Source organism: Sminthopsis crassicaudata, chromosome 3, assembly GCF_048593235.1.
Source record: "Sminthopsis crassicaudata isolate SCR6 chromosome 3, ASM4859323v1, whole genome shotgun sequence".
In the NCBI taxonomy this organism is placed as follows: domain Eukaryota; kingdom Metazoa; phylum Chordata; class Mammalia; order Dasyuromorphia; family Dasyuridae; genus Sminthopsis; species Sminthopsis crassicaudata.
In genome coordinates this window covers 630,032,941-630,275,168 of record NC_133619.1, presented here as the reverse complement: position 1 = coordinate 630,275,168, position 242,228 = coordinate 630,032,941, and the positions used below count along the sequence as shown (strand labels likewise).

General features: G+C 39.9%; 1 protein-coding gene across 6 annotated transcripts; it reads left to right on the top strand.

The window, feature by feature from the left end:
* The first annotated feature begins 15,244 nt into the window (after window positions 1–15,244).
* TP73 (tumor protein p73) lies at window positions 15,245–228,089 on the top strand. Of its 6 annotated transcripts, none has more exons than XM_074306470.1 (14): window positions 15,245–15,549; window positions 77,217–77,312; window positions 79,218–79,341; window positions 142,357–142,602; window positions 206,649–206,835; window positions 208,467–208,582; window positions 211,699–211,808; window positions 213,799–213,941; window positions 217,929–218,017; window positions 218,773–218,897; window positions 219,796–219,944; window positions 221,123–221,261; window positions 222,716–222,809; window positions 225,464–228,089. In XM_074306470.1, exons 2-14 carry the CDS (start codon window positions 77,248–77,250, stop codon window positions 225,782–225,784), a joined length of 1,908 nt encoding a protein of 635 aa, XP_074162571.1. In that variant the 5' UTR covers window positions 15,245–15,549; window positions 77,217–77,247; the 3' UTR covers window positions 225,785–228,089. The 6 variants fall into 6 exon arrangements, with proteins under 6 accessions (XP_074162571.1, XP_074162570.1, XP_074162569.1 ...); XM_074306469.1 differs by lacking the exon at window positions 15,245–15,549 and adding an exon at window positions 48,906–49,028 and having other exon boundaries at window positions 213,799–213,923; XM_074306468.1 differs by lacking the exon at window positions 15,245–15,549 and adding an exon at window positions 48,906–49,028.
* The last annotated feature ends 14,139 nt before the right edge of the window (window positions 228,090–242,228 follow it).

Below are 242,228 nucleotides of genomic sequence, written 5' to 3'. Positions count from 1 at the left end.
TAAATATGTTATAGTATATCCTAGATACAATATATGTGTGCAGAACCGTAGAACAGAATTTATTATGCTTCAGCTGAAGTAAAAAAAAAAAAAAAAAAAAAAAAAAAAGCAGCGGTAGTAATTCTGGTCTCAGATAAAGTAAAAGTAAAAATATTTCTAATTAAAAGATATAAGGAAGAAAAGTAGATCTTGATAATGGTATGGATACTGTAAACAATGAAGTAGTAATGATACTAAATTTATATGTATCAAGTGGTAAAGCATCCAAATTCCTAGAGAAGATAGTAAGCCAGTTACAGAAAGAAATAGAAAGCAAAACTATTTAAGTGGGGGACCTCAACCTTTCTCTCTCAGAATAAGACAACTCTAACAACAAAATAGACAAAGAAACTAGAGAGATTAATAAGATCATAGAAAACTGGAGAAAATTGAATAGAGACAAAGGAATATATCTTTTTTTTTTTTTTTAGCAGTATATGGCAGTCACACAAAAACTGATCCTGTATTAGAGCATAAAACCTCACGATCAAATGCAGAAAGGCAGAAATAGCAAATGTTTCCTTTTCAGACTTTGATGAAATAAAAATAATATAATAATAAAATAAAATTAATAATAAAATAAATATAATAATATAAATATAATGTAAATATAATAATAATAATAATAATAAATAAAATAATAAAATAAAAGGCCAGGGAAAGATAAATGAAAAATCAGTTAGAAATATTCCAATTGATCCTCCAAAGCTCAATTCAAGTGAAGCCTTTCCTAGTTTTCCAATGCTGTTGGTGCCCTCTCTGAGACTGCTTCCTATATATTTTTTAAATACTTGTGTGTATTGAAACTTACGTGCCCTTATTTGTACACACATCCAAATGTACAAATATTGTTTCCCCAACAGAATTTAAATTTCTGGAGGGCAGGAACTGTTTATTTTGAGGTTTGCTAGCCTGAGACCCATCCTATGGGACAAGGGAATAGTCCCAGATGCGACTTGTATTAGTGAATTATCTCAATTATTGAGATTAAGTGACTTATTCAGAGCAGCACAGACTGTATGCATCAGAAACAAGATTTTACCAGTCTTCTTGTCTTCTAGAGCAGGGCTTCTTAAACTTTTTTCACTCTTAATCCCTTTTTGTCCAAGAAATTTTTATGTGACCCCAGGTGTATAGGTATATAAAATAGGAATACAAATCAAACATTTGCTGATAACAAATCATTATTTGGTGACCCACATTCAGCTACACAATTCTAAATGGGGTTTTGACCTATAATTTAAGAAGCTTTGTCCTAGACCAGCTTTCTAGTCCCTATACCAAGATGCATTTTATTCTTAGCAGTTAGTAAAGGATCTGGCATATAACAAGTCTATAATAAAAGTCTATTAGTTGATTGCCAAGCATATGGACCCGAAATCAGAAAGAAGAGTTTATATCTAGCTTCAGATACTAGCTGTATGATTTTGAACTATTCACCTAAATTCGATCTCAGTTTCAGTTTCCTCAAATGAAACATGGGAACAGTAATAGCACTAAATAAATGCTTATTCCCTTTTCTTTAAAATGTTAATTTAATAGACAAACTAATTTATTATGTGTGCTTTTAAAAATAATCCATTCTTGATCTGACCTTAGGAAGTCAATCAACAAGCATTTTTTCTAAAGCCTTTTATTTGTACTAAGCAGTAGAGATGTAAAGGGGAAAAACAAAAATAAAATGGGAGGGAAGGAATATGAATTTTAGGAAGATGGGAATCTTTGCTTATGGTCTAGTGTAGAGATAAAACACAAAGCTTTCTTCAAGATTTCAGTGTGTTTCTCATAGAATTCATCAATATATCCATCTATTCAAACAACCCATATTAAGTGACTTCTCTATACAAGGCCCTGTAATAGCAATCTAGAATAGAAAAACCCAAGAAAAAGCAGCCTTTATCCTGAAAGAACTTACATTATATTAAACTGGTATCAGGAACCTCTTCAAGGAAAGAATCACAACTCATCCTAGCCTTCTGATCTTGGGGGAAAGGGAGGGTCTTGTCTCTATCCTCCCCAAAACTCTCCACTTGTGGGCTCCTCTGATGTTTGGGCATTCTTTCAGAGATCTTGACATTTTTTTAATTCAATGGTATTTTATTTTTCCAATTACATCTATACTTTTCAACATTGATTTTTGTAAGATTTTGAGCTCTTAATTTTTTCCTTGCTTCCCCACTCCCCAACATAGCAAGCAAGCTGATCCGAGGTTATATACAATCATTTCAAACATTTCCATATTAGTCATGTGAAAATAAATTTGCATCAGAAGGTTAAAAAAAAAACATAAGAAAGAAACAACAAATAAGAAAGATGAAAACAGTATGCTTTAGAGGATCAGAAATTTCCATCTGGCAGAGATCTTACATGTCACTTAATTCAGTCATTTCTTTTTATAATGGATAAAACCGAGGGTTTTAAATTGACTTGAGCACACTGGGATTTGAATTCCAGTCTCTCAGTTTGTTGTACCATGAGGCTATCTCTCCAAAGTGGAATAACTGGGAGACAAGGTTTTCATGAATTATTTCAGATCTACAGAGCAGTGATGTCATGACTCAAATAGAAGTGATGGCTAATAATCTATACATAAGGTATCCTGAGGCCACATATTGACTTAGTTTTAAAATGCAATGTTATCTATGTTTTTTGTATTTGAATTTAATTATAAATATAATTTATAATTCTTTATAAATATATAATTTATTATATATTATATTTAATATTATATAAATTGTATAACCTATAAATTTAATTATAAATTATAAAAATTTACATATTTCCTAATTACATTTTTAAATACATTCTGTGGGTGCCAAGGGAGCATCCTGGCCATTGCTACATGTACAATCTGCTATTTTTCTGGAATACATTTCCCCAAAACCTTTTTTCTATCCTGTCCTGGGAGAAAATCATTAATTGGAATTTATTGAAGTTTATTCAAAAGCCTTCATGCATCCCTCCTGAAAAGATAGTAACAGATACCTGTAATATTTCATGAATAAGTAATATTGTATAATGGATACAGAGTCCCACCCCAGTTTTTTCCATTTTTACTACTTCTGGACCTGGAAGAAGGCAGACCTGAGTTAAAATCTGACCTGAGATACATCCTAGCTATATAACCTTGAGCAAATCATTTCATCTCTGCCTGCCTCAGTTTTCTCTCTCTTAAAATGGGGATGGTATGTCTTTCCTAAGTTCAATGCAATCTAACATGCATATTTATTAAGTATCTACTATGTGCTTAGTTTCCTCATATGTAAAATAAGATGGTTCAATTTGATGGGCCTCTGAGTTTGCTTTTAAATTCTGTGATTTATAACTCATTGGAGGCCCGGGATGCAGAACAGAAGATATCCTTTATCATAGGCAATACCTCTTCTTAGGTGGTGAATTCTTCCCCCTCTCCAATTTTATTTGCTTAAAGTGAAATCATTTCTTGGATCCTCATTGACATGTGGAAAATGTGGATAGGAGAGCATTCTGAATGTAGATTTCAGTACTCTTATTTTTTAATACTTGCTTTATAAGGAAGGAAGCTCACTTTCCAAGGGATGGGGAAGGGGAAATAATAGAGTTGAGTCCTTTAAAGCCTCCATTCTAAGTTGGACATTATTGGATTTAGACTCTAAATGGTTTTTTTTTCTGTTTTTTTTTTTCACAAGTCCTGAGGGCCAAATCCAAGGGGCATAGTTAAACCAGAGTATTGTAGACAAAATTTAGAAATCTTAACAGACCATGTCTTCCCTTCTCCCCTCCCAGGCAGATCAAAGTTACTGTATCCTTCTAAATGGACAAATCAAAACAACAAACACTTGTTAAGTTCTTGTACCAGGAACTGTGTTTAAAAACTAGGGACATAAAAAAATGGTAAAAACTAGTCCCGTTATTTTCAAGGACTTCTCAATGAAAAAGAAGGCGATGTTGCTTAGAAATGTTTAGAATGACACGCCAGGACTAGAGGGTCAGACTTTTGACTAGGAAGCCATTTTGGGAATTAGCACCTTAAGTATTCAGATGGTCTCTAACTTGAGGGAGGGAGGTGCTCCACAAAGGAAACTTTTTAACTAGAATTTTTACAAATTCATGCACAATCTCACAAAAATCTTTTTGGGAGGGGGTGAAGTATTTCATTTTGGGCTCCTCAGTCTACAACTCAAAAATCTAAAAGCAAATGTAAAAAAAAAAAAAAAAGTTTTACATGTAACTGGGAAAAAATTTATGTTCACAAATTGTGTGTGTGTGTGTGTGTGTGTGTGTGTAGGTTTACTTTGCTGAAATCCTTGAATGTCTTTCTTAAGTGTAAAGTTAACCCTGGTTTCTAGGAAAGTATACAAAACTTAGTAAGCTGGAAAGCATAAACCTGTGAATTTATGATCTCAGAAGTCAGTCAAAAACGAAAAGCTTATATCAAATGTGGTCATACGATTTTAGATTTTTCAGCCACAGCAATTTTATTTTAGAAAAACTTTTTAATTACAAAACATATGCAAGCGTAATTTTTCAACATTGATCCTTGCAAAACTTTTTGTTCCAAAAATCCCCTTCCTTTTCCCCATCCCCTCCCCTAAATCAGCCACCACAATTTTCACAAAACATCTACTAAAACATGGATAAGTTTCAATCTTCACTGGGGGAGGGCTGACTTTCTCACCTGTAAAATATAGCTGGATGGGTGGTGCTAAATACTTTCTGAAAAATCCCTTTAGCTCTAGAACTATGATCTTGGATAATATCATAGATTTAGAACTGGACCATCTTTGTCCAAGGTTTCTTAACTTTTTATTTTGTATGCTGTATCCCTTTAACCTTCTGGCAAAGCCCCTGGATTCTTGTCTCATAATGTTTTTAAATGTGTGAACCAAATTCATAGGGAAGCAATTATATTGAAATAACAGTTTACAAAATATTTTTGAAAGTACAAGAGTGCATGGACTCTACCTTAAGAAACAGTCCAACCCTATCACTTAAAAAATGGGAAAAGTGAGACTTAAAAAAGAGAAAGAATTTAGGGTTAGGGTTACATAGTTTGGATTGGCACTTCTGACCCCAAAGCTATTGCTCTTTAGATTGCAGTGTGTAGATAATATCCAGAGGACTGTACCCATTACAAGGATTAGATTTTTTAAAATTAATTTATTTTTTATAAAGCTTTTTATTTTCAAAACATATGCACAGATAATTTGACAATATTGACCCTCTCATAGCCTTGTGTTTCAGATTTTCTCCTCCTTCCTCCCCTCCCCTAGATGGCAAGCAATTCAATATAACTTAAAATATGTTAAATAAATATGTTCATACATATTTATACAATACTCTTGCTGCACAAAAGAAATCAGATTTAAAAAAATAAATAAATAAATGAGTAGTAAAACAAAATGCAATTGAACAACTAAAAGTGAGAATGCCGTTGTGATCCACCCTCAGTTCCTAGAGTCCTCTCTCTGGGTGTAGATCACAAGATCATTGGAACTGGCTTGAATCATCTCATTGTTAGAGTCACGTTTAACAGAATTGATCTTATAATATTGATGCTGTATGTACAATGATCTCCTGGTTCTGCTCATTTCACTTAGCATCAGTTCATGTAAATTTCTCCAGGCCTTTCTAAAAATCAAAGGATTAGATTTCTAACAGTACGAGCACTTGTCGATTTCCAAATCTGGGAGCCATCCTAGGTACCCACTTAAAAGAGTCTGTCTTACTAGGCAAAGAAGACCTGAGCAAAGTGGAAAGGCTGCTTGCTTTAGGGCGGGAGCTTAAACCCAGTCAAGTGCTATTTAGTTGTAGGTTTTAGAATTCTATGAAACCCTCAGAATAAACTATTTTCCTCTAAAGAGACGGTGAAGGTGGTTCCAAGCCCTCCTCCTTGCTGAGGCTGGGGGTTGGATTGCAGGCAAGAGCCGGGGCCCAGTGGCCCACAGATGCTTTTCTGAGAAATGTAGAAAGCTCTGGGTTCGCGGAAAGCTCCGGGCCGGGGAATTCCTTTCCCCGATCGTTTCTCTGAAGCGAGAGGGAACCCCGCTTGCTTTCTCCAGCCGGGCTAGGTATCTAAAGCAGGTCTGAAGCGCACCTGCGAGGGCGCTGGGCAGTCCCGGTGCTCTGAGGTACTATCCCTGGCCCCAAGAACTCGGGACAGAGAGAAATAGGAAACGTCCCTCCTCCAAGACAGACGAGTAGCCCAGGGCAGCGTCAGTCAGTTCGTTCCATTCGGGATCCCGGAAGTCTCTATTTCACTTTTTTTTTTTTTTTTGGTTTTTGGAAACCCCAGTGCAGTAGGCACTATTCAAAAAGGTGCTTAATAAGTGCATATCTTCTACTTAATAGGTGCTTTATAAATGCTTGCTGATTGGTCAATTGACAGTGTATTATAGTTGTAATGGACTGGATTTGGAGAAGATCTCGGTTCAAATGAGCGATGACTACTCTTGAAGGACTTATGACGAAAAATGCAAACTTACTTAGAGAGAGAACTGATTGTGTCTGAATACACATCGAAACGTACTTTTAAAAAAATTATTTTGGGGGGGAGAATCTATAAGTTTCTTTTTCCAGCAACATACTTTAATACAAATTTTTGCATAACTTCACACGTGCCTTCTCATGGAGAGGGGAGGAAGGGAGGAAATGGCTGAATACAGATTGAAATATACTTTGTTTATATAGCTTTTTATTTAGAAGATATATGCATGGGTAATTTTTCAGCATTGACAAATGCAAAACCTTTGTTCCAATTTTTCCCCTCCTTCCCCCCACCCCCCTCCCCCAGATGGCAGGTTGACCAATGCATGAAACATACATTTAAAAAATGTATTTTTGGGGGGGAGAATTTATATTTTTCTTTTTCCAACAATATACTTTTATACAAATTTTGCATAACTTCACAAGTGCCTACTCATGGAGAGGGCAGGAAAGGAGGGAGTGAGTGACTACAGATTGTAACATACTTTTTAAAATTTTATTTTTGGGGGAGAGAATCTATATTTTTTCTTTTTCCAGCAACATACTTTAATACAACATACTTAAATACAAATTTTTGCATAACTTCACACGTGCCTTCTCAAGGAAGGGGCAGGAAGGGAGGAAATGTCTGAATACAGAGTGAAACATACTTTTTTTTATAGCTTTTTATTTACAAGTTATATGCATGGATAATTTTTCAGTATTGACAAATACAAAACCTTTGTTCCAATTTTTTCCCTCTTTTCCTCCACTCCCTTCCCCAGATGGCAGGTTGACCAATACATGAAACATACTTTTTAAAAATGTATTTTTTGGGGGGAGAATTTATATTTTTCTTTTTCCAACAATATACTTTTATACAAATTTTGCATAACTTCACAAGTGCCTACTCATGGAGAGGGCAGGAAAGGAGGGAGTGGGTGACTACAGATTGAAACATATTTTTTTTAATTTATTTTTTTTGGGGGAGAATCTATATTTTTCTTTTTCCAGCAGCATACTTTAATACAAATTTTTGCATAATTTCACAAGTATCTACTCATGGAGAGAGGAGGAAGGGAGGGAGTGGGTGACTACAGATTGTAACATACTTTTTAAAATTTTATTTTTTGGGGAGAGAATCTATATTTTTCTTTTTCCAGCAACACACTTTAATACAAATTTTTGATAACTTCACAAGTGCCTTCTCATGGAGGGGGCAGGAAGGGAAGGACTGAGTGACTACGGATTGAAACATACTTTTTAAAAATGTATTTTTTGGGGGGAGAATCTATATTTTTCTTTTCCCAGCAATATACTTTTATAAACATTTTTTTTATAACTTCACATGTGCCTTCTCATGGAGGGGGGAGGAAGGGAGGGAATGGGAGACTACAGATTGAAACATACTTTTTAAAAATTTATTTTTTGGGGGAGAATCTATAAGTTTCTTTTTCCAGCAACATACTTAAATACAAATTTTTGCATAACTTCACACGTGCCTTCTCAAGGAAGGAAATGTCTGAATACAGAGTGAAACATACTTTTTTTTATAGCTTTTTATTTACAAGATATATGCATGGATAATTTTTCAGTATTGACAAATGCAAAACCTTTGTTCCAATTTTTTCCCTCTTTTCCTCCACTCCCTTCCCCAGATGGCAGGTTGACCAATACATGAAACATAATTTTTAAAAATGCATTTTTTGGGGGGAGAATCTATATTTTTCTTTTTCCAGCAATATACTTTTATACAAATTTTTGCATGATTTCACACGTACCTTCTCATGGAGAAAGGAGGAAGGGAAGGATTGGGAGACTACAGATTGAAACATACTTTTTAAAATTTTATTTTTTTTAGGGGAAAGAATCTATATTTTTCTTTTTCCAGCAATATGCTTTTATAAACATTTTTGAATAACTTCACATGTGCCTTCTCATGGAGGGAGCAAGAAGGGAGGAAATGGCTGAATACAGATTGAAACATACTTTTTAAAAATTTATTTTTTGAGGGGAGAAAATCTTTATTTTTCTTTTTCCTCCGCAACATACTTTTATACAAATTTTTGCATAACCTCATTTCCTTCTCATTTCCAGGAAGGGAGAAAATGTCTGAATACAGATTGATGTAAATAGCTTTTTTTTTTTAAATAGCTTTTTATTAACACGATATATGCATGAGTAATTTTTCAGCATTGACAAATGCAAAACCTTTGTTCCAATTTTTCCCCCTTTCCCCCCACTCTCTGCCCCAGATGGCAGGTTGACCAATACATGAAACATATTTTTTTTAATTTATTTTTTGGGCGGAGAATCTATATTTTTCTTTTTCCAGCAACATACTTTAATACAAATTTTTGCACAACTTCAGGTGTGCCTTCTTATGGAGGGGGAGGAAGGAAGGGAGTGGATGACTACAAATTGAAAGGTACTTTGTAAAAAAAATTATTTTGGGGGGGTTCTGTATTTTTCTTTTCCCAGGAAAAGTTATAAAAATGTTTGCATAACTTCACATGTATCTTCACATTGGGTGAAGGGGAGAGGAAGGGAAGAAATGTTTGAATACAAATTGAAACATACTTTAAAGCATTTTTATTTGGGGGGGGGAAATCTATAATTTTCCTTTCTCAGTAACACACTTTTATAAAAAAAATTTTGTGTAACTTCGAATGAGCCTTCTCATGGAGGGGGGAGGGAGAGAATCTAGAACTCAAAATTTTAAAAACAAATGTAAAATGTAAATGTAAAAAATGTAAAAAAAATTTATATAACAGGAAAATATTATATATAGATATATATGTATGTATGTTTGTATTTTAGTTCTTTTTCTGAATCTATACCACATTATGACCCTCAACCTATAATCTTTTACATGTATGAGAGATTGAAAGAGAAAGATTGGGGAGGATCAGGGGGTCAGAGAAGAGGGTCTGCATGTAAAGTCTTTTACAACCTGACTCCAATGTATATTAAGAAGCTTATTGTACATTATATGACTTCATGCACTCCTGGGATCTACTAAACTAGACTTTTGCTGATTTTTATACTTGATGTCTGTCTCCTCCCTGCTTCTACATAGGTCCCTTTGGAATGTGCACCCCACCCTATTTCTGGCTTTGACAATCTTTAGTTTCTTTCAAGTCTCATTTAAAGTACTACCTTCCACATAAGGCATATCCTAATCTGTGCAGTTCCTCCTGCTCCATGCCCTTATAGCCAATCTATCAAAAATCACCTTTTTTAGCTTATATTTTTTATATACTTATAGTTGTACACAGTATCTTCCCATATGGAATGGATTGAAATGTCTTTGAAGACATATTTGTTCAGCATATACTAGTACTGAATCAAATACTTGTTGATTAAGTACTCCCTCCCTTTCTCTACTTCTCTTCCTCCTTTTTGTCCTTTTTCACTCTTTCCTTTCCTTCTTTTTTTATCTTCTTCCTCCCTCTCTTCTTCTCTCCTTTCTCTTTCCCTCTTTATTCCTTCTCTTCTTGTCTTTTTCAGTCTCACACACCTGAGTATGTGTATGCATATGTGTGTCACCTGTCTGAACTGTCAAAGGGTAGAGTATGAAGTAGTAAGGAAGAATTTTCAGTGAGAAAAAAGAGGAAAATCAGAGAACATGGACTCTAATCACAACTTTGCTATTTGCCATTGTGCAACCATTAGAAAGAATTAGTTTTCATCTTTGGGCCTCAGTTTCTTGTTATAAAATGAAGGTTGGACTATGTCATCCAAAATGCTTCCAGCCCCAAACCTAATACAACCTGACAATTATATAGGGTTTTATTGTTTGCAGATCAATTCACGTACATGATAGATTTCATGTGAGCCTCATAACCAATGGGAGGGGGGAAGCTTACAAGTTATTTTTATTCTATTTTGCAGATGAAGAAATTGAGAATCACCAAGATTAGGTGACTTACCCAGGGTAGAACAGCTAATAAATAATGGAGCAAAGATTTTAAATCAGTTCTTCCTGGCTCTAGGTCCAGCAGTGGAGACTGGCTAGCCAGTTGAGGGCCTAGAGCAGATATGGACTAATTCTGCATTTTGAATATCAATTTGTAGAACCCTAAGAAATGGACAGGAGTGGAGTGGGGAGAGGGAAGGAAGACAAAAATCACTTTAGATAGTTGGGAAAGGTTTCAAATCTAAGCCCCTCAGGAAAATTTGAGATCTGTATTCCTATATCCCCTCACCTGACTCCCACCTCCTTCCCAGGAAACTGAAATAATAACTCAATTTTACAGTGCTTTGTTCACAATCTAGTTAGAAAATAGTGCAAAAAATAGTTAACTACACAAATGAGAATTTGGGGGGAAATATATATATATATATATATATATATATATATATATATATATATATATATATATATATATACATATATATATACACATATATATATAAAATCAACAACTTCTGCTATTTAGTTGGCTTTGTGTACAAAGTATTCATAACAGGACAGCTGTGTGACCCTGGACAAATCAACTTCACCATTTGCCTCAGGTTTCCTCATTTGTAAAATGTTCTGAAGAAGGAAATGGCACCTTTTCAGTATCTTTGGGGGAAAAAAAAGGCAAAAAAGCTCAATAAAGGGTTCAAAAGTCAGATACAATATAAAAACGGGACTAGACAACTTTCCCTTTAGCTCCACTTCAGCACTCCAAACCCAACCCAGTTTTCCAAAGTAATATATTTTTTACCCCAGACGTCACTCCCCTAAATATGTGGTCTTTCCCAATTAGACTGTAAACTGAGGGCAGGGATGCTTTTAGGTTTGGATCTCCAGCACTTAGTTTAGTGCTTGGTACACAGCAAGCGCTTAATAAATACTTTTCCCATTCACTTATTCTTTCTCCCCTCCGTCGTCTTCAGTGTAATATCACAGTCCTTCGGAAATTGTTTTATTTCATAGCTGAGAAGGTTGGTATTTTTCATGTTACTGAACTCAGCCGGTTGTTTTTCCCGAGAACATTCAGGCTCAGAGAATTTAAGCAAGATATCCCAAGATTCGAATCCCGTCTACGAACCAAAGTAGTGGTGATCATGAAGTCACCTAACATGTCTTAATTTACTATTAGAGGCTCAATCTCCTTCCCTCTAAAATAAGGAAAATAACAAAACCTCTCCTATGATTTCACCAGACTAAAACGAGATAATGATAAATACAAAACAATACCTAACAATGTCAAACAATTATTTGCCTTAAAAAAAAAAAGAAAAAAAGAAAGAAAGAAAGAAAGGAAGGAAGGAAGAAAGAAAGAAAGAAAGAAAGAAAGAAAGAAAGAAAGAAAGAAAGAAAGAAAGAAAGAAAGAAAGAAAGAAAGAAAGAAAGAAAGAAAGAAAGAAAGAAAGAAAGAAAGAAAGAAAGAAAGAAAGAAAGAAGAGAAAAGAAAAGGAAAAAAAAAAAAAAACATTTATTTCATTGCTTTGGGGAAATCTTCCCTCAAAGATGCAGTCAGGCGCCTTTTTCACAACTTGTGTAGACTGTAAGGGGCATGAGGGTACATTTGTCCGGGGCATGAGGGTACATTTGTCCAGGGCCTGTACCGGTCGGTGTGAGACAGAACTCGAATCCTGCTCTTCCTTACTCGTTCATCGATTCTATTCACGTTTGGTCTCGGTTTTGCCATATCGACCGCTGACTTAGCAACCAGAACCGAAACTAGAGGTCCGGGCTCTAGACCGAGGTACGGCGAACTATTTCGAGGTACGCACTACTTTAATGACAGCCTGTGTTCCTCCGCTCACCCACGTAGCCCGGGGCTGTAAGCTCAGGAACTCTTTTAAGGGCCAATTCGCCGCAGCTTGGAGACGACTTGCGGCCGGAAGGCGCCTCAAATTTGTAGCTAAAAAGTAGCTAGGGGATCCTTTACTCTTTCTTACAGAAGTGGAAACAGACTTTTCCCAAAGCGGAATACTTTCTCAAGGACACACACCAAGCTGCCGGTCTCGTGGGTCTCTTCTTTAGTTCATTCATTCAATCCTTTACCCTCCTCCACCCATACTTCCCCATCACTGGGACTATTAGAAGTGGGAAGGTGCACCAATCACCCCAAGAAAGTAGACTCTGGGGAGGGGTGCGCTCTTCTAGTCAAAACGGAGCCATTTCCAGACACCGGTAGCCGGTAGCCGCAGATCGGGGCAACGCTGGGTGCGGCAGCCGACAAGTCCTAGATCCTTAGTCTCCTCCCAGACACAGAAGAAAGCCCACAGAGCTAAACTAATCTCTTTCCCCCCAGGCTCTCGCCCCTATAAAAAATAATGCTAATAACCAAAGGCAGTGTGGTACAATGTCTAGGGAGACTTCAGGAAAACCAGTATTCAAGTCCCATCCCTGATATCTACTGGTTGCATCAATGTGATCCAGGGCCAGTGACTTCTTCCGGTTCTAGTTTGCTCTAGTAAATGCCCATCTCCTGAGGTCAGTAAGTCAACTATCACTTATTAAATATTCACGTTACCAGGAACTGAGCTAAGCCCTAAGGACACAAAGAAAGGCCTTTAGATATAGACCTGTGTAACATTCACATATGATAGAAATAACAATACTTATATAAAAAGTAGTCCCTGTCCTTAAGAAGTTTACACTCGTCGTTACAATCGTCTCCAAGCAGCGTCGAATTGACCCTTAAAAGAGTTCCTGAGCTTACAGCCCCGGGCTACGTGGGTGAGCGGAGGAACTTGGGGCGTACCTCGCAAAAGTTCGCTGTACCTTGGCCAGAGATATGTCATATAGATGACAAAATAATTTTATTATTTAATATAATAATATTATATTATATAATATTATAAATTATATATTATAATATATAATATATGTAATATATAATATAATATTATATATTATAATATATGATATATATGTAATATATTATATATAATATATATACGATATATATAATATATATTACAAATTAAGAATTTCATATAATGACAAAACAATTACTTAAATTTAATTTTAAAAACAACGCATACACTTAAGAGGCATCAGGCTGTGCTTTTAGCCCTCACCTCAGACAAGTTACTTAGCTGTGTAACCTTAGCCACTGAGTTGATTTTTCTGTGCCTTAATTTCCCCGTTTGAACAAGACAGGTTTTTAGTACGATGACCTCTTAAGATAGATCCCTTCCGGCTCTAAATCTATATATAGTCTTTAAAAAACAAAAATCAACCGCAATCGGGAGTCCCCAACGGTCTACACCGAAGAAGGGACTCCAGGATCCTAGTTAACATAAGTGTAGAAGTCCCTTAAAGCCGAATTGCTGTGGTTTCGCTTTAGAAAGCGCTTTACTGTAGTTCCGCACCTGTTCCCGCACCAAGGAAACCCTCCCCCAGGGGCATTACTTCGTTTATATAATATTCCCACGTCGTTTCTCCGCGTGTCACACAAAGGGAAACTAACCATCTAGACACTCAACCTTTACACCAAACGTACAAAATAAGCCACAATCTAAAATTTGAAACTACACTATCACTCGGCCCCAAGACGCGCGGCCCCGGAAGCGTTCTCCAAAGTTGAAGTGATGACTAGATGCGAACGCGAAAGAACAAAATGAGACTCAAAGAAATTTGGAACTCTCGACCTCCGTAAGAGGGACTCCCATTCGAGCGAGGCGCGGAGCGAGCTTCACGCCCAGCCAACCCCTTCCCCCCCCTCCCCCTCCCGTGGGACGTCTGGCCCACTTGGCCACAAATGCCAATTGGCAATTGATTTCAGTTCTTTTGTAAGTCGTTCTCTCACCCATATAGGTACATTTACATGCAAAAAGACCCCTCGGGTTAAGAGGCTTACTTTGTCCTTCTCCGGAGCTCCAGCGGAGCGGGAATTCCCCCCAATCATAACTATTTGTTGTGCTGAATGAAACCCTTATTTTCCGAGGATCTGTTCCGGGTTCACCTCCTCCTCCCCGAGGGTCTGATATTGTTAATGTTGGGTAGAGCCTCAATTTACCTCAAAGCTCCTTCCCCACTTTAGAATGCCAGCTGCGGGAGGACCGACACTTTCTGGGTTTTTTTTTTTTTTTTTTTCTTTGCATCCCCGGAACGTCGCTAAGCGTCCGGCCTCCGCAGGCCTTCAATCAGTGTTTGCTGACTGAAATATCCCAAAGTACAATGGGCTGCCGCGTTGGGTAGCGAGCTCCTTGTCAGTAGGTATCCACCAGGAAAGGCTGGCCTGCTATTCTATCCGGGCTGTTTTCCAGGGGACGCTTGCCCACCCGTTTTCCTCGTGAGCTGCTCGGGGGTAGGAATCGTTTCGCTTTTGTCTCCGTCTCTAAGGGCCTAGTCCAGAGCTTGGCATCCAGTAGGAACAAAATAATTGCCGGTCGAGTTAAGATCGAACTGAATGAACTGCACTGCCGTGCCAGGCACTGGCATCGCCGCCTGTTCCCAGGGGCGAGCTCCTCGGGGACTGGGAGGGAACTCACCGGAGCCTGAGTTGGGCTGGGTAAGGTGAGGTCAGGGGAAAAGCGGCAGCTCCCGAGCTCCCCGAGGGGACTGGTGGGGGTTTGGGACCGAGCGCTGGCAACTTGTGGCCACCCTCTAGAGTCCCGCGCCGCCGCCGCCGCTGCCGCCTCCTCGGGCCGCCCGGGGCGCGCAAAGCGGTCCCGCGCTAGCAGCCCGCCAGGCTAGAAAAGGCGGCTAATGCCTGCTGCGGCGGTAGCGGACGCTTCCCTCCCCCTCCCTCCTCCCTTTCCTTCCTCCTCCTTCCCCCTCCTCTTCCCTCTCCAGTCCCCCACGCCGGCAGCCCCTTATAACCAGCCTCGTCGCTCCGACCCTCCTGACTGCCCTTCGGCCACTGCCCCCCAGCCCTACCCGGGTCTCCCCAACCCCATTGCCTAACTAGGGCTCTTCCCCCTCTGCCGCACCGGCAGCCAAAGGGTTAACCTCCGGCAAATCCCCGGGTCCTCTTGGGGTAAGGGAGGGCACGAGTGGGGTGGGGTCCCGCCAGTGCAGCCAGTCCCGGGGGCGAGGTGCGCGCGTCCTGCTCGGGTCATCTATGCCAGACAGGCAACTAGGCACCTAGCGGCAGCCTGTTCCGCCAGCACCAGGTAGGGCCGAGGCCGGGAAGGGAGGGAGGGAAGGGATGGGAAACCCGTGCCGGATCAGGGTTCGGACTCCGGGTCCGTCCGGGTCGCCGGTGGACTTAGAAATCTGGGGACGCTGCATTTGGTACCCGGGTTCCGGCGCTCTGCCACTCACTGTGACCTTGAGCTCTCAATAGCTCAACGCACTTTTAACTGTCCAAAACGTGCTTCGAGCTGGGGATCCGAATACAAAAGTGAAACACTTCCTGGCCGCAAATTAACCTACATGAGCCTCAGTTTCCTTTTCTGGAAAATGAAGGGATTGGGCCGTTGGAAGAGACTAAAAGGCCTTTTCCAGCTCGAAATCTAGACTCCTATGAGTGTAGCTACTTCCAAAGCTCAGTTCACGGTTGGACCGTGGGGAGCAAAGATGCCACGAGGTAACCCACTGCTCTGTCTCCTCCTGCGGGTCGCGAGGGGGAGGGGGAGGAGGAAATCTGGGTAGCGCTGCTTTTCTACGTTGGAAAAGGGCATTTTTGGGTGTTCGTGAGGCCTTTGCACTGGAGGATCAGAGTTTGTCCAAGGATGGGGGACTTCAGTTCAAAAGGGGGGGGTCACGAGCCCCAAGGGTCCTTCTTGCGGTGGGACGGAAGAGAAAGGATGAAGGTATTTGAGTGTGAATGGGGAACTACTTTTGTCGGACCTTTGGAGCTGAGGAGGGCGGCTGAATCCGTCCAGGTGGGGGATGGGGGGGTGGGGATGGAGATGGAGATGGAGATGGAGTAAAGCCTGCGTCAGAAAAAAAAAAAAAAAAAAAAAGACAACTTTCCTGCTCTCTGTGAGATTACATTCTGCAGGGCCAGCACAAAATGTAGACCTAGAACAAAGAAAACTGGACTCCGAAGGTTCGGGGACAGCTCTGGGGAAGAGAATCAGAGAAGGATTTGTGTAGGAGTGGAATTTAACCTTAAAGAAAAAAAAAAAAGAAAAAAAGAATTCTGGGAGTGCATTCTAGGGATTATTCTGATGGCTATGATCATAATATTAATATTTATATTGTCCTTACCCTGACCCTTTAAAGAAGGTATTTCTGTTCTTATTTTACAGATTGAGAAACAGATCTAAGGAAATTAGGCCTCAGTTTCCCAACCTGTAAAATTAGAATAACAGAAGGAAAGGGAAGTTCAGTGACTTGCCCTGGTGACCAAATCCAGGTTGGCAATCACAATCCCAGGTTGAGTTGGCCTCAGTTTCTCCCTTCTGTTTAGTACAAAGCCCAGGAAGAAAGAAAAACAGGAGCTGCATGTGGTAATGATATTTATATAAGAAAAACACAGGAGCTACATGTGGAGCTGATAGTTTTATATATACGTATATATATTCATTTTGGAATGCTTTAACATATTAGATTGAGTGTTAGAATGTATTAAGAAGATCTGGATTCAAATTCTCATACACTATATATGTGTGACCATAGGGCAAGTCACTTCCTTAACACTTGTGAGCCTCAGTTTCCTCATCTATGAAATGAAAATAATACACTCTCCTTATAATGCTGATGTGAGACTCCAGCAAAATAATATATGCAGCTCTTTATATATATATATGTTATTATTATTAATTCTCTTTTACCTCAAGTCTGTGAGATAGGTAGTTGTTCAGTCTTGTCTAACTTTTTGTGACTCCATTTAGGGTTTTCTTGGCAGAGATACTGGTATGGTTTGCCATTCCTTTCTCCAGCTCATTTGTACAGGTGAGGAAACTGAGGCAAATAGGTTGAAATGACTTGCTCAGAGTCACACAGCTAATAAGTGCCCGAGTCAGTTAGGCCAGGCATGCTGTCTATTATACTAATCACTTAGCTATCTCAGAGATAGGTCTTAGATACTACAAGTAGAATTATTACCCTTTTACAAGTGAAGAAACTGAGTCTGTTAAAAGAGTTGAAATGATTAAGTACTAAGTCTGAAATCTCAAAAGCAGGGCTTCTTGGTCCACATATCTCTTTCCCCTCTATAATAAAACTTGCAGTGTCTAACAGACCTAAAGAGGGGAGATCCTTTGGGCAAACTTTCAAGTGGAGGGATCCTTGTCTTGAGGAATAAGAATGGCTTTGCAACTGGGACTAGTGGAGATGGTTGCTATGGTAGCAGAGGATACTGTCCAGTATCCTCCAGGTGAGAGGTTAGGGCTTGTCTGAGGCTGGATTTGAATCTGGTTTCCCAGACTAGAGCTCTTGCCACTAAATCATGACTAAATAAAGCTCTTTTTCTGATTGAAAGAAACTCATCAGGTCATTAGGGATTCTTATAAAGAAGGAAACTTTCAGATGATCCACAGATGTTCTGGAAATGTCATTTTAAGCTATTATCCTCTGCCACGGGAGGCAGCATAGAAAAGGGGATAAAGGGGCAAAGTGGAATCAGCTTTAGAATTAAATGCTTAAGCTGCACTTCTGTCTCTGATATCTCCTGGTTGTGTGATATCACCTCTGATGCTGCCCTTGGCAGCTCTCTTGGAGATTATATGGGTTGCCGAAAAGTTGATGCTCTACATCAGTGGATTTAATGGGAGTCGTCCTGCCACTGGCTTCAAAGATCTACAGAAGAGAAGAAAGAAAGAAAAAAAAAAAAAAAAAAAAAAGCATTGTCTTTCTACCTCCTCCTGCCCCACCATTTCCTATTCAGTAGCTACACTTAACTGGAGAGGTTGTTGCTTTCCTGCTTAATTTAAATTTCTTATCTCTCTCTATATATAATAAATTAAAAATGGACAAAGCACATTTCCTCCCAACAATGAAGTGAGATACATAGGAAGATTATTGTTCCCTCTCCATCCCCAATTGCTTTTTCTTCATTTTCTTAAACCCAATGAGAATAACAACTCACATGACAGGTCCTCCTTGGACATATAGCTACATTATAGTAGTTAAGTGCCTGTCTCTGATTCTAATCTATTTCCCACTTGTCTCCAAGCTCAGTCTTTTTTCCACTGTTTAAACCTCTGAATATATGCTTAGGATCTGGGATTTCATCCGAAGAGTTTTATTGGGGGGGGGATGCTCCCACCAACCTTCTAGGACTTAATAAGATTGATGGTTAAATTATTTATTTGAGGCACATAAGTCATTGATTCATTGTTGTTAACAGAGTTCTGTTTATGCCTCCAAAGGTTGCCTTAACACTTGGCACTGAGCCATGTTATTCCCTTTTTTTTTTTGAGGGGAATGCTCTTTTGCTATTCTGCCCTAGTCTTAAATCTCAGAAGGTAAGCTAAAATGACCAAACAAGAAATATATAAGTATATTATACGTAATTATATAATTGTTCTTTATATCCCTGGCACTTAGCACATAATTGGTGCCTAATAAAGGTCAGAAGGGAAAGATATATAAAATGAGTACCAATGCATACACACACATGCACATATATACATATATGTGCCTGTATATACAGATTTTGAGACATATATAAGTGTGTTTCATAGAAATGTATACTATACATTGATATTTCTGTCTCTCCCTAACAGAGACTTAAATGAAATCATTCCTGCCCTCTGTAAGCTTACATACTACTGGGTAGTCACAAGATAAAAGAAAAACAAGATACTAAGTAACCACATGTATTTATGTTCATATATACACATATAATTGTATATCTTAAGGAATAAGCATTTATTAAGCATCTACTGTGGGCCAGACACTGTGCTAAGTAAGGACTTCACACAAATTTGATCTAGGGTGGAAGTGACTCAGAGGAAGTCAACTAGTCCAATTCCTTTTCGAAAAAAAAAAAGTTAAATAAGGATTTTTGTTTTGTTTTGTTTTGTTTTGTTTTACCGAACAGGTATTTATTTTTTTTCTCCATCACTAATAAAAAATTAAAATAAAAAAAGCTTTGTAATATGCATGTTCAAGTAAAACATTTTACAGATAGCACAGTTAGGTCATACAAGTTATGCAAATTCACAGATATAGATTTGTATACATATGTAAATAAGTATGTGTTTATGGATTTGTGCATGTCTGTATACGTACACATATACAATTCAGGGATTGATTATAAGTTCCTTATGGACAGGGACTTTTTCCTTTCTATTCTCAGTGCTAAGCACAGTACATAGCATACAGTAATTATTTAATAAACGTTACCTTTTAACTGTGTGTGTGGCTATGTTCCTTACACAGAAATTCATCAAATGAAATACACAAAGAAGAATAGGACATTCCTAGCTTTGGACTGTGTGGGTACAATTTATTTCAAATATATTATCAGGGAAAGAAATAAACATTTAAATAGCACCCATAATGTGTCAGACAATTGAGTTAAAGGCTTTGCAGTTATTATCTCATTTGATTCTCACAACTACTATGCTGTTATTATCCATTTTTTAAAATTGGGGAAACTGAGGAAAACAGAAACAAAGTGATTGTAAGTATCTGAGATCCAAATTTGAATTCAGGACTTCCTAGCTCCAGATCCAGAGCTCTATGCACTGTGCTACCTAGGTGTCTAACCAATAAATTCTATGGAACTATTAACTCCCATTAGAAGTTATTAAAATATTTTTAAAAAATCAAACAACTTTAATGGTAAACCTTGGGGTGGGGAAAGTATAAGCAGGATTTGTTACTATTTTTTTATTGCTAAGGGCACCTATTATTCAATTATTGCCATCTTGGATATTTTCTCCTATTGGTGCAACCCTTCTGAACTTTAGTAAAAGCCTTCTGAATGTGCCTAATGGCTAATCTGGGGAGGCAGCTTTCTTTTAAAACTAATAACTCCCATTCACCAGGTAAACAGGGCAAGTGACTTTTCCAGGATCATACAGCTAGTGTCTGAGACCAGATTTGTACTCTGGAAGATTAAATCTTCCTGATTCCATGATCAGTGCTCTACATACTATGACACCCACCTATCATCCTGTTTAGAAGAGAATTGTGTAAGATAATTATGTTAATGTTTTTAGGTTAAAAGCTATAATTAATCCACCATATATTGAGGATCATATTAATTGTATTTCATTAACCAAAACAGGTTACTACTGTTAGATCTCTTGTAATCTGTACACAAGAACATAGTTGTTCTACTACTCTCCCTTCCCCCAGCCTGCCATTCCTAGTATTTCAAATAAGCATCTCTTGTCTCTGCATCCTTATGAATCATTACCACCCACTTTCTAGGGACTTTTGCTTCAAAACCACAATTTCCGCACTCCCAAACAAACAGCTGGCCAAATACTTTTAGAAAGAGCATGGGTTCTTTAGCCAGAAGACCTGGATTCAATTTTATTTGTTCAAGCAAGGCATTCAGCCTCCCTAGTGCTCAGTTTACTCTTCTGTAAAATCAGCAGGATGGACAAGATGAGGTCTTTTCTAGCTCTAGGGCTGTGAACCTACTCAAAGTACTTGGCATATAGTAGGCACTTAATACTTGTTTGTTAACTATGAACTATGCAGCCTCAAAGTTGGATATGTAATTTTTAAATTTCAATAATTAATTTTTCCAATTACATGTAAAGATACTTTTACATATTCATGTTTTTCTCCCTGCCTCTTTTACCTCTCCCCTTCCCAAGAAAGCAAGCAATCTGAAATAGGTTATACAATTATAATCATTTAAAATATATTTTCATGTAAGTCAGAGTACATACAGTTGAAAGGTTATTAGATCCTATTGAGTCATTCCACTTGAGGAAACTATGCCCCAGAAAAGGGAAGTGACTTGCTTCAATTCCCAAGGGTCATTTTTATCATAATTAAAATTGCAATCCAAGTCCCCATAATTTTAATTCAATTTTCTTTCTGCAATACCACAGTGGAAAAAAACTTATTTTCAATAGTCTAGAATCAATAAACATTTATTAAATACCTACTGTGTACTAGGCATTGTGCTAAGCTCTGGGGATTAAAAAAAAAAAAAAAAGGAAAGACAAGTTCCCTGTCCTCAGGAGGCTTACAGTCTAATGGGAAATAAGCAAACAAATATGTACAGAGAAACTATATATTTGATGAATAGGAAATACTCGACTGAGGGAAGAATGAAGAGGGCTGGACAAGATGAGTTTTCAGGTGGGATTTAAAGGAAGCCAGGGATGTCAGTAGGCAGAGTTGAGCAGAGAAAATGAGAGCATTCTGGGAATAAGGACAGCCAGAGCCAAAAGATGGACTGTCCTATTCTTGGAATAGCCAGGAAGCCAGGGACACTGGAAAGAGAGTAATGTAGAAAAATATTGAAAAGGGGATAAGACTAGGTCATGAAAGTTTTGCTCCTGGAGGCAATAGGGAGCCCCTAGAATATATTAAATAGGGAAGTGCCATGGTGGGACTTAACATTTTAGGAAAAACATTTCTTTGGTGGTTAAGTGGAATAGGAAAAGACTTGAGGCAAGCAGACACCCCCCGCCCCCCGGCAGCCATTGCTAAGATCCAATTGGGAGGCAAGAAGAGTCTGTTTTGTGTAACATCATAGATCATAGATGTGTAAGTCAGAGCATAGCAGATTTTGTATTTTATTTTATTTTTGTGAAGTAATTAGGGTTAAATGACTTGCCCAGGGTCATTCAGCTAGGAAGTGTTAAGTGTCTGAGGGTAGATTTGAACTCAGGTCATCATACTCTGCGGATTTATTTTTTTTTTATAGATTTTTTTGACAGTATATATGCATGAGTAATTTTTTTTATAACATTATCCCTTGTATTCATTTTTCCAAATTATCCCCTCCCTCCCTCTACTCCCTCCCCTTGATGACAGGCAATCCCATACATTTTGCATGTGTTATAATATAACCCAGATACAATATATGTGTGTAAATACCATTTTCTTGTTGCACATTAAGTATTAGATTCCGAAGGTATAAGTAACCTGGGTAGATAGACAGTAGTGCTAACAATTTGCATTCACTTCCCAGTGTTCCTTCTCTGGGTGTAGTTATTTCTGTCCATCATTGATCAACTGGAAGTGAGTTGGATCTTCTTTATGTTGAAGATATCCACTTCCATCAGAATACATCTTTATACAGCATTGAGGTGTACAGTGATCTTCTGGTTCTATTCATTTCACTCAGCATCAGTTGATGATCTCTCCAAGCCTCTCTGTATTCTTCCTGCTGGTCATTTCTTACAGAGCAATAATATTCCATAACCTTCATATACCACAATTTACCCAACCATTCTCCAATTGATGGACATCCATTCATCTTCCCGTTTCTAGCCACTACGAAAAGAGCTGCCACAAACATTTTGGGACATACAGGTCCCTTTCCCCTCCTCAGTATTTCTTTGGGATATAATCTGCAGATTTTTTAAAAGAAGGAATTTTCTGATAATGATAACCATTGAGCAGTGTGATTGTAGTTTCATGAGGGAACAAGTTCTGTATCACTAAAGATTTTAGATAGTCTTTTTAAAATATTTCATTTTTCAAAAACATACAAAAATAGTTTTCAACATTCACCTTTGCAAAACTTTGTGTTCCATATTTTTCTCCCTCTCTTCCCCTAAACAGCAAGCAATCTGATAGAGGTTAAACATATGCAATTTTTCTAAACATTTCCATTCCATAATGCTGTGCAAGAAAAATCAGATCAAAGGAGAGAAAATGAAAAAAAAACAAAAACAAAAAAAACAAGCAAACAACAAAAGATGAAAATACTATGCTTTGATCCACATTCAGTCTCCATGGTTTTCTCTCCGGATATGATTGGCTTTTCCCATCACAAATCTATTGGAACTGCTAGGCAGTCTTGATAGGGCTCTCTGGTAGGGTTGTTGAATTGTTGTTTGAGGTTAAACTATATATTTGGGTCCTGATTGATTCAGATTGAATGTAAATAGCAACCATTTATGCTAGAAAATCTGAAAGTCTTCTCCCAGATTTATTTATTTAGATTTTTTTTGAATAAGTAAAAGAGGAGATTCTTTGCCTCAGTCATTACCTAACCTTATTTTCTGAATAGACACAGCATCAATCAAACTGAGATCTGTTGAAGATCTTAGCTTAAAAAGGTCCAGGTCTCCCATTGCATCCAGGGCTATCTCCAATCAATTTTTTCTATATCTTGTCTCTTGCCCCAGATGGCTCTGGAGGGGAAAGTGAGGCAGGTCATCCTTGCATAGCCCTCCCTCACTTAAATCCAACTCACTTGCATATTATGGCATCACCTCCTTGATGTCATGATCCTCTTGGAGAACAAAGGACAAAAAACAAGATGTGAAATGAAAATCTCTTCCGTCTTTGAGATCATGTGAGTTCTCTGTGGCAAAACTTCACTTATTTGGGTCAGCTGTAAGAAGCTGTTTAGCCATTTTCAGTCATGTCAGGCTTTTGGGGGATGCGTTTTGGGATTTTCTTAACAAAGATACTAGAGAGGTTTATTTTCTTCTCCAGTTAATAAGAGTCAAGTGACTTGCCTTGAGTCACACAATCTGTAAGTTCCTGACACAAGATTGAAACTCAAGATGAATTTTCCTAAGTCCAGGTCTGATGCTTTACCCACTGCACTATGCAGTTGGCCATCTGGTCCATAGTAGGTGCTTAATAAATGCTTCTTCTTATTTTTTAAGATGTTTAACTAGTGCAGAGGGCTTCAGGGCTCTTATTGATAGAATAATAGTGTAGATAGTTTCTTAGGCAAGAGTTCTCTACTTATCAGGAGCAAGTAAAATGTTATTAGTTATTCAATCAACAAACATTTAGTGCCCATTTACCATTTGCCAAGGCAATGTGCTAAGTACTGGGGTCACAAAGAAAGACAAAAGTAGACTCTCCTTTCAAAGAGCTTACATTTTATGGGATAGATGATATATAAATAGGTAGGAGCACACAAGATATCTACATCTATCCCTATCTTTTTTCTCTTCCTTCCTTCCCTTTTTTCTTCCTTCCCTTCCTTCCTTCCTTCCTTCCTTCCTTCCTTCCTTCCTTCCTTCCTTCCTTCCTTCCTTCCTTCCTTCCTTCCTTCCTTCTTTCCTTCCTTCCTTCCTTCTTTCCTTCCTTCCTTTCTTCCTTTTCTTTCTATCTATCCATCTACTCATCTGGGAATCGGTGTATTTATCCATCCATTCATTTATAGCTATCTCGTTGGTGAAAGATAACATAAGAAGAGGAATCAGAAGCTGGAGAAACCAGGGAGTTGAGATTTGGGTTGAATTCTTGAAGGATCTAGAATGTAGAATAGAGGCAGAACATCTTCTAGATATGGAGGCAGGGCAAAGACAAGGGATTAGAGATGGAGTTTAATGTTGAGGGGGATCAAATGAGAAGACCTAGAAGGTTTGAAGGAGGCTAGATTATGAAGAGATTTACATTTCAGTTTGGGGAAGGGGTGGATAATAGTCATAGATTTCACAGAGAGGCAGGGTGGTATAGTAGATAGAGAGGGAATCCTAGGTTCCAAATAGTGTATCTTAGAACAGTCTATCTGATGCTGGACAAACCACCTATGAGCTTTTCAGGCAGCTTCCTCATGTGATAAATTTCAGAAAGCGTACAGAACTCTGCCAATAGAGGAAGTCCCTCTTTGGGAGCTCCTTATGTTCATGAAATCAAGAGTGTGTTTGTTTAAAAAATTTTTTTCTTTAGGATTTTAAAATTTTACAAAGTACTTTATTAACAACTCTGTTGAATTAAAGAACAGCAAGTATTCTCCCTTTTATGAATCCTGTAGTTGGGATGAAGAGAGGTCATAGAATTTAGATCTGGAAAGAATTGTAGAGGTCATTGGATCCAACTTCCTTGAATTACAGATGAGGAAACTGACTCATAAAGAGAAAATGACTTGCCAGGATAAAATAGCTAATGCCTGAGGCAGACTTTGAATTCAGCTTTGTTTGTTTTTTACTCCCAAGACCAATGTTCTTTCTAGAGCAACATATAGACATTTTTGCTTCTACTGAATGTGTAAGGATTTAGAGATAACAAGATATCTCTAGCAGCTGATTTTAGATTGAACATCATAAGAAATCTTTGAGGTCAGCTTGTCTTACCCACCTTAATCAGCAGATGAGGAAACTGAGTCAGAGGGGCAATATGTCTGCCTCTTTTGCGTCTCTTTAGAGATGAAAGAAAACAGTGATCATTGAGTCCAATTCTACTTATTTTTACAAATGTGAAAACTGAGGCATGGAGGCAAGGTGATTTAGAATTTTTGATTTAGAGGTGGAAGGAAACAGTGATCCTTGACAACAGTCTCACTTATTTTACAGATGAAGAAACTGAAGTACAGAGAAACAGTGTGACTTACAGTTCTAGAATTAGAGGTAGAAGAAAATTTAGTGACCATTGAGTTCAGCTTCCCACTTACTTTAGGGATGAAGAAACTGAGGCACAGAGAGATGATGTGACTTAAAATTCTCGATTTAGAGATGGAAAAACTTAATGATCATTAAGTCCAGCCCCACTTATTTTACAGACGAAGAAACTGGTAAAAATGATTTAGTTAGAAAGAGCCCTAGAAGCCATCAATCAAGTTAGCAAGTATTTATTATTCATCAGACACTGTATCAAATGTTGAGAGCAGAAATACAAGCAGAAGGGTAAATGATTCCTGCCCTCAAGAAGCTTACATTTTAATGGAAGAAGATAATACATAAAATGGAGCTGAAAATCAGTAGAGGTTGGGGGGAAAGTTGTTAAACTTTGAGAAAATCTGGAGAGTCTTAAAGGGAAATAAAAACATGGCTGGCCTGGATACTTTGCTTAAAATGGAGGTTCCAGGGAACCATCCAATCAGAGAAAGGGATTTTGGGGAGGAGTGTTAAGAAGTCCAGGAATGGACTCCCAGGCTTCGGTGACTTGATAAGGAAAGTCAGTTGAATCCGCAAGGAGGCTGAGAATTGTATTGTGGTGGCTGTTATCTCCTTAGAGTTCTCTGATTACACTTGGCTTAGAACTTCTGCTGGAGCCTAGTTAAAAATGAGGAAACTGAGGCACAAAGGAAATCTAAGCAACTTGTCCAGTTTTACAAAGCTAGCTGGTAAGGCTGAGAGACAGGATTGGAACTTGGGCTCTCTGTACCCAAATCCAACACACTTCCTACATCAAGATGTCAGTGCTTTAAAGTAGACAGGTATTTTAGGGTGAGCTGGTCACCTATACAGCATCTGGAAACAACAGGTCTGCGGCTCTGTACCAGCTGGAGAATCAATTCATTTTCTTGACTCTGAGGGGTGGAGTTGAGACTTTAATTGCTCAAAGACTACTTTTCCCTGGTAGGTGCCTTCTCTGGGGATCCCTAACTTGGGAAACTCCTAGTTTAATTGGGCACATGTGTTCCTTCATGGAGCATTTCTGCCTGTATGGGGATGGAGAGTGGGGGCAGGGTGGAGAGAACAGTTAGATCTCAAAGGGGATAACAACTGACATTTACACATCAAAGTCACAAAAGCCTTGCCTCACAACAACCCAGGGAGACTCCCAAAGAGAATATATTTATGCCCATTTCAGAGATGAGAAAACCAAGACTAAATAACTTTTAGTGAAAATATCTAGGGAATTGAAATGAAGATAAAAGAAGTGATTCTGGCTGTGAGAAACCATTTGTCAAATTTTCCTATCCATGGTACCCTAGAAATTGACATTATCTTCTACACTGGCATCATTCTCATTAACCACCACTCAATTCAACTTTCTTTCTCTTTTCCTCTCCTTTCTTTCTCCCTCCCTGTCTCTCTGCCTCAGTTTCTCTCTTAGACACACACACACACACACACACACACACAGAGTTTTCATTTGTCAGTAAAAGTGTAAATTCTTGGTTGTAGCATTTGTAAAGTTGTAAGATTCTGATGATCCTTCCTGTCCAAGCCTATAACCTCTGTACCTTATTTTTTTTTTGGACCAAATTTCCTTCCTTGATTCATAAGTGGCCAGATCTTCCCCTCTTGAGCCCTTTACCTCACTCTGAACCCTAAAACTATAAGCCTGCCTATGGCTTTCTTCCCTCCTTGAACAACTCACAGAATTTCACCTCAGAAATGGATTTTGGGATGAAAAGTTGGACCTGAGCTTAAAATCCTAATTTTGACCTCTGTTGCCTTGTGATGGCAGCCAAGTCACTTCACAGTTCCAGACCTGTTTCCTAGTGGACTGGATGGCCCTTCTAGACATTTATATATGATCCCTCCAGCCCAACCTATGCCAGAACACAAGCAGGATTGAGTGGCTTGGAGTACATTCTCTCTGTGTGGCCATGTTGAGACTTCTGTGGGGAGAGATGATATCATAAATTGGTTCAAGTGAAAAGAAGAAAATTATCCTAGGTAAAATTGTTCATGATGACCTTGAATTGGAAGAATGTTCTGAAAAGTTTGGAAAAGTTTGGAAGAATGGTCACAATAGGTAAATAGAGGACAGCATGGTATAAAGGAAAGAGCTTTGCCTCCCAATCCAGAGGATTGGACTCAAATCCTAGCTCTGCCATTTACCATTTATGTGATCATTTTATGTCTCCAGCCTCAGTTTTCTCATCTGTAAAATGAAAGAGTAGGATAGAACCCTTCTAAATTACCTTCTTGAATCCTTTGTTATCACTTTAGAATATTGCTGCAAAGTAGAGCCTTCCAAACCTTCAAGAATTGATTAAGCATCTACTTAATATCAAAAGCCAACTGATGAATGAAATGGATAGAATACTTGCTTACTCTTTGGCTCAGTTTCCTCTACTGTAAAATGAGGATAACAGCATTTACCTCCTAGGGTTGTTTTGAGGATCAAATGAGATCAAGCTCTTAGCACAGTGGCTGGCACACAGTGGACCCTCTGTAAATACTCATTGTCCCTTCCCATGTTTCTTTTGAAAAAGATGGAGAGAAGGGGACTAGATAACATTACCATTAGTAGTCCTTAATATTTGTATGTTGACTTGGGAGGAAGTCTCTGGTGGAGTGCTCCAGGGATCTATAGTTTCTGTGCTATATTGTCAGTGGCTTAGATAAAGCTCATTCAATTTGAAAATGACAGAGTTGGTGGTTAGATTCTTTTATAGAAAATACATAATTTGGCAGAAATAAGCCTCAAAAATATCTTGACAAGAATTCATCTCTTGTCTAAAGTTCTGAGAAGGTAGATAATCTGATTCTCTGATCAATTTTTTTCTTTTGTTATAGTTTGATCTTTAATCTTAAGGCCTTAGAACCATTTTGAATTTATTGAGGAATATGGTATAAAATATTCATCTATGCTGAACTTTTGCCATATGCTTTCCGGATTTCTCAGCAGTTCTTATAAAATAGGGAGTTCTTTCCTAATAATTTTGTTTTCATATTTATTGAGTCCTGGGTTATTAAATTCCATTATTTCCAATTCTCTCACATCTATTCCATTCTATTGATCTACTTTTTTTTTTAACCAGGGCCAAATGCTGCTCTATACTATAATTTGTAGTCTGGGAGTATTATTCTCCCTTTATTCCTACCTTTTTTATCTCAATGTAGCTTCTGCTCTTCCAAAAGAATTTTGTCATATTTTATCTAACTGTAAAGTATCTCTTTGATAGATTGTTCTGACATTAAATCTGAAAATTGACTCTAATAACATTGTCATGACCCAGCCAGAAGTACTGAACATTCTGCCAGCTTTTTAGAGGTGCTTTATTTTTGTTAGGAAAATTTTGTATTTGAATCTATTCAAGGGTTTAATATGTTTTGGTAGGTTAATTCCCACATAGTTTGTGCATTTTATGATTATTTTCAAATTTCCCTTTCTAATGTTGCCTCTTAAATTTTGTTGTCATAAAGAAATTTCATTTATTTTTGTGGGTTTATATGGTAACTTGTAGCTTTGTTATTTGTATTTTCTCAGTTTGTTTCATTGCTTTTCCAAGCAAATCATCATGTCATCAACAAATACTTATATTTCCTCTTTGTCTGACTTTGTGCCTTTAATTTCTTTCTCTTCTGTTATTGTTATTCCTAGCATTGCTAGAACTATCTAAAATAATAGTGGAAGAAGAGACATCCTTGCTGTACTGCTGGTTATTGAGAAGTTTCTAGTATATCTTCACTGATTGTGATACTTGATCTTGACTTTGATAGATACTTAAAATATTATTGAAATATTAAAATATTAATTAATAGCATATTAAAATGTGCTTTATCCTTTCTGATTTTAAATATCAGAAATGTATTTTTGTCATAAAGGTTTGATAGAATGCTTTCTTTTTCAATGTTTTAAAGAATAATTTGTGTAATGTTAATAAAATTTTCCCATAAATCTTTTAGAACCAGAGTTTTTTCTTTGATAATTTTTGTTTTGATAATGTTTATAACTGTGTAAATGAAAAGAATAATCACAAAACAGTGGAAAATGAATGTTTTGACATTGTAAAGAAACAATCTTGACCCTAAGAAGAGTCAAGAGAACATTATTCTCTTTGTTAGAGAACTTTTGCTTCTTTGCAGAATTGTAGGGTTCATAGACATGAAACATCACAGACACACAGACACACAGACACACACACACACACACACACTCAGGCTTTTTCTATGTAATAATCAGGTTTTTGAGTTTTTCTTCTCTTCTTTCGCTTTCCTTTTTCAAAAAACTGTTATAAACAATGACTCTTACTTTAACATAGTTAACATGTATGAGACTACCTGTCATCTAGGGGGAGGTCGGTGGAGGGAAGGAGGGGAAAAGTTGAAACAAGTTTTTGCAAGGGTCAATGTTGGGAAATTGCATATGTTTTGTATATAAAAAGCTATAATAAAAATGTAATACAAAAATAAAGGATGATAAATAAAAACTATTTTAAAAAATTTTTAAAAATAAAGGATGACTCTTTGGGAGAAGTGGAAAATGGATAGAAGGGGATATAAAGGCAATACAAAGAGATAACAGCAAAAAAAGGGCTATTTAAAAATATATCTTGAAAGATGAATATTGGACTAAAACTAATAAGATAAAGTGTAAAGGGTAAGTGTAAACTTTTAAATATAGGATAAAAAAAATTCAGCTTTGTAAAGGTAAAGTAGGAAATTTATGGTTAGACATCAGTTTGTTTCTGGGGGGGATTAAGAGCTTCAGATTTTTCTAAATGAATCAACCCAATGATATGGGGGTCAAGAAAACAAATGGCATCATGTTCTACATTAAGAGAAGAGGTGGCTTTCAGTGCCATGTAAGTGATACAGCTCTATCTCCTTCTGCCCTGGTCTGGTCATATGGAATATTTAGGTTTAATTTTGAGAAGCTGGTGACAATCTGGAGGGTAATAGAAGAAGATGGTTGGGATGAAGGGAATGGTTGGCTTGAATTCATGAGGCAGGAGAACCAATTGAAGGAACTGAAGATTCTTTGCATGGAGAAGGAAAAAAACTCAGGGAGAACATGGGAGAAATCTGTAAGTATTTGAAAGCTTTATGTGTGGAAGAATTAGCTGTTTTGGTTGGCTCTTAGAAGACATAAGCAGGTATATTGGATGGAAGTTTCAAAACTATGAATTCAGGCTGGAGAAAACTTAATTACAATAAGAATTTTCCAAAAGTGGAAATGAATGCATTGGGAGATAATGGGTTTCACTCATTGGAGGACTTTGGGAGAGGGGATCCCTTTTGGGGGATTTATTGACCACTGAGGTCTCTTCCATCACTGGGATCTTGAAAAATCAGAGAGAAAAGTTCTCATTTTCATCCCCAAACTCATTTGAGGTTCATCACCATCAATCTGGGCTCCATTAGCCAAATTGTTCATAATTTACACTCCACAAAATGTTTTCTCTGAAAGCTACCCATTATTAAGGTTGGCTGGAGGAATTCTGCTCTTCCCCAAGCCCCCAATTATAAAAGAAAATCCAATCCATCTAATCATTATTATGTAAATGAGAGACGCCAACACCTTGGCATTTAATAATAAAATGTGATAAGCCACACAACTGTAGTGTGTGTCTCTGTCTTTTCTTACTTTCTTTTTCTTTGCTTCCTCTGGTCCCAGGAGTCCTCTGGGCTGTCAACAAAGCTCCCTCATAATTAGAAGAGTCTCCTGTCACTTCTTTTTGGAGAAGAGAGAGCAAGCTCCAACTTGCTCCTGGCTTCTTAATTCCCCATCATGGGCAGCTTCTCCACTAATTATTTGGTAGTAATGAGGGAGGAGAAAATCAACTCGTGAAAGTTTCCCTGAGATTTTAGAACAAGGCTGCAAATTAAATGTGAGATATTGGTAAACAAGGAGCTAATTGGATTGATAGGGAAATAATGAATTTGGATCAAAACGCACGAATGGGCCATGGAAGTTCATAGCTCTGCTAGCTAGATTGCCTAACCATTAATGTATTAAAAAATCAAAATGATGGAGTCTAATCTCACCCTTCTGGGTCAGGAAGTAGCTAGAATGATTTGTGTGTGTCATAGTTTCTGAAAATGCAAAGTCACTGAAGTGATATTTTGTATGATATCGGTCCTCCTTCGTGGTAAACGGCCTTTTTATATCACTCAAAGCAGCTTTCATCAGCAGAGAGAACGCCATTTGGAAGTCAGGAAGACCTGCATTCAAATAACATTGACGCTAACTGGACAAATCTTTTTCCCTCTTTATGCCTCGGTGTCCCCATCTGGCAAATGGGCATGATAATGCTCTAAAGTACAGAGAGAACAGGTTCTAGTGTTATGCTTAGAATTAGGAAGACCCAATTTTCGATGCTTCCCTTGAAACTTAAGCAGTAATCTATAGGAAAAGCTATTCCCTGGGAATCATGTTCTGTCATCCATGTATTGGGATCTGTGTTCTACTCCTCCTCCACTGTGTCCCTTAGAATCCTTAGCTTTCTTCAAGGCTCCATTCGGGTGCCATCTTGTCTATGACAACTTTATTCTAACCTTCATCCATCCCCATAGCATGGACTCATTTGTGTGTGACTTAACTCCCCTATGGATATAGAATATAAATTCCCTGAGGAATAATTCCCTTTTTTTGTGCTTATGTTCCCAGGACCAGCACTGTGGCTGGAACTTGAAAGTGTTTATTTTAATGCTTATTGGTAGAGGAAAGTATCACTCCAGAGATATAGAGAGAAGGTTGGAGAGACATGGTAAGGGGAAGAGATAGAAAGTAAGAAAGAGATAGATGAGATTCTGAGATAACAAAGAGAAGTGAAACACACAGAAAGAAACAGAGAGATGTTCACTGGGTAATATTTTAATACTCCAGTGCTAACTACACATGTATGTTGTGAGCATAAAGGGAGATAATGGACTAGAAGTGCTCTCTAAATAGAAAAGTAAGATGTCATTATTGGAGGCAGGGGAGAGTTGAGCTTCAAATGGAGTCCCAATGGCACCTTGTTTTTCAAAGCCTGTATTGAAACCATTTGTGGGACATTGACTTGCATATCTTTTTGAAACCTTTGGTGAAAAAAATTTCCTGACCTCACTGGGAACTGGTGTTATTATTTACCTAACTGCTACTGTAAAGGGGCTTGGAAACTTGACAAGTTATTGGAAAAGGAAGGGAGGGAGGAAGGGAAAAAGGGAGGGAGGAAGGGAGGGAGAGAGAGAGAGAGAGAGAGAGAGAGAGAGAGAGAGAGAGAGAGCGAGAGAGAGCGAGAGAGAGAGAGCGAGAGAGAGCGAGAGAGAGAGAGAGAGAGGAGAAAGAAGGCAGAGAGAGAGGAGAAGGGAGAAGCTGAGAGAAAGAGAGAGAGACAGGAGAAGAGATAGAAAGTGAAAAAGAGAAACAAGGGGAGGGAGGGAGGAAAAGGAAAGGAGAGAAAGAAACAAAGACAGGGAGAGAAACAGAGAGGAGGGAGAAACTGAAAGAAAGAGTGATAGACTGAAGCAGAGAGGGAAGGATGGAAGAAAGAGGGAGGAGGGGGAGGGGAGATCAGACTGAGGCAGATAAGGAGAGAGACAGAGACAGTGAGAGATAAAGACAGTGAGTGAGAGGAGGGATAGAGACAAAGAGACAGACGAGGGTGAGAGATAGAGCTGAGGGAGAAACCAAGAATGAGAGACTTGAGACAGATATATAGAGAGAGGATGTGAGAGACACAGCGAGGGGAAGAGATAGAAAGTGAGAGACAGATGGCATTCAGAGATACGGCAAAAGGAAGTGAGAGAAACAGAGAGGGAGGGAGAAGAGAATAAAAAAAGAAGAGGGAAGGAGGAAGAGGAAAAGATTAAAAAGGAACAGGAAGTTGGAGAAAGAAAGGGAGGAGGAGAGGAGAGAATGGGAGGGGGGAAGAGGGAGGGAAAGAGACAAGAGGCTGGAGGAAAGGAAGGGAGGGGGAGAGAAAAAAGAGGGAGAAGTAGAAGGCTAACTCTGCTTTAATTCTGCTCCTAACTTGCCTTGTTATTACTTAACCTTCCCCTCCCTTGTCTTCTTCCCTCCCATCCATCCTTCCCCAATTATTTCATTATAGATTTTGGAGGGTGTTATACCCTTCACGGTTTATATGTAGTATTGCCTATTGAACCCATTTCCAATTTGAGTAAGTTTTTGCAACCACAGGCCTTCCTTCCCCTTCCCCATGCCTGTATGTCTATTCTTCTGCACTGCATTTGTATAACATAATTATTTTTACCTTAACTCTGTTCCAGTCTTTCTTTTGAGCTATCCTGTTGCCAATGTCAGTCTTAAACATATGTATACATTTCCATGTTAAAAAATAACATAAACACTTTGTCCATGTTAAGTTCCTTGAAGTTGATCTTTGATATTGGCTCTTATATGTTAAATTTTCTATTAATTTCGAGTTTGATAAAAAGCCCTGAAAATCTGCAAGTTCATTGAGTGACCATTTTTTTTTTCCTATTCAATATCATGGATGATTTTGTTGGATACGATATTTTTGGCCACAGGCCTAGCTCTTTTGATTGTCCGTAGATATTCCAGGACCTGCCCTCTTTTATTGTGGCTGCTAAGTCCTGTACAATTCCAATTCTAACTAACTCCGGTATATTTGGCTTGTTTTTTTCTTGTTTCCTGCAAAATTTTCTCTTTGATCTGGGAGTTTCAAAATTTGGCAATAACATTCCTATATGTTTTTCACAAAGGATGTATTTGAGGTGGTGATCAGTGGATTTTTCTATTTCTGGTTTCCAATCAGGTTTTTTTTTTTTTTTTACTTCAGGACAATTTTCCTGAATTATTTCTTGCATTATTGTGTCAAGGTTCTTTTTTAGTCATAGTTTTAGCTAGTCCAATCATTGTTTTTTTTTCTCCTCTTGATCTATTCTTTAGCTCTGTTGTTTTTCTTATTAGATGTTTCACATTCTGTTCTAGTTTTCATTCTTTATATTCTGTTTTGTAATCTCTTGGTCTCTTACAGCATCACTGGCTTCCCCTTTCCTAATTCTAATTTTCAGAGTTATTTTCATTTTTGAGATTTCAGATCCTTTTTTTAGTTGTTTTTTTTTTCATAATCTTTTTCTTGGATTTTTAAAATTCATTCATTTATTTATTTTAGTTTTTAATCATTGTCTCTCATTTGATTTTTAAATTCTTTTTTGAGTTCTATAAATTCTATGTGGGCAGGGAATCATTTCACATTACTCTTTGGAGGAGAAGTTTGCTTTTTTTTTTTTTTTTGCTAAAGTGTCCTCCTCTGAAAATGAATCCTGGTCTTCCCTGTTCCCATAGTAAGTTTCTAGGAGTGGATTCTTTCTTCTTTATTGTTCTTTATTCATTTTTTTAAAATGAGAAGTGTTAGTGTAAGCTCTTCTAATTGTGGGGTGGAGAGGATGATACCTCTAAATTCACTTTAGCTCTCCCCTCTGACCCCAAACCAAGAGCTTCCTTCCTTCTGTAAGTGCCCACAGCCAGCAACATCCTTGCTCAGCTGCTTCTGCATTCCCAGTGTGCCGGTTCCTTCTCTCCTAGGATCAGTAGCAAGCTGGACCTGTCTTTCTTGATCAACCAATGTTCCCTCAGTCTTTTGGGATTCAGGCCCCCTTGCTGTCCAGGAGATGAAAGTTCCTGTACTTTCTGCTGAGGCTCCAGCCTAACAAGCTAACCTGCCAACCTGAGGGGTCCCCACTTTCTACAGTTTCTACAGAGCTAGGCCAGAGGTGCTTGTACTTCATACAGATCAATCCCCTTCCCTGCATCTTGCCTCAGATCTTGGGGTTGTAACTGGAGGACCTCTGTCCTGCCCCAAGTCTTCTGGATTTTTCACCAGTCTATGTGTGCCCTCAGATGCAAATTTATTCTATTTGTGGGGAAAACCTGGAGAGCTTGAAATGTACCAACTTTCTCTGCCATCTTCCCAGCATCCTGCCCAGGATAATGTTTTTTAAAGACATACAATAAAAAACATAGAAGTACCCAGGGGAAACAAATATATTGAAATGAGGATTTAGTTTTTTTCCCCTGTTAAAGTTCATAGATTCCCTTCAAATTTATGTTCCTGGACATCTTGGACTAGATGGCTTGTGAAATTTCTTCCAGCATAAATCACAAGCTTTAAATTATTGTGATATGATGCAAAGACCTCATGATTTGAAATAAATGATCTGAATCACAAGCTGGAAGGGATCTTATTGGCCACCTTGTCCAACTCATTTCTGAATAAGCATCCCTACTATAACACATTTGGCAAAGGGTCATTAAGCTTTTCAGCTTGAATACCTGAGGGAATGGGAAGTTCACTACCCCACAAAATTCCCCGGGGTTCTATTTTGGGCAGCTTTCCCCTTACAGTTAGATAAGCTGTTACATAAGAACAAAACTTCTTCCTTTGTTCTTAGTACTGCCTTCTGGGGCCAGGCAGAGAAAACATTAACACCCTATAGGAAGAAGTTAGATTAAATGACCCTTGACATTTTTTCCAACTTCCCAGAATTCCCTGGGTTTACATTCCAGCTGGGCAATAGGTAGTCATCCGGAGCCATAACAAGTCTCTTGACTCCTCTGGGCCTCAGTTTCCTCATTTGTCAAATGCAAGGGATTGAATTAGATGATCTGTGATGTCCCTTGCAGCTTCATTTCAGTGACTTTATTTACATTTTTGAAGGTATATATTTGGAGGTATATATTAACAAGATAATAGTAAAAACATCTGCTTATGTGTCTATGTCATTCTGTTCTCTCTTTATTTTTTGAGTATTTAAGAAAAAAATTATGTTAATCAGATGGCTCAGTGCATAGGGCACCTCCCTCTTTCCCAAGTCAGGAAGATTTGAATTCTAAACTCACCTTAGCACTTACTAGCTGTGTGACCCTGGGCAAGTCACTTGATTTCTTCTTTTGGGGGAGGAGGGATAGGTACAGTTGGAGTTAAGTAGCTTGCCCAGGGTCACACAATTAGTGTTAGCTGTCTGAGGAAAAATTTAAACTCGGTCATCCTGACTATAGAGCTGATGCTCTAACCATTATACCATCTAGCTGCCCCTACTTCATCTGTTTTGACTGTGTTTCCTGAGCTATCAAGTGGAAATAATAATAGCACCTCTTCCCCAGGGATTGTGAGGATCAAGTGAGATTATTTGTTAAATGTTTGGCACAGTGCTTGACATATGGTAAACTATATAAATGCTAGTTATTATAATTGTTCACGTTGAACAGGTCACCAAAGTCTCTCAGCACCCCACACAATTCCCAGAAAATTGTTCAGAGATTGCAGAGCAGTTACAATCTGATTTTAGTGGAGGAGATTTCCCAATCAATTACCTCATTTCAAATGTTTCTCCTCACTCCCCAAATTATAATAACTTGTATATCTAGTTCTAATCCTGCTTTCTTTACCTTCCCCTCCAAGATGATACTACTTCATTTGTATATATTTTAATCTATTATCTGTCTTTCTGTCTGTATATCTAACTTGTATCTATCTTTCTATCTGTATCTGTGTCTGTCTGATCTATGTCTATATTTGTTTATCATCTCTCTCCTGTCTTTCTGGATCTACCTATCATCTTTTTCTCCTTCTATTATCTCTTTCTCCTGTCTATCTTCCCATTGTCTCTATCTATCCTATTTCTATCTTGTCTGTATCTGTCATCTGTCTTTTCTATATTTCTATCATCAATCTCTTTCTGTCATCTATCTCTATCCTGTTTGTCTCTCTTGTATACCTGTCTATATTTATCTGCTTATCATCTTTCTTTGTATGTCCATACATATTTATCTAAATTGTTCTAAAAGTCCTAGTGCAGCGTAAAAATTTTGCATTAAGACTTTTGAGATTTAAAAAAAAGACTTTTGAGATTTCCCCCCTCCCCATAAATACATGTCTTTTCCCTTTACTATGTAAGCTCTTTGTGGACAGGGACTATTTCAATTCTGTCCTTGTACCCTGGAAGGGAGTATAGTGCATGGTACTATCTATATCTATCTATCATCTATCTATCCATCTATCATTTATAGCTGTCCATTTATATCATCTGTTTATCATATATGTATTTAATAAATGCATGATGATTAAGAGGGCAATAAAGGGCAAACTCTTATCTCATTAGCATCAATTTTTTGTATTTCTTTAACAGCAAATACAACAGAAAAAAAAAAATCTTATAAAAAAGATCCAGGAACTCATCCTTTTTGGCAGGTAATCTTGGCAAAAATTCCCCAGTTCTCCCTCTGCCATCTGGGGGAGAGCCCTCTCTGTTAGCTCATCGCTGGGGATTGGGTCTCTCCTCCCACCTCCCCTTCCCAGGTGGTCATTTTTGCCATTGTTTTCCCACTGCTGGAGAAGCTTCTATGAAGTAAGGAAGTTAATTATCAGAAACTCCTATCTCTCACCCCATGGGGAGCCCCAGAAAAAAATGAAAGCTGTCCTGGGATTGGGCAGCTGGTTTCTCCAGGAAAGCAGCCTCTCTCAGGAGCCCCCAGGGATAGGGGGTGACATTAAGCCCTATCTTAGCAGGAAGGTGGATTTATCAGAGGTCACTTACCAGATGGAGCTGGGAGGAAGCAGCTTGAGACCCCAGGGTTTTGAGGTTTGGGTGTTTCATTTCCTGGGCCCATTCAATGAGAGGTAGAAGAGAAGCCTTGAGCTCTTGTCAGAAATAGACTGGAGGTCCCCACGTGCCCTGCCCTCCTCCCCTTAGAACCTCTCTTGTCCAGCAGCTTCTGTCTGTCAAATGATCTGGCTGCCTTGGGGATGAGCCCAGGCATCTGAACTAGTCAGAGCCTCTCTTTTCAGAGCTCTAGTGATATTTGGTTCAAATCAATTTAACAAGTGATTATTTGTTAATATCTTTGGCTTCTACATCATAAACATTTCTTACTTCTTCCCCTTTCCTAGGAGACTTCCCTTATGATAGTAATAAAAAACAATAGAAAGGAGAAAATTTTAAAAGTCAAACAAAACTAAGGGACATACCTGAAGAGTCTGACAATCTATATGATATTCTATACCTGTGGTCTCACCTCTGCAATCTTCTTATATCTCATCAGGTCATGAACAAGAACTTATCAAGTACCTACTGTGTGTCATATGCTTTATAAGATACTGGATACAAAAGGAGAAGGGGAGGAATACAGGGGCTTCATTATCCTCTCAGAAATAACATGTTATTTTAGGTATATTTGTTATCTATTTCTACATGTAAATACATTATTTTTCTCCTTTAGATAGAATGTAAATGTCTTGAGGGTAAGGACTGTTCATTTGTGTCTTTGTTATCTCCAAAGCTTTTAACAGTGCTTGGCACATAGTAGGTACTTAAAAATTTTCATATATATTATATAATAGTATATATAAAATAATATATGATATAATATATACTATATAAATTATATAAGTACTATATAAAATAATTCAATGTACAATACAACATATACTATATAAATGATATATTATACAATATACCATGTACTATGTAAAATAATACATTGTACAATTAATATGTAATATACAAAATGATACCTTATAAAATATATACTGTATAAAATGATACATAGTACAATACAATATGTACTATATAAAATAATAAATTGTACAATGTAATATATTATATAGAATAATACATTGTACAAAGTAATAGATAAAGGATACATTGTATAACATGTAGCATAAAATGATACATTGTATAATATATACTGTATAAAATGATACATAATACAATATAATATGTACTATATAAAATAATACATTGTACAATTAATATGTAATATATAAAATGATACATTATATAACATATACTGTATAAAATGATACATAGTACTATATAATATGTACTATATAAAATAATAAATTGTACAATATAATATATTATATAGAATAATGCATTGTACAAAGTAATAGATAAAGGATACATTGTATAATTAATATGTAACATAAAATGATACATTGTATAATATATACTGTATAAAATGATACATAGTACAATATAATATATAAAAAATAATACATTGTACAATTAATATGTAATATATAAAAATGATACATTATAAAAAATATATACTTATAAAAATGATACATAGTACAATATAAATATGTACTATATAAAAATAATAAATTGTACAATGTAATATATTATATAGAAATAATACATTGTACAATATGATATATACTATATAAAGTAATATATTATGCCATATAACATAAAGTAATACATTATACAATATAATATATGTTTAAAACAAATGCAAAATAATAAAAAAATAGAAGAAAAAGTAATATTATTGTGTGCCCAACAGAACATCAGGTAGGATTTGAAATATGTAACAATAAATTTCCATTTCAAAAAAGCATATATAACAACAGAGGACATTGTATTCTTGACTATAGTAGGTGCTTTATAAATGTTTGTGGAGTGATTGGTTGATTTCATTGCCACCAATAAGAACACTGCTTACTGTTTTCAAATCCCAGCTATGATCACATCTTCAAGAAGTCTTTACCTATCCCTCTTAATCCTTCCATATGTGATTGTTTTTCTAATTCATCCCATAGAAAACTTGCTAGTATAGAACCATGCTGTCTCTCCCATTGGACTGTGGGCACTTTGAGAGCAGGAATCAGCCTTTATCTTTTGGTAGCCAAAGCTTAGTATGGTGATCGGCACATAGTAGATGTTTAATAAATGTTCATCATTGACTGACTGGCTGACTGATTTTAGTCCAGGTATGTGGTAGAAAATAGCATTCGTGGGGGCTTGGAGTAGGATAGTGCCAAGGGTGGGGTCAGTGGGATGCGCTAAAGAGAGAATATGGCTCAGCCTGGGCTTAGAAGCTTTTAAAACATGGCACTTAGTTCTCCTAAGCCCCCAGCTGCTCAATCAGAAGTATTTTAAGATGTCCTCAGCTCCTGGAATGGGATGGGGCTAATTCATAGAATCTTGGAGCTGTTAGGGACCATCCTGTCCAACGCCCTCTTTTGACAGATGAGGAAGCAATCGGCCTCATGCCTACATTGCTGGATTCTAAATTTGAACCAGACATTCTTAGCTAAAAGTAACATTGCCTAGCGTGCTGGATGGAGCTCAGGAATCTCTACTCAGGGTGCTGACCCAGGAATTCCTCCTGGAAAATGGTGTCGGAACCCGTGGAAAAGACCTGCTTTACTTCAGTTTTTATCCTGGGTTCTCTTGGCTGCTCCAAGGATCTGGTGGACGAGATGCCAATTCAGTTCAATCCAAAGAGTATTGATTAAGTGACTCCAAGGCACACAAGAAATTGATGGCACAGTGTCAAGTTCTGGGATGACAAAGACAAAAAGTGAACATTCTCTGACTTGGAGGAGTTTATAAGAGAATCTAGGTATGTATACAGAGGGGCGAAATCTGAATTTGAGGAGGAAGGGATTAGTATCCCCTGAGGGAATCAGAGAAAGAAACTTCACTGAGTTGAATTAAGTTATAAAAGAAGCTACAAAATAAGCTATAAAAGATTCTAAGAATCTGTGGTAAGGAGGAGGGACATGCTAGACCTGAGGACAGTCATGTAAATGAATGGAGAAGGGAAATGGAATGTGGAATTCTGGGAAGAGGAACGGAACACTGTGGAATCTATGCTCAATTTGGAATCTGAGGACAAGGAAATAAATCCTAGCTCTTCCACTTAGTCCTGGTGTGACTTTGGGTAAAACATTTGACCCCTCTTTTACCTCCAGTTCTTTCCCTCTGAGATTATCTCCAGATGACTCAGAATATATCTAGTATGTTCATTGTTGTTTACATATTGAATCTTTTATTAGGAGGTGAACTCCTTGAAGGAAGGAATTGTTTATTCCCCACTTCATGGCATGTGGTAAGCACTTGATAAAGCTATGTTGACTAATTGAGTAAGTGACCTTAGTTTGTTTCTTTGCAAAAAGAGAGGTTTGTAGTAATGATCTCTTTGGTCACTTCTAGCTTTATTTTTTTGTTTGTTTCTTTTTGGAGGTAATTGGAATTAAGTGATTTGCCAGGGGTCACACAGCTAGGAAGTGTTAAATATCAGACTGTACTTGAATTCCTGTTTTCCTGACTCAAGGACCTGAACTCTATCCTCCACTTCTAGCTTTAAATCTCGATTTGAGCATTTATGAAAAACCCTGATCTCCTTCCCAGCCTGGCACACCAATACTGGGTATGGTGCTATCCCTCTCTCCCTTAGATATTATTTATCTTTTAGCCTTAGGTATAACCACCAGCAAAAAATAACCCTCCTTCAAAGCAGGGGAAGATGGGAAAAGACTTCCTTACTCAGAAATTTTTGTGGAAGCAAGTCTGCTGCCCATACTCCCTCCTCATTCCTATATTTCCTCCCCTCCAGGGTAGTACCTAGGTGTCTGTCCAGCCCATCCCTTCGTAAGTCCAGTGCTGGCTTCTGGCTTTGAGGTCATGTGTTCTTGGGCTTAACCTAGGTATCTGCCCACCCCATCTCTTCCTAGGCCCAGGCCTGGCTTCTGGGCTTTGAGATCATGTGTTCTTGGCTGTACCTAGGTGTCTACCCACCCCATCCTTTCCTAGGTCCAGTCCTGACTTCTAGTTTCTGGCTTTGATATCATACATTCTTGAGCATGCTGTAAAAGAAAACTTTACAGATTTAGAGTCAGGGCTGGGTCCCAGAAGTTAGCTTTGCTGTTTCTGACTTTGTGTAAAAGTCAAATACTGAATATTTTGGCCACATAATGGGAAGATGGGATTCACTGGGAAAGACCCTGATGTTGAAAAAAGACTGAAGGTGAAAGGAGAAGGAGACAGCAGAAGATGAGATAGTGTTGTGGAAGCAATGAATGTGAGCCTGAAAGAAAACAGCCTTTAAGTATAAGGACCTAGGTATAAATCCTGCCTTTGCCATTCATTTTCTGTGTACCAAGTTATTAATCCTAAACCTCTCTAGGTCATGGTTTTTCCATCCACAAGTGATAATTAAAGTGTAGATGATCTTCTAAGGCCACCCTCAGCTCTAAAACTATGATACTTCCTTTTATTCCAATGCTAAGTGTTATAGTTTGTAGAGTGCTAGAACTGGTCTCAGGAAGACCTAGGTTCAAATCTAAGTTTACTAGCTGTGTGACTTTGTGGAAATCACTTTCCCTCTGTCTACCTCAGTTTCCTCTTCTCTAAAATAAATATGATAGTAACACTTGCCTTCCAGCATTGTTACGTTAATAAAATGAGATGTTTGCAAATTTTAAAGATAAATAAATATATATATATGTGTGTGTATATATGTCTATGGATATATATATATATATATATATATATATATATATATATATATATATATATATATATATATATATATATAGTTGTTATTCAGCTTCAGTCATGTCTGACTCTTCATGATCTCTTTGGTTATTTTGTTGGCAAACATCCTGGATTACTATGGTCTTAGAATGTTGCATATCTTATCAAATATGGTGACTGAACTGGTTATTTTTTACTTAACTGCTTTTCTTTGAACAATTCCAGGAGGTAATATTTATGAATAATAGTAATTAAAACACAGAAGGCTGTTGGGAACACAATATGTAACTTTGCTTTACCTCTGGTAGACCTTTTCTTCTCTTCTTGTGAGAGGACGCTGTGATTCAAGGAGACTGAGAGAACAGTTACTGTTCTCTGACCTCTCCACTGAGAGACGATTGCGTTGTCTGACCTCTCTCCCCTTCCCTCTGCCTCCAATTTATTTCATTCCCAGTCCACAAGCAACACCTGTGTAAAGGCTGCTTTGCAATCCCTTCAGCTGTTCACAGCTGTGGAGGCTCTCGGAGAATTGACCTGCCCCTTACAGTGCACTTAGGCATAGTCCTTAACAGAAAGCATAGATAAAACTCTTCAAAAATTATCAGGTCGTACTAGAATCTAGTTATTATGGGATTTCTTAAGGTCTCACCCAGTTCTAGCTCTCTTGATCTTTACCCCCTTTTAAAGTTCTTATTGATAACTCTTGTTTTTTATATCATTATTTTGTCCAGTATTCCACCCTTGCTTCTTAGAGAACCACCTTATAGGGCAAATAGTATTTTTTAGAGACAAAAAAGGAGGGGGAAATATTAGCACTGTCAATCAATCAGTACATTAAAAAAGTCTGAAAACATGTTCAGTGTACTACAACTGTGGAGGCCCTTGGGGATCTGGATGGGAATGTCTTCTCATCTTTTAATTTGTATTCTACTTAATCTTTACACTTTTAAATTCCCTTTTGATATTGTGTATGAATAGTTTTTTTCTACTTACACTATTGTCGTCATTTATATATTGTTTTCTTAGCTTTGCTTAGTCCACTTGCATCTTCAGGAAAGTCCTTTTATATTTCTTTGAATTTGCTATTTCTTATAGCAGAATAATATCCTTTCTATTCATGTATCACACTTTGCTTAGTCATTCCCTTAGTCATTGGGCATCTACTTTGTTTTTCAATTCTTTGCTTTGCTCAAAAAGTCTTTGATGTATTTGAAGGCTTTTTATTAATAGCTTCCTTGGATGTATAAGGCTAGTAAGGGAGTTGCTGGGTAGTCCCATAATGGATAGGATGCACAGCCTGGAGTCAGAAAGGCTCAGCTTCTCTAGTTCAAATCTGGATTCAGAGTCTTACTAGCAGTGTGATCTTAGCAACATCAACAAAGTGAGGACTTTTAAGCCACTTTATTTGCATGATTCTTTCATGTGTTTGTGAATACTCTGCAGATCTTCCAAAGGACTGTTTGTTCATATGGTCAAGTGTTTGACCACTTACTGCTTAATTAAAGGCTTAATTTGTAAGTAAGATTTGTGAGTTAAGTCTGATATTATGCTATGTGGAGTTGGAACTGGGCAGCTTCTGGTAGCCACTTTTATCTCAGACTATGCAGAGGGAAGCAATAAAGGTAAATATTGGATGTCAATTGAGAATTATAGTGCAGTTTCTAGCTGTATGGCTTCCTCTTTTTTTCCTGCTGAAATTGGGGTTAAGTGATTTGCCTAGGGTCACACAACCAGGAAGTGTTAAGTGTCTGAGGTCAAATTTGAACTTAAGACTTCCTGACTTCAGGGCTCGTTCGTGCTCTATCCACTACACCAATTAGCTGCCCCTCCTATGGCATTTTAAAAATAATAGCTCTGCTGTTCTTTTGGCAGATGTAGTTTTGAGTCAACTGATTCCAGAGTTTTCTCCCTCCCTCCTTTTTCTCCTTCCCAAGACAGAAAGCAATCCAATATAAATTATACATGTGCAATCATGTTAATCATACTTCCATACTAATTCAAGTACTTTTAAATTATTTTTGTATATTTAATATATTTATATATTAAATATAAATATAATAATAATATAATATTAATATATTTAAATAATAAATTTTAATTTTATTTTTTGTTTTTACTTTTATTTTTTTAATGATCATACATTTATTTTTTCTTTCTCCCAAGTCCCTTCCTTCTCCCTTTAAAGAAAAATATCCTTGTAACAAGTAAGCATAAGTAATAGCTGTATGGTATGATGGATGAAGCCTGAGTTCAAATCTGGTCTATGATATTTACTTTCTGTGTGACACTGAGTAAGTCTCTTTACCTCAATTTTCTCATCTATAAAATGGAGTATAAATAATACCTCCCAGGATCAAGTGAAATAATATCTGCAAAGCATCTGACATATAGCAGGCACTTCAAAAATGCCCCCCCCAAAAAACCCAATGTTTTTAAAGTGTTTTCCATTTGTTATTAAACATATGTATATATGCACAACCTATCTTACAGTCATTCCTCTGTCCTTGGAGATGTAGGTGGATTGTCTTTTTAATAAGAGGGAGAGAGAGAAGGACAAGGGGGAGGGAAGGAGAAAGGGAAAAGAGGAGAAGAAAAGAAGAGGAAGGGAGAGGAAGAAAGATAGAAGGAAAAGGGGAAAGAAAAGAGAAATGGGGGAAGAGAGAGAGAGAAGGGCAAGGACAAGGGGAGGGAAGGAGGGAGGAAGAAGAAAAGAAGAAGGGAGAGGAAGAGATATGGAAGAAGGGGAAAAGGAAAGAAAAGAGAACAGGGAAATGGAATAGAGAGACAGCATAGGGGAAAGAAAGGGAGGAGAAGAGAGAAAAGGAAGGAAGAGATAACAGGAGGAAGGGAGGTGAAAGCAATAGGTGCAGGGAAGAAGGGAGAAATAAGAGGAGGGAAAAGAGGATGAAGAGAGGACAGGGAATGGGAGAGGGAGGAAAAGAGAAGAGAAAGGAATAAAAAAGTAGAGGAAGAGAAGTAGAGGAGCAGTGAGGAAGAGAGAGACAGAAAAGGAAGGAAGAAGGGGAGGAAGAGAGGATGAGGAATGGGAGAGGGAGGGAGAGAGAGACAGAAGGTAGGAGAAAGGACGGGAGGGGAGAAAGAAAAGAGGGAGAAGGAGAGAATAAAGAAAGAGGAGGAAAGAGAAGCATAAAGGAAGGAAGAGATAGGAGAAGGAGAAAGAAGAAGAATGGGGAAAGAGGGAGAAGGAGAGAGAGGAAGGGAGAATAGAGGGAGAGGAAGGGGGATAGAAGAGCAGGGAGGAAAGAGGAAGGAGAAGAATTTAATACTCAACTATAAACAGAAACAGTTCAGTACACGAAGAACAAGAAAAAGAATTGTACATGAAACTAGTAATGCTTTTAAAAAAACCGTTATGCATATTTAAATAAACCAACAGGGAAAAAGTTACACATAAAATTTAACAAGATACTAGGAGAATTGCTCGTGTCCACTTTAATATTTTTTTTTGTTTTAGTCAATGTAATTTTTAAAGTATTTCATAAAAGGACCCGTGTAAGTGATTTTAGCTTGCATTTTATTCAGGTAAAATTAAAAATGGATTATAAACTTTATAACCGCAGAAACTCATTTAAAACTTTTAAAGTAGTGTAGAGAATATTTCAAAATCTCTGTACCACCTTTACCACCCTAGAATTCTGGATTTCAGACTGGAAGCAATTTTCTAGATCATCTAGTCCTCTCCTCTCGTTTTTTTTTTTTTTTTTTTTTTTAAATTTTTTTATTGTCAGGGAAATGAGTCTGGAGGTAGGTGACAGTGGGGGATTGTGGGCATGGGTCAGAAAGGGACCTTCCTCAAGGTAAAGTAACGCTGGACTTTCCCTTGGATTTTCCATCTAGGATTTATTTATCCTCAGAAACATACGAGGTAAAGAGATAACAATGGTGGTGGATGTCTTGCTTACCCTCCACTTTTTTTTTTAAAGTTTAATCTGCATTATTGAAATTTTTCTTTTTTTCTTTTTTTAAATTAATTTTATAATTATACATTTTTGACAGTATATATGCATGAGTAATTTTTTTATAATATTATCCCTTGTATTCATTTTTCCAGATTTTCCTCTCCCTCCCTCTACTCCCTCCCCTAGATGACAGGCAATCTCATACATTTTACATGCGTTACAGTATAACCTAGATATAGTATATGTGTGTAAATACCATTTTCTTGTTGCACGTTAAGTATTGGATTCCGAAGGTATAAGTAACCTGGGTAGATAGACAGTAATGCTAACAATTTACATTCAATTCCCAGTGTTCCTTCTCTGGGTATAGCTGTTTCTGTCCATCATTGATCAGCTGGAAGTGAGTTGGATCTTCTTTATGTTGAAGATTTCCACTTCCATCAGAATACATCCTCATACAGTATTGTTGTTGAAGTGTACAGCGATCTTCTGGTTCTGCTCTTTTCATTCAGCATCAGTTGATGTAAGTCTCTCCAGGCCTTTCTGTATTCATCCTGCTGGTCACTTACAGAGCAATAATATTCCATAGTCTTCATATACCATAATTTACTCAACCATTCTCCAATTGATGGACATCCATTCATCTTCCAGTTTCTAGCCACAACAAAAAGAGCTGCTACAAACATTTTTTGCCCTCCACTTTTAAAGCTCTTTGGAGCATTAGGTATCTGGGACTAGGGGTCAACCGGGTGGCTTATGGGAAATCTGACTCCACACCTTTAGGATCTTCCGCTCCTTAAGGGGTGGGCAGGTTGATGGAGGGGCAAATGGGAGGGATAGAAAAGCTAGATTAGGGGCCTCCCAGATGTGGCAATTTTACCTGCATCCTCAGGGGACCACATGGACCTCTGGCTCCACCCAGGACAGGGCAAACAGGTTTTGGGCCCCAGCTCTGTATCAGAGTGGAGCATCTTATGAGTGCATGGCCCTTCTCTTTATGACCATTACCCAATTCCGTGAAATGGGTACCCAAGTGATAAAGCCGCCTCCGGACCAGTCGCCTCTATTAGAAGGTCTGCCTATTTTTTGACTTTGTATCCTCGTGCATAGTAGGCACTTAATACATTATTTATTTGTAGCATCCCCAGCGGATCAAATAGTTCCTGACAGTTCCTGGGAACACGCATGTATGTATTAAGCGCCTACTGGGTGCCTCTATTCTTTGGCTAGAAGTAGTCCCTTCACATTTGGATCGAGGAAGGATCAGCACCCCGCTGGTTACCTAGAACAGCATTCTCTGCCCCCCTCCTTCTGTCCTATCCTCGCACCCTACCCCAGTTGGAGTTAATTTCCCCGTCAGTTTCGTTTTCATTGATTGATTCAAATTTCTTTCTTGGAAAACAAAAAACAAAAAATACAAAAACGGCCGCACTCCACGCTAGAATAGCTGCCTAAAATGCAAAATAATCGCCGGGCTTCTCTGTCTCCCCTCCCCCACCTCCCTCCGCGCGTTGGAAAAGTAATACCGCACTTTGGTTGGTTTTAATTCCGCATGCTTCGGCTCTAAGTGGCCGTTTATTGGGTACATTTAGGGTCACGAAGTAGGGACCTCGGGGACCGCTATTCCCCTGTGGGTGGTTGAGCGATGCTAGTAAGCCCCGGGGGCAGGATTTGAACTCTGCTTCTCCCACACGTTTTCCTTCTAGGCTGAGTGGGTGGCCGGAGAGCGAGCCTCTGGTTTTTAGACCGGAGCCCGAGACTCTCCCCTTCCCCACCTCCCCCAGCCCCCCGAGGCCCAGCCTGGGGCTTCCCCGGGGCTAGCGGCCCCTCCCTGCCTGCGGGCCCGGGCTGTTCCGGGAAACGGGGCAGTTACAGTTGCCAGTCATTCACATATCTTTGAGCGGCTACAATGTCATCTCCTAGGCAACACGGACGCTGCCCGCTGGGGGAGCAGTAAATGTCTCTCCTTCTCGGGCCTCCGGTTTCTGCCAGCGGGCCTCCGGGGACTCCGCTCGCCACTGAGGCACACCGAAGGTAGGAAAGGCTCATGGGGATTCTGTTCTTGGCCTTCCTCTCCCACCCTTAACCCAAAGAAACGGGCAAAACTCTGGGCACTTTTTTTCCGGCCCCGTGGGAGGATGCCTTTAGAGTTGGGCTGTCCCACTTCCAGAAGGGGGGCACAGCTACCTGCCCCTCTCTGCTCTGGACTGTTGGGGCACAGAGTGGGCACAGAATCTGCCACAGCCGTGGATGGGACTGGTGCCTGGTGCTTGGTGCCCGGCAGAGATTGGCAGAGCACACTAGGACTGGCTGGGGGCTTTCCCCCCAGAGGATACAGCCCGCTTCGATGGATTCAATACAGTGCACATTTATTAAGTGCTCACTGCATGCTGCTGTCAGCCACTTCAACACAGTGCACATTTATTAAGTGCTCACTGCATGCTGCTGTCAGCCACTTCAACACAGTGCACATTTATTAAGTGCTCACTGCATGCTGCTGTCAGCCACTTCAACACAGGCACATTTATTAAGTGCTCACTGCATACTGCTGTCAGGCACTTCAGCACAGGCACATTTATTAAGTGCTTACTGCATACTGCTGTCAGGCACTTCAGCACAGGCACATTTATTAAGTGCTTACTGCATACTGCTGTCAGGCACTTCAACACAGTGCACATTTATTAAGTGCTCACTGCATGCTGCTGTCAGCCACTTCAACACAGGCACATTTATTAAGTGCTTACTGCATACTGCTGTCAGCCACTTCAACACAGGCACATTTATTAAGTGCTTACTGCATACTGCTGTCAGGCACTTCAACACAGTGCACATTTATTAAGTGCTCACTGCATGCTGCTGTCAGGCACTTCAAATACAAACAGGGAAATAGTTCCAGCCCTCAAAGGGCTTGGATTCCAATGAGAGAAGCAAAATTCACTGTTCCACGGAATGATAGAATTTTGGCTTTATTGAGCAGCAAGTCAATTTGATTGATATCTCCTCTCCTCCCTAGAATTTCTAGCGACAGGGCACTCACTACCTTTCAGGGTTGTCCATTTCACTTTTGGATCCATCAGTCAAGCAAAGCATCTTCTATAGACTAGACACTGTGTTGAGTTGCTAGTTGATATAAAACTAGAAATATAAATCTGTGCCCTTAAGGAGATTATAATAAATTGAGGAATGAGAAGGAAACAATTTAAATCCAGATGGGTAAATGCAACATATCATCAAAATAATTGGGGGCAGGGGCAGCTAGATGGCACAATGAATAGAGCACCAGCCCTGGAATCAGGAGGACCTGAGTTCAAATCCAGCCCCAGAGACTTAATACTCCTAGCTGTGTGACCCTGGGCAAGTCACTTAACCCCAATTGCCTCACCAAAAATTAAAAAAAAAATGATAATGGGGGGAGGATCACTAGCAAGAGGGCATCAAGAAAGCTTTCCATTTTTATGTGTTCCTTTATCTCTAATCACATCCCACCTTTTAGGACTTTTTTTTTTTGGAAGGGTTTTCTTGGCAAATATATTGGAAGGTTTGCCATTTCTTTTATCAGCTTATTTTACAGAAGGGGAAACTGAAGCAAACAGAGTGAAGTGACTTGCTTAGGATCACACAGCAAGTAATGCCTGAGACCAGATTTGAATTTTTCAGTAAGCTGAACCTTCCTCATTCCAGTACTGGCATTTTATCCCACACCACCTAGCTGATCTATCAAGTAAAGAATGGCATTTATATAATACTTTTAACATTGAAAGGACTTCATGCTATCAAATTTGATCCTTAGGATAGTCCTTGAGATAAACATTATTATTATTCCCATTTTACAATTAAGGAAAGTGAAGGGAAGTGACTTGCCCATAGTCACAGCACTGATAATGTAGGATTAGAATTTAGGTGTTCTTGAGTTCTGCCCCAATATTCTATTTACTTTATCAGCTCAATAGAATTGTGGGAAATCAAAGAGCATTAATAAGAAGTATTCCAAACCATAGAAGGCAGACAGCTTGTACAAAGAGTTGAATGTTGTATAAGCAGAACTGGAATATAGATTGCAAGAGAGGATAGTGATATGAAACTGAGCTGGAAGCAGATTGTGAATGATTTTTAATTAGCCGATAAAAGGTTTTTTTTTTTTTTTATTTTATCCTGAAAGCAAGGGGAGCTACTGAATCTTCTTGAGGAGAGTGAGAAGGTCAGAATTTTGCCTTAGGATTGTTCTTTTGGTCCCTATGGAAGGGATGGTTTAGGGAATCAGAAATAGACATTCTTTCATCCTACCCATGATATGAGCCTCTTTGGGCCTGGGCTAAAATCCTGTTCTTTCCTCCCTTCCATCTGTTCAGAAGTTGCCAGTTTGGATAGCCTACCTGTTTTCAGACTATTTGGTTTTTAGACTTTTTTATACTCTTAAAATAAAGAATTTGTCTACCAATATTCACTATATTTAAAATGTAAGAAGGCATAGTGTTATCATGACAATTCTTTTGGCCTTTAAAAGAGAGCATAACAAAAGCTGATTATTACATAGCTATGTAAGGTTTACAGGACTTTATCAACAGGATAAAATCCTTGGATTTTCTCAAGAACCACCACTACCTGATGAAGTCAGAAATTGAGGAAACTGAGCTTCATCTAGGTTAAATAATATGTCCATATTTGGTTCTAAAATCAGGATGTGACAGGGGCAATATTCAAAGTCAGATCCTCTTTTCCTATGCAATGGCTAGCCTCTTTCTTTAAAAAAAATCAAATTTTATTGATTTTTCAATTCATATCTTTTATACCTTATTTTTATTGATCTAGTTTGTTGTTCTCTTTATGAATAAATGCTTTGCATGTGCTTAAGTGCTTATAAAATTGTATTCATTCACTAGTTTCTCTCTCATCTTATTAACATCTTGTTTTTACATATGCTTTGCCTATAAGATTTTACTGTTTTTAGTTATTTATTCATGTCTTTTATATCTTGTTTTCATTGATAGCATTTTTATTTTTCATTTCAGAATCTATTTTGTATAGTAGTGCTCGATAATTTCATTCATGTCAGTTGTATCTTATTTTTATTAATATCTCAGGTTTTTAACCTTTGTTTCTGAATCTCTCTCACTTTTTCCTCTGGCCAGTATGTTTTCCCTTATTAAAGAGAAAAAGAAATCAAGTATATCTGTCTGAGCAAAACCAAATAAGGGAGTATCCACTTCTGACAGTTTTTGCAATATTCTGTGTGCCCGTGATCTCTACCTCTGCATAGTTAGGGAGAAAGATGTATTTTCTCAACTCTTTTCTGGGGTTGAACTGAACAATACTTTTATATCTATCTATCTATCTATCTATCTATCTATCGATCGATCGATAGATATAGATATAGATATATTATAGTTTTTATTTACCAGATATATGCATGGGTAAACATTGACATTTGCCAAACCTTTTGTTCTAATTTTTCCCCTCTCCCCCCCCCCAGATGGCAGGTTGACCAATACATGTTCAATATGTTAAAGTATAAATTAAATACAATATATGTATACATGTCCAAACAGTTGTTTTGCTGAACAAAAAGAATCGGACTTTGAGATAGTGTACAATTAGGCTGTGAAGGAAATCCAAAATGCAAGTGGACAAAAATAGAGGGATTGGGAATTCTATGTAGTGGTTCATAGTCATCTCCCAGAGTTCTTTCGCTGGGTGTAGCTGGTTCAGTTCATTACTGCTCTATTGGAACTGATTTGGTTCATCTCATTGCTGAAAATGGCCACATCCATCAGAATTGATCATCATACAGTATTGTTGTTGAAGTATTCAAGGATTTCCTGCTGACCAATACTTTTTAATAACATCAATGAATCAATTAAGATATATTAAGCAGCTATTTTGTTTTGAGATATACTGCTATGTACTGTACTAAGCCCTGGGGATAGAAAAGGAAGCAAAAGTCCTCAGGGAGTTCACTGTCTAATGGAGAGAGTATGTGCAAACAGATGTGTTACAAACAAGCTGTATACCCCATAAATAGGAAGGAATTGAGGGAAGGAAGATCCTGGAATAAAGAGGTAGTAGGAATGACTGCCTATAGTAGATGGGATTTTACTTGAAGCTTAAAGGAAGCCAGGGAAAGCAGTGGGCAGAATTGAGGGCAGTGAGCCTTCTAGCCAGAGAAAATACTTGGAGCTAAGAAACACTAAACTGCTCCTTGGGTTTTTTTTGTTTGTTTATTTGTTTGTTTTTTGCTTTGTTTTGTTTTGTTTTTGTTGTTGTTTGTTTGTTTGTTTTTAAGATTTTTCTCAGATTTTCTTGGGGGTCATTTAAGGTCTCCTCTTGATTTTTCAATTCCCCAGCTCCAACCTAGCTTCAGAAACTAGAATCTCAGGAAAATCAACCTAGCTTTTGAAATTTGTGGATTTTGTTTGGGCTTCAGAGAATGATCTGATTTAAGGGTTGGACCAAAAGCAAGCCTGCCCATACCTTACTGGATCACCATTTTGGCTTTCTTGGGTCATCTGAGCAGGAGCTTTTCTAAGCCGCCGTGGGTAATAGATTAATCAGTACAGAGTACATGAGGGAGATTTATTCTCTCTCTGGGTGATGTATCCAGGGTGGGGCTAACAGGGTGAGATATGATCCAAGGTTTGGAGTTGGATCGTGGCCAAAGGTACAGAGAGCATCTGCTTTGGACACAGTCATGGTTGGAGAAGCAAGGTTCTGAGGAGGGCACGGGTTATGATTAGACATCAAATAAGGAGACTTGGGGTGAGGAGAAAAGGGGGGATAATGACTTGTAGTCTGAACATGCCTTTTTTGGTAGGCAGCATACAGGAAGTTGCACTTTGTTCCTTTGCACTAACAGCCTTGAAACAAAAACTAGATGCCCACTTTCCAAGACTACTGAAGAGGATACTTAACGGTTAACTTGGACTCAGTGGTCCTTGACGAACTTCCCCTGTTCTGTAACCACTCTTAGGCAACTCTGATATGACCTAGGAGCAGGGCAAAGACTAGACATGGAGTTCACCGGTCTGTGATTTCCTTGATGGGAAAATCCCTCCCTACCAGTGCAGGTGTGCCCCTTCTCTACCACTTAGAATCTTAGACTTGCCCAGGATCACCCAGCAATTATGAGTGAGAGGCAGTACTTACACCCAGGTTTTATCAGAGACATATTGGCTGGGTTATTCATGTTAGTGTCCTGTCATAAAGGATGAGCTCAACTTATCCCCAGGAAAAGAGACAGAAACAAACACAGAGAGAGAGAAAGAAAAAGAGAGAGAGAGAGAGAGAGAGAGAGAGAGAGAGAGAGAGAGAGAGAGAGAGAGAGAGAGGTACCCCCTTTCAAAAAGCTTGTTTTTGTGAGTTGCAACTATTGTTAGTTACTATATTAGAAACTTGTGTTTTATATACATCCTTCTTAGACTCACCGAGCAAACTAATTAATGGAGGTGTTGGGGGCAGGGATGGGCAGGGAGGAAGGAGAAATTAAGCAATCATGTATCTACGAAGGAAGACACTATCTGTATCCGGAGGAGGAACTGAAAAATATAGAAATATATAGAGTTTGATTTTAAATCCATCCATACATATATGTACAAAATATTTATGTCTAATTGTAGACATCTTTATGGTGGGTAAGGAAGGGAAAAAGTTACATGCTAATTTTATTATGTATTTAAAAGGAAAAGCAAGTTGCATATAATAGAGCTGGTTTTCTATACCCTGGATTGACCAGCTCTCCTGTCACCAAAAAGTAAATATAAAATATATGTGAAATTGATGTACATTACCTTACTGTGTCCAGTTCTGGGTGCCCCATTGGGTATTCCCCAAGAAGAGAACAATCAGGAAGGTCAAGGGTTTGAGAATTTATATTGTATGAAGATTAGTTGAAGGAATGAGGGATGGCTAACCATCAGAAGAAAAGAGTCAGGGGGACAAGCAGCTTGTCTTTTAAGCATTTAAAGGGAAGTTAATTTGAAGAAATATTAGCCTTGTTGTGTTTGGTCTTGGGAACAGGACCAGGAGCAGGGAGAATAAGTTTCAGACAGATGAATTCAGTGTAGCTATCAGGAAAAGCCTCTTAACGATTTGAGCTACTGAAAAGTGCTCTTGCTGGAGATCATTAAGAAGAGATGGAAGCATTGGGTGTTGAATGTCTTCAGGTATCTGGCCCACATGGTTTCCCAAGACTCTTCTGATATTGAGATTCTGCAATTTTTATCTTGATCTTTTATATACCAAAGTATTCCAGACAAAGAAGACACGAAGAAAGGAAAAAGACAGAGAGGACAGTTAGAAAAGTGACTGGGAACAGAGAGAAAAGCTTGAAATAGGAAAGAGAGAGGAAAGAAACAGCAAAAGAAGAAAGACAGAAAGAATTAGAGAGAGAGAAAGAGAGAAAACCCTGACAAATAATGTATTTGATGCCCTAGTATCCCTTCTTCTAAGGGCCAGTCAAGTCTCTTGACTTCAACCTACTTTATTTGTAAAGTAGCTAGTTAGATGGATGGATTCTTCTCTGGACAGAAAAATTGGAGAAAGTGGATAGATAGATTTGATAAATTGGATGAATAGATAAAAATAGATGGATGGATATGCAATCCTAGCGAAACTGAGGGAAGACAGAAATTGGTTTTTAATCTTTAATGTGGAGAGTTTTAGGCTAATTCACAGGCAAAGTGAAATATCCTACATACAAAGTAACAGCAATATTCTGTGATGACCAGCTGTAAATGAATTTGCTATTCTTAGTAGTTTAATCATCCACAACCACTCTGAAGGATTTATAATGAAAAGATGGATGTATGGATGGATAAGGTAGAATGATTAAATAGATAGATGAATAAATTAGATCAATTGGATAGCTAGGTAGCATAGATCGATGGATTGACACAATCCAATAACAGGTAGGATATGTAGATAGATAGATGAATAGATAGATTAGACTGTTTAATAATTAGATGGATAGATGAACAGCAGATGGATAGAATAAATAGATGAGGTAGAACAGACACGTGAAAAGTACAGATACATAGATGTACACTTATGAAATCCTTACTTTATACCAAATAAGCGCTGGAGATTTAAACAGAAGAAAGAAGGACAGTGAAAGGGAAATGGAGGGTTAAGGTTCACATGGCATTATACCTCCAAGTGGAGGTAGCTGGGAAATGGTGCAGTGTCTCAGTTCTAGGAAATAAGGCAAAATTTCATCTGTCGGAGTCTGGAGATCTTGTGGAAAATCTGGTCAGCTTGGTCCCAGCAGTCAGAATGATAGTAAGAGCACTGGATGGAAATTGAAAATAGGCAGGTTTTACATGTAAAATGTATGGTATTGCCTGTCGTCGGGGGGAGGGAATAGAGGGAGGGGGGGTAATTTGGAAAAATGAATACAAGGGATAATATTATAAAATATATATATATATATATTAAAAAAAAAAAAAGAAAATAGGCAGGTTTTGACTTGCTGTGAAGAAACATTTCCTAACAATTACTGCTGCCCGAGATGGAATGGGTTTCCCTCAAGAGGATGTCTATCCCCTTACTAGATTGTAAAGGCTTGACATTCCATCATCAGGGACATTGTGGACAAGATGTCATATATAAGACTAGAGAGTCTCTAGACTTCCGTGACATGGATTTCTGGGACATTTTCCCTCATGCAGCGATAGCTTTAAAAATCAAGTCATGTATGGCCTTTGTAGGTCACTGGCTGGCATGGTAGAAAGAATCCTTCACGTGGACTCAGAATAATCTAAATTCAAGCACTTTTTTAGCAGTGTGATCCTGGACAGCTATCTCATTCTGAACCCAGGCTTATTGAGAACAACAAAAAAAGTACTTATAAATTGCTTTACCAGTCTTCAAGAACTCTATAAATGCTGGCTATATTGTAGGGTTTTTTTTTATTGTTGGTGGTGGTGTAGAAGAATAGTGTCCATGTAGATGGGTGGACAGTTGCATCTTTCCTTTGTTTGCTTTCACTGAATCATATGGTATTAGAATCACTCTAAAATATCTTCTTAGGTTGCACTCTGGGAGGCTTGTGCTTAAAATTCAGAGTACAGAATTGTTTTTTGGTGTCTACTTTTTTGTATGTCTGGTTAGATGGATTTATGGATTATATTTAAGGCAACAAACACTTATAAAGTACCTAAGCTCAGGGGGTTATAATAAAAGAAAAAACCAGTTCCTACCCTCAAGGAGCTTACTGTCTAGTAGGGAGAATCCATCCCAATGGCTATACACATACAAGAGCATAGAAAGGATAAAGTGGAGAGTTGATCGAAGGATTAAGGGCCAAGAAGAGGGATTGGGACAGGCTTCTTGTAGAAGGTAGAATTTTAGCTGAGATTTGAATGAAGCTAGAGAAGGAGGAAGATATAGAGGGAAGGGAACTGGGTATGGGTAACAGGCAAAGGAACTACAGAGTTGGGAACTCTGTATTTTGTTTTAAGGAATAATAAGGATAAGGAATAATAATAATAAGGATAAGAAGAAATAATAAGTATTTTGTTTAAGGAATAATATATATTGTATAATCTAGTTTTAAACAAACCCTTAAAAGGGGGCAAAATGCTTTGAAAAGATTCTGGTAAGGAAACAATGAAATGAAAATAATTCTAATAATAAGTACCAGCAAGCAATAGAGATAATGGAAGAATTGATGCTCGAGACCTTTCTCAGCCATCTTCCAGATAAACAACAGAATTAGAGAATCATGGAAGCCAAATTTTGGAGGTTAATATACTCCAAAACATAATTTAAGGAATCCCACTATGTTTTAACTAAGAAGCAGGGAGACCGATCATGAAGCCAGAATTCTGGAGGAAAGAATTAGAAAATGAGGAGAAGCAGAGAAGATGAGAGAATGATAGACTAATGACTCTGCCATAGGAATAAAGATGAGAACAAAACTCCTAATATTGAAAAAGATATCTGTGTAACCCTTGACTTTAATTGTATGAAAATCTTATATCTGACAGCAAAACCATCTGACTAATCAGGAAACAGGTCACGCAGAGAGAATTTAACAGTCATTACACTCCCTCTCTGAAAACCATAATTCAAAACAAAACAAACAAACAAAAGCAGAGTTGCTGTATTTCAAAGCATCATAAATGAAGAATTTCTCATTTATTAGTACTAAATATAGAGAAAGTAGTCTCTAATCACCTACTGAAATGAGTAAGCTTCAAAGGAAAAACCCCAGGCTTTTAAAAATTATTATTATTATTTCTTTTTGGTTTTTAGGAGCTTTTTAGGGGGAGAGGAAAGGGGGAAAGCTGGCAAGAGAAATACAAAATAGGGTGGGGAAAGGGTAGTTTGCACAGAAAAAACTAGAAGAAAATTCAGAAGGAAGCACAAACTACCAGGATCATTTAGAAACTAATGTGTAATTTTCATAATGTACTTTTTTAAAAAAAGCAAACAGATGTGTGGTTTCATATAGAATCTGTGTTTTATGTTCTGGTGTGTATGTAAAAATGCTTTTTATGTTTAAGTTCAGATTTATAAAAGTTCTCCCTCCAAAAAAAAAAAAAAGAAAATAGGGTTTTTGTTGACAAAAAATTATTTAAATGTCACAAGTAAAAATGTTCCTATCTTCTTATTTAAAATGTAGACTGAAAGTTTTTTCATCTGTTAAAAAAATCTCCCAAATTAAGAGTTTGGGTGAGTATTGAACCCATTAAAATATCAAAAATGTGACATTATTGGATTGCAGCTCTGCATTGGTATTCTTAGGAGCCTGTGAACTTAGGTGGTATCTGGGGTCCCTTCTGGCTCAGGGGTCTGAGCCTTTGACTTTTGTTGGACATCAAACTCCAGCCCTGACATTTGTAGCAAAAAAGGTCCTGCCCAGGAAAGGGTGCTACCAGCAGGAGCTGGGTCACGTTTCATAGCTCATCTTCCTTCTGAAAACGGAGAAGAGGGGCACTACTGGGAGCTGGGGGTTTCCTACCTGCCCACTAGAGTGGATACTCTGTCCGCTGGTGATGACCTGGGCCGCTCGAACATCCAGCCTGGGGACCAGGGAGATGAGGTGACCCACTTCCTATCGGGGGATTTCTCTCTGTGCCCTTGCCCTGGACGGGGTCGAAGGCCTTTTAAGGATGGGGCTGGGCTGGGCTGGGCTCTGGGGAATTCCACAGAGACTCTCTCGAAATTCTGACAGCATTCCTTCTCTTCTCTGACCCCCGATCCCTCCCTACCTCCTCTATGAGTTGAGATTTTGTTCAAGAAGAACCAGAGAACCGTTCACATGGGCAGCCTCAGCTAGTTTTAGTTTTCCTATCGTTTTCAATGTGGAGGCGGGAGGAAGAGAGGCTGGCTAATTTTACTTTTTACTTCTCTGCCTTCTGCTTTCCTCAGTAGAGTCCAGGGGACAGTTGGGGAGGGCAATTTGAATAATATCCTATCTGGTGGTTTGGTTCTGGTACATATGAATTCTTGCTCTTTGCCTATCGGCTTCGGTGGTGATTTTCCAAAGGAAGTCTGTAGTTATCGTGGCCTTTTCATCCTAAAGCATGTGAAAATTATATGGGAAAGTCAAGGGGTAGGGAGGAAATAAATCCCCCCACCCCACCCCACACCGTCTTCATCCCTGGACCCCATCGAGCCTCAGGAGGCCGCAAAATCTCCCAAATTTTCCCCCATATCCACAAAATACAAGTAGCAGCAGAAGTGAAGATGGCTGCTTCCTGAAGCTTTGGAAGTGAGTCCACTCATCACCGGCCTGCTCACTCTCCCCACAGGAAGCTGAATCTCTTTTATTTTCAACAGGAGGCAGAGTCTGAGAAATGTTTTTGGGGCAGATTTAAGGGCAGTTTGTGGGGATGTGAGTGGAGGGCTCCTGTTTCCTTAAAGGGAGGGCTGTGACTGGAACATAGCCAAGACCCACCAAATTAGGGAGGGGCCCGCCATTTTAAGGAGTGGCTCTGATCTCTCAGCTGGCCTAAGTTTGCTGTCCTTCTGACATCATGAACTCAGGGACGGAGGTCTTCAGGGCATCCCACAGGTAGGAATTTAAGTTTTAAAGGGTTAAATTTATCATTGTCCATTACCTTTGACCCCAAAGCCAAGAGGTAGGGAGATTTCATATATTCTAAGGGGATACTCCGGGTCTGGCCCATGGGCTGTTTCTATGTTCTCATCACACACAAAAAGGTTTAATTTTACCAGTTTCTTTGTCATGCAGGGTTTGGTATTAAACTTTAAAAAAATTATAGTTATAATAATTATTTAGCTAGGAAAAAAGCATTGTAAGATTTGTGAATTTGTAAGGGAGGAATGAAACAGTTGGGCATAGGAGAGGTGCTAGGGTTTTTATCGCCCCTACCCCCCCCCCCCCAAAAAAGGGCCTCTGAAAAAGTTAAAACTGCTTTGGTTAAAAGTGGAGGAAGAGGCTTGAAGAGTAAGGGGTGAGAAAGGGGTTTCAGAGATTGATGAATCTTCTGTATCTGGGCCCATTCATACTTAAAAGCTCAGGCTTAACAGCCTTTGGTTTCCTAGATTTTAAAACTCAAAAAAGACCTCAGGAGTCATATCTCTTTATTTTATTATTACACAATAGTTCAACGGTTCCCAAGCTACTTTTTTCATACCATGAGCTAGAAACAAGTCTCTGACGGGCCTCCTGGTGGATGATGTGTATAAGTCATACAATAATAGCATTGAGAGCCAGAAAAAATCTTCAGGATTTAGTCCAATGAGACAACTGAGAGCTAGGTTTGTTCAGGGTCACCTAAGTAGATTCAGTCCTCTGTCTTTATGATTAATCCATCCAGTGAAAAACTCATTTTCCCCTAATCTTCCCATATTATACAAATCTGGTTAAAATTTCTAGTCATGATGAGGTCCTGAGTAATTGGGTTTTTTAATTACCTTTTTTTTTCTGAGGCAATTGGGGTTTAGTGACTTGCCCATGGAAACTAGTTAGGAAGTGTTAAGTATCTGAGGCCACATTTGAACTCGGGTCCTCCTGAGTTCAGGGCTGGTGCTCTATCCACTGCCTAGCTTCCCCCAAGTAACTAGGTAAGGTTGGCAGAGAAAGACTAAAAAGCACTAAGGCAAGCAGGTCCGGTCAATTTTGCTGTTTCCATTCAAAAATCCAAATCATGTCAAATCCCTGATGTTCAATTTCCCCTATAAATCTGTTAGAACCTACGCCATCTTTGCTGAATTCCTTTTAGGTTACTCTGCCATGGCAGAGTTCTGCCTCATGGTGTCTCCTCACCCTCCATCCCCCCCTTTCCTTATGGTATATACTATATGCTCTCCCCAATTCTATTTTATATTTACCATTTCTAGTGCCTATTTTTCCTCTTCGTTTTGTCTGTAACCTCGTCCCTTAAATACATTTAACCATTTTGCCAAAGACAGTGGCCATTGTAAATTCTTCACATGACAAAATGCCAACATGATTTCACACAGTAGTTCACTGGTTCCCAAGCCCACTTTTCATACCATTTTGGTACTGAACTCCAAACACATCAGTAAGTAATAAATCCTTTAAAAAGTCTGCTTTAGGAGGAGTGGGATGAGAGTGGGGATTAACATCATTTAATTTCTACAAGTAGGAGATGAAATAAGATTTAGGAGCTCAGAGATCTCTTTTTTATTATAGCTTTTTATTTACAACATATATATATGGGTAATTTTACAACATTGACAATTGCAAAACTTTTTGTTCCAACTTTTCCCCTCCTTCCCCTCACCCTCTCCCCCAGATGGCAGGTGGACCAATACATGTTAAATATGTTTAAATAAAATATATGTATACATGTCCAAACAGTTGTTTTGCTGTACAAAAAGAATTGGACTTTGTAAGAGTGTACAGTTAACCTGTGGAAATCAAAAATGCAGGCAGACAAAAACAGAGGGAGTGGAAATTCTATGTAGTGGTTCATAGTCATCTCCCAGAGTTCTTTCCCTGGGTGTATGTAGCTGGTTCAGTTCATTACTGCTCTATTGGAACTGATTTGGTTCAGGAGATCTTCTCATTTAACTGGATTATTTTATCTCCAAAATTTTATTGGTTTTTATACCATAATTATTTTCAGATATGGTGCTCCTACTCTCAGATACAAACAAACAAACAAACAAAAAAAAAAACAACAAACCCAGTTCACCAAAACCAACCAAGTCAGTTTTTTCAACATCCTCTATCCTTATCCTTATCAAGAAGAAACAAGCTTCTTGAAGTTCTATTCTCTGGGGCTAAGATTCATCATGATACTTAAATGGGGATAAGCTACCTTCTACCTTTGCTAATTCACTTAATTCTAATGTCTTCCCTCCATTGTTTTATCTTTAATTTATCCTGTATATATGTTGTTTATACAGGATAATAGGTATTAAACTTTAAAAATTATAGTTTTAATAATTATTTTGAAATTATATACCATAAAAGTAATTTTATTATTATAACTATATAATGAGTTTTATTATAGTTTTTTTTCATGTTATCTCTTTATTCAGTGAGCTCCTTGGGAGCAGGGATTGATTTTACCCTTCTTTGCATTTCCACTTAGGATAATACCAGTAGTATAGAGATATTTGATAAATGCATATTTCTTGTCATCCCATGCAAACCTGAGTTAATCATAAATGAAAAAAAGATGAACAATCAAAAAAAAAGATTAGCTGCCATCTAATAATTTTTTTTCTTCCCATTTACATAATTGTAATTTTCATGTTGAGCATTCTCCTGATCCTGCTTCCTTCTTCATTAATTCACACATCTGTTTTCTATTTTTCTCTGAATTCCTCCTATGTGTTGATCCTTTCTGTGTAATAAATACATCCAGTTCATGAATGTAACAAAATGCACTATGTCCTATAGATATTATCATCAACCCCATTTCACAAATGAATAATCTGAGTCCTAGCAAGGCTCCAATTTCCTACAGTTTCTTTGTGAACTGTACCAAAATTCTGGGAGTTTTTTGTGGTTTTCCTTCTCCCCATTTAAACACTGCCATGCAGCAAGTTCTGAATGATAGTCTTTCTTTACATTAGGAATAAGACCTGGGTGTGTGATTTTACTAGTTTAAAGACCCAGCAGATGAGCAGGCTCCCTCTACCAAACAAACACAGATTGGTGGTGTTTTTGGTTCCATAGATGGATAGTTACCTAGAACATCAAGAGCTTAAGGAACATGTACAAATATGGTCACACAGCCAGCTTCCTTCAGAAACAGGATCTCGAACTCAGATCTTCCTGGCTCAGAAAACAACTCACTTGCCTCTGCCAAGAGCCATTTGGATATTGATAATATCATTCATAGGCCATAGAAAATGAGCAACTTCTAGAACTCAGTGGGAAGTGGTTGTGCTTAACTTTCAGTTCATCATTGCTTGTGGTCACCTTAGCAGATGATTTTGCGCCCATGTTGGACATTCCCCACCTCTGTTACTACCCAGAATCGCAATCTCATTTAGAATGGTACGACTATATCTATATTTCTATGTGTATCTCTCTATGTCATCTAGAGCTGGCTCCAGATCTAATTATATATAAGCACAGAAGTAATGTATATAATCATATATGTAAAATTATATATATATACTACTGTAATTTTGTAAATAATTTATATGTAATTGTGTGTACATAATTATATATGTAAAATTACATAAATAGTCTGTGATTATGCATATAATTTCTATATAATACATCTACATGCAATTTTATATCTAAGTAGGTATATATGTAATTACATATAAATATATACACATATATGTAATTATGCATAAATGTTTAAAGTTGTAAATATATATCTTTACTTAAAAAAGAGCAGATATGGAAAATGACTTTCCTTCCATAATTTTCCAGAGATGTCATTTTCTTTTTAAAAGGGAGTTTATTGGAAAATAATTTCTAATTATATGAGAAAGGCAATGAAACTGTCCTTATCCTTTGACACAGCAATCTTACATCTTGGCATATACACCCTAAAGAGGGAAAAGTCAGATTAAACGCTTACTACGTGCCAGACCTGGGACTAAAGGCTGAGTAGACAAAGGGAAAGCAGAAGTAGTCTATGCCTTTAAGGAGCCTGTGTTCTCACCGGAAGCAAAATGGATCCCCGTTCATTGGGAAATGGCTGAACTTATTATGATATATATGTATATAAATGTATGTATGCATATAAATATGCATTATTATGGCTGGATGTAAGGAATTTAAAGAAAACTGGAAAGATTTGTAAGAGCTCATGCTGGTTAAGTAGGAAGGCTAAGGAGAAAAATAAATACGATCGGGTTTATATGAATGGAAATGACACCAGAAAGAATGGGAACTCTGAGTAATTGTAAAAACCACTCTTGATTTTCGAGAAGAGGAAATGACAGAGTTCTCTCTCTTCTCTTGGAGGAGCAGTTGTGATCTGTTGCTCTGAGGCACAGTCACTAACTTAGTTGATTTTTCTTAATTAACTATTACTCTCCCTTACAAAGAAGGGTTCAGGAGAAGGGGTGGGGTGACCAATTTCTGTTTCCTGTTTTTTTTTTGAGGCAATTGGGCTTAAGTGACTTTTCCAGAGTCACACAACAATAACTATTAGGTGTCTGAAGGCAGATTTGAACTCAGGGCTGGTGCTCTCTTTATTATATTATTTAACTGCCCCCAGGATAACTTATTTCTAGAAAAGACTGGGATGTTAAAATTGAAAAGTATCAACAAAATGTAAGAAAACATTAAAAATGATAGAAAATAAAACTGAAAAAGGGAATGAGGTAAAAGGAACTTATATATTTGAAATACCTTTATTGAAGGGTGGGGAGGTATTAATTATTTTTATTGAACTTAAAATAGATTTTCTTTTTTAAAAAATTTTATTATATATATATATATTTTAATAATATTATCCCTTGTATTCATTTTTCCAAATTACCCCCCCTCCCTCTATTCCCTCCCCCCGATGACAGGCAATCCCATACATTTTACATGTGTTACAATATAGTCTAGGTACAATACATGTGTGTAAATACCATTTTCTTGTTGCAGAATAAACATTAGAATCCGAAGGTACATGCAACCTGGGCAGACAGATATTAGTGCTAACAATTTACATTCACTTCCCAGTGTTTCTTCTCTGGGTGTAGCTACCTCTGTCCATCATTGATCAACTGGAAGTGAGTTGGATCTTCTTTATGTTGAAGATTTCCACTTCCATCAGAATACATCCTCATACAGTATTGTTGTTGAAGTGTACAGTGATCTTCTGGTTCTGCTCATTTCACTCAGCATCAGTTGATTTAAGTCTCTCCAAGCTTCTCTGTATTCCTCCTGCTGGTCATTTCTTACAGAACAGTAATATTCCATAACCTTCATATACCACAATTTACCCAACCATTCTCCAACTGATGGACATCCATTCATCTTCCAGTTTCTAGCTACAACAAAAAGAGCTGCCACAAACATTTTGGCACATATATGTCTCTTTCCGCTCTTTAGTATTTCTTTGGGATATAATCCCAGTAGTAGCGCTGCTGGGTCAAAGGGTATGCACAGTTTGATAACTTTTTGGGCATAATTCCAGATTGCTCTCCAGAATGGCTGGATTCTTTCACAACTCCACCAACAATGTATCAGTGTCCCAATTTCCCCACATCCCCTCCAACATTTATCATTATTTATTCCTGTCATCTTAGCCAATCTGACAGGTGTGTAGTGGTATCTCAGAGTGGTCTTAATTTGCATTTCTCTGATCAGTAGTGATTTGGAACACTCTTTCATGTGAGTGGATATAGTTTCAATTTCTTCCTCTGAGAATTGTCTGTTCATATCCTTTGACCATTTATCAATTGGAGAATGGTTCGGTTTCTTATAAATTAGGGTCAGTTCTCTATATATTTTGGAAATGAGACCTTTGTCAGAACCTTTGTTTTTAAAAATATTTTCCCAATTTGTTACTTCCCTTCTAATCTTGTTTGCATTAGTATTATTTGTACAGAAACTTTTTAGTTTGATGTAATCAAAATCTTCTATTTTGTGATCAATAATGATCTCTAGTTCTCCTCTGGTCATAAATTCCTTCCTCCTCCACAAGTCTGAGAGGTAGATTATCCTCTGTTCCTCTAATCTATTTATTATCTCCCTCTTTATGCCTAAATCATGGATCCATTTTGATCTTATCTTGGTATATGGTGTTAAGTGTGGATCCATATCTAATTTCTGCCATACTAATTTCCAGTTTTCCCAACAGTTTTTTCCGAATAATGAATTTTTATCCCTAATGTTGGAATCTTTGGGTTTGTCAAAGATTAGATTGCTATAGATGTATCCTTTTTTGTCCTTTGTATCTAATCTGTTCCACTGATCTACCGGTCTATTTCTTAGCCAATACCAAATGGTTTTGGTGACTGCTGCTATATAATATAGCTTTAGATCAGGTACACTTAGACCACCTTCCTCTGAGTTTTTTTTCATTAGTTCCCTTGCAATTCTCGACCTTTTATTCTTCCATATGAATTTTGTTGTTATTTTTTCTAGGTCATTGAAATAGTTTCTTGGGAGTCTGATTGGTATAGCACTAAATAAATAGATTAGTTTGGGGACTATTGTCATCTTTATTATATTCGCTCGGCCTATCCAAGAGCATTGAATGTCTTTCCAATTATTTAAATTTGATTTTATTTTTGTGGCAAGTGTTTTATAATTTTTCTCATATAATTCCTGACTTTTCTTTGGTAGATGGATTCCCAAATATTTTATACTCTCAACATTTGTTTGGAATGGAATTTCTCTTTGTATCTCTTGCTGTTGCATTTTGTTAGTGATATATAAAAATGCCGAGGATTTATGTGGATTTATTTTGTATCCTGCCACTTTGCTGAAATTTTGAATTATTTCTAGTAGCTTTTTAGCAGAGTCTTTGGGGTTCTCTAAGTATACCATCATGTCATTTGCAAAAAGTGATAGTTTAATTTCCTCATTTCCTACTCTAATTCCTTGAATCTCTTTCTGGGCTCTTATTGCCGAGGCTAGCGTTTCTAGTACTATATTGAATAGTAATGGTGATAGTGGGCAACCTTGTTTCACTCCTGATCTTACTGGGAAAGGTTGCAGTTTATTTCTATTGCATATTATGCTTACTGAAGGTCTTAAATATATGCTCCTGATTATTCTAAGGAATAGTCCATTTATTCCTATACTCTCAAGAGTTTTTAGTAGGAATGGATGTTGGATTTTGTCAAATGCTTTTTCTGCATCTATTGAGATGATCATATGGTTCTTATTAATTTGATTATTAATATGGTCAATTATATTAATAGTTTTCCTAATATTAAACCAGCCCTGCATTCCTGGAATAAATCCTACTTGATCATAGTGTATTATCTTGGAGATGATTTTCTGAAGTCTTTTTGCTAATATCTTATTTAAGATTTTAGCATCAATATTCATTAAGGAGATTGGTCTATAATTTTCTTTCTCAGTTTTCGATCTACCTGGTTTAGGTATCAGTACCATGTCTGTGTCATAAAAGGAGTTTGGTAGGACTCCTTCATCCTCTATTTTTTCAAATAATTTATATAACATTGGGGCTAATTGTTCTTTAAATGTTTGGTAGAATTCACATGTGAATCCATCTGGCCCTGGGGATTTTTTCCTGGGGAGTTGATTAATAGCTTGTTCTATTTCTTTTTCTGAAATGGGACTATTTAAGCAATTTATCTCCTCCTCTGTTAATCTAGGGAGCCTATATTTTTGGAGGAAGTCATCCATTTCACTTAAGTTATGAAATTTATTGGCATAAAGTTGGGCAAAGTAACTCCTTATTATTTCTCTAATTTCCTCTTCATTGGTGGAAAGATCCCCCTTTTCATTTGTAAGACTATCAATTTGATTTTCCTCTTTCTTTTTTTTGATCAAATTTACCAAAGGTTTATCTATTTTATTGGCTTTTTCATAAAACCAACTCTTGGTTTTATTTATTAATTCAATAGTTTTTTTACTTTCAATTTTATTGATTTCTCCTTTTAATTTTTGTATTTCAAGTTTAATTTTTGGTTGGGGGTTTATAATTTGGTCTTTTTCTAGCCTTTTAAGTTGTAAGCCCAATTCGTTAATCTTCTCTTTCTCAATTTTCTTCAAATAAGCCTCTAAAGATATAAAATTTCCCCTTATTTACTGCTTTAGCTGCATCCCAAAGATTTTGATATGATGTCTCATCATTGTCATTATCTTGGGTGAAATTGTTAATTGTTTCTATAATTTGCTCTTTCACCCAGTCATTCTTTAAGATGAGATTATTCAGTTTCCAATTACTTTTTGGTCTATTTACCCCTAACTTTTTACTGACTTAAAATAGATTTTCATTGATTTATTTTATATCACCTTATTTTTCTCCTGTTTTTTTCTCATTCCCCTTCCCAGAATCCCTTGTAACAAAAAAGTTTTTAAAATCCCAAAACGTGATCCACACATCCAAAAACTTTGTTATATTAGATGATCTTTATATAGGGGATAACTGTTATTATTATTATCATTATTAATGATTATTATTGTTCTAAAGATGGAAAGATTTTTGGAGCCATTGAGTCCCCAGTCCTGTCATTTTACAGAAAAGAAGGGAACAAGGTCACACATATTGAGACCCTGCTGGTCCCATTGGAGAGGGTTTGAAGGTTGCACAAGCTGTCTGCTGAAATCCATCTCTTCCAGAATTAAGGATTCGGTGCTTTGCCCTGGATTTCTCAGGGAATCAGGATGAGAGTTTGGATCTGCAGTGCTAGGATCACAGGCAAAGGAACCTACCAACTCAGAATTGGGCTCCTCAGGTGCGAGGGAGAAGCTCCTGCTGGTGGCAGCAAAGGATTGCAGATGTTATGTTCGGGATCATGTAGGAGTGTGGACTCAGTTCGGATTCCCTCTGCCTCTCTCCCAGCCTCCAGCAGGAGTCTGCTGGAGAGTTGCTCTTGGGAGCCAAAGATAGGGAAAGCTACTCATTGGTTCCCCCCGCCAAGTTCTGTGATCTTCCTAACCCTCCTCCTGGGCCTTCGGGAGAAATGTATGTTTGAGTGCTCTTGCAGGAAAAGGAGAGATTTGAAAAGTTCAATGGGAAAGGGTTTTCTTTTATAGCAACTGAGAATTATAGGATCCTCGAGATGGAGCTGGAAAAATAGAGGGCAGAATGATGATGAACAGAGACTGTCAGAGCTGGGAGAGATTTAGAACAGAGAATAACAGTCAGAAGAGCCTTAGAAAATGGACTTTTATACCCAGGACAGAACTTTGAACAGAGATGTTAGATTACAGAGTACAGAATGCTAGGTCTTGGGTCTTTAGGGTCACTTGGTCCAGCCTTTGCCATTTTGATGATGTGTAAAGTTAGGCACAGGGAAGAGGAATGGTTTATTCAGTCACTGAGCCAATTATTATTGGCAGAGTGAAGAATTCTCTCTGTGTCTATCTCCTTTTCCTTTTTCTTTCTTTATTCTCTCTCCACCTCTTTCCTTTTCTTTTTCTGTCTCTTTCTTCTCTCTCCCTTCTTTCTCCCCTTCTCTCCTTATCCATTCATATTGCTTTCTATGCTTATCCCTGTATTTCTATCCCTATCTCTCTCTGACTTGCTCCTCTTTCCCTCCCTCTATTTCTTCTCCTTCTCCATCCATCTATCCTCTGTCTCTCTCAATTTGTCTTTGTCTCTCCATTCCACTTTGTTTCCCTCTTTTTCTACTTCCCTTTCTCTACTTCCATCCCTTCCCATCTATCTCTCTGCCTTTGTGCCTCCATTCCTACTTTTCTATGTCTCTCTTTCTCTCTTCTACTTCCATTCCTTCCCATCTATCTCTGTTTTTGTCTCTCCATTCTTATCTTTGTCTCCCTTTTCCTCTCTTCTCCATCTCCCATCCCTCTGCCCATCTATTCATCTATCTCAATCTTTTTTCTTTCTCTGTTTCTCTCCCAGCCCATCTTCACCCTCATCACCACGCCATCATCTCTTTTTGTCACGTATTTTCTTGATGACATCTTTTACCTGTCTGCTTCTCCACATTCCTAGTTGGTTATATATTGCCACCTACAAGCAAAGATGCACTTGGAGCTGACTTGTTAAATTTTTAATTAGATCATTTATACCTTGGAAATCAGAACATGCTAGAGATCAGGGCTCGATTTAGAGTTCTATTGATTGTCCAGACTTAAGAAGGTGATGGAGAAAATCTTTAGTCAACCTTAAGTGTGTCACACATGGCAATCCCAGAACTGACTGTTAACCATTCCCCAGCATGCTCCTTCCTGTGGCATCCTTTGATTGTATAGCAGTCGGCCTTTGCAGCCGATATGGGGGTTTCTGCACCGGTCTGCCCCGCCACCTGCTTCCTAGAACTTGGCAGGCTGCCCCGGGATCTGGAAGCTGAGAAGCGGGTGTGTGTGGGGACGTTGCCTTGCTGAGGGGGCCGTCTGAAGCTTTGGCATGTACGCATGCTGAGACAGTTAAGTCTTGTATTGTGCAAACACTACCGGCAGCTAGAAGTCCTCTAATTAATTGTTCACCATTAAAAAAAAAAAAGAAAGAAAGAGAGAAAGAAAGGAAGGAAGGAAGGAAGAAAGAAGGGATGAATGTGCAATTGTGTGAAGTCAGCTATCAGAAGTATTCAGCCCCAGTACCCCAGAGTACCCACCCGAGATGCTCTTGCCCAATTCTACTCTCTCCAGTTCATTCATGTCTCCTTTACTTGGAGGCCTTCCAGGGGAGGCTGCTGGATGGCCAAATGGTGGGGACGCTGGCGAGGGGCATTTTCACCGGTTTGGGTTGTCCTGCCTCTGATGTCCTGCCAGCTCGGGGATTCTGAAAGCTGGCCTGCATTGGAGTTCCTTCTGGACTTCACATTCCCTGTTGGTGACATTTGTTTTCCTGAGTCCCCAAACCTGGGATGCTCTACCTCATTCCCTCAGCCGTTTGGACCCTTCGGTCCCTTTCCTCTGAGATAATTTCCAATTTATCCTTTGTAAAGCTTTTTTTTTTTTTTGGTAGTTGTTTCTATGGGGTCTCCCCTCCCCATTCGTATTAGAATATAAACTTCTCCAGGCACTGGATAGAGCACTAGTCCTGAAGTCAGGAGGACTCGAGTTCAAATCTGGCCTCAGACACTTAACATTTCCTAGCTGTATGACCCTGGGCAAGTCACTTAGGCCCGATTGCCTCAAGGGGAAAAAAGAATATAAACTTCTCAAAGACAGTGGCTGATTTTGTCTTTTCTTTAAAAAAATGTAAATAATAATTTATTCTTCTAATTATATGTATAGACAAATTTCTTTTTTCTTTTTCTTTTTTTGTATTTTCATTATAGGGCCTGGCATACAGTAGGCATTTAATAAATTCTTGTTGACTTCAAGACTTTGCACAAATGCAACCCATTATAACCAGTCTTGCCCAATTTTCCCAGTTATTAAAATGCACACCCTTATTTTGTATTTATCTGTAGACATATTATTTCCCCGTTTAGAACTTAAGCTTCTTGAGGGCAGGAACTTTCATTTCTATCTTTGTAGTCCCCTGCCCAACATGCTGCTTGAATGAGCATTCTCAGACACTTAACACTTCCTAGCTGTGTGACCCTGGGCAAGTCACTTAACCCCAGCCTCAGAGATAGAAAAAAAAAAAAAAAAAACTATGAATGTAGATTATTATTGAACAGTAAGTGCTATAGATAGAACTAGAGTTCTCTTCCTCCCTCCCTCTTTCCTTTCTTCCTTTCTCCCTCCCTCCCTCCTTTTGTTCCTCCCTCCTTCTCCCCTTCCTCCCTCCTTCCTTCCTTCCTTTCTTCCTCCCTTTCTCCCTCCTTCCTTTCCCCCTCTCACTTTTTCTTCCTCTTTTCCTCCTTTTCTCCCTCCTTCCTTCTCTATCTGTCTCTCTTTCTTTTGTATATGGAACTCCCAGGTAGAAAAAGTTTCCTTTTCTATCAATCCATCAATAAACATTTATTAATCATGATTCATGTGTTAGGGACCATGCAAAGCTCTGCAAATACAAAAAAGAGACAACAGATTGTCCCTGCCCTCAAGAAGCTTACCATCTTAGATGCCTGTCAGCACCCTCTGTCACTTATAGCCTTAGAGGTTGGCTTAGATCATTGAGAGGTTAAGTTTAGCCAAAGGTCACACAATATAAGTCAGAGGAAGGACTGGAACTCAGGTTGGCTGTGAGGCCATAGTATCTCTTGTGCTATTTGTTGTTAAGTCATTTTTTCAATTGGTTTGATTCTCTGCCCCCATTTGGGATTTTCTTGGCAAAGATACTGCAGTGGTTTTGCCATTTCCTTCTCCAGCTCATTTTACAAATAAGGAAACTGAGGCAAAGAGAGTAAAGTAACTTGTTCAGGGTCACCGATGACAAAAAATGACAACAGCAAAAAAAGATTTATGAACTGATGCAGAATGGAGCAAACCGGGCTAGAAGAACAGATATCCCCACCGCCTTCAATTATACAGATGATTGGACACTAAGAGGGGGCCACCACTAACTAGTTCTTTCCCTCTGAGACTCAGTTCTCCTATCTGTAAAATGGGAGTTTGGCCCCAGACAGTAGAGTTGAAAGTAATAGCTAAAGATTGCTGAGAGGCAGGTTTAGACTTGAGGTAATGAAAAACTTCCTAACAATTAGAACTATCTTCTAGTGGAATGTGATGTCTGGGGAGGCAGTGACTGGAATCCCCCTCAACGGATTTCTTCAAGTAAAGGCTGGATGTCTCAGAGGTTAGGTGGAGATCTGACTCAAGTTCGACTTAGATCAGGTGACCTTGGAGGTCTCTCCCAATTCCAAGGGGCTGTGAAATCATATTCAGAGTAATGGTAATAACCTATCTTATCCTGGAGGCAAATAGTGAAAAAACATCTTCCTTCTGGCCTTTGAACCCAAGGGCTTGAGTTCTGTACTTGGGTGACTATTGGGCGAAGTAGTTAACCCTTCTGGGGTGCAGCAGAGTTACCTGAAAAATGAGCAGTTTAGATCATTTATATGGCCCCAGCCCTCCCAGCTCTGACATCCTTTGTTCTAAGTTCTCTCCCCACTTCTGACATCCTGGGTTCTAAGGGCCCTCCCAGCTCTGACATTCTGTGTTCTAAGGGCCCTCCCAGTTCTGACATCCCGAGTTCTAAGGGCCCTCCCAGCTCTGACATTCTGTGTTCTAAGGGCCCTCCCAGTTCTGACATCCTGGGTTCTAAGGGTCCTCCCAGCTCTGACCTCCTGGGTTCTAAGGGCCCTCCCAGCTCTGACATTTTGTGTTCTAAGGGCCCTCCCAGTTCTGACATCCCGGGTTCTAAGGGCCCTCCCAGCTCTGACATTCTGTGTTCTAAGGGCCCTCCCAGTTCTGACATCCTAGGTTCTAAGGGTCCTCCCAAGCTCTGACCTCCTGGGTTCTAAGGGCCCTCCCAGCTCTGACCTCCTGGGTTCTAAGGGCCCTCCCAGCTCTGACATTTTGTGTTCTAAGGGCCCTCCCAGTTCTGACATCCCGGGTTCTAAGGGCCCTCCCAGTTCTGACATCCTGGGTTCTAAGGGTCCTCCCAAGCTCTGACATCCCATATTCATTAGGTCCCTCCCAACTCTGACATCCTGGGTTCTAAGGGCCCTCCCAGCTCTGATATTCTGTGTTCTAAGGGCCCTCCCAGCTCTGGCATCCTGGGTTCTAAGGGCCCTCCCAGGTCTGACATTCTGTGTTCTAAGGGCCCTCCCAGTTCTGACATTCTGTGTTCTAAGGGCCCTTCCAGTTCTGACATCCTGGGTTCTAAGAGAATTCCCAGCTTTGTTAGTCCATATTCTAAGCATTCTTCTGGATAAGTCTTTACTATCACTTTGTTGGAAGGTCTGTCTCAAGTCTTAAATCCTATGAACCCTCCTGGAGAGGCTCCTCCTCACCCCCCCTTTTTTTTTTAACCAAAATTCTACCCATCCTTTGCAATATTACTGTATTAGTAGAAAAGAAACTAGACGGCTGTGGTGGATCCATCCTGGAGTCAGGAAGACCCCTCTTTGGGAATTCAAACCCAACCTCAGACATTTCCTAGCTATGTAATCCTGTGCAGGTCCCTTGTCCCTGCCTGCCTCAGTTTCCTTATCAGTAAAATGAGGTGGAGAAGGAAATGGCCAACCACTCTAGTATTTCTGCCAAGAAAACCCCAAATGGGGCCAGAAAGTCAGAAACGACTAAGGCACGATGAAGAACCAGAACATCTCAGGAAAACTTATTCTAAATTCTCCACTCTTCTCTGAACTCCCATCAAATGCATTTGGTGCTGTAAAATTCAATCCACAATTACCCCAGAGAAACAGGATGGAAGAAAGAGTGGGTAGGGCAGTGGGCTCTTAAAGTCCAAGAGTGGAATTCAAATTCTGCCTTGAATACTTAGTAATTTCACTTGAAATACTTTGAGGAACAATGAGATGATAATGACTCTTATGTCTGACTCTGTGACCTCATTTGGTGTTTTCTTGGCAAGGATACTGGAGCGGTTTGCCATTTTCTTCTCTGTTCATTTTACCGATGGGGAAACTGAGGCAGAAAGGGTCAAGTAGCTTGCCCAGGATTACCAGATAGAGGAAAGTATTTTAAATAACAAAGGTTTAGGACCCCTGACCTTAATGCAGCCTCATTTTACAGAGAAGTATCAGAGAAGTTCAGCGGTTTACCCATCCTGCCACAGTATCAGAGCCAGAATTTGATTCCAGGAACTAATGTTCTTTGCACTCTACTACCTTGCCTGTCTTATCTCAGTCCAACTATATTCTAATGTCTTGGAAAGCAGGGACTATAACGAGTACTGTTCTATACTATATTTTCATCAGTACCTAGAATCCTGTGGATAGTTATAGCAATTAGACCACTGATTTTACTGGTGTGGAGAATTCTCAGATGGGAAAATTCTCTCCATCAGTACTGGTTAGCACGTGCTGGAGAGCTGCATAAGATACTAAAAAGCGACCTGCCGAGGGCCACACAACCAGTGTATGTCAGGAGCAACCTAGGATCCAAATTGTCATTCAGACTTCAAGGTTTCCTTTGTAAATAATTGCTGAACGCATGAGTGAATACATGAAGAAAGAAATACATGCTTCCAGAAGGGTTTCTGAACGCCAAGTATTGTCTTCCTGCCCTGTTGCCCAGTCCCGGGTCTCTTTCTGTTTAAACCTAGCTCTTGCTCGTGTGCCATGTCCACTAGCCAGGGTTCTCCAGGGTGAGCCTGGTCCACAGGAGAGTGCAGCCCTTCAGTGCTCCATTCTCACAGAAAGTCAGAGCGGGGCAGATTGTATGTTCCTGCTGTGACCCACACTGGGCAGGTTTGGGCTTGCCCGGCTTGGCAGGGCCATGTGGCGTGGTGGGTGGGGCAGGGCCTGGGCGCAGCGCCTTCTGACTTGCACACACTGAGGTCCTCTAGGGGCTCTGGTGGCCAGATCCGTTTGTGATTTCATTACAGTCTTGCTAAGCACAGGAAGTGGCCCTCGATCAGCCCGTGAGTAAGCTCCGGAAGAAGCGGGGTGGGCCTTTGGGCAGTCTCAGCTTGACCTCCACACTCACCACCCTGTATGTCACTTTGCCTCCCTCCGCCTCAGTTTCCTCATCTGTGAAATGACAAGATTGCGTGTTTTCTCCGGAGGGAAGAGTTCCTTCAAATTCAAGTTCTAGACCTTTGAGCTTATTCTAGGTATAGACTGGTTAAGAATGATGAGAAAACTGTAACGTTGAGTTGGGATGATACAAAAAGGAGAGCTTTGCGCCAGTAATGGAAGATTCCTTGCCCCTTTCTGTGCCCACATTTCACAATCTGACTCTAACTTAACTGCCCCTCCCCATCATGTACCCTACATCCTAGCCAAACAAACCTTATTGTTATTTCTGGGACAAGATTTTTCCTGCCTTTGTTCAGACTGTCCCCCATGCTTGGAATGTGCTCTCTCCTTCACCTCTGCCTTTTGGAATAGCTAATTTATTTCAAAGTTTCGCTCAAACACCGGCTCCTTGGGGACGATCCTCCTTAATGTCCCCGGTGGTTTTTCTCTTTAGGCTTCTCTCCTCATTAATGCACATATAATATCTATTTGTTTCTGGCCCACTCTCTAGAGTTACTCTCTCAACTCACCCTTGAATTGATTTCCAGGGTTCCAAGGGCTGAGTTTCTGGTACTCTTACTCACAAGCAATCACTAGTGGGCGTCTGTCTATTCATTCCACTCAGCTAGACTTCAGTTAACTTTTTTATGGGGGGAAGAATTCAAGAGACATCATTTCTAGGCAAGGTCCTCATTTATATTAATGATGTCAGCATGTTTACTACTTGAAAAGATGGTCATTTTAACCGTCCCTCTCTTAGACCAAAGACATTCATAGGGGCTGACTCATGGCTTATGTGTCCTTGGAAGAGAGGCCATCCTGAAGGTAGCAATCGACTCTGGCTGACAGTTAACGAGAGATGGACTTTATAAAGAAAAGTGTGTTTGCCATAAGGAGGAGCTGAGAATTACATCATGTTACTTTTGTCCGAGAGATTATCTCTATTCGCAGACCACCCCAACTTTGGGCACTTTAGACAAAGACCCTACTTCTTCCACCGAAGCCTGAACTAGTTGGATAATAATGGCAATCCTATTTTCCATCAGCCATATCCTAGAGAGATTAGATAAGGAAACAGGAAGTGGGGGGGGGGAGAAAGCTAAAGGTTCCACAATTAGAATCATTAATATGAGAGAGAAATAATAATAAGCATAGCAAGAATAATTAGTATCAGGGCCGCTAGGTGGTGCGGTGGATAGAGCATCGGCCCTGAAGTCAGGAGGACTTGAGGTCAAATTTGATCCCAGACACTTCCTGGCTGTGTGATCCTGGGCAAGTCACTAAACCCCAATTGCCTCAGCAGAAGTAATAATAATTATTACTATAATAAAGAATAATTAGTATCGCGGTCAGCACTGGGGTCAGGGGGAAGCACATGTTTTATTTGCACATAAAGTGTCCTGGGCAGAGTGATGTTGAGGTAAAATGGTGTGGTGGAAGAGAAAATAAGGCTTCGGAATTGAGACAATCTCAGTTTTCTCATCTTAATATGAGGAGGTGGCACTCCATTGTCCCTACATTTCTTTCTTGTCCCAAATCTGCTATCCTCTGAAAAGTGAAGTTGTTCTAGCCTTGTTAGTCTTGGAGGGTGGTATCTAGAAGCAGATGCAAGAATGATTTTGAAATTGACATTGAACAGATAATTCTTGTTTACACGAATATGTTCTGTCTTCCCAGAGTGCTTTACCCTTGGCTCGATTCTTCCTCCATGAAGATGTCCCAGTCTTCCTCTACAGATGAAGGAACCACGTTTGAACACCTCTGGAGTACTCTGTGAGTTTCCTTCAGAGTCTGTCTCCTGGGGAGATAAAGTAGAAGTCTAGGGACGTGTTTCCTCAGCCCAGATTAGACTCAGCATCTCATGAGGCCTGGTGTCCAGTTCTAGGAGATAGGTATACGTGGGCAGGAACTGCAGCCCAATGAGGCTTTCCTTAGAATGCATTGTATAAAATGAGGTACTTCCTAGTAATCTGCAGAGCAGATTGATTCCTTTCCTGAGGGTCTTTGGTGTCATAGGAAAGAACCTGATGACCAGGGAACAGGTGAGGTGGAAAGGTGGGGTTCCACGAGGTCATTTGGAACATTGTTAGGAGGGGTGACGTGGGGTAGAGGGCAAGGGCCATCTTCCGTCCTTGGAAGAGCTGTCACGTGGAAGAAAGATGAACCTTGTTCTGCTTGACTCTAGAGGGAAGGACTGGGAATAATGGGGGAAATTACAAAGGGACAAAATTTGGCTTCAGACAAGGAAAAACTTACCAATGAGAACTGCCCCCAAAGAGAATGCCTTTGAGAGGTAGTGAACTGCCCATCCTTAGAGGTTTTCCAGTGCAAGAGCGATGCTCACTTATTTGGGGAGGGATTCCTGTTCAGGTAAGGGTTGGACCAGATGATCTGTCACTAACTTAGATTCTTCAGAAGAAGTCATGCTAAGAGAAGAGGGGAGAGAGAGGAAAAAAGAGAGGAGAAGGAATGTAGAGGGCTAGAGAAAGGAAGAGAGAAGAGGAGAGGGGAGAAAGGAGATTCGAGGAGATGACCAGAAAGGATGGAGAAAAAAAAGAGGAGAGGAGATGATAGAAGAGAAAAGGAAAGAGGAGAGAGAAGGAAAGAAAAGAAAAGAAAGGAAAGGAAAGAGAGCAGAGAGGAAAGGAGAGGAAGGGATAGGACTGCAAAGAGGAAGACTGAAGAGGAGAAGGGAGAAAGGAGACTTGAGGAGAGGACCAGAAGGGATGGAGAAAAAAAAGAGAAGACAGGAGATGGTAGGACCGAAAAGGAGAGTTAGAAAGAGAAAGGATTAAAAAAAAGAGAAGATGGAGAAGGAAAGAAAGAAAAGGAAAGATACAAGAATAGAAAGAAGGAAAAAGGATAGGAAAGAAGAGAGGAGAGGAAAGTAAAGAAAGGGAAGAAAGGAGAGGAAAGGAAAGAGACAAGAGAGGGAAGGAAAGAAAGGAGAGGAGAGAGCAAAGGAAAGAAGAAAGGGAATAAAGGAGAGGAAAGGAAAGAGACAAGAGAGGGAAGGAAAGAGGAGAGTAAAGAAGAACAGAGGAAAGGAAAGAAAAGGGGGAAAAGAGATGGAAGAAAGGAAAGAGAAGAGAAGAAAGGAAAAAAAGAGGGGAAAAGGAAAGGAAAGGGAAAAAAGAGGAGAGATATGTAAAGATAGGGAAGGAAAGGAGAGAATAAAGGGAATTAAAGGAAGAGGAAGGAAAAAAGAGAAGAAAAGAAAGAATAGGAAAGAGAAGAAAGGAAAGGAAAGAAAGGAGAGAAGAAAAGAAGGAAGAAAAGAAAGAGGAAATGAAAGAGAAGAAAAGAGGCAAGGAAAGAAAGAACAAGGAAAGAGGAGAGAGAGTGAAGAACAGAAGGGAAAGGAAAAATAAGAAAAAAGAGGGAAGGAAAGAAAGAGGAAAGAAGAAAGAAAAGAGAGGAAGGAGAGAAACTGAGAAGAGGATCAGAAGGAGAGGAGATGAAAAGTTGGTAGGGGTAGTGTAGAAGTACATAGGAGGAAAAGTAAATGGATAAAAGTATAAAGCCAGGATTCTCTCAAGTCCTTCTTAGTGATGAGGAAGATTTCTTTTCCCCTGCCCCCCTCCACCCCACCTCCTTTCCTCTCCAAATTAACACTATCCTTTGGCAGATAGGTGAGGGTGTTCAAGTAGGGCTAAAAACTTTCTCATCTTTTCTCAGGGAGCCAGACAGCACGTATTTTGATCTCCCCCAGTCCAGTCAAGGGGGCAGTGAAGTAGTGGCTGGTGGGACTGTGGTCAGCATGGACGACTTCCATATGCAGAGCATGAATGAGTCTGTCATGGTAAGTGAGGTCTCTTGACTCCTGAAGGGGAAAAACAATACTGATAACAGGGTTGATTTTCCCTTGGAAGGATGACACAACTGAGCTAATGAAAGGAGATAATGGGGGTCCCCTTTGCCTCTACTTCCCTACTCTAAAAAACAGTGTCAAGATGTGGGATGATGTCTCATCTCACACTCCCATTATCCCCTTTCTTCCTGACCACTCTTGTGTCTGGGCCATAAATTGGTTGGTTTTCTATTGGCAAACAAGTGTTGTGATTCTAGGTTTGGGCTTGTAGGACAAATACTGGACTGAGGGTTGCGTTAGGATCACAACATGATCAACGTCAGGAAAACGGGTATCTTTCTTCCTTCCCTGGAGTCACCCTTTCCCGCTTCTGCCTCTTGTTCCTCCCATCCAAAACACTAGTTTCCTTCTGCGCTCCTAGATAGTGTTAAATTATGGTTAATAATGTTATCCCTCCCCTGGGATATTTGCATTTCAATGGAGCCATGGAAAAGTTTTCCAAATGGAAAAAGCTTCTTAATGGCGGACTATCTGCCACCATCTAAACCATTCCAATAAACACTTATTAAGTTTTTATGATTTATAACACAAAGCCCCAGGGCTACAAAAACAAAACCAAATAAACCATTCCTGCCCTTAAAGGATCTTATTTTTTACTGATTGGCAGGTTAGTATACGCTATGGATAGAGTTAAGTAAATCTGAGATAATTGGGGAAGAGAAAGTGGGAATATTTAGCGGGAATTAGACACATCTTCCCATGGGAGATGATACCTTAGCTGAACCTTGAAAGGAGCTAGGAGGCAGATGAGGTGGCTTGTACGTCTCATCCCTGGGACCAGGAAGACTGAGGTTGTTGGCTCTGTTGAGCCTAGAAATTCTGTGCTTCGGGGGGCAGCTAGGTGGTGCAGTGGATAGAGCACCAGCCCTGAAATCAGGAGGACCACAGTTCAAATCTGGTCTCAGACACTTAACACTTCCTAGCTGTGTGACCCTGGGCAAGTCACTTAACCCCAGCCTCAGAAAAAGAAAAGAAAAGAAAAGAAAAGAAAAGAAAAGAAAAGAAAAGAAAAGAAAAGAAAGAAAGAAATTCTGTGCTTCGGTGGGCTAAGATAATAAGGTATCCATTCTAAGATCAGAATCAATATGGTGACGGGTGGAGGGATGAACAGGTTGCCTAAGGAAGGGCAAACTGTCCCAGGCTGGAAATGCATCAGGTTCAGGTTCTCATGCTGATCAGTAAGTGAGATCCTGACCGTGAGTGCTCACTGTACTTTCAGCCTGGATAGGATAGGGCGACCTGGCTTTTGAAAGGAAGAGGAAGAAGATAGACGCTAGAGATTCTCAGAAGTATATGAGACGTGCTGGTGGCAGCCTGTGCATCCATGGAGACTTGAGATGGCATTGTGACCGTGATAGGATTTTATTAAAAATATGTCTGGAAAGGTAGGATGCATTTAAAGGTTGTATTTTATGCTAGAGAAAATAGGGAGTCTTTGAAGATTTTTGAATAAGGAAATGGCACGGTCTTAGGTGTGTTGTAAGAACATAAGTTTGATATCCATATGAAGGATGTTCTAGAGAGAACAGAACATAGAAGGAAGACACCCAATTAGGAGACTAATAAAATAGACTAGGTGAGAGGAGAGGTGCTGAAATTGTGAAGGAGGGTCCCAAGAGGTCTTAAGAAGCTGTAATTGAAAAAGCTCAACACCCAATAGGCAATGGGGCGGGGTAGAAGGGCAGGGAAGTGTCAAAGAAGGTTGTGAGCCATTGGGCAAATGGAAATAGGGAAATTTGGAGAAGAGATATATTTAGGGAGGAAGATGGTGACTCTTATTTTGAACACGTTGAATCCAAATTATACCAAGTGGTAATTTTATTTTATTTTCAGTTCTGTTTTATTTTCCAAATACATGTAAAAATAGTTTTCAATATTCATTTTTGTAAGATTTTGTGTTTCAGATTTTTCTCCCTTTTTCTTTTACCTCCTCCAAGACAGCAAGTGATCTGATATAGGTTAAATCTGGGCAGACTTTTAAAACATATTTTCATATTTGTCATATTATGCAAGAAAAATCAGACAAAAAGGGGGAAAAACACAAGAAAGAAAGAAAGAAAGAAAGAAAGAAAGAAAGAAAGAAAGAAAGAAAGAAAGAAAGAAAGAAAGAAAGAAAGAAAGAAAGAAAGAAAGAAAGAAAGAAAGAAAGAAAGAAAGAAAGAAAGAAAGAAAGAAAGAAAGAAAGAAAGAAAGAAAGAAAGAAAGAAAGAAAGAAAGAAAGAAAGAAAGAAAGAAAGAAAGAAAGAAAGAAAGAAAGAAAGAAAGAAAGAAAGAGAAAGAAAGAAACCAAAAATGGTGAAAATATTAGGCTTTGATCTCCATTCAGTCTCCATAGTTCTCTCTGGATGTGAATGGCATTTTCTATCCTGAGATTATTGGAATTGCCCAAGAAATAATTGTAGAAAAGGAGGGCTTGCCATATGACCTTAGTTTCTTTCTCTGTAAAATAAGGCTATATTGGATTAGATGGCTTTTAGGGTTTCTTTCAGCTCTCTATCTGTGGTCCATACTCTTGTCTACTTTAAAGGATCCCTATAGGAAGACCTTACATTAGCACAACTCATCATAGAATCTTGGGGTTGGAGCAACCCTAGAGTTTCTGTAACATTTCCTCTCCAGATAACAAAATGATATTTATTCCCATTTATGCACTATAAAAATCTGTTCTGTAGAACCTCTGGACAAATGATCAAATGATTCTGTGTTTGGATACTCAGTGGTTGGAATCAGTATCTGTGCCATTGCTAGACAGTTCAGATTTGTTAGTAAGTTTTTTGCTACCCTGAGCTGAAATCTGACTCCTTGTAAGTCATGAGGAGTCTTAGGAGGAAAAAGTAGAAAGGGCATGGAACCATGGAAACACCGTTTCTGGTTCTATCACAGAACCATAGAACACCATCTCTGTGTCTCTCACAGAACCATAGAACACCATCTCTGTGTCTATCACAGAACCATAGAACACCATCTCTGGATCTATCACAGAACCATAGAACACCTTTCTCTGGGTCTATCACAGAACTATGGAACACCATCTCTGGATCTATCACAGAACCATAGAACACCATCTCTGAATCTATCACAGAACCATAGAACACCATCTCTGGATCTATCACAGAACCATAGAACACCATCTCTGGATCTATCACAGAACCATAGAACACCTTTCTCTGGGTCTATCACAGAACTATGGAACACCATCTCTGGATCTATCACAGAACCATAGAACACCATCTCTGGTTCTATCACAGAACTATGGAACACCATCTCTGGATCTATCACAGAACCATAGAACACCATCTCTGTGTCTATCACAGAACCATAGAATACTATCTCTGGGTCTATCATAGAACTATGGAACACAGAACTATGGAACACCATCTCTGGTTCTATCACAGAACCATAGAATACTATCTCTGGGTCTATCATAGAACTATGGAACACCATCTCTGGTTCTATCACAGAACACAGAACTCTCACAGAACCATAGAACACCATCTCTGTGTCTATCACAGAACCATAGAATACTATCTCTGGGTCTATCATAGAACTATGGAACACCATCTCTGGTTCTATCACAGAACATAGAACACCATCTCTGGTTCTATCACAGAACTATAGAACACCATCTCTGGGTCTATCACAGAACCATAGAATACCATCTCTGGGTCTATCACAGAACTATAGAACACCATTTCTGAATCTATCATAGAACCATAGAACACCATCTCTGAATCTATCACAGAACTATAGAACACCATCTCTGAATCCATCACAGAACCATAGAACACTATCTGGTTCTATCACGGAACCATAAAACACCATCTCTGAACCTAAAATGGAACCATAAAATACCGTCTCTGGACCTAAAATGGAACCATGGAATACCATCTCTGGGTCTATCACAGAATTATAGAATACCATCTCTGGGTCTATCACAGAACCATAGAACACCTATCAGGGGTGTCACTGGGGGAACAGTTGCTGTTCAGCTGCTCAATTAATGCCTTGGAAGAAATGAAGGTCTCATTGGGTGCCAGGAGAATTCAAACCTTGCCGTGGGGATGGGGGGGAGTGAAGACTCTTATTTCCATCCGGGGCGGTGTGTGCTCTCTCCCCCCACCCCATCCCGACCCCAGCTGGAGTGGAAGGAATCCGAAAGCCACATCTCTGTTCTTAGCCCGGTGAGTCAGGTTCAGGCCAGGATACGAAGAGCACTCTCTTGCCTGCTCGGGCATGTAGCTTGCTGGGCCCCACGCTGTAATGAAGGTGGAGCCCTACACCTTTCCAAACAAAAATAGAGTATAATTTGTTCAGGTATAAACATGCCTCATAGTAAAAAGCCATTTATGAGATATTTACATGCATAGCACACTTAATGGCAGTGGGAATTCCCGGCATAAATTGCTGGCTCAAACTTGGGGTTTTGGGAGGGGGTGAGGGGAGGAAGGCCGAGCCAAGCTGGGCCTGGGGAACATCCTGATCCCGGGCTTGGGGAAAGGGTTAGCTTGGGGATAACGGGCCAGAGCAAAGGGCAAACTCAAGGGAAGACGGCAGAAAGGGAGGTGAGAAGGAGGGAATGGTCGTGAGATCCCACAAGGGGTTCCCCACTGGAAACTTCCATAAGGAAGCAGAAAGAAAGAGAAAGGAGCTTGGGATGTGGAGATGAGGGAAGGGGAGGGGATGGCTGAATGCTAAATGGCGGACCCTTAGAAAGTGTGGCTGGTCTATTATAGTCATGGCAAGGAATAATACACACCGAGACTGTGATTCTAAGTCACTCAGCCTTCTCTGAGTCTCAGTTGTTCATCTGTGAAATGAGAGGGTTGGGTCTGTGCTATTCTCGAGCTAAGCTCTTGTGATAATCCCTCGCACGCTTTGATTATACTGTGAAGAAGGACTTCCATTAGTTACATGTCCATAGAATCATTCCCTAAGCTAGGGGGACCTCCTCCATTCTCATTTTACAGACACTGAAATCCAGAGGGGCTAAATAATGTCACACAGACAGTAGATGGTAGAGCTGGGGTCTGAATCCAGGCTACCGCACGACACAGACAATGCTGGCTGACTTGAGGCTCTCAAGAACTAGGCCATATTTGGGGAGGGCCTCCTCAGTTGGAAAGGATTTGACTTAGGGGTACCGAAGTAGATCGTGTCCCTTGCAAGGGTATGTTGGACACTCCTGAAACCTGACTGATTGTCAGATTTTTGATGTGGACAGTTACTCAGAAATCATCAAACAGTCTGATTTGTTGTTTTGTGATTGTCTAGATAAGAATATGACGGAGACAATAATACAGAATAAATTTTAAAGTGTGGACCTTTTCAGAGAGTTGATTGTTAAACATCTGCCAGCACATCCCTGACTCTGGTGAAGAGTAAAATATCTTTACCCAAAATGATGTACGTGGAAGCCACCAGTGATCAAAAGCCTGGCGTTCCAACCATATGAGGATCAGGTGAAGAAAAGGGGGTTAATATTTAGCCACTAAGAGAAGTCTCAGCTAGGTCGCTGCCTCTAAATAGTGGAAAGAGAGGGACCCTTGAGGTAAAGGCTCCAATCTCCTTCTGACACTCCCCAGCCTGGGTGGTCCTGAGCAAGTCTTCAACACACATCTCAGGGAAGTATTGTGAACTTAAAAAACATCCAAGAAAATGAACATTTCCATATATGTTTGTAGAATAGAAAGACAAGATTGTAATTAAAACTGTAGATCTCTATTAGGGACAGCTGGCTTTTCTTTTAAAAATATAACATTGTGCCCAGGATTTTCAAAACTCTCCTAATTGTCTACAATTCTTTCTGGTCTTCCTTCTGTTTTCTTCTGTTCACTTAAAAATATTTCCTTCCTCTCTCCTTTCCTCCCTCCTTCCTTCTCTCTCCCCCTTTCTTCCTTCTTTCCTTCCCTCCCTCTCTTCCTTCCTTCTTCCCTCCCTCTCTTCCTTCCTTCTTCCCTCCCTCTCTTCCTTCCTTCTTCCCTCCCTCTCTTCTTCTTTCTCTTCCTCCCTTCCTCTCTCCTTCCCTCATTTCCTCTCTTCCTCCCTTTTCCCTTCTTTCCTTCCTCCTTCCCTGTATACTTTCATTTCTTCCTTCTTTCCATCCTTTTTTCATTTCTTCCTTCTTCTCTCCCATATTTTATTTCTTTTCTCCTTTAACTTAACCTGACCATACTCACATGCGTGTGTATATGTCTTTTTCTCTGTCTCTGTCTGTCTCTCTCTCTTCTCTACCCCACCTCTTTCTCCGCTTTGCTGCCCCATGGCCTTCTGGTAGGGAACTCATCATTAGGTCTCCAGTGATCTCTCCTTGTCTCAATTAGGCTCTTCATGATGGTAACTTTGGATATATTTGTTGTCACTGGATTTGGTGGGAAGTGGCTTTGAAGGGAGTTAAATCTGTATATTTAAGATTGATTAGAAAGCACTTCATTTTCCAAAAGGTCCCCTCCCCAGCAAGACTTGTTGAAAATCTTGGGAACTAGAGATTAAAAAATATTATGGAAGGAGAATGATCTTAGGGATTGTTATTAATCTATATTGATAATATAAAATCTTTATTTGAAATGAGATTCTCTATATTCTGATTGAAATGGATATCTTCAACATAAAGAAGATCTAATTCATTTCCAGTTGATCAATGATCGGACAGAAATAACTACACCCAGAGACAGGAACACTGGGAAATGAATGTAAACCTGTTTGCACTACTGTCTATCTACCCAGTGTTACTTATACCTTCGGAATCCAATTCTTACCGTGCAACAAGAAAACTGGATTTACACACATATATTGTATCTAGGTTATACTGTAACACATATAAAATGTATGGGATTGCCTGTCATCTAGGGGAGGGAGTAGAGGGAGGGAGGGGAAAATTTGGAAAAATGAATACAAGGGATAATGTTGTAAAAAAAAATTACCCATGCATATGTACTGTTAAAAAATTATAATTATAAAATTTATAAAAAAACATTTTCCAATGGAAAAAAAAAATGAGATCCTCTATTCATAGAGCTAGTACTCTAAGCTGTATGAACTCTCTCTGAAACAGAATTAGTCTCCTCTTTTGGGAGGAATACTTTTTGGAAGCTTGAAAGGTAAGGAAGGGAATAAGCATTTTTAAGCATCTACTATGTGCTGGACACTGTATTGAGATCATCTCATTCACTTCTCTCAACACCCATGTGCCGTAGATGCTCTTATTATCTCCAATTTACAGATGAGGAAACTGAGGCAGACAGAAGTGAAGTGAGTGTCTGAGACCAGATTGGAGCTTCCTGCCTCAAGGTCCAGCACTCTGCTCACTGCACTGCCTAACCTCATCTTCTGAGCTAACAATCTAGCACTATGTGCGGACATTTCAGATGAGGCTTTGGGAGTTCAGATAACTCGCCCTTAGTTACAGCTCTCAAAACTGCTACAGCCCCAGCTTGAATGGTGCTCATCGAACCCAAAGGCCCAACCTTTGGCCATCAGGCCTGGTTTTTCTTCAGAAAGCCTTGCTGTCGACTTTGGCTGTAACACTCATGCCCTTGGCCTGCCAGCATAGTAACACATGTCCTATAACCAAATGGGGCGTGTGGGATTGATCATTTAGCTTTGTCCAGGGAGCACACTTTGGAGTAACTCTCACCGCTCCTCAGGCTGGAGGACTCCCAACTGATCTCCAGCAAAGAGGGAAGAATTCTGCTGGCTTCCTTCATTTTACTCTGAATGGACAATCATAATGTTCACTATTGACTTTTAGGTAGCACTTGAGAATTTGTAAAGTACTTTTCACATATTGTTTCATTAGTTTGTCAGCTCCTTGAGGAGACAGACTGTCTTTTGCTTCTTTTTGTATCCCTTAACAGTATTTAGAACCATGTTTAATATTAGTAATGCTTAATAAATATCGGTTGATTTCAAACTCATAAGGCCTGGTGAGACACACATTAGAAGTATCATTATCTCCATTTTGCAGTATGATTGAATGATCTTTCTGGGATCACACAGCTAGTTAGTATCTGGTGGAGGATTTGAACTGATGACTTGCCCAACTTATCTCAGCATTATGCTGGATTTATTCATTTTCCTCTCGATAGACAATCATAATGTTCACTACTGACTTTTAGGTGGCACTTGAGAACTTGTAAAATACTTTTCACATATTGTTTCATTATGAGAATAGGGACTGTCTTTTACTTCCTTTTGTTATCACTCACCAGTATTTAGAAGCATTTTTAATAGTAGTAGTGCTTAATAAATATTGGTTGATTTCAAAGTCCTAAGGCCTGGTGAGACTCACATTAGAAGTATTATCACCTCCATTTTTCAGTGTGATTGAGTGATCTGTCTGTGATCACACAGCTAGTTTGTATCTGGTAGAAGATTTGAACTGATGACTTTCCCACCTCACCTCCATTTCCTGTTTTAAAAGCCCTGGGATCCAAGTCTTTTGCAGATAAGGGCACTGAAGCAGCTACCCAAGGGCTAGAGAGGATTTGAACCTGATCTGTCTCAGTCTCTCACCACTGCTCTTTCTTCCATACTCCCTCTATTGTTTTCAGGCTAAGAACTATAAATTCTTAAAGTCTCAATTCAAGTGTCTTTTGCAACAAGCATTTCCCAGACTTCCTTAGTCTTAGTGTCTTCCCTCCAGTGATTTTTCCAATTTATCTTAGCTGTGTTTTATTTATTCATAGATATTTCACAGGCTTCCCTATTGGACTTTAAGCTTCCCTCGATTTTTGCCTTTGTTTGTATCCTCAGTGCTTTGCACACTGCCTGACATGGAGGAGATGCTTAATAAATGCTTGTTGACTGACTGCTCTTGAGGAGCTTCCAATCTCCGGGGTAGGGAAAGTGGCTACAACATATGCATATATATTTGCAAATACAACTATAATAAAACTGAATACAAAATATATACACAGTAGGGTTTTTTTTTGGTTTTTTTAGGTTTTTTTGGTTTTTTTTTTTGGTCTGCACCTATGATTTGAGTTGGCGTAGGGTACTTCCTGGTTAGGAGCTTGCCCTTACTGAATCTGAGTACATTTTCTGTGTAACCCCATTTTTTGGCAAAGATATTGGAATGGTTTGCCACTTCCTTCTTCAACTCATTTTACATTGGAGAAGGAAGCGTCAGTCTGGTCTCAGGAAACAGACCAGCAAGGTAAAGTAATGTGCCTAGGATCACATAGCTAGTGAGTGTTTGAGGGCAGATTTGAACTCAGGAAGGATGGATCTTCCTGACTGCAGGTCGGGTATTCTGGGTACTACCTTATCTTTTAGTTCACTACCTAGAACTTAGAGACCTGGCTGCATGTGCCACTGAGCGTTAAGTTACTGGGTGAGCATTTCATAGCCTGATTGTATGCAGCCATCTCAGCTTGAAGAGCAACTCTACCCACTAGCCTCTTGAACAAATCAGAGCTGAGTAAATGTTGAATGAACAAATGAAAGAACTTTTGCAGTTCTTAGACTGTAGACAATAGAGGGAGTATGGTAGAAAAAGCTGTGGTGGTAGAAGACTGAGACAGACCAGGTTCAAACCCTTTCTGGCACTTGCTGCTTGGATGTCCTTGGGTAGCTGCTTCAGTGTCCTTATCTGCAAAGAATTTGGATTCCAGGGCCTCTAAAATCCCCTCCAGGTCTCTATTTGTATTGTGACTACAGGTTGAAGAAAAGGTGCTGATCTGTATAGGTTTCTTCTAGGAGTCCCTTACCTACTGGTACAGTCCTTTCCCTTGTAATGGTTGTAAAGTCCGGGCTAGCTCCCTGAAGGGCTCAGAATTAGCCATAATCAGGATAAGCAAAAGTCCTTGCCCCACATTAGGCACCAAAATGTGATGTTCTGTTTCTCTAAAATATGAGTGTTTTCTTGGAGAGCAGGTCTCTTGGGGCCAGATTCCGTTTAGTTCAAATACCCCAAAATGCAGCCAGGAGTTAAAATTTAGATCCTTTATTGTGTCCTTCAAAGTCTTGAATCTTTTCCTGGGCTCTGTCTACCTTTAATAGAGGCCTATCTCTTTCCTTGGTTCCCCAATGAGCTCTTGTCAGAATGTCTCCAGGCAGCTTCAGTCTCTAGCTCTCTCTGAATCCAAAGCCTCCAGCCAGCATGAAGGGAGACGTGGGAATGAATCAGACTCTGCCTCCAAGAGTGTGGGATTGTGGGTTTCCCAGAATTCAATCCTAGTTGTGAATCTCCCAGGAGTCCATGAGCAGGCTTTTCCTTTAGACTTGTGAATCTGCTGGACTTGCAAATCTACTGAATCCTGGCTCTGAATCTCCTCGAGTTTCCTTGAAGTTTTCCCCTTGACTCACTTCAGATTGACTGTCCCCACTGAATCTTGGCTTCTTATATTCTCCCAGAGAATGGGCTTGTGGGTACTCCCTGGGCTTGTGGGAGCTCCTTAAAGGACCAATGAGCGAGCTCCTTTAAAGGTGTGAACTCTGGGGGGGGGGGCAGCTAGATGGTGCAGTGGATAGAGCACCAGCTCTGAATTCAAATCTGGTCTCAGACACTTAACACTTCCTGGCTGTGTGACCCTGGGCAAGTCACTTAACCCCAGCCCCTCCCTCCCTCCCTCCATATCTCTCTCTCTCTCTCTCTCTCTCTCTCTCTCTCTCTCTCTCTCTCTCTCTCTCTCTCTCTCTCTCTCTCTCTCTCACACACACACACACACACACACACACACACACAGAAAAGGTGTGAACTCTGAACTAGAGTTAAGTACTATGCTAAATTAGATAATTATATCCATTCTAGTGACTTAGCACTTTGTAAGAATCCTTACAATGGTTATAGTGATAGTGCAGTGAGGGATGATGGAGAGAGCCCTCAGTTGGAATCCAAAGCCTTGGGGTCCATGCCTGACCTCCTCCACTAACTCTCTAAGTGATTGATAAAATCCTTCTTTCTCTCAACCTTGGTTCTCCTGACAGCTTTAGGTTTAGCTCTAAGATTGTGAAAGATGGAAGAAAAGGCCATGGGGAGAGAGGGATAAAGGAATTGGGGTCACAGTGAAGTCAATTAGAAAGATGTTATGGGAAAGGAGTGGGGTGAGAGAGGAGAGAAAGAGAGACAGAGACAGACAGGAGGAGAAAGAAGGGAAGGGAGGGAGGGAGAGATAGAGAGGGCGAGAAAGAGAGAGAAGGAGAGACAGAGGGGGAGAAAAAGAGGGAGAGGAAGGGAGGGATAGGAGGGACAGAGAGAAAGGAGAAAGAAAGAAAAACAAAGACAAAAAATAGAGTTAGAGACAGAGAGAAGGATGGGGGGAGGGACACAGGGAGAAGTAGGAAAGAGGAGGGAGAAAGACAGATTCAAGAGAGACAAATGAGAGATTAGAGAAAGACAGAAAGATAAAGAATGACAAGACTTGGAGACAGAGAAGGATGGATGGATGGAGACAAGGAGAGAGAGAGGAGAAACAGTCATCTGCCCACAGTGGTTCCCTTGCTGTTCCTTTTTTTTCCTTTCCTTGACCTCCCCTTCCTCTGCTTTCCTTCCCTTCCCTTCCTCTTCCTTGTCTTCTTTTGCTTTCCCATCCTTCCTCTTCCTTTCCTATCCCTTCTTTTCTCTCTCCTTCACTCCCCTTGTCTCCCCTCTGTAATTCCCTCCCCTCGCTCTTTCTTCCCTCCTCCCTAGTCTCCCTTTCCCGCCTCTCCTCCCGCTTTGTCTGATAAACAGCTGTGGCTGAAAACCAGCAGAAGGCCCAGGGTCAGGGCTCCCCCTCACCAAGCCAGCCCCTGACGGCAGCTGCCGCTCCAGAGCACATTGTCTCTGCTGAAACAGAAGCCCCTGCCAGCTGGGCATCCCGGAGCTTCCAGGGCCTTCTGGTCTCTGGTCTCTTCAGCAAGATTAGCTGGTGGCTAGGAGCAGGAAGATGGAGACTGTGCACCGAGCTGGCAGCCTCTCTTGTCAGGGCCTAGCAAGGGTGGGAGAATCCCAGCCAAAGATCCCCTTTCAGATGGTTAGTCATACAGATCAGCCTTGCCTCTCGTCAGTGGTCACACACAGCGGGTTATCTCAGCTAGAGGAAGCACTGCTTTTAGGGTGTGGGGTTCTAACCATGATGTTTTCCAGTTACACATATCCGCATCCACAGTGTCCACACACACACACACACACACACACACATTATATAGATTTCCACCCTCAAATTAAGGCCATATGTAGGCTTGCTTATAAAGGAACAAATTCACTACCAGGAAGGGAAGGCTTTTCTTCAATTCAGGACTGAGGGCCAAGCAGGAAATAAATTGGTTCATAGGATTATGGATCCAGCGATACCTCAGAGATCATCAAGTTCAGGCCTCTCCTTTCAAAATTGAGACTGAAGTCTGATGTGGGGAAAGGGGTATGGGGGCAGCAGGAAGGGTTGGGCCGGAAGCACTTTGTCCAAGATCACCCCAGTAGGAAAGAGGCAGATTAAAACTAGGTCTTAGGACTCCGTACTTGCTCTGACATACATTAGCCGGGTAGCTCTGGATGGTATTTTCTGGAAATTTTTTTACAATTCCAAATTTCAGGGAAGGAAGGAGTTCCACAGACTAATGAAATCCCAGACCCAGGCCCTAACACTATTTCTTCTAACTCCAAACCCAGGACTTTCTCCAGAGTTGCATGGTGGGTAGAATTACAGCTTGTGATTCTTGAGGTCTTTCTTTGATCCTGTCCTGAGTAGTCCTATGTCCTCTTCCCTCAGCCTTTCCACAGGTTCTTACCTCTTCTTTGCTTTTAGCCTTTCTGCATTATGTCCTTTCCAAACATAAGGTCTCTTTTGTTTATGTCTAATTCTTCCTGGACTTTTCTCTGTTTCTTATGCTCCCCCTTTTTCCTCTTCCCATTTTTTCCTGTATCTTTGTTGATTTGAAGGTCATCATCACACATATACACCCTTTTCCACAAGCACCTATGTACACAAGGAACTGGAAACAATTATTCCTTCATCATCCAGCCAGCCATCCATCCATTCATTTACCCAATAAGCATTTATCAAAAGTGTATTAATGTGTGGACAGCACATGTTGGACATTACAGGGCATAGCTTTTACCTCAAGAAATTTACATAAAACTAAGTAAAACATTTATATTTCATTCCACAGTTGTGTTCCATGTCTTCTCTAAAAAGAGCCAGGAGGCTTCTTTCACCATTATTTGTCTAAAGCACCAACTGGTCATAGCATCAATCATAATTTCAAAGTCTTTTAAATAATTATTTTTCAATTCCATGTGTATTTTATATTCAGATCCACATTTTCTCCCTTCTACATGCCCCTATCCCCTCTGAGAAAGCAAGAAGAATAAAGTTGGTTATGGATATATTTATTCAAGCAAACAAATTTCTGAATTGGCCAAATCCAAAGAGAGACAAAGACAGACAGACAAACACAGATGGAGAGAGACAAATAGACAGACAGACAGATGGAGAGACAGACAGATAGAGACAGAGACATGGAGAGGAAGAAAGAGAGAGAACAATATTTTATCATGAGTCTTCTACAATTGTGATGGGTCATTGGTTTGATCAGAATACTCAAATCTCCCTGAATTTTTTTTACAGCATTGTTATATTGTATAAATTACTTCTTAATTTTGTTCATTTAACTCTGTATCAGTCCAAATAAATATTCCTAGATTTCTATGAAACTATCTCTTTTAATTATTTCTTATAGCACAATACGATCTCATCGTCCTATACCATAATTTATTCAACAGTTGCCTATTTGAGGGATATCCCCTTGCTTTCCTATTCTGTTTTCATCATAAAAACGAGTTATAAAATTTTTTGTATAAGGGATTTCCCTTCTTATTCTTTGGTCTTTTTTTGACTAAGAATCTGGTAGCACTATGACTAGATCAAAGTTTCATTCAGTTTACTAGCTTTTCATAATGGCTTGACAGAGTCACAATTCTGAAGTTATTTCAAATATTGCTTCCTTTTACATTCTTGAGGTCATTATATAAATTGTTTCTAATTCTGCTTGACTTGCTTTACATTGCTTTGTTCATACATGCCTCCCCCAATTTTTAAAAATTCTTAATTCTCACTATTTTTATGCAATTGTAATAATAATAATAATAATAATAATAATCCACTTCATGGTTTTACCACAGTTTGTCCAACTACTCTCTAACAATAAGCACTCATTTTGTTTCAAGTTTTCGCTGCATTAAAAGTATTACAAATATTTTTATATAAATGGGACCTCTTTCTCTGTTTTAATTCCTTTGGGAAACATACCCAGTAGTAATATTATTAGGTCAAAGGGTGTGTAGAATTAGTGACTTTTCTGTAGTAATTTTCCTGAATGATTGAAGTAATTCTCATTTCCACTGACAGCGCATTAGCATGCCTGTCTTGCTACAGTCTCTCAGAGCATTTTTAATTTTTGTCTTTAGTCATCTTTATACTCTGTGGGTGTGAGATGAAACTCAGTATTAGGTTTTTTTTTTTTCATTCAAGAAGCATTTTACAAAGCAATTATTATGAATGAAGCATAGTGATATGAAACATCTTTATATAGTCCCAATAATATCCTCATTTATTTATCTCCTCAATTATTTATCCATCCATCTACCCACCTATCTATATATAGCATTTATGCATATAGACATATACATGTCATGCATATATTCATTACCTTCCTTTCCCTTCCTCTCCTTTGCTTTCTTTTCTTTTCCTTTCCCTTAGCCTTTTTCTTTACCTTCACTTATCCATCCTTCCATCCATTCTTATATCTATTCATTTGTCCATGTCTTCATCCATTCATTTATTCCTTTCTTTATCCATCTATTCCTCCATCCATCCACAAATGCATATAACATATTTATGCATGGAGTGGAGCTTTTTGCAAATCATCCTACATAGTTTTCTATTATTTATTATTTGTCACCTATGACTGATAGATGATGAGTAGTACTACTTTTGATGAGCCCCTAATGGGATTAATTTTTCTTTTTATTCAGTCCAACTCAGAACATTTCACAGAATTACAAAATCCCATGAGTTAGAAGGGATCTCTGGTGCCATCTAGTCTAAAGTATATTTGAAGCAGAACTTCTTCTGTGGCATCCCTTACAAGGAATCATCTGGTCTCATTTTGAATCCCTCTACCTCCTGAGGCAGCCCAGCCTGCTTGGGGATAGCTTTAATTGTGAAGATTTTTTTTCCATATGGTGAAACTTTCTCTATAACTTTTCTGCCACTTTTCTTTTGTCAGCCTTTGGGACCTTTCTATCCACTGTGCTATCTAACCGCCCTTACAATACTTATTCAGCATTCAGCATAAATAAGGCATTATACTTGATGCTAGGTATACAGAAACAAAGGACATTTAGGGTATGCCCTTTGTCTTGTATAGGCAATGAGGAGCTCACAATATAAGGAAGGAGGATCTGGCCAGCTACACAAATAATTGTAGGGGAGAGAGTAGTAAATGCAGATAAGTAATTTGAGAAATGGTAGGAGGAAGAGATTACTCACTTAGGACAGTCAAGGAAGGCATACTCCGTTGAAACATTTAGAAAGAAAAAATAATAATAGCTACAATCATATATATAGTGCTTTCATGTTTTCAAAACACCTTTCTCTCTATCCATCTATCTCTGTCCATTCATCTATCTATCCATCCATCCAACCATCCATTCACTTATCCATCTATCTATCCATCCATTTATCTATCCATTCATTCAACCATCTATATCTGTTCATTCATCTATCTATCCATCCATCCACCCAGTTATTCATCTGTATATCTATTCATCCATCCACTTATCCATTTATCTCTCTATCCATCCATCATCTATCTAGTCATCCATCTATCTAGCTATGTGCTTATGTATCTATTTCTGTCTATCCATCCATCCATATACTTCTCCATCTATCTATTCATCCATTCATCTCTCTCACTTTTCTTCTCTCCCTTCCTATTTCCCTCACTCTCTGTTTTTTTCTCTCTCCCTCCCTCCTTTCCCCCTCCTCCATTTTTAAATTTCTTTGCCAACCAGATTACTTTGAGTTGCCCAAATCTAAGGTCATGAGAGCATAATTTATAATCATCTAAGGTCAATTCCATATCATAATAATGTATTGGTATAAGACTCTAGTGGACGAACGTTTAAAAAGGAAAGAAAATGACCCATGGGATCAGGTTAGGTGGGGCTCTTTTATACCATGTATCCAATTACCTTACAGAAGAGTAGCTATTTTACCTCTCGTCAAGGGGCCTGGCGTTGTAACCAAAGAAAACCTCAGGCCCACAGAGGAGGGACATGGATTCTCTGAATGCCTGCCTCTGCCCGTTCATTTCTAGGCAACCTTAAGGTGTGAAGGGGCTGGAAAAATCAGCTACAGCCAAGGAATTATCTTCTTTGGATGAACCCTCTGGTAACAACTTCCCAAAGCTCCAGGCAGTCACTGTTCTAAGCCACAGCTGTTTGAGGCTCTCAGGGGATCCAGTGACGAGAAGGCAGTAATGGGCAATGATCTGGAAAGAAAAGAAAAGGAATCCAAAGAGATTTTTGTGACCTTTCTCTGCCATCTCCTGGATTTTTCAACCTTGCAACCTTCCTTTTAGAGAAAACTGGAGTTAGGAGTGTCCATATAATATTCTAGAGTCATAGAATGTGAGAGCTGGGAGGGGTCTTAGAACAGAGAATGTTTGAGAAGGGAGGGACTTTAAGACATAGTATATTGAGATGGAAGGGAATGTAGAATGTAGGATGTTCAAAGTGGAAAGGGCAAAAGAGCTTGACATATTGGAGGTGGAAGGGACATTAGAACATAGGATGTTGGAGATGGAGGTGTCCTAGAGCTTGGGACATTGGAGATAGAAAGAACCTTAGAATGTGGAATGTTCAAGGTAGAAGAAGCCCTGGAATAGTGTCAAAGCTGTAAGTCACTTTAGACAACAGTGTTTGCCCAGGAGAGGACCATTGAACACGGAATGATAGTTATGGAAGAGACATTAGAACACAGAGTGTTAGTTCCAGAGGGAAATTTAAAATAGAAAATCTCAAAAGCAGAAGGAGTTTTAGGACATTGAATTCTATAAGTATAAGGGATTCTTAGAACAAAGAATATTACAATTGAAAGAACCTTAAGCCATAGAACACACAATATAAACTATGGAAGGACTTCTACAACGTAGAGTATCAGAACATAGTAAAGAGAGAAACCATCTAGTTGGACTCCTTAATTTTTCATCGTAAACGGCCTAAACAAGTTAAGTAAACTGCCCACAGTCACTCAGCCAATCCATAGCAGAGATTGGTCTCTAGATTCCCAACTATCAGTCCATTCTCCCCAGGGACCCTGTCTAGATTATTGTGTGTGTGTGTGTGTGTGTGTGTGTGTGTGTGTATACACACACACAATGCATCTGCATATATACATTCACCTATATATACACAGTGAATATATGCACAATACATATACACACTTACATAAATATTATACATATATACAGCTATATACACATGTACATATTCACATAAACATACACACATACAACACACTTACACATCTACATGCACATACATGTTTCACAATCACACAGTGCATATATACATTCTACATATAGATGTATATGCACATACATGTACATGTGTGTGTATTTTAGATGGAGATTTGATTTCTAATCCTTCGTGGCTCTCTCAGTATTACATGTCAGTAATTCTTGAAGTTCTGTTCTCAGTATCTTTATACTATTAAAATAATTGAGCAATCCAAAGCTTTTGTTTATGTAAATTATATTTATTGATATTTGCTATATAAAAAATAAAAGATAATTCTGAACTTGTAGATCCTCTGAAAGGGTTTCAGACTCTCACCCATCCCTCAATAGGATTCTCTGTAACACTTGGAGAACCACTGTTCTGTGGCTCAGAACAGTGGTTATATATAGCTCGGTTCCTAGCCAAGGCAGCTTTAATTCAATCTCTTCTAGATCTGCTTCCTCTTTGCTGGAGGAGTGAGCTGGAGAAGGGAAGACTGTCCCAGGAGACCTAAACTATGGACTTCCCTTCAGCAGGAGCTATGGGGTCCTGGTCTCTGGAGCTCTCGATCTCACACACCATTTTACAGTAGCCATTGAAAAAGCGGCCACTCCCCTGGAGTGCTCATTTCCCCTTCATCAAATTCCCTCGTGGGGTCTAGTGACTTCCAGAGGAGTGGGATGGTCTTTGTTTTTTCTTCACTGCAGATGGTGCCCATGGTGGGCTTTGGGAAAGCCCTGCTTTCATTGGGTGTCTCTTAGCTTTGATCCTTAGTGTTGATTCAACAGGGTCATCACGGCTCTTCGTCAAGATGGGATCGGCAGGCTCGTACCGATGTTCTCTTCCGTGCAGGTGGCCAGTTTGAAGGTGCTCTCCCCATTGCTCATTAGGGCCCTCTAGGGTGTGGTATCGAACAGTGATCAGATTGTCCACTTTTGATTTGTTCGAATTAGCCAGGTTATCGTTTCCTGTACTGTCCCTCTCCCTTACATTAGCCGCTCCCCACCCCCCCCCCCTTCCACAGCCTGCTTGGTGCAGTCCAGTACATCATTGGGCAAGTTGAAACCTGCCCTGTGCTTTAATGAACAGTCATGAGGAATAAAGGGGGTGGGCCGTGGGGTTTGTTGCTAGATGCAGCCAGTTGACAGAACTAAGGAAGATGAAAAAAGGGAAAATGCCAACAAACCCAACCCATGTACCGAGCATCCTCCGCACCTGCTTCCCTAGCCACGGATGAGGTGATCTCTAGGCTGCATCCCCTTCTTGCCTTCATCCTCAATCACTGACCATCCTCCCTGACCCCATGCCTCCTCTTGGAGCTGGAAAGCTCTCAGTTGTGTTTAGTTCCCGGGAAGGCTAAAATGCTGTACATTAGTGACCCAATGCAGCATTTCACCACAGTAAGTATTCTTTATTTTATTCTTTTTTTTAAATAGAAAAAACCACGGGCTTTCCTTCCTTCCACTTGAGTTTTCCTCAGGTTCTTTGAAAGGTGCTAAGTTCAGCAAGGTTATTCTTCCTGGGGGGCAGATAGCTGTTGTTTGGTGGGATACTTTGATCTTAGATGGGACTTAGTATCCAGATTAAGTCTTTGGATTGGGATGATCTGCTGCGAAGAGGACCGAAGCCAGTGTGAGGAGAATGGATTCTGAGGTACAGACAGAGAACAAAGTGTAGGGGGTACCAGGTCTTCTCCTTGAATAGTTCAGGGGGATGGAGGAAAGCTGGAGGAGAGGTAGAACAGGTTGGGTGGCTGCTGAAGGGTTATTCCCTTCAGATTTACAATTTGCCCTGTAACTTTCATGGTGACATCCACAGTTCTGTGGGCTCAGTGGTCTGCATACTGCTCCTTGATGCCCTTATCTTGAGACTGCTCCTATTCCGATTCCTCAGACTGAGGACACCTCCAAGCCAGGGAAGCCCCGAAGATCACTTTTGTTCCATTGACTTGTGCTGTTGAGCAGCAGCCGCTCCCAAGCTGAGAAGCATCCTCAGTGGGGAATTTGCTCATTTAGTACCAGTGACAGGAGACGTTTGCTTGTCTCTCCTTGAATTCCCATCACAATACTCTTTCGTGGAGAATTTTTCAGTTTGCAATGACTTTATTGGTCACAGGATCATAGATTCGACATTAGAAAGACATTCAGAAGTTATCTAGTTCAATACCCATTTTCTGATGAGGAAAGAATCTCAGGGACTTATTTTTGCTTAGAGGAACTGGGATTTGAACTTGGTTCCTGACTTTTCACCATCCATCTACTACACCACCATGCACATTGTCCTCTGAGACTAAATTTTTTTCCTCAATATTATTTCATTTTATTTATTTTTAAAATATTATATTTTTCCAAATATGTGTAAGAATAGTTTTGACATTCTTTTTGTAAGATTTTATGTTCCAATTTTTTTTCTTTCCCTCCCTTAGCTTCCCCCTTCTGAAAACAGCAAACGATCTGATGTAGATTATACATCCTTTAAAACATTTCCATTTTTGTGAGACTCAAATTTAAATGAAAAGCTTGAAAATATATCTGGATGGTTTTCCTAATTTTCTTCATTGTTAATAATGATAACAACTATGATGTATAACAATTTAAGATTTATTAAAATACACAAGTTATCTCATTTGATCTTCACAAGTATTATGTCACAGAAGTGATATTATTATATCCCTTTTTTCAAATGAGGAAAACAAAACTGCTAGAGGTGAAGGCACTTGTTCAGTGTCACACATCTAGTTAGTATAGGAAGAAGCATTTGAAATCAGGTCCCCAGGATATCCTCATTTGGGGGGGCTATGAATTCTTCTAGTAGTATGGGGAAACCTATGAACCCCTTCCGAGAATAAGATTTTTAAAAGAATGAAATAAAATATGAAGAAAGAAAACCAATTATTTGAGATACTGTATCAAAATATATTTATATAAAAGTTTTTGGGTCCCAGGTTAAGAATTCCTATGACTGTACCATTTTTCAGAGGAATTGAGTGGAGGTGGTCTTTTCAAAAGTGATTTTTTAAATATAAAAACATAAAGAAAGCCATTTTTAAAAACTCAAAAAAGTGATGTCCCCTTCCTAGCTAGTGTCTTCTTCTCTCTTAGCCAGCACGTAAGGAAGTTTTTGGGGCTTTTGGAAGAATTGGGCTAGAGGATGCTGTCTTTTCTCTCTGCTTGTTTCCCCAGCCCCAGAGGCAGCTGGGGCTCCACTCCCAAGGCTTGCCAGGAGCCTCGCCATGGGGCCTGTGGTGGCTGTACCTATTTGTAGAACAGGCCGGGGTGGTGGCAGCTAGTTCCCCAAGGAATTCTTTGTTTCTGCAGGTGTTTAGTTCAAATGAGAGCTGCCAGGAGGGTGGGAGATGGGGTGGTGGGTGACGCCCAGGGACAAACAGTTTCATTTTGGGACTGTGTGACCTCTGGTGTGGCTTTAGATGAGTCACCATCCATTTGAATTCAGTTTTCTCAGTCCGATAAAACAGAAGTTCCTTATGGGGAAAAAAAAAATTGTCTCAGTGAGGTAGCTGAGAGATAGAGCTCCCTTCTTGGCATTCAGACTGGCGTTTCCAAGTGGCAGCAGATTTAAGGCCTACATGTTCCCGGATCGGTGGGCTTTCCCCTTGTATAATGAAGGGGTGAATATCAAATAGCTCACATCTCTGCATCACAGGCTTCTAAAACCCTAGCCTTACAATAGCTGTGCTGGGGAGATTCCTTTCAGTCTGGACCTGGGAAGTTCTTCCATGTAGAGAACTTCCAGTGTTGAAACTCCTTCCATTGAATCCGATTAGCAGCTTACCTAGAATTTATAGTCCTAAATATTTTGCTCAGGTTATTGAAAAATTAAGTGACTGGTCCATAGTGAATTGTTAGTGTCAGGGGCTGGTCTCTAACCAAGACCTTTTTTCCCAGCACTCTGGATATAACTGAAAAGGTATCTGATAGGGAAAAAGCAATAACCCCAAGCTTTATTTTAGCCAATGTGAAGGACTCCCATAGAGGCAGTATGGTCATACTGCCCAGGACGGTGTGTTGTTAGTTCTGGGTGTAGACTTGGAGTCAGCAGATCTGGGTAGATTGTGTAATATAAATGCCTGTTTCCATCTTGCCCATGAATCGTACTAACCAACTGACTACCGTAGTCTCATGAGAGTGAATTATTATTATCTCCATTTTACAGATGAAGTAACCGAAGTAGCAGTAGGATATTGGACTTGCCCCTAATTAAGACAGCCTAGAATCGAATCCAGGTGTCCTAAAACCAAGAGTAGCATTCTAATCATTCAATGGGTATGATTGTTGGAGTGTTGTGGAAAAGCACTATTAAGGCTAATTTTTTAGGTTAACCAAATGCCTGATTTTGCTTCAGAGACAAAAGGGATATCATAAAAATATTTAAGGTTTGTTTAACACACTAAGATTGACAAAACCCTTGACATTCTTTATCATAATGGTCCTCAAACTTTTTAAATACGGGGCCAGTTCCCTGTCCCTCAGACTGTTGGAGGGCCAGACTAGAGTAAAAACAAAAACTCACACTCTGTCTCTGCCCCTCAGTCCATTTGCCATAATCCAGCGGGCCACATCTGGCCCGCGGGCCGTAGTTTGAGAACCCCTGCCTTATCAGATTTGACTCATACCTGGTGTTCCCCCATTTTATGGATGAGAAAACTCAATTTCTGTATTATGGGTTGACTTACTCATAGATGTCTGAAGTTGTACCTGTGTTCCTGGCACCAAGTACAATTCATCACTCTATCCTCTAGACCATGGTGTTTTGGAATTGGAATCAGGATGCCCTTAGTTCACTTTCTGCTTCAGATATTGTGGGACCCCGGGCTAGCCAAGTAACCTCCCTCAGCCTCAGTTTTCTCAGCTGTAAAAAGAGGATAATAAAAATAAGACCGACTTTCTCACACTGTTGGAGCTATCAAATGAGATAATATTTAGAAATATCTTTGCATAATGCTTGGCACAGAACAAATGTTTTAAAACTTCTTTTCTCATATCTAGAAGAAGGAAGGAAGGCAAGGAGAAAGGGAAGGAAGGAAGGGAAAAGAAAGAAAGGTTTGGAGGAAGGAATATGGGAAAAGAAAGAAAGAAAAAAGAAAGGAAAAGGAAGGAAAATTAGGAGGAAGAAAGAAAGGGTAGAAGGAATGAAGGCAGGCAGGAAGGAAGGCTTGTAGAAAGGAAGAAAGAAAGAGAAAAAAGGAAGGAAGAAAAAAAAAGCAAGGGCAGAAGAGAGAAAAAAAGAGTGGAAAGAAAAAAGAGAAAAGATCTCAAGTAGGTGTGCTTTTCACCTTATTGGCTGGTCCATCCATTGTTTCTGTAGCATCCCAAGGTGTAGCCAAGGTGTCACCGCACACAGCCCCCAGGGAGTTGAGTTCCTGGAGTTTAAGTCCAGGGAGCTGGACTTAACCAGGAGACCTGAATCTGAGGCTTGCCTGGGACACATCTGAGCTGTGCCATGGTAGATACATTATTTAAACTCTCAGTAGTCTGAGCAGCTCTCTAAGACTATCAGCTGATAAGAAGGTGCCAGTTAGAACAATTGTTTGAAGGAGTTACAGAAGGAGTACCACCTGTATTGGTGGAGAGCGTTTCCTTCGTGAGGAGCTCCCTTTTCATGTGAAATTACAGCTCCTTGCTCTGTCTCTTACCCAAGGTATATGAAGCAGCGTGCTAGGTTTTTGAGACAATGGGTGGTTTTTTTAAGGGGAACTCATCCTTAGCAGGTTTCAAAGCACCCCAGAATAGGAGTGAGATTTTTTTTATTAGATTCTCTATGGGTACCTTTTAAAAATGCATTCTTCTTAGGGAGATAAAAGCACTTCTCTGTAAATCCAGAGTAGGCCCTGTGAAGTGATCCCCAGGGAGGGGGGAGCCTCGATAATACCCTCAATATTCCTTTCTATTTCAGGGACAGCGCCTTTACTCCCCCTCACTCTTGCTATAACACTGACTGAAACCGCTGAATGAATAGTAGTCATATTTTTCTCTTTTGAATCTGAATTGTCAATTTGCTTATTGGTAAAGCTCTTTAACCCAAGGTATCCTCTCTATGGTTGAAGAAGTTCAGGGAACGTAACATTTCACAGATGATCGGGTGAAGTTTATTTATACCCACTTACTCATTCTTCCCTTGAGAACGTGGCTAGAAAGAGAAAAGGGGCCCGAGAGAAACCTCAACTCTTCTTCCATTCTATAGATCAGAGTGGAGAGTCAACCAAGCCCTTCTCTATTGCAGGCAAGTGCCTTTTGGCCATTTTCAGTGGCAAAAGTTGAAATATCCAAGGCCCCACGATCCAGGTTTTTTTTTTTTTTTTTTTTTTTTTTTTTTTTTTTTTTTGGAGTGTGGTTGACTTATAATTGCAGCTAGCACTTAAATAGCTAGCAGCAATAAACAACTCATACTCAAAAGATTTGCAAAACACTTTGCAAAAGCTGATCCTCACAACAACTCTGGGAGGTTTTTATTACCCCTGTTTTATTATCCTTGTTTATGATCTGGGCAGCTTCTATTATCCCCATTTTGCAGATGAGGAAACTGAGTCAGAGAGGAAGTGATTTGCCCAAAGTGGTAAAAAACCAAGGAGTCCCTGAGGCTGGATTTAACTTCTCTCTAAAGGCAGCACCTTTCTTTGTAGCTGATGCAGCCAGCAAAGTGCTGACTATGCGCCAGGAACCACGGGGCACTGAACTGGACACTGGGGAACAAAGGAAAGAATGAAACAGCTCAGACACAGAAAAGTCTGTGGCAAGTAGATAACAAGGGAAAGGCAACTAAATTTCAGGGGGAGAGCAGGAAGGAGCTTGTCTACAAGGTTGGCGATTTAAACAATTACTCTGACCTTTCCTATGCCCTCGATTGTAGGAAAGAAAGCTAGTTAGGTAGAGACTGCTGACATAATGATTTTATTTTATAGTGAATGTGGCTGTTCTCTGTGTATGTGTGTCTCTGTCTCTTTTTCATTCTCTTACTCTGTATGTCTGTGTGTTTCTTTCTCTCTCTCTCTCTCTCTCTCTCTCTCTCTCTCTCTCTCTCTCTCTCTCTCTCTCTCTCTCTCTCTCTTCTCTGTTTTTTTCTGTGTCTCTCTTCCTCCCTTCCCCTTTCCTCTCTCCCTTCCTTCTTCTTCCCTTTCTCACTTTCTTCCTCCATTTCTCTCTGGCTCTGGCTATTTCTCTCTTTCACTCTATCTTTTCTCTCTCTCTCTCTCTCTTTCTCTTCTCACTGTCTGTTTCTCTCTCCCCCCCCTCTCCTTTCCTCTCTACCTTCCTCCTTCTTCCCTTTCTCACTTTCTTCCTCCATTTCTCTCTGGCTCTGGCTATTTCTCTCTTTCACTCTATATTTTCTCTCTCTCTCTCTCTCTCTCTCTCTCTCTCTCTCTCTCTCTCTCTTCTCACTGTCTGTTTCTCTCTCCCCCCCTCTCCTTCTCCCTCTCTTTCTGTCTCTTTGTCTTTCTCTTATCTCTGTAGGTGTGTCTCTGTCTTTGTCTCTCTCATCATTCTCTGTGTGTCTCTCTTCCTCCTTTCTTCCCCATGCATCCCTATCTTTTTTTCCTTCCTACCATTCTCCCTTTCTTCATCAATTTCTTTCTATCTCTGGCTCTTTCTTTATCTCACTCTGTCTCTCTTCTCTGTTTTTTGCTCTTTCTGTCTCTGCTCTGTCCTCTGTCTTTTCTGTCTTTCTTCTCCTTCTCTCCTTCCCTCCCTCATTTCTTCCCCTCTTTCCTTTCTCTCTCCCTCCTTTCCTCCTTCCTTTCTTCCTTCCTTCTTCCTTCCTTCCTTCCTCACTTCTTCCCTCTCTCCCTTCTTTCCTTTTTCTTTCCCTCCCTTCCTCCATCCTTTTCTCCCTCCCTCACCTCCTTTCCTCCCCCTCTCCCTTTCTTCCTTCCTTCTTCTTTCCCTCCCTCCCTACCTTTCTTCCTTCCTTTCTTCTTTGCTTTATCTCTCCATCCTTTTCTCCCTCCCTTCCTCCCTCCCTCCTTTCTTTTTCCTTCCTTCCTTGCTTCCTTTCTTCCTTCCTTCCAAATATAAGAAAAGGAGGAGGGCAACAAGCATTTATTAAACCCCTGCTCTGTGCCAGGCACTATGCTAAGTGCCTTACAAATATTATCTCATTTGATATGCTCAACAAACCTGGGAGCTAAGTCTACTGTTATCATCTTCTTTTTACAGTTGACAAAGCTGAGCCTGAGAGAGATTAGATGACTTGCCCAGTTTCCCATAGTATCTGGAGCAGTATTTAAACTCAGATCATCCTGAGTTCCATGTCCAATGCTCTGTCTACTCCCTTACCTAGCTTTCTCTCCTTATTGGAGGTTCTTGAGAGGATGATGAATGACCATTAGTTCAAGGCCTCGCCTCCACCTAAGACTATTTCAGTAGCCTCCTAATTGTTCACCCAGCCTTAATCTCTCTCCTCACCAATTCGTTTTCTACCAGCTTCCAGTGATTTTTTCAAAAGGTATTTTTTTTCATCTTCATTTCCCAATATATTCCTCTCCCTGTTACCTGAAGAACCATCCCTTCTAACAAATAATTAAAAAAGAAGAGCAAAAATGAAATTCAACAAAATTATCCCACACATCACTTATCTGAGAGTGTATGCAGCATCTCATACCCATAGTCCCCTCTCCTGAAAAGAAGTGAAGAAGCTCTTTGGAAAGGAGTCATTCTAATTGTACAGCATTCAATTTTGATGTATTGTTACTCTTTTCATTTACATTGTTGCAGTCATTGTACATATTGTTTTCCTGGTGGTTCTATTACTTTGGATCAGTTCACAAACATCTTCCCTGAATTCTCTATTCCTCTTATTCATTGTTTCTCATAGGGCAGTAATCTTTTGTTACATTCGTGTACCTCAACTTAATTTGACTTTTCCCCAGACATTGATCGCCTACTCTGTTTCCAGGTCTTTGCTATCACAAACAGTAAACCTAGGAATATTTTGGTTTGTAGGACCTTTCTTTCCCTTGATCGCCTTGAGATAAATGCCTTGCACTGAGATCTCTCAGGAAAAGGCTGTGGACATTTTTATTGCTTTCTTAGCATATATCTGAAAATATTTAAAAACAAAAGTAATTTGATTCAATGATTCACAGTTATTTGAAACAAGCTCATAGAGTCATATACTAGAGTCTACTGACAGAGTGCTAATTTTACTTTAATAAATATCTTTGTTTCAAATTGTTTGGGGGGAAAGTGTTTTTCTTCTCTTTTGTGATTCAAATATAATATACTTTTACTTAGAAATCTTTCATTTTCAGATAAAGTAAAAACTATCTTCCAACTCAGAGTGAATTAGCAGACTTAAATTTCGTAATACTAATAATTATACAAAGTGGTTAATATGGGATGACACAGTGTATGGAGTTCTGGCCTCATCTTCATGAATTCAAGTAAGCACTAGCTGTGTGACCTTGGGTAAGTCATTTAACTCTGTTTGCCTTGGTTTCTTCATCCGTCAGACAAGCTGGAGAAGAAAATGGCAAACCACTCCAATATCTTTGCCAAGAAAATCTCCATAGGGGTTACTAAAACTCAAACACAGCTGAAATGACTGATCTAAAAAGTATTGATCATAATAATAGCTAGAATTTATAAATGTTTATTCCCTCTTCTTCCTTCCCTTCTTTTTTCAAAACTTAGCACCTACGGGTTCCTAAGTACTTTACTTGTGGTAATTGATCCTCACTGAATCCCTGTGGTAGATACTATTATTAATGCCATTTTATATATAATGAAACTGAAGCTGAAAGGTTAAATGGATCACACACTTAAGGTATGAGTCAGGATTTAAACTCACGTTTTCCTAACTTCAAGGCCAATGTCCATTGTATCATCAAACTACCTTTAAGAATTGATTTGATTACATCATGACTGATGGATGGGAGTGCTGGGAATTTACTGTGGTAGATGGAATCAACTGAACCCATTTATAGATAAGTCCAGTTCATGAGCATCTGAATGCTGTTTACTTGAATCTTAGAGTAGAGGACTACTATCTTGGATTAGAGACCATCTAATCTAATCTCTACTTGAATAAGAGTCTTCTCTTCACGATTTCCAGTGAAGATTCAATCTAGTCTTTGCTAGAAAACTTCCAATGGAGGAGAATCCATCACCTCCCAGAATAACCTGTTCCACTCTGGTATAGCTCTAATTATTATGAATTTGTTCTTATATCAAGGTTAAATTTGCCTGTTTGCAACTTCCACCCATAATTCCTTAGTGTTTCTCCCCCTTCTCCCTGAACCAAGAAGAACATCAGTCTTTTATATGAGAACTATTATGTTTCCTCTCTACCCTGACCTTTTTCTTCTCTAGGTTAAGCATTTCCATGTTCCGTCAATGGATATTCATATAGAATGAATTGGACTCTTCATCATCCTGGTTCTCTTATTTAAGCTTCCCTACCCTGTCCTTCTTAAACTGTAGTGCCTCATTGTGTTCTGGGACAGTTATGATTTGATTATAGACATTTCAAATGTGGGTCGTTTGTTTTTCAGGATGGTTGGAGAACAATGCATTCTGGGTAACTAAACCTTTCGATTAATATCTAGCTAGCCCATGTATTGATACTTCTCAGAGTCTTAGAATGGGCTTCTTCCTTCCCTTCTTCTTTTCTCTTCCCTGCCTTTGCCTTCTTTTTGCTCTCCCTCTCATTATACTTGACATGCAGAAAATATCTTTTGCCAATATCAAAGCGCCCCACCCTTCCTTCAGATCGACAGCACCGTGTCCATTGCTGTACGCCTTTATTCAAGACAAGACAAGTAAAAAAAAATTAGATGGATGGGAGCAGAAGGTAAGATGTTAGATGTCATGTAGAAGAACCCAAATTTTTGTACTTTTTGCCAGGACAACCAAGCTAGGATTCGGAAGCCGGCCAGCTCCCCACCCTCGGTCCCGTTGCAGATGCTGCAGCTGTAGCCCAATCTATACCCCTCTCTCATCACCTAAACACAGGCGCTTTGTGCAAGCTGAGGGGGAATGAGCTGGCGGCAGAGTTTGCCTGCCTGGGGTCCTGCAGACACACGTCTCGTCTCTGTCTTTCCGAACAGAGTATGCTGCTCCTGCCGCCGCTGCTGCTGGGGGCACCTTTCTTCAGCTTCCAGTGTCGAATGATGGTGGAAAGTTCCACTCGCTCTTGGTGTCTATTGGGCAAACTCTTAACTCAGTCATGGGACCGGAGGAAAGGTTTCATATGCATATTTTCAAGGAGAAGAGTGATACATTTCTTCTCCCCCCCCCCCTTTAACACAAGTCCAATCTTGTTCAGATTTCCATGAGTTTAATCACAGAATACTGGTGATATTGTGGGAAACAAGCAAGAGGAGATGGAGGTCTCTCTTTGAGTGGGATGGGTTATCTTAAAAATAAAACCATGACTACTTGTTAGTAACTTACCTCTGGGTGAGGTTAGAGCCCCAAGTTTGAACATGCCCAAGAGTTTGAAACATTTCATAATCTTTCTTTAAAAAAGGAAAATAAGGGCCATATCTTCATAGGTCTTGCAAGCACAAGACTTTCTCTCAGACTCTTTCTCAGACTGTTTGGGTACGAGCCAACTCTTGCCCAGAGGGATGGAGGTTATAGAGCCATAGAAGGGTTATTCCACGGAGGGAGGGCAGAAGACAATGAACAGAAAGATTGAGGTAGGATAATTTCCACCAGAAAATGTACGGCTAATCCTTATGCGATCAGACCCAATTGTCTCTTTCAAAGTTAAATCTATGGGCCTGACCTGTGTTGTTTTCTCTTCTCTTGAAAAAAAAAAAAAAAAAAAAAAGAGTCAAAATGTAATGAATCCATGAGTAAATATTTAGTGAATGATAACGATAGGCCTAGTGTTGTGCTAAGTACTGTCCAAGATACAGACATATTCGGCAATGTGCCCTCATGAAACAATTGGCCAGATCGAGTGTTTGGCTTTGTCTAGAAGGGAAGCAAAAGCCCTGCTATTATTATTGAGCAGTTTTTAAGATATAGACACATAGAGTAATGTGTCTTCAAGTCAAGTACTTGAGTACTTGGCCGTGTAAGCGTTTTGTTCTTTTCGGCCGTAGTCAGACGATATTGAGAATATTGTGTTGAGTTCATCTTTAAAAAGGGTAATGATGAGTTGTAGAAAGTTGGAAGGAGGGAAATCAGCATGATAAAGAGGAATGAATTCTTCCGGAGGATCATTTTAAAGAAGTGAGGGTGAAGAGACTACTGGGATGTGGACAGCTAAGAAGTTAATAGTCTCTTTAGATATCTGAAGGATTATTATATGGAGAAAAATGGGTGAAAGTTACTAAGGGCTACATTTGGGTTTAATGTCAGGAATGCTTTTTTTTTTTAAGTAATTAGTTGTTCAAAGAAATAATGATGAATATTAAGCTTCCCTGAGAGGTACTGAGTTCCCTTCATTGCTTGAAGTCTCGCAAGTTGAGGCTAAGGATTTTTCATCTGTGGTTTGACCTAGATTACTTCTGAGGTCCCTTTCAATCCTGACATTCTATGATTCTGCTCTTATAAGTAGTAAGTTTTTTTTTTTCATCCTGAAAGTCTCCGAGTAAAGCTTGGGAAATACTAAAGAGGATTTCTTTTCAACTGTGAATTAGATTAGAAGGTCACTAAAGTTCCTTCCAATCCTGACATTCTGTGATTTTTGTGGGTGGCAATGACTAAGGGTATAATAGCAATGGGGAGGTGAGAGAGTTCTGTGTAAGGTGGAGCAGATAAAGCAGGGTTGGTTCATGGATGAGGTGGGATATGAAATGAGCAATGAGCAATGAAATGAAAAATGAAGGATGTAAAAGTCTTGGATGGCTTGAAGTGAAATGTGTTGTTTTGCGAGCTAACAGGCTTCTTCTCAATCAAAAATCTTCAGGAAGAGCTTGAATGGCCACTTGCCGGATATCTGGTAAAATAATTTTTGTTCAGGTTGCCAACAACCTTCCAGTGTTCATATTCTGTGATGGAAATAATAAGAGAAAGGAATTAACATTTATTAACACCTTCTACAAGTTATTATCTCATTTGATCTTTCCAATAACCTCTGGATATAGGTATTTATTCCCCATTTTAGAACCAAAGTGAATGAGGTAGACAGAGATTAAATGATTTACCCAGGGCCACCCAGCTAGTAAGTATCTGAGGCTAAATTTGAATTCAGATCTTTCTTTTTTATTGAGTCAGTACTTTTTCCACTATTTCACCTAGCTGTCTCTATAGATAGATGAAGATGCAGAATAGCAAAGTGTCATGGAAGGGAATTTTAAGAAGGAGTGGATGGACAATAATGTAAAATTCTACAGAGAGGTCAAGCAAGAGCAGGTTGGAGAAAAGGCCTTTGGAAGCACCCAACAGTGGTTATTATCATTCCATAGGGAAACCAGGAAAAAACATGGTACCCTTTTAAAGGAGTCCCCACCTCCCTTTGGTATTTAGGCACTATCCACCTAATTTTCTCAGCATCCGGATCAAGTGAGCAATGTTCCTAACTCATCTCCATTCAGTGTCTCTTAGAATTAGACCCAGATTGGCACAGAAGCTGTGTTCCTGAGCTCAGCACTGCAGTAGATGAATATACTGTAGAACAGGGGTTCTCAAACTACAGCCCGCTGAGGACGTTTATGTGGCCCGCCGGTTTATGACAAATGGGCTGAGGGGCGGAAACAGAGTGTGAGTTTTTGTTTTTACTATAGTCTGGCCCTCCAACAGTCTGAGGGACAGTGAACTGGCCCCTATTTAAAAAGTCTGAGGACCACTGCTATAGAATATCGAAAGATATCTAGGTTCTGAATCAGATTCGAATCTTGGATCTTTTCATTGCTAGGTAGAGTCTTGAACAAGACTTGTCCCCACATCTCCCTGAGGCCTCAGGTTTATTCTTATTATTATTGAGGCAACTGGGCATAAGTGACTTGCCTGGAAAAGTGTTAAGTGTTTGAGATTTGATTTGATGTCAGGTCCTTCTGACCTCAGGACCAGTGCTCAATCTACTGCACCATCAACCTACTCCCTTAGGCTCAGTTTTTATGCAAAATAATGGCATGGGCTCAGAAAAGCTTTCAGATGTTTTCTCAAATTATCTATCCACCTTCAATAGAAGTCAGTTTTAAATGCCAGGCTCCTGGTGCCCCTGGATGGTCCTTGTCGTCTGGGTGGCAGCTATCCAGCCATCAACACTATCTTGGTGGACCACATCTTCTGTCTTCTTAAGCAATGGCACAAGGCTTCAGGTCTCATGGAATTCACTAGCCTGAACAGATCCATGTGAACAAGTTGACTGGCATGGATTCTGGAAGCTTTCCCAGAAACCTTGGGGGCAGATGCTGGCATTGTCATTTTCTCATAGTCTTCAAACTTAGAAGGGACATCTGGGAAAGAATAGGAAATTATTCATAATCATATTATAGTATTGTAGTCACATCATACTTTTTTTTTAGTTTTATCTTTTCTCTTTTTATATAATCAATATACATGCAAAGATAGTTTCACCTTTGCAAAAGCTTGTGTTCCAGATTTTTCTTTCTCCCTCCCTCCCCACTACTTCCTTCCCCTAAACAGCAAGCGAACCAATATAGATTAAACATGTATGATTCTTCTAAACATATTTCCATATTCATCATGCTGCACATGAAAAATCCGATCAAAAGGGGGAAAATGAGAAAGAAAAAAAAAAAAAAAAGCAAAAAAACAACCACCAAGGTGAAAATACTGTGCTGTCTCATCCACCTTCAGAATTTATAGTCTGTTCTCTAGATGCAAATGGCTCTTTCCATCACAATCTGTTGGAATTGCATCAAGTCACCTCATTGTTAAAAAGAGTCAAGTTCATTACAGTTTCATATCTTACTTTAACGTTTACAAAATATTTCACATCCCTTCCTTTTCTGTCCTTGAAGTACTTTCCCCCTTGGAAAAAGGGAAAGTGTGGATTATTTTTCTCAGTTATATAGGAAAACTCACATTCAAACATGTTAAATGTATACAGTACATGATTGCTAACCATTAAGGTAATTATACTGAAAGACTGAGGGGTCACATTAACTGCATCAACTTCAGCAAGTTATCTTCTACTTTCTGTACCTCAGTTTCTTCCTCTCCCAAATGGAGCAGTTCACATTGATCTTGAAGAGTCTTCCTGTTTATACATCAAAGCCTCACATCCCACTTCACTGTGGTGTCTCTCAGGTAGGATTCTGGGATCATAGATGGAGCATTTGTAGCTAAGTGACACACTGAGTCTGGAAATAGGAAAATCTTTGCTCAGACCTGGTCCCAGATAACTTCCTGGCTGTAGGAATCTGGGCCAGTCATTTAACTTCTGTCTGTATCAATTATCTCATCTGTAAAATGAAGATAATAACAGCACCTGCTTCACAGAGGTGTTATGAGAACCAAATGAAATAATAATTGAAAGGCAAAAGGTAGGAGGGAAGACAATATGCAAACAACTATGTCCAAATGATACCTATCTAACTGTCTATTTCTCTTTCTCTGTCTACTTTTATCCTGTAGATAAAAGGTTCTCTCTAGAACTTATCTAGAAGATGTTCTATTTAACTCTATCTCTATATTTCTCTCTATTACTATGTTCTCTACGGCTCTAGCTCTAGATGTCTATATTGATTTCTTACATCTCCAACTGTCTTTTGCCTACCTATACTATATATATATATATATATATATATATATATATACATCAACATACATATATGTGTATATATATATATATATATACATCAACATACATATATGTGTATATATATATATATAATCTAGCCATATATTCCTATCTCTTATTATCTATTTAGCTCTAGTTCTAGCTAGCTATCTCTATATTTCTATCTCTAGCTATCTAGTTCTCTTTAGCCATCCCTATCTTTTTCTCTAGCTAGCTAGCTTTATCCACCTCTTTTTAAGCTAGTAATCTACATTTATCACTATTTTTGGATATCTATTTATATGTATCTATATCTATGTCTACATCCATCCATCCATTTCTCTATCTATAGTCATATCTATATCTATGTCTGGTTACCTATACTATCTGTATCTATCTCTAGGCATCTTGATCTGTAATTATAGCTATTCCCATTCATCCATTTATTTCTCTATCTATAGTTACATTTATCCTTATCTATCTCTAGCTACCTAGACTAGGTCTCTCTTATCTATATTTATATCCATCTTCATCTATCTCTAGCTATGTACTCGTAATACTGTAATGTTCTGTTCTCTAAATTGTAATTGTTCTCTGGGAGCAGGTTTCTTGGGGGAGCTTCTTGAGGCAGCCTTCCTTTCAGTTCAGTTCAATTATCCCAAAATGCAGCCAGAAGTTAAAGTCCAGATCCTTTATTGTGTCCTTCAAAATCCTGAATCTTTTCCTGGGTCTGGTTAGCTTTCTTAGAGGCCTATCTCTCTCTTTGGTTCCCGAGAGCTCTTGTCCAAATGTCTCCAGCCAGTATGAAGGTTGAAGTGGGAATGAATCTTCACTCTGAATCTCCCGAGAAATTTTCCCAAAGTCCTCCTTGGCCCTGAGAGCCTCTTGCTTATATGCTGCCCACTGAGCGCACACCAGTTATTTCATCCTAGGAAACCATTATTTGTTGTAGGATTAAATCAATGCTAAATTAGATTTAATCATTGTCTCCTCAGTTCTACTCAGTAACTTGTTTCAAGTTCTGGCCCATAACATCTCCTTGTAAGATCAGATCAATCATACTGAACCATTAGACAATTACATCCATTCCAGTGACTTTAGCACCTTGTAAGAATCCTAACAACATACTTTCTGTTTTTTGTCTGTTTGTCTTTCTATCTCAGATGAATTGGAGATAATTCAATAGATTATTATGATTAGAGCTAAAATGGACCTTGAAGATTCTCAAATCCTTCTCATTTTATAAAACTTATTTTATAAAACTGAAGCCCAGAGCTGACTTGTTCAAATTCCGGCTGGTTGTGTGCTCCTTTTGTAGCACAATTATTCTGTTTCTAAAAGGGTCACATTTGTGATTTCATAATACTTAGTGCTGTGCTAATGTGAGAAGACATAGGTTCAAAATAAAGCAAGAATGACTGAGCTAGTAGGAAGGGATTAAGAAGCCCTCCTCTCAAAGGGGTGGGGTATAAGATACTTAAAAGACTTAGAGGGCAAAAAATATGGAAACACTTTTCCAAGAGAATGTTATGGAAAGGGCAATATTTCAGAATTATTAAACCTAATCATATCAGCTTTCTATTCATAAATTTTTAGTTGACTAATAGTTTGAAAATAAATATAATACCCTCTTTTGACACTTCAGAATCCTTTATAATCTGGCTTCACCTGCCTTTCAGGTCTTATTTCACATTATTCCCCTTCCTGTCCTTTCCACTCCATCAGTCATTTTCTGTAATTATCCCTGTCACATCACAACTTTCCCCATCAATATATCACTCTTTGGCATAAGAAATTAAATGGGAATTTTAGAGAAGTTGCAGACCAAATGTGAAGAGCAGCAGACAATACAGAAAAAGCTTAGACACTCAGAAATGCATAAAACATATGTATAGTGTGTATATTATGAACATATTTTATCTTTTAGTACCATAATAATTCAGACTTCTTCTCTGATACAAGGAGAGGCCAAAAACTTTGCGTAGATTTTCCAGATTGTAGGGGCACTGCACCCTTAATCCCTGAAATGTGGAATAGCTAGTTATATATGACATTCACTGCTGCCTCTGGCCCTGTGTCTGGATTGCACTCCTTCCTCGATGGTCTTCTCTAAAGTTCAGCTCAGGTACCACTCTCTCCTTATGGCCTGTTCTGTTCTCCACAGTTGTCAGGGTTCTCTTTAACCTGAAACCACCTTATATTGGTTTGTTCCTGGCTTTGTGTTCACTTATCTGGGTACCTATTGTATCTTCCCTGGAGAATAGAAACTCCCTTCGTTCAGAAAATTTGGGTTTTGCCTTTGGCTTTGTTGGCAACTCAATTAGTGCCTTGCCTTTTTCTGTGTGGCAAGAAGCGGGATGGGGGGAAGGAGAGGGGGAGTAAAGAGAAAGGGCTGGATTCTAAGTTTCACTGTGCTCAGCCCAGCGCCTGGTGCATAGTAGGCACTTTTTGAAGGCTGCTTGAGTAAGTGTAAATTCCTTCTCCAGAGATAGATCAGCAATTCATCTATTAAAGTCTTAGATCATTTGCTGAGGCTCTGAAAAGTTAACGTGTTTTCATAAGGTCAGAGAGCTTATTAGTGTCTAGAAAGGACTTGAACCCAAATAATCTTCAAGCCACTGTTCCATGCTGCCTTCTCCCATTATCCATATTAGGCACTCAATAAATGTTGGTTTTATTTCATTGAATTCCTCCAATGGCTTTGAAGTAATACTTTCTAGAGACTCAAGGAGATGGGCAACAATGACCTTTTGAGGTTCCCTCAGCCAAAGACTATTGGGATTTCAGATTTTATACATCTTCCACATAGACTTTTGTTTCTTAGAAACCCTGATACTTTGACTACACCCCTCCAGGTCCCAGACACACACTCATAAACATCTACCAGGGCCCGATACAGCCAGCCAGCACAAAGAAGGCAAACCTTGGGAGGGAGCTTCTTGCTTTTCAGGAAACAGGTGATTAAGTACCTTCCCAGACCACATGGGGTTTGGGCTGGCAGTAGACACTGTCATTCTGCTCCTGGGAATGAATGACAAGTTCTAAATTAACATTGGCCCATTCCATTTTCCATGAAGTGGTCTGCCTAGAACAGGAGAGTGAGAAGAGCTGAGCTTGGTGATGAACACAATTCATGAGGTTCATAAACTTAAAGATGAAAGAAACCTTTGAGATCTTCTGCTCCAGTTCTTTGATTTTATACTGAAGTCTAGAGAAATTAGATTGGCAATATATGGAAGCTCATATGAGTAGTAAAGGTAAAAGTGGGATTTGAACCCATGACTTCTGACTCTCAATCCTATATCATACCAATTTCCCATTAGTAATTGCGATCCTAAGAAAGCAAGACGGGACAGTTTCTGTCCCTTAGCTATACTTAAGTAAGTCGCTAGTCCCTAAAGCCAATGCCCAGGGAAAGAACTTCCAAACCTAATTCCCAGGAAGACAACTCAGAAAAATCTAGATATTTGAGTCTCCAAGGAGTCAGAGTGGGGCTTGCCCCAGGGATAACATCACTCTACAAGTATAGTCTTTAAAAATACCCAGATATTTCAAGGATACTATATATTTGATGCATATATCGTATACATATATTGTTCCTTCCAAAGATACAGACCATAAACTGTATTATTTGGAGCCTGCCCATTCATTGCCCCTTTTGTCATTGTCCTCCCAGAATTTCATAGGCTACTGCTAATTCTGAAGCTCTCCCTGCTCTAGACAAGAGAGAAACAGAGAATATTAGCTTTGTGGAATCTACGAACTGACAGAATTTAATGGATTCCTTTAATTCTTCCCTGAAGCACGAGTACTGGAGTATTATGCTTTTTCTGATTGGCTCCAGAGGACAGAACTAACCATAATGGAAGATAATTGTAAATTGGCAGATGTAGGATTGATTTCAAGAAGAAAAAAATTCCCAATAATGAGAGCTAGCCCCTCCACCTTTTTTGGGACAGTCAGAAATAAGTGACTTGCCCAGACTCACACAGGTAGTCAGGGTTGGAAAGCAGATTGAAAAGTTCTACTGGCTCTAGGACCAGTGGGGTTCCCATTATGCCATCCAGTGTCCTGATGTCCACCTTTCTCAAACCTGATTCCACACAGAGAACAAATTGTTCAGGGTCTATAACAGTGGTCCTCAAACTTTTTAAATAGGGGGCCAGTTCACTGTCCCTCAGACTGTGGGAGGGCCGGACTAGAGTAAAAACAAAAGCTCACACTCTATCTCCGCCCTTCAGCCCATTTGCCATAACCCGGCGGGCCGCATAAACGTCCTGAGCAAGCCACATCTGGCCCTCTGGCCATAGTTTGAGAACCCTTGGTCTATAGCCATGGGGTCTAGTTGAAGATGGAATTCTAGATTACCTGGAAAACTTGACAAATTGAGCTAAAATACCCTTCCTTTAGCTCTTAAAGACACTAACTATTATCAGAACCATGAAGGATGGCTAAAGTGCTGGACCTCTTGGCAGACCTGCTCTGATTTTCAAGTGGGAAAAGCACATATTCATTACTTTTATCATTTCATCAATTACTTCTCAGGATATATTTCCCCAAATTCATGTTTTCCTTGGCATGGGAATCAGCCATCAGTGCTGATTGCAACCTGCTCCGTGTCTTCATGGAATCACAGTATCCTAAAATCGGAAGGGACATTAGTGGCCATTTGGTTCTATGTGTGCTTGATGAAATTCCATCTCTTTTATATAACTAAAGTGGTTATCCAGCCTTTGCTGAAAGGCCACACCAGTCAGGGGGAATCCATTTCCTCCTGAGACTGACCATTTTATCCTCAAATAGCTCAAATTCTTGGGAAGTTATTCCTAACATCACATCCAAATCTACCTTCTACCCATTGCTTATTTTTCTGTTCTGGAGCCAATCAGGGACAAGTCTAATCCTTCAGCATTCATGTTTTTAGGAGCAATTGGAAGAGATGATCTCTGACGTCTTCTGATGGAGAGATCTCACACTAAAGCTCCCTTTTATGCACATCGTGGAGAGCTTCAAGATACTATATGGGTGTTAATAGCACAGGCTTTTTTGGCTGTGAAGTCTGTCTTCTCTTGGAATGATACCAACTCTGGTGAGATCATTGAGCAAGAGTCCTGGGCTGGGAAGGAGCAGGAGTGGTAAATGACCGTCTGGGAAATCTTTCACAGTAGCTAGTACTGAGATGGAAAAGCAATAGTTGAATGCTTACACTGTGTTGAGCACTGAAGATAAAAAAATAGAAAAACTTATAGTCCCTTTTCTCAAGGAACTCAGCACAAATGGAAAATCCAAGTAGTTCTTGAGTATTAAGGGGAAACTTGAGAAGTAATGTCTGGCAGATGATTTCCTAAGAAGAGGATGATGGGTTCAAGAGTTGGGGGGACAGCTAGATAGTCCCCTGAAGTCAAGAGGACCTGAGTTCAAATCAGATACTTAGCACGTCTTAGTTGTGTAACCTTAGGTAAGTCACTTAACCTTAATTGGAAATTAAGGAAAAAAAAATTTTCAGGAAAAAAAAAAGTTAGAGGGATTCTGGGATATCTCCATCAAAAGTAGGCATGGAGATAGGCAAACATAGCCAGAGATCTATTAATATTCAGCTAGCAGTAATCAACCTGTGCCTTATGGGAACTGGATAGTGGGGCAGGGAAGAATCCAAGCTACCCTCAGTAGAAGCAGTGTGTTGTTGATCTCTCTTCCTTTACCTCATTAATGGTTGGGGTGACCAACTGGAAGAAATTTCTAGACTAAGATAAGTTTAGAACTGGTAGGGATCTTTAGGATAGACTAGATTAGGTTTAGAACTGGAAGTTATTTGGTCCAATCCTCTCATTCAGGAAACTGAAGCCCAGATAGATAAAGTAATTTAGGAATTTAGTTCTATAGATGTAAGAGACCTCAATTGCTATATCCAGCGCCCTACTTTTGGAGGAAGAGATTACAGAGACAGTGATAGAAAGAGGTAAAAAAAAAGAATGAAAAGAAAGACCAAAAAAAGGAAGAAAGAGAGGAAAAGGAGGAGGTGAAGAAGAAAGGCAAGAAGGAAAGAGAGAGAGAGAGAGAGAGAGAGAGAGAGAGAGAGAGAGAGAGAGAGAGAGAGAGGAGAGAGAGAGAGATGGGGAAGGGAAGGAGGGAGGGAGAAGAAGAAAGGAAAAGAGAAAGGGAGAAACAGACACAGAGAAAAAGACATACAGAGTGATGCTTAGCAAAACAAAACAACACAATAACTTGTTTTAACATTGTGTATGATTTTTTTACCCCCATATTCAGCAACTTCTATAAAGAAGGGAGAGGAAGGTGCTTTTTCTCAACTCTCCTCTGGGACCAAACTTGGTTATTATAGTTAAAGTATTCAGTTTCATTATTATTATTCCTTCCATTTATGTTGTAGCCATCTGGTTCTGAATCATGTCAATAAGCACTTAGTAAGCACTTATTATGTGTCAGGCATTGTGCCATGCACCAGGGTTACAAAGAAATGCAAACACTGTCCCATTCCCTGACAAGCTCACATTTTATTGGAGACAAGAACATGTAAATAACTCGGTACTTTCAAGATCTATAGATCTATGGAGAGGTAATTTGAGGGAAAGCATTAGCCATGAGGAGGGAAAAAAGATACAAAGACTGAAGAAAGAAAACAGTCCTTGCAGAGTTCATTCTATTAACAAAGACATGTTCATGAATATGGTGATTCAAATAAATCTTTTTTTTAAAATGAAATAATTTGGGATGTGGGCATAAAGGGAGCACCAAGCACACTTGTGTTTTGTAATAGAAAACCAAGCTTATTTTACAATTTGTAACGTGAGTCTAAAAGGGAAAAAATATGCGAACAACTATAAACAAGATAGAGAAATGATGAATTAAAGATAGTTAACAGAGGAAAGACACTTTATGAATATTATTTGTATTTGCCTCACCTTAGACAAATCATTGCTCGATAAATAATAGTTTTCCCAAGTTTGTTGAAATATAATATATTTGGCATCCCCACCCAGACACTAGTGTCCCTCCCTCCAAGGGTATATTCATTTGCTTTGTATGTATTATTAATAGCTAAATATAAAGCTATTAATTATTATAAATATAAAGATATTAATTATTATAAATATAAAGATATTAATAATTTATCCAAATAAATATGCAAATTATCTAAATAAATAAATTTAATAAATAATTTAATTATTTAATTTATTAAATATTATTTAAATTAAATAAATAAATTTAATGAATAAATAAATAAATTTACATATTGTTTCTCTCATTTGAATGAAAGCTCTCTGAAGGCAAGAACAGTTCTTTGTATTCTTGACACTTAACACAAAACTCTAGGGATTCAAAGCAAAGGCAAATACTTGGTATACAGCAAGCACTTAATAAATGCTTGCTGGTTGATGATTGAGAGATAGTCCCTGAAGTCTCTGAGATTCTGTGATTCCACATCTGATTTTTTTCTTTCCCACGAGGAGGCAACACCAGATTGTTGCCAAGGGCCCTTCCAGTCTTGATGTCAGATTACCCCAAAGCTTCCACATTCCCAGGGATCCTTCTCTTGCTGTGAGTATTCTGTGGTTTGCTCCTTCAGCCTGGGGGTTAGTGCCTAGTAGGGAAGATGGACAGTTCCCTACTGACCTGACAGTCCCAGGCTTTACAGACAGAGGGTGCTCCAGGGACTCAAATGAACATCTGGTCTTAGTCCCATCATCAGCTGCCCAGCATCCGGGCTATGTGTGAGAAGACACTTACTCTGCTCTCCTTGGCCAGTATAGCCAGGAAGCACTGTGGGTGTATGGCCATGCATTTCCTGCCTGGACACTTATAATTATTGCCCATCTAGCAGTTTGCACTCATTTTTTTCTCTGTGTCTTCCCATTTTATTTTTTAAAGGTGTTTCTAGGGGTTCATTCTGTTCCATGAGGTCCCCCAGAAGGCAGAACTGAAAGCATTGTGGGAAGGATGTAAGAAGGCAGTTTTCTAACTTAAGAATTTCAAATGAGGATAAGATATGTAAACTGGTTTATAAACTTTAGCACTATTTAATACTCTCAATTATTTTTATTACTATCATTAGGAATGAAAGTTATCTGACAATAGAATTAGAAGTGTAGCTGGAGTTAAGAATGGCCCGGTTCAAATCCTCCTCCCATCACTTGCTACTTGTGAGACCATAGACTAAACACTTTAATCTCTCGGAACCTCAGTTTCTTCATCTGTAAAGTGAGCCTAGTAGGTCCTAGAGTCCCTATCTCTCAGCGAATTATTGTGAAGATCAAATGAAATGATATTTGTAAATTTGGAAGTGCAAACAAAAGTATTAGCCATGATGACAGTGAGTTCCCATGGTAGGAAGAGTTCAAGCAGATGCTGAGTGACCCATCTGTCATGAATGTTGTAGAAGGGATCTGTGCACAAGTTTTTTGTTTTCTTACAGTTTTTGTCTTTGAAAAATTGGACTCTGCAACTGGTAAATGATTCCATATTCATGTTTCCTAAGTTTCTTAGAAGAAAAAAAAGAATTTAATAAACTGAGTCTTAGGCAATTTTTCTTTCAGATATTTTAGTGAATTGATCTTTTAGCTAAACTTGTGTCTTCTAGACACTGTATGTGACTTCTAGACACTAGGCAGCTGTATGAACGAGGGCTCCTAATGACAAGATCTCAGCCAGTGCTAGGGTGCTCACTGGCTTCTCTCTGGAGGGCTCTATTAGGGGACAGACAAGGTGAAGGAGGCAGATCTCACTGGGCAGACAGACTGGCCTTTGGTCTGTGTGGCTGTTAAGTCCTACTACACTTTGAGTGTATATGTATGGTTGGATGTGATTTTGCATGTGTGTTTATATGTGCACACGTCTATAAGCATTACTATATAGGGTTCTGAGTGTCTTGTCTATAGATCTGTGTGGATCTATGTCTCTATATTTCTATTCAGATCTATTCACGCTTTTGTCTGTGTGTTTTATTTGTGTGTCTCTGTGTCTATTTCTTCCTGAATGTTGATACATGTTTTTCTATGTCCATATGTGTCTGTATGTGTGCATGTGTGTATATATACATATATGTGTATATATGTACACACAGAGAAATATAGAGGTACGTGTGTGTATATACATATATATGACATGTACAAATACACTCATGTATTTATAAATACATATTTCTATTTATATAAGTATATAATATATATTTATACAACAGAGTGTGCTGCTATGTGTTTAATATATGTGTATAAACATATATTTATACATAAATACATATATTTCTACATCTGAGTGTATATACATGTATAGGTATATATTTATACATAAATATATATATATATTTCTACATCTGAGTGTGCCTCTACATGTCTAATATATATACACACATATATATATAAATACACAAATACATAATATACATATATATTTCTACATCTGAGTGTGCTCCTACATGGTAAATATATACACATAAATATAATTATATCTCTACAACTGAGTTGCCTCTCCATTTCTAATATATATATAAATACACGTATTTATATATTAATACATGTATATTTCTACACCTTAGTATGCCACTACATGTGTAATTATATACACATATAAATATATTTGTACATAAATACATATTCTATATTTCTACATTAAAGTATGTCTGAATATGTCGACAGTAGAGTATGTCGACATGTCTGAATATTTCTGCCTCAAATATTTTGGTAAGTCTGTGGATATATCTGGTTGTTCATGTGTATATTGCTCTCTATGTTCGTTCATATCTTCACATATGGATGTGTGTACCTCTTTCTCGGTGTGCTGCAATTTGTCTGTGAATGTATGTGTCTATGCCGTGTTTCTTTGTATTTCTGCCCATATAATTATTAATGCCTTTGTCTGTGTGTCTGTATGTGTGAATGTTGTATATTTTTGCCTCCATGGTAGTGCATGTTTTTGTATGTATCCAAGCCTATGTGTTTCTGTGTATATGGATTTCTGCCTATGTTCATCCATATATTTATATGTCTTTCTACATCTGTCTGGTGTGTCTGTGCACGTCAGTCTGTGACTATAGGTATGTCTATGTGCATTATTTTCTTTCTGGGTCTGTATGTCTTTGTGCAGATGTCTCTGTATGTGGCTGTACCTGTCTGAGTCTGTGTTTGTATATTTTTGTCTGTATGTCTGTTTCTTTCTGTGTGGCTGTACACATGTACCTGAGTCCAGGCTGTGTATACATGCATGTAGGTTGTTATATCTGTATGGCACTGAATGTATAAGAAGAATGTCTTACAAATGCATAAATAGTTCCTTGTGGAGTCAGATCCTCTTCTACCCAAAGTGAGAATGGGCAGAGGTCAGAGAATATGTCAACCTATAGGAAGAGCTGAGTCCCTGTGGTGAGGAGTGGGGGTTGAGGTGGATGTATGAATACTCTCTGTCTCTCTGTCTCTCTGTCTCTCTGTCTCTCTGTCTCTCTCTCTCTCTCTGTCTCTCTCTCTATCACACACACACACACACACACACACACACACACACACCTACACAGAGGTTTGCACATGACCTAGAGAACAACTCTGTGTCCAAATAAGCTGTGTCCTTGGTCCTGATAACCTCCAGTGATAGGATGAACAGTAAGTTCCCATCAAGTTAATGAATAAGGAATGTGCTGTCCTTGGCTTGAAGGCTCAAAAACAAGATAGAGGAATTGATCCTCCACACACCTTTCTCAATCTTCCTTTCTCTTTACAAACCCAACAAGACAAACATTGGATTTCTCCTTTATTTCTTTCAACAGAAGAGTCCCCTGACTGTGTAATGCAAAAAGCAGTAGTTCTAAAGTTAGAGGCTTTGGGTACAAATTCTAGCTTTTCTACTTATTTATCGAACGACTTTAAGCAAGTAATATCCTCTCTGTGGGCCTCAGTTTCCCTATTAATTTGCTACTGGTCAAATTCTTTTTTTCTTTCCCTGGGTAATTTAATTTATTAATAAGATTTAGCACATTATTAATAAAAAGGTGGTTATTTAAGCATCTCTCTTAGTCCAAAAACAATCATGGTAGCCAGGCTCATAGTTTATATACCCTTTAAAGAGTATGTTTTCCTGACGGCTTAAGGATGACATCATGTCATCCTTGGACAGTGAAGCTATCTTTCTACTCAAACCATCCCCAGTCTTGGATGACAAAAGGATCTGTCTTCACCCCGAGCTTGAGTAGAACCTAGTGGGTTTTCCCACCTTAGTTTAAATTCCTTGTAAGCTTGAATGGGATCTTCTGGTCAAGTTCTTAATTAGTGAAGAGCCAGAGATTGAAATTAGGCCAATTTCCTTATACTTTCTATTCTGTGATATGACATGACTTCGAAGGTCTCTTCCAGCTCTTTAGAAAGGAAATGAGTATTTATTATTCACTATGTCCTAAGCCCTTTACAAATATTATCTCATTTCAACATTCCAGCAATTCCGGGAGTGGATGTTATTGTTCTCTGTTTTATAGTTGAAGAAACTAAGGCAGACAGAGATGAAGTGGTTTCCATAGGGTTACACAGCTAGGAAGCATTTGAGCCCAGATGTGAACTCAGGTATTCTCACTCCAAAGGATATCTGGGAGGATCAAAGCAACAAGGACATGGGGAAATCAAGTTATGGAAACTTGAGAGAATTTTCTTTGTCATCAACAGACAACTAAGTAGTGCAGTAGGTGTAGTAGGTATAATGCCAGGTCTGGAGTTAAAAGGACCTGAATTCAATTTTGACCTTAGGCACTTATCAGCTGGGTGACTCTTCGGAATTAATCATTTCACTTGTTTGCCTCAGTGCTCCCATCTGTAAAAGGAGCTGAAAAAGGAAATGGCAACCACTCTAGTATTTTTACCCAGAAAACCCCAAATAGCATCATGAAGAGTTGGAAATGACTGAACAAGAACTTCCTGACACCAGACCCAGTACTCGATCCTCTGCATCCCTAGCTATCTTTTCAAGCAAAGAAAACTCACCCCAATCCTCAATTCCCCCTAGTCATAATTTGTTGGCCAACCCTCAGGGTTTAAAGATCAACTTCTCCATGCCTAAAGGAAAAGATACTTGGTGAATGAACCTGTATATCAAGCCTTTTCAGGTTGATGGAAATTGCCTGAACTTCTGATTTATGGACTTAATACATAGCTTTTAGTAATAGGATAATGGATTTATGGCTGGAAGGGACCTTGCAGGTCTCTGAATCAAAACTTCCCATTTGATAAATAAGGAAACTGAAGTCCAGAGAAAGGATATGATTTATTTAAGGTCATACAGTTCATATGTGTCCCAGGTAGGATTTGAATTCAAGTCTTCTACTTCCAAGTCCATCATTCTTTCTATCATATCCCCCCCACCTGAGGCTGGGGTTAAGTGACTTGCCCAGGGTCACACAGCTAGGAAGTGTTAGTGTCTGAGACCATATTTGAACTTGGGTCCTCCTGAATTCAGGGCTGGTGTCTTTCTATCATATTACATGATTGCACAGATCTTAGACATTTCTCAGGGTATTAATGGTTATCTTCACAGAAGTTCTAGCTTATTTCAGGACTAAGTTTAGAAGCATCATTGGCAAGAGCTTGTAACTGATCTTTGGTGGGGAAGAACTGAGTAGTTCACCAGTTGAAGTCCATCCTATCCTGTTCCTATGTTTCTATGAAGTTGTGGGCCAGCTTATTATCTGTTCTTATGGTTATTGGTAGAGAGCAACAATTCTCAAACTTTCTGCTCTCTCCTACCCTTTCATACTCTTAAAATTATTGAAGACACCTCTCTCCCCCCAAAACTTTTGTTTATATGGGTCACAGCTACCAAAATTAATCGTATCAGGAATCAAAACATCTTAGAATTAATTTTTCATTAACTTTTTTTCCTTTTAATAGCATTTATTTTTCCAAATACTACATGCAAAGATAGTTTACAACATTCTTTTTTTTTTTTTTAACTTTGTGTTCCAAATTTTTCTTCCTCTCTTCTTTAAGACAGGTATACCTTAGAATTATTATGAAAATAGTCTTTACCCTAGGGGCAGCTAGGTGGCGCAGTGGATAGAGCACCAGCCCTGAAGACAAGAGGACCTGAGTTCTAATATGGTCTCAGACACTTAACATGTCCTAGCCTTGTGACCCTGGGCAAATCACTTAACCCCAGTTGCCTCAGCCAAAATAGATAGATAGATAGATAGATAGATAGATAGATAGATAGATAGATAGATAGATAGATAGATAGATAGACAAATGAATGAATGAATGAATGAATGAATGAATGAATGAATGAATGAATGAATGGAAGAAATTAGTCTTGACCCCACACATCCTCCTGAAATAGGCTTTAGAACCCCCAAAGGACCACACTTTGAGAATAGCTGCATTAGAGAACTACTTATAAGAAAAGTCTCTCCATCAGTGAGATTGGCAGCTATCCAGAATACTAATGGGTTGATTTATGTATGGCCACATAATCCCTATGTGTGTGAGGCAGAAACTTGACCTCAGTCCTTATGACTTCAAGACTGGCTCTTTTGTCACCATATCACTTAGACTTTCCAGAATCATCATTACTTTCCAGGAAAAGCTATGGGTTATGGAAAGTGCAATGTAATCCTCCAGTTACAAATCATCCTGTTCTTACCTTACTATACAGTCCTGGGCCTGAGTTGCTGTCCTTCCTCATTTCAATTCAAGATATATGTAGTGTATGTATTTTGATGGTCAAGCTCTGTGGATTTTTGTATCCAATTAAACGTGGTAACATGAACAATAAACTTCATAGGGTTTCCATCATTCATCCACCTGGTTTTTCCTGTGTGGATTGTTAAATTTGTTCAAAAGAAAGCAGTCTAACAATTGACAAATGAGGAAATTTTAATTTAATACAGTGTCATCTCCAAATAGGAACTTAGAGGGGACTTCACTATCAATGGGTAGTACCTCTTAGATTTGGAATCTGTGATAAGATTCTTCCATGAACATACTAGACGTGTTCCCAATTTTGTGCCTTGCTTGATATTAATTATCAGACTCTCGCCAATGATGTTTTGTATCTTTCAAAGAATTTTCCATACTAATTAACTTATATATAAAAGACACCTTGGAGGAGAGCACTGAAGGTACAATTTCTTCTCTAGCAAATCTATCACTGTTTCTAAACCAACTATATCTTCCATCAGTCCCAGTAGAGTTTCCGCATTTAGTCCCAATTTGCTCAGGTGGCATTAGGAAGTTATAATGATAATGATGATGATGATGACGACGACGACGACTAGGACCTATATAATATCTGTTTTGGACTGGGGTACTATGCCGAGCATTTTGCAAATAGCCTAACAGACACCAAGATGAGAAACACAGATCATGTATTCTCAGACAAATTCTGTGTTGGGAAGGAGAGGTCAATTTTGAGGATATTGGGGTAGGCTATTTTCAAGATACCTCAAAAAGAGAAAGGCATCTAAGACTTGGAAAAAAAATCTCAAACTGTCAATAATTACCAACCTATGACCCTTTCTCCCATGTAAAAAAATCTTTATAAGAATCATTTACACCTGAGAGCATCTTTGATGAGAATTTGAGAAGGCAATAGGCAGGTTTGCACAGATGATTTTCTACAGCAGACATCAATTTTTACAGTCACACAATTGAGTGAAAGGTGCAGAGACCACAGGATCCCCTGGCGTTTATTTTGGGTCGAATACTTTTAAAAAAATTGTTATTAACTTCAAGATGTTTTTCAAGCACCATCTTCTATGTGAATTCTTTCCTGATTCCCCTCAATTGCTAGTGTTTTTCTTCTGATGCTCTTTTTATCTCATGGTTTTATTTTTAGTGTTTTTTTATTTATTCGGTGATTTCCCTAAGTATACATATTTTCTTCCTTATTGGTGTGCAAGTTCCTTGAGAGCAAGATTTTTTTGTACTTCTATCTCTAGTTTACCATAGGATATGAAACACAGTTGGTGATTTGTTGTTGGGTTGGTTAACTTGATTCTTATCAAGAAAACATGAATTTAACAAAAGGGGGTTAGAATGGCCCAGATATTTGGACCAGGTAGAAGATGGTCTATTTATGTTGTTTCTAGAATATAAGGCCCTCTCGCCTGTACTATTTTCCTGAATGAGGTGTGCCATTCCCTGGTCTAGATTTGAACTCATATTAACCAAGGCAAGTTGCCCCATTATTGTCTTTTGATTTTGAAGTGGAATGGGAGAGGATTCTGGGAAGATGGCAGAGTAGGTGGATTTCAAGATGAAATCAAAATCTCAGCTTTGAGTATAACATATCGGGTCACTGCATTAAAACTATCCTGATGAAGTTCAGGTTTTTGTCTGGGTCTTTAAAAGGAGATAGATGAATAGTACTGAGAAACTTCCAATACTGATCTTAGAGCAGCCATATTATTCCCAAGCTCCTTTTCTGTGGGTCATGGAGTATCATTTGAGGTGTTGCCTAGGCTCATTGGTTTTTGCTCTGCACCTGGTGGGTAGTGCATTGGTAGTGTCTAAATTTAGACCCACAAAAGAAAGGTATCCTGATCTGAACTACCATCTTTCTTAGACTGCAGGAGGAAAATAAAAGAGGATGCCTAGGGAAAAGGTGGGGAAAAAATAATCTTCAGAATTACCAGCATTCATGCTAAGAGCCCAAGATCTAGCTCAAAGTCTCAGGAAGGATTGCAAAGTCCAAAAAAGAGAACAAGGGACAGCACTAAGCCCAAACTGAGCCCCTGTGGGTGTCCATATCTGGTCTACCCAGTTATTCAGGAACATAGGAGGAAGAGTAAGAGGTAGCAGTGATGGGGGTCAGTCTGGACCCGTTCTGGAGCAATGTCCACTGTCAGAAGGTATGATGGCTCCTTCATTCAGAAAACTGGCCAAGTTTTGAGAATTCGCATAGAAAGGGAAGTAGAAGGGGATAGCCTGCATTTCTACTGCTTGAATCCTTATAGTTAAACCTTGGATTTGGAGTTTAAAGGGGGGCAAAATTTGGCTTTACAGCCTGAATGGGAGCTTTACTATCTTAGTATCACTTGTGCCTAACACACAGTAGGTATTTTATCTGTGCCGAATGAATGAATAACTCTCTAGTTGTTGGAAGGCAAAGAACACAAATGAGTACAAAATGTCAGCAAAGATTATTGACTTTTGGGGCACGTGTGCCTTGTGTTGCAAGAACTTCACACACTGCTCTGGATTCTTTAGAAGAGTTCTGGAAAATGTATTTGGGAAGAACGAAGCAGCTGTTATACTAGGTCAAAAGCTACCTTTTCAACCCCCTCAGATCCCCAGAGAGATGCCTAGAATTGGGGCAACAGGCCAGGGCAGCAGAAGGCACAGTGGTGCAATTGCAGGGACTGAAACTTTTTTTCACTTGGGGGAGATAGTGTGCTGCCCCAGCATTCCTCATGTTATCAAGTAAGCCCCTCCCTCCTCCTTCTGGAGACTCTTGGACAAGTAAGAATCCCATTATCTTTATTTCCTCGGTGATGTCTTTTGACCCTGAGCCACATTGGGAGCTAGTGCTTTCAGCGGAACTACATCTTTGGTTCATCCTTTCAAAAAATGTTAGATCCAAATTCAGAAAGAGGGGGTGTATCATAGACAAGGATGGGGTTCCCTGAAGTGCTGAGCCTTTTTCCTTTTCTGAGAGCCTCTCTCTCTTCCTTCTCTCCTCTCTTACTTTCTTTCCAGGAGGTTAAATTCACTCTATTTGGGTTGAATTTTTCCTTCCTCATCTGTCACCAACTGCTAGATATATGTGGTCCTTTCCCTGGGTCCAGGTGCACCCAGAAATGGATCTGTGCTTCCTCCTTCAGACAGATCTCATTGCTAACATTGCAGCTCATCTCTTATTCACTTTCTACTCCTAGGAAGCTCCTTTCTTTTTCTCTTTGGGTTTTCTTTCACTGAGTCACTAAATCACCACTCTGGGCTTTAAGTCTTTTGCCTTATCTTGGATATCTCCAGATTTCCATTTTACTTCCTGGCTATCTCTTTCCCTCTAGCCATCTTACCCCACCCTGACTCCACTTTCTACCTCTCTTTTAAATGTAAATTCCATAAAGGACTGTCTCTTTTGTTTGATTTCTTTTTTTAGTGCTTAACAAAATATTTAATAAAGGCTCTCCATATCATCTATCTCCTTTTAATCTAATTATTTCTTTCTTTGTCTTTGTTTGTAACTTGTCTGTAACATGTCAAATCTTTATATCTACATATCTGTTTTTATATATATTTCTATGCACATAATTTACCTTTACATCATCAAATTGATTTATCTATTTGTCTACCCATCATCTATCCATCCATCCATCTTTTATTCTAGCTAGCTACCTATCTGTATATCTATCCATTCATCATTTATCTATCTATATATGGATTTCTGCCCCCATAGCTATTCAGTTATCTAATTATAGATCTGTATGTTGTATGTACTCTATCTATCCATCCATCATCTATCTAGCTCTTAATCTTTCTATCTGTATATGCATATCTTTCCATATATATATATATATATATATATATATATATATATATATCTGTCTATGCCTTTCTGTCTACATGCAGATCTCTTCATCTCTTTATTCATTCATATTCCTGTATGTTGTGTCTCTCCATTATCTCTCTATTTGTATTTATGCATGTTTCTTTATCTCTTTCTTTATTGCCTACTTATCTGTCTGTATGTTATGTCTCTATATCATCTATCTATCTGTCTCTCTATCTGTATTTATGTTTATCTCTCCATTTCTCCACACATTTATCTATTTATTTTTATTTTATCTATCTATTTATTTTTATTTTTATTTATCCATCTGTCTGTCTGTCTTTCTATCTATCTATCTATATCTATTAGAGGACTTGTCTGTGGCTTCTTCTTCCCCAAAATGACCTCTCCTTCCTTCTGCTCCCTTATTTCACACTCACCATATATTCCACTTGAATCTGTGATCCTTGAAATCCCATATTGCCAAGGTTTCCTGAAATTTTGAAGGCAGGAAGCGAAAGTAATGGGGTAATTATTGGAAACTGATCCACTGGCTGCCCCATGCAGCAGCCTGCTGGGTTATGGCAAATGGGCTGAGGGGCGGAGACAGAGTGTGAGCTTTTGTTTTTACTGTAGTCCGGCCCTCCAACGATCTGAGGGACAGTGAACTGGCCCCCTATTTAAAAAGTTTGAGGACCACTGATCTATGTCATCTAGTCCAATCTTCACATACATAAGAATCCCCATTTTGATATAGTGGTTAACCTGTCTCTATCTGAAGACCAATGGATTGGAAGCCCCCATTTCCCACAATACCCTACTCCTTTTTTGAACTGCTTTCATTGTTAGGAAGTTTTCCCTTATATCTAAATTCCTCCTTCCTATACATTTCCATATTAGTTCTCCCCTCTGCAGCCTTTTCTATAGTATTACCCTTCAAATGATTAATGACAAGAGATCTCATCCTCCTTCAATTCAGCAAATATATATTAAGCACCAATTGTATGTATGCAGGATACCAAGTTTAGATAATACAATCCTTATCTCATGAAGCTCAAATGCCAGGCAAAAAACACAGGTAACCTTTACATCTAATCAGTCCGTCAACAAGCATTTATTTAAATGTTTTCTATTTGCCAGATCCTGTGTTAGGCAAAGCATAAGCAGTTTTACCTAAATGGAAGGAATACTAGATAGAGTGTTAAAAAATATGAACTCCTTTCCTGGTTCTGATACTACTTATATGACTCTGCCAAGTCACTTTATTCCATTGGACCTCATTTTCCTCCATCTGTAAAAATGAATGGATTGGACTAGAGTAGCTGGCTCTAGAGTGAGAGTCCCGGGTTTCAGACTTTCCCCTTCTGTTTGCTTCCAGTGTGATCTTGAACAATTTTGTTGAACTGCTCAAGGCCTCAATTTACTCATTTGCAATACTAAGGAGCTAACCTTTGCAGACCTCTCCAGCTTTGAATCTCCAGAATGTTCACATAAATTAGTTTAAAGGCAAACCTTGTTTTATTTTCATTTTTGTATTTAACCCTAATGTTGAGAACAGCAGCTTAAATATAGCGAGGGCTTAATTCATGCTTTTGATTAATGAGAACATTAGAGTGGTACCCTCCAAAAGTGCTTTGTGTGAGGTCTGAGGGGGAACAGTGTTATCTACAGTGGGGACAGCTACATGTTAATTATGGTAAAACACAGTTGTTTGCCTATGGTCTTCCCCATTAGAGTGTGAATTTATGGAAGGCAGGGACTGTATTTTTACCTAATGAGGAACACTTAATTTATAGTAAGCATTTACTGAATATATGTTAATTGACTGACTATCCAGAAAAATCTGGGAAGGCTTCATGGGAAAGTTGATAATTTGCATGATATGTAATAGAGCTTTTAGACAGAAAAGGTTCCTTTCTGATGGCAAAAGAAGCCCACTGCACTTTTTTTTCCCAGTGTGCCCTATTCAAATCCAAAAGCAAAAGGCTAATTCTGGGCCTGAGGAGAAGGACCTTGACCTAAAGCACTTCAAAGCACAGTGACCTTCAGCTAGGAGGCTAGACCTTTCTGTGTAGTGGGATGAGGCCACTAAACAGTGTTTGCTTGGGCTGAGCCCAGGAAATGTATTTTTCTGCATGTAGGCACATGTGCACTGCCTGCTGCAGGGCATGTCCTAATTAGCCCACTATCTTTAGGCTAAAGAAAATACTGTTTTCTCTGGAATTATTCTCGGCTGCTAAGTGATCTCCCCCATTGCTTTCGGGGGAGCCTGTTGCACACTCGGGAGTCCCCTTTCCCGTTATCGCCCAGGATGGCCCAAGCGTTCAGAGCGTCCTCTCGGCCTGCATCTCTTGGCTCCATCATCTGAACGGTTTTCCCTATCTGGATTCTGGCCTTTTCATTTTGTCCGCTTTCTCTGTGATGGGAGCCTGAGTCGGGGTGAGCTCCAGGAGTCTGGACAATGTATTACGTGAAGAAAAAGGTGAGAGAGAGAGAGAGAGAGAGAGAGAGAGAGAGAGAGAGAGAGAGAGAGAGAGAGAGAGAGAGGAGAGAGAGAATGAGAGAGAAAGAGAGAGAGAGAGAGAGAGTTGGAGGTAATGGGAGGGAATTGCAGTCTTACCCACAGAGCACTCAAGCCCAGGAAAATGAGAAGGATTAGAAAAGGAGTTGGAATGAATGGGAAGGAATGGAGGATGAAGCAAGAGAAGGGAGATGAAAAGAACGTGGGGGAAGGGAAAGAAAGAGAAGGCAAGGAGAGAGAAACAGAGAATTGAAAGAAGTGTAATTCTTAGAAGCCGTCTGGGGTTTTGGAATTCAAAACTTTCAAGTTTACTAATCAATGAAATTTGCAATTACAACATAAGTATGTGTGTATATAAAGTAGCGTGTCCTTGTATATATTTATAGCGAGGTATGTATATATAGTCATGTAAAACCTTAGAGAAAATAAACAAAGTGAAGAGAAACTTGGGATGTCTTAAAGAGTTGCCACGTTAGTCAGGGGTGAAGAAAACACAGGTGAGGTAGAATGAAATGTGTGGAATCTCGTTTCATTCTCTTATGAAAATGGGGCTGGCAGCACAGAGTTATGGAGATGCTAGCGTGTCCTCAGTCACCTAAGAAGGAAGTGTCAGGAATGTTTTGCCCGACACCCTCCAGTGATTTGTCCCCAAAGAACTCTGAACAGATAGCCAGATAGGGTTGCAGCCTTGGGGGAGAGAGACAGACAATGTATTCTGTGAAGAAAGAGGAGACAGACAGACAGACAGAGGGAGGGAGACAGGGAGACTTGGAGGCAGTGAGAGAGAACTGCATTCTTACCCACAGAGTGCTAGGGAAAATCAAGACCCTATCAAACCAAGGAAGGGAGAAGACCTGCTTTTAAGTGCTGCCCTTGCCACCAAACTGCCTGGATCCTCTCAAGGAAGTCACTTTCTCAATTTTATATTCTTTTTTAAAATGTAGGGAATTATAGTGGTAGGAGAGATTCTATTGCCTTCTTGAAATTTCCAATTTGCATCATTCCAGAGGATTCTGGGTGTTTTTCCAAGACCAAATGTTATGACTTCCCTTTTCTGGACCTGTTTCCTCCTCTTTTAATTGGAATAGGTTGGACTAGTTGACTTGAGTGTCCCTTATTTTTAGGATTTTCTCCACTGTGTCTCAGTTTCTTCTTCTATAAGTAGACTGGACAGTTCTTAAAGTGTCCACTTAGCTCTAACCAGTTTGGGTTCTAGAGTTCTAAAGACAGAAATGAGGAAGAAAGTTTGCTATTTAAGATATTCCTCAGGTCCTAAAGACCATATTCCTGAGCTCCACTACATTCAGAGATGTTAGAGACAGAGTGAGGGTTTCCTTGAAAGGCTTTCTGCAAAAGTTCCATTTCTTCCTGTTTCATGAAAACACCACGGAGATGTCTCTTTCTGACATCTCTGTCTTGTTTTGTTTCAGCATTTGGGCGCTCAGATTCCTATCACTCTTTCTCCCTTGGGTTCTAATGACTAATCGTCTGAACACTCGCCAAGAAGTTTTAAAATGTAGACAAGTTAAAATGTGAATGCCTTCTCCTGAAACTGCAGCTCCCCCACTTTCTAAACTGAGGGTACTCAGGTCAGGTTATTGCTGCATGATTGGGCTACAACATCTGTCAGGAAATGAGGCTCATCTGCAGCTTCCCCTAATCTGACTTTCTGACAACAGAGTAAAGGATAAGGAGGGATAAGAAGAACAAAGTGCTGAGAACTGACCATGGGAAGCTTATAGGCATTCAGATGCTTACCCCAGTGGAGTCAGAAAGATCTCTGGATTCTAAATAGGACTTTTCAGTGGAACATTAGATTAGAATTCCCATAACTCAGTGTGGCTTAGACCAGTTTTTTTCCTTCCTTCCTTCCTTCCTTCCTTCCTTCCTTCCTTCCTTCCTTCCTTCCTTCCTTCCTTCCTTCCTTCCTTCCTTCCTTCCCTCTCTTCTCTTCCTGTCTTCCTTCTTTTCTTCCTTTCTTTCTTCCCTCCTCTTCCTTCCTTCCTTCCTTTTTTCTTTCCTTCCTTCCTTCCTTCCTTCCTTCCTTCTCCTCCCTCCTCTTCCTTTCTTCCTTTCTTTCCTCCCTCCTCTTCCTTCCTTCTTTCCTTCCTTGCTTCCTTCCTTCCTTTCTTTCCTCCCTCTTCTTCCTTCCTTCTTTCCTTCCTTGCTTCCTTTCTTCCTTTCTTTCCTCCCTCCTCTTCCTTCTTTCCTTCCTCAATTATTACATACCTTCAACTGGGATACAATGACAAAAATACAATAGACCATACCCTCAGATTGCTTACAGTTTAGGAGACAAAGAGAACCTACCTAACATATACAAAGCAGGGATGAATAAGAAGGCCATAATGTAGAAAATAACATGAGTTGTGCCTCAGAGGAACCCAGGAACCCTAAGAGATCAAGATTAAGGAGTATATTCCAGAAATGGGGGACAACCTGTACAAATACATGGAGATGAAAGAAAGAATATGAGATCTGGGGCTTTTTCCAGAAGAAAAGTCTGTCTGAGCTGTCAGGTATTGAATGACATCCATTTCTGGGTGTTGTATATTAGGAAGGATGTTGACAAGCTGCAGAACATCCACAGGAAAGACATCAGAAAGCAAGGACCATTCAGCCTGTGCCATGGGACATTGGGTGGTTGGGGAACTCGAGATATTTAACCTGGAGAAGAAAAGACTTAGTGGGAGATGTGATAACTGTCTTTGAGTGTTTGAAGAGCTGTCATGTGTAAGAGAGATTACTCTGCTTGGCCCCAGGGAGCAGAACCAGAAGCTGTGGGTGGAAGTTGCAAAAAGGCAGATTTAGACTTGATGGAAGAGGGAAAAAACAAATAACATCCTGCCAGTGGAAGCTGCCTTCAAGTGGGATGAGTTACCTTGGAAGGGAGGCAGTCTCCCCTTATTGGGGATCTCTAAGAAATGACTTGGAGATGACCATTTGATGGGTATGTTTTAGAGAAGATTCCTTTTCAGGAGTGGATTGCACTGGATGGCCTCTAATAGCTCTTCTAATTCTAAAACTCTGTGACTATGAATTGAATTTGGGCATCAGAAATGGCTTAAGAAAAGGTCTAATTTTGACACTAAAGACATGGAGTGATGTCATGTGGGAAGTAAAAATGTCTTTTTCCCAGTCACTGATTGGGTATGGGACGAAAGAGGACAAAAAGGGCTGTTAAAGTGTAGAGACAGAGGGAGTGAATGTCCTAGAAGGGCTGATGCTTCTGCAGAATTGTCTTGGGAACAAAATGATATAGGGACCCTTAAATTTAAGAGTACAATCTTGGCCTTGCTACTTATTTCCTATATGATCTGGGTAAGTCACTTAATTTGTTAGGGCCATAGTTCTGTAGGATCTTAAATACAAGACAGGAAGAAGCTTTACAGATCAGGAAATTCAAATCTTCATTTTACTGAAGGGGAAACTAAATCCCAAAGAGATTAAGAGACTTTCAAGGCATGCAGCTAAGTATCTTAGACAGGATTTGAACTCAGCTCTTCCTGACTACAATTCCTATGTTCTTTCTAGTATAAGATGCTGCCAATCAAATGAAGGTGTTGGATTAGCTCCTAAAGTCCTTCCTGTTTCTAGATTCCTAAAACTTCAAAGGTGGCTCCCCCTTTCTCAGAGCTCTTCTTTATTTTGTCCCAATTTTGGCTTGGAGATTGGAGAATCATAAAATGTTAGAACTGCAAAAAATTTTGCATATGCCATCTAGTCCAATGTTCCCATTTTACAGATGGGAAAAAGAAGCAAAGACAAGGGGAAATGAACTGCCAGGAGCTCCATAGAGAGATTGTTACAGATCCTGGTTCCCAAATTGACCCTTTTCAAGACTCCTTTTAGTACCCTCGGTCTGGTTGAAAACTGAGGATTTGGGGAAGTGGCAAAGGTCACAGAAGTCCCCAGCTTGTTCTGAAAAGGGATTGCACAAAGGGAAAGATAAGGGGAAGAGAGAATGAAGGGAAGGGCAGAGCTGGGGGAGAGAGAGCACATGCTGTCCACTTAGGCTTTAGGGCTGTGACTCCTGACCCCCTTGTACTTAGGCTAACCTGTGTGAAATGTGAAATGTAAAAGGCTGGTGAGTTGGGGGGAGTGGGAGGGGTGAGGCTGATGAAGAGACCAACACAGCCTGAGGAATGTGTGAATGTTTGTATGTTCAGGAGGGAAAGGGCAGGGGAGGGTGTTTGGGGGGGGGGGTGCTTCTTCCTGAGTATGGCCAGCTCTGTAACAGGAAAGCAACCATTGGCAAAACTGCCTGAGCAGTGCTCTGTTCCTTCAGCTTAGGCAGCTCTTCCCTCCCATTTACATGAAACGGTACCAGGGACCAGGCTGACAGGGTAGAAATGTGGGGTTCTGCCCCTTCTCCTTAGAACTTCTAGTTCAGATCATTCTCGATCAAGAGACGTCACATTACTAGCTAGACAAATCACATGAAACCCCAGAGGAGTCTCAACACTGGGTGGGTATGATATGTGTTCAACTTGGAAGGTCTGTTGTTGTATGGAAGAAGGATTAGATCTGTTCTTGTTCCCAAAGGGTAAAAATAAAAACCGTGGGTCCCTGTTGAATTAATTAATTTCAGCTGACCAAAATCTGACCACTCTGACTGAGCAGGACATCGGGTCATAGGTGGAGAGCCATCTTATAGTGAAGCTCAGAGGGGGAGTCCCCTCTCAATGTTCATCTTCAAGCAAAGGGCTCGACTCGAGCAGATTTCTTTCATGGATAATCGAGATCATTTTTAACTTTCAAATTTTGGGACTGTGAATTAATTCATAAAGTCTTCTAGCTTGCCGAAGCTTTCAGTGGGAGCAGCATAGCTGCAAAATAATTCATAGGAAAGAGATTTCATCTTGGAATTAAGAAAACTGAGAGAGCCTCAGTTCTGATATTAGCTTGTGACCCTAACTAAGCAAGCTTCTATTCCCAGTTCACTCATCTGTAAAATGTGTTTTCTTCCTTGACTGGTGGTTTTTAGTACATTGGTGTGCTCCAGGAGAAGAAAAGAGAAGAAGGAAAAAATATTTAAGTGCCTACTGTGTGCTAAGCACTTTACAAATATTAACTTATTTGATCCTCGCAGCAATCCTGGGAGAGAAGGTCTTATTTTACAGTTGAGGAAACAGAGGCGGGCAGGTGAAGGGATTCATCCAAGGTCACACAGCTAGGAAGTGTCTGATTCTGGATTTGCACTGGAGGGTCTTCCTCGGGGAGCTTTTGTTCTGATTCGTGTTTCCAAATTCAGGGTTCCTTTCAGTTGATCTTCTTCCTGCCCTAACTCAGAAGGTAAATATTTGAGTCAATACCAGAAGGCAGGCCCATACAAATGATCGACCAGAAGCCTGGACTAAGTAAATTTCACATGGCTTAGTTTAAATTCAAACTTTAAAGCTGGGATTTGAAGAAAAGATTTCAGCAGATAACGATATCTGGATTCGGTTTAGAGCAGATCAGACACTGGGGCCTTTGGGGAATTCAGCCCTGCCAAGCATTTAGTGGTCAAGCAAAGAGACGAATGTGGTCCAGAAATGCACCAGCCAACTCAGGCTTCTCTGGAAAGATCGCCAGTGAGATTTCCAGCAAAGACAGCATATAGCCTTATCTCAGGATTTAAATAGGGAGTATATTCCAAGCATGGTCAAAAGTCGGGGCAAGCAGTGACCTGGGAAGCATGTCCTGGCTACACCTGGGTGCACTAGAAAGCTTGAAGAGAGAATGGCGACTGTATCGATAGATTTGTCTTGAATAAGGAAATCTTGCAGATCACTGAATGTCAAAGCTGGAAAGGCCTTTAGAACACAAAATGTCAGTGCTGCAAGAGAGCCTAGAACATAAAATATCAGCACTAAAGAGAGAGAGGAGGACCTGAATTCAAATCTTTGTTTTACAGTTTATTTGGGGCAGTTAGGTGGCCCCATAGTGGATAAAATGCCAGGACTGGAGTTAGGAAGATTTATCTTTCTGAGTTCAAATCCAGCTTCAGAAACTTACTAGCTGTGGAAGCCTGGGCCAGTCATTCAATCTCTTTTGCCTTAGTTTCCTCATCTGTAAAATGAGCTGGAGAAGGAAATGGCCAACATCTCGAGTCATGGAGAGTTGGACATGACTAAAACAACTGAATAGCAATAACAAACTGCTTACTAGTCCCTTAACCAATCTAGGTTTCTGTAAAATGAGGGAGGAAGAGTTGGACTTAATGGTCAATTAGGTCCTTTCCAGCTGCAGATTCCTGTTTTATATCTGTTTTTAATACAGTACCTGCTGATCTCAAGAGCAAGGTCAAGATTTGGGAAACCTGAATTTATATATACATATATGTATGCATGTATATATACAGATTGTATATGCATGTGTGTATGTAAGAGAAAATAGGCAGTATAGAAAATTTATTATATAATCTAAAACATAATAAATATATTACATATGTGCAATAAATATGCATGCATATATATGTGTGTTTCATTTTTTCCTCTAAATACTCCAGAAATATGTCCACTGATAGGTGCATTTCTCCAATTATAGTGATATAGGGCCAATGCTCCAGTTGCTAGATTCTTCACATATCTCTCTCCAGAAACTAAACTTTCCAGGCGAAAAAAGAAGGAAATATGCTTTTATTAAGCACCTACTGTGTGCCAAACATTATCTAACTTGCTCCTCCCAATAGCCCCAAGATGTAGCTATTATTATTCCCATTTCCCAGATGAGAAAGCTGAGGCAAACCAAGATGAAGAGACTTACCTGAGTTACACAGCTACTTAGTGTCTGAAGCTAAATTTGAACTCAAGTTTTTCTGGCTCTAGGCCCTGTGTTCTATCCATTACATCATCTAGTTGCTTATCCTGGTGCAGTATGGGTCATAGTTCTTCAGGAGTCACCTTCCAAAGAAATCCCAGGAGTTCCTCGCTGTGTATCACTCAGGTGCATCTCTCAGTACAGCTTCCAGTTGCAGCCATCTAGACTCCAGCTACAAAATTCTCCAAGTATCCCTCTCCAGGTGTTCTTTGGATGCTCAACTCTCCAGATGTTGTTCTCATGGTCTAGCTCTCTGGGTGCTAAGCCCTTCAAGGTTCACCTTTCAGTTGCTAAACTGTCCATGTGTCAAACAGATAGATTGTAGTGAAGCTTTAAAGGGACTGTGTTCTCCAGGTGCAACATTCTAGGTATGGCTCACTCAGGTACCTCTCTCGGCACTAAGCTCTTTAAGTGTCGCCCTTCGGGTGCTGAGTTTTCAAGGCGTCACGCTTCAGATAGGAGTTCTAGGTGAAGCTTTCAAGGTTCTAAGATCCCTTCCTAAAATGCTAATCTTATTAGGAGTCACTCTCTAGATCCTACATTCTCCAGATAAAACTTTCTAGGTGAATTTCTCCAGGTGTAACGCTCTCTCCAGCTCCAGTTCTCCGAATGTAGCTCCTTGGATTTAATGGACTTTACCTTGTTGAGGTTGTCATTGTTAATGATCTGAGCATCACTGTCTCTTTTACAGTCATGTATTTATATTGGTGGGCCCCAGAGTATTATTTATCCTTGTTTCTCAGGTCTCTCTAACTAAGGATCTGAAATCCCTAGACCATAGGGCCTTGGCAACCCTTTTGGGCCTAAGGTATGGGAAGAATGAAAAGTTTCAAAGGTAGCTCCTTAAGGTGCATCTGAGCACAGGATGGCCAGTTTGGCAGAGGCTCAAGGAAACATTGCATTGAATACATGGTGATGGAGAGGGTATATGTGACCTGGTGGGGCCTGAGTGGTCGACCTGGAGAGGTTTAGGAGGAGGTCCCTTTCTCTCATCTCCACCGAAGGCTCCGTCCGTGAATGTTTAGCTTGAATTATGGCCTTTGTCCATTGAATCCCATAACCAATCAGTATCCAAGTCTTTCCAGTTCTTTTCCGAATCAGTCGGTCTACAAGCATTCATCCCATGCCAGCCACGTTCAAAGCCCTGTGTTAGATTGTGGGCAATGGAAAGACAATAAAGAAATTAGTTCCTCCACTCAGGGAGCCTGCATTCTCTAGAAATAAGTATAAGAAAAATCAGTAGGAAGTTAATTGTCAAAGACATTACCAGTTTGGGGGAGTCAGGGAAGGCAGTGGGTAGAAGGCGGCACTTGAACTGAGCCTTAGGGATTCTCTAGAGGGTGGAAGGATGGATTGGAGAGGGGGGACAAAGTGATGATCTCTGCTCCATCTCTCTCCCTTGTCCCCTGCTCTCAACCCGTACAGTCACTACAGAAGTAATGGTACTATTTGAATTTGTAGAGTATATTTCTATATGAGCTGGAACCAGTGACCATATTTTTCTATTATTATGACTTTCATGACCTCCTAGTTTAACTCTCTGTGACCACAGGATTCATTATTAAAACTACTGGAGTTCTGAGTGTATTCTGAATGCTCTCACCACCTTTCATTGCAAGAGCATCCTGTCTTGTAGTCTCCCTTTTTCCTCTCCATTCCATCCCTCATTCAATTGCCAAGATGATCTTCTTAAAACACTTCTCTGACTTTGCCATCCCTTAGCTCAAGAAGCTTTAGTGGCTCCCTACTGTCTCTAGGATAAGTAGGAAGCCTCTCATCTGGCATTTAAAACCCTTTACCATCTGGCTTCTCCTTTTCTAGACATTTCACATGAGACTTTTCTGGAGGCGACTGGGTGGCTGAACTTAGAATCAGGAAGACTCAAATCCTTTATTTTGCCTCTTTTATTAAAATAGATATAGGAGTGATACTTTACCTCGACGAATTGTAAAGTGTCAGATGAGGCAATATTTGTGAAAGCTCTTAGCACAATGATTAGTATATAGTAGGCACTATATAAATGCTTATTCACTCCTTTTCCCTTAGATGCACGAGTATTCAGTTCCAGATGATTTTGAAAATTTGGGGCACCTTAAAGGAAAAAAGTAAGGGAGTTTGAAGAATGGTGTTCCGATTCTCCTTTGAGGCATCCTTCCTGTGTGACATTGTTCAATGTCATAATTGCACATTTTATATGCCCTCTCATATATATATATATATATATATATATAATGGGGGTTGAACCAAATGGCTTCCGGGTCCCAGGCTAGTGTTTCTCATGCGCCTAGGTCAAAATACCTGGGGTCTAATCCACAGATTCGGCCATTGGCTAGCTGGACACCCTCAGGCAAGCTTCTCTGAACACTTTTTCCCTACAATCTGTCAAATGGGTATGATAATCTATCCTACTCTGTACTCACCCCCAGGTGACCAGGGTCCATGCCGACAGCACTTTCCTAGATCTTTAGATTTCTTGGAGAGAGGGATAGTATGAGGAGGGGGGGAAGAAGAGGAAGTTCCAGGCCACCAATACCTCGCCTCTGGCAGCTCTGGAGAAGAGCGGAGATAACGGAGAAGAGGACGGGATGTTTTGCTTACCAGACAATTCCCCTCAAAGCTAGTGAAGGATTTGCCCTTTTTTTGTTGTTGTTTTTTGTTTTTTTTCTTTTTGTCTCCTCTCTTCCACCCCGTTAAATGCTTGGTTAGATTTCCCGAAAACTTGGCACCTGGGAAGGCTGATAGAGTGGGTGAGGTGAACATGTCAGTTTATCCCTCCGTGCAAGTAGTGACCTGTCGGGTGGGGAGGGGGGAGGGTTCGGGAGGTGGGGAGAGACCCGAGGAAATATTTGGGATGACTTGAGGTTGGCTGGCCCTTTAAGAAGTCTGTAACAGGACACCCCTGGTGCCGAAGAAGGGTAGCTGATGTTTCCATTTCTCCTAAACTGACTGTGTGTGTGTGTTTTTTTTTCACCCCCCCCTTCCCTCCTCCCCCTTTTTCCTTCTCCAGTCCCAGTTTAATCTGCTCACCAACACCATGGATCAGAACAGCAGCAGCCGAGCGGCCTCTACCAGTCCCTACAACCCAGAGCACTCTGCCAGCGTCCCGACACATTCTCCCTACTCCCAGCCCAGCTCGACGTTTGACACCATGTCCCCCGCGCCTGTCATTCCTTCCAACACGGACTACCCCGGCCCCCATCACTTTGAGGTCACTTTCCAGCAGTCCAGCACCGCCAAATCGGCCACTTGGACAGTGAGTTGCTTCCTCCTTCCCCTTCGTCTCCTGCTTTTGCTCCCTCCCTCTGCATCCCCTCCCTTCCACCGGTGCTTCTCTGGGGCATCCCTGGACGAGGAGGAGGGGTCAGGATGGAGTCGGGAGCTTTAGCATCGTCTGAGTGAGTGAAACGGCGTCAAATCTCAGCCTCGAACCTGTCTGCCGGCCGGCTGAGCTTCCCGTCGGTCCTAATGCCTCAGCGGCTCTTGGGGCAGGGGGGTGGGGGAGAGAGAGGGAAGGTCTTGTCCCAGTGCCCCGGCTGAGAAGACTGCCGCGGGGAGTTTACGATGAGAACGGTTCGCCGGGACAGCCGTTCCCTCTCGCTCAAAGTTGCCAAACCCAAAGGAATTCATTGAGAGGTGGGAAGAATTAAGAGGAACAGATTCCTAATTAGTAGAACTGTTTGATGGCCACTGGGCAAGTCATTCAACTGCCTCAGTTTCCTCACCTGTAAAACGAGGATAATAATAGTACCTACCTCCCAGGCTTGACATAATGATTGAATGAGATAAAATGTGTAGGAAGTGTTCTTATTAACAGGCTGCCTGAGGAAGTGAAGGATTTCTTTTTCACCAAAGGGCTTCAAGACACGGCGCGATGCCCACCTGTCAGAGTATTGCAGTAGAGATTTCTTGGGGGAAGGCGGTCTAGATAGATGAGATGACCATAGAGGAACCTTTCAACTCTGACCTTCTGAGAGCCAGTTTGATTTTCTGAGCTTCCACTGGAGGTCTTCCAGAAGAGGCTGAGGGACCCCTCAGTGAGGAGGATGTTAAAAGGAATCTTGTTAAATTATCTAGTTAACCACGGTTTCTGAGGTTCCCCTAGTCTGCAATCTCTTGGTGCTTGTTAGTATGGGGAGATGGAATGAGTGATGGCTTTGGAGTTCAGATCTTGCTTCTGTCACATATTCGGTGATATACTTGGCTACGTGAACAACTCACTTTTCCTCTGTGTGCCTCAGTTTCCTTATCTGGAAAGTGGTTGAAAGGCCCTTTCCATCTCTAAAATATGAAGTCCTCTGAGTCTAATTTGCTTTGTCTTGCTGAGCCTCAGTTGGTCCATGTGTATGAGGGCATTGGTTTCTAGCTCTGTGATTCTATAAAGGTTCTAGTAGTCCCTCTTGATAGGTAAAGAAAGGATATCTGGCTTCATGTGATATTGGGGTTCTGGAGAGACCTCTAGATTAGAACCTGATAACGACAGCTTGATGACTCATGGGGTACAGAGTCGGGAAAGTGTTTGGGGAGCAACCACTAGCCCCCATCCCCTTTGGGGGATCGCAGGTCTTGCTTTTTGCCCACTTTCTTATGCAAATGATGGACAGAGGAGCGGGTGCCTCCTCAGAACCTCTAGCCCTTTATCTTGTTTTGTAATTCCATCCGCTGGGGGTTCTGGGGAGACGATTTCTCAGAGGGGAAGGGATCGGGAGCAGGGGCAGAGGTAATCGGGGAAGGGAGGGAGGGAGACAGCAGGGAAAGCTGCCAGAGGAATTCAGCGCCGGGTAGCTTTTTCTTCCAAGGAGCCCACAGAGTGTCCTGTTGCTCCCAGCACTCTGCTCTGCAGTGTCTCGGGGCTGTCTAGGTTGGGAGAGCCAGGTCCTGAGAGCTGTGTTTTTGCCCACCACTGCCAGAGAAGGCGGCCAGTCAAATGCAAACATATCCGAGAGCTCTGAACTCAATTACTCTCCTTGTCATTATTGATGGGTCCCTCAGGACAGTGGTCTAGGATTGGCCAACAAGTGTTCCATCTGAAAAGGGCTGCAACGTTCTGAGTGGCGTGGTGTGTGTGCCTGCATGTGTGTGTGTTTATGTCTGGGGGGGAGGGTCAGACTTTGCTCAAGAGCCCTTTTCCCTCACAAACAGAATCCACCAACAGTCAAGGAGCCAGCAGCTATTCAGTACCTACTGTGTGCCAGGGCTGGGACCTGGGCGTTCAGAAATGAGTGAAAATTAATGAGGAAAGACAATCTGCATGTACATAAATACATACAAAATAAACACAATTAACAGGTATTTATTAAGTGTCTGCTGTGGGCCACTGAGGACAGGGACAAAAAAACAAAAATTCCTGGGCTCAAGAAGCTTACCTTTTAGAATAAGAATAGCAGCATCCATTCCAGGCTGGTCTCCCATTGTTCTGATCCACATCTTGCCGCTAGACCCAATAAGGATGACTTGCACAGCTCTGGTTCCCCTAAGTCCAGTTCTTTTGCATGTAGCTCCTCTAGATAGGCACGGAGCCATGAAGGCCAAACAAACAACACAAGGGCATGAATGGAGCAAGACCAGGACGGGGCTCCTTGGGAGAGACCCACATACATCTACAACAATAACAAAGGCTGTAATAAGAATAGACCAAATATGATCATCTTAGCTATAAAGAGAAAGCATGGCGTAGGACTTAGGAAGACCTGGTTTCAAATCCTGCCTCCGGCTTGGCTATAGGACCCAATTCAAGTGATTTCGGCTTCACCAGGGAAGGTCTAGATAGGGTTAGAGCAGGTAGGTGCTCATTAGCTCTGGTGGAGGGAATTTCCATCCTGGGAATTCTCTATGATGACATCACATCTGGCAACCCCTTCCCACCTAGTACCAATAATTAATAATTAGAGATGAAATTTTTATTGTACCTCTATATCTACGTAGCAGTTAAAGCAGATGGATAGCTCAATGGCTAGAGCACTGGACCTTGAGTCTGAAATATCTGGCTTCAAATTCAGGCTAAGACTTTTCTAGGGTATGTGATCCTGTGCAAGTTGCTTTACCTCTGTCTCAATTTCCTCAACTGTAAAATGGGAATACTAACAGCATCCACCTAACTACCAGGACTGTGGTAAGAATCAAATCAGAAAATTTTCTAAAGCATTTAGCACAGTGTCTGGCTCATTTGTTGTTTTTCAATCCTGTCTAGCTCTTTATGGCCGCATTAGTGCTTTCTTGGCAGAGATATTGAAGGGATTTGCCATTTCCTTCTACCGCTAATTTTTTTCTTTTTCTTTTTTTTTTCTTTTTAATTAAATTGTTTTATTATCAGAACATATGCAGGGATAATTTTTCAACATCTACCCTTGTAAAACCTTGTGTTCCAAATTTTTCCCTCTTCCCCCCACCCTCTCTGTTAGATGGCAAATAATCCAATATATGTTAAAAAATATATGTTCAATCCAATATATGTTTATGTATTTATACAATTATTGTGCTGCACAAGAAAAATCAGATCAAAAATGGAAAAAAAATGAGAACAAAAACAAAATGTAAGCAAACAACAACAAAAAGAGTGAAAATGCTGTGTTGTGATCCACTCATTTCCCACAGTCCTCTCTGGGTGTAGATGGCTTTTTTTATCACCACATCATTGGAATTAGTCTTAATCATCTCACTCCTGAAAAGAGCCACGTCCATCAGAATTGGTCATCATATAATCTTGCCATTGCCATGTACAATGTTCTTCTGGTTCTGCTCATTTCACTCAGCATCAGTTCCTGTAAGTCTCTCCAGGCCTTTCTGAAATCACCTTGCTGGTCGTTTCTTACAAAACAATAATATTCTATAACATTCATAGACCACAACTTATTCAGTCATTCTCCAACCAATAAACATCCACTCAGTTTCCAGTTTCTTGCCACTACCGAAAGGGCTGCCACAAACATTTTTGTACATAACTCTCTTTCTCTCCTTTTAGCTCTCTTTGAGATATAAAGCACTAGAAATACTGTCTCCAGCTAATTTTTATAGATGAAACTGAGACAAACCAAGTGAAATGACTTGCTCAGGATCACACAGCTAGTAAATGCCTGATACACAATAGATGTTATATAAATGCTTAATCCCTCCCCTTTTCCTCTTTAAAGCTTATGAAATATATTGAGTCCATTATTTTGTCTAAGACTCGACAAATCTGTGAGGTGGGTCCTATTTTTCCCATTGTATAAATTAGGAAATTGAGGCAAGCAAAAGTTAAGTGGCTTACAGTTAGTAAATGTCAAGGGCACAGTGTGACTCCCTTATTTCCAATCTAGTGTGGCTTCCACTACACCATACCTCACTTGATTGTCCTTTTTCATCAAGCATTTGAATATCTGTCATGTATCCTGCACTGTACTAGTAGGCATAGGGGCATCTCCTGTATATTAGGCACAGAGATAAACAGCAAATATACACATATGTTTAAGGAAGGAAGGAAGGAAGCAAAGAAGGAAGGAAGGAAGGAGGGAGGGAAGGAAGGAAAGAAGGAAGGAAGGAAGAAAAGAAGGAAGGAAGGAAGGAAAGAAAGAAGGAAGGAAGGAAAAAAAGAAGGAAGGAAGGAAAGAAGGAAGGAAGGGAAGAAAGAAGGAAGGAAGGAAAGAAGGAAGGAAGGAAGGAAAGAAGGAAGGAAGGAAAGAAGGAAGGAAGGAAGGAAAGAGGGAGGGAGGGAGGGAAGAAGGAAGGAAAGAAGGAAGGAAGGAAAGAAGGAAGGAAGGAAGGAAGGAAGGAAGGAAGGAAGGAAGGAAGGAGGGAGGAAAGAAGGAAGGAAGGAAGGAAGGAAGGAAAGAAGGAAGGAAGGAAGAAAGGAAGGAAGGAAGGAAGAAAGGAAGGAAAGAAGGAAGGAAGGAAAGAAGGAAGGAGGGAAGGAAGGAAGGAAGGAAAGAAGGAAGGAGGGAGGGAAGAAGGAAGGAAAGAAGGAAGGAAGGAAAGAAGGAAGGAAGGAAGGAAAGAAGGAAGGAAGGAAGGAAAGAAGGAAGGAAGGAAAGAAGGAAGGAAGGAAGGAAGGAAAGAGGGAGGGAGGGAAGGAGGAAGAAAATGAAAGAAAGAGAAAAAGTGACAAAGGAAGGGAGGGAAAGACAATTGGAGTATGAGGTGGACCCTAGCAATCAGGGATGCATTTCATCAGGGTCTTGGGGCTTATGCTGAGTTTTGAAACAAGCTTGGGATTCAAAGTGATAAAGGTAAAAAGGCGGATGTTCCATTCCATCCTGTGCAAGGGACTAGATCCCAATATCTAATTGGTCATCAGATCTTACCATTTCTGCCCTTTCAACATTGCTTATAGCCATCTCCTTTTCTTTCTTCCTTTCCCTCATTCACCAACTCTTGCTTAGATTATTTTGAAAGTTTCCTCACTATTTGCTTTTCCTCATATCTGTCCCAATCCATCATCCACTCAGGGGCCAAAGTGATCACTTTTACTCAAGAAATTTCAATGGCTCCCGTCACCTCTAGAATCAAATATTATCACACTTTTTAGATTCCCTAGTCTTTCTTAACTCTCAAATGTCATCTTCCCCATGACTCCTTTCCTCATTTTCCCCATTGCTAGTCCTGCTGTCTATCATCTTACATTTATGTTGAATATATTTTTAGATATCACTTTTGTATTCCCCTGAAAGATTGTAAACTCCTCAAGGGCGGGATTATTATACCCTCAACACCAGCACAGTAGGCGCTTAGTCAATGTTTATTGATTGAACATGAGATAGACCAGTTGTTACAACAACTTCATAAGGTAGATGATGATGGTGGTAATGATGATAGAATAAAAATGTTATGCAGCTGTTTTTCAATCATGTCCACCTCTTTGTGACCTTTTTTGGGGATTTTTTTAATAGATTCTGAAAGGGTTTGCCATCTCCTTCTCCAGTTCATTTTACAAATGAGGAAACTGAGGCAAATATGGTCTTTCCAGGGATCACATAACTATTAAGAATCAGAAGCTAGATTTCAACTCAGGAAGATGAATTTTCCTGACTCTAGTCCTGATATCCTGTCTACTGTACCATCCAGCTGCCCTTTAAATAGTAATATTTGCCATTTATGTACAAAGTACCAAAAGTCTTAGTGAAATGTTAAGGTTGAACAAGCTTAAGTAAAAGATTACATTTAAATTAAATTTAAAATTAAATAATGAGCTCTAAAAAACTAATTTAAGCTTAAACTGCACTAAGACCTGTGGTCCATCACGTATAACACTTTAAGGGGTTCCAGATCCCTTATATATCTGATCCATTATTTCACAGGAGACATTACATTCACTTTACATTTTATAGACATAGAAACTGATTCTCAAAACAGAGAAATGGCTAGCTTCAATTTACACTGCTAATAAGCAGTAGAGAGGAGTTTTAAATCCCAGGGTTCTGGTTTCAAACCTAGTACTCTCCAGTAAACCATTTTGGGCAAGGATAGGAATTGGGGGAAGAAGACAACTTTTCCACTACAGTTCAGAGCCTTGTACTGCCCCACCCCAGCCCTTTATTCACCCACTTATTTGCCAAGGAAGTTAGGAAAATTCCCCATCTGCTTTAGGGATGATTTCTCTGTTTATATTTTTGTGCCCCATCTGGGTGTGTGACTCTACAGGTCATGTGCTCACAGCTGGTAACACATTGATCTCCCAAAAGAGCCATGAAATCTCCCTTTGATAGCTCTTTTCCCAGTTCCTTGTTTCTGCCATTGTAGACAGATATTATAGTTCAGTGGTTATTCAACTGAAAGAAGGCTGACCTTTCACCCCACGAAAATGTTTTCCGCATTCCCCCATCCCCATGGTGGGGAAAACTCTTCCTCTTCATATCTAACATCCTTTCTGCCCCTGGAACTATCTTTCAAATGCTTTCAGTAAACTTATAAACCTATTTTTAAAAAACTATATAAAAATCAATCATCTCAATATTTTCATTCAAACATAAGAAGCAGTTAGTTTATTCACTACTGATTTTATGAATTTATATTCGTAATGTGAATATAATTATTACTGAATTTATATCACCTCTGATATATAGCATGTGAACCATAACAAAAATGGCAGGAGAGCTACTTGTCCCTGGATCTTTGGCATCTTAACATTATTGAAAAGATGAAAACATGGGCAGCTAGTTGGTATAAGTGGATAATAGAGAACCAAATCTGAGTTCAAATCTTGCCTCAAATACTTAATACTTCCTAGCTGTGTGACCCTGGGTAAGTCACATAACCCCAATTGCCTCAGCAAAAAAAAAAAAAAAAAAATTAAAAAGAAAAAAAAGATAAAAACTTTCATTTTATCACATTCTTAGGAATTATAGCACATATTTACATTCCATTCTAAGGTTTTTAGGTGATTTACCTAGACTAGTTTATTTTATTCTCAGGGGAACCCTGTGAGATAAGAGCTGTATCATTCCCATTTCATTGACAAGGAAACTGGGGCCCAGGGAGTGTGTGATGAAAAGTAAGATTCAGATCTACATCTTCCTGTCTCCCAGATCTAACAAGGCCCAATGGGACTGGACTTCAATGGAAATAGCCCAGACAAAGCCGGGACCTGGATTCTAAGTCTTTTCTCTGATGAGAGTCAGTAGTTTGGCTGCATGAAGGTTGTTTACTTCCTTTCTTTAGACCGCAGTTTCCTAATCCGTACAATGGTACAAAATGATTTCTAACCTCTGACATTCTATAAGAAAGTTTGGCAGGACTTTAACTGTCAATTAGCATATCTGTTACTTGCAGCCAGTCCCCTTTCTGGGTCTCACATTGTCCATAGGTACGGTGAGCAAATTGGACAAATGACCTCCCATCCAAGTTTACATAGGGTCTATTCAGTCAGTCAATAAACATTCAGTAAACACCTAGGGTACCAAGCACTGTTCTAGACACTAGGGATACACAGAAAGGTAAAAGACAGTCCCTGCCCTCCCAGAGCTTACAGTCTAATGGGGAGATAATATTGGAACACCTCTATGGAAAGAAGATGTAGAAAATAATCAATGAGAGAAGGTAGATTTTTTTTTCTTATCCAAAATCTATTAGATTCAGCCTAGCCAGTGTACTCTGTGAGAATTTGGATTTGAGTCCAGGCTTCAGCCAGGTATGTTATGCACACAAACTCGAACAAATCACTTAACATCTTTGTGCCTCAGTTTCTTCACCTGTAAAATGAAGGAATCACAAAGTAATTCCAATAGACTTGTGATGGGAAGAGCCATTCACATCAAGAGAGAGAAATATGGAGACTGAATATGGATCAAAGCATAGCATTTCACTTTTTTGAGTTGTTTGCTTGTTTTTTTCTTTCTTATTTTCTTTTTTCCTTTTTGATATGATTTTTCTTGTGCCGTATTATGAGTATAGAAATATGTTTAGAAGAATCGCACATATTTAATCTATATAGGATTGTGTTGTGTCTTGGGAAGAAAGGAGGAAGAGAGAGAGAGAGAGAGAGAGAGAGAGAGAGAGAGAGAGAGAGAGAGAGAGAGAGAGAGAGAACTTTTGGAACCTGAGGTTTTGCAAAGGTGAATATTGAAAAACTATCTTTGTATGCATTTGGAAAAAGAAAAAGTTATTACAAAAAAATGTTTTGGTTAAAAAAAAATCAGGGAATCAATCAACCACCACTGATTAACTTCCTATTATATGCTTGGTGACACAGACAGGAAAGAAGCAATTTCTGAGACTAAGGAAAATTACGGGAGTTCTTGTCCAAAGTCAGTCAGCAAGCTTGTGGTGAGGTTTTTTTTTAATCTTTTTTTAACCAAATTTGTAATTATTGGAAAATTAATTTGAACCCAGATTCTCTAGAGTCTAGTCCAACCCTCTCTGTCTCTGTCTCTGTCTCTGTCTCTGTCTCTCTCTCTCTCTCTCTCTCTCTCTCTCTCTCTCTCTCTCTCTCTCTCTATATATATATATATATATATATATATATGTATGTATGTATGTACATGTGTATATATAGCATACTATATATGTGTGTCTGTATATATAAAATACTATATATGTGTGTCTGTGTAATATAGCATACTATATATAAAAATGTATATATAGCATACTATATATGTGTATATAAATATATAGCATACTATATATGTGTGTCTGTGTAATATAGCATACTATATGTGTATATATAGCATACTATATATGTGTGTATATATAAATATATAACATACTATATATGTGTGTCTATATAATATAGTATACTATATATGTGTGTATAAATGTATATATAGCATATTATATGTGTGTTTATATGTGTGTATATATAGCATACTATAATGTGTCTGTATATATAGCATAATATATGTGTGTGTCTATATATAAATGTATATATAGCATACTATAATGTGTCTGTATATCTAGCATAATATGTGTATCTATATAATATAGTATACTATATATGTGTGTATAAATGTATATATGGCATATTATAGGTGTGTTTATATATGTGTATATATATAGCATACTAGAATGTGTCTGTATATTAGCATAGTATATATGTGTGTCTATATATAAATGTATATATAGCATACTATAATGTGTCTGTATATCTAGCATATACACATATATGTGTGTATAAATGTATATATGGCATATTATATGTGTGTCTATATATAAATATATATAGCATACAATATATGTGTGTCTGTATATATAACATACTATATATGTGTGTCTATATAATATAGTATATTATATATGTGTGTATAAATGTATATATGGCATATTATATGTGTGTCTATATATAAATATATATAGCATACTATATATGTGTATACATAAATGTATACATAGCATACTATATGTTTACATATATGTATACATAATATACTATACATGTGTGTTTGTGTATATATGTATGTGTGTGCATATGCACACATATACACACACTGTGCCTTTCTCTTTCGAAGACTTTAGTAGCAGAAGATACAAGCAAGTCAGTGAGAATCATCATCCTGCATAGGGATAATGTTGCCCCACTCCCTGGCTGTGCCAGGAGCCGGCCTTCTCATGCCTCTGGCAAGTTTCAGAAAAATTCTTGGCCACAAACCAAGTAGGGTGATTCTGTTGGAAGGCAGAGGATCAATCCCTCAAGGACCCCTGGACAGTGTCCCAGCCCTTTCTCATGCTAGTTGGACTTATTGCTCACGACATAAGAGAAGCATCTGTGCCAGACCTTCAGAAGGGAAGTCTCCCTTCCTGTATAGTTGAGCGTGATTTTAATTATATCCATTTCTCTACCCGCCCCCCCCCCCCCAGCTCATTGCCAAACTACTTGTTATATTGGTGACTTTCTTTCTCATCGTTCACTCTTACAGAGCTCATCAGGCTACTCCCCCTACACACACACACACACACACACACACACACACACACACACAGAAAGAGAGAGAGAGAGAGAGAGAGAGAGAGAGAGAGAGAGAGAGAGAGAGAGAGACAGAGAGAGAGAGAGAGAGAGAGACAGAGACAGAGAGAGAGAGAGAGAGAGAGAGAGAGAGAGAGAGAGAGAGAGAGAGAGAGAGAGAGAGAGAGAGAGAGAGAGAGAGAAGCCTTTGGGGGTTATTGGGAAATGTTCCTGATATGAAAAAAAAAACAACAAAATCAGAGAGAGAGAAACCCAAGTTGCTCTTGCCTCCCATTGCTTTTTCCAGACAAAGTTTCTTAAACTGAGCTAGGTAATGAGAATATTTCAGTCCATGATCTCCACCATAAGCTTCTTTAGCCTCTTGTAGATACAGGGGGTGGAGGTGGGACAAACATTGGAAATGAGATTTTTTGCACCTAGGTTGGCTGTGAGAAGACCCCCTGCCAAGCTTTTTTTCTTTAAGGGGGAGGCGAGGGGGACGTGGAAACATCACGACCGTGCAAGATGGGGCATGCAGGGAGCTTGCCTGCTTGTTTGAAGCTATCAGGGCCCTCAGTTAGCCGGAGCTGCCCATACTTGCTAGGGATGGCAGGCGGCCTCCGCTCCTTCCCTGCATTCAGCTCCTCACCACGCCAGCCAGCTGGTAACTGATAGATAATTAGTATTTTTCTCAAGTACAATTCCAAATTGAGTGCAGTTTTTTCATGTCTCTCTCAGGAAAGAGGAAAACATCCCCCTTCCAACCTGAGCTTCCCCCTCTGTGGTTGGTAGAAGTGTTGGGAGCTGTTAATAGGGTCTTTGGCCCCAAGCTAGCTGCAGGCTCGCCTCCTGCAAAGTGTCCTGAAGTATCCAGGTGGTCTCTTCCCTCTCTGGGCTGGAGGAAGGAAACATTACATCAGAACCACATCTCCCTGACTCCTTGGACGTGGCCAGGCTTCTATGACCTCCTGCAGCCTGTCATTGTGAAGACCGCTGTGGGCCTTCCCATAATATATATACATATACACAAGTGGACAGATGCCTATCCATAGGCACATATATAACAAAGACTTGCATCCCACCCAGCTGTGAGAAACACTGTGCAATGCCTAAGAGCTGTCCAGGGTCCTGATGGCAAGTTCTCTCTTCAGAACTTCAAGATGGATGATTAGTTTGCTGGAGCCCACAAAGGAGAGTTCCGTTTCTGTTGGTTCAGGGCCAGGGGAAGACTTAAAATATCAGCCAGCTCCTAGGGATCAGGAAGGACTTTCTCCCAGTCAACCATTTTTAGACACTGGACTAGGTGAATAACCAGGACAAGGAGACAATAACCCATTTCCCTGGTGTTTTCTGCAGAGGATTTATGGGAAAAAAAGAAGGAGAAATACTTTGAAGGGGAAAAAATTGGAGAAGAGATAAAAGAGAAATATAATTATTAAAGGGATTGAAAGTGAAGAGTTATAGGAGATAGATATTGAAAGGGAGAGACAGAGCAATTGAAAAAGATTAAAGGAAGGGGAAGATTGATATAGAAATAATGATCCAAGGGCATATTGAGTGGGAGAGAGGCATGGAAACAGAGGGAAATAATGATATAGAAATGTTAATGTGGGGAGATGGAGGAGAGAGAGAGAGAAAGAGAATATGAGAATAACTTATTTTCTACTACACACCAGACACTGTGCCCTAGTAATACAAAGTATGAAAGTCTTTTTCCTCAAAAAGCTGGGAAAGTTAGAGAAACTCTTTCCCCCAACTTCTGCAAAGAGGGAAATTTACCAAAGATAAACAAATAGAAAATAAGTTCAGGTATGGTCACGAATTGCCCAAGGGGATGCAAGAGGGATAGGGAAAAGACTTTTATGAGGAATTGGGCTGAGCGCCAGAACGAGGGGTTCTGAGAGATAGAGGTAAGGAGATAGAAATGCCTGGCATTGGAGACCATCCCCCTGAAAAGGCATGGATATAATCAATGGAATACCATGGAAAGGGAATATAAGCTTAGATACAGTGCTGAGCAGAGTCAGAGGAATGAGAAGCTTCATAGAAACTGAACCTGTGATTCCAATTTAATCCAAACTCTTCATCAGAACAATATCAGGAGCATCCCCCTAGATATTGAAGACCGTCTTATCCACTTCCCTTGTCTCTATCTCATCCCCTACAGTAAAAGTTATGAGGAAAATATTAAGGTTGAAATATGTTATATGTGTATACATACGTTACATCTGTATGCATGTATGTGTGAAAGGTTTAATGCTGATACAAGTGTCAGGGTGGCAATAAACTGGACTGGCCACTCAAGGGATGGGAGCGGATATAGGAACTAAAGAAAGTGGAGGAAAAAGGATTCTAATTAGATTCAAATTTGTCATGTCAGGATAGCTCTTTATTTGGGGGAGTCTATGACTACTGGAAGCTAATAGATCTAGGTTGGAGAATTGTATTACAAAGAAGTCTTGGAAACTGAGTTCACCCTGGGCCATATGGTGTAACTGCAGAACATTGATCTGAAAAGTCAGAAGACTGAGGCAGCTAGGTGGTGCAGTGGATAGAGCATCATCCCTGAAGTCAGGAGGACCTGAATTCAAATCTGTTCTCAGACACTTAACACTTCCTGGCTGTATGACCTTGGGCAAGTCACTTAATCCCAATTGCCTCAGCCAAAAAAATAAAAAAAATAAAAAAATAAGTCAGAAGACTTGGATTAGAATCCTGCTACATATTACCTCTTTGATCTTGAGTAAATCACTTCGTTTCTTAACATTTCGATTTAAGAAAAACAACAACAATAATAATGAGGCAGTGTGTTGGATACTCAGGAAGTCTTATTTTCCTGAGTTCAAATGTGACCTCAGATACTTTCTAGCTGTGGTTGAGTCACTTCATTGTTTGCCTCAGTTTCCCCATATGTAAAATGACCAAAAGAGAGAAATGGCCAACCACTCCAATATCTCTGGCCGGAAAACCCCAAAATGGGATCACTAAGAGTTGTTGTTATTGTTTGTCTTTTTTTCCCCTTTTTTCTTTTATTCTTCATTCTTGAAGAGGAGGATGATATAAGGGAGGTAATTCTATGATATGCAAGTGAATTGAATTTAAATGAAAGAGTCCTGTGCAAAGTATCTTGCCTCACTTTGTGCTCCAGAGCCATCTGGGTCCAGTGACCAGATAAAGATCAGGATGAATAAATATGGCCCCAGATGTAGTAGTAGACCTTGGCCTTTTCAGGACTCACTTTGACAGAAATAATGCCCAACTGTGATTAAGGAAAGGTAAGAAATGAAGCAGAGAAATGAAAGAAATGAAGCTTCTTTTACCTAATCAAAAAAAAATCATATTGGTTTTTTGGGATTTCTGTCCAAAATGGAAACAGTTGCTATTTACAGTCACCCTGAGTCAATCAGGGCCCAAACAATGACTAAGTGAGCTTGGCCTGCTGTCAATTAAAAAAGCCAGAGTGATTTGGGTTTAAGGCATGGTCCAAGCCTATACAACCCAAGATATCTTGCAAGGTTTCAGGGATCAAAATTTGTATGCCTTTGGGCAGAGCATCCACAGTAAGGGTGTGATATCCTATGTGAACAGTAGGTAGGGAAGAAAAAAAGAAAGAAAAGAGAGAGGAAGAAGGGAAGGGAAGATATGGAACAGGAAACAGGGGAATGTAGGAGGAGGGGAAGAAGAATGAAGAAAAAAATGAAGGAGAAGAGGGAGGGAAAGAAGTAAAAAAAATGGAGGAAAAGAGGAAGAGGGGAGAGAGAGGTGAAGAGTGACGAATAAGAGGAAAAGAAAGAAGAATACAAGGGAAGAAGAAGGGATAGCTGAGTACCATCCCACTTCCTCTTGATTGCCATCCTCATCAAGAGTAGACTATGACTGAAAATTGACTAAACAACAACCACCTTTATTTTGTGCTTTTAGGTTTGCAAGGCACTTCACAGTTATCTCATTTGGTCCTCATAATAACCCTGGGAGGTAGATACCTATTATAACCTCCATTTAACAGATGGGGAAAACAAGTTAAGAAATGTTAATTAACAGTTACTGTCTGAGGTAAAATTCGAATCCAGGTTTTCCCAACTCCAGTTCTAGCATTCTTTCTATTGGGCCACCTAGTGGCCATATGTAAAGTGAACTGGATAATGATGTCAAATTCGTGGTCCACATTGGTTCCTGGGACTTCTGCTGAACCAGATTAAAATGCAAGTAGGATATATCTGACAAAATAAGGAAAATATGCTAGAACATAGATAAGGTTAATATATGGTTTTCTGAGTTACTATGTAACCACGGGAATCCCTATTAGCTGTTTGATTATGTTGTTACTGAACAGATGTTTCCTAAGGTCTTTCTGGCTTGGGCAAATAGTTTTCTAAAATAACATTCTGTGTTCCAAGCTCCCTTCTAGTTCTTATCATCTGTGATTAAAGGAACCTTCAAACTATGTCATTCTGTTTCAAGTTCTCTCAGAAATTGTGTGTTCTAAGTCCCTGTCCAGCTCTACCATTTTCTGTCCTAAGAATTCTCCCAGTATATGATCTAAAATCCCTCCCAGCTGTAACATTTTACATACTAAACTCCCTCCCACCTCTGACATTCTCTGTTCTAAGGAACTTTCCATTCGGGATGTTCTGGATTCTAAGAATCCCAATTCTGTTTTCAATGAGGAATCTGAGTTCTATTTCATTCATCTTCCCAGGAAACCACCCTACATTCCTTACCATCTGGGGTCACTCGGTTGAATCAACCTTTCAGTTGTACTGAGGAAAATGACTGACTTCCTCAGGGTCTCATTATCCTTCAATGAGTCACTTGATGAACATTTATTAAGCTCCTACTGTGTGCTAAGAATACAAAGAAAGGTAAAAGGGAACTCACAGTCTAGTAGTTATAGATGGAGTAAATTGGAGATAATAGTCAGAGGGAAGGCAGTAATATTAAAGGGGAATCAGGAAAGGCTTCTTGCAGAAGATAGAGTGTTGATTGAGACTCAAAGAAAGCCAGAGGAATTAAATGATGGAAATGAGGTGGGAGGAATTCCAGGCAAATGAAAATGCCCAGAGCCAGGAGATGGGAGGTTTAGGGTTGAGAGGTGGGTCTTAAAATGGACTGGGCAGAAACTTTCCTTATGAAAGTATTAAGTCTTGCCTGTCATCTAGGGGAGGGAGTAGAGGGAGGGAGGGGAAAATTCGGAAAAGAAGTGAGTACAAGGGATAATGTTGTAAAAAAAAAAAAAAAAAAAAAGTATCCATGCATATGTACTGTCAAAAAAAATCATAAAATTAAAAAAAAAAAAAAAAGTATTAAGTCTTCTTAGAGGAGTTCTTTCCCTATCCCCGTGGTCACTGCAATAAAGCCTTCCTCTTCTCTGCCTTGAAAGGAGTTGCGAAGCCTTAGCAAAGAACGGGAAGTGTCTGGGATTCTTTTCATCACCAAAGGATTCTGAAGGGAGCAGCACGGCTTGGTAGCATGCACATAACCAGTGGCCACTTCCTCATGGGAAATGAGAGAGATTTACTAAGGATTAGTCTATGTTCTCTACTCTTCTTGGGGAGGAAGGTTCTGTTCTGTGTTGAAGGCCCAGCTTTGCACAAATCAACAGTGTGACTACAAACACATCCCCTTTCCTTTCCAAGTTTCATTTTCACAAAAGGTCAGCATTGAAGTGGATCTCAGTGGCCAACCGGGGGATTTTGATATCTGCCCATGAATCCCTTCTGTAACATCCCAGACATATGACCTTTGTCTAAAGAATTCCAGAGAGGAGGAGCTCATTTCTTAAGGAAGCCCACACTTTTGGAGGGTTCTCATGATAGGGCATTTTCCCCTTGCCTCAAATTCAAATTTGCCTCTGAAATCTTCCCTCATGATTTTAATAGTTTGACCTTCAGAGACCAAGACAATTTTCTTCTCTTATATATAACAGACCTTTAAGTACTTGGAGACTGCTCTTGTGTCTCTCCAGTCTCCCACCCAGCAGGATAAACATATCTTTTAGACTTATCACTATCCCTTTTTTCTTTTGTCCTCCATTCTTGAAGAGGATCTTGACATCTGGGAGGTAATTCTATGATATGCAAGGGAACTGAATTTAAATGAAGAAGGACTGTGCAAAGTCTGCTGCCTCACTTAGTGCTCCAGAGCCTTCTGGGTCCAGTGACCAGATAAAGATCAGGATGAATAGATATGGCCCCTTTTCAATGATGCAAATAGACTTTTTTGTCATCTGCCTTAGAGCTACATTCTCTTCCTTAAATATGGTGACAATTGAATATAATCCTCCAGATGGAGTTTGACTGGGGTAGAATATTGTGGGATTATCATTTCTCTAATCCTGATCACTGTGTCTTTATTACCATAGTCTAGTATTACACTAGCTTTCTTAACTGCTATTGTCTACTGATCACTTATATTCATCTTGCTATTCTCTCACAACTTCTGCCCCTGAGATCTTTTTCAGACAAATTACTATTTCGTTTTATTGCTAATAATATTATCTATCATATTAATATGGACTTTTCATAGTCATGTATTGATAACTAAAGTTATTAACAACTAATATGTAATTATCTATTTATAGTTGTAGATTAATAACCCTTATGATTATTAATAAGCAGAATTATATTATAATTAGCTATATATTAATAACACAATATGTTGTATGTAATATATAATAATATATAATGGAATAATGGAATAGCTACATATTAACATTAATAAATAGAATTAGCATTAATAATTATAAAGTTGTATATTATTGAACCATTCTGATTGCTACTAAACTGAATTATTCATAATAATTATATGATTAATTATATATAGCTATTATAATAACTATTAATAAATAGTTAGCATGAGTAATTATAAAGTTGGATATTAATAACTATTATGCCTGTTAACAAGCAGAATTATTCAAAATAATTATAGTTAGCCATATATTAACTGTTATGATGACTATTAATAGTTAACATTAATAACTATAAAGTTATATATTATTGAATCATTCTGATTGTTAATAAACAGAATTATTCATAACAATTATATGGTTAGTTATATATAGCTAGCATAATAACTATTAATAGAGTTAGCATGAGTAATTATAAAGTTATATATTAATAACCATTATTACTGTTAATATGTAGAATTGGGTTTCATAATAATGACATAGTTAGCTATATATTATTATAACAACTATTAATAACTAGAGTTAGTATTAATAATTATAGTTATAAATTAACAGCTATTATGATCATTAATAAGTAGACTTAATAAATAGTAAGTCATATTCATATGAAATATAATTTATATAGTAATGTTATTATTAATAATAACCCTAGTAGCTCCCATTCATATAAATATAATAATGTGGACTGTTTTAATGTCCATTTTTACAGAAGGGAAGACGAGTGACTTGCCAAGGTGATAATGGCTCCTCAGATGTATGAGGCAGACTTCAAACTTGGCTTTCCTGCCAACAAGTCTAAGACAAGACACTCTCCATCGTGACTGTTGCCTCCCTATTTATTTCTGCCTCTTCCTCGTGTCTTTTACTTATGAAGTTTTTTTAGACTCAAATGGAAGAGTCTCCATTTATCCTTCTTCTATTTCATCTTACTCAATTCCCCTAATTACTCTAGCTTGCCAAGATGTTTTGAATTCTGACTGCTGCCATCTACTGTATAAGTGATCCATCTGTGTCCCCCGTCTTAGCCTGCCATGGAGCGTCAGCATGGTGTCACAAACAGAGCTCTGCCCATGGACACAACAGGGTCAGGGGGTATATCTTGCCTTTGATGCTAACTTGCTAGATGACTGTGGGTAAATCATTTACTCTTTCTGAGCCTCAGTTTCCTTTTCTGTGTAATATGGATAATAATGCTGCTATTTCCTACCTCAAATAAGAGAATGTATGCAAAAGGGCATTGACAATTTTAAAACACTAACTATATAAATGCAAAGTAAATTTTTCTGAATAAATAAATGGGACGGCCTGAAATCAGGAAGACCTGAGTTCAAATTCAGTCTGTGTCTCTGGGCAAATCACTTCATCCTGTTTACCTCAGTTTCCTCATTTGTAAAATACAAACCAGAAAAGCTGCCTCTGTGCAATGAAACAGCTAGATCATAATATCTTCAAAGGTCTTCCAAGCTTACTACCAATGTATAGTTTTGTAAAGTAAACAGTTCTTTGGGGCACTGGATGTTAAGATGTTTCCCTTTGGTCATTAGTTGTTTTTTGTTGTTGTTGTTGTTGTTGTTGTTTTTAATTCCCTCCTGATGCCTTGTTAACATGGGTTTAACATATAGAAGGCTTTGAATATGGGCCAAGCCCCAGATCCCTAGGATAGTAGATTTAAAGCTGGGAGAAACCTTAGAGATTATCCACTGTAACCCTCTCGTTTTATAAACAAGGAAACTGAGTCACAGAGGAATAAAGTGACTGGCCCATTTTCACTGAGATCATAAGTGACTAGATTTGAACCCAGGATTTTTAACCATAGAGTACTATTTAACCATAAGTTGAGGGAGTGGGTCTTCTCCCCTTGGACCGGCCTAAGTGTTGAAAGGATCAAACCACTGGGGGCTGGTCACCACATGCTGGAATTTTTTTTTTGAGAACCAGAAGTTTGTGATCATAACTGTTTTCACTTTACTTTATACTCCCAGCTCCTTCTAGTGAGATTGGCATACAATAAGTATTATTTAATAAGTGTTCCTTGATTTTGAGAGAGAGAAAGAGAGACAGACAGACAGACACACAGAGAGAGGCATTAAAAAAAAAGATGGGAACTATTGAGGGATGGAAACGTTAAGGAAGGAATGGATAAAAAAAGAGTAATAATATAGAAATATTGATTCAGGGAGAAGTTGGATGAGAGAGTGGGTGGGAGAAGTTGTGATCTGCATCAGTGGAGGGACTATCCATACCTGTGAGATCACAAATAACCCACGTATTTATTAAGTCAGAAGAATGATCCAACAGAGCCCAGTGGGGTGCCCTAATGAATCAGGAAGCATTCAAAACCCTATCGAGATTGCCAGACTCTTATCTAGGATTAAAGAAAAAAGCATGAAGCACCTTGTTCAGTGATCAGTGACTGCTATATCATCAAGTTGAGAGCAGGAAGGGATATTATCTCATCTGCTCCATTTGGCTTCAAATATCATGTGTCTATGAATGGGTGAGACCAGGCATCCCATGACTGAAGTCCTAAATTCTTCAGGGCAGCCTGAATGGCTGTCCTTTCTAGTTTGTGCAATTGAAAATTCAGGGACATCCAGAGAGGATTCCTTAAAAAACAAGTTTTATTGATGCTTTAAAAATCCTCGATTTTCTAATAACTCAGTCTCACTCCCAGCCCTATCTCAGGCCCAACTAGAAAAGGACCTCATAATAAAGAAGTAGACCCAATTATATTGTAACACATGTAAAATGTATGGGATTACCTGTCATGGGGGGAGGGGTAGGGGAGGAGGGATAATTTGGAAAAATGAATACAAGGGATAATATTATAAAAAAAATTACTCATGCATATATACTGTGGGGAAAAAATTCTAAATAAATAAAAAAAAACAAAACAAAAAAAAAAAGAAGTAGACCCAAGCAAAATAAATCAGCACTGTGCCTCACTTAGAATCCAGAATCCTCCACCTCTTCATATTGCGTCGTCAGTCTTCTAAAGTCAAAATTGGTCGTTTTGTGGATCTGAATCTTGAGGCCTTTTCATGGTGTTTTCCTTTTCTTTATTGTGGTAACTCTGTAAATTATTGTCCTGGATCAAGATCTCTGCATCAGATCAAACAAGTCGTACCAAGTTTCCCTGAATTCTTCATATTCATCATTCCTTATGGTGCAATAATATTCCATCCCATCATGTACACGGAACGTTGGTTTAGCTGTTTCTCCAGTCAGTGGGAACATCCTCTGCTTCTACCTCTTTGCTAGAACAACAGCAACAAATAAAAAAGGTGCTTCTATGAATGTTTTTGTTTATACGGGATGTTTTCCAGGAAGAATTCCTCCAGCTAAGGAGGCCAGGACTAGTACTCAATAGCTCTATGAACATTTATTAAGTGACTACCAGATCAGACTTCAGTTCTGGTCTTCATTTAGAGCTGTGTGTTCAAATCCCACTTAGGATACCCTGAAGTGTTTAGAGGCAACAGGAATAGGGCACTGGTATAAGAAAAAAGAAAAGGCACTGAAAGTGGGTCAGTTACTTCATTCCTTTGTGACTCAGTTTCCTTATTTATAAACCGAGAGGGGTACAGTGGATAATTTCTAAGGTTTCTCCCAGATTTCACTTAAGCAAGCACCTCAGTTTTCTTATCTGCAAAATGGCATTTAAGGTTGCTTCCAGTCCTAAATCTAAGATCTTTGTGCCAGGCATTGTACTAAGCATTGGAAATACAAAGAAATCTCTCTCACCTTCAGGGAGCTCCTGGAGAACAGAGGCTGTATTTTTGCCTTTCTTTGTATTTCTAGTGCTTACTTAGCACACAGTAGATACTCAATAAGTGCTTGTTGGTTGATATGCTATTTAGGATGACAATATGTATCGATATGAATATTTACAAAGTAAAATTATAAATACAAAATATTTTTGTGGGAAGAGACACTAGCTCTTGGAAGAGGAGTGAGGTCAAACAGAAAGCTGATGATTAAGAGACATTTGAACTGAACTTCAAAGAAAAAGTAAGGATTCTTAGAGGTAGAGATGAAGGCAGAAGGCATTCTGGGAATGGGAGAGAGCCAGGGTGAGATAGGAGGCAAATTTCCATTCACTCCTCTTCCTTGAGATGGTGTAAATAATGGGCACTCACCTAGGGATGCCTGTTTATGTTTGGTTCTGGGTGGAAGGCAGATAGTGTTCTCTTCAAAAGAGCCCCATCTGGGAAGAACAATACAAGTGGGAGGCCTTGGAATGCCAGTGCCTTCTCACATGAATCCAGGATCTAATAGAACTGAGTCAGGACTAATGAATTTGGGAAAGAGTCTTCCAGCAGCCATGGGGGTATTCGAGCGGGAGCGTAATAGCTGAGATGTTCCAACATGACTCCGGTATCAGTTGCGTTATCCCAAAAGTTTATGGAATGTCCAAGTGGAATTAATACTTTTTGTTGACACCAGAAGCAATTATGTGCATTTAGCGTTGAGGGAAGAGGTCTAACGATGCTTATTGTGAAGATGAAATGGGGATAATTAAGGGGAAACAAGAACACTTATGGGGAAATTTGGAACAATTGTTCTGGCTCACTGGGCAGCACGTGGACTTGGAAACACCCAGAGGAAGAGTGGTGGAGAAAGATGGCCCTACTGGGGCATCACGCCAGGGAAGGGGCTCCATGTACAGGAATTCAGCCCAGGAACTCTCTTTGCCAGGCTTGAGTAGTTGCCCCCAGAGACATACGCAGAGTTCTGAGGGATAGATGTGGAGGATGCTGTTGTCATGAGTTCTTGAGTGGTGTCATACCCTGATCTCTTACTATGCTATAGCTGGTCAGGGAAGGTTGTCTCACCCTCTGGAAACCTGATGGAGCTTCACAGTCAGTCTATTCCAAATCTCTGTGTAAAGGCAGTGTCTTCTCTCCACTGATTCAGATGTAGTTTGTCCATGTCTTGGAATTTCTTAAAAGAGTTTTGGCTTGATAATTATATCTCAATATATTTGCCATGCGACGTATTTTCTTTTATATTTTTTAAAAAACATTATTCTGAGAAGGGATCCATGGACACTCCCCCACAAATGTCAAAGGGTCCAGGACATTAAAAGATGTGAAGAGCCTTTGCCTTAGAAGTTAGCTTTCTGAGAATATAGGCTTTAGACATGGAAGAGATTTTAGAGATCATTGGAGAGCAGTGTTGTCTATTGGGCAGTGTTTTTACTCCAGAATTACCTTGGTTCAAATACTGCTTTGCTGTATTCTCTCTAAGTCTCAGTGCCTTCATCCATGAACCTAATTATGGGGCTGCTGGAGAGGCTCAAATGAGATAACTGATGGAGAGTGAGTGGCAAAGTGCTATAGAAACATTGGTTGCAATTTTTATTAACGTCCTTAATTTAAAGATAACAAAACTAAGTTCTGGGCATCAAGGTGGTGCAGTGGATAGAGCATCAACCCTGAACTTGGGAGGATCTAAGTTCAAATTTGGTCTCAGACACTTAACACTTCCTAGCTGTGTGACCCTGGGCAAGTCACTTAACCCCAATTATCTCAGCAAGAAAAAGAAAGAAAGAAAAAGAAAACTAAGTTCCAAAGAGGTTAATCATCTTGCCCAGGGTCATATAAATAGTATCTAGTTCCTCTGGCTGCAAATCCAAAACTGCTGAAATAGCCTTTGAAAATTTGGGGTTATCTTGATTGTATGATGAGTCATTGGTATAAGACTTTGGTGGAGATCTGGTTAATAAAAATGATCATATTAATCCATATTTTATTAGTCCTCGAAGGGTTTCCACACAGATTATTTTGCAACAACCTTCTGAAGTAGGGTAGTGTATATTTATGTAAAGTTATATATTCCTATCTCAGTCCTTATTTTTCTAAAGGAGTGGGAAACCTCCAGTGTAGAAACTCTCCTCCACTTGTATAGATTGGAGACCTCTTTATGGTCATAGAGAAATGCCTTAGATTCCAGACTTTCTTGTTCAAAGCCAGCTAGGGTGGGTTGGTAGCAGGCTTGAATTCCATTTCTATCATTTAGAAAACTGAGGCTGAGATAAGTTCAATGACCATTGTTGTCGTCGTCGTCATCATCATCATCATCATCATCATCATCTATACTTTTCTCCTCAGAATAGTGATGTTATCAGTATGAGGAGCTCCTGTTGAGAACCTACTCGTACTCCTTCCAGGGCATATTAGCACTCAAACATGGCCTTAGAGATTTGTTCTGGATATTGAGGGCTTTAGAGAGTTATCCAGATTCTCGTGCATGGATGGACCTCATCCCCATGTCATTTCCATCATATCTAGAGAAGGACTGGTCCTTTAATCTGGCTTTTTTCATTTCAGGGTCATGCTGGGACTGAAAGGCTAGACAGGACTAATTGACCCGTCCAGCCTCTTCAACTGCTACCTATAGGAGCCCATGAGTACTTAGGTCCCATCCAGCTCTGATATCTTTAACTCCATGATCGGAGCCCTCCCTTAGCAGTTTATGGGATCCGCCTCCCAATGAGAGGGGAAAATGCTAGCTTCTGGCCTTCTCCATGCTGCCACCAAAACTCCTGGCCCTGTGGACTTTTATCACACATGAAGGTTCTTGACGAATCCTCTTCAATTATAGTGAAGAGAGAAGATCCCAGGGGCAGCTAGGTGGTGCAGTGGATTGAGCACCAGCCTTAAAGTCAGGAGGACCTGAGTTCAAATCTGGTCTCAGACACTTAAGACTTTCTAGCTGTGTGACCCTGGGCAAGTCACTTAACCCCAATTGCCTCAGGAAAAAAAAAAAAAAAAGAAGAGAGAAGATCCCCTAGGGCTACATTTGCCATTGTTAGGATTGATAAGATTCTAAAACCCAGGGAAGTGCTTGGGCTGGCACATAGCACAGTGTCTGGCACATAGTAGGTGCTTAATAAATATTTATTGAATTGAATTGGTTTAAGTTCAGTGCTGACCCAGAGTAAGACTTATCCTGGAGGCTTTCCCTTTCCCTTTTTTCCACACAAGGGCATGGCTTAATTGGCCCTCCAAGTCCTGCTACTAAATGCCATCAGCCCCATTTAAGAAAGAGGCAGGAAAGTGCACTTATTTGTCCCAAATCTTAGTCTAGGCTCAGTGTCAGGACAGATCAGACCTCCAAGATTCTGGGTGCTCATGGGAGTCCTTGGATGGGACGCCCATCAGCTGAGCAGGGAGCTCTAGACAAAAACCACCTTCACACTTGGGGTTTCCCTGTTTCCTTTGCCACATGGGAGGTCTCTTGTGAAATAACTCAGGAGTTTCCCCAGTCCTTGAACTCACACATAAATCCTTGAGCTCCCAGGATGTGCTTTTACCAAGAATCTCTTCTGGGTCCCGGAGAATTATAATTGAGGGAGAACTTAGGTCATTAAATCCTAACATCCCATCTTCACTGAACTAGGACCCTCACCCTAAGGTAGTCCAGAATCACTGACTCCTTGGGTTGTAAGGGAACTCAGAAGCTACCCAGTCCAACCCACCCCAGAACTAAAATCCTCCTTGTAACAAGTGAGACATTCTAGTCTCAAATTGGAGACATCCAAAGACAGGGAATCCCCTAATTTCTGAGGATCCCATTCCCCTTTGGGAAATTTCGGACTGTTATGTTTTATCTGACATCAAACTTAGGTTTTCCTTTCTAAACATTCCACCTATTGTTTCCATTTCTGCCCTCTGGGGTCAGGGAGAATGCGCCTTTTTTCCTGACTCATGTGTCTTCCTTCCCTTAAATAATTAAAAGGTAAAAGGTCCTCTTCACGCACTCCTGAAATCTTCTTTTGTCCAGGCCATCTACCCGTATATCCTTCAGCCAACTTTCACATGGACCACCATTGTGGCTGATGGCGTGACCTCAAGGGTGCCCATCTTTGTGGCTGATGGCATGACCTCAAGGACATCTGCCATTGTGGCTAATAGTGTGACTCAAGGGTGCCCACTTTTGTGGCTCACACTGTGACCTTATGTATGCCCCCCCATTGTGGCTGATGGCATAACCTCAAGGATGCCCACCAATTGTGACTGTCCTCAGCTTACCTGTGTCCTTATTAGACTTTGGCCCCCTAGAGCCGAATACAATCAATCATCCAGATGTGGGTAGACCAGGGTAGGGCTTCAAAGAATAATCAGAATAGGCTCTCTTTTGTTAAAACCCATGTTCTCACTAGAAGGAAGAAAAAGTCAGAACTGAGAGGGAGTTTGACATACCCAGCCACACAACTAGTAAGAGTCAGGATGGGTTTGAACCCAGATGTTGCTCCCCCTAAACTCGGTGCTATTTCCACTACATCACCTAGTTACCTCTAGGTTAAGAGCTTAAGGAAAAAAATTAAGAGCCCCCCCAATGTAGTCTAGGTCCATCATTTTATATGTAGGGAAAATGAAGTCCAAAAAGAGAAGATCTTTTTGTTTAATCCTATCTGACTCTTCCTTCATGACAGTATTTGAGTTTTCTTGACAGAGATGCTGGAGTGGTCTGCCATTTCCTTCTCCAGTTCAATGGACAAATGAGGAAACTGAGGCAAACAGGGTGAAGTGATTTGCCTATGGTCCCATAGCTAGTGTTTGAGGCCGGATTTGAATTCAGTTCTTCTTGACCCCAGACCCAATACTCTAATCACCTGCTTTGAAGGTTTGCACCTTGTCTTGTTTCTTGAACACATTTTTAAAATACAGATTTCCTGTTTGTTCAGATAAATAAAATTATTTAATGAATCATATGTGACAGCTTCCTCAGAAATAAAACATAGTTCATTTAGAGCAGATTTTTTTAAAGTATATTTCACTTGTATCTCGTAAAATGATAGATTTGGGGCTAGGATGAGTCCTTCATTTTGTAGAGGATGAAGCTATATAGGGTGATAGAACGTGAGTCTGCAAAGAGAGAGGTTGGAATCAGATTGTGAAGGACTTTGAATGTTAAATTGAGGTGATTTTATTTTATCTGAGAAACAGTAGGAAGCCACAGAAATTTCTTGAACAAGGGAAATGCCCTATATTCTAGGAACATCAAAGCCTAGTATTGTATCAGATAGGAAATGGAAAGGAAAAGAAAACCTATAAGGAAAGATATCTAAAGTGTATAAAGTAAAAGGAAAAAAGAAATTAAAAGAAAAAAAGAAACAGAGGCACCATTTTATTTATATATACTCTATATAATTATTGTATATATTATATAATATAATAATATAGTAAATATATATATAATTTTGTGAAATAGTTCTCATTTGTGTCTTTATCTGCTTGAGAGCAGTGGATGTCGAGAGTTGGTTTGGTTGCATTATTATCAAGTGAAAGTCAAATCAAATGTGATATTTAGGGACAAAGACATAAAAGTCAGCCACAAATGCCCTTCAGATGATCCTCCTGTGCTCACAGAGGCAGATTTCACTGGAAACAAGGAAGGTGGTAAGATGGAGATCCAGGATAATTCATCTCAGTACAAGCTGTAGGGTCCGTTTCCCTTCCCTCCCTTCTCACTACATCCCTAGGAGAATGGGGTGCAAGGAGGGGAATTCTGAACTTCCAGAGAAAAGATCCTTAAGCTACAGTTTTCATTCTGAGAAGCCAAAACTTTGTGACCTTGAGAAATAGCCCTTGAATACAACAATCAGATGTGAACTTGTGAGGTATGTTCTGGCTGTTGAATCAAAATTCAGATTGTATGTAGGAAAGCCAGCTTTCTACCAGGTGCTGTCCAATCATCCAGCCTTGAGGGAAGGTGTAAAGGCTGCTTCAGACTGAGTTTTAGTAGGTAAGACACTGGGCTTTAACAAAGCCTGAATTTCCCTTTAAGACCACAGTATTTGGGACTAGAAGGTTCCTTCTTGTTGGAGTTATTGAATGGTTACACTTCATAACCCCATTTGAAGTTTTCCTATCAAAGATACTGGAGTGGTTTGCCATTTTCTTCTGCAGCTCATTTTACAAATGAGGAAACTGAGGCAAAATGTTCAGGGTCACAGAGCTAGGTCTTCCTGATTACAGGTCCAGCTCTCTATCCACTAAATGCCACCTAGAGATCATTCAAATCAGAGGCTCTTAGATCTAGAGCTGAAAGAGATCTTAGCGGCCAACTAATCCCTCCTTTATTTTAGATAAGGGAAATTGAAGCCCAGAAAGGCTTCCCTGGGTCCAGATCACAAAGACCCAGCAGTATCAGTGGTAGGATTTAAACTGAGGCATGAATCCTAGCTCTGCCTTGAACTGTGTTACTGTGGGCAGAATCCTTCCCCTTTCTAGTTTTCTACTTGGAAAATGATATCATAATGCTTTTAATGACTAATTAGTAATTACTATTGTACAAAAGAGGGTCTACGGGGAAGCAAGGGAGGGGGAAGGCATCTAATAGACCAATAAGGACAAGGGAAGTGGGAGCCACTGTTGGTACTAGTATCAGGGCAGTATATAGTGTAGAGCAGGGGTTCTCAAACTATGGCCCACTGAGGACGTTTATGTGGCCCGCCGGGATATGGCAAATGGGCTGAGGAGCGGAGACAGAGTGTGAGCTTTTGTTTTTACTATAGTCCGGCCCTCCCACAGTCTGAGGAACAGGGAACTGGCCCTCTATTTAAAAAGTTTGAGGACCACTGGTGTAAAGTATTGCTCAGAATGAGAAGTTTGGGCTAAAAACTGGTTCTGTCATTACTGACTGCGTGATGTTAAGCAAATTGCTTCTTCTCTGTGACTCTCAGGTTTTCTATCTTACTTGGTAGCTGTGTGGTGCAATGGATAATCAGCGAGATTTGGAGTAAGGAAGTTGAAATCCAGTCTCAGTCACTTACTAGCTTTGTGACTCTAGGCAATTCACTTAACCCCAATTGCCTCACACACAAAAAGAACAAAATAAATAAATAATAATAATAAAGTTAGATTCTAAAAATCTATAGATTCTAAGATTGTTATTCTTTATTTTAAGAGTCTTATTTCTGATGTAGAGTTCCTGGACTATCCCTCAGGGATATATTTGGGGGAAATAGCAATAGTTAAATAGTTCGCAAAGAGCCAACATAGATTATTTCATTTGGTCCTGTTAGATAAATGCTGTAATTATCTTCATTTTAAATATAAACAAACTCAGACTTAAGAGTGGATAATTGACTTGTTCAGGGTCACCTGGATAGTAAGTATCTGAGTCATAATTCAAATAATGATGATGATGATGACTCCTAGTAATAATATAGCTAACATTTGTTCCACACTCTGAGGTTTACCAAAGGTTTTACACAAATTACGACTATTATTAACCTCATTTTACAGATAGAGAAAGTAAAGGTCAAGAAGGGAGGTTAGTGAGTTAGAGCTGGTGAGTGTCAGAGGTGAGATTCCTGCCACTCTTTTTTTTTTTTATTATATATATATATATATATATTTTATAATATTATCCCTTGTATTCATTTTTCCCAATTACCCCCCCTCCCTCTATTCCCTCCCCCCGACGACAGGCAATACCATACATTTTACATGTGTTACAATATAGTCTAAGTACAATACATGTGTGTGAATATCATTTTCTTGTTGCACAATAAACATTAGAATCCGAAGGTACATGCAACCTGGGCAGACAGATATTAGTGCTAACAATTTACATTCCCCTCCCAGTGTTTCTTCTCTGGGTGTAGCTACCTCTGTCCATCATTGATCAACTGGAAGTGAGTTGGATCTTCTTTATGTTGAAGATTTCCACTTCCATCAGAATACATCCTCATACAGTATTGTTGTTGAAGTATACAGTGATCTTCTGGTTCTGCTCATTTCACTCAGCATCAGTTGATTTAAGTCTCTCCAACCCTCTCTGTATTCCTCCTGCTGGTCATTTCTTACCGAGCAATAATATTCCATAACCTTCATATACCACAATTTACCCAACCATTCTCCAACTGATGGACATCCATTCATCTTCCAGTTTCTAGCTACAACAAAAAGAGCTGCCACAAACATTTTGGCACATATATGTTTCTTTCCGCTCTTTAGTATTTCTTTGGGATATAATCCCAGTAGTAGCACTGCTGGGTCAAAGGGTATGCACAGTTTGATAACTTTTTGGGCATAATTCCAGATTGCTCTCCAGAATGGCTGGATTCTTTCACAACTCCACCAGCAATGTATTAGTGTCCCAATTTCCCCACATCCCCTCCAACATTTGTCATTATTTGTTCCTGTCATCTTAGCCAATCTGACAGGTGTGTAGTGGTATCTCAGAGTGGTCTTAATTTGCATTTCTCTGATCAGTAGTGATTTGGAACACTCTTTCATGTGAGTGGATATAGTTTCAATTTCTTCCTCTGAGAATTGTCTGTTCATATCCTTTGACCATTTATCAATTGGAGAATGGTTCGGTTTCTTATAAATTATGGTCAGTTCTCTATATATTTTGGAAATGAGACCTTTGTCAGAACCTTTGTTTTTAAAAATATTTTCCCAATTTGTTACTTCCCTTCTAATCTTGTTTGCATTAGTATTATTTGTACAGAAACTTTTTAGTTTGATGTAATCAAAATCTTCTATTTTGTGATCAATAATGATCTCTAGTTCTCCTCTGGTCATAAATTCCTTCCTCCTCCACAAGTCTGAGAGGTAGATTATCCTCTGTTCCTCTAATCTATTTATTATCTCCCTCTTTATGCCTAAATCATGGACCCATTTTGATCTTATCTTGGTATATGGTGTTAAGTGTGGATCCATATCTAATTTCTGCCATACTAATTTCCAGTTTTCCCAACAGTTTTTTCCGAATAATGAATTTTTATCCCTAATGTTGGAATCTTTGGGTTTGTCAAAGATTAGATTGCTATAGATGTACCCTTTTTTGTCCTTTGTATCTAATCTGTTCCACTGATCTACCGGTCTATTTCTTAGCCAATACCAAATGGTTTTGGTGACTGCTGCTATATAATATAGCTTTAGATCAGGTACACTTAGACCACCTTCCTCTGAGTTTGATTCCTGCCACTCTTGAGGTATTTCCTGCTGTGCAGAGTGTATGATAGTGATGGGAGGTCAGATAGCTTGACTTGAGATAGAATGCTGGGGTTGGAATCAGGAAATCTCATCTCTGACACGTAATGGCTTTATGGCCCTAGAAAAGTCATATAATGTCCCAAAGCCTCAGTTTACTTATCTATAAAACAGGAGAGTGATAAATAAATGAATTATGTCTAATTGGCTTCCTTTGGGATTATTCAAGCCAGGGCTAGGACAAGCTTCCCTTCCCTTTCCTAGCATACCTACCTTGCCCTCATCAGTCATGTCTAACTCTTTGTGACCCCATTTTAAGGTTTTCTTGACAAAATACTGAAGTATTTTGCTATTTCCTTCTCCAGCTCATTTTCTAGATTAGGAAACTGAGGCAAATAGAGTAAATTAACTCGTCCAGGGTCACACAGCTAGTAGATGTCTGCAATCAGCTCCTCAGCTCCATCACCCTGAGAAAATGTTCCTAAACAAGCAGGAAAAGCTGCTGGAAGGAGGAATTCATTACTCAGTTTGTTAGTCCTTAATCAATCCAAAATTTATCTTGTATTTCCCATGAGAGAATGTGGTAGAATGGGAAGAACATTGACTTTGAAGTCAGTAAAATGGTTGAAAACTCTTCAAAACTGTTCACTATAATTAAGACAGTTTCAGTCTGGCCCCTATCTGGAGGATACAGGTAGAAGAGAGACTGGGGATGTTGAGGACCAAGGAGGGATGTTGCAGTGAGAAAAGATCCCAAGATTGACTGGGATCTTCCTCATACCAATCATAAGTAAAGGAATCATTCCATACTCCTGATCTTCAGATCTTCTTCTGTTAAAGATAAGGAGATGACACTAAATATTCCAGAAAGTTTCTTCCCGTATTCAAATCTAAGATTCTCCTGGTTTAGCAATAGACCATCAATAACATGGACCATACATAGATAGCCAACTTGACTCAATTCAAAGGCATCAATGACAATGTCTGTTAGAAGAAGTGTTTTAATTTAGTAATAAGGAACCACCTCAAAATCAGGAAGACCTGAGTTAGTCCCACTTGTTCTAGGTATTGATCCTGTCAAGTAGCGTAACCTCTCATCACCCCAAGGAGCTCTCTAAGCCTAAAAGCAGATACTGATGAGCATTAGCACCTAGAACTTCCTCCCTTGAATGTTCTTAAGACGAATAAAATCATATCAAATCTCTATTCTACTAGATTGTTTATAGTTACTTCCTTTCCTTGGGCCTCAGGTTCATTACCTGTCAGATAAAAGATAGCAATTTGGGGCTCTTGAATGATAAAGGGAGGTAAATTACAGGATGTCCTAAAAGTCTTAGTGCATGTTTAAGTCATTAACGCTTAAGACTGGGGAATGCCTTCCATGTACCATATATATGTTAGCTATTATTAGTTTAGGGTTTATTATTTTTACTATCTTCAAGGACCCTTAGAAGGGTTATTTCCTTTGTGACCATGAGCAAAATCACTATCATTTGCCTTCAGTTTCATTCCCTGTAAATTGGGAGAACTAATGCTTGTATAACACCTTTATGAAGCTTATATAAGGTACTTTGAAAACATATATATATATATATACATATATATGTATATATATACATATATATGTATATATACACACACCCCCATATATATAAGAGACCCACACATTTTATATGTACATATACATAATATGTATGTATACATAATGACTAACACGGTAACGTATTTTGCATGATTGAGAATGTACAACCTATATCAAAATGTTTACTCTCTCAGAGTGAAAAGGTTAGAAAGAATGAGAAAATATAGTACTGAAAAAAATTCTAAATGAATATTAAAAATTATCTTTACATATAACTGGGGAAAATAAAATATTTTAAAATTATATATATATATGAATATATACATATATATGAGCCATATGTATATATGAGAACTTATAAGAAACACAGTTCACATGTATATATACATATAGGGGTGAATATATACATATATATGTATAATACAGAAAATATACATATAAAGATTGGTTCTTATAAGAATGGTTCTCTTGGTCATAGGTTTGGAATGCCTTGAGTTTGTTGTGCATTTCAGGGAGCGGCAGATGGGTGAATCATACATGGTTGGCGTACTTTGTGTCTGTCCCAGCCACGGCTAGGACCAACTTTTCTTCACCTTCCTAACCTATGTAGCTTGCCTCGCATTGGCTTGGCATTTTATAGATCCATACACCTTTCTGAGCTCTATCATGCTGAGGAAATTCTCCTGAGCAAGCAGCAAAGGCTGCTAGGAGCAGGAATCCATTAATCAATTTGTTATTCATTAATCAATCTAAATTTTGTATACTTTCTCATAATAGCAGTGTGATAAAATGGATAGAACATTAATTTTGAAGTCAGGAAGTCTTGGATTGGAATCATACCCTAGATACTATAGCTATGTCACTCTGGCTAAGGCATTTTACCTTTGTTTGCCTTGGTTTCCTCACCTGTAAAATGGGGATATTCATAGTACCTACCTCCACGCAGTTGCTGTGAGGAATAAATGAGCTAACTGAATGCCACGTGGTTTACAAACCTTAATGTGCTTAATAAAGCAAGGAATAGCTCTTTTCCTGTCCTCCAACTTCCAGTAGCACTATTTCTATGCTCTTCATTTTTAGTATTAATGAGCCAGTCTGTTAGTCAGTATGTACTTATTAAGTACTCATGATGTGCCAGTCAATGTGCTGAACCCTGGAAAGACAAAAAACAACTCCTTAGTACAGTGACAATCCCTTGTCCCTTGCCAAGGTCAGAACACAGCAAGAGTATTAGGTTCATTCCACGTATTTGGAAATCAAACTCTTTCCTCCCAATGCCCAAGGGAACAAGGTAACTCTTGCAAAGGCAGAGCCAGAAATCTTTTTGAAAAGAATGCTGCCCAAGATAATTGTATAAATATGTATGCATATATTGGATTTAGCAGAGGCTTTAATGTAGATTTGATATAAATATGTATTCATATATTGGATTTAACATATTTTAATATGTTAAACATAGATTAGATATAACTGTGTACATTTATTGGATTTAACATATATTTAATGTGTAAAACATGTTTTAATATGTTGAACATAGATTAGATGTAAATATGTGTGCGTATATTGGATTTAACAGAGGTTTTAATATAGATTCTATAGAAATATGTATTCATAGATTGGATTCAACATATTTTAATATATTAACCATGTTTTAATATGTTAAACATAGATTAGATATAAACATGTATTCATATATTGGATTTAACATATTTTAATATATTAACCATGTTTTAATATGTTAAACATAGATTAGATATAAATATGTATTCATATATTGGATTTAACATATTTTATTATATTAAACATGTTTTAATATGTTAAACATAGATTAGATATAAATATGTATACATTTATTGGTTTTAACATATTTAATGTGTTAAACATGTTTTAATATGTTAAACACAGATTAAATGTAAATAGCTGTGCATATATTGGATTTAACACATATTTTGACATGTTTAACATATATTGGACTAGTTGCCATGTAGGGAAGGGGGAAAGGAAGGGAGAATTTAGAGCAGAAGGTTTTGTAAGGGTCAGTGTTGAAAAATTATTCATGCACATGTTTTGAAAAATTAAAAATTTTAATAACAAAAATAGACTTCATTGAATAAAAAAATGCTGTCCTGATGTTGCACATATATCCAGTATTTTAAGAAGGATATTGATTAGCTGGACAGCAGTTAAAGGAGGGTTACTGGCATGGAAGGGGAGTCTTGTGAGGAACAATTAAGGGAATAGGAATGTATCTGGAAGAAAAGAGACCACTTATGAACTGTGTGATCATGGGTAAGTCACTTAACCCTGATTGCTTCATGCAGAGAGAGAGGGACACAGACAGCCTTGAGACAGAGAGAGACATTTGTGGGGAATAGACGGGTAATATAATAGTTGTTTTCAAGTACATGAGGGGCTCCCATTTGTTCAGCATGGCCCCAGAGAGCAGAACAGAGAGTTGGTTTGGGGGGGAGGGAGGATGTTATAATTAGGCACCATGAGCTGTCCAACATGAAATGCACTGTCCTGCAGGCTGAGGAGTGGGGAGCTACTCTCCCTGGGCTGATCACCAGGGATATGGGGATTCAGGTATGGGTTGAACTTGATGTCATTGGACAACCCTTTCCATCCCCCAAGGTTCTTGGTCAGGTACCTTAGGTGCTTTATATAGCCATTTGTGATATCCCACTTGGCTCCTCAGGACAACCCCAAGGAATGGGTAGCAAGTACCCATCATTGTCCCATTTTACAGAACAGAAAATTGAGATATATAGAGTTGAAATAATGGGAGGGATAATAGCCAGTATTTTCATAGTGTTTTCTATGTGCCCGGCACTGTGCTAAGAACTTGTCAAATTTACCCAAGATTAATCAGCTAATCGCTCTCAGCTGGGCGTCTAACCCAGGCTCTCTGATACCAGATTAAGTGTTCTCTCCTTGCCCCTTGGTGAAGTCTTCCTGGGAGAGCTGGCATTTGTACTGAGCCTCGAAGAATGAAGAGGTCGTGTACATTCCAGACAGGAGGTCACCATGAACCAGGGTGTGAGAGCAGGGAAATAGAAGATGTGTTTGTGGATCATGAGCTGTCCAGGACTAGGAAAGGAGGGGGTGGTAGTGGGAAAGAGGCTAGAAAGGCAGGCCGGGGCAGAATCATAGGGATGCCGTGGATGCCGGGGACAGACGGGAAGAGGGATCATTGATTCTAGAATCCTCTCGGCTTTCCTAATCTACATTGACTATGTTCACATCCACACCAGATAAGAGTTAAAAATGGAGCTGATCACTGGATTGCTTGAGGAGGAGGGGGCAGAGGGAGAAAAATTTGGAACACAAGGTTTTGCGAAAGCAAATGTTGAAAACTATCTTTGCATATATTTGGAAAAATAAAATAGTATTTTTTTAAATGAAGCTGAAGTGAGTATAGTGGAGAAGAGGATTAGAGAGACCTGGTTTTTAGCCTTTGCTCTGAATGAACTCTCTGTGTGATCCTGGGGCTCAGTAGCATCATCTGTTCAGTGAGGGGGTTGGATTAGACCAAGGGTTTTTGATCTTTTTTCCTTTCATAGATGACCCCTTTAACGATCGGATTTTAAATGCATAAAATAAGATGTGTAGGATTGCAAAGAAAACCAAACTGAAATTGTTATCCAGATATTTTTATTTTCATTTTTTAATCTAATTTGACTTAAATACAAGCTGATAAAAGGGGGAAAAATTTAATAGTCACGTTCAACTCTGGGGTAGAGGATGTCTAGAATTTCTCCCACTTCTTATTTCTTATGTTCCAAGACCTTTCCTTGCTCTGATACTTTCTATTTTCCAAGTTCTTTTTCAGCTCAGATGGTCTCGGTACTAATGCCCCTACGTCCCTGTCAGCTCCGACCATGTTCTGCGTCCCACATCCCTTCAAGTTCTAACACTTGTGATTTCACAAGTATATGGTTTCTTTAGTATATTGATTCTCTCATACACACACACACACACACACACACACACACACACACACACACACACACATACACACACACACACTCAGAGTCTCCTCATTCGTCCAATTTGCATTGATTTCACAGTCATAATCTCCTTAAAGGCTGGGGCCCTCCATGCCTGACATTGAATTTGCTTCCTGTGAGTAATTCCTGTCCCCAGAACTTCCCAGCTTCTGGGTCCACATCCAGATGGCACAGGGCGGACATTGCTGAACAGTTTTTAAGGGATGGAGAGAAGAAGGGAGTTGAGTTAAGAGAAGTAAGCAGGTTTCCTGGCCGGATTAAGACCCTCCCTTACCTTGAAAGAGAAATGGAGCTTCCACAGGGACTCTGAACACATGTACAGTCACACAAACACACACATGCATATACACTCATACACATACATGTGCATGCAATCCACCCTGAAAATGGTCCTTAAAAATGATTTTTTTCAAAAACAAAAACAACAACAGAACCCTCTCCCAATACAGCCCACATGTCTTGCAGAATTTGTTGCAACAGATTCACCCAAGCTGGTTAACGGTATTTGCGGTTTGCAAGATGCTACATGTCCAAGAAAAATGACAGACAAGTTATTATCACCTCTCCACTGCTTGCCTGTCCCAACCTGCACTGCGACAGGGCACCGCAGCTGCCTCTTAGGGAGTACAAGAAAATTAACAGCCCGGGGCCCCCATCCTCCTTCCCTCCTCCCTTCTCTCTCCCCCATTCCTTCTCCCTTCTCTCCTCCCCACGTACTCTCTGGGTCTCTTTGCGCCTCTCGTATTCTGTCTCTTTTCCCCCTTGATCTCTTACCCATCTGGTGGCTATATTGAGTCGTATTGGTTGCTGCAGAGAAAACATCTTGAGGAAGATGGTGGAAAGGGCAGAGGAGATAGCGCTGAGGGGGGGGGGGAAGAGGGAGAGGAGGGGGCGGAGGAACAAAAGTAATTGTTCGGGCAAATCATTTCAGTCAAGTTTGAATAAAAACTTGGAGATACAGCGATCCTGTAGCAGACAAGTCTAGACGATTCTGTGTCAACAGTTGAAGATAAATCAGATTTTATCAGCTGGGAATCTGTTGAAACACATCCATGTAGCGGTTCTAGTAGAGGAAGGGAGAGAGATTATGAGGGAGGGGAGAGACAGACAAAGAGAAGAGAAGGGACAGAGAAAGCTTGGGAGAGAGGAGATAAATTATGGATGAAACAGGAAGGGGGAAAGAGACAAAAAATAAAGGGAATGGGAGAGGAGGAAGAGACGGAAAGGTTGGGAGAGTGTGATTATGAGGAAGACAGAACTAGAGATAAAGGGAATGTTTGAAAGAAGGAGACATGAGGGAAAGAAACAGCTGTTATGTGAGAGAATGAGAGTAAGAAATTCAGATTATTATAGGGTGATGGAAAAGAAGGAAAAAAGATACTGGATTGGGGGAAGATTATGAGAGAGACAGTGAGAAGCAGAGAGAGAGAGATCAATTAGTTAACCAATAAGCATGTATTGTGTGCCTACTGCATACAGGGAACTATCCCAGGTGCTGGGGATACAAATTCAGTGAATGAAACATTTACTTACCTTCTTACAGGGGAGTTAAAAGGAATACATATGAAAATATAGAAAAGAAGAAATAGGAGAGTGGAATGAGAGAAGAATAAAAAGGAAGGTGAAAAAGGGAAAAGAGAGAGACTGAGACACATAAAGAGAGAAAGACACACACAGAAATTAAAAAGGGGAGAGAGAAAAGCAGAACCAGAAAGGAGGAGTAGAGAAAGAAAGAGAAAAATATCATTAGAAAGAAGGAAGAGAGACAGAAGAAGACACAGAAAGGCAGAAATGATCTTTTCTTGGCTTTTCCCACTAAAGCTCAAGACAGATTTTCATTCCTAAAATCTCTGACTTCTATACAATAACCTAATCCCTCCCCATCCTCTTCCATAGTCTTTCCTTTAGGGGGCTCATAAAAGGGCTGGCTCCAGAAAGCCCACTCACTGTAGCTTTCCCTGGTGGCTTCTCAAGGATTAGTCTGACAGATACAGAACCTGGGATACTGCTTTTTCTGAGCAGGGCTTGCCAGAAGGAATCTGGCTGGGGGTGCCTGAATCAGCCTGTCATTGGTATTTGGAATTTCCATGCTTTGCAGAAAGAGCTCATCCTTATTTTCCTTGGGCTTGGGTTCAAAGAGGAACTGCCCTCCCTCTCTGCAGAAACAGCTGCAGCACAGTTTCTACGTGGCTCCTGAATAGCATCTCTCTTGAGTGATGGGGCCCCCTGCCCCACCCTCTGCCACCCACCCAGCAAAACTTGAACCTGGTTGCTGCATGACCATTTAAAGCAAGAGATGTGATTCACTGAGCTCCTATGATCGGACAGCATTACTTGTGCTAGATGGTGGGATCTCAAATGCAAAAACCAAACAACCCTGGCCCTTCCCGGGGATTATATATTCTAATGGTGCATCTTTAATCTAAAAGTCTCCCTACTCTCTGTTCTTCTTGATATCTTTGGGCCCTTTGTTGTAGGAGTTGGGAATAAGCTGCTATGTATCTCTTGTAGTTTTCCATTTTCCTGAATGAGGGTAGGAGTGCTCCAGGGGGGCGGGAATTGGATTTTAAGGTGGTGACTCAAGTCATAGTTGAAAATCAAGGTCTCTGTTACATCCAGTCTCTTTCACATAATTGCCAAACTGAATTTGAGTTCTTTGGAATTGTCTTGGATCATTACATTGCTGAGAAGAGCAAACTCATTCCCAGATGGTTGTTGTGCAATGTTGCTGTTACTGTATATGTTTTCCTGGTTCTTCTCAGTTTGCTTTGCATCAGTTCATGTAAGTCTTCTTAGGGTTTTTTTGTAATCAAAGGAGTTTATATTCTAATGAAGGAAGACAACAAAGAAAGAAGTGGCAGGAAACCAGGGGTTTATGGATACCTACAAGGGAGCCCAGTGTGGAGGTAAAGTAGACTGAAGAAGGGGAAGTGAACAGTGTGGCCGAGACTTCTGATGATAATGGTGGCTCTGAGCTGATTTTTCTTTCAGATGCAGAGAGCTTGTGGAGACCAAATCAAAGATAGAACTGTAAATTATGGAATTAATTGATCATGACTAGAAATTTGCAAAATAATCAGTGCTGTTATAACCTCATGCTTTCTTGATTCTGGAAGGTTTGGGTGGGATTGTAGACATTAGAACTGGAAGAGAGATTACAGAGCTAATCCAACCCCTCTATTTTACAAAGGAGGAAACCAAAGCTCAGAAAGGGAAGGTAGGAAGTGATTCAAATTCAGGCCTTCTCCCCAAATTCATTATTCTTTCCACAGTGTCTTGCTTGTCTTTGCTTAATATGTGGTGGAACAGTGGCCAACAAATAGAACTTTTAAATATCCACAGATGCTTCTGTAGATCTTGGGGATGTGGGGGGATCCCATCTCTAGAGAAGGGAATATTTAGGGATTGGACTGGAGCCAAGTTCAAACTGTGGCTCATGCTTTTTGCATTCTATAACCAAAGATATGTGACTCTTGCCTAGGGAAATCTTTGTTAGACTTCTTGGAACCTGGGGAGGTGAGATAACTCATGAACTGAGTGATCCATGAGGCAACAATCAGCATTCTGATTCTTATTCTACCACAAGGCCAAGTTAACTTGTTCTGTCAGAAGCCAGAAGGAAGTAAGCTCCTTGAAGGAAGAGGCAATATCTTTTGTATTTGTATTTCTAATCCCTTACACAGTGCCTAGTATGTGCTAGGCAATAACTTGTTGAGTGATGCGCCAGTGCCCCCAATCCATCTTTCATAGGGTTCTCCTACCTCCTGTAAGTACCAAGGACAGCTCCCTTGGACAGTGGCCAAGAGTTTGGGTTTTTATTTTTTTTAAATCATTGTAGCTGTTTAGTACTTCCCTTGGACCGAGCTCCAGAATTACAAAATGTCATTATAGAAAGGAACTCTCAAGATCAAACAGTTCAGAGCCTTTGTCACAGGTATTGTTAGAGAGCCATGATGTGAAGGGAAAGAAAATACAAGAAAGCAGTCTTTCTACTGAGACAACATATCTTAATGAATATAAACACTTTGGAAACCTTAGAGAGCTATGTAAATGCTATTATTATGAAGCCAATATGGACACACATAAACACAGATTCTGGCTCATAATAATAGCTAATTAATACAGTAGCACTTTATGGTTTCCTGCCCTTTTATTACTATATTTTATTTGCAACTCACATCCAGCCTGTGAAGGAAATGGTGCGATCATTTTTATCCCTATTTTAAGAGATGAGGAAACTGAGGTGAGGTATAGGGAAAGAGTGTGCCCTAAATTCATATTATTAATAAGTTTCAGTCAGAGTGTGAACCCTAGTGTCTTATCTCTAAGTCAAATCTCTTATTTTAGGCTCTTTTCATGATGAAAATTTCTATACACACATTTATTTTTTCTCCCCTTCCCTCATCTTTTCTCTTCTCTTTTTCCATTGTCCCTCTCCTTTCAGCTCTTCTCCCCTCTTCCCTTTATTCCTTGCCTCCTCCCCTCCTCTTCTTTCCTTTCCTCCTCTCCTTTCCCCTGAATTTTCCTTTCTTCCTTTCCCCTTCTTTCTTTTCCATTCCTTCCCCTTTTCTTCTCTTCCTTTCTAAGTTAAACAAGTCCAATTTAAGCCAAAATATGACTTTCTCCATCTAGATTCTTAGAATCCTTCTTTTGGCAGCTAGTTAATTAGAACAAAAGCAAATGTGTGTGTGTGTGTGTGTGTAATCTTTATCATCCAGCCCAATACTGAGGCTCTGCTTTCAATGAAATTCATTTTTCTTTGTTGTTATTGTTGTCCAGTCATTTCAGGATAACAAATCTGTGAAATGGGTATGCTGGCTGGGGATAAGTCTTCAGTGAAGATCTGCAGATTTTGCTTTACTGATGCTTGGAAACCCTTATGCCAATATGGACATAGACCCTTCTGAAAGCAGTGAAAGATATCATGGTATCACATAGGCAGATTTGAAATCAAGAGAAGAACCCTGAGTTTAAATCCCAGTTGTGCATGGCCTTGGGGAAACCCTTTCTTTCTTTTTCTATGAAATAAAATTGTTAGAGGAAACTTAGTTCTTAATTCTATGCTCCTGCAAACCCCTTTTTCAGAAGAATAAATCAGTGTTCAGGGAAAGAAAGTTACTCAGGGTCATACAGTTTGTAAATGATGTGATTTGGATAAAAACAAATATCTAACCCCAGTTTAATTTTTTTTAATGACCTTACTTTTTCAATTTAAAGAAGGGTATTTTCTCTCTTTCTTACTTCCTGTCCCCAACTTTCTTTCCATTACACAATGATTTTTAGAGCCATGGAACTATGGGGATATCATGACTTTGTGATAATGTGAGTGCATGTGTACATATATAATATATTCATATATATACACCTATCTACATACATAATGAAGCAGCTAGTGAGTGTGTGACTCTGGGCAGGTCACTTCACTCTCTTTGCCTCAGCTTCCTCATTTGTAAAATGAGTTGGAGAAGATGACAGACCACTTCATTGTCTTTGCCAAGAAAATCCCAAATAGGATTATGAAGAATCAAACATGACTGAAATGTGTGTGTTTTGCGTGTATATAAATATGTATTTTAAAAGTATTATTCATTTGTTTTCAGTAGTTTCTCACTCTCTCTGATCTCATTTGGGGTTTTCTTGGCAGATACTGAGTAGTTTTCCATTTTCTTCTCCAGTTCATTTTACAGATGAGGAAACTGAGACAGACAGAGGAAGTGACTTGCTCAGGATCACACAACTAGACCGTGTCTGAGGCTGAATTTGAACTCAAGCCTTCCTGACTCCAGGCCTAGTAGTCTACTATACCAGTGGTCCTCAAACTTTTTAAATAAGGGGCCAGAGGGACAGTGAACTCAGACTGTGGGAGGGCCGGACTATAGTAAAAACAAAAGCTCACACTCCGTCTCAGCCCATTTGCCATAGCCCGGCGGGCCGCATAAACGTCCTCAGTGGGCCGCATAAGGCCCACAGGCCATAGTTTGAGAACCACTATACTATACCATAGCTGCTAGATATATAGTTATACAACTCTGTAAATGACATTTACACATAGTCAACTATATAAAATTTTAAGTTGCGGAGAGGATGGTGACCTGCATTGATAGATGGAGTTTCCTTGTCTGGAGCCTCCCTGTCTTGGTGAAATCATATTATTATTACTCAATTATTCTGACAGAAATGATCATCTCTTGTGTCAGAAAACAGAAGAATGGGTGATTAAGTCAGGACCCTCTTGTCTCCATTGGAGACTGTCTAGAAGCTAGGGAAAGGTAGGGAGAGAGAAGACAGACATCAAGATAGGGATGAGAGTCCGGGCCAGGTGGGCATGTGGGAGGAATGACTGTAGCTGGGGTCATGACAGTCGAGGAAGAAGAACATGACCTGGCTCGTGCCCCCTGGCCCTGGCAGCCCACCACCCACCCTCAGGTTGCCTGGGCACCCCAGCAGAATGGATGCTCTCAATAGGCGATCTTTGAAGATGATCCCGGCATTGTTGAGACATGATAAGGTGATGGAGAGAGGCAAGTCTGTGCGGGACGGCGGCGTTTCTCCCTGCAGGGCAATCCTGCTGCTATTTAACAGAGACTTAGCCATGTCATAACACGGCATAATGAGGGAATTTGTTACCAAAGGACTCACCACAATGGCCTCCTCTTCCAGGGCCGTTTTATTTCCCAGGCATGTTGGGGGTTGCCCGGGAATGTGGACATGAAAGGCTCCTCAGACAGGAGCTGTCAGCATGTTAACACCTGGCCCAAACATCACCCCCCTCCCATCCCCTGAATAACCGATAATGGGCTTTGCCCTGATGCCCCTATAGGAGGGGAGCCATTATGATGGCACGCTGGGCTGAGATCCCTGGTCCATGAGGTCCATGATGTCCACAGCCTGGACCACTTACTGTCTTCTCAGGGCTTCCTCGCTCCCCAAGTGACTCTTTAGGCAAGACCCTCTTTCCACTCTAGACCTCAATTTCCTCATCTATTTAAAATGAGGAAGATGGACTAGATTATCTCTGCAAGCCCTATTCCTAGGGTCCTAAAGCCAGAGATGAAGAGGATTTCAGAGGAAATCTAGCTGAAATCCCTTCATTTTACACACCAGTTTAGATTTAGATTTAGAACAGAGAAAGTCCTCAGAAGACACCCTACCCAGCCTCTCCTTTCACTGAGGTCTAGAAAAGGAAATGATTTGTTCAAAGTCATTCCGTTCATCAGAAGGCAAGCACAGCTAGGACTGGATCTCCTGATTCCCAGCCTGGTGCTGATTCCAATCCAACACATATTACTGAGTTTGTGGGTTTTTTATCTGATTATTATTGAATCAGGTTTATTATTTCTTTAGTATAAGAAACTTCCTCTGCCAATCCAGATGGAGGACACATGCTCTACATTTATCTTGTTTCTTCCTTTCTTTCTTTTTCTTTCCCTTCCTTCCTTCTTTTCTTCCTTTCTTTCATCCTTCTTATTTCTCTTTTCTTCCTCTTTCTTTTTTCTTCCTTCCTTTTTTCTTTATTAAATCTTTTTTCTTCCTTCTTTCCTTTTTTCTTTTTTCTTTCTTTTTCTTCCTTTCCTGTTTCTTTCCTTCCTGCTTTCTTAATTTTTTCTTCTCCTTTCTTTTTTATTCCATCCTTCTTTTCTTTCTTTGTTCCTCTTTCCTTCTTCTTTCCTTCCCTCTCTCCCTTCTTCCCTTCCTCTCTTTTCCTTCCTTCCTTCCTTCTTTTCTTCATCAGGTAATCAGAGTTAAGAAACTCACCCAGAGAAATACAGTTAGCAAGAGTCAACTGTCTGAAACTGTTTTGAACTTAAGGCCCCTGACTCTAGTACCAGTGCTCTATCCTTGGAGCACCAACAGTTTAAAATGACTTGCTCAGCATCACACTGCAGAGATAGATCAAAGGTTGGCTCATAGAATCTAGACTCAGAGCTAAAACAACAACAAAAAACAAACAAACAAACAAAAAACATCCAAGGGTCATTGAGTGCAATTTTAGTTCAAAAGTAAAGGTTGAGATGATTTAGTGATTTTTCCAAATCACACTGCTAAGAAGTGACAGAGATAGAATTTAAACTCGGGTTGTGATATCACATACTGTGCTCTCATTATGCCTTATTGCCTTTCCTTTGTTGTTATAAACCTGCCTTTTCTGTTTCCCCATCTTTTTGTTGGTGGTGGTGATGGTGTTCAGTTTCAGTAATATCCAACTCTCTATGATGCCATTTGGGGTTTTCTTGGCAAAAATAATGGAGTGGTTTGGCCTTTGTTTCTCCAGCTCATTTTTTTTAGATTGAAGCATACTTTTTATTTTACTTTATTTTTCTTTTTTTTGATGGGTAATTTTTTATTAATTTTTATAATTATAACATTTTCTTTGACAGTACATATGCATAGGTAATTTTTTTTAACAACATTATCCCTTGTACTCCCTTCTGTTCTGAATTTTTCCCCTCCTTCCCTCCACCCCCTCCCCTAGATGGCAGGCATTCCCATACATATTAAATATTTTATAGTATATCCTAGGTACAATATATATGTGCAGAACCGAATTTTGTTGTTGTTGTTGCAAAGGAAGAATTGTATTTGGAAGGTAAAAATAATCTGGGAAGAAAAACAAACAAACAAACAAAAAAAACCAATGCTCACAGTTTACACTCATTTCCCAGTGTTCCTTTTCTAGATGTAGCTGATTCTGTCCATTATTGATCAATTGGAATTTCTCCAGCTCATTTTACAAATAAGGAAACTGAGGCAGACAGGATGAAGTGACAGGCTCAGCATTACACAGCTAGAAAGTGTTTGAGACTAGATTTGAACTTGAGAAGATGAGACTCCCAAAGGTCAGCTCCAACACTCTTATCTGCTACACTATTTGCCATGTCTCTTTTCCCAAATTAGACTTAAAACTGGAGTGTTGATGGTTGCATTAATCCTTCCCTCCATCCTTCTAGGGGAAGTGACCCTGTGCATGCTCTCTCCCCACCACCACCACCTTCTGCCCACAATATTTCCTGAAGATCCTTTACCAGCTTTCTTTTTAAGCCAGAGACAGGCTTTGGAACGTAAGGGGCTGTTGTTGTTGACTTTGCAGTGGAGGTGACCCAGAGGCGGGTATACTTCCCATGGAGCTCTTCCCTGGTTTAACCCCATTTCCTCTTGAAAACTTATTCCCAGAAATCATCACTCTTTGTTATCATTCATTCCATATCTACTGAGCATGGATTGTGTGAAGTCCTGGATTCTAAGCTGGGAGATATAAGGTGGATATAAGGTTCTGAAGTGAGAAGACTTCCTAACTCTGCTGCTAACTCCCTGTATGACTTTTATTTCACATTATCTTTGTTATAATATTTATTATTATGTTTCTTTCTTTTTATCATTGATATTTACAAGCTAACTCCCTGTATGACTTTTATTTCATGTTATCTTTGCTGTAATATTTACTTACTATATTATGTTTATTTCTTGTTATCACTGACTTACGTTCATTTGGGGAGGCAAGGGTTAAGTGGCTTGGCCAGGATCACACAGGCTGGATTTGAACTCGGCTTCCCCCATCTCTGCAGCTGGTGCTCTATCCACTGCACTACCTCCCTGCTCATCACTAGAGAATTAATTTCTTTTGGGGAGAAAAAAAAAGTCCCTTTTTCAATTCAGCATTTATTTTCTCTTTCTTTTACTTTCTCCCCCCCACACACACCATTGGGAGGAAAAAAAAGACAACAACAACAACAAACCCTTGTAACAAATGTCAAGCAATACAACCCTTTTCCCTTCCCTCACCACTGCCCCAAATGGGTCTTCCCCTCCCCTACCCAGAGAATCAACTTGGAGGAATGGACAAGAGGGCTGGACCAGGAGGCAGGAAGATTCCAGAGTTCAAATCCTGCCCCCCCATATAAGATCTGTGACCTTGAACCTCATCATACTTCATTTTCCTCATCTGGAAAACAAAGTATTAACATAGCACCTGTTTCTGAGAATTGTTGGAGGATTAGGTGAGATAATATATATAAGGTACTTTGTAGATCTTAAGTACATTTTAATCATATTGTTACTCAAAGAGGCAAAAAAGAAGCTTAATAGAGCCAACCAACATTTTAAAGTATCTGACAGTGTACCCAGTATTCCACACCCAGAGTCCCTCATCTCTGGAAAGAAGGAAAGGGAAGTGCCTTTTCCCAGTTCCTTTCTGGTACCAAATATGGTCATTATAATTATTGGGTGACCTTTAGCAGATCACTTCCCCCCCCCCAGGCCCTCAGCTAGAGAAACCTCTAAGATCAGATTCATCTGCAAAATTTCACAATTCCAACATTTCAATTATGTGCAGAGCTCTCCAAATATGAGGCTGTTTGAGATAAACAGAGCTGTTCCTGGGAAGGTTTCACAAATCTGCTAGCAGCTAGAATAAGCCTCTGAAGAGAGCTCTAATAGGAAGAAGGAGTGAGTGAATTCCAGACTAGGGGTGGAGAAAGACAATACAAAATCTTGAGGCATTATTATCAAATAATTGTATTATCTGTCTTATTAAATTTAGCGAGCAAGAAATGAGTCCCTTAGACTAAAATCTAGAGGGCACGAAAGGGAATAATGTAAAAAACACATTCAGATTGTGGACAGTCCCATGGTTTACTTGCTGACAAAATTATCGCGAGGGGGGCGATGTTGGTGAAAGTGGAACATCTTCTCTAATCCAATTCCAATTGATCAATGATGGACAGAATCAGCTACCCCCAGAGAAGGAACACTGGGAAATGAGTGTCAACTCTTTGCATTTTTTGTTTTTCTCCCCAGGTTATTTTTACCTTCCGAATCCAATTCTTCCTTTGCAACAACAAAAACAAAATGTGGTTCTGCACATATATATTGTACCTAGGATATACTATAACATATTTAATATGTATGGGAATGCCTGCCATCTAGAGAAGGGGTGGAGGGAAGGAGGAAAAATTCGGAGTGTACAAAGGGTAATGTTGTAAAAAAATTACCTATGCATATGTTCTGTCAAAAAAAGTTATAATTATAAAATTAATTAAAAAATTAAATATAAATAAAAAATTTAAAAAAAGAAAGTGGAACATCTTCTGCAGGCTCTCTAAGAGTTAGGACAAAGATCTCACTATCTGTGCATGGGAATGCTCTAGAGAGACTTCACCTAATTAGTCATTCAATCAATCCACAAGCATTTATTAAGCATTTTAGGAAACATCTGGCCAGATGTGCTAGCAAATAAAATTAGATCTTCCTTCCTCACAGGGAACTTCCATTCTAATAGGAAGACTGCAGATGCAGTAAGATATATAGGGAGTTTTGATCTGATTTTTCTTGAGCAGCGTAATGAATATAAAAATAGGTCTAGAAGAATTGCACATGTTTCATCTGTAACGCTGCTTAGGGAGAAGGAGAGAGAAGGAGAAAAATTTGGAACACATAATTTTATAAAGATGAATGTTGAAAGCTATGTTTATGCATATTTGGAAAAATAAACTGCTATCTTAAAAAAGAAATATGAGTGTTATAAAGGTAGCCTTTGAGGGAAATTGATGGATTGGCAGGGAGGATACTGAGACTCCTTTAAGAGGTGGCATTTGAGCAGAATTTGAAGGACTCAAAAAAGGTTCAAAATAGGTCAAAAGGTTTAGGAGGCTAGGTAGAGGAGAGAGCGTTCCAGGCATGGAGGTGGGAGATGCAGGAAAATCAAGTGAAGGTTTAGCTAGACCATGGAGTGAATATGTGCAGAGGAATACGGTAAAATAAGCCAGAAAAGCAGAAATGGGCCCAAGTCATAAAGTACCACCTAGCTGCCCAAGGAAATCATATTGGCTGCGGAGTGGAGAGCTTTGGGATGGGATGGAATTACGTCGGATGAACCCTTCTCCCAGATTCACAGACTCTCAGTGTGATGAGGAACATCTTTTTTTAAAATAGCTTTTTATTGACAGAACATATGCATGGGTAATTTTTCAACATTGACCCTTGCACTCCCTTCTGTTCCAACTTTTCCCTTCTTTCCCTCTACCTCCTCCCCTAGATAGCAGGCAGTCCCATACATGTTAAAGTATATCTTATTAAATACAATATATGTGTACATATTTATACAGTTCTCTTGTTGCACAAGAAAAATCAGATTTAGAAAAGTAAAAATAACCTGGGAACAGGGGCAGTGGATAGAGCACCAGCCCTGAATTCAGGAGGACCCGAGTTCAAATCTGGTCTCAGACACTTAACACTTCCTAGCTGTGTGACCCTGGGCAAGTCACTTAACCCCAGCCTCAGGAAAAAATTAATAATAATAATAATAAAATAAATAAAAATAACCTGGGAAGAAAAACAAAAATGCAAGCAGTCCACCTTCATTTCCCAGTGTTCTTTCTCTGGGTGTAGCTGGTTCTGCTCATCACTGATCAATTGGAACTGAATGGGATCCTCTCATTGCCGAAGATAGCCACTTCCATCAGAACTGATCACTGAGGGACATCTGTAGCCAACCATTCTTTCCAACTCACATTTGGGCAGTAATCTCCACTTCACCAATACTGGACAAGGAATCATCTGACCTTTGAAGACTTTCATGATTCAAAACCTCTTACCTCTGGGGAGGACCTTGGAGTGGGAGAATGTCACCTGTTCCACATCTGGAAGTTTTTCCTTATTCATATACTCCATTTCCCAGACTTGGACACTCCCATCAGCAATGTTTTTATCCACATCTTCTCCTAAGTTCCCCATAGGGACTCCATTGAAGAGCCTTCATTTACCTCTGACACCAGAATTACTCACCAAGCCCACCACTTACCTTTTTTCCTCACCATTAGACAAGCCTACAGTGACTTCTTTGTCCCTTCCACAGCTCTGCTTCATGAGAATCAAGCAGAATTATTCAAAATCCTTCCTTCTACATGAGGCCATACTTTACTCTCAGAGATCCTGGATTCAAATCCTGTCTCTTTCATTTATTACTTCTGGTTCTTACTTTCCACGTCCTCTCTAAAATCAGGGAAATTACACTAAATTACCACCGAAGTCTCTTTTTTTCCACTGGATCTGTGAAATACATGAAGATAGCCTAGAGTAGAGGAACCAGTTCTGGCATCAGGAAGATCTGAGTTCAAATACAGCCTCAGACATTATGCTTACCAGCTGTGTGATTTTTGGCAAGTCATTTAATTCTATTGCTTTGCCCTCCCCCCTCCCAAAAAAAAGACAGCTAGAATCCCACCCCTCTCCTCCTTTATCCCATTACTTCCACCAGTTATCTCATCTGCAGTTCTGAACTCTACAGTTTGTGCCCCAGTTCTTGTATGGTAGGATCTTGAGGCCTGATTGCCATCCTGTGCACACTCTGACTTAACACTGACCTTAAGTTAGATCCCTAGTCAGGAAAACCTGAGTTCAAATCCTTAATCACTTAGCAGCTGGGTGATCCCAATAGCAACGACCTCCAGAGTTGTTATAAGCTCTAATATAGGGGTTCTCAAACTACGGCCCACGGGCCAGATGTGGCTCGCTGAGAACGTTTATGCGGCCGCCGGGTTATGGCAAATGGGCTGAGGGGCGGAGGCAGAGTGTGAGCTTTTGTTTTTACAATAGTCCGGCCCTCCACGGTCTGAGGGACAGTGAACTGGGCCCCTAGTTAAAAAGTCTGAGGACCCCTGCTATGATAATATATGTCAATGCTTTGCAAACCTTAAAGCTCCATCTAAATTCAAGTCATTATTATTCCCTAAAACTGAACCAAGTCTAAGGTAGTGTACCTAAAGTCTAAACCATTCCCAGAGAGAGGGCCACAGGCCTTTCTATTTGTTGTGGCTTCTGCACAGAGATTTGGATAGAGCAGAAAAGAAAATTAGTATATCTAGCCCAATATCCTCACTTTACAGATAAGTAAACTGAGGCCCAGAGAGATCCGGTAATTTTTCAGGGTTAGAAAGGAAGCTAAAAAGCAGAGCTGAGATTTGAACTTTTCCCTCATCCAGTATTCTTTCCACTCTGCTCCTTGATGCTAACAATGAACTTGCCCTTTCCTCCATCCACTCTAAACACATGGAGAAAGGGACACTGGCAGTCGTACATCCAGGCACTTGGAAAAGCCTGAAAAGAATAAGATGATGCAGGAAGCACAGAAGCTGCTCAAGAGCCTGTGGGGGTGGAAGGGAGAAAGAGCAGACAGGCCGAGATCAGTGTTGACAGAGGCACCGAGGAGCCAAGCTCACCTGTGGCCTCCTCAGCTGCCAAATTGAAAAACTCAGGCCTTTTTTTTTCCTGGAACTCTCCAGGTTTTTCAGAATCCTGCCAAGTGACTCACTATGCCGTTGGCCAAGTCAACCTCCTTGTACTGCCCACCACTCGCCTTGGGGTATGGCCCAAATGGAAGTCCTCTATGGAACCCAAGCCAGGGACTAAAAGTTCTGTTCAATTCAAAAGCTCCAACCTGTCTTCTACACAGCTGCCAAACTGATATCACAAAAGCATGGGTCCAATTAGATCACTCCCTGCTCCAAAAACTGCACTGGCTCTCCACTGGCTCCAAGATAATACACAGAATATTGTCCTGGACATTTAAAGCTTTCCATGGTCTAAATCTATCCTACTCTTTAAGGTTATCGCGTATGATTCAACTTAACCCCTCTATTTTACACCATTAGATTGTAGGGTCCTTGCAGGCAGGAACTGACTTTTGCCTATTCCTTTTCTTTCTTTCTCTCTTTCTTTCTTTTTCTTTCTTTCTTGCTCTCTTTTTTTCTTTTCTCTCTTTCTTTCTCTTTTTTTCTGGTTTTCTTTCTATCTTGCTATTTTTTCTATCTCTCTCTCCCCCCTCCCTCTCTCCCTCCGTTCTTCCCTTCCTTCTTTCTTTCTGTCTGTCTGTGTGTCTTTCTTTTCCCAGTACGTAATACAGCTGGCACATAGTGGGCACTTAATGAATGTTTGATTGGGGTATTTTCCCTTATATTCAACCCACCATCTCTCACCATCATGGCTATTTCCCAAAGCTGAAATTCATCTTTTAGAATTTGGAAACTTCTCATGTTGACTAGACATCTACTATGTTCAAAGCACTGAAATTATAAAGTGACAAATCAGGCCCTGCTCTCAAGGATCTAGAATCTAATGGATAGTGGGGGCTTCCTACCTTGGAGAGGAGAGCACAGGATATTCTGTTTCACATAACCATGATTCAGTGGAGAGAGGATAGTGTAGAATGAGAGGAGCAAATGAAGGCACTTTAAAGGCCATCTTGTCCATTCCCAGGCTCTGTTTCAAGGAGCCTAGGCTCTCTAATGATTGGTGGGGGCTGCCTGAGAAGTGATGAGAGAGAGGTAGCCATGTCATTGTTGTAAATATCAGTGTCCTGGTTCTTCTTTCTTTCTCTGCATCACTTAATAGAGATTTTCCCACGTGACTCTGAATTCCTCATTTTCTTTGCTTCTTATAATGCTTTTATATATATATATACATATATATGTGTGTGTAATCCTTATAATATCGTTCTCTTATATCCCAATGCATGATCTCCTCAGTCATTTCATAACAGGGTAACAGGTCATAAGTGGGAAAGTAGCTTTCCCATGGTCACAGAGGAAGTTTACTGGCAGAGTCGAGACTACGTGTAATGTGTCTTGACTTGTTGGGTTGTTTCAATCGTGTCTGACTCTTCATAATCCCATTTGAGGTTTTCTTGGTGAAAGTACCAGAGTGACTTGTCATTTCCTTCTCCAGCTCATTTTACAGATGAGGAAACTGAGGCAAGCAGGGTCCAGAATCACACAGCGAGTAAGTGTCTGAGCCCAGATTTGAACCCCAGATCCAGTGTTCTATCCATGGAGCCAACAGCACCCTACACCTTTGCGCCTATGATTGGCATTGTTTATGGCTTATGGCAAAAGTCTTCACATTGGTTATATTTTAGGTAATGGAGAATGTAGACGGCCGGACATTACAGGAAAGGTAAGTGATATTGGAAGGAGGGACTATGGCCTCATGGGAGCTATTTGTTTGACGACTTAGCTCCTCCAACATGAATTTTGGGACCAGGAAATTGCTGCTGCTTCTTTTTTTAAAAATTAAAGCCAGGTCAATCCTATTTATTTATATTTATATTTATAAATTTATTTACTTATTTATAAAGCACTTGCTCTGTAGGGTCCTGTGCTTGCTTATGATGGTGATGTAGACAGGAGAGGACAACAATCCTGTCCTCAGAAAGCTCAGTAGGATAATGGGCATTCACACTCAAAAAAGCAATCATTCTAATTTGATTAGATGTGTGGGACTGATCAAACACAGTGACCTGAGATTGGGAAAGTCATAATAGTTCCAGAGCCAGATGGGGCCTGAGAGAGGGCTTTAATCCAAGTTCACAAATTAAAGTTGAAAAATTGAACTCCAGGGTCCTTCAGCTTGTCAGTGGCAGAGCCAGGATGTGGAGCCAGATGCTCAGATGCCACAGAGCTCTTTAGCACACTTTTCACCTAGAGGTCAATTAGCACACTTTGTTAAATGTCTACTGTGTGTTAAGTACTAGGGGATCTGGGAAGGCTACTCAAAGGGACTGGGGTTGAATAGGCCTTGAGGGAAGAGAAGGATTTCAAAAGGCAGGCTATGGGGGGGGTCTACTTAATTATTAAGCACTTACTCTGTGCCGAGAGGGCCATCTCCTGATCTAGGTCTGGCCACTGAACCCAGATGCCTCCTGGGAAAAAGTGAGGTTGGAGACTTTGCACAGCACTCCCTCATTTCAGTTCACTTGCATGTCATGGCATCACTTCCCTGATGTCATGGTCAACTTCGAATACAAAAGAAAAATAACAACAAGGGAGTGTGTGTTTCCCAATATGTTGGACTTGATAGTCCCAGTACCTAGGACAGTGCCAGATACATTTTACGATTTTGGAGGGTTGAGCCATTTCAGTCATATCTGATTCTCTGTGACCCCGAAGTTTTCTTTGGAGTTTTTTTGGCAAAGTTATTAGAATGCTCTGCCATTTCCTGCTCCAGTTCATTTTACAAATTAGGAAACTGAGGCAAAAAGGTTAAGTGATTTGCCCAAAGTCACATAGCTGATCTGAGATCAGATTTGAACTCTGAAAGATGAGTCCTACGATGAGACTGGAGCCCTACTGGTCTGGTCTTGTCCATAGTATGCTTTAGAGCAGGGGTCTATGACTCCTTTTCGTCTGAGAGATTTTTCGTGATCCTGGATATATAGGTATGTAAAATCAGGTATACAAAGCAACATTTACTGATAATAAATCATTTTGTAACCACCACATTCAATTAGGAACCATGTTTGAAGTTGCAAATCACAGTTTAAGAAACTGGGCCTTAAATGAATTTAGGGCTGGAAGATGTTAGTTTTCATCTCTCCCCAGCTCGAACAATTTGAGAATAGGGAAATGAAGACCTACTGTGTTTAAGTGGCTTAGGATCCTAGGCGTAGAACTACTCTGACTTTGGCATCATTTAGTCCAAACTTTACTATCCATTTTACAAGAATAAACTGAGGTCGAATGGGATTGAATGATGAAATGATGTGACAAATTTGACTCGGGATCATTAACTCCAAAACTAGATGCTCTCTGTATGTCTCTCTGTGTCTGTCTCTGTCTCTGTCTCTCTTTCTCCCTCCATCTCTCTCCCTCCTCTCCCTTCCCCCCCCCCCTCTCTCTCTCTCTCTCTCTCTCTCTCTCTCTCTCACACACTGGTTCTTCTCTATCTCTCTGTCTGTCTGTCTCTGTTTCTCTGTCTCTGTCTCTGGGTCTCTCCCCCTCCTCTCCCTCTGCCCCCTCTGTCTATTTCTCTGTCTCTGTCTCTCTCTCTGTGTCTCTGTCTCTGTCTCTCTCTCTGTGTCTCTCTCTGTCTCTCTCTCGTGTTCCTCTCTCTCTGTCTCTCTCTCTGTCTCTGTCCCTCTCTCTGTCTCTCTGTCTCTGTCCCTCTCTCTGTCTCTCTGTCTCTCTCTCTGTCTCTCTCTCTCTGTCTCTCTCTGTCTGTCTCTCTCTCTGTCTCTCTGTCTCTCTCTGTCTCTCTGTCTCTCTCTCTCTGTCTCTCTATCTGTGTGTGTCTCTCTCTCTCTTTCTCTATCTGTCTCTGTCTCTGTCTCTTTCTCTCTCTCTGTCTCTCTCTGTCTCTGTCTCTCTCTCTCTCTCTTTCTCTCTCTCTTTCTGTTTCTCTCTCTTGCTCTCTTTTGTCTCTGTCTCTGGGTCTCTCTCTCTCCCTCCCCACTGTACCATCTCCAAAGCCAGGGTCTTGTATTATCTTTTGTTCTCCTGCCTCCTCTTGAACCCCATCCAGGGAAATTCTCCCTGGGCAGCTTTGTGGTCATTAACTGTCCCTTCCTCCTGCCTGTTGATCGCCAAAGGGGAGCCTCCAATGGGAAAACCTTCTCCTGGGTTTACCAGCCTCCCCTCAGTTCCTCCCTCTTACCTTCCCCTTTCACACACACTCCTGGGCTGTGTTTCCTGAGAATTCCTGTGTTTACCTTAAGTGTAAATCATGTTTCGGGTTCTTTCTGCAGAAAAGGGCTCCCTGGGAAGTCACGAAACGGAAGCTCTTGGGAGAGATAGCGGTCACTCTTATTTGATTACAAACAAAACTCCAGGCTAGTTTCAGAGTCTTCCAGAAAAGGATTAGACGCTGACGCAAAGGTTAGCCCACATGGTCTGGGATCATTGCGCCTCCGAGAGACCCCTTAGGAAGTCTTCCCGGATTAGCTGAGATCCGGATCATTACTGGACACTCACGAAAAGTTTGCTGAGTGAATGAAGAGGTCAAAAGGGCCAAGCTTTGAGATAACTCAGTATATAGAGCTAGGGAGGTATAAAGATCATAATACAATCAATACCTTTGTGTATGGGGGAGGGGGTCGGGTGCTGGACCCAATCTGCATCTCTGCAAAGATGTCAGACACCTCCAGCCAAACCATATTCAAGTGTAATTGGGAAATATTCAATGAAATAAAACACAATAAAACATAGTTACATTTTAAAATTAAGCCAGTCTGTAGCCCTTGGGGATATTTATAGTGGCCTCTGTGGCTATTTGAGTTGAACCTCACTGGTACCTATGCAACTTTGGTCTCTTTGGGCCTCAGTTTCCCTATTTGTCAAACGAGGGGAAGGAATGGACTTAGTATCTCTATGATGTCTTCTACTTCTAAATCTCCAACCCTGTGGTATTGTTTTGTGACACTGAGTCTCGTCTCTGCTCAGGCCTCAGTTTCCCCATCTGCAAAATGAGAGATTTGGGCGAGGTGAAGCCTGTCTTTTCCAGGTCTAATTTCTCTGTTCCTGTACTTTATTTCCGGTGGGCGGAGGGGCTTCTTTTAGTAATTTAGGTCTCCCTTGAAAACAGCACTCTAGTCATACATCCTTCATGTTTGTGCGGCTTTTCCTAGAGGGGCCCTGGAAGGCCAGGGCTGCCACACCTTTCCCCAGGGCTTTGTGGGTAATCTGCTGAGAGGCTGAGGGGGAGAGAAGCTACAGGTTAAGTCTCTCTTGTGCTGGGATCCCCAGCAGGCATTCAGTGCCCTTCCTGAGGACAATGAGGATGGTTCTGGACCTGAAGTTAGGAACAATTGCTACGAGATAGTCGTGTCAACCTGAGCGAGTCACTCACCCCCCGTGTTTCAGAGAGGCCTTGGAGATTTCTTCTAGATCTAGGGAACTCCGATCTCACACCAGTTTGTATCTCTGACCAGCCACATCCGTGCGCTGGCAGGGACACAGCAGTGTATGGAGGAAACAAAGCTTTCTTGCCAGATGTGCTCCTTCTGTGGCCAGGGGGTGCCCAGTGGCCTGCTGGAGAATAAGGGGAGAGGAAGGAGGAAGGAGACAGAGACAGAGACTGGGGGAAGAGGCGGGGGGGGAGGGGAGAGAAAGACAGAGAGACAGAAGTGGAGGGAGAGAAATGGGGGTGGAGAAAGAGAGGGAGAAAGAGACAGAGGGAGGGAGGCAGAGAGACAGAAACAGAGAGAGAAGAGAGGAAAAAAAAGAGAGAGAGATTGGTTCTCACATCTATCCACGAGAGCAGCTGCCCTGGAGAGAGGCTGATGAGGATTTTTCTACCCATAGAGAGCAATTACAGAATTTTTTAACTGGATACAGGACACAGTGTTTGTACACGGAAAGTTCAGGATACACCAGAATAAAACACCAATTTTATTCATGTCATGTTCATAAAAACAGGTGAATCTTACTGTATTTTTGCTACTAATTTCAAGGATGGCTTTCTGCTTCTTTCTCTTTCTTTGTTTCTGCTACTTCCTTGTTTATAGACCTTGTCTAAGTCACTTCTTTCCTCAGAAAACAGGTTCCCTAGAACTTAGAGCTACTAAGTCATGAAGTGATCACAATCTTCACTAGTGCAAGGAGGTTCCCTTGCCAGGAGTTAAGTATACGGATCCTTTGCAAAATCACTGTTCTTTTCCCATTTTCCTTCCTGCCTTTTCTCCTCCCCCCCTTTCCATCCTTCCTCTCTTCCTCCCTCCTTCCCTCCTGTCCTCCCTTCTTTCCTCACTTCCTTTTTTTCTTTTTTTTCATTTTTTTTCTTTCTTTTCTCTTCTCTCCTTCCTTTTTTCCTTGCTGCATTCTTTCTCTTTCCCTTCCTTCCAATTTCCTTTCTTCCTTTCTCTTTTTCCTCCCTCCTTCCCTCCTGTCCTCCCTTCTTTCCTCAGTGCCTTCTTTTTTCCATCTTCTTTCTTTTCTTTCCTCTTTTCTTTCTTTTTTATTTCCTTCTTTTTGCTTTTCTTTCATTTTTTTTACTTTCCTTTCTTTCCTTTTCTTTCTCTCTTCTCTCCTTCCTTTTTTCCTTGCTGCATTCTTTCTCTTTCCCTTCCTTCCTATTTCCTTTCTTCCTTTCTCTTTTTCCTTCCTTCCTTCCTTCCTTCCTTCTCAAAGGGCTGACTTCTTTTTTTTTTGTTTTTACAGATTAATTATAACTTTATTTAAGCCCCCTCCCTTTTTTCTAGTAAATTTATTTATTTTTAATACACATTATTTTATGAATCATATTGAGAGAGAAAAATCAGAGCAAAAGGGAAGAACCATGGGAGAGATTCAAAAACAGAAAAAAGAAGTGAACAGAGCATGTGTTAATTTACATTCAGTCTCCCTAGATCTTTTTCTGGATGCAGAGGTCATTTTCTGTCAAAGTTTATTGGGATTGCCTTGGATTACTGAACCTCTGAGAAGAACTAAGTCTGTCATAGTTGATCATCACACACTCTTGCTGTTGTTATGTACAATGTATTCTTGCTTCTGCTCATTGTGTTCAGCCTCAGTTCGTGTAAAGCATTCCATGTTTTTCTATAATCAGCTTGTTCATCATTTTTTAAAGACCAGTAATATTCTGTTACTTTCATATACCACAACTTGTTTAGCCATTCCCCACGTAATGGGCATCCTCTCATTTTCCAATTCTTTGCTACCATGAAAAAGAGCTGCTACAAACATTTCTGCACATGTGGGTTCTACTTTCTTTTCTTTCTTTTACTTTTGTTTTTTTGCTGAGGCAGTTGGGGTTAAGTGACTTGCCCAAGGCCACACAGCTAGGAAGTGTTAAGTGTCTGAGGCCAGATTTGAACTCAAGTTCTCCTGGCTTCAGGGCTAGTGCTTTATCCACTGTACCACCTAGCTGCTCCTGGGTTCTACTTTCTAATAGAAAGAATATTACAGATGCAGTCAGGGGACCTGGGTTTCATGATCATCTCTGCTCCTTCCTCCAGATCATGAAGTTCACTGAGCTTCAATCACTTTAGTTTATAAAATGAAGGGCCCAGACTAAAACAATGTTCTTAGCTTTCTTCATGTGTATACCATGGACATCATTGGCACTCTGGTGAGCCTTTGGATGCCTTTCTCAGAGTAAGGTTTTATTAGCTGTATCATTAATTATTTAAAGGGAAAGCAAAATTTCAGTCAGAAATGAGTAGAAATGATGATGTAATTTTCCTCATCTAAAATTATGATTCTCTTGAAATCTATTAAGAATCAGAAAAAGAACTCTTGGACTCAATGATCTCCATTTTCCTCCTTGTTCTAGCTTTTTTTGGGCTCCTGGACACAATTTAATTTTTATTTTAAATTCTTGATTGATTATTCTATTTAATATAATGTTTAATTAATTTAATAAAACATTTAATATTATATTATTATTTTATGATCACATCCAAGGTCCTGCACTTGTTTTGACTTGGCTGTGCTCAAGCGTAACTTACAGTGTTCAAATAAACTAGACAACACTAGTACTTAAACAGATTTTAACTCTGCTACATTCACAAAAATAACCACTCTCTATCGTGTTTTTATGCTAATTTCATGATGAAATTGTTCTCTGTGCCCATCACTGATAGCATCAAAGTGTTGTAAGAAGTCCAAATGTGCATCCAAGAAATAAATGACATCCTATAACTTTGTAAGCTTGGATAGGATGACTGACAATTTCTTGATACTTTTCTGCTTTGGACACAATTTTCCCAAAAGGTTTTGGTCAGTCCAAAAAATAAAAAGAGGATTTCAATGAAGTTCCTTCCAATTTATTCAGCTTGTCTTCAAAATGTTCATCTCTCGTCATTTCTTTATTTGAGAGACACAAATAGCTCCTCATTGATTTTAGCTATACTAAGTGATGGACATTTCATTTTTGAACAAAGATAACATGTATCATCTGTCACCTTGAAAATTTTCTCCTTATGAATTTTTAAGAGTTCAAAAGCAGACCTTAGAATCTATTGGGCCCATCCACCTCATTTTATAAAGATGGAAAATCTGAGATGGGTAAAGTCAATTGCCCGTGGTCTCATAGCTAGAAGGATCCGAAGCAGAATTTGAACTCAGATCTTCTAGATTACAGTTCAGTCTCGTATCTATTGTCTTTCTAGCTAAGATGAAGAAGTAGTGAGATTTTTTTCAAGACTAATCAATAGGTAGCTTACCGTATTTTTCTTTCCTCTGATGACAGCTTATTTTTTTTTTAATGTAATGGGGATTTTCCCCTATCCATGATAATTCATTTTTAAATAAAACATTAGTAATTTAATACACAGATTACAATATGAGTGATCACTTTTGGAGTCTCATAAATAATCCAAAAATATTTTTCAGTCACTGCTCTTCTCAAGAGAAGTTTCAAAATTTTAATATTTTGTTCCCTTTTACGGGAGATTCTGTCCTTTCAATTCAGAAGCTAAAAGATTTCCTTGGTTTAGGGATAAGCTAGTTTCACAGACAATGTCATTTGAATCCAGTCAACTTATTAAGTAAGGATCTGTTTTTATTTTAATTTAATATTCCAGGCTTCTGACACAGTACATATTTAATAAGGGCTGATTGGTTGATCTGTTGATTGGTTGAACTGAATATGGAGAAATGGCTCTTCCTAAATATCCCCTCCCTTCTCTTACTGACTTTCTTTATTACAAGATAAAATAATTCCACCTTACTCCCCTATGGTGTTCTCTCCATTCCAGGAACACTGACTTCCTTGCTTTTTTCCCACAAAACACTCCACCTCATGACCTTTGGCATTTTCTCTAGCAGTTTCCTATGCCTGGAATGCTCTCCCTCCTTATTTATCTTTGCCTCCCAGCTTCCTTCAAGTCTCAAAAAGTTTTTGCATGTTGCCTTTCCTAATCCTCCTTAATCTCACAGCCTTTCCTGTGAATTTTATCTCCAGTTTACCCAGTCTTTATCTTGTTTACACATTATTGTTATTGTTCTGTCATGTCCAACTCTCCACGACCCTATTTAGGGTTTTCTTGACAAAGGTCTTGGAACGATTGGCCATTTCCTTCTCCAGTTCATTTTACAGATGGGGAAACCGAGGGAAACAGGGTTAAGTGACCTTGCCCAAGATCATATAGCTAGTAAGTCTCTGAAGTCAGATTTGAACTCATGAAGATGCATCTTCCTGATTCCAAGCCCAATACTCTGTGCACTGTGGCGCTCCAGGTTGATCTATTTGTATACTTATTTGAATATTGCATATTATACTGTAAGGTTCTTGAGAGCAGGGACTGTTTTTTCCTTCTCTATATCCCCAATGCTAACATGGTACTTGGCACATTGTAGGCAATTAATAAAGCTCAATTAATTCATTAATTAATTCATCTTCATCCCTATCACATGTTTCTAGTGCTTTGAATGTAGGTGGTTGTCTCTGTGGAACAGAACTTCCAGCTCATGGTAAATCTGACATTTCACCAGTATGTTAAGACTAATCCGTACATTCCTGATGTATATGTTGAGCAAATATTGGCTCCTATTGAATGGTCTTTTTGTTCTTTCCAAGTCATAGGAGCCACAAATGCCACATGATGAATAGTAAGTAAAGCCAAATTGTAGTTTTAACCCAGAGATATCGCATGTGAAAGGCTCCTGATCACTTTTTTCATAACCAAAATATGCTTTTATAACCATCGCAGTGAACTTCCATTTCTGAGGTTTAAAAGTTAGCTCATTGCGTATAATAACGCAGACTCTTTGGATGATGGACACAACTTATATGAATTTAAGTAACGCACACCAGTGCCTACAAAGTAGAAAATAGGATTAAAAATGAGAGGAATGTTTACCAGATGACACCTGGCATACAAGTGGGAGACCAGACTCCTCCACGAGGAAAGTTCTACTGCATGATTGAACACAAATGAGCATGTCTCAGCCTGCTCTCCCATAAGGCACCTAAGCCGGATGTCACAGAACATTCGGGTACAAGTCATGGAGTGACTTCTTGTTATCCCCCCTTGTCTCCCATCTGTCCCCCTCTAACTAAACCGCATTTCATTACCTCATAAGTATCAAAATGTATGTTAGTAATAAAGAGTGATGGAAAAATTCTGAATCTTGAATTCAGAAGTATTCTGAAAACCAAAAAGTAGGTATAAAAACTGAGAAATTTCCCCATGATAAAATGGGATAGAAAAAGTAACCTTAGAGTGACATTGGGTTAATTCGTACTAATGCCTCTCCAAGACTGGTTTGATGTTTACTGGGACTCCACAACTTCTCGGGTACTTAACTGGTACTTATTTCCTCAGTTGTGACAACTTTTGGACCTTTTTTTGTGCTGGTATCCATAATTTCATTTACTAAGACAAAATTTCCAGCCTCACTCTACGTGGTTTTACATAAATTGTAGATGCTGACCTCGAACGCACCATTTAACATGGTGGGAATGATAAAAATAGATGATGATATGCTATTAAGTCCCTTTGATTTCCAATGTTGCCATTTGATATTTTTGTCGTCTTGAACAAGTCACTTACCATCTCTGAAATTTCATTTCTCCCCACTTCCTGTAAAAATTAGAGATTAGATGTTCCAGTGTTACACATTGGACAGTCTGTGATTCTATGAATCTATGAGTCAGCCCTCTGCTTTGGGCCCAGGCAATTCCATTGAGCTGGGATAAAGGGTAGGGACTGAATCCAGGTGGAAGAGTATAAGTTAATAGTATCTGCACCCTATGCATACCACACCCCTCTGAAGGCTCCCTCATGTTGTGCTGGGATAGCGGGACAACTTCCAAAGCCTTTAGGAAATGTTACCAGTCACCACAGGTTCTCCTGGCAATGTTTGTTGGATGGGTGGGATGGATAGATAGATAGATGGAGAGATGAATTATTTTTCAGAGTTAATGGGAAGAAAAGAGCAAAAGGGAAGGATAGTTTTCAAGAGAAAAATCTCTTTGCACTCTATATTACTGGGTCTTTTTAAAGTGGGGTTCATCTGAGCCCTGGAAAAAAGGTCTTCTCACTATTCATTCTTAGGCACTTCAGCCCGACTTGTCTCAGCAAATCCATTGGAGGGGCCAACTGGAACGGAACAGCTCCCGGCATTCCGGGTGAATATTTGGGATCCCTCAGAAAAGGCTGCCTGTTTGAGCATGTTGGGGACAACCCTTCTTCCCCCCCAAAAAGCACCCAGTCCCTTGACTCAGAAGAGCTTGAAGGGCTTAGTGGGCAGAGCTTTAAAACATCTCATCACAAATGATGCAGATGAGATTACAGGAAGCTAGGGGAGTAAGCAGAGGAGAATTGGGGAACAAAAGTCCGAGAACTTTAGAGATGATGCGTGTTCCTCCAAATTCATATTATGTGTCTTGGATTCTATTCCTGGAAAGCAAAGACTGAGCTGGGTTTGTGAAGTTGGCAATGATGACTGTTTTTAAGTATCTAAAGAGTTATCATATGAAAAAGGGATTCGAAGTTAATTGAGCCCTAAAAGAAAGCACCAAGAGCAGTATGGGAAGTCATAAGAGACATTTTCCCTTCTGGTAAAGAAAAATTCCCTATTCTAGGAGCTGTCCACAAGCCCAGCCAGCGGCCTTAGAAATTGGGTTCTCCATCACCAAAGGTCTTTAGGCCCTGGCAGGGATGGCCACTTGTTACTGTCGAGGGGATTTTTATTTTTGCGGAGACTAGACATCTGTGAGGTTCCTCCCATCTTTGAGTCTCTATGACTCATTTTTGATTCACTTCAGATCAGCAGTTCATGAAACAGGAGCTGGAGAGAGAGAGAGAGAGAGAGAGAGAGAGAGAGAGAGAGAGAGAGAGAGAGAGAGAGAGAGAGAGAGAGAGAGAGAGAGTCAGAGGAAGAGAGAGAGAGAGAGAGAGAGAGAGAGAGAGAGAGAGAGTCAGAGGAAGAGAGAGAGAGAGAGAGAGAGAGAGAGAGAGAGAGAGAGAGAGAGAGAAGAGAAAGACAGAGACAGAGAGAGAGAAAGAGAAGAGAGACACAGAGAGAGAGAGAGAGAGAGAAGAGAAAGACAGAGAGAGAGAAAGAGAAGAGAGACACACAGAGAGAGACAGACAGAGAGAAAAGAGAGAGAGAGACAGAGAAACAGACAGACGGGGCAGAGGGAGAGGAGGGAGAGAGAGACCCAGAGACAGAGACAAAGAGAAACAGAGACATACAGACAGTCAGAGAAGAACCAGAGCCAGAGAGAGAGACAGAGACAGAGGAAGAGAGAGAGAAGAGAGACAGAGAGAGAGAGAGACAGACAGACAGAGAGAGAGAGAGAGAAGAGAAAGACAGAGAGAGAGAAAGAGAAGAGAGACACAGAGAGAGAGAGAGAGACAGACAGAGAGAAAAGAGAGAGAGACAGAGAAACAGACAGACAGGGCAAAGGGAGAGGAGGGGGAGAGACCCAGAGACAGAGACAAAGAGAAACAGAGACATACAGACAGTCAGAGAAGAACCAGAGCCAGAGAGAGAGAGAGAGAGAGAGAGAGAGAGATGGACTCTTTTAGCAAAGCCAATGGATCTTTTCTCAGAATAATAACTTTTTTTTTCAGAATAATATCTTTAAGCATACAAAGGAAAATACATAGGATTACAAATTATATTGAGATCCAATTGTCTCTCTATACACATATTTCACATATATAATTTACTGGCTTCTCTCTAATCAAATTTGCCTAATAGCTATTCCAGGAAACAATATTCCACCTCTCCCCTCCAAGCCTTGCATAGGCAGTTCGCCATGTTTGTAATCCATCCCTAACGCTTGGATTTCCGAGATTTCCTCAGAGCACAGCTATATCTTCTCTAAGTCACTTGCTAGTGATACCTTTCTCCTTCCCTTTGTCTATGGGTCGATATGCAAAACTAAGCCATGTAACTTCCAGTCATGAGTAAGAGAATCATACAAGAGGGGCACGTCTGGGTGGATTAAGTGCTGTATCATTACCGAGTTCAGTGAATAGAGCGTTGGGCTCCAGATCCAGAAGACTTGAGTTCAAGACTAGCTTCAGGTACTTATTATCTGTATGACTTTGCCTTAAGTTTCCTCATCTGATACTATAACATATTTAACATGTATGGGACTGCCTGCCATCTAGGGGAAGGGGGTGGAGGGAAGGAGGGGAAAATTCGGAACAGAAGTAAGTGCAAGGGATAATGTTGTAAAAAATTATCCATGCACATGTACTGCCAAAAAAATGTTGTAATTATAAAATTAATAAAAAAATAAAGTATAAATAAAAAAAAAAAAAGTTTCCTCATCTGTAAACCAGGGATGATAACACCATCTTCTTAGGGTTGTTGTGGAGATCAAATGAAATAATAACTGGAAAGTGCTTATCATCTTGCCTGACACATAGTAGTTGCCATGTAAATGTATACTGTTGTTATTAGGTAATTAGATAATCATTGCTGAGATCATATATCCATTGGATTATTTCGAGTAACTTTGTTTCTACTTGTCTATAGAGATATTATTTCGATCCCGTCCCATCCCCGGTAGAGTATAGCCTCTTTGAGGGCAGACGCCATTGTGTTGTGCGCTTAGTAGGCTTTTAATAAAAGCTGGTGAGATTAATCATGAAAGATTTCCTGGAGGAAGTGGATCTTGAAGGAAGTGTTTGTTGTTATTGTTGTTGTTTTTCTTGAACTTATTGCCTCCCAATTAATCAATAAACAAGCATTTATTAATGTATTTGGAATACAAAGATAAAATAGTCCCTGCCTTCAAGGAGCTTACATTTTACTAGGGGTGACCACACAAATGTGGTGTGGGGTGGCTTTTGTGAGTTTATTACTTGATTTCTCCCTATCATGACTCTGCTAACTTGGTGATGGTTTCTTGTCTATGGTACTCACTTAGGTGAGTAACCTAAGTCCTCTCTAAGTCCTGTGTCTGTGACAAAGCCCTAGCTCCAGCCCTGCTTCCCCTTTTCCCTCTCCTTCCAAGACCCTCCACCTCAGCTCTACCTTCCTTCTCTCCTACAGTACTCGCCCCTGCTGAAGAAACTCTACTGCCAGATCGCCAAGACGTGCCCCATCCAGATCAAGGTGTCGACACCCCCTCCACCTGGCACCGTCATCCGGGCCATGCCCGTCTACAAGAAAGCAGAGCATGTGACCGAAGTGGTGAAGCGCTGTCCCAACCACGAGCTGGGCAGAGACTTCAATGAAGGTGGGAGGTGGTGGGAAGAGGAGCCCCTGTTCACAGCCAGGGAGAATGGAAAGACGGTCAAATCATTTGGCTGCTCTTTTACCAAAGCTTCATGTTTACCGTTGGGAGGCAGATAACCACATACTAGGCTTGCCCTCAAGGGGATTAAAGTCAAGAAATATCAGAGCTCAGTTGAAAGAGGGCCTGGAGACAGGAAAAGCTGAGTTCTAATTCGCCTCGAGATACTTCCTAGCTGTGTGAACCTGGTCAAGTCACCTCACTTCTGTCTGCCTGAATTTCCTCATCTATAAAATGGGGATGATAATAGCACACACACCCCCCCCTCCCAGAATTGTGGGGCTCAAAAGGGATTGCATTTAAGTAGTGTGTCTATGACCAGGAAGGACCAATCAGTAATGCTAAGAGATCATCAATAATAATAACAATAACAATTTAAATAGCACTCATTCGGCGCCAAGTACTATGTCAAGGATTTTATACTTTTTCATCTTATTTGATCCTCGTAACAGTCCTGGGAGATAGGTACTACTAGTTTCCCCAATTTACAGATAAGGAAACTGAGGCAAACATTAAGAGTCACACGGCTAGTAAGTTTCAGAAGTCACATTTGAACTCGGGTTTTTCTAACTCCAAGCCCAGCACACTGTCCACTGTGCCAGCTAGAAGTTCATAAATTCAAATCGGCAAACATTCCCTGGGTCTTTGACTCCCTCTAAAGAGACTGTTGTTGTTAGGTCATTTTTCAGTCATGTCCTACTCTTCATGAGTCCATTTAGGGTTTTCTTAGCAGAAATATTGGAGTGGTTGGCCATTTCCTTCTGCAGCTCATCGTACAGATGGGGAAACTGAGGTCAGCAGGGTTGAATTGCTTCCTCAGAGTCCCACAGCTAGTGTCTAAGAGCAGATTCGAACTTAGGAAGCTGAGTCTTTCTGACATCAGGCACAGCACTCTATCCACTATAGCACCAAAGGAATATAAGAATGAATAATTCGATTTTTCAGACAGTTCCATGGTTCGTATCAGTCAACCATCCCACATTTATTATGCTAGACATGGTCCCAAATTCTGGAATACAAAGAAAAAGGGAGGAAAAAACAGTGACTTCCCTCAAGGAGCTTGCATTCTAATGGGGTCGACCACGTGTACATACAAGGTACATGCAGAGTTTCTAGGGTAGCACTTGAGAGGACTCCTATGGAAGGTGACGTGGGACAAAATCTTGAAGGAAGCCAATGATTCTAAAAGGCAGAGATGGGTATGATGAGACTCCATGTTGAGGCTGGAGAGAAAGCTATGGCACGGGTCCTGTCCTCCTGGAGCTTATAGTCTCACAGGAAAGAAAAGATATAGAAATCAGCGTCCATAGCACAAGACATTTTAACAAGTGCAAAGTGTTAAACAGGAAGAATGACCTGATCAGAGCTAGGAATGAAAGAAATTAGACAGGACAATTGTTTCTGTTGTGGTGGCCTGGGGGACTGCAGCCCAGCACAGAATAACACCCCTCAGGGCTCATTGTAACCTGGCCTCTCAGAGCCCAGCACTGGAAAGGGTAGGGTTAGGAGACAGAATGCATGCTGGTGGGGCCAGGATTGGATGCTTCTGCTGACTCTGAGCTCTGTCCCAGCAGGACAGTCAGCCCCAGCGAGCCACCTCATCCGAGTGGAAGGCAGCAACCTCTCTCAGTATGTGGACGACCCTGTCACCGGGCGACAGAGTGTGATGGTGCCATATGAGCCACCCCAGGTAAACCTTCACTTCCCTGAAGCCCTGAAAAGTTAGAGGGTTTACCTTAGTCACTCGATCTTTCATGGTCATCTACCTTGATGAGAAAGAAGATCTTGCTTGCTTAGACCTCATTGCAGTGTCTCTGGGCCCAACCCTTGCGGCCTTCCCTTCCAACACAAACAACTCCTCTTCCTCTAGCTTGCTGTCCTCCTGGACCCATTTTCCCATCCTTCTCTTATTTCTCCCATCTGGAGATACTGCATTCACTTCTGGAGACTATATTTTAGGAAAGCATCCACAGGAAAACCAATTGTGATGCTCATGGACCTGCAATTGATAGTATTGGTGGAAGAGGGCAAGGAAATAAACATTAATAGGGTTCCTACCCTCGCCAGACACTGTGCTGAATGCCTTCACAAGTATCCTCATTTGATCCTCACAACAACTCTGAGAAGCGCGATCCCCATTTTACAGTTGAGGAAACTAAGACAAATCGAGGTAACGTGTCTGAGGCTTTTGTAAATTAACGTGTATTTTCTGTTCTTCTTTGTCCAGCTTCAGTGTTTACATGTTCGGGCTATCTTCCATCTCCTTTTGTAGAATATTGGTCCATTTGGTTCATCCGGGGCTCTGTTCCTCTGTCCCCTCAGGGACAAAATGCATCTCCCGCTTTCTATCCCAATAAGAGATCAGTGGGTATGGAACCAGGGTGGAGAAGAAGGGAATGAGGGGGAAATCGTGGACCTGGGTTCAAGTACCAACTCCCAATTGGCTCTCCAAGCACAGACGGGTCTTTCTTCCACATTTTTGATGTCAGTTTTCTACTCTGAATCAAGGGCACTGGATTAAAAGGGCCCTTGACTACTAGACAAGCGTGTAAATTTTACAAGTTTACAAGTAAGACTTAGCTCTCCCTCTAGTGGTGTCGAGTGGCATAGCGCATTTAGGACTGTGCTGGGTCCAGTGGCCAGGTATAGATCAGGATAACTGGAGATGGCCTTGGATGCAATGGGAGACTTTGGGCTTTTAAATTTAAGGTCTTCAAAAGCTCTAGAACCCAGTAATGAACTCACCAGGTGACTTTCCAAAGCACTGTAAGATTCATAGAGTGTTTTCATGTAAAATGTATGGGATTGCCTGTCATGTAGGGGAGGGAGTAGAGGGAGGGAGGGGAAAATTTGGAAAAATGAATACAAGGGATAATGTTATTTAAAAATTGCTCATGCATATATTCTGTCAAAAATTTATAATTATAAAATAAAAATATTTTTAAAAAAAGATTCATAGAGTGTTTTATGTAGTTCCTCACATCAATTCTGTAGGGTATCACAATATCCCCATTATATATAATGAGGAAACTGAGATTAAGTGATTTTCCCTTGGTCATACAGCTAGGAAGAGGTGCTAGGTCAGAACCCAGTTCTTCCTGATCCCAGAAATGTTCCCCAAATGTCTGACCCAGAGAACCCAGAGTTCTAGAACTTAGTCTTGGTTCTGGCTAATTCATTTTTTTGGTTAAATTTCCTTTTGGTTTCTCCATCTTTGAAATTCCTGGGAAGCAGGGTTCCTTGTGGCTGATGAGAAAAGTAAAGTGCCCTCATATCTCTGATATCTCTTCCCAGCCCTGACGTTCTAGGGTTCTTCTGCTTTTAATAACCTATAATCTACACCTTTCTTACCTCTAATATTCTTGTAATATTCTAATATCCTTGTCGATCAACTTGTTGATATTCTGTTTCCTAAACAAAAGTTCCTTGACATTCTGACAATCTCTGTTCTAAGGGACCTCCTACTTTGACTTTCTTTGCTTCGCTTTCCCTTCCAGCTCCACCATCTTAAGGATCCATGATTTGGCTAACTCATTATTTGGTTAAATCAGGCATCTTGTGACCACGATTTGGGTTTCTAATACCATATAAGGTTCTGCAGAGACGGAGTGAGATTTGGGACCCGGCCTCATGCATGCATTTTAATATATGCACTTAAATAGCAATTTAAGACCTCAAAGCATTTCACAAATATTGTCTCATTTTATGCCTTTCTACAGCCAAAAAAACTAAGGCAGAAAAAGGTTAAGTGACTTCCTCACTAGTAAGTGATATAAATGTGCAGTAAAATATTCCTGAAACCACAATCAACTGTTCTATCCATTGTCTCGTTTTCTCAGATACACAAGCAGACACACACACGTAACCCAGTAGATCCATATATAGATCATGTAAATGGTGGAACAAAATAAACTAAGTCACTCCTTTTCCCCCTCACGTTTTGATCTTTTTTCTTAATTACCGAATTACTCCTTCTTGTGTTCCAGGAGATCTAGGAGTTTTTTTTACTATTAGAAACACAGGCATGTTAGTTTTTCAAGCAATGACTCATACTGATTCTTCTTCACAGTCCGCAAGATGGTTGATTGACTTCATACAAATTCCCATTTTCAGGGGCAGTCTGGTTTATATGCCTTTGGAAAGAGCTATTAGGGAATTCTAACCAGTTAGCCACATTATAGTTAAGACTACCTAACAGCCAAGCAGGCAACCAGTATTTATTCAGCACTTACTATGTGCCAGGAACTTTGCCAAGAAAATAAAAGAGTGTTCCTGTCCTATAGGACAGGACTGCAGCAAGGAGGAAGAGTGATGAGGGGAAAATAAATTAAAAAATACAATTGTTTCATTAAATCCTGACAAATCAGTAGCCTAGAGCTTCAAGGACTTTAGAGCCCTTGAGAGCCAAAGAACTAAAACAAGTATTAGAAAAGTTCCATTTCTGTAATACTAATGGAATATATTGTCATCATATGGCATGTGGCCAGTTAATTTTGATGCTATAATTAATCACTGAAGTTAATGGTCCAGTTATTTCATCTCTACCATCAAAGTTTTTCAAGCACAAACACAAAAATCTATCTCCCCAAAAGATAGGATGCTTGCAAATGAGTTTGATGGACACTTTTTAGTGCTAACTGGGTCCCTCCCTCCAAAGCCTGAGTAGAGTGTGTCGGGGTGAGTGCGATTGCCTTAGGCATCCCTTAAATCTGCATCTAGGCCCTCAGTCTCTTGAACGAGTAGTAGGTAGTTTATGGTCTTTTGAATTTATTCTATTCCTTCTTTTCTCATTTTTCTTGAGATCAGGTGGGGACAGAATTTACCACCATCCTGTACAACTTCATGTGCAACAGCAGCTGTGTGGGAGGCATGAACCGGAGACCCATTCTCATCATCATCACCTTGGAGACTAGAGAGTGAGTCAGATGGGAAATGTGAATGGGATGGGATGGGATGGGATGAAATGAGGTGAATTAAGAAGAAATGGGATGAGATGAGATAAAGTGGGATAAGAGATAAAGTGGGATGAGATAAGGTAAAGTAAGAGATTATATGGGGTTTGAAGAGTTGGGATGGGAAAGGATGAGGTGCGATAAGAATGGATGGCAAGGGGTGAGAGGAGATTAGATTGGATGGGACTTCAGAGGACTCAAACCTGAGACCATTCACTTGGAATATGACCCCATGACACAAGGAGATTTCAAATCAAGGTTCCCTAGTGAATTTGGGGAAAGGACTCCTTCCAATCTATTGTTCCTCTACATATAATTTTCCTTATTCCATGGGAAGGGAAGCACCCAGGATCTATTTTGACAATGATAATAGTAATAATAAAAATTCGTATTTATATAGTAGCTAACCTTGAATCTAAGAAAATCTCTGATATATTTCAAATCTATAAACTCTGGACAAGTCACTTAATTCTTCTTAGAAAGTGCCACAAGCACATGATTATAAATTGCAAAGAGGCTGCAGGCAGGCTTTGGAAGAGGACAGGGGAGTTCCCTACAGAGATGTCAAACCCAGACCCAGAGAAGCCCCTTCCCACAAAATTCCTCTGTCTCACTGGTCTCTTCCCCACTTAAAAATCCCACAGTTCTTTGCCTGTTGTTCTAAGTTTTATTAGGTGAAGCTCATTTTTCTTTAACAATAGCTTTTTATTTTCAAAATACATGCAAAGATAGCTTTCCTCATTCATCCCTGCAAAACCTTGTGTTCCAAATTTTTCTTCCTCTCTTACCTCCCACTCCTCCCCTAGATATCAAGCAATCCAATATAAGTTAAACATGTGCAATTTTTCTAAACATATTTCCACATTCATCATCCTGCACAAGAAAAATCAGATCAAAGGTGGGGGAAGCAAGGGAGAAAAATAAGCAAACAACAACAACAAAGGTGAAAATACATTATTGTGATCCCCATTCAGTCCCTATAGTCCTCTCTTTGGATGCAGATGGCTCTGTCACAAATTTATAGGAATTGTCCTGAATCACAGTAAAAAGAGCCACGTCCATCAGAATTGATCATCATACAGTATTGTTGTTGATAATGATCTCCATGGTCTGCTCACTTAACTTAGCATCAGTTCGTGTAAATCTCTCCAGGCCTCTCTGAAATCATCCTGCAGATCGTTTCTTATAGAACAATAATATTCTATAACATTCATATAGCATGACTTATTCAGCCATTCCCCAACTGTTGGGTGGATACTCATTTTCCAATTCCTCAAAACCCGTTTTTCTTATCTCCAAAATGAAGGATTTGGACTAATTTTCCAGAAAGTCCCTTCAAGCCCTTACAAAGCTCTTACTTGGTTTCTCTTTTCATCTCAGAATAGAAAACAATTTTGTAATTGCAAATCTGCTTTAATGCCTTTCAAGTATTTGCAGCCACTAGGGTGATGGCCTTCCCAGGGACAGCTCCTAAGCATTGGAACACTATTGGAGAGAGAGGGAGGGAGGACAGATGACAACCAGAGTTCAATTTTCTGCTCAGCCCCCTATTACTTGTGTTAACCTTTGCTCAGGCTGTTCACCTTTCTAGGTCTCAGTTTCTTCATCTGTAAAAATGAGGGTTTGGAGTATGGACCTCTGAGGTTTTGTCCAAAGTCCTAGGGTCCTAGTAGATTCATTAGATGAGGGTTTGAATCATCTCATTTATTGGTGGGGAAAATGGGTCATTTCACTATTTCAAGGCCTTATGTCCACTTCTATTTCTTCCCCTTCTCTGTCTCTCTAAAAAACCAGGAGGGAAAGGACCAAAAAAGTGAAGTTGCCATGGCTGCTTCTGACCCATGATCTGCTGGGGGGTTGGTTGGGGCAGTGGGTAGGAGTTGTAGAGACTCTTGGTATTGTCCATGCCCCAGAGATGCTCATGAATGAGTCCCTGCTTCTCTTTGCCTGACAGTGGGCAGGTTCTGGGCCGGAGATCCTTCGAGGGGCGGATCTGTGCCTGTCCTGGCAGAGACCGAAAAGCAGACGAAGATCATTACCGGGAACAGCAGGCTCTGAATGAGAACGCAGCCAAGAATGGTAACGCTACTAAGCGCAGTAAGTCTGGCTTCTTGGTGGGAAGTTTTAATTCAATGATTCAATCCAACGAGCCTTTATTAAATGTCTGCCTCATACTGGGCAGAACGCTGAGACAAGCTCAAGAGAACGAAGGGTTGTCCAAGGTGACTTGGGATGTCGTCTGCGGATAACTGATGTTGAATCTTTAGGAGTGCATGAATTGAAACAATTTGGATAGAAACTTCTGGTGGTAAATAAATGTCTGCTTTTCAAGCTCTCTAAAAGCCGTGGTTGAGTTGGACTGAGAGTAAATTGTCCAAGAAAGAGTAGCAGGAATGGGGCACAAGACCACCAGCCTTGAAGTACAACCATACTAAGGGAATCGGATATGTTGGTCATCCAGCAAAAGAGGGTGAAGAGATGCCAGACAAATTGGTGGGAAAGACAAGAGAAAGAGATTCTGAAGGGGAAAGAATATCAAAAATAGAGGGATAGTCAGCAATATCATATTCAGTAGAGCAGTCAAGAGGTCTGAGAAAAGGCTTTGCGAGCAAAGGAGAGATCACTTGTGAGAAGGCAGTTTCATTTGAATGCTGGAATGGGAAGCCAAAATGTAAAGGATTGAGAAGTGAATAGGGGGGAAATGGAGGCAGAGCGTGTAAGCAGTTTTCTGGAGGAGTCTGGCTGTGATAGAGAAGGGAGCAAGAGAATGGTCGCTCACAGGAACAGTGGGATCTAAAGTTTGTGGGTGGTTTTTAAGAGAGAAGTTGGGAATATTTGTAATTTTATAGAAGAAGGAAGGATAGGAGGGAGGAAAAGGAGAATGAAAGAAAAAAAGAAAGAAGAAAAAGAGGAGGAGGGAAGGAGGAAGAAGAAGAGAGAAGGAAGAAATTATATATATATATATATATATATATATATATATATATATATATATATATATATATATATATATACACATATACACACACAGTACATATTTGTGGGGGGGTATATGCAGAGAGAAAGAGAGAGAGACAAATAGATGAATGGCCATTCTGCACAGGTAGAAGGTGTTTCTTCCCTTGAGAAGTTCCTTATCATAGGTTGAAACCCAATATAATTTATGTAATAATACTGATTAGATTATCTACACAGAAAAACCACTTGTTACATAATATATGATATTCAGTGATATATATTTTATACATCACACACGTACACACATACACATACACACATGCACGCACACACACACACACACACACACACACACACACACACACACACACGCACACACACACCTGGAGCTTACTGTGGCAGCTCTGTGGAAGACATATTGGATGGGGGAAGACCTAAGGCATGAGACCCTGTTAGGAGCCCATTCTAGCTGATGGTGATGGGCTATACTCAGCGTTCCTGCTCCTGGGGAGATAGTTTGAAAATGGGATCTCTGAGAAGTAAGATACTAAGCTGTCGGTGCATACACACTATGTCTGACGCCAGTATATTGAGCCTCTGGCATTGAGGGGGCCCCAGGATGGAAGAACAGAGCAGGTCACAGCTCCTGTGCTGGTCAGTAATGGGATCTGCCACCAGAATGGCTACTGCATTTCCAGCCCCAGCAAGATAGGGAAATTCAGTCTCAAAAAGGGAAGCTCATTGCACTAGTCCAGGTGAGAGCCTGTATTGCAGAGCTAAGCACATGAATGGAGAGGGGACTAGGTAAACAATGCTGAAGAGGAATAGGATTGAGGAGACTTAGCAACTGCAAGTTGCATAGATAGTTGCATATATTTTATATGTGTGTGTATATATATATATGTGTGTGTGTGTGTGTGTGTGTATAGTTGCACATATTATACAGTTGCATATATCATATATAGCTGTATATATTATATATAGTTGCATATATTATATATAGCTGAGTATATTATATATAGTTGCATACACATAGTTGCACATATATAGCATGTACACACATATATAGAGAGTTGCATGTATTATACATAGTTGCATATATATAAAACATGTACACATATATAATTGCATATATTATATATAGCTACATATATTATATAGTTGCATATACATAGTTATACATATATAACATGTACACATATATATATAGCTGCATGTATTATATGTCGTTGCATATACATAGTTGCACGCATATATAATTGCATATATATAGCTGCATATATTATACATAGTTGCTCATATATACCATGTACACATATTATATCTAGTTGCATATATTATATGGTTGCATATGCATAGTTGCACATATATAACATGTACACACACATAGAGAGAGTTGAATATATTATATATATATATAGTTGTATATATTATACATAGTTGCATATATATAACATGTACACATATATAGTTGCATATGTTATATATAGCTATATATAGTTGCATATACATAGTTATACATATATAACATGTACACATATATAGAGTTGCATGTATTATATATATCTGTGTATATTATATGTAGTTGCATATACATAGTTGCATTATATAATTGCATATATTATATATATAGCTGCATATATTATATATAGTTGCATATATATATAACATGTACACATATATAGTTGCATCTATTATATATAGCTACATATATAGTTGCATATACATAGTTTCATCTATAACATATACACATATATAGAGTTGCATGTATTATATGTATATATCTGTATATATTATATGTAGTTGCATATACATATAATATACATATAATAATTGCATATATTATATATAGCTGCATATATTATACATAGTTGCACATATATAATGTACACATATTATATATATATAGTTGCATATATTTTATATATGTATAATATACATAGTTGCACATATGTAACATGTACACATATATAGTCACATATTATATATAATATATATGTGTATAATATACACATATATATATATATGAATATAGACAGATTATATTATAGATATGGGGAGTAAGGGAGAGAGGAGCTGGGATGATTCTGAGGCTGCGAAACTGGACAACTGGAAGGATAGTGGGAGCCTTGACAGAAGGGAAGTGCCACAGTCCTAGCAAAGACAGACAGCTGGGGGCCCGGTGGGTAGAGTACTAGACCTGGAGTCAGGAAGAGATGCTTCCTCTGGCATGTATTACTTAAGTGGCTTCAGACTTCAGTTACTTCTCTGAGCCCCAGACAGGGTTCTAAACCTAGAATATGGGAGAAGTGATACATTAGGGGCTTGATATTAACTCATTAGTTAACTGAGTTTCTGCATAACGGGTTTTCCTTATGATTGCTGTATTTTATTTGATGCATTTAAAAACATGATGATGATGATAAGGCGGAGGAGGAGAGGGGCCCACAGCCTTCCTCAGACTGCTCCCCAGGAGGGCCATGATGCAGAAAAGGCGCAGAACCTCCACTCCTCGGCCATCTCTGCTGAGTCTCAGTCTACTTGTATTCTTTGTCAGTGGAGAGAATCCCCACAGCAGGAGGCCCTGAGTTACTGCAATAATAGATCCTTTGTCTGTTTGAGAATGAGTTCAGTAGGACTGTCCAGTGCTGCAGCTGGGCTTTGTGATTGCCCCCAAACTTGGGGCAAGCCCCTTCCCCAGCTCCCAAAGAGCTTCTAGGCTGGCACGTTGAAAGTTGTTTGCATGACTGTCAGACACGTGGTTGGTTGGATACATGTGTGTACTTTCTTTCCTGGGTGCGTTTATCTCTGTATAAGCTCAAGCATCTGCCCATTTGTACATGGGCCAAAGCTTCCATATTTATCCTTGCCTTGCCTGTGAATTAACTTAATGAGCTTAACATTTTTTTGAGGATTGAAATCATGACTCAGCCTTACCCCCAGTGAAGATGTTTATAGAAATGTTCACGTTTTTAGAATTGAATGGCGAGCCCCTTTCACACCAGCATGTTACCAGATTTCTGCCCTGCAGGGCCTGTGATGCCCTTCTCCTTATCCTCTTCCCCTTCCCCTCCCAAACCCCTCTGCTGGCCATGCTAATGAATGATCTTTCCTGTCTCACTTCAGCATTCAAGCAAAGCCCACCTGCCATCCCTGCCCTGGTGGCCAATGTGAAAAAGAGGAGACACGGGGATGAAGAGATATACTATATGCCGGTGAGTAACCCCCTGCTGGCACCAATGCCCGCAGTTATGTGACACCTACTGTGTACCAGTAACTATAATAATAACTTTTACTTAGAACCTACTATGTCCAAGGCTGGAAATGATGAAAGATTCCTAGTCAAAAAGAATTATGGGTTTGGGATTAAGACCAGAGATAACCTGGAAAGGCAATTTAACAAATTCAGTGAACATATATTGTGTACTTACTATGTGCCAGACACTTTAATAATAACTAACTTTGACATAGCACTCACTCTACACCAATAATTATAATAATAATTTATATTGTACTTCTTATATCCTAGGAACTATAATAATAACTATTATATAATATCTATTATGTGCCAGAAACTAGTATAATAACTTTTATATGGTATCTGCTATGTGCTAGTAACTATAATAACTTTGATATAACATCTGCTAGGTGCCAGGTACTATAATAATAAGTATTACATGATATCTGCTATCTGCCAGTAACTATAGTAATAATTATTTATAATTATAAAAATAAATATTAATAATAATAATATAGTACCTACTTTGTCCAGGAACTATAATAACTATTATATAGCACCTACTATGTATCAGTAACTATAATAACTTTTCTATAATCCCTATTATGTCCCAGGAACTATATTCAGGTGTCCTGAATCTTAGATCTTAGACCCGAATGTAGTATGAGAACAAAGGGGAGCCAGTTCACACATCGAGGGGCTTATCTCTGTCCTGATTTGCTTCCAATTCAGGTGCGTGGCCGAGAGAACTTTGAAATACTGATGAAAATCAAGGAGAGCCTGGAACTCATGGAGCTGGTACCTCAACAGCTAGTCGACTCCTATCGGCAGCAGCAGCAGCAGCTCCTCCAAAGGCCGTGAGTACTAGTTATTCCTCTTTCATTTTTGACCCTTTTCTCGTTCACTTCTCCATCCACAGGTCCACATAACTATCCACAATGCATCCATCTATCCACTATTCTGTATATCCATCCATCCATCCATTCATCCATCCTCCTGTTTCTTCATCCATCCATCCGCTCACTCATCCTACCTCTCCATCTATCTTTCCATTCAATCTCCTTTCTATTCATCTATCCATCCATCTATTCATTTATCCCTCCTATTTCTTCATCCATCCATTCAGTCATCCCATCTTTCCATCCATCTCTCCATTCATCTTGCCTTCTATACATCCATCCATCCATCCATCCTATCTCTCCATCTGCACATCCATTCATTGTCCTCTCTCTCCATCTAATTCATCCTCTTCTCTCTTCATCCATTCTCCCCTCTGTACATCTATTTGTCTATTCTCTCATATGCATATCCATCCTCCACTCCACATATGTGTGTGTTTATACACATTATAAATATGTATATAAATATATATAAGTGTATATATATATATATAAATTTATACATAATAACAATATTGACTGCACTATCTAATCTGTCTTTGTAGATATAGCTATATATCCATGGTCATTGGAAATTTTGCAAAAAGAATCAAAAGAGGATCCTTTAGGACATTACTAGAACTGACCCTTGGAGGGAACCAAAGATTAGGAAAGACAGAAGTCAGGAGGAGAGCGTTCCAAGCAAGAGACAAAGGCTGGGAGATGGGAGAAATCGGCCATTTTGGTAGAACATGGAAGTGTGTGAGAGAGAGCAGTAGGAAATCTGTCTAAAAACTGAGATTGAGGGTTCAAAGTAAGGTTTCCTGGGTTTTACAAGAGTAACAGCTTATCATTTTTCTTCCCATTTCCTTGTTAGAAGTCACTTCCAGTCTCCTTCTTATGGCCCAGTCCTCTCGCCAATGAACAAAGTCCACGGGGGGATCAACAAACTGCCTTCGGTCAACCAGCTTGTGGGGCAGCCTCAGCAGCATAGTTCTGCTGGAGGTCCCAACCTGGGGCCCATGGGTAAGTCTGTTTTGATGGTGGTACCATGAGGCAGGGAACTCTAACACGGGAGCAGAGGAAGAGTGGCCCTTCAACATGGTAGGATGGCCAGTAAAGAGTCAGATCAAGAATCAGGCTAATGAATGCGAATGGACGGGCTGATGGAGAGTGTCCAGAAATATAAGCATTCAAAAAATCCCTGCCCTCTTGGAGCTCACAATCTGAAGATATCCATAGAAATAATTATAATTCAAAGTGGAAAAGGCTGGGAGGGGGATAGGAGAGATACACTGACACATCACCCATGTGTCAGTGTATCTATCTATCTATCTATATCTATATATGTATCTATATATCTATATAGATATAGATATATAGATATATATTGGGACATCTTTGTGCCCTACACCCAGTAGAGGAAGAAGAGAACGTGAGTTTGTAGCATTAGTCAAGAAAACTTCCTTTGGCTGTCTCCTTGGTGCATGAAGCCCTGTTGGCTTTATAATTATAAAAATAAATAATAATAATATAGTACCTACTTTGTCCCAGGAACTATAATAACTATTATATAGCACCTACTCTCTTATAGCTCACAATCTAGGACATCCATAGAAATAACTATAATTCAAAGTAGAAAAGGCTGGTGAGTAGGAGAAATAGAAGCAAATGGCCTTTTTAGAAACTATTTTAGAAACTATTCATGACTTCTTGACCCTGAGGGGAGCCCATGTACCTAGACTAAGAGATGAAAGACAACTTTCTTCTGTTTTTTTGTTTTGTTTCAATTCTCCAGAAGGATTGGGGCTAAGGAAATATTCAATCCACTTTCCATTTTGATCTGAGGATCCACAATTTCAATAAATTTATTAAGTTCTAAACTCTAAAGATAGAGTGAAATAAATGGTTCTTGGCTTAGAGAAGTTTACAGTCTGAAAGGGGAGCCAATCTGTACACATACAAGTAGATGGAGAATACTAGTAAAATGAATATAAGATCCTTTGGGAAGAGTGTGTTGGAGAGAGCAGGATCCTGGAAGAGATCAACATGCTTTGAAAGAAAGGAGGGACACAGAGGAGCTAGTAGATGATCTATAATGAACATCAGGGGGATCTCCTCTCCCTGTTTCCTCAGTCTCTCCCCGAAAAGCAAGAGGGTTTCCTCCCCTCTTTGCCAATAGGTTTTGCTTTTTCTGTCCACAGGTCCCGGAATGCTGAACAGCCACAGTCACCCCATGCAGTCCAATGGTGAAATGAATGGTGGCCATAGCTCTCAGTCCATGGTCTCAGGGTCACACTGCACCCCTCCTCCCCCGTACAATGCTGACCCCAGCCTCGTCAGGTACACCTTTCTCTGGGCAGCTCCCGTGTGGCATGTGGACTGTGTGATAGCTTTTCTTTCTGGCTCTATCCCCCTCCACCCCAGCTTGGCTCATCTGCTAACCTTAGAACCTGTCTGCCACTACATCTCCACTAACTGGTCACCAGTTCCAACTGAGAAATCACTGCACATCCATCACTGCCCAAGTCATTCTTACCCTGGGGCCGAGGAGAATTCAAGCTGTTGCCTGGCTACGCCGGCTTCAGTTCACTTTGAACATTGAGAAACTTCCCTTTTCCCGTTATTAAAAATGCATCCTCCTGTTGAATTTGGAAGAACAGGACAGCAGCTACTTCTTTCTGCCTTAGTTCTCCACAGCCAAGCTCACTCTCTTCCTCCCAAGCAAACCGAGGGGACTGTGGAGATTTCAGGCCAATTTTTTATAAGACTTGTAAAAGTAAGACCCGACCCACAAAACTTTCTCTGGATGACAAGGATCAGAGCTGTGATTCAAGGGAGGGTGTGTTGAGCACATTAACAGACCATTTCAAAAGTGTTAGAGTGGTTCAACTTGCCCAGAGACTTTTGGGATACACGGTACAGTGAGCAGTTAATAAATAGTTTCACTGGTTCGCAAGTTTTTGCTGTGGATGGAGTCCTTTATTTAGCAGGAATAGGGAACTGGAGAGTAAGATGGGAAGTATAAGAAATAGAAGACATTATCTTCATATTCCAGGAGATTCCTGTCTACCTGGGCTCCAAGGAAGTCTTGCATGTCTGATTTTTAATTGGTCTGAAGGAGAATAAAGCCTAGAAAAAGATAAAGGCTCTGGACTCCAGGCAGTGACCATTGTATTGAAAAATGCCCTGGGTCTTCAGATTGTCTGTCCTTGTACAAAAAATGGGGGGCTGGTCTGTGGGCTGGGTTAGCTACAACAGCAGTCCCAATAGGGAATTTAAGAGGGTAGATGGCTAGTGATGAGACTTAGCATAGGCAAAACAGCCCATGTGGTAGGGTCCGTTTTTCCCTATACCATCCACAGACTAGTAGTGGAGTCTAGAAAGAGAAGATAATTCCAGATGTTGGAAAAGAGACTGACAAAGAGATTCAATTTAGCTTATTCTCATTATTTATCTTTGTGAAAGAGAGAGTCTAAGTTCAAATCCTCATTTTTCCATTCACTACTTATGTGACCTTTATGGCTGAGGAAGAGGGAGAATATAAAGAACTGAGCATGGACTTAATGCCATCAATATTTCTCCATATTTAAGTTTATCCAAAGTTTTATTTGTCACTAGTCCTGAGCGTTGGAGGCTGTGTTAAGTGAGGAAGCCCAAGAAATTCCAATGCCTGTCACTGACAAGAGCCAGCCCATTCCCTAAGGGTTTACAAGTCCCATCCTGGTGATGTATGAAGTCAGGGCTTCTATACCTAAAAGTTAACATCACTTTATTTTCCCAACCTCTTTCTTCAGTTTTTTAACAGGACTGGGGTGTCCAAACTGCATCGAGTATTTCACATCCCAAGGGCTGCAGAACATTTACCACCTGCAGAATCTAACTATAGAGGTAAATGCCTTGGGCATCTCTTCTTTCCATTAGATTTATCAGGTCTAAATTCCCAATACCTAGGAAAGAAAAGCAAAAACAAAGATGGGGAGAGACAGTCATGAAAAGGAAAAGAGCATCTTCCTTCCTTCCTAATGATGAGGGAAAGATCTTCCTTCTTCCATAATCCTGATTCCTATTTGAGCTTCCAACTTTATTTTTTTAAAAAAAGAATTGTGTCTTCCATTACCCCTAAACTTGACTATGATTTAGAATTCAAATACCAACAAATTTTGGTCCAAATAGATTGATTTGGATAAGAAAACTATCTGTAGTGAAGGGATACAGATTACATTTTGAGGTGCAGCATGGATTTATCTGCTGAATCACAGATGGGTTGCCCACCCCCATGCTGTTGACATCACTTACCCTTCCCATCTTTGTGGTGTAGCCTTGAGACCACATCTAGTACAAGCTTGCAAAAACTAGAATTTCTACTTTATTATTTTATATTCATCTCAAGAGGGCAATTCCTGGGACATAGGTGATCTAATAGAAAGAACACTGAGAATATAGCCTCTGGACACAGGCTGTGATCCTGGCCTGGGCTACTCACTTACCTGTGTGACCTCAGGCCAAGTCATTTGACATCAGTTTTCTCATCTGTCAAATGGAAATGCCACTATCAGCTCTATCCACTCCAGAGTGGTGCTGGGATGCTTAAATGAGAGAACTTCTATAGATTAGATTGCTTTGAAAATCTAAAGAGTTAAATAAATCAATAGTATTGTTATTGTGATTAATGGTGTCATACAAAATCTGAACAAGTCAGAACTGGGAGGGACCTTAGAATACAGAAAGTCAGAACTAGGGGAAAACTTAGAACATAGAACATTCAAGATGCGCAGAACCTTAAAACATAGAATGGTAATAGCTGACAAGGACCCTAGAGCTGGGAAAGATCATGTAATTCAATGTTCTCATCATCCAGAGCACTTTTATAAGTCTTAAACCATTGTATAATGTGAGTTCTTAGAATGAGGAATAAATTGGGATCCAAGGGTTAGGTTTTCCTTCTAGTTACATCACTATTAGAATTTACTATGATGGGGCCCTGGGATAGTGAGTAAAACAAAGTGACATTACTCTTAATCTAAATAATCAAACACCATTCTTAAGGTAATTAAATGGGATGTAATTCTGTTGAGTTTTCAATACAAGCACACACACACACACACACACACACACACACACACACACACACACACACACATATTGTTATTAAGGTTTTATCATCATTCCCTTGTTATGGCTAGGAAAATTTACAATAGCCCACACAGATATAGGGCTTTAAGCCTGACAAAGCACGTTCCTATTAGTGGCCTATTGTATGTTATTATCCCCATTTTAAAGATGAGAAAGTGAAAAGCAGATTAAGTGGCTTGTCTTAGGTCACATAGCAATCATTAGACCTCTATTTGAACTCATGTTTTCAAATTTCTACAAACTCAAATCACACCCTTGGGACTCCACAAAAGTCTGTCATCTCAGTTCCTTGGACACCCTGCCCACTCCTTTGGGACTTACTCTACCCAGGGTTCTCCTAGGGCCATTGGCAAAGGAGAGACAGTGGTTTGTCATTGGTAGCCGGGGCCAGTTGCCTAGGCTCAGCCTTCAGATAACTGTCATCACTAACCCCATCAGGAAGGTCATCTATGTGTCCGGTAACAAACTACTGCCTCCCGGCCTCCATTCTGGTGGCCCAATTCAGAAGCCTTCCAATTGCCAAATTGTGTCTGAATTAAAGTTTTAACTCCCATCTCGCCAAGTGTGATGCCTGTATTTCTAACATCAGTGTTGGGAATGGATTTGTAATTATATTCACTTTTCCCAAAGTTGGCCTTGAATCTATGGATTCAGTCTGTCTTCCCCTCCCCTCCATCTTTATTTTTTTTAAGGGAGTAGTCTTGTGATGTCTGCAAATTATTGATTTATCACCCTCCTTGTTTTTTCTCCTCCAGTAACATCCCAGGCCAGTGACGTCCGCTGGGCCTCTAGTCCTAGTCAACTTTGTCTTACATCTCTATTCCATTAGCTCTTCCTATTGGCAGCTGCTACCTGAAATTTCATTTCTATACCTGAGTTCTATTTCAATTGAAGTTCCCAAATCAGATGGTATGTGGTGGTCTCTGTAAACTAGAAAAAAAAAAAAAACCCAATCTTTGCTTTCTCATGCAAATGCCCTTCCTTGCTTCCTAGGGCATCTTTAGAGACACACATTTGGTTTGTTCAAGAGAGCAGATGTCTATACTTAGAGCAGAGTTTGTGGAGACTTTGTGCATGAAATCAATCAGTGAATATGGATTGGTTGATTGATTGATGTCAGTACCAGGAGTTCTGGTATAGCTATCTGCTCTCTTGAATAATTCACATTAGTGGCAAACCCACTGAACTCCTGGCATTTTTGTCCCAACATGAAGTACTTTGTAGGCTCTCCATGGTACGGCATGACTATATAACTACCAATGTCTGGCTTTGCTCCAGAGTGGAGGTTCCATTTCCTATCACTAAAGACAGAAATAGATTACTCCTTTGTCCCCAATAGAATGAGAGGGGATGGTCTCCCTACTCCATCTCCTTCTAACCTTGGTGTATTTGCTCTGTGGATCTTGCAGGATCTTGGGGCCCTGAAGATTCCTGATCAATACAGAATGACCATCTGGAGGGGTCTTCAGGAGCTGAAGCAGAGCCATGACTATGGGGCCCAGCAGCTTATCCGCTCAAGTAGTAATGCTTCGACCATCTCCATTGGGAGCTCAGGAGAACTTCAGCGTCAGCGCGTGATGGAGGCTGTGCATTTCCGAGTCCGCCATACGATCACCATCCCCAACCGCAGTGGGGCGGACGAATGGGCAGACTTTGGCTTCGACCTCCCAGATTGCAAATCCCGCAAACAGTCCATTAAGGAGGAGTTTACAGATGGCGAGATCAATTGAGGATGAGGAAGGGAAGGCTGCGAGAGATCCAGGAGGGGATTGTGAGGTTCCCCCCAAACCAGACTGGCTTGCAAAGGAAAAACTCAAAAAAAAAGGAAAAAAAACTCCAGGTATGAGAGATGGTGAAGAGTTTACAGCCTTAAAACCCCTGGCGAAGGTTTGGCTCTTTTTCCTTTCATTTTATGTACCCAAGACTGGAGCTTTGAGCTCTAAGTAGTTCAGGGTCAGCCAGAGTGGTCTGTCCATCTGTCGGGCCCCTCTTCCAGGAAAACATTTCTGATGTCCTTCACTTCGGTAGAGGTGCGAGGGAAAGGATGGAAGTTCCTCTAAGCAGCCCCATTCAGGATAGGCAGCCTGAACATTGTAGATATTTTGTAGTCCTGCACAGACTTACTTTGTGCATCCAAGTAATTATACAGTCCACATCACGCTTCATGGAAAGATTGATAATTTTAAAATGAGGGACGGCATCTTTCCTTGTCCTCTCCCCTCCTTCCGTCCACTCAGAAATATCTGAGTGGAGAAGACCAGTGTCCTCATGAAAACCTTTTGCCCTGTCAGCTTCTGTAGGGATTCCGCCAGCTTTCCGACCCTATGTAACAAGGGAATCTGCCTTCCTGATGGACTGCCAAAAAAAAAGGAAAAAAAAAAAGTATTTTTCAACTTCCTTGAGTTTTCCACAAAGAAACTTGATTATGTCATTGTATTTCAAATGCTGTCTGTGTACATGTGAGCTCACCCCTGCATCTGCTCTAAAAAGGAAATAGTTGTTCTTTCAAGCCCTTTTTCAAAATGGCTGATTCCTGCCATCCTAATGAGACTTGATGAAAGTTACTTTCTAAGCTAGTTTGAGGGTAAACAAAATCCATCCAGAATCTGTCAGTTTGACCAAGAATCATTTAATCTTTTTAGAATTTGCTTCTTTTCTCTTATATTCTGGCTTCCTCCTTTTCTATCACAAATTCTCTGATTTGTCTCCCTCCACCCCCAAGATGTGGTTTCTATTTGGAATCTTAATTCAGTGAGGAAAGATGGATTGCTGAAGTACTTGATCTTTTCTGGGAAACTGACCACCATATTGGAAATGCCGTGGCCCCACACTTTGACACTCAGATGACCCCTGATCAGCACAAAGGCAAACAGTGAATTTCTCACACTATTGGTATTTGATAAAGTGAAACATTTTTCTACATTAAAGTTCAGGATTTTGTTTGTTTCTTCAATGTTTCATTCTCAACATGTGGTGACGGCATCGTGCCCAGCTTTTCAGCACATTTTCAGCCAACAAAATGAGCTAAAGAAAGATTGAGAGCAAAATCTTTTTTAGTAGTTTTTTTTTATTTTCAAAATACATGCAAAGATAGTTTTCAACATTTGACCTTGCAAAACCTTGTGTTCCTAATTTTTCTCCCTCCATTCCCCCCACCCTAGACAGCAAGTAATTCAATATATGTTAAACATGTGCAATTCTTCTATACATGTTTCCACATTTATCATGCTGCACAAGAAAAATTAGATCAAAAAAGGAGAAAGAAGAAAAAGCAAACAAACAATAAAAAAGTTGAAAATCCTATATTGTGATCCACATTCAGTCCCCACAATGCTTTTTCTGGGTGCAGATGGCTCTTTCCATCACAAGTCTATTGGAATTGGCCTGAATTACCTCATTGTTGAAAAGATCCATGTCCTTGATCGCAAAATCCATTCAAACATACTACCAATTTATAGGGGTCTTTCAGAAGATCTGAAAATACAGTCCTGATTACAAGTATCATAAGTCATTTATAGAAAATGCAATTACATGTTTGCAACTGAGAGGTCCAGTCTGGATTTTCTTTCCCATATATGACCCTGGATAAATAACTTAACTTCTCAATGCTCTTGGCAACTCTCTGAGATTATAAGTTGCAAAAAAAAAAAAAAAAGGGGGGGGTGGGTAGCTGGGTGGCGCAGTGGATAGAGCACCAGCCTTGAATTCAGGAGGACCCAAGTTCAAATCTGTTCTCAGACACTTAACACTTCCTAGCTGTGTGACCCTGGGCAAGTCACTTAACCCCAGCCTCAGAGGAAAAAAAAAAAAGAAAAAAGTGTCAATCTTGGTCTCAGACACTTAACACTTCCTAGCTGTGTGACCCTGGGCAAGTCACTTAACCCCAGCCTCAGAGTTTAAAAAAAAGAAAAAAGTGTCAATCTTGGTCTCAGGCACTTAACACTTCCTAGCTGTGTGACCCTGGGCAAGTCACTTAACCTCAGCCTCAGAGGGAAAAAAAAAAAGAAAAAAGTGTCAATCTGCATTAGAGGAGGATGTATCCTCATCTGGGAGTTCTCTTTACCAAGGAACTCACTGGTCTATTTTCTGTCCCTATTTTCTTCTGTGGGAATAGCTTTATTATATCTTCTGTTGCCATTTGACTTGGTTGATGGAAGGAAAGTTGAGGTGGGATATGTGTGGAAAGATGGCATCCAGAATCCAAGAAGAAACAAAAGTTAGATATGATATTCCATTTTTTTTAAATACTATTCACCAAGATACCACATATTCAAACCCAGGTTTTCCCAGGACAATTCATTCATTCTATAGTAAGTGCTTATAAAAGCTCTAAGTTTTATGAAGAACAAACTGTTCCTTCGAAGTGCAACATTCTATCCGGGAGGGAGAACAACCTTTTTGCAGATAAGTAACAATTCCGATAGTCTAATTCCTAGCTTAACCAGTTTCTTGCTAAGCAGTTTAAAAGAAATTCTTGTCCTTTTTCTGATCATGCAGTCCTTGAGCAGTGTAGTGAAACTATGGACCCCTTCCTCAAATTTGTGTTTTTAATTGCATATAATAAAATCCATAAGATTACAAAGAGAATATATGAAATAAAAGTTATTGAAAGAGTTTTAAAAGCCCAAATCCACAGAGGCCAAGTTAAGACTTAAGGGACAAAGTTCAGCTGACTAAATGGATCATCTGAATTTCAGGGAATCCGTCAGAATGATTTCAGATTTTTCTCCCCATGGCTCCGTATGTGTGGGAAAGGCAGAAGGGGAGGGTTTTCACTAGAGCATCTGATAGCATATTTGGATTTGACTGGTATTGGTGCCTGATCAGATTATTAGAGACCAGAGGGGGAGGGAAAAATCCCATAGGAAAGGCCAAGTTCAAGCAAAACACACAACTCCATCCAATGAAAAGTCTTGGCAAATTTGCCTTTCTGGCCCTTGAATTCAAATGCATTCAAAAAAATCAAAACGAAGGAGCCCCTTCCCTTCATCATCAGAGGCAACCTTTGTGTCTGAGTGTCAATGCACAGTACAAAACAAACTCTTCCGTGAGCTCAAACCAACATTTTCCTCAAATTCTTCATTTTGGCACTGTAATTCCAAAGACTATCTATCATGTTTAGATAAATAAAAACAAATTGTTAAATAAAACAATGAACAAAGAGGGGGGGGAAATCTTGGGGACCCAGAAAAAAGGGAGAAATAAATACCCTGTTCTGGACGTAAGACAGAAAGACTGAGATGTTTGCTTTAGAAAAAGGAGTGAGTAAGGGCTGAAATTCTCTAGAATTCACCATGGCTCCTCAAATAGAGCAGGTAAGGAGCATTTATTAATTGTTTACTATGTACCAGGTCTTGGTCTCGGCACTAGCTCCAAGTCTATTCCTTAAGAGTCTCAGTAGATATTGTGATTCACTGATCTCTGACTATAAAAGCTTCCCCTAAAGCCACTGAGTCATCTTTACTTTCAATAAGAAAACAGTCCTGAATTGGCCATATGTGGTGGTCTTAACATAGACTACGCGATCTTCCTCTCCTGAGAAAAAGGTCATTTCGTTGCGATTTTCCCATCAGGTACCCAGTGATGTCACCTTTAGGAACTGAACCAGAATCAGCCATGGGTACTTCTGTAGTCTGGGGGATTAGAACTCTCCAGTGTTTTTGAATACACAGACACATGCTTCTATGTTAGTAGCAAATTAAAGCACTTTAAATGCTTTAAGATTTAAAAAAAAAATTCATGTTTTCAATGTTATATAATGCTTCTTCAAACAGTATTACTGGGATTTATTCCAACAATATTGTTAACTTTTTTTGGGTAATGTTATCTTGGGAAAATGTGTTATTTTTTTAGCTGTGTTTTTGTGGGTTTGTAACAATAAAGCACATGTTGAAATGGAAAGGCCTCTTGTGGTTAAATGGTTATAATCTTCAAATAAGGCCACTAAATGGGCCTGAAGAAGTGTAAATAATAATAATGATGATACTCACAGCTGGCGTTTATATAATGCTTTATGGATTTCAAAATGCATTACCATTTATTCTCATAACCATCCTAGAAAAGAGTAAAAGCTATTATTCCCATTTTATAGAAGAGGAAACTGAGGCCGAAAACAGCTTGGTTTAATAGTTATCAAAATTTATTCTGATTTGCTTGTTCTTCAGGATTTACAGAAAATAATGCTACTTTCAATAATGAGTGGGGGGATGTTTGCAGGCAAGCTAATAGCTCTGGATGCTGACAAGGGTTGTGTTTTCTAATCCAAGACTTTGAATATAATTCATTCCAAAGACTACCTACAAAACTTTGGGATCCAACTTAAAAAGTGAAGAGAGAGAGCTGGTCTTGGAATCAAGAAGATCTGGATTCAAATCTCACCTCTAAAATATACTGGCTGCATTACTCTAAGACTGAGGTCCCTAATCTTTATGGTGTCATGGGATTCCATTGGCAATCTGGTGAAATCTATGGATCCTTGCCTCAGAATAACTGTGATAAATAAAATGCATAAAATTACAAAGGAAACTAATTATATTGAAATGTAATTATCAAAATAGTAGAAGAAAAAATTTCACAGATCCCAAATTAAGAACCCCTGTTCTAAGACTGAATTACAGGATGGATTGCAGCTCTGCATCAGTGAAAGGAACTTCTATGCTGAAAGTTCCCCACACTGATGAAATCACTGAACTATATCCATAAAAAAGAATAATAATAATAAAATAATCATATTAATTTTAAAAATTAACTTTGAAGGTCCTCTTACATAGGACTTAACAGTGATATTCAGCAATCTCCACATGAAATACATCATTTACTTGACTGTGACTGGCTTTGGAGAAAGCACTAGGTCTTCCCTGAGCATTTTGGGTTGGAACCATCCTTGACCTCCAGAAGTTACCTGCTTGTTTCACATGGGACTGGACCTAGGATTTTCTTGGTGGAGAGAGATTCCTGGTGAGAAAAATCCCTCTATCAGTGTACCTCTAGGATTGTCCAGAGCAATCCTTTTCATTGCTCCAGGGTCTCAAGGCTGGGATGAGCTAGAACTCTAACCCAAGACTTTCTGACTTTGAAGCTGAATCGCTCTCCACTACTCTATCCAGCCTCTTCCCCCATTTGGGGAGTGGAAAGATGAAGGGGAAAAGAGATAAAACAATAGAGTAAATTGTGATTGTGATAAATGCTTGTCTTGCCACAAGTTCCAGGGTCTGGTGGTCTGTTTGAGACCTGGGGGTATGCTATAGACCAGTCTTGCGTAGAAGGGACACTACAGACAATTAATCGGGGAACATGGCGAGCAAGGTCATTGGGATCAGAGCTTTAGGCTTCTCCTTAGCTCAATACCTGTTACATCAGGAAGACACTGAATCAGGCTCCATACCCACAGAAATATAAGTCTGTGCTAAAGGGAAAGCCTCCAGCCCTTCAGGATTTTCAATGAGAGTTGCCTTTGGGCTCACGGAGGCTACTTTTTGTTCATTAACCAACTTCATCTAGAAGTCACCAGGAAATTACCTACAGAGATGGCTGTCACTCTGGAGGCTATGTGGCAGGTTCTAAACACATGGCTTTCTAAGGCCTTGGTGATTTGAGTGAAAAATGAGACCCACAAGGTACAGTGTTGAGTCACAACTCACAAGCTTCTCTGTATGGTTTTAGTAATACTTTTCTCAAATAGATATTTTAAAAGTACCTTAAAATAGTCTTCTGAGGAGAAAAAAATGGACATTCAACGCAAAAAGGATATTTTAATTTCTTTGTTAGGAAACTTGCTTTTACTTGAAAAATAGAACAAGAGAAATTACAGAGAAGAACTTTCAAATATATGAAAACATCTGCAGGAAGTCTCATAGGAAAAATTTTAAAATACCCCCAAATGTGGTATAGAGCGGAAAGGCCCATTTGGAAGGTTACTCTTTTCTGTAACATTTACACAGGATCCCATCTAGACTTGATTGTCTGAGAGGGAAAAGAGCCTTACCTTAAACTGCTGTCCTACCCTCTCTCAAAGGAAAAGGGATTATGTGCTCCATCACCAATTTCCCCAGAACAGAGGCAACAAAACTACTTTCACATAATGGAGTTTTGTCGCCATGAGGTGGAAAGTAAATGGCTGGTATGTTTCTCAGGATGGATAATGCATATGTAATGACAGATGCTTTAAAAACAAAATGTCAACCTTTCTCACCTAAATGTCTCCTTCAGACACAAAGAAAAATACACAATGACAGAATGATGCTCTCTAAGCTTCATTTTTGGCTTAACATAATACCCTAAGAAAATTGCTGCGCCATTACTGTATACACACATTTTCCCAAAGATCTCAGTTTTCCAGTGAAAATGAAGTCACAAAAGTCTCTGCACTTTTTTTAACTAATGGAAATGGAAATATGTAAAAGGTTACCTTCAGTAAAACTTGAGTAAGTCTCCCTCCTTGCAGTATTTTTGTCATGATACCTAACACTATCATTGCTGAGGTTGACAGCTGACCCATTCCATCAGGACTGCTCAGCTACTGCAGCCATCTAAATGGTCCAGAAAAACTATTCTCTGGGGGATAGCAAGTTCTTTTCCTGTAGGGGATAGAGGCAGCAGAACAAAACCAATTTAGGGAGAAGAGCAGGGTATTCATCCACTGGGCTCCACAGCAAGTCCTTCCTAAGTCCACATGAAAGTTCAGAGGGTCTCCAGGCTTAGTTCAGTCATAGACTTGGGTGTCTTAGCCAATGATTTGCCTACCTAAGTTCAGAGTCTCATCATTAAGAAGAGATGAAGGGCAGTTTTGTGGCACAGTAAATAGAGCATCAGCCCTGAAGTCAGGAGGACCTGAGTTCAAATCTGGTCTCAAACACTTAATACTTCCAGGCTGTGTGATCCTGGGCAAGTCACTTAACCCCAATTGCCTCAGCAAAAAAAAAAAAAAAGAGAGAGAGAGAGAGAGAGAGAGAGAGAGAGAGAGAGAGAGAGAGAGAGAGAGAAGAGAAGAGAAGAGAAGAGAAGAGAAGAGAAGAGAAGAGAAGAGAAGAGAAGAGAAGAGAAGAGAGAGAAGAGAAGAGAAGAGAAGAGAGAGAGGAGAGAGACAGAGAAGAGAGACAGAGAAGAGAGACAGAGACAGAGAGAGAGATGAGACAGATATTTTTGCCCACAAAAATCTGGGATGCCATCTATAACGGCATGTAAGGGCTGAAATTAGCCCTTATGCCACTGAAACCAGAGATTTCCTGGAGAAAAACAAAGGTCGTGCTATCAATATTCCTTGGTTACAAAGGACAATGTTTTCAATAAGGGGTGCAGAAGGAACCCTCAAAGTCCAGGAGAAGTACCTGGCCACTTCCTGGTACAGTTACTTCCCATTTTAGTACTGAGCCAAGTCCAGAATCTCTCCCCTTTCTTCTACCCATTCCAATGCAGCCATCTAATGCACTCTGTGGATGTGTGCCCACCATCTAAAATACCATCCACATGTAAGAAGGTTCAGCAAAATCTGATCCATCTATTTAGGAACATTATTGACTCACCCTTTAAACTGCTATTTCATTTAAAGGAATTAATTTAATGCCTGCAGCATGAGAAAATGGGATCTTCTTTCAAGGAAGATCTTTAGTTTTAGCCAACAGGAAAGTATCATCATCTCTTAAAGGCCCATTTTCACTGAGCCCCACAGCTGATGGGGCGCTCACATCAACACTGGAAGATTGCTCATGGTCCTGTGTTCAAGAGCCTAAAATGCTGGCGAGGGCAGAGACAGTGCTGATTCCGACTGAACACCGGGTCTAAATTCTAGGTCTGTCATTGCCCTACTGGAATAAGTCAGTTATTCTCTGTGATTCAGCTTCCTCAGAGTTTTTGGGAACCTCAAGTGATCTGATAATGATGATGAGTACTTTGGAAAGCTCTGTATAAACATCAACTATTAGGATTATCAGCCCCTCAAAAAAAAATCCCAACTAAGGAAAAAGTCACAATGAGCTAAAACTCTGAAGGTAAGGAGCTTCGAATTCAAGAACAAAGGCCTTATATTGGGAATGGATTGAAATGGATGATTTTGGTTGAAAGTAAAGTATTTTCAAATAAATGTCTTGCTGTTAATCATGAAATTCCCCATTTTAAGGGTTCTGAGAAAATGTTGGAAGAATCCACTATGTGCTTCTTGGTACCAGTCAACAGGTGTGCAAATAAGTGGACACAGAGATTCCGTGCTAGGTAATCCCCAAGGGATTCTGATTGATATTGTAATATTCCTTGAGAACAATGCACCTAGAGGAAACATGTTTAAGAAATAAAATGTTAGAATTCATCATGACTGAATAGGGCAGGAGATTGTTTTGCCGGAGATGAGATTTAGTGAGATTGAGTCCTGGTAAAGAGAACTCAAAGAGATAAAAAAAACTAACAAAAAATGAAAAAAACCTAAGTTGTTTTTGCTAGTTTTTTAAAGCTGGTTTAGAGTGGATACAAAAAATGTAATTATTTCAGTGGGATACAGTAAGTACAGGAAGGCAGTGACTCGGGTTTGATTGTAACAAGTGTTCTTGAGTGGAAGCTGCTGCCCCTTGCCTCGAGGCTGCTGCCCCAATTGAATTTTCCTTCCATCCTTGCTGTGTCTTCTACTCAAATCTCTCCGACAGATTCTTCTTCCTGTAGTGAACCGTTGTCTCCATGTAGTTGCTGTTAACTCTTGTCCTTAGAAGTGACTTTCCTTCCTGCAGAGAGCCCCGTCAGGCCTGATGTAATGCAGAGAGTCTTCTTCTTTCTCTGAGAGTCCTCTCTTTTATTCTCCCAGAGAATGGGCGTGGGATAATGCAAGGGCTTCTGGGAAGAACCACCCCAGCCAATGAGCTTGCCCCCTCTATCAAGTCAACCTGAGTTCTCACCTTGTAATTGTCCAGAAAACCTGAATTCTCACCTTGTCACTGTCCAGACAACCTCAGTTCTCACTTAGTAATCCTAACATCTCCCCCTTTCTTTTGATTTAGAACATAGGACAGTCATGACCTTGAAACATAAATCCATCAATATGGGAAGTATTACAGATAATTACATAAATGACCTTGAAACATAAATCCATCAATATGGGAAGTATTACAGATAATTACATAAGCATATAGTAACATAGTAACATAACACATGCTAGAAGTATATAACATAATCATAAATTGAAAATTTATAAATGTCCATAAGTCCATTGTCCATTAGTCTCATCTTGTGTGAGGAAGTCCAATGATTCCTGCTAGTTTTTAAAGTTCTTTAACAGTCTTCTTATTATCCATGCTCTTTCAGTGTCAGATGTTTCTTAGATCTTCTCCTTTATTTTGAGGCCTTTCTCTTTTTCTGTCTTTCTCTGATGGACAAGGCGAATATGACTCGTTGGCACCCATCTGATTCCTTCTCCTGCTGAAGAAATACAAGCAAACCCTCTCCCCCAGGCAGTTAACCTATCTAATTACCTTCTATTTACCACTAAATCTCTTCTCATCATCTGACAATTACATTGGAGTTGTTTGCACTGGGCACAGCCCTGTTGGTTTAAAAGGCCTGTATTCTCCCCAAGTGTAATCCATTTTTGCAATCTGATTGCCTTTTGACTGACTTATCAGGTAATCCCTTTCTGCCATGTGATTGCTTCTCTGCTGATTGATTAAATCAGAGTCCTGGCCTTCTAAAGGCTCTTTGGGTGTAACATCAGCTGCCATCATGCCCCAAGTCTTTTTTGCCTGGGGCCCTGGACCTGGGCCCCTCATCCCATTTCCCTGAATTATTCTACACTCTGATGCCCAATGGAGTCCTCTGTTGCATTTTGGACATGGGGTTTTAGGTCTTCTCTCACCCTGTCTTCTCACTGTATCTCCATACCTACACTGAGCTCTTAGATGTCCAATTTTTCCACATTGAAAACATCGCCGAGTTTCTCTAGACGTCCCTTGCCAGAAGGGACCCTGTCTTTCCACATTCATCATTGTCCAGGTGTAAAAAGCATTTGTTCCCACTGTAGCACAGCGTCTTATGATCTCCTCTAAAGGAGCATCTTTGTCTAATCCCCATATAATTCTTTTGCAAATCTCATTGGCATTTTCCTTAGCCAGATGTCTGGTCATTATTTCTGTAGCTGAATTTTCTCCAATAGTTCTTTTGACAGAAGTTTGCAAACGTCCCACAAAATCTGCAAAAGGTTCATTGGGACCTTGCTGTATTTTAGTGAAAGCCTCTCCACGATCTTTCTGTCCAGGAAGGACACCCCAAGCTTTTATTGAAGCCTTAGCAATTTGTTCATATATTGTCATGGTATAATGAATCTGTTCCGAATTCTCTCCATACTGACCTTCACCAGCTAAGTGCTCAAAAGTGAATTGTGTGTTAACTCCTATTTCCAAATTGCATCTGACTTGAATTTTACATAATTCATGAAATTCCGCAAGCCATAATAAATTTTCTCCAGGTTCCAGACATGTCCTTGCTATGGATTTCCAATCATTCGGGGTTAGGACTTCATAAGACAAACCATCTAGTAACATTTTGACATAAGCTGATGTAGCCCCATAAAGGGTACAACCTTTTTTCAAATCCTTAATTTTATTCAAATCTAAAGGTGCATATCTTCTCCTTTTATGGCCTACAGAGTCAATCTCTTCAATCACAGGATATGCATGTATAAAATCACTTATATCCTGTCCTTCTTTCTTAGCTTTAACCAATGCTTTTTCTAATCTTGTCATAGGCTTAGACTGCTTCACAGACAATTCTGTTTGTGTTTCTGCCTCTTCCTCTCCTCCTTCTTGCTCCACCCCTGAAGGGTTAATTGAGGGAGGAGATGGGAGGTGCTCCTGTTGCTGTTGCTCAGAATTGTACTTAACTTCATTGTTATCTGATTCATCCTTTTCACCTAGTTTAGTTGACACTTCCCCATTTTGCTCCTTCATCTCTTCCTTTAGAATAACATTTTTTAAAGCCATTTGGATTAAATTGTAGGTATGAATTGTATCTTTGGAAACTGAGTTTGGTCTGGAACCAAAGGGTAAAATGTCACAAAGACAATTGTAGTGTTCACCTAATTGCTCTCCTACTAATTCCCATTCATCTGGATCCAATTCTTCTTCCAGAGAAAAAGAAGGACATATGACCTTCACAGTTCTTAAAAGTTCAGTAATCTCCTCTAAAATTATAATCAATCCTTGGCTTTTCATAACCTTGATGATGCTCTCTAAACATTTTCCTTGAACAGAAGGTGTTTGCCCCATTTCACTATAAGAGATTGCTGGTTTAGCCCTTAGCAAGTTAAGTTCCTTATTTATCTATTAGCACGCTCACTTAATCTTTAACAAAGTTTCCTCATTACTCACGGTTCTGGGTCAGAGAGACTGAGATCTAGATCGGAAGCTTTTCCACTGGAATCAGGACCGTGTCTGTCCCTGTTCGGGCGCCAAATTGCGAAGGTCTGGTCTAGCTCCTCTTGTCAGGATAAGCAAAAGTCCTTGCCCCACGTGTGGACGCCAAATGTAGCGAGCTGTCGTCTCCAGAAGCTGCCGGATCGCTCTCTGGGAAGAGATCTGCTGTGTCTACTCAAATCTCTCAGACAGATTCTTCTTCCTGTAACGAACCGTTGTCTCCAGGCAGTTGCTGTTAACTCTTGTCCAAAGAAGTGACTTCCCTTCCTGCAGAGAGCCCCGTCAAACCTGATGCAATTCAGAGTCTCCTCTTGAATCCTGGCTCTGAATCTCCTCCAGCTCTTATCCTTCTCCAGGCCGATCTGCCCTTTGCGCCCAATGCTGTCTCTTTTTATCCTCCCAGAGAATGGGCGTGGGATAATGCAAGGGCTTCTGGGAAGAACCACCCCAGCCAATGAGCTTGCCCCCTCTATCAAGTCAACCTGAGTTCTCACCTTGTAACCGTCCAGAAAACCTGAGTTCTCACCCAGTAATCCTAACATCTCCCCCTTTCTTTTGATTTAGAACATAGGACAGTCATGACAGACAACCTCAGTTCTCACTTAGTAATCCTAACACATCCTCCCTCTTTTCTCCTTTCAATCAAAATCATCCCTTTTAAGCCATTCTCTAGGCCATCTTTTCACTGCCTTTCCTGTTCTCACCCAGCCCCAGTACTGTTAATGAAAAACCTTAGGCAGCCAGACTGTTTATTTTGAAATGTTGACAAGCTAGATTTCAGTCCTTCTAGTATGAAGGTCCAGCAGTATTTCTGTATAATCTGAGATTTTTATGTGTAAATGGGAATGACAGAAGTGGAAAAACAAGAAAGACCATGTAAGAAGTTTTAATTTCTTGTCTGTATTGTCTCTTTCCCTCCTTTCTCATTCTCTCTCCCTCTTTCTCTTTCACTCCATCCTTATCCTTCTCCATCTATCTTCTTCTTCCTTTTCCATCTAGTTTTCTTTCTACATCCATCTCTCTTTCTTCCCATCCCTCTGCTCTCTTCCTTCTCGTTCTGTCCATCTCTTTCTTTCTCCATCCATCTTTCTTCTTCCTGTCTATCTTTTCTCTCCCTTCCTCCCTTTCTCTCTCTTCTCATTCCCTCTATCCATCTCTTTATCTCTCTGATTGAAGATGAAGAGAGCTCCCAATACAGAGATTCTCCATCCAAAGCAGTTGACCCTTTTAGAAAGCTGTGCAGAGAAATAAGGGATTCAGTGCATTGCCCAAGGTTATCCAACCAGCATTGGTCAGAGGTGGGATTGGGGTACAAGGCCAGCTCTTGATCCATAAAATTATTCTGCTTTACTCCTCTCTGTCATTCAAACAATCTTAGAAACCTTAAAAGGACCATCCTATTCTTTAGGGACCAGCCTGGTCAGAAACAACATGGAATAGCAACAGAAGGGCCGGCAAACCAAGCTCTGGGATCTGTATGTTTTGCTGCAGTAGTTATTAAGCACCAAAAATAAAATGAAAGGAAAGGGGTGGGAGTGAAGGGGAGAACAGGAAGTCAAAAGGTCTAGGATTGTGCAGGGGCTCACACCAGGTCCTGGACCCTTGAACCTTGGATCCTATTGCTCACACTCACTTTCTTGCCTTTCATACAACCTCCAGGTCCCCTCAACCAGAAGTAGGGGAGGGGGGAAAGAAGATGTTCTCAAGGTATTCCTGATCCTAGGGGAACGACAAAAGACATGTACCTTCTCAATGTGATGTCCCCAGAATGCCTGCTCCTGGTCTCAAAGAAAAGGAAGATGTGTCTCTTACCTGCACTGCAAAAGGAGCACATGTGAGGAACACAGACCACATGAGATGGACCAACAACAGGGCTGTTCAGCTTCCTCCCCACCTTGGTCAGCTTTTAACCTCTGTCACAAGAGATGGTGATGGCACCTGGGTAGGGGATCAGGGAGGGATATTCAGAATGAATGGAAGTTAAAATGGTATTACTAAAAATAACATGAAAATTAAGAATAGAGGCATTTCCGTCAGCTCCCCTGGCAGTTGCCCCCACCATGTGCTGTCCCCCTTTATTAGAATGTGAGTGCTTGACGACAGAGACCGTCTCACGTTTCCATCTGTGTCCCAAGTGCTTAGCGAAGAGTATGCTTAATAAATGCTTTTTCGTTGCCATGTTTGGGAATTACAGAAACAACAGAATAGGACACTATCCCTACCCGCCGCAAGCCTTGAGCCTGGTTCAAAAGGGCAAGACCACTGTGGATGAACTCTTTTGGTAGTAATGGTCCAAGATTCAATTAACAGCTGAAATCCGGAGTATTTTGAAAGCTTGGGATCAGTCTCATAGGTAAGTCCCTATTCCAGCCAGTCTAATAAAATACCTATTGAACTATGGGGCCATTGCTGGATAATGGGCAATGGAAGGTGGGGACGGAGCTGAAGTTTAGCTCAAGTATTTATCCCTGTTGTTAGCTAGAGGCCAGAACTTTCCGTCTGATTAAACAATCTGCAAATCTACAGTGGATGGATTAGAATGGAAGCCATTCAGGGTATTTATTAATAATCACCTTGTCCTTACAATTCTGTAGCTGGACAGGGAATCCTGGGATGGATGGTTCTCCTGGGAATCTTCAGGACTGATTAGCCCTGAATGAAGAGTCCAACTGGGCCAAGATAATAGAGGCTAGGAGGCTGAAGGGCCAAAGGCAGCATGGCTTTAGGAAGTGGGTTTGGGGCACACTCACTCTGGGAGCAACCCGGCTGCACAGCACTAGGCTCCATGATGACTCCACCTGGAGTCAGAAGTAGAAGGGCTCAAGGCCAGGCTTTGACTCTTGCTACTTGGGCGACCCTGGACGCAACCCCTTATCTCTCTAGACCTTCATGTCCTCCCTGTGAAACACGAACTGGACGGGGTGACTTCCCAAGATCAACTTTGTGAAAAAAATTTCCTTATGGATTCTCTGGTTCCAAAGACTCTAACCTTGACCACCTGGTTAGAACAGAAACTCCCTGAGGCAGAAATTGTCTAGATCTTGTACCCAAGCCTGGCTCAATAAATGCTTTTCCATTCATTCACCAGAACCCCCACTTTTCAGAAACTCCAGCCAGGGGCAGGTCAAACTATGACTCTTACCTGAGCAGAACTCATTCCCCAAGAAAAGATGAGGTCACTTTCTCCCAACAGGAGACAGATAATGTCAGTGTCCTGTAGAAAAGCATTGTAAAAGATGCTACCTTGAAACAAGTAAAGTCACTGCTGAGAGTTTTGTTTTTTATTTCATTGTTTATTTAAATAAATAAATAAAATTTATTTTTAACACACATTGCTTTATGAATCATGTTGGAAGAGATAAATCAGAGCAAAGGGAGGGATAAAAAAAAAAAGTGAACCTAGCATGTCTTGATTTACATTCAACCTCCTTAGTTCTTTTTCTGGATGCAGATGGCATTTTGTGTCCAAAGTCTATTGGGACTGCTTTGGATCATTGCACCACTGAGAAGAACCAAGTCTTTTACCACTGATTATTGCACTTGTTTCTGTTACTGTATACAATGCATTCCTCGTTTTGCTTGTTTCACTCATCTGATGTTACTCTCCCTTTTTTTTATTTTTCTGGATACAGATGGCGCTTTCCATCAAAATTTATGGAGATTGCTTTGGAACCACTGAGAAGAACCAAGTCGTTCATACTCGATCATCGCACATTCTTGCTGTTATTGTGTACAATGTATCCCTGGTTCTGCTTGTTTCGTTCATCATCAGTTCATATAAATCTTTTCAGGCCTTTCTAAAGTCACCTTACTCATTATTAATATTATTATTATATATTATACTATATATAACAATATAAATATTAACAATATTAATTTTACTATCTTCACATACCACAACTGGTTCAACCATTTCCCAATTGATGGGCACTTACTCATTTTCCAATTCTTTGCTACCACACAGCCCTTTTCATAGTGGCTAGAAGCTGGATGTCCATCAATTGGAGAATGGTTGGGTAAATTATGGTATATGAATGTTATGGAATATTATTGTTCTGTAAGAAATGACCAACAGGAGAAATACAGAGAGGCTTGGAGAGACTTACATCAACTGATGCTGAGTGAAACGAGCAGAACCAGAAGATCATTATACACTTCAACAATGATACTGTACGAGGATGTATGCTGTTGGAAGTGGAAATCTTCAACATAGAGAAGAGCTAATCCAATTCCAATTGATTAATGATGGACAGAATCAGCTACATCCAGAAAAGGAACACTGGGAAATGGGAGTAAACTGTTATTTTTACCTTCTGAATCCAATTCTTCCTGTGCAACAAGAAATTCGGTTATACACACATATATTGTATCTAGAATATACTGTAATATATTTAACATGTATAAGACTGCCTGCCATCTGGGGGAGGGGGTTGGGGGAGGAAGGGAAAAAATCTGAATAGAAGTAAGTGCAAGGGATAATGTTGTAAAAAATTACCCCTGCATATGTACTGTCAAAAAAAAGTTATAATTATAAAATTAAATAAAAATTAAATTTAAAAAATAAATAAATAAATAAATAAATAAATTTTTAAAAAAAATTCTTTGCTACCACAAAAAGAGCTGCTGCAAACATTTTTACTGATAGTTTCAATCCAGGTAGAAGCACCCCACAAAAACACAAGCATTTAACAGGCCTTGTAGCATGAAGAAAGCCTAAAGGTAGGTCCCTATTACCCGACCCAAACATAACAGAGCTGACTTCCATAGAAGTGAGCCTTTCACACCTGAT

Bases quoted from the DNA above. Each gene is read 5' to 3' on its own strand.
- TP73 (XM_074306468.1), top strand. From the start codon at position 48,952: ATGTCTCTCCTTCTCGGGCCTCCGGTTTCTGCCAGCGGGCCTCCGGGG. The intron at 206,836-208,466 runs GTGGGAGGTGGT...CTGTCCCAGCAG, and splicing joins GGGCAGAGACTTCAATGAAG to GACAGTCAGCCCCAGCGAGC. The intron at 211,809-213,798 runs GTGAGTCAGATG...TTTGCCTGACAG, and splicing joins ATCACCTTGGAGACTAGAGA to TGGGCAGGTTCTGGGCCGGA.